The sequence below is a fragment of the Neoarius graeffei genome, chromosome 12, assembly GCF_027579695.1.
Source record: "Neoarius graeffei isolate fNeoGra1 chromosome 12, fNeoGra1.pri, whole genome shotgun sequence".
Lineage (NCBI taxonomy): Eukaryota > Metazoa > Chordata > Actinopteri > Siluriformes > Ariidae > Neoarius > Neoarius graeffei.
This window is the reverse complement of record NC_083580.1, coordinates 20,988,887-21,277,244: the sequence shown is the minus strand read 5'-3', so window position 1 is coordinate 21,277,244 and position 288,358 is coordinate 20,988,887. Positions and strand designations below refer to the sequence as shown.

Here is a 288,358-nt window from a genome sequence, read left to right as displayed (position 1 = left end):
AACCAGTCGGAGTGCTAAATTTTACCAGAAGTAGTTTGTGCCATAGAATCAGTCTTGCTATTTTATCTTTGTAATTTGTAAATAAACTGCAAGTATAAAGTTTTGTTTGATTGTTTGCATTCATTTTAGAAATTTGCTGTTTATACAGTACCAGTCTAAAGTTTGGACACGCCGACTCATCCATAGGTTTTTCTCTTTTTTTTTGGTCTATTTTCTACATTGTAGAACAATACTGAAGACATCAAAACTATGAAATAACATCTGGAACATATATGGAATTATGTGGTAAATAAAGTGTTAAACAACAAAATATGTACTCGTTAAACAACTGTAAGTACCAGTTGCTAGCTATTACATCCTTCTTGATCTAGCAGCTTAGCTGTATTTCATCATGAAATGGCAGACACTGTTAATGATGACGTTTTTGGGGAAACTATTTTTGATGCTCACACTTATGAGAACAGATTGAAACTTGAACTGCTAATCCTAGGGGTTCACATACTTTTGCCACTCATGGATATGTCATATTGGATCATTTTCCTCAATAAATAAATGACCGAGTATAATATTTTTGTCTAATTTGTTTAACTGGGTTCTCTTTATCTACTTTTAGGACTTGTGTGAAAATCTGATGATGTTTTAGGTCATATTTATGCAGAAATATAGAAAATTCTAAAGCGTTCACAAAATTTCAAGCACCACTGTAAACCTGTCATTCATGTTACACACTGCATTCTAATTTGAAGTCTTGTCTAATTGATCACTTTGTGTATTAGAAATGTTCAGTGGGTTTTTTTGTGTGCACTAGATGACTAAGTTTTTGCAATGTTCTGTTTCATTCCTTCTCTCTTCTCTCTATTTATATCCTTCTCTTTCTCTCTCTCTCCCGTTTTTGTGTCTTTCCTCCTTTTGCTCTGTCCGCCTCTCTTTTTAGATCATGTCCCGGACGATTTGAGAGACCCGTTCTATGTGGATCAGTATGGTGTTGAGCACATTAAGCCTCCCGTGCTGGAGCTGCTGCTCTCAGCTGAGCTCTACTCGCGCGTGTGTGCCTTCCTCTCGCTGGGCGAGCAGTCGACTACGTGCCACACGCACCAGTCAGTCCTGCAGGTGCTTGCCTGTCAGTCCATCCATGTCCTGGAGCCTGATGGCACGCCTGTTACACACCACGACCTCATCTCCGCCCCCATCAGGATGGTGAGGGTGTTTGGGTGTTGAACCTTAACCTATTGCCAAATGGATCTGTGCATAATCATTGGTGTGGGTGTGTGTGAGTCTGTATGGGAGAACTGGCTGGCCACATGATGACCATCTGCTCACAGCCTGCTATGTACGTGTGGTGTGTGTTGCTTTGTGTTATTAGAGCTGCACAATAGCCAAATTTTCACTTGTACTAATACCAAATGATTTCTTTACCAAGGAGAATTGCAAAATGTTCAGAGGAGCAAGTCTGAAATCCTGTAAAGTGTGTGTCTCAGTTCACTGATGCTCGAGTGGAATATCTCATCTCATCTCATTATCTCTAGCCGCTTTATCTACAGGGTCGCAGGCAAGCTGGAGCCTATCCCAGCTGACTACGGGCGAAAGGCGGGGTACGCCCTGGACAAGTCGCCAGGCCATCACAGGGCTGACACATAGACACAGACAACCATTCACACTCACATTCACACCTACGGTCAATTTAGAGTCACCAGTTAACCTAACCTGCATGTGTTTGGACTGTGGGGGAAACCGGAGCACCTGGAAGAAACCCACGCGGACACGGGGAGAACATGCAAACTCCACACAGAAAGGCCCTCGCCGGCCACGGGGCTTGAACCCGGACCTTCTTGCTGTGAGGCAACAGCACTAACCACTACACCACCGTGCTGCCCTCGAGTGGAACATGAATGACTGAATATATTTTTAATGAGCAGGTGGTGGAGGGCAGAGTGCAGGTAATATATGGTTAGTTAAAGTGAATGTAATGCCTTATTGTAATGCTTTAAAATGAATATACATCATTAGTAATGACCAAAATGAATTAATAAAGCAGTGAGGAAAATAAATATATGTTATTTACCAGCTGGGAGGTCCGTATCGTGAAATACCGTGACCAAGGCCTTGAAAGTACTGAGCGAGGCCCTCTGGGCCAAGGTCAGTATTCAAGGCCGAGGTCACGGTATTTCTCCATACGGACCGACCTTAAGCTGGTAAATAATATATTTATTTTTTTCTTTACCAAATTCTAACAGGAAACGAGAGCGCCCGAAAGGGAAAACCGAGCTGAGCCGCCATTTTGAATTCTCATTCACGGCTGTAATGCAAATTTCTTCCTCCTCGGTATACAAGTGCACTTCCATGGCAGGAAAAAAACTACATTTTGCCGCCTATATAGTCCCCTATTTATACAAAATTGAGTCATTCAGGATTCAGCCATGTTTTTGCTCGACCAAAGTTATACAGTATTATGACCTTTATATTGCATAAATAAAGCCATTTGGTGAAACTTTGAAGAAGAGATTATACTGGTTTAAAGTTTTTACTGAACATAATATTATGTATTAGGATAACATGGTCCAAAATGGGCCTCATTAACTAATGAGATCAAACTGTTAGCAAGTTAAAGGTTTTTAGCTTTCTCCTGAAATGCTTTCTTTTATTTCTTCTTCCTCAGGGTAGTAAAACTCGCTTTCGCTGTGAACACTGTCGTTATCGCTATCCATGATGTAAAATTAATGCTATTTTGAATCCTCATTCACGGCTGTAATGCAAATGGCTTTCTCCTCGGTATACAAGTGCACTTCCATGGCAGGAAAAAAACTACATTTTGCCGCCTATGTAGTCCCCTATTTATACAAAATTGAGTCATTCAGGATTCAGCCATGTTTTTGCTCGGCGTTAGCAACAGTTACAGGTTTTTAGCTTTCTCCTGAAATGTTTTCCTTTATTTCTTCTTCCTCAGGGTAGTAAAACTCGCTTTCGCTGTGAACACTGTCGTTATCGCTATCCATGTTGTAAAATTAATGCTATTTTCCTGAGAAATGCTGGCAAAAATGTATAAGATTTTTGATAATCTTATAAATAAATCTCATAAAAAAAGATAAATGTTGACAAAAAAAATGCTACTATGTTTGTTGTTGTTGTTGTTGTTGTGAACGAGCGAGTCGCCAGGGGTCCATAACCAGGGTCCATAACTGGGGTCCGTATTGTAGGATACGGACCCACTTGGCAGCCAATCAGAGCGCAGGATTTGGACTGCGAAAAAAATAATATAAGTTATTTGTTATTTTATTGTCAAGCACAAAACTATAGATAAATCGTGGCTTCCAGATCCCGGAAAAAGGCAGCCTTGCCTCAGGGCAAATCTCGCACGACATCACACGTGGAACCCCGGCTATCTGGGTCATTTCCGTTCATCTGACTCCGTGCTTGTTTACTCGCTAAAATCGGATATTGTTGTTGGAATCTTACAAAAATAACGATGGGAAAGTGCTGCGTTGTGTTTGGATGTTCAAATTCCTATACAACAGGATATTCAGTTCACGAATTTCCAAGAAAAAAACACAAATCTAAAGCGACAGTGGGTGAGGTTTGTGCAAACGAAGTGGGCAGATTTTGTGTCACCTACTAATAATAAAAAATCCGATTCATCAAGTGTTCATCACCACCAGAACGACCACATTGGAATTATTGGAGCAAAAAAAAAACCCATTTATTTAATAAATAACATTTGACCTGACATTTGGACAGTTCATCGATTTCACTATTATCACACACACAGTGCAAGATTATGAGCAACATTTACACACCCGAGACATCCAATCTTATTTAACAGGAAGAAAAATGCATGCAAGCAATCATTATCATTATTTATTGACTGAAACGTGTTAAATGCTCTCAGATTGCAATATTGCAAGACTCGATTTGTTTTTAGTTTTGTTCAGGAAAATATATTGAAAGGTTCTGCACATCTCTCTGTGTCTATCTATCTCTCCATCTCGCGTGCGCTACAGAGGAAGACTGTCATGAACTGGCATCTGTTTCTCGTTCTGGGGGCTCGAAAAGATAAACATTTACTCCGGAGTATCCTTGATAATCTTTTGCCCCTTCATCCAACATATAAGAATCCTAATCACTGTCAGAATTCTCTCCAAAACGTGATTCCATATCAAGACTGGTCTAACCACTGCTGCGCACATTACACGTGTGACGACACGCAGCCCTTAGGGATCTTCTGGATCAGTCTCGGCAGATTCCGTGAAAATCGGCTGATCTTATTGATTTTCCATCAACTTTTGGATCAGCTATGGTTCAAAAACACATGGTCAATCAGCATAATGATTGTTGCTTTGTAACAAGGAAAAAAGTGGGGTTTCGAGGCATTATATACACTTTAGGCAAGGCAAGGCAAGTTTATTTATATAGCACATTTCATACACAGTGGCAGTTCAATGTGCTTTACAGAAGTAAAAACAAAACAGTAAACAATAGAAAATAAAATTACATAAAATAAATGGGGAAGAAAAATAATAAGAATTAAACAATAGTAGAAATAAAATAATAAAATGAAGTAAAAGTTCAGTAAAAGAAAAAAAAACAGCAGAATAAAATATAATAAAAGTTAAGTAAAATTTAAAACATGCAGAGACTGTAAAAGTAAAGAGTTTAAAACATGTAGAGATGACAATATTAATAATTTAGCAGAAAGCATCTGAGAACAGCTTGGTCTTTAATCTAGATTTGAAGCTGCCAACAGCAGGAGCATTTTTGATGTCCTCTGGGAGTTGGTTCCATAGCTGTACTGCATAGTAGCTAAAAGCTGCTTCACCACACTTTGTTTTAACAACAGGTTTTACCAGTAAATTTTTCTGCTGCGATCTGGTAGATCTGATTGGGTTAGGCCGCTGCAACATATCAGAGAGGTAATTGGGCCCTGTACCATTTAGCCTAAAGACTCACATGAATGGAAACCCATTCACTGAACATTTTATTTATTTGCAATACATAGCAGACGCTCTTATCCAGACTGATGTACAACTTACCCAAAGCAGCCTGGAGAGCTAGGTGCCTTGCTCAAGGGCACTTCAGTCATTCCTGCTGGTCCAGGGAATCAAACCAGCAACCTTTTGGTCCTGAAGCTGTTTCTCTAACCATTAGGCCATGACTTTCTTTCCATCCAAAATGCGCTTCCTGATCAAGCCTGCATCAGCCAGTGACTCCAAAACGTGTTGTGTACTATGCTGCAAAACCTTTTTTAGCATGTATTGATTTTTCTTGTTGTCTGTAGAATAAACATAAAATGACACTTTTGTCATGTGTGAGTTGTTTCTTGCTTCATCACTTCAAATTAGGGTTTAAATTATATTTGTATTCACAGAATAAAATCTTAAAAAGCATTCCATTTAACACGAGAATACCTGCAGGTACACTGTTAATGGTTCTTGATTGTGTGTGTGTGTGTGTGTACACAGAGCTCCCACATCCCTCTGATTGATGCTCTGATGCTGGCATGTACGATGGAGATGATGAGTATAGAGCAGGTGGTGTCATGTCTTAAACGCTTCTCCACCTTTTCCCCCACCAAAGAGCTGCAACGGCCCTTCCACATGGAGGAGGCCATGCTCTTCTGGATCAATAAGGTCAGTAATCTTGTGTGCATGCGTGTGTGTGTGTGTGTGTGTGTGTGTAAGCCAGACATTCAAAAGTTATTTATTTGTTCTATGACATTAACTTCCACATTACAGATATAAACAAATGCCTCCTATTTAATGCCTCGGTCACAACCGGCCGTACGTGCTCCTACGGCCGGTCTACGTGCAAAAAACGCAAGAAACGCACAGAGGGCGCGCGTGTGACGTGCTGATTTTCGAGCCGTAGACTGGCCGCAGACCGGCCGCAAAGGCTCTTTGTCATGTCAAACAAACTCTACGGGCACTTACGTTTTTTTCAGGTTGCACGACAAACTTACGGCCAACAGCGATTTGGGAAACGCCAAAAATGGCACGGCCAAAAAATCGTACGTCCGGTTGTGACCTAGGCTTAACGTTTGAAGAAACAACATTGCTGAACATACAGTTGTATGCAAAATTTGGGCAAAAAAAAATCTCCAAATCACATTTTTTGTTCATTTATTTTTTTCATAAAAAGAAATAAACACGCACTCTGGAGCAAACTCTTTTCAAAAACTACATCTTCAGCAAATGTTACTGCATGGTTATTAGCTCATCCGGCCGATAGGCAACGAGTTTATGCCATCATGTGTTGTCTGGCGTCATTCCAGTGTCATCCACATTTCCCAAAAATCGCTTCATCTCTCTCAATTCTTCATCAACTTTTATTCTTTTTGGCAGGAAGGTGGGGTCACCTGGGCTGCACATGGCTTCTACCCAAATTTGCATAATTGCAATTAATAATGAAGATATGGAGTAATTAAGCCCTAACGAGCAGTTTCCACCAGGCTTGTAGTACTCGAGTCCGACTCGTGCCCTAATTTTAAGGACTCGTGACTCGACTCGGACTCGTGCATTTACTGCATTAGGACTCGGAAATTGGAGACAAGGACTCGGATTTTTTCTTTATTTTTTGTAACATGCCACAATAATTTGGCATAAGATATTTATATCTACATTAATTTTATACTAATTTCGTGCAAGAGTGTCACACCTGCGCGCCTAGGTACATGCATCAGATAGATTCTCGGGTGCGCTCCGGACAGCGCGCACACCAAGTGGACTCTCGTGCACCATAAACGACTCGCACCTACACAGGATTAAGGCGCAAACAGTGCCGGCTATGTGAAAACACACTTGCTTCGCGAAGTATTGAGTTGTGTTGCTGCCACATTACCGAGCCTTATTTCCTTGTTTGGGTTCCTGATCTCTGATTTCCTGTTTCTCATCTTTGATTCTGCCGAGTCTACGATAGCCTGTTTGTGCCTCGCTCGACCTATTGCCTCTTTTACTGTTTTACGATTTTGCCTGCCATTCTGGATTGTGTACCCGTCTTCACTTGTATTAATAAACACACCTTCTGTACAGGGGCGGCACGGTGGTGTAGTGGTTAGCGCTGTCGCCTCACAGCAAGAAGGTCCTGGGTTCGAGCCCCGGGGCCGGCGAGGGCCTTTCTGTGTGGAGTTTGCATGTTCTCCCCGTGTCCGCGTGGGTTTCCTCCGGGTGCTCCGGTTTCCCCCACAGTCCAAAGACATGCAGGTTAGGTTAACTGGTGACTCTAAATTGACCGTAGGTGTGAATGTGAGTGTGAATGGTTGTCTGTGTCTATGTGTCAGCCCTGTGATGACCTGGCGACTTGTCCAGGGTGTGCCCCGCCTTTCGCCCATAGTCAGCTGGGATAGGCTCCAGCTTGCCTGCGACCCTGTAGAAGGATAAAGCGGCTAGAGATAATGAGATGAGATGAGACCTTCTGTACATCCGTCTCCCAACCATCTCTGACAGAACACTTCGCACTCCCTGACAAAGAGAAGCACATTCACCTGTTCATACGTCATGTTCAGGAACAAACTAACGTTAATGGTGCTGAAAAAGCCACCGTCAAATAGTGCGGTTGGAGTCTTGTTCTCGACTCAGATCAATAGTGGACTCAACTCGATTTTTTTTTTAATGACTTGGACTTGACTCAGACTTGAACGCTGTGGACTCGAGACTGGACTCGGACTCGAGGTTTAGTGACTCGACTACAACACTGGTTTCCACACAAATCGCTTCTTCTCCCTCAATTCTTCACCGATTTTGATTCTTTCAGGCATGAAGGTAGGGGTACCTAGGGTGCATATGACTTCTACCCAGATTTGCTTAATTGCAATTATTAATGAAGTTATGGACTAATTAAGCCTTAATGAGCAGTTCAACCAAAATCGCTTCTTCTCGGTCAAGTCCTCGCCATTTTGGATTCTTTCTGGCAAATAGGTCGGTATTCCTAGGGTGTATATAGCTTCTATATATATAGCTTGTATATCGTGTATATAGTTTGCGATATTTATTGCACAAGGTGGCCCACTAAAGATCGTTCCTTCTGGACTAGACGGGGCTGGAGTGAGCTACGCCGTCATCAACGGTCTCGTTTTATATTTGAATCAAAAAAAAAAAAGGCACTTGTGGCTTTCTACCAAGTCAGTACTTAGTATAACCCCCTTTGGCAGGTATCACAAGTTGCAAACCCTTTTTGAATCCAGCTATGAGTCCTTCTATTCTTGTTGAAAGAATTTTCACCCACTATTCCTTACAGAATGTTTCTAGTTCTGAGATATTCTTGGGGCATCTTAAAAGAAAAATAAGTACATCCCATGGAAATTGTAGACTTGTGTCAGCATATTTAAACAAGCAAACATTTCACCGTCTTTGATACAGTGCCTACAGATAAAGGTAATACACTCCAACAAACGAAATATAAAATTGACATTTTGTAGTCATTTTCATAATTTACATTTTTAAAAATCAGTCAAAAAAGTACAACCCTGATTCCAAAAATGTTGGGACAAAGTACAAATTGTAAATAAAAACACAATGCAATGATGTGGAAGTTTCAAAATTCCGTATTTTATTCAGAATAGAACATAAATGACATATCACATGTTTAAACTGAGAAAATGTATCGTTTAAAGAGAAAAATTAGGTGATTTTTAAATTTCATGACAACAACACATCTCAAGAAAGTTGGGACAAGGCCATGTTTACCACTGTGAGACATCCCCTTTTCTCTTTACAACAGTCTGTAAACGTCTGGGGACTGAGGAGACAAGTTGCTCAAGTTTAGGGATAGGAATGTTAACCCATTCTTGTCTAATGTAGGATTCTAGTTGCTCAACTGTCTTAGGTCTTTTTTGTCATATCTTCCATTTTATGATGCGCCAAATGTTTTCTATGGGTGAAAGATCCGGACTGCAGGCTGGCCAGTTCAGTACCCGGACCCTTCTTCTACGCAGCCATGATGCTGTAATTGATGCAGTATGTGGTTTGGCATTGTCATGTTGGAAAATGCAAGGTCTTCCCTGAAAGAGACGTCGTGTGGATGGGAGCATATGTTGCTCTAGAACCTGGATATACCTTTCAGCATTGATGGTGTCTTTCCAGATGTGTAAGCTGCCCATGCCACACGCACTAATGCAACCCCATACCATCAGAGATGCAGGCTTCTGAACTGAGCGCTGATAACAACTTGGGTCGTCCTTCTCCTCTTTAGTCCGAATGACACGGCATCCCTGATTTCCATAAAGAACTTCACATTTTGATTTGTCTGACCACAGAACAGTTTTCCACTTTGACACAGTCCATTTTAAATGAGCCTTGACCCAGAGAAGACGTCTGCACTTCTGGATCATGTTTAGATACGGCTTCTTCTTTGAACTATAGAGTTTTAGCTGGCAACGGCGGATGGCACGGTGAATTGTGTTCACAAATAATGTTCTCTGGAAATATTCCTGAGCCCATATTGTGATTTCCAATACAGAAGCATGCCTGTATGTGATGCAGTGCCGTCTAAGGGCCCGAAGATCAGGGGCACCCAGTATGGTTTTCCGGCCTTGATCTTCATGCACAGAGATTCTTCCAGATTCTCTGAATCTTTTGTGATATTATGCACTGTAGATGATGATATGTTCAAACTCTTTGCAATTTTACACTGTCGAACTCCTTTCTGATATTGCTCCACTATTTGTTGGCGCAGAATTAGGGGGATTGGTGATCCTCTTCCCATCTTTACTTCTGAGAGCTGCTGCCACTCCAAGATGCTCTTTTTATACCCAGTCATGTTAATGACCTATTGCCAATTGACCTAATGAGTTGCAATTTGGTCCTCCAGCTGTTCCTTTTTTGTACCTTTAACTTTTCCAGCCTCTTATTGCCCCTGTCCCAACTTTTCTGAGATGTGTTGCTGTCATGAAATTTCAAATGAGCCAATATTTGGCATGAAATTTCAAAATGTCTCATTTTCGACATTTGATATGTTGTCTATGTTCTATTGTGAATACAATGTCAGTTTTTGAGATTTGTAAATTATTGCATTCCGTTTTTATTTACAATTTGTACTTTGTCCCAACTTTTTTGGAATCGGGGTTGTAAGTACACCCGTACGTTTATCGCACTATCAAGTCTATAATATTAGAATCAGGTGTTCTCGATGAGGTGCCATTGATTTAGAACCTCCTGCAGGTGGAACCCGTCTTATTTAAATCTGACATCTAGGGTCTGTTGTTCTCTTTGCTATTGAGGTGTGTGGTGTCACCATGACAAGATCTAAAGAGCTCTCTAAGGACCTCAGTAAAAAGGTTGTGGATGCCTATGAATCTGGCAAGGAATTTCAAAAGATCTCTAAATCAGTTTAGCACCCGGACTCTTTTACTACAGAGCCATTCAGCTTCAATATATGCAGAAAGCGGTTTGGCATTGTCTTGCAGAAAGAAGGAAGGCCTTCCCTGAAAAAGATTTTGTCTGGATGCCAGCACATTGCTCTGAAACGTGTAGATATCATTCAGCATTCATGATGCCTTCCCAGATGTACAAGCTACCCATGTCATGTGCACTAATGCACCCTCATACCATCACAGATGCTGGCTTTTGAACTGTGCACTGATAACAAGCCGGATGGTCCCTCTCCTCTTTAGCCTGGACGACGCGGTGTCCATGATTTCTAAAAAGAATTTCTACTTTTGATTCGTCAGACCTCAGGACAATTTTCCACTTCGCCTCAGTCCATCGTAAAAGAGCTCGGGCCCAGAGAAGGTGGCGGTGTTTCTGGATATTGTTTATAACTTGCATTTGTGGATGCAGTAATGAACTGTTTTCACACATAATGGTTTTCTGAAGTGTTCCTGAGCCCATGCAATGATTTCCACTACAGACACATTTCTGTTTTTAATGCAGTATCACCTGAGGGCCTAAAGATCACAGGCATCCAGTGTCAGTTTTCAGCCTTGTCTCTAGCATACAGAGATTTCTCCAGATTCTCTGACTCTTTTAATGATATTATGTACCATAGATGATGTGATTCCCAAATTCTTTGAGGAATGATATTCTTAAATTGTTGCACTGTTTGTCCACAGAGCAGTGAACCCCTCCCCATCTTTACTTCTGAGAGACTCCGCCTCTCTGGGATGCTCTTTTTATACCCAATCATGTTGCCGATTAACCAAATTAGGTTGTTGTTTTTTTTGCATTACTCAACTTTTTCAGTCTCTTGTTGCCCCGTCCCAACTTTTCTGCAATGTGTTGCTGACATCAAATTCAAAATGAGCAGATATTTTTCAAAAAACAATAAAATTTCTCAGTTACAACATTTGATATGCTGTCTTTGTACTATTTTCAATGAAATATAGGGTTTCCATGATTTGCAAATCTTCACATTCTGTTTTCATTTATGTTTTACACGGTGTCCCAACTTTTTTTTGAAATTGGGGTTGTAGGTTTGAGCATCATACATTTTCAAATCACCATGTGTATGAGCGATAGTGTATCTGAGTGCGGTTTGAATACACTATAGCGTAGGAGTGCAAATCAGCCACATGATTCGTCATGCTCTTTTAAACTTGGTCATGTACGACATGAACTCCCATAATAAGGTACTACCACCTTCAACACTAAGGGAAGCACATACTTTACGCTGGTAGGATATTCTGTCAGGGTAGGACCATAATTTATATGGTTATAAATGTATGCTATGGGTAGGAAAATGTTTTAGGCAGGAAAAAAAATTCAGAACAGTGGCAACCACAAAGCAGTGATATTCTACAGGGCAGTCATCCGCGTCAAATTAAGCCGCTTGTTTTCACCACTGACAGACTCTTAAAGTTATTATAAGTGTCTGACAACATGGAAAGGATCCCTGCAGAGATGCATCTGTGTCTGTTTACCTCAATAACTGTAAAGAAACTGTAGAAAATGCTTGCCTGTACAGTTTCTTTTCTTCCATGCAATAATCGACTACAGGCACTGAATGGGGTGCTGCGTCAGAGGCTGGAAGAAGAGAAAGGCAAAACAATGACTCAATACTGGACCAATTTCAATCGATTTTGTATCAAGTAAGTATTTAATCCCCAAAGAGATGGAAAAAATAGGGCCCGGGTTAAAAAATCCCAGCACTTTCCTTTAACAACCATTTCTTAATGACTATGACACCCTGAGAAAGAAAGTGTTTTTTTTATTTGGGGTTTATTTTGCGAATGCTTTTCAGTAAGTTGCTCTTCCACACAATGTAAAATAAATGAACACTAAAACATAGACAATTCTGTCCTACTACACACACACACACACACACACACAAATATCCACGTTACTCACACAGAAGTGTATGCTCATTTGTGTAATTACTCACTCCTTCTCCTGGACTCTGTCCTCCATTCACAAATGACGTTCAATCCCACCTCCACCACCACAATAGTATTTTGTGTCGTGGAAATAGTGAATTGCCTTGGTAACTTTTTTTTATTCTGTCCACATTCACTGGATATGAGCAATCATGCGCTCTGATTGGCTACTGTACTACTAGGATATCAGCTCATATACCATGAGTAGAGGAAAAACGAGATGGCGGAGCGTGTTGCTGAACCGGCTGAGGATGAAATAAAAACTCTACTCAAAAACAAAACCCCCCAAATTATCAAGTATTTAAAAGACACAGAAATAGCTAAAAGAATATAGTGTTGTGTCGCCCCCCCCAATGTCTCCTGTTCCACACTCCATCCCAGTCAGTGGTGGGAAAGCACCTTTAAGTTGGTTTGCCAACTGCCAAAAAACTCTGAAGAAGAAAGCCCACCTAAATAAAAAAAGCAACAAAATATGAAAAAAAAGTATTTGATATTCACAAATTGCTCCTGTCATTTTGCCGGTTTCTTTACAAAGTAAGCGGAAATGATTTTGTCGGACGTTTTGTATAAAGTTTTTATTGATCGAATTTGCAAAAAAATAAAAATGCTCTGTTTCTCAAAATCCAGGGAATGTGGATAGAATAAAACAGCTATTCCACTCAATTATTCCACTCATGTCAGTTATTCTGCTACGCGCCTCATTGGCTATCAACTCATGTACAACCCAGTTTCGTGGAATAACTGTTAAATGTTCTTCCCCCGCTTTATAGGCATCAATTAGCTACATTTTCAGATCCTCCAGTCATCTGTTTAGAGGAGTCCATGGTTGTGTACAGTGTCTTGCAAAAGTATTCATCCCCCTTGGTGTTTGTCCTGTTTTGTCGCATTACAAGCTGGAATTGAAATGGATTTTTGGAGGGTTCGTACCATTTGATTGACACAACATGCCTACAACTTTAAAGGTGCAAATTGTTGTTTTATTGTGACACAAACAATAATTGAGATGGAAAAAAAACAGAAATCTGGAGTGTGCGTAAGTATTCACCCCCTTTCATATGAAACCCCTAAATAAGAGCTGGTCCAACCAATTCACTTCATAAGTCACATAATTAGTTGATTAAGAGCCACCTGTGTGCAATCAAAGTGTCACATGATCTGTCACATGATGTCTGTATAAATCAACCTGTTCTGGAAGGACCCTGACTCCGCAACACTACTAAGCAAGCAACAGGAATACCAAGGAGCACTCCAAACAGGTCAGAGACAAAGTTGTGGAGAAGTATAGATCAGGATTGGGTTATAAAAAATATCCCAGACTTTGAATATCCCATGGAGCACCATTAAATCCATTATAGCAAAATGGAAATAATATGTCACCACTACAAACCTGACAAGAGAAGGCTGCCCACCAAAACTCACAGGCCGGACAAGGAGGGAATTAATCAGAGATGCAACAAAGACACCAAAGAGAACACTGAAGGAGCTGCAAAGATCCACAGCGGAGATGGGAGTATCTGTCCATAGGACCACTTTAAGCCGTACATGCCACAGAGCGGGGCTTTATGGAAGAGTGGCCAGAAAAAAGCCGTTTGGAGTTTGCCCAACAGCATGTGGCAGACTCCCCAAACACATGGAAGATTCTCTGATCAGATGAGACTAAAATTGAACTTTTTGGCCATTATGGGAAATGCCATGTGTGGCGCAAACTAGGGATGGCGAAAACTAAAAAAAAAAATCTTGACCGACCACCGAGCCTCATTAGCCGGTTAAAGTCGGTTAACCTATGAGTTTAAACAGGGATGCAAACGGCGTGCCTTTTGGCGGATACCGCCTTTTTCACGGCTGAATCGTGCAGACCCGATTTTTTTTGGGGGGGGGCGTTGGAGTGTCTGAATAATTTCATCAGAGTAAATTCTGTATTAAAATTACTAAATAAGCAAATGCCGTTACAGTCCATGAAACATAGGAAGTATGAGAAGAAAACAGTAAATCAGAAAGCTCTACACGTTTTCGTGGAAGCTGCGCAAATGTGGGCAGCTTTCTGATTTACTGTTTTCTTCTCATACTTCCTGTTTCATGGACTGTAACAGCATTTGCTTATTTAGTAATTTTAATACAGAATTAAAACTTTAAAAAAATTAAAAAACACAAATTAAAAAATACTCTTAAAAATTAAAAAACACTCTTAAAGAACAAATTTCACACTCTGTCTCTGCTCGCAGCGCGCAGATGGGGGAGGGGCTGCTCGCTCACGCACACACACGAGGGAGGGGCTGCTCCCTCTCTCACACACACACACATGAGGGAGGGGCTGCTCCCTCTCAGAGAGACACATTCACACAGTTCAGTGCAGCTCCTGCTATAGCGACTGCTACGCGCACTGCATCACTCTCACAATTTCCCACTGGGGAATTGTCTCTAGTTTAACCGACAACCAAAAAAAAATTAACCGGTTGATGCTGATTCAGTCAACCATCGGTCAAACGGTCATCGGTTAACATCCCTAGCGCAAACCCAACACCCTGAGAACACCATTCCTACAGTGAAGCATGGTGGTGGCAGCGTCATGCGGTGGGGATGTTTTTCATCTGCAGGGACAGGAAAGCTGGTCAGGACTGAAGGAAAGATGGCTGGCAAGGCCATTCTGGACGAAAACCTGTTTGAGTCGGCCAGAGGTTTGAGACTGGGACGAAGGTTCATGTTCCAGCAGGACAATGGCTCTAAACATACTACTAAAGCTACACTGGAGTGGTTTAAAGAGAAACATTTAAATGTCTTGAAATGGCCTAATCAAAGCCCAGACCTCAATCCAATTGAGAATCTGTGGCATAACCTGAAAATTGCTGTACACCAACATAACCCATCTAACTTGAAGGAGTTGGAGCAGTTTTGCCTTGAGGAATGGGCAAAAATCCCAGTGGCTAGATGTGCTAAGCTAATAGAGACATACCCCAAGAGACTTGCAGCTGTAATTGCAGCAAAGGGTGGCTGTACAAAGTATTGACTTTGGGGGGTGAATACCTATGCACACTCCAGATTTTTGTTTTTTCATCTTAATTATTGTTTGTGTCACAATAAAAAAACAATGTGCACCTTTAAAGCTGTAGGCACGTTGTGTGAATCAAATGGTACTAACCCCCTGTGGCAGCGGGGGTGTGGTCAAGCGTCGGTCTGGAGGGTGGAGTCAGGGAAGGTAAGTGGTGGAATCACTGCACCTGATGGGAATTAACTTGTTTGTGTCTTCCCCAGTGACCGCGCCCTATAAGAGGAGAGGGAGAGCAGAGGAAGGGAGCTCTCTCCCCAACCAGAACGCTTGTGTGTGTGTGTGTGTGTGTGTGTGTGTGTGTGTGTGTGTGTGTGTGTGACTGGGAGAGTGTAAAGTAAAAGCTGAAAAGCTAAAATAAGAGTTTGTGAGAACTCAGTTCTGGCCTGCCGTGCTTCTGTGCTCCACCCACCTTACACTATTTCTACAGTGGTGCCGAAACCCGGGATCGGAGTACAGAAGAGAACAGCCTCATGGAGTCCTCCCCCTTCAAGGACCTGGTCCATGCCCTCGCCATGGCCCAACAGAGCCAGCACCAGGTGCTGGTCGTCCTCTGGAAGGAGCAGGAACAATGGTTCGAAGCCCTGGTGCTGGCGCAGCAGGAAGATCGCCAGGCGTTCCAGCACATGCTCGCATCAGCGGGGTCCACTATCACCACCGCGGACCCTCCCGACCTCACCCTAACGAAGATGGGCCCAAGGCCTTCCTCGCTCTTTTTGAGCAGGCAGCAGAGGCGTAGGGTTGGCCGGTGGAACAGCGCGCGGCGCGTCTCCTCCCCCTGCTAACGGGCGAGGCGCAGCTGGCCGCGCTACAGCTCCCCGCCGACAGCGGGCTGGTCTAAACCGACCTCTGCAGGGCCATCCTCCAATGTGTGGGACGCACCCCAGAGCAGCAACGGCAGCGCTTCCACGCGCTGCGCCTGGAGGAGGTCAGCTGGCCGTTCACGTTTGGCCAGCAACTCCAGGACGCCTGCCGGCAGTGGCTGAGGGCCGACAACTGCGACGCCGAGGGAATCCTCGACCTGGTGGCGCTGGAACAATTCATCGCCCAACTTCTGGAAGGAACAGCGGAGTGGGCCCAGTGCCATCACCCGGTGTCGCTGGATCAGGCTATTGAGCTGGCGGAGGACCATATGGTGGCTGTTCCAACGGCAGGACAGTGTGTCTCCTCTTCTCCTCTCTCTCTCTCCCCTTCTGTTCCTAGTCCTCGCCCCATTCCCCCACCGCGGAGGCAGGGGCCGGCTCCACCCCAGCCGGCCCACCGCACCCGCGGTGCCCTACCGTTTCCTACTTCTGTGTCTGTGTCTTTCCCCCCTCAGGTGAGTGAGCTCTGGAACACCGGTGCAGAGGGAAAGCCTGGGCCGGTATGCTGGCGCTGCGGGGAGCCGGGGCACCTCCAGCATCAGTGCTTGGCGATGGAGGTGGGCGTGGTGGTCCGGATCCCCGACGCGCCGGGGACCGCCCTCGATCGGGCCAAAGCGTATCGCATACTGGTGAGTATCCTAGGGGATACGTATCAGGCTTTGGTGGACTCCGGCTGTATTCAGACCTCAATCCACCAAAGCCTGGTGCAAGACGAGGCATTGGGGAGAGCACAATTGGTGAAGGTGTTGTGTGTGCATGGGGATGTTCACAACTACCCTTTAGTGTCGGTCCACATTCTATTTCGAGGGGAGAAATTTAGTGTAAAGCCGGTGGTTAATCCTCGCCTTACTTACTCAATAATTTTGGGGACTGATTGGCCGGGATTTAGGGAATTAATGGCACATTTAGTGAAGAGTGGGGCCTGCCATAATTTAGCAGGGAGAGGTCCCGGTGTGGCATTGGCAGGAGCAGCTGTCACAGAGCCGTCTACGTCATCACCGCGTCAGAGTGAGGAGCAGCAGGCTTCTCCTCCCTCTCTGCCTCGCGGATTTCCTGTTGGAGCAGTCGCAAGACGGGACTCTGCGGCATGCGTTTGACCAAGTGAGAGTAATTGATGGTCAAACGCTCCAGCCAAACGCCACCCCATCCTTCCCCTATTTCTCCATCATTAAGGATAGGTTATACTGAGTGATGCAGGACACTCAGACTAAGGAACTGATAACACAGCTTTTGATCCCAAAGAGCCGCCGGGAATTTATATTCCAGGCGGCTCACTTTAATCCCATGGCTGGACACTTGGGGCAGGATAAGACACTAGCCCGAATAATGGCCCGGTTCTATTGGCCAGGGATTTGCTGCGATATCCGTAGGTGGTGTATGGCGTGCCGCGAATGCCAGTTAGTAAATCCAGCAGCCATTCCAAAAGCGCCTTTGTGCCCTCTGCCATTAATCGAGACCCCGTTCGAAAGAATTGGGATGGATCACGTCGGGCCATTAGATCGGTCAACACGAGGATATCACTTTATTTTAGTCCTGGTGGACTATGCAACACGATATCCGGAAGCAGTGCCTCTTTGCAATATCTCAGCACGTAGTATTGCAGAAGCACTCTTCCGCTTCATCTCCCGAGTTGGAATCCCCAAAGAGATTCTGACTGATCAAGGCACTTCGTTTATGTCACGCACACTGCACGAACTGTATGGGTTACTGGGAATTAAGCCTATCCGCACCAACGTTTATCACCCACAAATGGATGGCTTAGTCAAACGGTTCATTCGCACCCTCAAGAACATAATTCAGAAATTTGTAAGCGAGGACGCACGCAACTGGGATAAATGGCTCGAGCCCCTGTTATTCGCAGTGGGAGAGGTCCCACAAGCCTCCACGGGGTTCTCCCCGTTCTAATTATTATACGGGCGTAAGCCGCGTGGCATTCTAGATGTGCTGCGTGAAAATTGAGAGGAGGGGACCTTCAACAAGCAAAAATGAAATTCAATACATTATCGACCTGCGCCCCAAACTCCACAAACTCACGCACCTAACCCAGGAGAATTTGCGGCAGGCCCAAGAACGTCAAGTCCGTCTGTACGACAGGGGCACGCACCTTAGGGAATTCACACCGGGAGATAAAGTACTTGTGTTGTTGCCCACGTCGAGCTCCAAATTGATCGCCAGATGGCAAGGACCCTTTGAGGTCACACGGCGAATCGGGGACGTCGACTATGAGGTGAGGCAAACGGACAGGGGTGGGGCGTTACAGATTTACCACCTCAATCTGTTAAAACTTTGGAACGAGGAGGTCTCCGTGGCGTTGGTGTCAGTGGTTCCAGAGAAGGCGGAGCTGGGGCCAGAGGTTCAAAAGGGAAAATTGACATCGCCCACCGCTCCGGTCCCCTGTGGAGACCACCTCTCTCCGACCCAACTCACGGAGGTCGCCCAGTTGCAGACAGAATTTTCTGACGTGTTCTCGCCCCTGTCTGGCCGCACCGACCTCATAGAACACCACATTGAGACGCCCCCGGGGGTAGTAGTGCGCATCCGCCCTTACAGACTGCTCGAACACAAGAAAAAGGTGGTTCGGGAAGAACTCGAGGCCATGCTTGAAATGGGCATCGTCGAGGAGTCCCACCGTGACTGGAGTAGCCTGGTGGTCTTGGTTCCCAAGACCGACGGGTCGGTCCGTTTCTGTGTGGACTATAGAAAAGTCAACGCGGTGTCTAAATTTGATGCGTACCCAATGCCTCATATTGACGAGTTGCTCTATTGACTAGGCACGGCTCGTTTTTATTCAACACGGGATTTGACAAAGGGATATTGGCAGATCCCCTTGACTCCGCTATCCTGAGAGAAAATGGCCTTTTCCACACTGTTTGGCTTACACCAGTTCGTCACACTTCCTTTTGGGCTGTTTGGGGTGCCCGCTACGTTCCAGCGGCTTATGGATAGGGTCCTGAGCCCCCATGCCACCTACGCGGCCGCATATTTGGATGACATCATTAGTCAAGTCAAGTCAACTTTATTGTCGAATATGCTATACATGCTCGACATACAGCACAGATGAAATTTCAGTCCTCTCTGACCCACGGTGCAAACAGGCAATGCAATAAATAAAAATAGAATAACTGAAATAAACAATATAAACAGTATAAACACTCTAGATAAGAAATAGACATAGACTAAACACTCACAAGTATATATACAGTGTGTGTATATATATATATATATATATATATATATATATATATACACACATACATGCACACATACCGTGTGTGTGTGTGTATATATATATATATATATATATATATATATATATACACACACACACAGGGCTGCTGACAGCTTTGGCTGGGCCCAGGACAAAATGCTCTGAATCCCCCCCCCGGGCCAACCCACACACACCCCCACCTCTCTTATCCCAGTCTCTACTCACTCCAACCCTTAAATGACAGGTATTCAAAACTGGTCAACAACCATTTCTCATCTCATCTCATTATCTCTAGCCGCTTTAACCTTCTACAGGGTCGCAGGCAAGCTGGAGCCTATCCCAGCTGACTACGGGCGAAAGGCGGGGTACACCCTGGACAAGTCGCCAGGTCATCACAGGGCTGACACATAGACACAGACAACCATTCACACTCACATTCACACCTACGGTCAATTTAGAGTCACCAGTTAACCTAACCTGCATGTCTTTGGACTGTGGGGGAAACCGGAGCACCCGGAGGAAACCCACGCGGACACGGGGAGAACATGCAAACTCCGCACAGAAAGGCCCTCGCCGGCCACGGGGCTCGAACCCAGGACCTTCTTGCTGTGAGGCGACAGCGCTAACCACTACACCACCGTGCCGCCCAACAACAACCATTTCATTTTAGTATTTCAACATTTTTACAGTTTTAACATTTTAACATTTCCTTAGTCTGCAACTATTCAGGTGCGAAATGCAATGCGCCGGACTTTTGTTGTGCGTGCGTGCGTACTGTCCAGTGTGAAAAGCAGAGAAGAACACACCGCTCGAGAAACGGCGGGATATGATTGCGGGCTAATGTGAATATTCTTAGCTTCAATCAGATATATGAAACACAATGTTATTAAGCCGTTGTGGTTATGAAATGATTCAATGCCCTGTGCGTTTGATATGGTGTTCAGTGTGACTTGCTCTCCCCTCGTTTGTAACATGAATTGCGTGCCGCACGTGCCTTGGTTGGGGTTACTTTACGGGGCTGGAAAAAGTTGGCTGTGTCTTACCCAGTGATGGGAATAACTGCGTTAGAAATAAACGGCGTTACTAACGGCGTTACTTTTTTTAGTAACGAGTAATCTAACTAAGTTACTTTTTTTAGTAACGAGTAATCTAACTAATTACTTTTTACATCGTTATAACGCCGTTCCCATTACTTACAATAAAATACTATGCGTTACTTTATTAAAGCTGTTCTCATCTGGCACGCTGCTCGTTCAGCCTTTCTTTACTCTGCTTTCGTGTGGGGCGGGGAGACACGAGACAACGGCACAGTAAGCCAATCAGAGTAGATTTGGACAACATACGTAGGTAGGCCACGCCTACTGCACTACTGCACACTCTTTCAATCGGAAGACACAGCGATGGCGAGCGGTCAGCCCAGCACTGCGTTTTCACATTGGAAATACAGCCATTACTTTTCATTACTTGAAATAAAAGGCAAGAGTGTTTACGTGCAATGCACATTATGTCGAGGAACAAAGCGTTTGTCCTCATCAGTGGCCAGTAATTAGTAACATAATTTTAATAACGACAAAAATATATTAAATTTGATAGATGTCTTCTCACATTGTCCCACAAAAATATTAATATAGTGTAGATAATGTTACTAATTGGTTCTGTTAAGTGTCCATTTCAGTCATTAAACACATTTAACATTCACTTTTATTATGATTACACTAATTGAATTTGATTTTTTTTTGAGGGGGAACAAAATGTAACGGAATAATTACTTTCCCTGGTAATTAGTTACTTTTATGACAAAGTAACTCCGTTACTAACTCAGTTACTTTTTGGGAAAAGTAACTAGTAACTATAACTAATTACTTTTTGAAAGTAACGTGCCCAACACTGGTCTTACCTGGCTCAGCTGCCCCACTGCCTTTGCTAATACCTGCTGCATCATCCAAATCTTTTTTAAAATATTTATGCAGTGATCCCCTGAGTCTCTTGGTTTCTTCCTCTCTTTTTCTCTTTTCTTTTCTGTGCTCCTGACTTGTGCATGTTGGCAAATAGCACGCACGCTGATTGTCGAAGCGCTATGATTGAACGATGTCGTTTTTTTCCCCTTAATCAAAGAGTCAGACCAAAACACTTTTGCATTAGGGGTGGTAGGGGGTTCTTGACGCCTTTTTCAAAGACAGTAAAGGCAAAAGATCTAGAAATCATTTATTGAATGCAAATATAGCACATTTCTCCCCCAAATCAACACATTTTGAAATGAAATAAAATAATCGCAACTTCATGAGAGCCCAGTTCTTGGCCCCCCCATTCCTGGGCCCGGGACAACATACCCGTTTGTATATATATATATATATATATACACACACACACACATATAAATTGGAGCAAAAGGACCTAAAATAAACAGTCAAGGCCACTTGAGGTATAGCAGGGAAAGATGAAATAAGCAGTATAAACAATAAACTAATAGCTGTTAAAGTGAGGTAGTGCGGAATAGTGCAAATGTGCAGTCCCTGAGTTCAGTGTGCGAATGAATGTTGAGAGTGCGTGTGTGTGTGTGTGTGTGTGTGTGTGTGTGTGTGTGTGTGTGTGTGTGTTTGGGGGGGTGGAACTGTGAGGGTGACATGATGTCAGATGCTGAAGGGGGTGCGGGGGGGGTGCGAGCAGAATCTGTGGCAGGGGGCAGAGGTGGGAGGAGGGGCAGAACAGGGAGGGAGTTGAGCCTCCTGACCGCCTGGTGAAAGAAACTGTCTTTGAGCCTGTTGGTTTTGGCCCGGAGACTCCGCAGTCTCCTCCCCGATGGCAGCAGGCTGAAGAGGCTGTGAGATGGGTGGGTGGGGTCACCTGCAATCCTGATGGCTTTGCAGGTGAGGCGGGAGTTATAGATATCCATAAGAGAGGGGAGAGAGACACCAATAATCCTCTCAGCTGCTCTCACGATGTGTTGCAGAGTCTTGCAGCAGGACACAGTGCAGGCGCCATACCATACGGTGATACAGCTGGTCAGGATGTTCTCGATGGTGCCTCTGTAGAATGTGTGCATGATGGGGGCCGGGGCTCTTGCTCTCCTCAGTTTGCAGAGGAAGTATAGATGCTGTCGGGCTTTTTTGGCCAGTGATGCAGTGTTGTCGCTCCAGGACAGGTCTTCAGAGATGTGCACATCCAGAAACTTGGTGCTGCTCACCCTCTCCACTGCAGCACCGTCGATAGTTAGTGGAGCATGCTGGGTGTGCGCTGTTCTGAAGTCCATAACAATCTCCTTCGTCTTCTCCACTTTCAGGCGGAGATTGCTGTCCTTGCATCACATGGCCAAGTGGCTCACTTCACTCCTGTAGATTGTCTCATCGCCATTGTTGATGAGACCCACCATAGTCGTGTCGTCCACAAACTTAATGAAGAGGTTGGAGCTGGATGTTGGTGTGCAGTCGTGGGTCAGCAGAGTGAAGAGGAGGGGGCTCAGCACACATCCTTGGGGGGCCCCCGTGTTCAATGTGATGGTGCTGGAGGAGTTGCTGCCGACCCGTACAGCCTGTGGTCTCCCCGTCAGGAAGTCCAGCAGCCAGTTGCACAGGGAGGTGTTGAGTCCCAGCTGGTCCAGTTTATGAATGAGCTGCTGAGGAATGATTGTGTTGAATGCTGAGCTAAAGTCTATGAACAGCATTCTGACGTATGAGTCTTTTGTCTTCAGGTGGGTGAGGGCTAAGTGGAGGGCAGTGGAGATGGCATCATCAGTCGAACGGTTGGACTGATATGCAAACTGGAAAGGGTCCAGGGCAAGGGGGAGGGCAGACTTGATATGCTGCATGACTAGCCGTTTGAAGCACTTCATGAGGGTGGGAGTGAGTGTGACTGGGCGGTAGTCATTGAAGCAGGAGGGAGACGGCTTCTTCGGGACCAGGATGATGGTGGTGGCTTTGAGGCACGTGGGGACAACAGCCTAGCTCAACAAGATGTTGAAGATGTCTGTAAAGACATCTGTGAGCTCCTCGGCACAGTCTCTCAGGACACGACCAGGAATGTTATCAGGACCCGGGGCTTTCTGTGCATTTGTCGTCCTGAGAGCTCTCCTCACGCTGTCTGGGGACATTATTTATAGTAATGACTGGCCGCAGCACCTAGAACACCTAAGGGCCGTCCTTAGGTCGCTGAGGCGAGCGGGTCTCACAGCCAACCCGAAGAAGTGTGCGATTGGGCGGGTGGAAGTACGGTATCTGGGCTTCCACTTGGGCAATGGGCAGGTGCATCCCCAAATCAATAAGACAGCAGCGATTGCGGCCTGCCCGAGGCCCAAGACCAAAAAGGGAGTGAGACAGTTCCTGGGGCTGTCTGGCTACTATCGTAGGTTTATGCCTAATTATTCGGATGTCACCAGCCCACTGACTGATCTCACTAAAAAGGGAGCACCAGATCCGGTCCAGTGGACGGAGCAATGCCAGCGGGCTTTCTCTGAGGTAAAGGCTGCACTGTGTGGGGGGGCCACTGTTACACTCCCCTGACTTTTCTCTTCCCTTTGTTTTGCAGACGGACACGTCGGACAGAGGGCTGGGGGCTGTTCTGTCCCAGGAGGTGGAGGGGGAGGACCGTGCAGTGCTGTACATCAGCTAGAAGCTCTCGGTGCGTGAGGGCAGGTACAGCACAATAGAAAAGGAATGCCTCGCCATCAAGTGGGCGGTCTTCACCCTCCACTACTACTTGCTGGGGTGCCCTTTCACCCTCTGTTTGGACCACGCGCCCCTGCAGTGGCTCCACTGCATGAAGGATGCCAACGCACGGATCACCCGTTGGTATCTGGCATTCCAGCCATTTAAGTTCGAGGTGGTCCACAGACCAGGGGCGCAGATGGTCGTGGCAGATTTCCTCTCCTGTCAAGAGGGGGGGAGTCAGCTGCAGGCCGGACGGCTGCCTGGCCTAAGTCGGGCGGTGGGGGTATGTGGCAGCGGGGGCATGGTCAAGCGTTGGTCTGTGAATGGAGGGCGGAGTCAGGGAAGGTAAGTGGTGGAATCACTGCACCTGGTGGGAATTAACCTGTTTGTGTCTTCCCCAGTGACCGCGCCCTATAAGAGGAGAGGGAGAGCAGAGGAAGAGAGCTCTCTCCCCAACCAGAACGCTTGTGTGTGCGCACGTGTGACTGGGAGAGTGTAAAGTAAAAGCTGAAAAGCTAAAATAAAAGAGTTTGTGAGAACTTAGTTCTGGCCTGCCGTGTTTCTGTGCTCCACCCACCTTAAACTATTTCTACACCCCCCAAAAATCCAATCTAATTTCAACTTGTAATACGACAAAACAGGACAAACACCAAGGGGAATGAATACTTTTGCAAGACACTGTATTTGAAGAGTCACAGAATTTATTATGCTCTGGAATTGTCAGCTGACTGCTACTACTAACAATTCTTGACCCGCGTAACACATCCTTATGAGCCAATTACGGCATAACACACTAATTAGGTTCTGAGACGTGACAACTTGAAGGGTGTCCAAACTTTTACACATGCCACAATTACTTTTTTTTCCATTTTAAAAAGTTAATAAAAAATGATATTTTTGAAAATAATTACCGGGGTTGTGTTGTGAACTTCCTGTCTGTCCACATCTCCTGGAAAAATGACACTTTCAGGCCCTTCTCTGATTACAGTCATGGCCTGAGACTGCTGTGAATGACAGTGATTGCGTTTGGTGTGACACGAGGGCAGTTCACGGATGAAAGTGAAATACAATGCAACTGGGAATTATAGTATATTCACTTCTGAAGCAAAGTCAGGGTTTCATTTTTAAAAAGCAATCCCCTGGTGATTCGGTGTGAGACTTGTTCTTATATATTCTTCATATTACAAATACTGTTTGTGTAATGTATTTAACGTTTTTCCCTCTGCAATTGTGCAGTTAGTACAGTTTAATCTCCCTGGCATGGAATCCGTGTACTCCTCGGGATTACTCTTGAGTTCTAAACTTTGGTTTTTGTGTTTTACAGGTTATTTCAAGAACCAGGGAGATCTGTGAGAAGGAGTTCAAACTGAAACAACAACTGATGGACTCACCATGTCATCAAAAGGTAGTTGACCAATCACAGGTCATGACGGCAGCATTCACCTAATCGTAGTCATCCTAGCAGTGTCCTCCTCAACTGGTTCAGGGTTGGTGCATCCATGTACCGTAGGCAAACAACACCAAACACAGGGTTCCCTCTGGGTTCTGAAAAATATTCTCCACTTTTTCCCTTGAAAAACAAAGTCAAATAAGTATTCTTCACTTTTTCTTCATCTGTATTTTTTTCTTAGTTACCGACTTATCAAAGTGGACTTAATACAGGTTTATACCAACCAAACTGGCACAATTCAAATATTTGTACAGATACAACAAGGCCTCTCCATTACAGATAAAATTTGGGCTCCACTCCAGCCTCTAATCAGAAAGACTTGATTTTGGGCAGCCTCTTCACCATCAAGCTACAACCCCGATTCCAAAAAAGTTGGGACAAAGTACAAATTGTAAATAAAAACGGAATGCAATAATTTACAAATCTCAAAAACTGATATTGTATTCACAATAGAACATAGACAACATATCAAATGTCAAAAGTGAGACATTTTGAAATTTCATGCCAAATATTGGCTCATTTGAAATTTCATGACAGCAACATATCTCAAAAAAGTTGGGACAGGGGCAATAAGAGGCTGGAAAAGTTAAAGGTCCAAAAAAGGAACAGCTGAAGGACCAAATTGCAACTCATTAGGTCAATTGGCAATACGGTAGGTCATTAACATGACTGGGTATAAAAAGAGCATCTTGGAGTGGCAGCGGCTCTCAGAAGTAAAGATGGGAAGAGGATCATCAATCCCCCTAATTCTGCGCCCACAAATAGTGGAGCAATATCAGAAAGGAGTTCGACAGTGTAAAATTGCAAAGAGTTTGAACATATCATCATCTACAGTGCATAATATCATCAAAAGATTCAGAGAATCTGGACGAATCTCTGTGCGTAAGGGTCAAGGCCGGAAAACCATACTGGGTGCCCGTGATCTTCAGGCACATAGACGGCACTGCATCACATACAGGCATGCTTCTGTACTGGAAATCACAAAATGGGCTCAGGAATATTTCCAGAGAACATTATCTGTGAACATAATTCACCATGCCATCCGCCGATGTCAGCTAAAACTCTATAATTCAAAGAAGAAGCTGTATCTAAACATGGTCCAGAAGCACAGACGTCTTCTCTGGCCCAAGGCTCATTTAAAATGGACTGTGGCAAAGTGGAAAACTGTTCTGTGGTCAGACGAATCAAAATTTGAAGTTCTTTATGGAAATCAGGGACGCTGTGTCATTCGGACTAAAGAGGAGAAGGACGACCCAAGTTGTTATCAGCGCTCAGTTCAGAAGCCTGCATCTCTGATGGTATGGGGTTGCATTAGTGCATGTGGCATGGGCAGCTTACACGTCTGGAAAGACACCATCAATGCTGAAAGGTATATCCAGGTTCTAGATCAACATATGCTCCCATCCAGACGACATCTCTTTCAGGGAAGACCTTGCATTTTCCAACATGACAATGCCAAACCACATACTGCATCAATTACAGCATCATGGCTGCGTAGAAGAAGGGTCCGGGTACTGAACTGGCCAGCCTGCAGTCCAGATCTTTCACCCATAGAAAACATTTGGCGCATCATAAAACGGAAGATACGACAAAAAAGACCTAAGACAGTTGAGCAACTAGAATCCTACATTAGACAAGAATGGGTTAGCATTCCTATCCCTAAACTTGAGCAACTTGTCTCCTCAGTCCCCAGACGTTTACAGACTGTTGTAAAGAGAAAAGGGGATGTCTCACAGTGGTAAACATGGCCTTGTCCCAACTTTCTTGAGATGTGTTGTTGTCATGAAATTTAAAATCACCTAATTTTTCTCCTTAAATGATACATTTTCTCAGTTTAAACATTTGATATGTCATCTATGTTCTATTCTGAATAAAATATGGAATTTTGAAACTTCCACATCATTGCATTCTGTTTTTATTTACAATTTGTACTTTGTCCCAACTTTTTTGGAATCGGGGTTGTAAAATAAACCTCTTTAGTTTGAGCTTACTTAGGGTTATTTTAGCATGGAGTTATTCAAAAGAGGTATTCAGATTCCCTGTAGTCTTCACTTCAACACACAACTTGATTTACAAGTGAACAGAGCCGAGAAGAATCTTGGAACAAACAACAGTGAAGGAATTCGATTTTCCCGTCAATTTAGAAGCCAAACACAGAATGATACCGCGTTTTTCATCATACGTTAGTCAGCAGCTACAGGAACTCAACACGCCATGACCCCCAAAACTTAGCTCCCTTCGGTCGCTTGCCGGCTGACAGCGCTTTCACTTTGGCGTTTTTACCGACCCCTGTGTTACTGACACTGTCCAGTGTGCTAGGGGACGGTCGGGGCTCTGAGTGTGCCTCCTCCATGGCTGTTTCGGCCCTTAAATCATCTTCAGCTCTTGAAGAAGCTCACCCAAAAAACTTTGTCAGCTTCACCATTGTTTGGTTCACGCAGAGATAATTACACCACCACACCAGGCCCATTAAGACGCACTGCGATTGGTCAAAAGCTTGGCACTCATTTGGTCATTACGTGTAGTCGATTTTTATCGGTCACAAGCACATGCTTATTGTTTACACTCTGGCTTCCCGTCATCTCTTCACTGGGGTTGGATTTCGGCAAATGGAGGCGTTTGTGGATGGATTTCTAGAAAAGATGACTTATGATAATGATGATAAATACATTCGTCACTGTGACGACTGCTAGTAATTTTCTCTTTGTCACTGAAGGATTATGTTCCTTAGTGACAAGTGTGACGAGCGCCAGCGGGAACCCTGCAAACATCTCATCTCATTATCTCTAGCCGCTTTATCCTGTTCTACAGGGCAAGCTGGAGCCTATCCCAGCTGACTACGGGCGAAAGGCGGGGTACACCCTGGACAAGTCGCCAGGTCATCACAGGGCTGACACATAGACACAGACAACCATTCACACTCACATTCACACCTACAGTCAATTTAGAGTCACCAGTTAACCTAACCTGCATGTCTTTGGACTGTGGGGGAAACCGGAGCACCCGGAGGAAACCCACGCGGACACGGGGCGAACATGCAAACTCCACACAGAAAGGCCCTCGTCGGCCACAGGGCTCGAACCCAGGACCTTCTTGCTGTGAGGCGACAGCGCTAACCACTACTACACCATGCCGCCCCCCCTGCAAACATACCAAAACTATTCAACTATCTGTTAGGAACTTTAACACATGGTATGTAAATTTGTGGAGTCCCATTAAAGGGGATATATTATGAAAGACTCACTTTTTCAGTGCTTGTGCACATATATTTGGGTATCTGGAGTGCCTAATACCCCACAAATTTTGAAATAAGACAACCCTGTCAGGTTTTTTGGAGGTTATTATTATTATTATCTTTTTTTTGGACTGCCTGTTTCAGAAAATATGTGCTTCAACAAGCCGTTTAGATTTGAACGCGCCCCCCCCCATGTCACAAGTGGAGTTCATAAGAATGATGCCGCCCCCTCATCTGAGTATCTCCATTCATGGCTTGAGAACTGCCTTTACGAATGAATATTCATAAGGAAAGTACTACCTGATTGGCTGGTGGAACGGGGGGGTAGGGTAAACAGTGGCTCATTATCATTTAAAGGAACAGGCACTCAAACCAGCCATTTTGAACAGGGCTGGTTAGACAGGGTGAGAAGGTGCTGTGGTACTTTATCCTTCTGGTATCTTGACCAAAGCAAGTCACAGACATTTCAGTAAGACCTCAGGGAGCTGTGTCAGCTTGTGGAAAAAGGTTATAATATGTCACCTTTAAGGTCTTAGCATACTTAATGCGATGATGACATCTGTGAGGGTTATGTAAGGAGAAAACCACCTTCAGGAAGATTCAAGCTTGCTATGGTTTTGTATTAGCCATCATGTACCAGTGCTCCACTACTGCAGGTGGCCAAATAAAATTTCTTGGCAGTTTACACAGTTGAAGAAGTACAGAAACAAATGAGAGCACACAAGAAGAATAAGAAGAAGAAGAACTGCTTATTTTATGACATATTTACAAAGAAAAAATGATCTTGTGGTATGTGAGACCATCAAACGGCTCATTTGTAATGACCAGTCGCAGGCTTGAACATATAATGTGTTCATCCTTGAAGTTCACCCAGCTGCCATATGCACAACTTCATTAGTGCATACTACACAATGTGCATTTGTTCTTCATTTACAGTGGTGCTTGAAAGTTTGTGAACCCTTTAGAATTTTCTATATTTCTACATAAATATGACCTAAAACATCATCGGATTTTCAAACAAGTCCTAAAAGTAGAGAAAGAGAACCCAGTTAAACAAATGAAGCAAAAATATTATACTTGGTCATTTATTTATTGAGGAAACTGATCCAATATTACATATCTGAGTGGTAAAAGTATGTGAACCTTTGCTTTCAGTATCTGGTGTGATCCCCTTGTGCAGCAATAACTGCAACTAAACGTTTCCGGTAACTGTTGATCAGTCCTGCACACCGGCTTGGAGGAATTTTAGCCCATTCCTCCATACAGAACAGCTTCAACTCTGGGATGTTGGTGGGTTTCCTCACATGAACTACTCACTTCAGGTCTTTCCACAACATTTCGATTGGATTAAGGTCAGGACTTTGACTTGGCCATTCCAAAACATTAACTTTTTATTCTTCTTTAACCATTCTTTGGTAGAACGACTTGTGTGCTTAAGGTCATTGTCTTGCTGCATGACCCACCTTCTCTTGAGATTCAGTTCATGGACAGATGTCCTGACATTTTCCTTTAGAATTCGCCGGTATAATTCAGAATTCATTGTTTCATCAATGATGGCAAGCTGTCCTGGCCCAGATGCAGCAGAACAGGCCCAAACTATGATACTACCACCACCATGTTTCACAGATGGGATAAGGTTCTTATGCTGCAATGCAGTGTTTTCCTTTCTCCAAACATAACGCTTCTCATTAAAACCAAAAAGTTCTATTTTGGTCTCATCCATCCACAAAACATTTTTCCAATAGCCTTCTGGCTTGTGCACGTGATCTTTAGCAGACTGTAGACAAGCAGCAATGTTCTTTCTGGAGAGCGGTGGCTTTCTTCTTGCAGCCTTGCCATGCACACCATTGTTGTTCAGTGTTCTCCTGATGGTGGACTTATGAACATTAACATTAGCCAATGTGAGAGAGGCCTTCAGTTGCTTAGAAGTTACCCTGGGGTCCTTTGTGACCTCGCCGACTATTACACGCCTTGCTCTTGGAGTGATCTTTGTTGGTCGACCACTCCTGGGGAGGGTAATAATGGTCTTGAATTTCCTCCATTTGTTCACAGTCTGTCTGACTGTGGATTGGTGGAGTCCAAACTCTTTAGAGATGGTTTTGTAACCTTTTCCAGCCTGATGAGCATCAACAACACTTTTTCTGAGGTCCTCAGAAATTTCCTTTGTTCGTACCATGATACACTTCCACAAACATGTGTTGTGAAGATCAGTCTTTGATAGATCCCTGTTCTTTAAATAAAACAGGGTGCCCACTCACACCTGATTGTCATCCTATTGATTGAAAACACCTGACTCTAATTTCACCTTCAAATTAACTGCTAATCCTAGAGGTTCACATAGTTTTGCCACTCACAGATATGTAATATTGGATCATTTTCCTCAATAAATAAATGACCAAGTATAATATTTTTGTCTCATTTGTTTAACTGGGTTCTCTTTCTCTACTTTTAGGACTTGTGTGAAAATCCGATGATGTTTTAGGTCATATTTATGCAAAAATATAGAAAATTCTAAAGGGTTCACAAACTTTCAAGCACCACTGTATGTATATTGCTTGTGGAAGCAAATCGAATATTATCTCTATATGAAGTATGCTGAGGCTTATACACGCTTGTCTTCGTTCAAGCCACCTTTAGCTTTCCCCACATCCCCACTGAGTCTGTGGTAGCCAATAGGGGCCTTTCACTGACGTCACAGATTTTTGTTGATCGCGCAGCATCCGCCATATTGCCGGGCAAACCAAGAAACATAGCCGCGACAGTTAATGAAACTCGAGACAACTGCAGTCAGTACGATCTCAATGAAACAATAAAAAATGTATATTCTACCAGCACATCACGTTACATCCAAAAGCTGAAACATGCAGGCATCACAGATCCATATAATTTACCCACAAATGTATTTATTTATTATTTGTTCTGCCCACTGCTGTGTGTGCGCGCGCTCATTGCTCACTTGTGTGCGCGTGCATGTGTTCACTGCTTCAGATGGGTTAAATGCAGAGGAGGAATTTCACTGTGCTTGAGTGTACATGTGACAAAAATAAAGGCTTCTTCTTAATTTACCCACAAATGTATTTATTCTACTCGAAAAGTGTTCGGCAAACCAGCTACCGGATTTCTGACACTACGACATCCTGAACCAGGCTTATCTCCACGTCTGTTATTACATCAGAAAAGCACTACAAGTCTGTGGCATTGTTCTTTTAGATGTAACTTCTACAAGTTTATCTGTAGATGTTTACTGAATAGGGCTTACAATCACTCACGCACACTTGTGCTGGTCGCTGGCAAACACAAAGCTTGGCCGGATAAACAAATCCGCAGTTACGATGACGTCATGTGAAAGGCCCCTACTGTTGACATGAAACAGCCGTGCATCACCAGTTAGCGATGTTAAGAAGAAGATGGTTTTGGATACACTGTCATGTGACTCATGTTTACCTGTGACAAATGCCCAGAATGACAAAATAGCATGCTCCTGCCCTGAAGTGGTCATTCACTGAGTATGTGACTGTTTGATTTTACCCTGCTCTCTGATCAGATTAAAGCAGTGCATAACAAATCTGATCATTCTGTTGCCTTCTATTCTGTTCTACTCTTGTCCACCTGCTTGATGTGTAACCTCTCACCTTTGACCTTTTTGCTACTCTTCCTGTTTGTCTTCTTTGCCCTGCCCCTTCCTGTTGGATAGTCTCCCTCCAAATGGTACTGGAAGCTCGTGCCTGTAAGTGATATGGCGCCTCCTCTCTGCCTCCTGTATTACACTTGAGGAGAGTGTGTGTGTGTGCGTGTGTGTGCGTGTGCGTGCGGTGCAGGGCAGGGAGGTTGGTGTGTTGTCAGATCTGTAATTGTGTAGTCATGGTCCATGTTGCCATAACATATCGCTCATTCAACCACATGCATTTATTGCTCTCTCTCTCTCTCTTTCTGTCTGGTCGCTCTTATTTTTATGCCCATCTTTACCCGTTTTTCTCATCTTCTCCTCTCTTTCTTTTTCTTTGTCTGCATGTGCCTGTGTCCTCATCTCTGTTCATTCTCTCTGTCAGCCTGACTTTATGAATGCTTTGGCCCATTGCATGTTGGAGCCAGTGGAGTTTGCTCATGTGGTACAGTATTCAGCCATTTACTCATCCACTGATTCATTTATTTACTTACTCACTGCTTAATGTTGTGTTGGGAATACAGTATATGCTTCATTGCATTGTGAGGCAGGATTGCTATCTTCTGATTAATATGGTGGGGTTTTTTTTAATTTTGCATTGAAGTATGCATCTTTGGAGAAAAGAAGAAAGAAAGAGTAGCAACCACATAGGGATTTAAACAGATTAAACACATGACTCAGAAACCTAGCAGTTAAAATGACTTGTGTTGCTTAAATATATGTGTGTGTGTGTGTGTGTGTGTGTGTGTGTGTGTGTGTGTGTGTGTGTGTGTGTGTGTGTGTAAATATAAAGTAGTCTCCTCCATGATTATTGTCACCGCTTGAAAAGTAAAGATACATACACGTTTGTGGTTAACTTCCAGAAAAGGCTTTTTTTTCTGGCATACACTACCGTTCAAAAGTTTGGGGTCACCCAGACGATTTTGTGTTTTCCATGAAAAGTCACACTTTTATTTACCACCATAAGTTGTAAAATGAATAGAAAATATCGTCAAGACATTTTTCTGGCCATTTTGAGCATTTGATCAACCCCACAAATGTGATGCTCCAGAAACTCAATCTGCTCAAAGGAAGGTCAGTTTTATAGCTTCTCTAAAGAGCTCAACTGTTTTCAGCTGTGCTAACATGATTGTACAAGGGTTTTCTAATCATCCATTAGCCTTCTGAGGCAATGAGCAAACACATTGTACCATTAGAACACTGGAGTGAGAGTTGCTGGAAATGGGCCTCTATACACCTATGGAGATATTGCACCAAAAACCAGACATTTGCAGCTAGAATAGTCATTTACCACATTAGCAATGTATAGAGTGGATTTCTGATTAGTTTAAAGTGATCTTCATTGAAAAGAACAGTGCTTTTCTTTCAAAAATAAGGAAATTTCAAAGTGACCCCAAACTTTTGAACGGTAGTGTACCTTTCAAATAATCTGTTGGTATGGAGTTGGCATCTGATGGTGGTTTTGGAGACTTGGAAACCCTGAGATGTTACTTTTTCTTGTAATTCACCAACAGTGATCCTTGGGAATTTTTTTGCCTCTCTTACCCTCCTCCTCATAGTACAGGTACTGTACATGGGAACAAAATAAACCTGGGTCCTCTTCCAGGCAAGTTTGTAACAGTTCCAGTTGCTCACTTTTTGAAAAAAAATATATTGTCCTAACAGTAGAAATCAGCATTTTCAGGCGAGTAGTTTTTTTTTTTTAATAACCATTCCCTGACTTATGAAGGTCAATACACTTCTCCCTCATTTGGTTTGTGTGTTGTCTTGTCTTTCCTATAGTGATGGATGACTTAGCGAATCACCTCATATTTGTACCCCAGTTAATCAGGAAGTCATGGATTACAGCTTGAAAGTTCCTACACACTCCAATCAACTAAAAAAAATGTACAATTTAAATGGGAAACATGCTTCAGTTACATTGCGTGCACTATAATTTCCAGGGGTGCCAATAATAGTGGCACATGTGTTTTTGTTGAAAGTAAATATTCCTTGATGAAGGATTTGGTTTTCTCTGAATAAATTCATTTCAATTAAAGGTTGGATTTTTCTCATTTTTTCAGCGTGAGATGACGCGACTTCACCTAAAGGTGGATTTTTTTTTCCCGAACATTTTTTACTAATCTTTACAAGGGGGGGCCAATAATTGTGGAGGGCACTGTATGTACAGTATATAACTTTCAATTTGCAATGCAAGTGCAATAAAACATTTGTAAAAAATCAGCACAGTGCAGCCTAATACAGAAGTTGCTGACCTAATAGTTAATTACCCAACTAAATAGAATGTACAGTTAGGTCCATAAATATTTGGACAGAGACAACATTTTTCCAATTTTGGTTCTGTACATTACCACAATGAATTTTGAACAAAACAATTCAGATGCAGTTGAAGTTCAGACTTTCAGCTTTAATTCAGTGGGTTGAACAAAATGATTGCATAAAAATGTGAGGAACTAAAGCATTTTTTAAACACAATCCCTTCATTTCAGGGGCTCAAAAGTAATTGGACAAATTAAATAATTGTAAATAAAATGTTCATTTCTAATACTTGGTTGAAAACCCTTTGTTGGCAATGACTGCCTGAAGTCTTGAACTCATGGACATCACCAGACGCCGTGTTTCCTCCTTTTTAATGCTCTGCCAGGCCTTTACTGCAGCGGTTTTCAGTTGCTGTTTGTTTGTGGGCCTTTCTGTCTGAAGTTTAGTCTTTAACAAGTGAAATGCATGCTCAATTGGGTTGAGATCAGGTGACTGACTTGGCCATTCAAGAATATGACACTTCTTTGCTTTAATAAACTCCTGGGTTGCTTTGGCTCTATGTTTTGGGTCATTGTCCATCTGTATTATGAAACGCCGACCAATCAGTTTGGCTGCATTTGAGCACACAGTATGTCTCTGAATACCTCAGAATTCATCTGGCTGCTTCTGTCCTGTGTCTCATCATCAATAAACACTAGTGACCCAGTGCCACTGGCAGCCATGCATGCCCAAGCCATCACACTGCCTCCGCCATGTTTTACAGATGATGTGGTATGCTTTGGATCATGAGCAGTACCACACCTTCACCATACTTTTTTCTTTCCATCATTCTGGTAGAGGTTGATCTTGGTTTCATCTGTCCAAAGAATGTTCTTCCAGAACTGTGCTGGCTTTTTTAGATGTTTTTTAGCAAAGTCCAATCTAGCCTTTTTATTCTTGAGGCTTATGAGTGGCTTGCACCGTGCAGTGAACCCTCTGTATTTACTTTCATGCAGTCTTCTCTTTATGGTAGATTTGGATATTGATACGCCTACCTCCTGGAGAGTGTTGTTCACTTGGTTGGCTGTTGTGAAGGGGTTTCTCTTCACCATGGAAATTATTCTGCGATCATCCACCACTGTTGTCTTCTGTGGGCGTCCAGGTCTTTTTGCATTGATGAGTTCACCAGTGGTTTCTTTCTTTCTCAGGATGTACCAAACTGTAGATTTTGCCACTCCTAAATTATAGCAATTTCTCGGATGTTTTTTTTTTCTGTTTTCGCAGCTTAAGGATGGCTTGTTTCACCTGCATGGAGAGCTCCTTTGACCGCATGTTTTCTTCACAGCAAAATCTTCCAAATGCAAGCACCACACCTCAAATCAACTCCAGGCCTTTTATCTGTTTAATTGAGAATGACATAACGAAGGAATTACCCACACCTGCCCATGAAATAGCCTTTGAGTCAATTGTCCAATTACTTTTGGTCCCTTTAAAAACAGGGTGGCACATGTTAAGGAGCTGAAGCTCCTAAACCCTTCATCCAATTTTAATGTGGATACCCTCAAATGAAAGCTGAAAGTCTGGACTTTATGTTCATGTCCATTATATAACTATAACTTGAATATGTTTCAGTAAACAGGTAAAAAAACAAAATTTGTGTCAGTGTCCAAATATATATGGACTACACATCTGGAATAAACAATTATTCATTTTTAGAGTACAGAAGTGGTGAAATATGTATGTGTGTGTGTGCGTGCAGCTTTATGTATTTAGTTTTTTAAAATCATATATGAAGTATAAAGGCTTATTATTTGAATTTGCACTAATCATAAGAATACCACATTAAAATTAGAACAAAGTGTAATAATGCAGGCCGAAAGGACTATGGTAGGATTACATGTGCATTATATGTTCTGAAGGTCTACTATTGTAAAAAGGATGTATAGCCTTAATATTTAATGCTGTGTAAGGTGAGTGTGTGTGCGCGTATGTACTGTACTCTGATCTCTGTTTGTCACCACATCCTTAGGTACGTTACCGTAGAGACCATGTGTCCAACCGTATTCTTCCTCACCTGCCAGTGGTGGAGGATCTGATGAAAGACCTGTGTGATGGTGCTGCCTTGCTGACCATCATCCATTACTACTGCCCTGAATACATGAGACTAGAGGGTACACACATACACACACACACAAACATGTATCATGAGCCGCAGTGTTGAACCATTACTATTAGAGCTGGGACTCCAGCTCAGCCAAAACTTAGCCAGACACACCAAAAAAGCAACAGGGCAAAGGATTTTGCAAGGGATTAGCGTCAGGCTGCCAGGTCGTTCCGTTGTGTGTAGTTGTCGATGTTGATTTTAAAAGTAACTAAGTAAATTACACAGGGAAACGAATACTTAAGTCTGAGTGAAAAATACTGTGGCAAGTGTGCACGGAAGAAGAGTCTGGAGACAGAAATCTTAGTTTCTCGATTGTTAGCCTGTGCTAGTACTGGCTTGACTGCTTTATGAGCATTCAGTAACACTACTGATGAACGCTACACTAGTTGGAAGGCGACTTCACTGCTGCACTGACGGCACCGACTCACGGATAAGCTCGCGTTGGCCTTCGAGAAGGCCGAGGGCGTTAAATTTTTGGTCCCTCCCACTATAAATTAAAATATAATTGGTTAATTCATCTGTCACTTCCTACATAAACATACACTGCCATGGCCTTCTGTCCCAGCAATGAAGTCCTAACCAATGAGTGAGCCAGCTCTAAATTCTTCTCTGTCGAGAAACAACAAACAAAAACTTTCATTGAATAACTCTATTTTAATATTTTAATGACCATAGAGTTTGGTGGGGCAGGCTGATATTAATAACAACATAGCCACCAACAAAATTAAGCTGCAAGGCTCTCACACTTGACTTATGCTATAAACTACTGTCTAATGAGATTTCAGAATAAGCCTGTAAGAGTCAGTTAAGACGTGACAATACACAGTCATCCAGCATATACAGTGTCTTGCAAAAGTATTCCTCCCCCTTGGTGTTTGTCCTGTTTTGTCGCATTACAAGCTGGAATTAAAATGGATTTTTGAGGGGTTAGCACCATTTGATTTACACAACATGCCTACAACTTTAAAGGTACAAATTGTTTTTTTTTATTGTGACACAAACAATAATTAAGATGAAAAAACAAAAATCTGAAGTGTGCATAGGTATTCACCCCCCAAATTCAATACTTTGTACAGCCACCTTTTGTTACAATTACAGCTGAAAGTCTCTTGGGGTATGTCTCTATTAGCTTAGCACATCTAGTCACTGGGATTTTTGCCCATTCCTCAAGGCAAACTGCTCCAACTCCTTCAAATTAGATGGGTTGCATTGGTGTACAGCAATCTTCAAGTCATGCCACAGATTCTCAGTTGGATTGAGGTCTGGGCTTTGACTCGGCCATTCCAAGACATTTAAATGTTTCCCTTTAAACCACTCTAGTGTAGCTTTAGCAGTATGTTTAGGGTCACTGTCCCTAATAAACAATAATACTACTAGTAATACTTGTTGTTAATGTTATTATTATCAGTACAATTGTTATCAATGTTCACTATTAAAAGCAAATTATAATCCATGAATTGTTTGTATCACCACTACTACTACTAATAATAATAATCTCATCTCATCTCATTATCTCTAGCCGCTTTATCCTGTTCTACAGGGTCGCAGGCAAGCTGGAGCCTATCCCAGCTGACTACGGGCGAAAGGCGGGGTACACCCTGGACAAGTCGCCAGGTCATCACAGGGCTGACACATAGACACAGACAACCATTCACACTCACATTCACACCTACGGTCAATTTAGAGTCACCAGTTAACCTAACCTGCATGTCTTTGGACTGTGGGGGAAACCGGAGCACCCGGAGGAAACCCACGCGGACACGGGGAGAACATGCAAACTCCGCACAGAAAGGCCCTCGCCAGCCACGGGGCTCGAACCCAGGACCTTCTTGCTGTGAGGCGACAGCGCTAACCACTACACCACCATGCCGCCCAATAATAATAATAATTACTACTTTCACACACACATCACATTATCTCTAGCCGCTTTATCCTTCTACAGGGTCGCAGGCAAGCTGGAGCCTATCCCAGCTGACTACGGGCGAAAGGCGGGGTACACCCTGGACAAGTCGCCAGGTCATCACAGGGCTGACACATAGACACAGACAACCATTCACACTCACATTCACACCTACGGTCAATTTAGAGTCACCAGTTAACCTAACCTGCATGTCTTTGGACTGTGGGGGAAACCGGAGCACCCGGAGGAAACCCACGCGGACACGGGGAGAACATGCAAACTCCACACAGAAAGGCCCTCGCCGGCCCCGGGGCTCGAACCCAGGACCTTCTTGCTGTGAGGCGACAGCGCTAACCACTACACCACCGTGCCGCCCCCTAATTACTACTTTTTTAATAATAATTTTAACTAATCTTATAACTCAATTTTATAGCATTTTAATAATCACTACTTATTAATTATTAGTATAATTAAGTAGTAGTTGATAATTACTACTTATTAATTATTAAATTACATTTTGATAATCACTGCTTATTAAGTAGTAATTAAAATGCTATAAAATTGAGTTCATTTTTTTTAATTATTAAAAAAGTAGTTATTATTATTATTATTTGTAGTAGTAGTAGTAGTAGTAGTAATACAAACAATTATTCATGGATTATAGATAATAATTAATGATTATTTTTGAATAATGAACATTGATATAACAGTTGCACTGATGATAATTAGTTTACAGTTATTACAACACATTGATTAATATTGATGATAATGGTTATGAAAGGTGACAGTTTTTCTGTGTTTAATGTAACGCTCTGATGATTGTATGACTGCATAAACAGGTTTATGCTGTTACCTGCTATAATGCAGAAGATACTCGAGAACTTCCTCAGCCAGCTGTATACTGTACGACACTCAGACTGATTTTGCTGTCGGACACAAAATCACACATCAAAGATAATCTTTGGGGATTGAAATAATGCCGGCTAAGGTTGTTCAGCTGGTTCTACTTGCCGTTTATTGTTTTTGTTTTTGAAATGATTCATGGTGTTTTCTCCAGTAAACACCAGTCTTCTCCTTGCTGCTACAGTAGTTCTGCAGGCCCAGAACACACGACTTTGCTTCAGCTGTTTGCATGTCTAACAGTTGCCATAGATGCACCCTGTTGTTCACCAATTGTGTGCATTCTTCTTAAAGTTAGTAAAAAAAACTATTGCAGAAAACAGTTTTAAGTTGTCGTATTTATCATTTTCTTTGCCATGGTACAGTCTTAATTTTTCCATTTAGAGGTCTTGAAAATGTCTTAAAAGTCTTTAAATTTGTACTTGAAAAATGTGCAGATACCCTGACACATTCACACCTACGGTCAATTTAGAGTCACCAGTTAACCTAACCTGCATGTCTTTGGACTGTGGGGGAAACCGGAGCACCCGGAGGAAACCCACGCGGACAACATGCAAACTCCACACAGAAAGGCCACTGGGCTTGAACCCAGGACCTTCTTGCTGTGAGGCGACAGTGCTAACCACTACACCACCGTGCTGCCCTAGGCACAATAAAAACTCTTTAAATGTAAACGGAGCAGTTTGTCCATGAGCCAGTAGGGTTGATGGGTATCATCTAAGGTGAATAAGTTTTATGGTGATTTTCTGGTAGTTTAGAGCATAAGCAGTGAGAAAACACATGATGTCAACCTTATAAGTATAATTATATCTTTAAAATGCATTTTATCGCTTGTAAAAAGCATTTATTGTCGGCTTACTTGTACTTTAAATAAAGGGTCTGGTATGTTTCAGTTGAGGAAGAGGGGTGCAGATAAACCGCACTACTACTCCGGAGCTACCAGCGATCCATTGCTATCATGGATTTTACAACTCTACTATAGCATGGCCTTTCAAAAAACATAATGAAACATATTCACCTCAGATGATCCCGAAAGCCCAAATTTTGCAGTCTGGCTCATGGGCTAAGTTTAAAATAAATAAATCAAAAACTGTTGGTGAGACAAGGAGGTAATTAATTTTCACTGCCTTTTGTCCTCAGATATCTGCTTGAAGGAAGTTTTGTCGCTCTCTGACAGTGTGTATAATATTCAGCTCTTAAGTGAGTTTTCCAATGAGCATCTGAACCACTGTTTGTATCTGCAAACTGAAGACTTGCTATATGCTCCAGCAGTGTTAAAGGTACACACACACACACACACGTTTCGTGTTGCTTAGTATAGAAAATGCGATAAAACTCTGAAATTAACATGAATGTGAGAGGTAAAATTTTACATCTCATATTCAATGATTTTACTTTACCTCTCGTACGGTAACATCATTTTTAAATTAATCTTTTTTACCTCACATTCCATACTTTAACTTAAAGGGGAACTGAAGTCATTTTTAAACTTGCTTTATTTCTTAATTAACGTGTTATTCAGTTACGTTTTCGGTGTTATTAACCTTCTATCGTGACTCGTCTCATCTCATCTCATTATCTCTAGCCGCTTTATCCTGTTCTACAGGGTCGCAGGCAAGCTGGAGCCTATCCCAGCTGACTACGGGCGAAAGGCGGGGTACACCCTGGACAAGTCGCCAGGTCATCACAGGGCTGACACATAGACACAGACAACCATTCACACTCACATTCACACCTACGGTCAATTTAGAGTCGCCAGTTAACCTAACCTGCATGTCTTTGGACTGTGGGGGAAACCGGAGCACCCGGAGGAAACCCACGCGGACATGGGGAGAACATGCAAACTCCGCACAGAAAGGCCCTCGCCGGCCACGGGGCTCGAACCCGGACCTTCTAACCACTACACCACTGTGCCGCCCACCATCGTGACTCGTATTGGCACATTATATTACGTTTATCAGCCTTTTCGTTTTTTGGCCATGTTGAATGTAGTTCGTTTGGTCCACGGCAGGCGTCGCTTATCCGTGCGATCTTCACGAGACTTGTGCGAGACTTCAAACGTGAAATGTCAACGCCGCCATTTTGAAAACTGTTTACACAGCGGCCAGATCGCCATATCATTCCAGTTTAGATTAATTTTGAGATTTGCCAGCTTCATCAGTGATGGAGTGTCAGTCCTGCGCGCTGTGGCGCATGCACCTGAAGGCGCGCCGAGTGGACTCCAGCATGCGCGCCGTGAACAAGGTGCACCTGAGCTCAATTAATGAACTGTGTGTTTGCCTATTTAAGGACTGTGCTGATGCATTTGCATCGCGAAGTATTACGATACGCATTACCGAGCTTTTCTACCCGTTGTCTTGATTTCCTCTTTCACTATTATCCTTGTGCCTGTTTCTCGTTCTTGTCCTCGCTTAGCCTTTGATGTACTCTTTGCGCCTCGACCGACCCTTTTGCCTGTATTCTCATTTTTGATCAAGCCTGCCGTTTTGGATTGTTTGCCTGTGTATACATTGTCTCACTGTATATATATTCTGCACTTTATTAAACTGTATACTTCTGCGCATACATCCGCCTCCCTCACGTACGTGACATGGAGATTATTCCATACGACTTCGAAACAACGTGGAGTAGAGAAGAGTTGGAAAGACGACAGGATAAGGACTAGTCCGCTGCGCTGGTATTTACGTCATTACTGTCGCACAATTAAAACGTGCCAGATCAGGCGGCTGGTGGGTTTTCAAAATAATAAATACATGCATGTGTTTTTGTGATAAATCCATATTATACTGAGCGCATTTCCCACATAATCCTCACTAAGGTTTCGGACAGCACTACAAAATGGCGTCATCACTATATAGTGCCCTATATAGTGAGTAGGGAGCGATTTCGGACACAGGGAAAACTTCCGGCTTGATTACGTCAGCATTCGAAGGAGGGCGCGCACGTCTTTTGACAACGTTGGCAGATGTTAGTTACTTTGATTTCCGCTGTACGTTTTACTTCCGTCCTACGAAGTCTCGCACAGGTCTCAGCGAATCTCGTTTACGGCCATTGCTTTGACATATGGACTGATATATTACATAACGTATTTCAAACACTCATAACTTGCTATAGCACTGACAAAATAGGAGTCAGAAATGCTTTCCTACATTTTATAAAAGGAGATAAATAGAATTTTGCTAATAAAAAAATTTGCCTTCGGTTCTCCTTTAACATTCATTACATTTACCTCACCTTCTCTGCTTTTCTGTTTTGCGTTCACAACTTCAACCTGTCTCACATTCTTGCATTTTTAGTACTTTTACCTCCATCACCGCCTGTAACACTCATTCTCTAGTTTTAACGCTTACATTCATTACTTTTACCTCATATTCATTACTTTACTTCACAAGTCCTTATTTTTACCTCACATTCTCTACTTTTACCTCACATTCATTATTTCCACCTCTCCTGTTCTTTATTTTTACCTGATATTCTCGACTTTTACTTCATATTTACTATTTTTACCTTGCATTTGCTACTTTACCTCACAGTTCCTCACTTTTACCTTTCACATTCAGGAGTTTTACCTTGCATTTTCCACTTTTACCTAACATTCCCTACTTTTACCTTTCACAGTCACTATTTTTTTTATCTCAGTCAATGCTTTTACCTCAAATATCTACTTATGCCTCGCATTTTGTACATTTACCTCATTCACAACTTTCTCCCTCACCTTCACTACTTGTACTTTTCACATTCACTACTTTTAGCTTTCACATTCACTACTGTGAGCTCACAGTTCTCTATTTATGCCTCACATTGCCTGCTTGTACTTCACACTGACTATTTCTACCTCACATTCTTCTGCCTCTACCTCATATGACCTACTTTTGCCTTGCATTCTCTACTTTTACCTCACATTCACTATTTTACCTTAGGTTTGCTACTTTCACCTCATATTCACTCAATTTACCCTTCACATTTTCTAGCTTTACCTCACTTTCAGTACTTTACCTCACATTTCCAATATTTACTTCACATTCACAACTTTTATGTTACATCCACTACATTCGCTACTTTGACCTTGTGTTTTTTTTAATCTAACATCTCACTTTATCGCACATATTTTACACAATGCAAGAACATTCTGACTGTATGAGACCTAAAATTATGTACCCAGTCACAATTTCAGCAATTTTAGAAATAGCGGCTGTCATGGTTTTTAACAGAGATACAAATACAACTCTCTTAATTTTGTTCGCTACAGCACAATGTGATGGTTTACATAGCAGAGCTGTTTTGGTGGTTCGAGGTGATGAGGCCAGATTTTGTAAAACCCAAAGATCTACAAGACATCAAAGAAGGTGAGAAACACATCTGTAAAAACTTCCTGTACAAAACACATTTTGTCTTCATTGTTTTGGGATATAAAAAATGTACACATACTGTATTTCCCTATCAGAATGTCAGAATGCTCTTTTTTGCATGCAATAATTTTTGTATATTTCCTGTTATCGCAAAAACATGACATCTGTAACATGATTGTGCTGTGAATTAGCATTCACACATCATGACTGCGATTCCTTGAGATTATTTCTTTAAAGGTCATAGGCAAGGGTCAGAGGTGAAACGTAGAATATCAACTTTATTTTCTAGAAGAACGACCCAAAAAGCGAATTCAATCTTCCTGGTGTCTAATTTGCACCCTAAAATTGAATAAAACGGTTAAAATATATTGGTTTGCGCAAGTTCCGAAGGTTTGTTTACATCTTACTTACGCGCACTTTTACCGCCAGGGGACAGTCATTGTGACGTCATTCAACGCAAACAGACCGGGAGCAGTTCTGTGTTTACTTGCGAACCGAGCACACGTGTATGGACTTTGGTCGTGAGAGGTTGTGTAAAATGTCTGATAGTGATTTTGAAGTAGGAAGTCTCCAAATTGAATATCGAGAGGTGAAACCATATATGTACCGTATGAACCTATAGCCGTTGCGAAGCAATCGGTGAATATGGCTCACTGGTTTGACCGTGCGGCCTCGGAATCGGACAGTGATTCAGCCGACTCTGATCACGGTGACACCGGACCTCAACAAGACTCGCGCCCAAACGATTTATCCTGGTAGTTATGATAAATTCTTACTTTCGTCGTAATACTAAATAAGAGCCCTTTTGAAGAATAATTAAACCACACGGGCACACACATAATCCCTATAATACAACGTGGATTCGTTTATATTGCTAATATAATATATTGCAAATAGTAATACAAGCATTATACTATTTATAGCCTACTCTAAGCAAGGAAATATCCCTTTTGTTTCATTTCCACAATGATTGTACAGGATCCCTCAGGATTCTTGACTTGTCAATTGCAAGCAAAGGTAAAAATGTTTACCTCCAATCTTCTCCTTTTTGCTTGAGCGTTGCTGCTCCATTTCTTCTTTGACTGCTTGATTTTGTGTTCGAATTTTGTCGGAACAGCGTCAGGTTTGAGCCTTCTCTGTCCGACACTGACACCTAAACTCTCCAACAGATGGGGATTCTTCAAAAATGAATCGTCGTCGAAGTGATCGGAGCACAGAGTGGCGTATTTACCCGGCTGCCAACCCTCTCGCTTCATGCACACAGTCCACTCTCTCCGCCTCTTCTCCTCTCTCTGAAAAAGGTAAAAACTTCTTCCTGAACCGATCCCATTGTTACAGTTCACTGCACAACAATAAAAAATGTTTTTTCTTTGGAAATTCCCGAACGCACATCTGCACTCAAGCCGAACGGCAATGCAAATAAACTGAAGTGGACTCAACTCAAGCGATTTGTTTGTCTTGAATGACGTCACGCGCCAAGCGGTCACGAAAATCGCCGAGCAGAAATTCGCCGCAATCCACACTAACTTATTTAAATTATAACTTATTAGCAATACTTCTTGGGACCAGAAGAAAATTACAGAGGGTTTTTTAATATATAAAGTTTCAAATGTGCATAAATTGAAAACCTTTGCCTATGACCTTTAACTCCCATTACATTTACAGTGGTGCTTGAAAGTTTGTGAACCCTTTAGAATTTTCTATATTTCTGCATAAATATGACCTAAAACATCATCAGATTTTCACACAAGTCTTAAAAGTAGGTAAAGAGAATCCAGTTAAACAAATGAGACAAAAATATTATACTTGGTCATTTATTTATTGAGGAAAATGACCCAATATTACATACCGGTATCTGTGAGTGGCACAAGTAAGTGAACCTCTAGGATTAGCAGCTAATTTGAAGGTGAAATTAGGAGGTCAGGTGTTTTCAATCAATGGGATGACAATCAGGTGTGAGTGGGCACCCTGTTTTATTTAAAGAACAGGGATCTATCAAAGTCTGATCTTCACAACACGTTTGTGGAAGTGTATCATGGCACGAACAAAGGAGATTTCTGAGGACCTCAGAAAAAGCGTTGTTGATGCTCATCAGGCTGGAAAAGGTTACAAAACCATCTCTAAAGAGTTTGGACTCCACCAATCCACAGTCAGACAGATTGTGTACAAATGGAGGAAATTCAAGACCATTGTTACCCTCCCCAGGAGTGGTCGACCAACAAAGATCACTCCAAGAGCAAGGCATGTAATAGTCGGTGAGGTCACAAAGGACCCCAGGGTAACTTCTAAGCAACTGAAGGCCTCTCTCACATTGGCTAATGTTAATGTTCATGAGTCCACCATCAGGAGAGCACTGAACAACAATGGTGTGCATGGCAGGGTTGCAAGGAGAAAGCCACTGCTCTCCAAAAAGAACATTGCTGCTCGTCTGCAGTTTGCTAAAGATCACGTGGACAAGCCAGAAGGCTATTGGAAAAATGTTTTGTGGATGGGTGAGACCAAAATGGAACTTTTTGGTTTAAATGAGAAGCGGTATGTTTGGAGAAAGGAAAACACTGCATTCCGGCATAAGAACCTTATCCCATCTGTGAAACATGGTGGTGGTACTATCATGGTTTGGGCCTGTTTTGCTGCATCTGGGCCAGGACGGCTTGCCATCATTGATGGAACAATGAATTCTGAATTATACCAGCAAATTCTCAAGGAAACTGTCAGGACATTTGTCCATGAACTGAATCTCAAGAGAAGGTGGGTCATGCAGCAAGACAGCGACCCTAAGCACACAAGTCGTTCTACCAAAGAATGGTTAAAGAAGAATAAAGTTAATGTTTTGGAATGGCCAAGTCAAAGTCCTGACCTTAATCCAATCGAAATGTTGTGGAAGGACCTGAAGCGAGCAGTTCATGTGAGGAAACCCACCAACATCCCAGAGTTGAAGCTGTTCTGTACGGAGGAATGGGCTAAAATTCCTCCAAGCCGGTGTGCAGGACTGATCAACAGTTACCGGAAACGTTTAGTTGCAGTTATTGCTGCACAAGGGAGTCACACCAGATACTGAAAGGTTCACATACTTTTGACGCTCACGGATATGTAAGCATATCTGGGCAGCACGGTGGTGTAGTGGTTAGCACGGTCGCCTCACAGCAAGAAGGTTCTGGGTTCGAACCCAGCGGCCGGCGAGGGCCTTTCTGTGTGGAGTTTGCATGTTCTCTCCGTGTCTGCATGGGTTTCCTCCGGGTGCTCTGGTTTCCCCCCACAATCCAAAGACATGCAGTTAGGTTGATGTGGGGCAGCCTTGGGCTGAGGTGCCCTTGTTCACTGCTTCAGATGGGTTAAATGCAGAGGATGAATTTCACTGTGCTTGAAGTGTGCATGTAACGAATAAAGTTTGTTTGTTTTTTTATTTTAATATTAGATAATTTTCCTCAATAAATAAATGACCGAGTATAATATTTTTGTCTCATTTGTTTAACTGGGTTCTCTTTATCTACTTTCAGGACTTGTGTGAAAATCTGATGATGTTTTAGGTCATATTTATGCAGAAATATAGGAAATTCTAAAAGGTTCACAAACTTTCAAGCACCACTTTGAACACGCAGAATGACCTTGGTTTTGCATTAATTTGTTGTCTTCACACACATGCTCCCAAACGGTTTTGTGGCTTGCTTTCATATGTTTTTTTGTGAATAAATTTGAGAATATCAGTGCATCAATTTGATTGCATGCATATTTTTGGGTGGGCGGAAAGGAAATCAGCATGAAAGGCAAATAAATCTTGTACTCGTGATTGTTGCCAGTAAAATAATTCTACAGAACTCAGTTTTGGCAGGTTTAGAGAACTGTTCGGCTGGTGGATTGACATCTGATTATTCCACTTTGCAGTGAGAGCCTTGGCACAACCAAAGAGCTCCCGCCCCCACATGCCCCTTTCAAACTTCACAAAGCGTAGCTTCTTAAGCTCCTCCCCCTCAGTGGATTCCTTGGCAACAGGCCCTGTTAATGACACCTGTATCAGGTATTACTGTCCTCTGGAGGAATCTGCACCTGTGTAAGTGTGTCTCTTGCGTACCTTGTGTTCCTTTAATGCATGGTTATATACAGTTGTGGTCAGAAGTTTACATACAGTGACATGAATGTCATCTTGGATATGAATGTCATGGCAATATTTGGGCTTTCAGTAATTTCTTTGAGCTGTTCTTTTTCTGTGGCAGAATGATTGTACAGCATACATCTTAAAAAAAAAACTAGAATTATGTGCACAATTTTCTTTGGGTTTTCTGAAATCAGCACAGGGTCAAAATTATACATACAGGGTCAAAATTATACATACAGCACACCTAATATTTGGGTAAAATGTCTCTTCGCAAGAGTAACCTTGACCAAACATTTTTTTGTTTGCCATGAATAAGCTTCTGGCAGAATTCTGGTTGAATATTTCATGAATCTTCATGGTAGAATTGGTAGAGTTCAATTAAATTTTTTTTTTTTCTTGGCAAGGACTCGACTTATAAGCACAGTCCATATACGTATTTTCAATAGGGTTGAAGTCAGGACTTGTTTTAAGCTTAATGTTAGCCTGCTTTATCCTCCACAACCAGCTCTGATGCATGTTTGGGTTCATTGTCCTGTTGTAACTCCCAAGTCATGTTCAAGTTTCCAATGGTTTGAGGTTATGCTGAAGAATTCTGAGGTAGTCCTCCTTCTTCATTATTCCATCCACTTTGTGCAATGAACCAGTTCCACTGGCAGTAAAACAGCCCCAGAGCATGATGATCCTACCACCACCACCAGCTGGTTCAGTGTCCCTCTGTACATCGTGGTCATTGTGGCCAAACAACTCAATCTTTGTCTCATCTGACCATACAGCTATCCTCCAGAAGGCTTTTTCTTTGTCCATGTGGTCAGCTTCAAACTTTAGTTAAGCTTGAAGGTGTCAATTTTGGAGCAGGGAGTTATTTCTTGGATAGCAGCCTCTTAGTCCATGGTGATATAAAACTCACTGAACTGTAGACAGTGATCCATCAGCTTCCAGTTCATGGCAGGGCTGTGCCATGGTGGTTCCTGGGTTGCTCTTGACCATCCGAACCATCCGATGTTGTGCACATCTGCACTCCTCTTTCTCAGATCTGCACTGAGCTGCTTGGACTTTCCCATTTTATTGTGTGTTGGTCAAGCCAATGAGTGCTGTAAACAAATCCTTTTTATGAAGACACAGAGAAGCTACCACTTGTAGTCAATCATGATCACTAACAGGAAGTTAAGAGACCTCGGTTTTGGCAAGATAAGAGACATTTTGGAAGTTTCAGCACCTCTGAATTAATAATCTAAGTGAGTGTATGTAAATGTATCATTTTGACCCTGTGTTGATTTCAGAAAACCTAAAGAAAATGAAAACTTCTGCACCAAATTTTAGGGGTTTTTTCTATTCAAGAAATATGTTATACAATCATTTCGTCACAGAAAATGAACAGTTCAGAGAAATCATTGAAAGCCCAAATATTGTCATGACATTCATATCCAAGATGACATTCATGCCACTGTATGTAAACTTCTGACCATAACTGTACCTTGGGGTCCAAAAGTACTGTATAAGAGTAGAAAAGACCGTATTGAAAATCTGGGATATTTTTTAAAATTTAAAACTGGAAATAAAAAGAAAAAGTTTTAAAATTTAAAAAATAAGAAAGTACCTGATTTGTTAGTATACCTGGGCTCTGATGTAATTATTGTAATTCATCCTCGGACTGTTGCGTACAATTTTTCTGAAGCATTTACTTTGTGGTAGCTTCCGGGTGTAAAGACAGGCAAAAAAAGTAAATTACAATAATGCAAATATCAGAAATATTTGTTTGAAAATTGTATGTGTTTTGTATTTGGTATAATTTGTATGCACTGTATACATGTTACAGTTTGTGTGTTTTTTAAAATTCTTCCAGTAGCAAAGCAAGCGCCTCCTACTCACTCCTTTCACTGAAACAGAGACAACAGAATCCTGTCCAGGGGGAGGACACTACAGATGACAATTCATTTTCTTATTTAAACAAATTAGGTAAAGTCTTGCAAACACACATTCGGTAGGCACATGTCGAGGGTGCCCTGTTTAAAAAAAAAAGTGTTGTTTCTGCTTATATCACACCCATCTATGAATGATTACAATGTTTAACTTATTAATGAATGACACAACATATTTTTTTAAAGAATTACAGTCGTGCAAAGTTTAGCAAGACCTGTGCATTCCCGTTATCACTTACATTATAGCAACAACATTCATTCCCTTCTTCCATAATTCACATCTCTTTTCCTGTCTCTATTGTTTAGTAAATAATAACCAAACTATTATAACTTCTTATACCACAGTGCAGTTGAATTATCAGATTGTACTGGTTAGGCTTTAGAATTCTCAGACAGTTATTCAGGTTGTAACAGATCATACATTAGGATTTGGTGGTGGATTCTCCTTGGTGAATAATTAAATATTATTATACGTACAGGACACTTTTTCGATGGAATACAAACATTAATTCTGTTCCCTTCTAGCAGGTTTATTGATGGCATGCAATATTGTTATCATATCGCTTATCCTCCATGTATTATGCCACTCTACCGAATGGAGAATGAGCGTGCAATGCTGTTGTAATATTGCACCTTGTCAAGACAACACGACGTCACACATCGGAGCTCAGGCGAAGATCCAATGACAAAACTTTTCTGCTGCGCATGCACACAGTCATTTCTTTGTCGGCCGGGAAAGAGAGAAGATAAGGCTAATCCAGTGCTAGGTTTAAACACTAAATAAATAAACTGAAACTAAAGACGCGCTGAACACCCAAAAGGCTACCAAAACTTCATTATATGTTCTTCACGCATATTTACAAGAGAAAAACATACCAACGGACATCGAAAAACTGGAAAAGAGACACGTCAGAGATGTAAAACTTCCATGCTCGTGAGTGACTGTCACAGTTTGTAAACAAACATGGCCCGTGAGGTTTGCTTTGTGAAAAGCAGAAGATTTTGAGAGAATTTTGGCTGCTAGGTCGCTCCGTTGTGTGTAGTTGTCGATGCTGATTTTAAAAGTAACTAAGTAAATTACACAGGGAAATTAATAGAATAGAATAGAATAGAATAGAATAGAAAGCCTTTATTGTCATTATACAAGTACAATGAGATTTAAAGCTTCACCATAAAGTGCACACATAAATACTAAAATAAACAGGAAAATATGTACAATAAAACTAATATAAAACTACTACTAGAAAACTACTGACAACTATACATAAACTTGTGCAAGTCCCTGAAGGAACACAGGTGCATAGCAGTAACAGGGTTGAGAATAAAGTGACTAGCTGCATCAAGTGATAGAGGTAGCATTGGCATGTACAGACGCCTATTTTCAGTATGTAGGCAACTAAAAAACAGATGATCTGACTTGGTATAATAGTGCAATAAGACAGTTTACAGATAGATATGATATTAACAGTGCAAATATGACAGTTTACAGTACCTAAAATGACAAAGGAAGAGGATGTCTAAGAACAGATGAACTGACTTGATATGATAGTGCAATATGACCGTCTTGTGATATTATAGTAATAATAATAATAATCAGCTTGACTGCGCGGGGCGGCACGGTGGTGTAGTGGTTAGCGCTGTCGCCTCACAGCAAGAAGGTCCTGGGTTCGAGCCCCGGGGCTGGCGAGGGCCTTTCTGTGTGGAGTTTGCATGTTCTTCCCGTGTCCGCGTGGGTTTCCTCCGGGTGCTCCGGTTTCCCCCACAGTCCAAAGACATGCAGGTTAGGTTAACTGGTGACTCTAAATTGACCGTAGGTGTGAATGTGAGTGTGAATGGTTGTCTGTGTCTATGTGTCAGCCCTGTGATGAGCTGGCGACTTGTCCAGGGTGTACCCCGCCTTTCGCCCGTAGTCAGCTGGGATAGGCTCCAGCTTGCCTGCGACCCTGTAGAAGGATAAAGCAGCTAGAGATAATGAGATGAGATGAGCTTGACTGCGCTAGCATTGGCCTGCGCTAATACTACACCAGCTAGAAGGTAACTGGACTGCCGTGTTAACAGCACCAAGTCATTGGTAGGCTAGCATTGGCCTTCAAGAATGCTGATATGAAGAGTGTGTATAGATAATAATAATATTGGCTGGCTTTTTTTTGTGGTCTATCAGATATACAGTGGTGCTTGAAAGTTTGTGAACCCTTTAGAATTTTCTGTATTTCTTCATAAATATGACATAAAACATCATCAGATTTTCACACAAGTCCTAAAAGTAGATTTAGACTTAGACTGAGACAACCTTTATGGGTAATTCCGCCCCAAATCACTAGATTTAGAAAAATGTTCGCCACTGACCATCTCAGATTTGCTTCATACTTTCTGGAAATATTGTCAGTGTGCCCAATAAATAGCGTACAAAATTTTAGGCTTGTACCTTCATTAGTTTCTGAGATATAGGGGCTTAAAAAAGGGGCGTGGCCCCAATTTCACTGTTGAAACGCGTGCTACAGAAAACGGACCTAAATTCCATAAGTCATTACTTTTAAACTATTCATGCAAGATACATGAAATTTTCAAGGATTGTTCTTCAATGCCAGATGCCTTTAAATACTAAAATAGAAAGTTCACAGTTCAATATTTGCCAAGTTATGGCTTGCTGAAAATCATAAAAAAAGTCTTCTATCGTGCTTTGGAGCAACTTTGATGCCCCATATCTCCACATTAAAGCACACCAGAGCTTTCAAATTTTCTTATTTATTAATCATGTTATAGTACTCTTTAGGCAACTAGGTATGTGTTCAAAAGAAATCAAACTTTCTGATTTATTAGGCTTTAAAAATTAAAAACATTTTGCGCCTATAATTCAAATGCATATTACAAATGTATGACAAGGTCTACCATAAAAACAATTATACCACTGGAAAGAGCTTGTTTTGATTAGCAAGTGCACAAAATATAAAGTTGGTACCCTAAACCAAACTATAAATATTAAAGTATCAAGTACGGCATGTTTTATGATAGACGGAAATGCTGTTTTAAGGCATATAATCTACTTGGATGCATCCAGAGATGCATAAAAACTGAAAACCCACAAAATTCATGAGGATTTTTTATCACTATGCCTTAGAAGCACATATTTGAGCTTCCATTTGCCAGCCAGATACATCCCCAGCTGAAAAAGGTCATTTACTTCAGTGACGGATCAGCAACCCAATACAAAAACTATAAAAATTTCACAAATCTAATAAAGCATGCAGACGATTTTGGACTTTTGGCAGAATGGCATTACTTTGCCACTTCTCATGGCAAGTCACCCTGTGATGGTATTGGAGGCACTGTAAAGCAGTCAGCAGCTCGAGCTAGCTTACAGGCAGTCACGAGTGATCACATACTAACCCCATCTGATCTGTTTTTGTGGGCAGAAAAACATCAAGAACATCCATTTGATCTGGGTTGGTACAGGGGAAGTTATGGAGAGTGGAAAAGCATTGGAGACAAGATTTTCAAGGTCAGCTACTATTTCTGGAACAAGAGACAACTACTCATTCGTTCCAATCATGTCCAACCAGCTTCAGGTCAGCAGGGTGTCAGGTGGTCCTAGCTTCATTGTGGATATGAGTGGGAATCGGCCACAAGTAATGCATAAAACCCCTGTTAAATCAGCAGTCTCTCTGGCAGATACAATTCCTGGTAAATATGTTGTATGTTTGTATGACAGACAGTGGTGGACAGGCAACATTCGTGCATTATCAGAGGAGGAACAAGATGTACAAGTAACATTTATGCATCCTCATGGTCCCTCTCAGACTTACAGCTGGCCCAGGAGAGAGGATAACTGTTGGGACCCTCTGGTGCTTGGGTGGCCAACCCGCGGCTCGCATGCGGCTCTTTGCCCGGTGTCATGCGGCTCTTACGTTCATATCGAAGTTTGTGTTTGTGTTTTTTTTTTTTAATGTGCATGTGCACTTTGCTTGAGTTCAGTATGGTATTTTCGTCAAATGCATCTTCGCTTTGCTTGGGTATATTACGGTATTTTCAGGTCATGTTAAATGCTCATGTGCGTGAGATAATCGCTAAGTTTTTGGGCAAGGTGTATCTTGTGTCAAGTAGCCTCTCAAAATGGCAATGAAAAAATGCACAGCAAAATGAAAATATAAAGACGGACATAGGACATTTTTAACAGAGTGGGAGAGTTTATACTTTTTTGTTGAACGTAATGGCAAGCCATTCTGCCTTATATGTCAGTCGTCATTAGCTCATTTCAAAGCTTCCCGCCTCCCTGAATAAGCAAGGAGCCAGATATGCAACACTAATTGAAAACCTGCACGAAAGCTTTGTAACCCGGTTCCGTGATATACAACTGAAAAGGCCACAGATTACGTTCCTCGTCGACCCATTCAATGCGGAGATGGACTGTTTGAAAGCCCCGCTTGTCACAGATGAGGCTGTGGCTGAGTTGGAGATGATCGATCTTCGTGAGGAAGACCAACTGAAACCTGTTTTAAGGGAAGGCACCATTGAGTTTTGGAAAAGTGTGCCATTGGAAAAATACCCGAATGTGAAACAGGCTGCGCTTAAGATACTGTCAATGTTTGGGTCAACATACGTCTGCGAGTCTGTGTTCTCTACCATGAAACGCGTGAAGTCAAAGCATCGTTCTGTTCTGACTGACACCCATGTGAAAGAACTGCTTCGAGTGGCAATGACGGAATACAAGCCAGATTTGAAGAGGATTGTTCAAGGCAAGGAATGTCAGAAGTCCCACTAAGCAACATGCATAGTAAGTGCACACAATATTGATTGCTGTAAATGACTGGCCTGTGGTATTAGTACTGACTGAAGGAGTAAATTTCTCTCATGTTGGCGTGTGACATTTACTATTAATCTGGCTGAGCAGAGGTGCGTGCTTGAGCGTGTGTGTCTGTGAGGGAGAGAGAGAGCGAGGGGGGTCACATGTATGGTACACATGTGTGGTCATGTGTATGGTGTGGCTTTTTTTTTGGTAATGCCATGAGTTCCACTAAGCAGCATGCATAGTAAGTGCACACAATGTTCATTGTTAAAAATGACTGGCCTCAGCCTGTGGTCTTAGTACTGTAGGAGTAAATATGTTGGTGTGTGACATTTACTATTAATCTGGCTGAGCAGAGGTGTGTGTGTGAGAGAGAGAGAGGAAGGGATGGGTGATGTTCGTGTACCCATGTGTATGATGTGGCTCTTTGTGGTAATACAGTAAATGTGGCTCTTGGTCTCCAACTGGTTGGCCACCCCTGCTCTGGTGCATATCATGGAAATCATTGATGCCCCACTTACATCAACTGGCAGGCAGTATAAACTTCCATCTGATGTGGAAAAGCAAATCAATACACTGTTTAAGCTCTTCAAATAAAGTATTTTTAAGGTTGTTATTTTTCCTACACTGTAGGTTTGGAATTGTATTGTAATATGCCTTAAAACAGCATTTCCATCTATTGTAAAACATGCCGTACTTGATACCTTAATATTTATAGCTTGGTTTAGGGTACCAACTTCATATTTTGTGCACTTCCTAATCAGAACAAGCTCTTTCCAGTGGTATAATTGTTTTTATGGTAGACCTTGTCATACATTTGCAATATGCATTTGAATTATAGGCGCAAAATGTGTTTTTTTTAATTTTTAAAGCCTAATAAATCAGAAAGTTTGATTTCTTTTGAACACATACCTAGTTGCCTAAAGAGTACTATAACATGAGTAATAAATAAGAAAATTTGAAAGATCTGGTGTGCTTTAATGTGGAGATATGGGGGCATCAAAGTTGCTCCAAAGCACGATAGAAGACTTTTTTTATGATTTTCAGCAAGCCATAACTTGGCAAATATTGAACTGTGAACTTTCTATTTTAGTATTTAAAGGCATCTGGCATTGAAGAACAATCCTTGAAAATTTCATGTATCTTGCATGAATAGTTTAAAAGTAATGACTTATGGAATTTAGGTCCGTTTTCTGTAGCACGTGTTTCAACAGTGAAATTGGGGCCACGCCCCTTTTTTAAAGCCCCTATATCTCAGAAACTAATGAAGGTACAAGCCTAAAATTTTGTACGCTATTTATTGGGCACACTGACAATATTTCCAGAAAGTATGACGCAAATCTGAGATGGTCAGTGGCGAGGCATCTGGTGATTTCACATGGATTGACCCTTATTTTCATTCAGTATGCAACAAGTGTACACCAAATGAAATTTTGTTGCAATTTGGCTCAGCACAGAAATAAATATGAAGTGTGTTAAATTAAATTATGCAGCAGCAAAAATATTATAAAGTGCAATAGTATAAAGTGACCTGTGGAATTAGGAATGTTCAAGTTATAAATAGAAGTTTAAAGTTTGGGTTTGGAGTTCAGTAGTCTGGTGACCTGGGGCAAAAAGCTGTTACAGAACTTGCTGGTTCTGCATCTAATGCTGCGGAACCTCTTTCCAGAGGCCAGAGAGGAGAACAGTCTATCGTGAGGGTGTGAGGGGTCACTGATGATGTTTCTGGCTCAAGACATGCAACGCCTTGGTGCAATGTCCTAAATGGAGGGAAGAGAAGTCCCAATGATTTTCTCTGCTGTCCTCACCACTCTCCTCACATTCTTCCAGTCAGAGACACTGCAGCCTCCACACCACACAGAGATACAGCTGGAAAGAACCCACTTAAACAAATGAGACAAAAATATTATACTCGGTCATTTATTTATTGAGGAAAATGATCCAATATTACATATCTGTGAGTGGCAAAAGTATGTGAACCTTTGGTTTCAGTATCTGGTGTGACCCCCTTGTGCAGCAATAACTGCAGCTAAATGTTTCTGGTAACTATTGATCAGTCCTGCACACCGGCTTGGAGGAATTTTAGCCCATTCCTCCATACAGAACAGCTTCAACTCTGGGATGTTGTTGGGTTTCCTCACATGAACTGCTCGCTTCAGGTCTTTCCACAACGTTTCAACTGAATTAAGGTCAGGACTTTGACTTGGCCATTCCAAAACATTAACTTTATTCTTCTTTAGCCATTCTTTGGTAGAACGACTTGTGTGCTTAGGGTCGTTGTCTTGCTGCAAGACCCATCTTCTCTTGAGATTCAGTTCATGGACAGATGTCCTGACATTTTCCTTTAGAATTCGCTGGTATAATTCAGAATTCATTGTTCCATCAATGATGGCAAGCTGTCCTGGCCCAGATGCAGCAAAACAGGCCCAAACCATGATACTACCACCACCATGTTTCACAGATGGGATAAGGTTCTTATGTTGGAATGCAGTGTTTTCCTTTCTCCAAACATACCGCTTCTCATTTAAACCAAAAAGTTCCATTTTGGTCTCACCCATCCACAAAACATTTTTCCAATAGCCTTCTGGCTTGTCCACATGAGCTTTAGCAAACTGCAGATGAGCAGCAATGTTCTTTTTGGAGAGCAGTGGCTTTCTCCTTGCAACCCTGCCATGCACACCATTGTTGTTCAGTGCTCTCCTGATGGTGGACTCATGAACATTAACATTAGCCAATGTGAGAGAGGCCTTCAGTTGCTTAGAAGTTACCCTGTGGTCAGTGGCGGCTCCTGAATTTTTTTTCGGGGGGGCAATTTTCCCCCGTTATGTCTACACGGACCATAAATGTCCACAGGACTGAAGTAAATTGACCTAGGTAGCAAGTCAACTGTTCTACAGAATGTTCTGTAAATAGATTTTGTACTTCAAACTCCATGACCAGCAAGAATTTTACAGACTGCAACTTAAGGACACACAGGAAAGTGCACTTACTGTAACAAAACATTGTAAATAGTTGGCTAACATAACAATAGCAGTTGAATAAATAGATGAGTGGATCTTTAGATCTTGCAATTACTGGTATTTACCAAGGATATTACCAAAGTGCTAACTCTCAGAGCAAAGTGTGGCAAATATAAAAATGCACATTGAAAACATCAAAAGTGAACGGATTCTGTGACTCTGTGTGTGTGTGTGTGTGTGTGTGTGAGAGAGAGAGTCACGAAGTCAACCAAACCCAGAAAAACACCACGGTGACTGGCGCCCTCAGTTTCGTCTTTGCCTCATAGAGCTAACTCGAACACTCCACAAAATTTCACGCATTGGATGAGCCAGTTTAATATGTGCCTGTTCTTGCTCACCTCATCGTTGTGGCAGTGAACTGCTAGCCTGTAGCCCTCATCCGGTTGTGTAGCGATGTTCACTCTCCCAAAAGCCGAAAATTTCAGGCAGCTGCCCATGTGAATCTTTGATGACTCTTGTTTTTTTATTTTCTCCAACAAATGATGCATGTCCGAAACTCCAGTGACCGTCCAAGCAGTGTTGTCCATGGAGCCACCTCCATGGTGGAAAAGTAAGCAGGGGGAGCAGAAAACCGCTGAGGCGTCCTTGCAGCCAGCTCGCCAGGACCATGCTGAAGTAAAACCTCGAGTATATGATTTCCCCCCCTTGTCGAAATTTGTTTTATGTTTAGATTTGGTCGAGGGGGGTCCAGCTTGTTTTGTTGCCAGTTTAGCTCGATTTGATCGCTGACTAAATGGAACTTCTTTTAAGGACCGCACTGAATACTTTTGCCACTCACAGATGTAATATTGGATCATTTTCCTCAATAAATAAATGACCAAGTATAATATTTTTGTCTCATTTGTTTAACTGGGTTCTCTTTATCTTCTTTTAGGACTTGTGTGAAAATCCAATGATGTTTTAGGTCATATTTATGCAGAAATATAGAAAATTCTAAAGGGTTCACAAACTTTCAAGCACCACTGTATTCCATTCAGCTAGCATGATATTGAATGAGTTGAAGACGAGTAGCTGAATGGAATATATCTAATATACCATGAAAAAAAGCCAGCAAGTATAATAATAATTATTATTATTTTTATACATACACATTCCTTTCGGGGCGGCACGGTGGTGTAGTGGTTAGCACTGTCGCCTCACAGCAAGAAGGTCCGGGTTCAAGCCCCATGGCCGGCGAGGGCCTTTCTGTGTGGAGTTTGCATGTTCTCCCCGTGTCCGCGTGGGTTTCCTCCGGGTGCTCCGGTTTCCCCCACAGTCCAAAGACATGCAGGTTAGGTTAACTGGTGACTCTAAATTGAGCGTAGGTGTGAATGTGAGTGTGAATGGTTGTCTGTGTCTATGTGTCAGCCCTGTGATGACCTGGCGACTTGTCCAGGGTGTACCCCGCCTTTCGCCCGTAGTCAGCTGAGATAGGCTCCAGCTTGCCTGCGACCCAGTAGAACAGGATAAAGCGGCTAGAGATGATGAGATGAGATGAGACATTCCTTTCGGGTGTTCAACACATCTTTCTCTTACAAAATTCTCTCAAAATCTTCCGTATTTAACGACGCAAACCTGGAGGCCATGTTTGTTTACAAATTGTCAGTCACTCACGGAAGTTTTACGTCTCCGACGTGTTACGTCATGTTATCTTGACAACCATGCAATATCGTAAACCATATCCAACGCTCATTCTCCATTTGGGTAGAGTGACATAATACATGTAGGATTAGCGATATACTAACAGTATTGCATGCTATCAAACCAAATTAATGAAACCCTCTAGAAGGGAATAGAACACGTTTTTATTCCATTGAACAAGTGTCCTGTACGGATAATAATTAATGATAATAATAATAATAATAAGACTAATAATTATTATAATGTGTGTGTGTGTGTGTGTGTGTGTGTGTGTAGAGTTCAGGAACAGGTCTAGTTCTCTCTCGCGCATGGATGGACACAGTCCTGGATCCCGGCTGGCCTGGATGGAGAGAAGACAAAGGTAAGAGGTCAAAGCTCGGAAATTTAAGTGAGAGATATTGACGTACATTTGAACTCAATTTGCTGACTCGTGTTTCAACTCTGAATACAGTCCAACATTTCTGTGTCTCTCACTGTCTTTCTTTCTTTATGTAGACCAATGTCTCAGTTGGAAATGGAATGGGAGCGTGTAGGTGGTGACAACATCAGCTTAGCTCGCTCCATCAGCAAAGACAGTTTAGCTTCCAACGTCATCTCTGTAACACCTCGTCACCATGTCAACGGCCAGCCTTCCTCAGACACCGAACACAACAATGACGGTGAGGAAAAGGAGGAGGAGCTTGTGGCCATTCTAGGATCCAGGGGGATGGCTGGGTTCAGAGAGCCTCAGGCAGAGAGCTTCTTCCTGGAGCCACTGCAGCCAGCTGTTTTACGACCTAATAAGGAGAAAATGACAGCGGTCAGTAAACACGAAGAAAGTGGCGAGGGGCAAATTCAGAGACGAAGAGGGGGACGCTCACCTATTGACCACACAATAATAAACCAAAGTTTCATGACCGTTGACACTGTGGAACCGGAAAACACAAACTCTGTGCAATCTGTTGGTTTCTTCCTACATGGAAACTGTGAGCTTCCGAGACATGGAAAACATGAGTGGGTGGGTGGAGCCTCAGAGTCCGAGATTGAAGATGATGAAGAAGAGGAAGATGATGTAGAAGAGAAACAGCTTGAAAGCACGCTAATGTATCAAGGTGAAAAGTTAACATGCCCTGGTCACCGACAAGAAGAAGGTGAGTCAGCAAAGTTGTGCGAGGATGTCCGAGTGTGTGAGCACGGAGGCAAAGATGGCGCGAGTGGACATTGTAGCCCATGTCCAAGCTCAGTTTCACAGGCTAGCAGCGCCTCTAGCCATATGACGAGCTTCGCAGAGCGGAGATTGCAACGCACCACTGTGCACGATGGTTACAGTAGTGCTAGCAGCTCACACACTACCACTCCTGATGGCTCTGAGAGTGGCACCTTGAGTCCTGACGTGAAAGGAGGCCTGGCCTCGGACCTTATCCACCTGCGACTGCAGTTAGAGGATAAGCGACGTGCCATTGAGGCTCAAAAGAAGAAGATGGAGGTGCTGGCGGCAAGGCAGAGGCTTCAACTGGGTAAAGTAGCTTTCCTTAATGTGGTTAAGAAGGGGCGCAGTGATACACTGCCACATCCTGTCAAACAGGAACTGTTGGCAATGAAAGACAAAGAACTGACAAAAGATGGCACGTGCATGGAGGTGTTGAAGGCCAAGATCAAGGAAACTGAGGAAAACCTGGATAAAGAGTCAGGAAAACTATGGCAGGATTCAATTTCACCTGCGGCAACTGCTGGATTAGAGGGGGATAATCAGATGAGTGAAGGGGCGGATAAGGAGGAAGTGGGTGAAGACTTAGATCTGAGCGACTGCAGCCGCTCAATTGAGCTCTTGAACGATGCCATTGGTGTAATCCAGCAGCAGATGATGCAGCTATCTGTCCAGCAGGAGCTGCTCATGAAACAAACCATGAAGTCTCCGCCGCAGGAATGCATGATGAAACCTCAATCTCCTGAGGCTAAACACCGACCCTCTGTGCAATTCTTAGAGATGTCTACTGCGACACGGCGACCTCCCAAGTTAAGTTCTTCTCAGAGCACTCGAACCAAACCTTCAGACTTTAAGCTTAGCAAGGAGAATAGCACTCGTGCAAGTTCAAAAGTCAGTGCCCGGACACCTACTGCTGATCCTAGGACACCTCCCCGAGCAGAAAACGACGAGGAGGATGTGGCCAAGGCAGTTGGGCGCACTCCTGGCAAAGGCTTGGCACGAAATACCACATTCCGTCTCTATGACTCTGGGAACCAAAGGTCTGAGGGTCCCGAATTGCCCAAACTAGAATCGCCAGCAGCAGAAGAGCAAAGTGGTTCTGGAAAGGAAATCATTGTGGAAACGTGTGAAGAGAAGAAAGCCCAGCTGATCGAGGTGGCCCTGTCTGACCTGGCTGAACCACCTGAATCTGGCGAGCAAAAATCAGGACTGGGCTTTTTCTTCAAGGTAATATTAACGGGGTTTCCTCTTGTTGTGGGTTTTTTTTTTTTTAATTATATATAAAATTGAAAAGCTAGCAAGTTTTTATATTTGAATGTGGCAGGAAAAGTCAAAAGGTTTAAAATAAAGTATGAGAATGGCTTGATCTCTTGGTGGAAAAAAGCATATATATACAGTGTATATAAAAAGTGTGCACACCTCGTTAAAATGGTAGGTTTTCTGATGTCAAAAAAATGAGACAACAATAAATAATTTCAAAACTTTTCCCACCTTTAATGTGACCTTTAGCCTGTACAATTCAATTGAAAAAATCTGTTCGGGGGAAAAAAAAAAAACGTACAATAAGCTGGTTGCATACCGTAAGTGTGCACACCCTTAAAGTAATACTTTGTTGAAGCACCTTTTGATTTAATTACAGCATTCAGTCTTATTGGGTTCACACCCACCATCAATTAAAATGACTCTGGTTAACTCCAAATAAAGTTCAGACATTCACTCAGTTGCATCCTCCAGCAAAAACCATGGTTCACAAAAGCATCTAAGGGATCTCATTGTTGAAAGCTATCAGTCAGGAGAAGGGTACAAAAGAATTTCCATGGCATTAGATATACCGTGGAGCACAGTGAAGACAGTCATCAAGAAGTGGAGACAATATGGGACAACAGTGACATGACCGGAAACTGGACATCCCTCCAAAATTGATGAAAAGACAAGACGAAAACTGGTCAGGGAGGCTGCCAAGAGGCCGATAGCAACACTGAAGGAGCTGCAGGAATTTCTGGCAAGTACTGGTTGTGGACTACACGTGACAGCAATCTCCCGTATTCTCCATATGTCTGGACTATGGGGTAGGGTCAAAGAAAAACATCCAGGCCCGGCAAAATTTTGCAAAAAATGACATCAACTCTCCCAAAAGCATGTGGGAAAATGTGTTCTGGTCTGATGAAACCAAGGTTGAACTTTTTAGCCACAATTCCAAAAGGTATGTTTGGCGCAAAAACAACACTGCGCATCACCAAAAGAACACCATACCCACGGTGAAGCATGGTGGTGGCAGCATCATGTTTTGGGGTTGTTTTTCTTCAGCTGGAACAGGGGCTTTAGTCAAGGTGGAGGGAATTATGAACAGTTCTAAATACCAGTCAATTTTGGCCCAAAACCTTCAGGTGTCTGCTAGAAAGCTGAAGGTGAAGAGGAATTTCATCTTTCAGCATGACAATAACCCCAAAAAAGTTTTGGAACGGCCCAGCCAGAGCCCAGACCTAAATCTAGGGATGTCCCGATCCGATCACGTGATCGGAAATCGGGCCCGATCACATGGTTTCAGACTCGATCGGAATCGGGCATTGCCTCCCGATCAGGGATCGGATATATATCTATATAATATATTCTCATTTTTAACACATCAATAGCTATGCGTTGGCACAGAGTGAGACCAGACCTCTTGTCTCAACACAGCAACATCAACGCGTGCGGCATGACATCACTTTGTAGCGGAGACGCTATTGGTTATTGGCTGCCTGTTGCCGGCAAAGTTGAACACGGAAGCAGTTCGAAGCGGAAAGCAAAGCATGAGATCATTTTTTTTTTTCGTTGGATGACAAAAGAAACGGGCTCAAACCTGAAAGGGTAGAAATGCTTGTTTTCATCAAGAAAAACGTTCATTTCCTTAATTGAAATTACTGTACACCACTGTGAGATGCGTTCTTAAAAGCAAATTACCGGCACTGTGGCACTTTATTTTTTTTATTTGTTTACGTTCCTGCCAGGTATTTTAAGGTTATTTTTTTTAATTTGTTATTTATTGTTCAAACTGCGGGGCGGCACGGTGGTGTAGTGGTTAGCGCTGTCGCCTCACAGCAAGAAGGTCCTGGGTTCGAGCCCCGGGGCCGGCGAGGGCCTTTCTGTGTGGAGTTTGCATGTTCTCCCCGTGTCCGCGTGGGTTTCCTCCGGGTGCTCCACTACACCACCGTGCCGCCCCGCAGTTTGAACAATAAATAACAAATTAAAAAAAATTTCCCCCACAGTCCAAAGACATGCAGGTTAGGCTAACTGGTGACTCTAAATTGACCGTAGGTGTGAATGTGAGTGTGAATGGTTGTCTGTGTCTGTGTGTCAGCCCTGTGATGACCTGGCGACTTGTCCAGGGTGTACCCCGCCTTTCGCCCGTAGTCAGCTGGGATAGGCTCCAGCTTGCCTGCGACCCTGTAGAACAGGATAAAGCGGCTAGAGATAATGAGATGAGATGGGATTCCTGAGTAAATAATGTGCATGAAATCGCTTGCTTCTCGCAGACAGAGGAAGTCCGTGCGCACATGCGCACGCTTACCTTCGTCTTCTTCTTTTTCTTCATCTTTTGGGTTTTACAGCAGCTGGCATCCACAGTGTTGCATTACTGCCATCTACAGCTTTACCTTGACTGTGCACTGACAGTTCCATCAGTCTGTCGCTAAACGAACAGCTGATCACACCGAGGTGCTCACTGACCGCCGATATTTATTAGTTTGGTCCTGCGTTTCCTTTCCTTCGCAACAAAACGTCTTTTCTTCTCGCTTTCCGTTACTGTAGTCGGTCTTTCATGTTTCATTCGTGTCCTCCTCCATTTTTCTGTCCTGTTTCAAATTTGTATCCCACAATGCCTTGCGTGAACAGGGAAAGCCTACTACGTGATGCATGACGTAGTATCTTGTATTGCGTCATGGTGAAGCAGGAAAAAATAACGGAGAATTTAAGGCCGTGTGACCCTAAATGTATTCATTGTTCTATTTAAAAAAAAACTAATAAAATTGGAAGTCTGTGATTTGAATTCAGTAGCTTTCAGTCCGGGTGGCACAGTAGTAGTGTAGTGTAGTAGTTAGCGCTGTCGCCTCACAGCAAGAAGGTCCGGGTTTGAGCCCTGTGGCCGGCGAGGGCCTTTCTGTGTGGAGTTTGCATGTTCTCCCCGTGTCCGCGTGGGTTTCCTCCGGGTGCTCTGGTTTCCCCCACAGTCCAAAGACATGCAGGTTAGGTTAACTGGTGACTCTAAATTGACCGTAGGTGTGAATGTGAGTGTGAATGGTTGTCTGTGTCTATGTGTCAGCCCTGTGATGACCTGGCGACTTGTCCAGGGTGTACCCCGCCTTTCGCCCGTAGTCAGCTGGGATAGGCTCCAGCTTGCCTGCGACCCTGTAGAACAGGATAAAGCGGCTAGAGATAATGAGATGAGATGAGATGAGCTTTCAGTCCACTAAACAAAAATAACTGGCGTCAGGGAAAATTCTTTTTATGACCCACACTTGAAAACTCTGACAGGCAGTGTAGCTTTTAAGAAAACTGTCGAAAGAACCCATGAGAAGCCACTGAGGATTTTTTTTTAATGGACCAGTGCCAAATACACAAAATGGCTGACAAATGACTGAAAAAAAGGCTGATATTGGATTGTAAATTAGTTAATATTTTAACCTTGCTATAACTCAGCTTTTCAAGCTAAAAGCACAAAATGTACAAAGAAAGAAAGAAAGAAAGAAAGAAAGAAAGTGCACTGTGTTAAAGGACCCATGGCATGGTGGTTTGCTGATGCTTTAAACGGGCTCGTGGAGGTTTCCGGATGTTATATCCACAGCCTCTCTCGAAATGAACCCTCAGCACGTAGATATAGCCTCCTGGGAGAAAGCCCCATTTCAGCGCTTTTCCCAGTGCGTCGTTTTGCTAATGAGAAGCAGGAGGCGGGGAAGGGTAGAGGGTGGGGGCGGGTCTTATCATTAATATTCATGACATGTAAACGTGTTACCTCTGATTGGCTAACAGCACTGTGACGCTACCTCCAGTGGGTCAGAACAAGCGGATGTGGGTGTCTTACTATGGCGAGAGAGAAGGAACAAACCGCGAAGGGAAAAATACCGCGCGCTGACGTCATTAAGGTGCGACGCGAGGAAATAAAATAAATTCAACAAATGTTTGGGTTTTTACTGAACAAACAAACAAATAAAATGAACGAGTGACTTAAAAAAAAGAATGTGGGTGTCTTTGTAAAAACTGTTTTGATTGGCTATTATAACAGAGCATGCTGCATGCTTTTTGGTTTTGTAGCGCAGAGTACCTGGCTAACTGCAGGAAGCGGTTAGCTGCACAGCTAATGTAGCCATTGCAACGCTAACGTGGCACCGATTTTAAAACACGGCAAAACGACTTAACAGTTATACACTTACTTGTTCGCTGTTTGTGGCTGATGCGGCAGGGATGCTTGGTACGGACCCAGGCTTCAGTGACAGTTGATGTGCAAAACCTGCCCTGTACTGTCCCAAGTTGTGGAATCATTCATCAGGAAAATGCTTCCGACAAACATACACCATCTTAGGTAGACTCGACGGCGTATTATTGAAGTAAATAAAATTAAGCCACTGCGTCTTCAGGGGCTCTCCCGTCAGCAGTAAAAACAGTATCCTTTCTGTGTTGTCACATCCATGTACAGCGCAATTTCCTTGTTTCGCTCGCTTAGGTGATGCCATGTTGTTGTGTCCTCTATGGTCTCCTCACTACAACTGGGCGGGCAATCCATACAGTGGGTGGGAATCCAGAGGGGGGGCGTGGGGATCATCTCCCTTGCTGACGTAGTAAAGGGAAGAGTTTATCAACGCGCCGTTTTGACGCGCCATTCTCAAATGTTGGGCATAGTTTGGTTTACACATTATGAAATTTCTAGCCACTGGGGTGACTTAAGAAGGTCAGAGGAACTCATTTTAACGTTAAAAAACCTCAGAAAGTGAAAATTTCATGCCATGGGACCTTTAAAGATTCACAGAAACTTTCTTTAATATTCTCACTTTATAAACTTTCGAGTACAGTTAAGAAAGGAGGGCTTTCCTACCATATCTTCAGTGACCTTATTCTTCCTTTTGTCACAAATGTTTTCATTATGAAAACTGAACAGCATAAAGTGGCGAGTGGAGACATTTTATTTGCCAGTGGTGCAAGATGGTGCAGGTCGTCTTTATTCTGCACAACATCTACTATCTTATCTTTTACACTGAGTGCAGAATTATTAGGCAAGTGAGTATTTTGACCACAACATCCTTTTAATGCATGTTGTCCCACTCCAAGCTGTTTAGGCTTGAAAGCCTACTACCAATTAAGTATATCAGGTGCTGTGCATCTGTGTAATGAGAGGGGGTGTGGTCTAATGACATCAACACCCTATATCAGGTGTGCATAATTATTAGGCAACCTCTTTTCCTCTGGCAAAATGGGTCAGAAGAGAGATCTGACAGACTTTGAAAAGTCTAAAATTGTGAGATGTCTTGCAGACGGATGCAGCACTCTTGAAATTGCGAAGATGTTGAAACGTGATCACCGAACAATCAAGCGTTTCATTGCAAATAGTCAACAGGGTCGAAAGAAGCGTGTGGGAAAAAAGGCGCAAAATAACTGCACACGATCTGCGGAAAATCAAGCGTGAAGCTAACAAGCAGCCATTAGCATCCAGTTCTGCCATATTCCAGAGTTGCAACATTCCTGGAGTGTCAAAGAGTACAAGGTGTGCAATACTGAGGGACATGGCCAAGGTAAGGAACGCTGAAAAACGACCACCACTGAGTAAGGCACACAAGATAAAACGTCAAGACTGGACCAAGAAATATCTTAAGACTGATTTTTCTAAGGTGCTGTGGTCTGATGAGATGAGCGTGACTCTTGATGGGCCAGATGGATGGGCCTGTGGCTGGATCAGTAATGGGCACAGAGCTCCACTCCGACTCAGACGCCAGCAAGGTGGAGGTGGAGTACTGCTATGGGCTGGTATCATCAAAGACGAGCTTGTTGGACCTTTTCGAGTTGAGGATGGACTCCAACTCAACTCCCAGACCTACTGCCAGTTCCTGGAAGAAACCTTCTTCAAGCAGTGGTATAGGAAAAAGTCAGCATCTTTCAAGAAGAACATGATTTTCATGCAGGATAATGCTCCATCTCATGCGTCCAAATACTCCACTGCGTGGCTAGCCAGTAAAGGTCTGAAAGGTGAAAAAATAATGACATGGCCCCCTTGTTCACCTGACCTAAACCCCATAGAGAACCTGTGGTCCATTATAAAACGTGAGGTCTACAAAGAGGGAAAACAGTACACCTCTCTGAACAGCATCTGGGAGGCCGTGGTTGCTGCTGCACACAGTGTTGGTTGTGAACAGATAAAGAAATTGACAGAATCTATGGATGGAAGGCTTTTGAGTGTCCTCATGAAGAAGCGTGGCTATATTGGTCACTGATTTGTTTTTGTTTTGTGTTTGAATGTCAGATATGTTTATTTGCAAATCTGGAGTTGTCATATCAGTGTACCTGGTGAAAATAAATAAGTGAAATGGCTACATATTTGGTTTTTATTAAGTTGCCTAATAATTCTGCACAGTGAAAGTTACCTGAACACATACATATTCTCCTAAAATGGCCAAAACTAAAAACGCCCCACTCTAACTTCCATACATATTCAGCTTTGATATTTATGAGTCTTTTTGGTTGATTGAGAACATAGTTGTTGTTCAATAATAAAACTAATCCTCAAAAATACAACTTGCCTAATAATTCTGCACTCAGTGTATAGAGGCATTCCTATATAAAGTGTATTAAGTGCATTTGAATCTCTTGAGATATACACGAGTGTGTGTGTGTGTGTGTGTGTGTGTAGGACGATCAGAAGGCAGCGGATGAGCTAGCCAAGAAGCGTGCTGCGTTTCTGCTGAAGCAACAGAAGAAGGCTGAGGAGGCACGTGTTCGCAAGCAGCAGCTGGAGGCAGAGTCGGAGCTCAAACGAGATGAGGCCAGGTACATTTACGTTTGTGTCTTTTTGTATGTGAATGAACTCGAGACAACTGCCATTCACGTTCAATTTGTATTTAAGCGTTTGCTAAATGCCAATGCAAAGAATAGACACATAACACTGATGATATCATCCTCAATACGTAAGTAAATAAATATGTTACAGGGCTTTTTCCCCCCGAAACGTACTTCCTGTTCACAAAAATGTCATTGTTATTAGCTAATTGTAACAATATCAAGTTTAGATTGAAAATACACTGAAAAACGTAGGCTAAACGTTTTCTTGGGAACTCGCATACTCGACTGTTAAAAAACTGATCATGAAATGACTCGCCTCCAGCACCAGCCCTGCCCACAGGACACCACACCCTGCTTTAGCTTCAGTAGGTGTCAGGTGTGATTTTAATGCTGCTTGTGTGGGCGCGTATGTTTCTATCAGGCGTAAGGCAGAGGAGGAGCGCATGCGTAAGGAGGAGGAAAAGGCACGCAGGGAGTTAATCAAGCAGGAGTATCTACGCAGAAAGCAACAGGAACTGGTGGAAGAACAGGGAGTGGCCAAGCCCCGTCCCCACCGCAAGAAGCCCCGCCCCAAATCACTCCATCGCGGCCAATCCGGCACCACCACCCGTATGACAGTTTGGCCTCTACACCGTATGTGATACACAATTTACAATAATGGAAAATTATGTATTTAAACTCTCTCTCTCTCTCTCTCTCACACGCGCGCTCCCTCTCTCTCTCTCCCTCTCTCACACACGCGCACGCTCCCTCCCTCCCTCTCTCTCTTTTTCTCTCTCTCACACACACGCTCCCTCCCTTTCTGTCTCTCTCACACACACGCTCCTTCCCTCTCTCTCTCACACACACGCTCCCTCCCTCTCTCACACTCTCTCTCTCTCTCACACACACACACACACACACACACACGCTCCCTCCCTCTCTCTCACACACACACTCTCCCTCCCTCTCTCTCACACACTCTCTCTCTCTCACACACACGCTCCCTCCCTCTCTCACACTCTCTCTCTCTCTCACACACACACACACACACACACGCTCCCTCCCTCTCTCTCACACACACACTCTCCCTCCCTCTCTCTCACACACTCTCTCTCTCTCACACACTCTCTCTCTCTCACACACGCTCCCTCCCTCTCTCTCACACACTCTCTCTCACACACACGCTCCCTCCCTCTCTCTCACACACTCTCTCTCTCTCACACGCTCCCTCCCTCTCTCTCACACACACGCTCCCTCCCTCTCTCTCACACACTGTCTCTCTCTCACACGCTCCCTCCCTCTCTCTCACACACATGCTCCCTCCCTCTCTCTCACACACTCTCTCTCTCTCACACGCTCCCTCCCTCTCTCTCACACACACGCTCCCTCCCTCTCTCTCACACACTGTCTCTCTCTCACACACACGCTCCCTCCCTCTCTCTCACATACACTCTCTCTCTCTCTCACACATGCTCCCTCCCTCTCTCTCACACACTCTCTCTCTCTCACACACACGCTCCCTCCCTCTCTCTCTCACACACACTCCCTCCCCCACACTCTCTGTCACACACACACACACACACACACACACACACACACACACACACACACACACTCCCCCTCTCTCTCACACACACACACACACGCTCCCTCCCCCCACACTCTCTCTCACACACACACACGCTCCCTCCCTCTCTCACACACTCTCTCACACACGCTCCCTCCCCCCACACACACTCTCTCCCTCTCTCTCTCTCAAACTCCCTCTCTCACACACTCCCTCTCCCTCACACACTCCCTCCCTCTCTCCCTCTTTCTCATTCTCTCTCTCTCACACACACACACACACACACACACACACACACTCCTCTCTCATTCTCTCTCTCACACACACACTCCTCTCTCACACACTCCCTCTCTCTCACACACTCTCTCTCGCTCTCCCTCTCTCTCTCTGTCTGTCTTTCTAGCTGTAAGTTTATGTGCTGCTCCATCTGGCTCCTCTCTTTCTTTGGCATCTGCTGTTACTGAAGCAGACAGCGTTACTTCCGGAGGAGGCTCACAGAGGTTGGTGAATGTGTATGTGAGAAGGATGCAAGTCATCTCTGAGTACTGTGAGAACAAGAAAGAAATAGCATTCATGTGTAGATTGAAAATATGTAATAATTTGTGATTTTGGTGTGGTAGAAGAATATACCTGGTGTGTGTGTGTGTGTGTGTGAGACAGAGGTGGAGGTGAGTCAGTGGAGTCGTTTCCGATGTTAGGCCGTAATGCTAGCAGGAACATGGAGAGAGACTGGGACAACGGTTCGACAGCTTCCTCCATCACCTCTACAGCAGAGTACAGCGGTGGAGTACAACACACACACAGAGCTAATTAATGCTATGTTACACCTAAATCTAACCTGACCTATAGTAACCAAAAGGAAACATTTTGGCCCTTTAAGTATTTTAAAGAAAGCCTGCAGTTTTCCTCATTGGAACCAGCATTTGCCAAATAATCCTGTTCTTGTTGGGAGCACTGTAAAAAATGATTTGTTGTTTTAACTTAAAAAAGTTAGTGCAAGGGTTGCCTTAAGGGCTGCCTTAAAATTTTGAGTTCACTGAAATTAATATAGTAAGTTCACAACAATTTAACTTACTATGTGAATTCCAGTGAACTCAAAATTTTAAGGCAGCCCTTGCACTAACTTTTTTAAGTTAAAACAACAAATTTTTTTTTACAGTGACGGGACATATAGTTTATATCCACCAAAACATGCCCCTGTCCCATGACCCCACCCCCCCACACATGCTGATTAACATGCTTGCTGTGTGCTTGTCTTAGGCTTGAAGTTGTTTAAGGAGCCGAGCGCTAAATCCAATAAGCTGATCATCCAGAATGCCATTGCCCACTGCTGTCTGGCTGGCAAAGTCAACGAAGCCCACAAGAATGCTGTCTTAGAGGTGATTCATCTAAGTGTAACTGAAGTAGCACACAAATACACACACAGAATAAATATCCCGACTGTCTGTTTAAAGCTATAAAAAAGCAGAAATAATGGGTTCAACCAAGTGGCACAAAAGAAAAGTGTTTCCATATCGTCTGGATATGGCACGTTCCCAGATACCAGAGCCATCAATGGCTGGGAGTCCAAGAGAGCAAAATTAGCCATGCTCTCTAGGTAGGAGGGATGGCATACAGTGGTGCTTGAAAGTTTGTGAACCCTTTAGAATGTTCTATATTTCTGCATAAATATGACCTAAAACATCATCAGATTTTCACACAAGTCCTAAAAGTAGATAAAGAGAACCCAGTTAAACAAATGAGACAAATATTGTACTTGGTCATTTATTTATTGAGGAAAATGATCCAATGTTACAGATCTGTGAGTGGCAAAAGTATGTGAACCTCTAGGATTAGCAGTTAATTTGAAGGTGAAATTAGAATCAGGTGTTTTCAATCAATGGGATGACAATCAGGTGTGAGTGGGCACCCTGTTTTATTTAAAGAACAGGGATCTATCAAAGTCTGATCTTCACAACACGTGTTTGTGGAAGTGTATCATGGCACGAACAAAGGAGATTTCTGAGGACCTCAGAAAAAGCGTTGTTGATGCTCATCAGGCTGGAAAAGGTTACAAAACCATCTCTAAAGAGTTTGGACTCCACCAATCCACAGTCAGACAGATTGTGTACAAATGGAGGAAATTCAAGACCATTGTTACCCTCCCCAGGAGTGGTCGACCAACAAAGATCACTCCAAGAGCAAGGCATGTAATAGTCGGCAAGGTCACAAAGGACCCCAGGGGAACTTCTAAGCAACTGAAGGCCTCTCTCACATTGGCTGATGTTAATGTTCATGAGTTCACCATCAGGAGAACACTGAACAACAATGGTGTGCATGGCAGGGTTGCAAGGAGAAAGCCACTGCTCTCCAAAAAGAACATTGCTGCTCGTCTGCAGTTCACTAAAGATCATGTGGACAAGCCAGAAGGCTATTGGAAAAATGTCTTGTGGATGGATGAGACCAAAATAGACCTTTTTGGTTTAAATGAGAAACATTATGTTTGGAGAAAGGAAAACACTGCATTCCAGCATAAGAACCTTATCCCATCTATGAAACATGGTGGTGGTAGTATCATGGTTTGAGCCTGTTTTGCTGCATCTAGGCCAGGACGACTTGCCATCATTGATGGAACAATGAATTCTGAATTATACCAGCGAATTCTAAAGGAAAATGTCAGGACATCTGTCCATGAACTGAATCTCAAGAGAAGGTGGGTCATGCAGCAAGACAACGACCCTAAGCACACAAGTCGTTCTACCAAAGAATGGTTAAAAAAGAATAAAGTTAATGTTTTGGAATGGCCAAGTCAAAGTCCTGACCTTAATCCAATCGAAATGTTGTGGAAGGACCTGAAGCGAACATTTCATGTGAGGAAACCCACCAACATCCCAGAGTTGAAGCTGTTCTGTACGGAGGAATGGGCTAAAATTCCTCCAAGCCGGTGTGCAGGACTGATCAACAGTTACCGGAAACGTTTAGTTGCAGTTATTGCTGCACAAGGGGGTCACACCAGATACTGAAAGCAAAGGTTCACATACTTTTGCCACTCACAGATATGTAATATTGAATCATTTTCCTCAAGAAATAAATGACTAAATATAATATTTTTTGTCTCATTTGTTTAACTGGGTTCTCTTTATCTACTTGTAGGACTTGTGTGAAAATCTGATGATGTTTTAGGTCACATTTATGCAGAAATATAGACAATTCTAAAGGGTTCACAAACTTTCAAGCACCACTGTACATAGCAAGCTGTCTAGCTCCTTAGAAGGGATGACTTATGTTTCTTTCCTGCTTAACTTCAGCAAGAAATTTTTTCATACTGTACTTATGTTTTGTTTTTTGTCTTTGTATAAACAAATGAATTTCTTCACTCAAAAGCACCTTTTTTTTAATTTCTTTGACAATTTCAGCTTGTTCAATCAGGTCTGTGTCTGATAAATCATCTGGATAATAAAATTCACTTTCATCGTGCTGAGTTGTGTCGCTCATTTTTCAAAAGTATTTGCGTATGTTAGTTAAAGGTCAAATGCTAAAGTGCTTATTGACCGAGTTAGGTCGTGCCAGATGGGAAAATATTTGTCTCTTGGTCATTGCGACCTCGTGGTCATTTGTGACCACGGCATGACCTCGAGCCAAATATTTTCCCATCCGGCACGACCTAACTTGGTCAATAAGTACATAATATACTACAGATGCAGATGATGAGGGATTTGTTTGAAATAGCACTAAAATATGGCTTTAATATTGTTGCTTACTGTTTGCTGTAGGAAATCGAGCGCTGTGAGGCCAATCACTTGATGATCCTGTTCCGTGATGGTGGCTGCCAGTTCCGGGCACTTTACGCATTCATGCCTGACACCGAGGAGCTGACAAAGCTGTCGGGCACCGGACCCCGCGCCATAACTCGCAAAATGATTGACACGTTGTTCAAATACAGCTCAGACCGTAAGCAGTTTACCATCATCCCGGCCAAGACAGTCTCGGCCAGTGTGGACGCCATCACCATTCACAACCACCTGTGGCAGCTCAAACGACACTGCTCTTCCAAGAGGAAATGAAAAACATTCTTTTCTCACATTTATACAGGCTCCTGAATTAAGCTTCCGTATTGGTTATCTCCTTGAAGCTCTTGAGCCAATGTAGCTCCACTCTCAATGGCCCACCGGCTGCATCACCATCCATTCCACCATATTGCAGCTCAAGCGGCCCAGCAACTCCAAGAGGAAGTGACAAGCTCATTTCTTGCGTGCCTACTAGCTCCGGAATCATGCTTCCTGATCAGATGTGTCCTATCAGCTACTGCTCCACTCTTTTCTGTCATGCTGACTACAGGTGATGGACTAGGTATGTTTGATGGGCTCACCTGAACAGGTACTCCAAGAGGAAGTGTCATGCTCTGTACAGGTGAGCATCGCCATGACGCCAAGGTTTATTAAATAGAGTCGCGGAACCATGAGATCACCGCGCTGCCTTGATTTGCATATGGAATCCTTAACTCTACCCTCACTGGTGACATGACCCTCAAAATATGAGCACACTTAGCATCGAAGGGGTGGGGCATGTGTCTGATGGAGAGTGTTACGACTTATTATGATGGGTCTCTTTTATTTTGTTCAGTGTTTTTTTTTTACAGCAGGTATTTCTGCATGTGGCACTTTTTCAGTTCGGAAAGAAACGGATTCGGTTCTACTGTAGTATTATTTCACTTTGAAAATTCACACAGACACACACACTCTTGACTTAACACACAGAAAAGTGTGTATGTCTGTGCGTTGGGATTTCTGTTACCTCTATGCTGCTGATTTACTTTCACTAATAAAGCTCACTATAGCAATGCACTATGACCAGCGCTATGTGCAAAACTGCAAAAGCACATGAAAGTGTGTGTGGGGGGGGATGCTGAAATGAAGTCTGTACTGGCCTTTGTGGATTACTTTAATCACAATTTAAAAGATGTCATGGGACAGGAATGTATTTGTGTTCGCTGTCTGATTTGTCCTCCACTTCACTTCCTCCTCCATTCAGCGTTGTCTGCTCTTTTCAGTGGCCACTGACAGTATTGATGTACTTCTGCAACTTCTTCACAGAGCAACATGATTGTCATGGAAACACTCTGGTTATGTTGAATGTGTGTGTGTGTGTGTGCGCGCGCGTGTGCGTGCACGTGTGTGCAGTTCTTCGTTAACGTAAATGTATAGACTGTAAAGACCTTTGCTTTACTTTTTCTTATTTTTTTCACATATTTATTTCAAAAGGAGCCCTGAAAAAAAATAATAAATTATTCAAAGAAAGTTGGTTTTGTACAAATACCTTTTTTTTTTTTTTTTTTAACATCCTTCCTGTTGTCTCATGTCTGTGAAGATTCTCAGTCATCCAGGTCATAGTAAACTGTGGTTGGTAGAAGAGAGCAACTGGACTTGTTTGAAGATTCTTGAAAACGTTTCACCTCTCATCCGAAAGGCTTCCTCAGTTCTGTCTGACTAATAGGGATGAGAGGTGAAACGTTCTCAGCCTTTCGGATGACAGGTGAAACGTTTTCAAGAATCTTCAAACAAGTCCAGTTGCTCTCTTCTACCAACCACAGTTTACTATGTACCTGGATGACTGAGAATCTTCACAGACATGTTTCTACGCACTTTGGGATGAGATCCCTTCGACTGGTGCGGGAGTATGAGAGGACTTCCAGAAAACTGGCAGACATTTTAGCCAGAGAGGATCGTTCTTTTTTGTCAACCTGGAACGGCCATCATTGAACAGAGGTGGGGGTCTAAGACATCTTTTGTCAGCCACCTACTATGCAGCCATCAGGATTCGGATTCTATTATGATCCATGAGAGGATAAATACCTGATACTTCCTATTAGTCAGACAGAACTGAGGAAGCCTTTCGGATGAGAGGTGAAACATTTTCAAGAATCTTCAAACAAGTCCAGTTGCTCTCTTCTACCACCCACAGCTTCCTGTTGTCTGTTGCGGTGACTTATAACCCCAAATCGAAAAAGTTGGGATGGTATGGAAAATGCACATTAAAAAAGAAAGCAGTGATTTCTAAGCTTACGCTGACTTATATTTCATTGCAGACAGTATGAACCCAAGATATTTCATGTTTTGTCTGGTCAACTTCATTTCATCTGTTAATATACATCCATTCCTGTGATTCAGGCCTGCAACACATTCCAAAAGAAAGTTGGGACGGTGGAGTGATGAGGTAAAACAATTAAATAATGTGATTTGAAACCAGTGATGTCAACAAGGGATTGTAATCATGGTTTGGTACAAAATCAGTATCCAGGAAAGGCCTAGTCTTTGAGGAGCAAAGATGGGCCAAGGGGCTGCAGTTTGTCAACAAATGCATCAGACAGTTATTGACATGCTTAAAAACAATGTTCCTCAAAGAAAAATAGGAAGGGATTTGTATATTTCACCCTCTGTGGTGCATAATATCATTAAACGATTCAAGGAATCTGGAGGAATTTCAGTGCGTAAAGGGCAAGGGCACAAGCCTAAGCTGAACACAGGCAATCTCTGATCCCTCAGATGGCACTGCATCAAGAATTCATCTATAGCGGGGGCGTCGTGGCTCAGGTGGATAAGGCGCCATACCATAAATCCGGGCGACCCGGGTTCGATTCCGGCCCGAGGTCATTTCCCGATCCCTCCCCGTCTCTCTCTCCTGCTCATTTCCTGTCTCTACACTGTCCTATCCAATAAAGGTGCAAAAAGCCCAAAAAATATCAAAAAAAAAAAGAATTCATCTATAGCTATCAGTTCGGGATTACTTTGGCAAACCTTTTGTCAAGCACTACAGAGTTACATCCACAAATGGCAGTGAAAACTTTACTGTGCCGTATGTTAACTGTGTCCAGAATCGTCATCGACTTCTCTGGGCTCAAAGGCATCTGGGATGGACCATCACACAGTGGAAACGTTTTGTGGTCAGACGAATCAGTATTCCAAGTCTTTTTTGTAAGAAATGGATGCATGTGCGTCAGACCAAAGACGAAAAGGACCATCCAGACTGTTACCAGTAACAAATCCAAAAGCCAGGGTCTGTCATGGTATGGGGATGTGTCAGTGCCCTTGGCAAAGGTAACTTACACTTCTGTGATGGCAGCAAACAGGTCTTAAGGTGACAATTACAGGGCCATCGTTGTCATAGTTTTCATTTCAAAATTCACCGCCCATTCTCTACTGGGGACAGAGGGGACAGGCAGCCATGTCTTTGTAATGTGTGTAGAATGTGGTTTTGCATTGTCTTGGAGAACTCCTTGAAAAAGATGGCGTCTTGAAGGCAGAAACTGTGCTCCAAAAACTAAATCTAATTTTCTGCATTAACCCTTTGGTGACTGACCCCTTGAAAATGGTTGAAAATTTTCAAGGGGTCAGTCACCAAAGGGTTAACCCTTTGGTGACTGACCCCTTGAAAATGGTTCCTCCAGGAACCATGACGTTTCAGTTGTCAAGACAACGGAAAAACTAAAATACAAATACAAGAGCATTTTGTTTTGTGCACAAGAGCATTGTGACGTATCTTTCTGTTTTTGTATTTTAGTTTTTCCGTTGTCTTGACAACTGAAACGTCATCGTTCCTGGAGGAACCATTTTCAAGGGGTCAGTCACCAAAGGGTTAATGCAGAAAATTAGATTTAGTTTTTGGAGCACAGTTTCTGCCTTCAAGACGCCATCTTTTTCAAGGAGTTCTCCAAGACAATGCAAAACCACATTCTACACACATTACAAAGACATGGCTGCCTGTCCCCTCTGTCCCCAGTAGAGAATGGGCGGTGAATTTTGAAATGAAAACTATGACAACGACGGCCCTGTAATTGTCACCTTAAGACCTGTTTGCAGGATGAACGAGACAAAATAACAACCGAAACACTTCACCACTTGGTGTAATCAGTCCCTAAATATCTTTTAAGTGTCGTGAAAAGGTATTTTAACATTACAAAGTGGTAAATACTTTACTGTCCTAACTTTTTTGAAATGTGTTGCAAGAATCAAAATTAAAATAAGTGTTTAATTTGAAAAAACAATGTCATGAGTTGAAACATCAAATAATGGGCTGCTGTATTCTTTCGAGTGCAATAATTTCAAAGATTATTTAAAAATCATTGTTTTCAGTTTTAATTTCAACATACCATCCAAATTTTTCTGATTTGCGGTTGTAGATTAAATTCAAATGGGAAGCATTTCAATTCATCTTCATGCAAAACTTCACATTGGCCCTCACATTGTCTTTAAATTCCTGTATTTCCAGAGACAAGGAAAGAAGCGCTTAAATTTGGGTAAGTAAGGCCCTATGGAGTTAATTTTGTGCCAAAAGTTCAAAATAAACTAATAAAATCCATAAGCAAAATATTAATGCTTATAATGTTAAAAAATGTTCTAATGCAAGTAATGAGAATCATATCAAAATGTTTCAAAAGTATTACTTTTGATTCACACTCTTATTTTACGTAAATTTTTTCTATTTGTGGATTTTTTCTGACTTTTTTTTTTTTAACAGGGTGTGGGTCTCAGAAGAAGGCATTCACCTTAAATCTCTGTTGGTCAACTGATTTTAGTGTTGGAGGTGTTGTAAAAATTTGCCTTGTCACAGTGCAGGCACTTATGGACGCAATTGCAGGGGAGAGCGGGTGCGTTGCAAACTGGAGAGCAAAGTCAAGTCGTGAGATGAGAATCGAGGTCAGGTTCATGCTAAAGGTCGGTCAATATGCAATCAGAGTGTTGGAGGAAAACCAGAGTCTCAAAGGTGGTAAATACGTAGCAGGAGTCAGAATACACTAGAGTCAGGTCAAAGAAACAGAAAGGCTCAGTGTGATCAGGTATGAGAACACAGAACAATACTTTACAACAGGCTGGAGTGTTTGGCGTGCTTATATAGGGAGAGTGATTAGTAACAGTTGTACTCCCAATCAGAATTCGGGAGAGGGAGGGCACTGTGGCACTTGGGAGTTGTAGTCCATGGCGGCCATGTTTGAAGACCACTGTAATCACTGATTACCACCGTTTCCCAATGACCCAATCACTGATTACCACCGTTTCCCAATGACCCAATCACTGATTACCACTGTTTCTCAGTGACCCAATCACTGATTACCACCGTTTCCCAATGACCCAATCACCGATTACCACCGTTTCCCAATGACCCAATCACTGATTACCACCGTTTCCTAATAACCCAATCACTGATTACCACCGTTTCCCAATGACCCAATCACTGATTACCACCGTTTCCCAATGACCCAATCACTGATTACCACCGTTTCCCAATGATCCAATCACTGATTACCACCGTTTCCCAATGACCCAATCACTGATTACCACCGTTTCCCAATGACCCAATCACTGATTACCACCGTTTCCCAATGACCCAATCACTGATTACCACCGTTTCCCAATGACCCAATCACTGATTACCACCGTTTCCCAATGACCCAATCACCGATTACCACCGTTTCCCAATGACCCAATCACTGATTACCACCGTTTCCCAATGACCCAATCACCGATTACCACCGTTTCCTAATAACCCAATCACTGATTACCACCGTTTCCCAATGACCCAATCACTGATTACCACCGTTTCCCAATGAACCAATCACTGATTACCACCGTTTCCTAATAACCCAATCACTGATTACCACCGTTTCCCAATAACCGAATCACTTATTACCACCATTTCCCAATGACCCAATCACTGATTACCACCGTTTCCCAATGACCCAATCACGGCTGTGTCTGAAATCACTCACTCATTCACTACTCCCTACTCACTATCTAGGGAATTCTATATAGAGGACTATATATTGAGCTCATTGGTAAAATGAAAAAAACACTTTCAGACACTACTCCGCTGCGCCGTTATTTACATCATTACTGTCTGTCACACAATTAAAACGTGCCAGATCAGTCGGCTGGTGGGTTTTCAAAATAATAAATACATGTATTTTTGTGATACATATTATACTGAGCGTATTTCCCAGATTGATAAATACGAAGTACTTTGTGTCTGCTGCATCTTTCAGTTCTTTTAAATCAAGGCTGAATCCTTTCTTCTTTGCCGCTGCCTTTTATTAAATCAAATTTGAGGCTTTTGATTAATTCCTCGCTCTGCACTGTAACTTTTATTCTTGTATTTTATGTCTCATTCTATTTTAGTTTTTTTCTATTCTCTTACTATTTTTAATAGTACTTGAATATCTGTTTATAATCTCCTTCGTTGATTCACCCCAACACACTTTTTTTTTTCTTTCAGTGCAACCACAGTGCATATTGCTTGGTTAGTGACCATCGGTTGTACACTACTTTTCACGGTGCACTGTGGGACACTATGAGTGCACTATATAGGGTGTAATAATTCTCACTATACATTCGGACAGGGGCGGCACGTGTAGTGGTTAGCACTGTCGCCTCACAGCAAGAAGGTCCTGGGTTCAAGCCCTGTGGCCGGCAAGGGCCTTTCTATGCGGAGTTTGCATGTTCTCCCCGTGTCCGCGTGGGTTTCCTCCGGGTGCTCCGGTTTCCCCCACAGTCCAAAGACATGCAGGTTAGGTTAACTGGTGACTCTAAATTGACCGTAGGTGTGAATGTGAGTGTGAATGGTTGTCTGTGTCTATGTGTCAGCCCTGTGATGACCTGGCGACTTGTCCAGGGTGTACCCCGCCTTTCGCCCGTAGTCAGCTGGGATAGGCTCCAGCTTGCCTGCAACCCTGTAGAAGGATAAAGCGGCTAGAGATAATGATGATGAGATCTCCTTCGTTGATTCACCCCAACACACTTTTTTTTTTCTTTCAGTGCAACCACAGTGCATATTGCTTGGTTAGTGACCATCGGTTGTACACTACTTTTCACGGTGCACTGTGGGACACTATGAGTGCACTATATAGGGTGTAATAATTCTCACTATACATTCGGACAGGGGCGGCACGTGTAGTGGTTAGCACTGTCGCCTCACAGCAAGAAGGTCCTGGGTTCAAGCCCTGTGGCCGGCAAGGGCCTTTCTATGCGGAGTTTGCATGTTCTCCCCGTGTCCGCGTGGGTTTCCTCCGGGTGCTCCGGTTTCCCCCACAGTCCAAAGACATGCAGGTTAGGTTAACTGGCGACTCTAAATTGACCGTAGGTGTGAATGTGAGTGCGAATGGGTGTCTGTGTCTATGTGTCAGCCCTGTGATGACCTGGCGACTTGTCCAGGGTGTACCCCGCCTTTCGCCCGCAGTCAGCTGGGATAGGCTCCAGCTTGCCTGCGACCCTGTAGAACAGGATAAAGCGGCTAGAGATAATGAGAGATGAGATGAGACATTCGGACAGCACTACAAAATGGCAAACTTATTATATAGTCCACTATATAGTGAGTAGTGAGTGATTTCGGACACAGGGACTGATTACCACTGTTGGTCCCACCCTTGTACGTCTTCCTTTTCTTGACAGAAAGTATAGTATTTTCATAAATGTATAAAATTTAGTTTGTGGTGCTATTACCAAAGATTAGGCCAACTGGCTACTCTAAATTGCCCATACGTGTGAATGGTTGTTCATCTCTGTGTTAGTCCTGCGATAAACTGGTGACCTGCCCAGTAGAGCCCTGCACTCCCGCGGGAGTCCCGCGGGACCCGCCGCAAAGCAGTGCAGCGCGGGACAAATTTTGAAAGCTCATTGCGGGCGCGGGCGGGACCGGAAGTGCACATATGCGCATATGCGCGCGGGAGCGGGAGTGCATATATGTGGTGCGGGCGGGAGCGGTGATAAGCTGCAGTCCCCTGACTAAAAATGTGTTTGAAATAAAATGTATAAATTATTAATTTATGTCTATCATATATAATCTGTGTTGGATATTTTATTTAGCATTAATAAAAACATTTTAAGATGCCTAAATTTGCAGAGAGAGTTAGGCTACGTTCACACTGCAAGGCTTAATGCTCAATTCCGATTTTTTTGTGAGGTTGTTCACATTAACAAATACATGCGACTTGTATGTGATCCTCAGTATGAACGAAAAGCGACCTAAAAGTGTTCCGCATGCGCATTGCAGGATACGACGACGTCACACGCAGTGAGCATGGCCAGTGTTTACGGAAGTAAAACCGCCCGGTTGCGGTATGACTCATCCAATCTAGCTTGAATAGCTGCATCCCCCCAAATGGAAATCAGCTCCCTAACCTCTGCGTCCTTCCATTGAGAAGATTCAGAACCTTCACAGCCCGAAGCGTCCCTCGCATTGATGTCATATACGCCATGTTGTTGTAACTTTTTTTGAGAGACCCGCCGCCTACTTCAGCGCAGAATAGTGACGTTTGTGGCTTATTGATGACGTGTAAGTCGGATGAATGCGACCTGGCGGTTCAGACTGAAGTCGCATATGAAAAGAGCGGATAGGAATCGGAATTAGGACCACCACATATCCAAACGGCCTGGGTCGGATTTGAAAAAATCGGATCTGTATCGATCATATTGTCAATAAAAGATCGGATACAGGTCACATAGGGGCGAAAAGATCGGATTTGAGTCACTTCAGCCTGCAGTGTGAACGATTGCCAGAGAAACAGCATCTTAAATTCGGGAAATCCTTTCATTAAATGACTCGCAGTTCACACCTAGCTAGCAAGAGAACCATGAGTGAGGTGATTTCCTGCTTGCGTTAGTCTACAACTTTAGCCAGAGAGACATATTACACAGTGACGGTAGGCTTGACTCGATGCTATCCCAGAAATCCTTCCTGTAATATGCAAATTTAGCTGTCCAATCAGAGGCGGCCAAATTTGCATATTACAGGAAGGATTTCTGGGATAGTATTGAGTCAAGCCTACCGTCACTGTGTAACCTGTCTCTCTGATTATAGTTGTAGACTAACTCAAGCAGGAAATCAATTCATTTCTTTTACTAACTCTGCTTTGCAATAAAAAACAAAAACACACAATACCATTGGTATCAAAGTAAGCCCATTCACTTTTTTTATGCTGACTAGAGAATTAAAATGGTTTCTCATATGATAAAAATGTTTGATTCGCGATTAAATCCTTTGGCAGCATTAATTATTATTATTAGAGACAGTACATGCTGAATTCCGGAACAAGGTTAATAATAACAACGTGAGCTGTAGATATTTATGCTGAAATCCACTCAAAGTAGGGGGCGGGGCACCATCACGCTGTGTCAAGACAAGGACTTTTCTGAGAAATCATGCGAATGTCTGCATCTTGCGGGCGGGGGCGGGAGCGGGACTGAAAAATCCGACCCGCGCAGACCTCTACTGCCCAGAGTGTCCCCTCAGAACCGGTTGGGATTGTCTCCGTGTTCCCCTGTGACCCTGGTGGATAAGCGGTATAGATGATGGATGGATGTTCTTACCAATGCTCATGCTTATTTATTCATAATTATATAAAATAAGTATATGAAGTATAATGCTCATCTTGTTATAGCAGTGCAAGAAGTTAAACTGAGAAATAAATCTAGCACTACTGTCAACAAAAGACATTGAATATTTTAAGTTCAGGATGGCTGACACAAAGTTTTGGGACAGTTCCTAAAAATAGTTAGCCTGGAGCTCTGAAATGCAAAACACTGCAGTGATTTAATTTACAAGCATTTATAAGCAATGCGGTATTCATTAACATTTGAAGAAAAAAAAACCTCACATACAAAAATTTTGTATGGAAGTGGGAAAACAAATTGGACAAATGAAGTATTTGATATTTTGTGCTCAAATGGACTTGCAAGTTTTGTTGTATAAAAATTCCAAGTAAAATAAATAGCTTGACTGTGAGCAAAGGCATTGTTTACACATTTTTCAAAATTATTTAACTGGAACAAAACATTTATATATAATTAAAATATTATTTTAGAAAAGAATAAAGAACTTAGCAGAAGGAGAAGCAGAAGCAACACAGGCCTTCACAATAACTATGTATACATACCATACATGCAGCACATCTGATCTCTAAACACAAAAAAAGTTGTAATTTATTTAAAATAATAATAACTAGAGGCGGCGGCACGGTGGTGTAGTGGTTAGCGCGGTCACCTCACAGCAAGAAGGTCCGGGTTCGAGCCCCGTGGCCGGCGAGGGCCTTTCTGTGCAGAGTTTGCATGTTCTCCCCGTGTCCGCGTGGGTTTCCTCCGGGTGCTCCGGTTTCCCCCACAGTCCAAAGACATGCAGGTTAGGTTAACTGGTGACTCTAAATTGACCGTAGGTGTGAATGTGAGTGTGAATGGTTGTCTGTGTCTATGTGTCAGCCCTGTGATGACCTGGCGACTTGTCCAAGGTGTACCCCGCCTTTCGCCCGTAGTCAGCTGGGATAGGCTCCAGCTTGCCTGCGACCCTGTAGAACAGGATAAAGCGGCTAGAGGAGATGAGATAACTAGAGGCACCCTTGGCACAGTGGTATCCCATTTCCACACCTGAAGCCTTGGGACAAAGGTCAGGGTCACAGAACTGAGAGAAATGAGGCCACTTGTATGGAATCTGATGACAGACAGAAAAGGATATAATACTTCTATGGTTAACAATATTAACAAAGTCCATATCTTTCACCAATTTCTTGATGTGAAATATGCAGATCATTGATCTGACCTGTCAGGGTCTCTCCAGGGCAAAACCAATGTTCCCAAATGAAAGCGCATATATGACTTCCTATTCATGATCAATAGTAATGATAGGCCTATCTTGCACTGTTTTCATAATACAAGGCATTGAACATATGCAGGTCATTTATTTGACCTTTCAAGGCCACTCTAGATCAATTTTTTTTTGGTGCCAAAAGAAAGTCCATGCATGAGTTCCTATTCATGATTAAGAGTAACCATGGACCTACACTACCGTTCAAAAGTTTGGGGTCACTTTGAAATTTCCTTATTTTTGAAAGAAAAGCACTGTTCTTTTCAATGAAGATCACTTTAAACTAATCAGAAATGCACTCTATACATTGCTAATGTGGTAAATGACTATTCTAGCTGCAAATGTCTGGTTTTTGGTGCAATATCTCCATAGGTGTATAGAGGCCCATTTCCAGCAACTCTCACTCCAGTGTTCTAATGGTACAATGTGTTTGCTCATTGCCTCAGAAGGCTAATGGATGATTAGAAAACCCTTGTACAATCATGTTAGCACAGCTGAAAACAGTTGAGCTCTTTAGAGAAGCTATAAAACTGACCTTCCTTTGAGCAGATTGAGTTTCTGGAGCATCACATTTGTGGGGTCGATTAAATGCTCAAAATGGCCAGAAAAATGTCTTGACTATATTTTCTATTCATTTTACAACTTATGGTGGTAAATAAAAGTGTGACTTTTCATGGAAAACACAAAATTGTCTGGGTGACCCCAAACTTTTGAACGGTAGTGTATCTAGCACAGTTTATGAGACACAGGCCTTCGAAAATATAAGCGTCACGGATCTGAACTTTTAAGGTCACTCCAGGTCAACTTTTTTTGGTGCCAAAAGAAAGTCCATATATGACTTCCTATTCATGGTTAATAGTAACTATGGCCTTATCTTGTCCCATTTTTGAGATATAGGCCATTGAAAATATGTGACCTAATATTGACCTAGGTTGAAGGTCAATAGGTCAAAACTATAAATGTTCATTAAAACATGTTTTTTCTATGGCAAAGGAGCAAGGCTAGCTCAAAGACCATGAAAAATAGGCAAAACTCTGACTTTTTGCAATAGAGTTACCTAATTGACAAGTTCAAGGTCACGTAGGTGGTGTAGTGGTTAGCACTGTTGCCTCACAGCAAGAAGGTTCCGGGTTCGAACCCAGCGGCCGGCGAGGGCCTTTCTGTGTGGAGTTTGCATGTTCTCCCCGTGTCTGCGTGGGTTTCCTCCGGGTGCTCCGGTTTCCCCCACAATCCAAAGACATGCAGTTAGGTTGACGTGGGGCGGCCTTGGGCTGAGGTGCCCTTGAGCAAGGTACCAAACCCCTGACTGCTCCCCGGGCGCTTTGTGCTGCCCACTGCTCTGGGTGTGTGTGTGTGTGTGTATTCACTGCTTCAGATGGGTTAAATGCAGAGGATGAATTTCACTGTGCTTAAAGTGTGCATGTGACAAATAAAGGTTTCTTCTTTCTTCTTTACCGCAGTGAAAATAGGTCAAATCACTTAACCGGTGTGAACTATTTTGAAGCCCCTAAATAGGTTCTCCATACCCAATTTGGTAAATATTCATGAAAAATGAGGGGAGATTAGCGATTTAATGCATAAGTGACCTTTGACCTAATTCTGGCAAAGGGTCAAGGTCAGAGGTCAAATGAGTGCAAAAAAAGTGTTAAACTATAAGGGCCATGGAAGATGGCATGAAAGAATTTTGTCTAGCTTGTCCAGGAACTGTACCAGGTGGTCCCATTCATAGCCATTCCTGAAAATGTTATGACGTCATAAAATGGCATCCTGTGCTGTCATGCATGATATGGAGATCACAGATGTGACCTATATGCACACCAACTTTCAGATATCTTGAAAACTGAGCGAGAAATGACCCTTGTCTGACTACTACTACGTCACTAAACCTAAGCAATTTCAAGACCCCATTTCCACTGAAGTGCAAATGGGATAATAATAGCATTTCCTGAAGAAAAAGCAGAGGAATTGCACAGCCAGCACAACTCCCTGGTGTTATTAAGGGGTTTATTGGGCATTGTCAGGCGGTGCATATGGTATGGCAGGTGGCTCCTAGCTTGATCTTAGATGGTTGTAAGAGCATTTCAGTTTGATCAGACATATGGTATGGGAGACAAATGCACTTGAGATTAACCATACCCATTGAGGGTGACCACACGGCCTCAGAATCTAGCATTGAGGAGCATATGCCTTTCAAGTTTTCTACATATCCATCTAATATATCATCTGTTATAACCGTTTGTGTAAATTAATCCTCACCTTGGAATGACTGATTGATCGGCAGTGGCCACACTCTTCACAAATGTCCACAGATTTTTATAGATAATCGATAGACAGACTCTGCAAAAAAAATTGACTAATCCTAGGAATAGTTTGCAAAAGATGGGTTCCCATACTAACACACACACACAAAAAATAAATAAATAATGAGTGGGCGGGGCTAAATGTTCCAAAAAGCGCAGTTTTGTTGCATAAGTGACCGAATCAGGAGTAAAAGGAATATTCTCTGTCCACCTGGCTGAAAGGCCCGAAGGGGGATTATGTCGTGGTGATGTCTGTCCGTCCGTCCCTCCCTCCCAGGAAGGGTGCTCACCTTCTGAAATCAACTCCTCTCACAATTTTTGGAGAAATTTCACATAACTTGGCAGGATTCTTTGTTATATGTTGGTAATAGGCATATTGCAATTTCGTTAAATTGGGTCACATTTTACCAGGGTTCCAGCCCTTGATTATCAAAATTATACTTTGACAATTTCATGAGCGTGTGTTTTCCTTCTGAAATCAACTCCTCTCACGATTTTTGGAGGAATTTCACCAAACTTGGCAAGAGGCCTTGTTATATGTCGGTAGTATGCATATTGTTATTTTGTTCAATTCAGTTGCATTTTACCAGAGTTACAGCCTTTGAGTAACAACCTTGTACTTTCACAATTTCATGAAGGTGTGCTTGCATTCTGACATCAACTCCTCTTACAATTTTTGGACAAATTTCTCGAAGCTTGGCAAAAGGCCTTATTATATGACGGTAATGTGCATATTGCGATTTAATTTTGCATTCATGTTTCCCTCGATCAGGACTAGTCGCCCCGTTACCGCTGCTGAAAAACATCCCCACATCATGATGCTGCCACAGCCATGCTTCACTGTAGGGATGCCTGGATTACTCATATTCAGGCCAAAAAGTTCAATTTTGGTTTCATCAGACCAGAGAATCTTGTTTCTCATGGTTTGCGAGTCCTCTAGGTGCCCTTTTGGCAAACTCCAAGCAGGCTGTCATGTGCCTTTTACTTACGAGTGGCTTCCGTCTGGCCACTCCACCATAAAGGCCTGATTTGTGGAGTGCTGCCTGGATGGTTGATCTTCTGAAAGGTTCTCCCATCTCCACAAGGATACGCTGGAGCTTTGTCAGATTGACCCTCGGGTTCCTGCTCACCTCCCTGGCAAGGCCCGTCTTCCTCGATTGCTCAGTTTGGCCGGATGGCCAGGTCTAGGAAGATTCTTGGTGGTTCCAAACTTCTTCCATTTACGAATGATGGTGGTAACTGTGCTCTTTGGGTCCTGTAAAGCTGCAGCAATTTTTCTGTACCCTTCTCCAGATCTATGCCTTGACACAATCCTATTTCTGGAGGTCTGCAGATAATTCCTCTGACCCCATGGCTTGGAGTTTGCTCTGACATGCACTGTCAACTGTGGGACCTTATATAGGCAGGTGTTGGCAATCCCCAGTCATGTCCAATCAATTGAATTTACCACAGGTGGACTCCAATTAAGTTGTAGAAACATCTCAAGCAGTATCAGTGGAAACAAAATGCACCTCAGCTCACTTTTGGGTGTCATATCAAAGGGTGTGCACACTTGTATACATATGATATTTTACATTTTCATCTCATCTCATCTCATTATCTCTAGCCGCTTTATCCTGTTCTACAGGGTCGCAGGCAAGCTGGAGCCTATCCCAGCTGACTACGGGCGAATTAGCACAAATGTCTAAAAACCTGCTTTCACTTTCTCATTATGGGCTACTTTGTGGAGAATTTTGTGACAAAAAATGAACTCAATCTTTTGTAGAATAAGTCTGTAACATAATAAAATGTGGAGAAGGTGAAAGGGGTGTGCAGACTTTCCGGCTTGACTGCATTTTTGTCTAAAAAAATCTCACCAGAAGTTGATATTTGCTCTGTGAAAATGTCACTAAAATTTGCTCCATTGGCAATACTGATCCAGTGCTGTTTTGATGCTGTTGCTTTGATCTGAACAGGTGGGATAACCACGCCTCGTTCATTTGGATATAACAGATGGAAATAAATAGAGGTGGGAAATAAATGTGGCATTAGAAAATAAAAGTCCCCTGAAATAAAGAAATATTGAATTATGAAATAAAAGTCCCCTAATTTAAATAAAAGTAGCCCTTTGAAAAAATTTATTTTGAAATAAAAACTTATTTATTTATTGAACTATACAGACACATTTATTTATTTATTTATTTATTTATTTGGGCTTTCCCCAAAGCACAGATATGCAGCGCTCAGCGCCGCGCTGTCACTTGCACACTAAAATATATATCAATACCGGGCTGCACAGTGGTGTAGTGGTTAGTGCTGTCGCCTCACAGCAAGAAGGTCCGGGTTCGAGCCCCGTGGCCGGCGAGGGCCTTTCTGTGTGTTGTTTGCATGTTCTCCCCGTGTCTGCGTGGGTTTCCTCCGGGTGCTCCGGTTTCCCCACAGTCCAAAGACATGCAGGTTAGGTTAACTGGTGACTCTAAATTGACCGTAGGTGTGAATGTGAGTGTGAATTGTTGTCTGTGTCTATGTGTCAGCCCTGTGATGACCTGGCGACTTGTCCAGGGTGTACCCCGCCTTTCGCCCGTAGTCAGCTGGGATAGGCTCCAGCTTGCCTGCGACCCTGTAGAAGGATAAAGCGGCTAGAGATAATGAGATGAGATATCAATACCATAAATTGACCAATGCAGAGTACTTTCCGCACCTAAATATCTCCTATTCCCCTCTGAAAATGAGTAATAACTATAGATATAGGAAGATATTGTAATATATAGGTCTAGACTATCCTGGTACTCAACCCAGAAGAGAAAATAAAGGGTTTTGCTGAGTGCACTGACTGCCATTCGCAACTGTACATAAAACCACATTCTAGGCGCTAGATGGCGCTGTTGCATGATTTGACCTTGATAGATTAGATTAGATTAGATTAGATTAGATTAGATTAGATTAGATTAGATTAGATTAGATTAGATTAGATTAGATAAAACTTTATTGATCCCTTTGGGAGGGTTCCCTCAGATTGATATTTTTCAATATTATGCATTTTTTTGTTGTGCAATAAAATTAAATATTTCTCTGAACTGACTGTTTCCAGTGTTTTTATTTCAAGTCTAATTTTGCCCTTTAAATTTTGCCCCTTGCATATTTCAAATCAAATATACTTTATTGGTCCACAGACGTGGAAATTTTTCTTTGGCTCCAGAGGTAGTTGTTAAAAATACAAAAAAAAAAACAAAACACACAATTAATTAATAAACATTGCATAGACACGATACAGAAGAAGCCTAGTACACAAATATGGATGTTTTATGCCTATTCTGAGTTTAGAAGTATTATTCCAGTTGGTATGAATGATTTTTTTTTTTGTAGATTTTTTTGGTTACAGTTGCAGCTCTAAAACGTCTTCCTGAGGGCAATTTAATAAACTCTCTAAACAGGGGATGCATACAGTCAGACACAATTTGTTGGGCTTTTTGTTTGACCTGTATCTCATAGCTGTGACCCAGCTGTTTCTGGCCTCTTCCAATAATTTTACTTGCCATACTAACAATTCTTGTTAGTCTATTCCTGTTCTTAGCCCCAAGGTTCCCATACCATGTATGCATATTAAAAGTCAAAACACTTTCCACAAGGCTTCTGTATACTGTCTCTAAAATGGACTTGCTAACGCCATATGAATCTAACTCATACATGTCAACCTATACAGATTGTCCGGAAATTGTACGGATTTTAGCTCATTTCAAGGCCGTACGGGCGTATAAACAAAGTCTTACGGATTTTCAGTATTTTCTGACCTAAATTTATTTTGTGTATCTTACTTGAACATTGTCAGCTGATCGTCACAAAAACATACAAAAGCTCGATTTATAGACAAAGAACAGCGTGTATGCAGGGGCAGATAACCCAGACTATGTGAAACCGGATGTTTATTCCTCAAGCCTCGTGCAGTATCGCGACTGCGAGACTTCGCTCGTTCCGGTCATGCTCACGATCTGCATTTAAACGTGCCAAACGGTCATTGTTCGAACGATTTTCTCATTGTGCAGAGCGACATTGTTAACACCTGAGAGATTTTGAATAGCGTCTGCTGAGTGAAAGAATGGGAACACCGAGAAAGAAAATGAGATACGGCGGGCGATATATTCCTGAATGGAAGGAGACATTTAATGGTGTCATTGTTCAGGCGAAAAATGAGGAGTACACGCACTGCACAGTTTGTGTGCGAGATATAAAAGTTGCGGCGTCTGGAGTTTACAACATGAGGGAACACATGAGGTCCAAACTACATCAGCGAAATTTGCACCAGAAACAGAATCAGCCGCAAATGACGATGTTTGCAAAGCCTAAGACGGATGATCAACCAACAAGTGTAATAGGAGCAGAAGTTACGATCTGTAATTTTATTGCTCAGCACAATTTGCCGCTAGCCGTTGCGGACCACCTGACAGAACTGTTGCCGCGAATTTGCACGGACAGTACGATTGCGAAATCTATCAGCTGTAGGCGCACCAAAACAATGCAAATAATCAAAAAGACCTTGGCCCCCGAAGCTACACTACCGATCATCCAGCACTGCCGGACGTCGCCATTTTCCTTGATGATCGACGAATCCAATGACAAAAAGACGGACAAGCGACTGGCCGTTTTGGTGCGGGTCTTCGACATAAACAGAGGGGCGAAGTCAAAAATCATAGACATGTCCGTGTGCAATATCGGCACGGGCGAGGCGATTTTCGACATGCTGGACAAAGTTCTCAGGCAAGTTATATTTACTTATTTATTTATTAAGTTTGGTGCAATTCGAAGGCTATAAGGATTTTATGTTGATTTTATGGATTTCTTCCTCTGATACTACAGGTGGACGCCCAAAGGGGTTGACATGTATGCTAACTTCCTGATTAGATACATTCGTTGCATTGCTTTTTAAAAAAATATACTCGGTGTTCATTGTAAAACTTAAAGTGCAATCAAAGTAAGTTCCCAAATATTTGAATTCCTCTACTTTCTCTACAAGCTGTGCATTAATAATGACACGTGAATCCTGGAAGATGTTAGATCTTGCGATAACAAGTTCCTTGGTCTTTGTCTCATTAATGAGAAGGCTATCCCCCCCCCCCCCCCCCCCCCAAAAAAAAAAAATCTGCCCCTCTGAGTTACATGTCAGTCCTGGGATCGAGATGCTGACCTCTTCTGCTCCTCGGACCTGCCTGATCCATCCTGGTGCCCTGTGTCTGGTTGGAATCTCATCGCATCGCTCCTGTGGAGGACGGCCCCATGTGGACAGTTGGGGGTCGCGGCTGGAGGACGCTCTGGACTCTTGCAGTGGTGTTTTTGTGGCTGGGGACTGCAGTTGACTTGCTGACTTTGGGACTACGGTTGTCGTGAACGGTTTTGCGCTTGGGTTTCCATCTGTGGGGGGTTTATAGCATCAACGAAGCTGACTTTATGTTAGGACTGTTAATGTTATAGTCATGTTGTCTGTTGTCCCCCAAATGAGGATGGGTTCCCTTTTGAGTCTGGTTCCTCTCGAGGTTTCTTCCTCATGTCGTCTGAGGGAGTTTTTCCTTGCCACCGTCGCCACAGGCTTGCTCATTGGGGATAGATTAGGGATAAAATTAGCTCATATTTTAAGTCGTGGGCGGCACGGTGGTGTAGTGGTTAGCGCTGTTGCCTCACAGCAAGAAGGTTCTGGGTTCAAGCCCCGTGGCCGGCGAGGGCCTTTCTGTGTGGAGTTTGCATGTTCTCCCCGTGTCCGCGTGGGTTTCCTCCGGGTGCTCCGGTTTCCCCCACAGTCCAAAGACATGCAGGTTAGGTTAACTGGTGACTCTAAATTGACCGTAGGTGTGAATGTGAGTGTGAATGGTTGTCTGTGTCTATGTGTCAGCCCTGTGATGACCTGGCGACTTGTCCAGGGTGTACCCCGCCTTTCGCCCGTAGTCAGCTGGGATAGGCTCCAGCTTGCCTGCGACCCTGTAGAACAGGATAAAGCGGCTACAGATAATGAGATGTGATGAGATTTTAAGTCGTTCAAATTCTGTAAAGCTGCTTTGCGACAATGTTTATTGTTAAAAGCGCTATACAAATAAACTTGACTTTGCTACTGTCATGACACTATTTTGTAAGCTCCTCAATATATTGGAAATAGGTGGATTGATTAACTGCATTTTTCCCTGCCTGCATAAGGCCAACCAGTGCCACATCATCAGCATATTTGTATAAATGACAGGTAGAATTCATAATTTGCATTTCATTAGTATATAAAGAGAACAAAACAGGTGACAACACACAGCCTTGGGGCACCCCTGAATTTAGTATAACAGTGTCTGAGGAGAAGCCACTATACCTCACTCTCTGTGGGTGGTCTGTAAGGAATTCCTTAATCCACTGTACAATATAGCTGTTAATATTAATATCACAGAGTCTTTTAATAAGAATGTGTTTCTGCATACAATTAAAAGCTGAGCTAAAATCAATGAATAATGTTCTGGCATAACTCTTAGGCTGTTGCAGGTGTTTACAGACAGTGTTTATCAGTGTCAGTGTTGCGTCACCAGTACCCCGACGCTTCTTGTACGCAAACTGGAGTGGGTCAAAATACTCACTAAGTGATGTTGAAAGATGATTTACTATGACCCTCTCCATACATTTGGACAAGATACTGGTCAGCGCAACAGGCCTAAAATCATTGAGCTCTGTATCTCTTGACTTCTTAGGGACAGGGATGATATTAGATATTTTCCATAGCCTTGGAACAGCATGATTGTTCAGTAAGAGTTGAAATAATTTTGTCAAAACTGCAGTTAGCTCAAATCTACATGTCTTGATCACCCTGCCCCTAAGTCTGTCTGGACCAGGTGCTTTGTGCGGTTTAATTCTGGTCAAACTGGCTGATACCTCTGCTTCTGTCAATACAATCGGCGAGTGTGCAGTTGTATTCATAAAAACATCACAATTGAGTTCATCACTGTCATTGCATAGGGGATTATCAGATCTTGAATAAAATTGATTCAGGTCATTAACAAATGATACACCTTTGTTTCCCAAGACCACCTGTTTATTTCCCTCCATGCCCATCATTACATTGAGTCCCTTCCAGGCCCCTCTGGCACTCCCAGAGCAGAGTTGTCTTTCTACCTTCTCTTTCTACTTCAGCCTATTCTTCCTTAAAGTGCATATCATGGGTAAATTCAGGAACAAGCTCAATGTAATTCTCCTATTTTATATTAAACTTTGGTCAAATATCTGTCACATTTTGCATTTTGTGCAATTTTTTTACCTTGCGCAATACCAGAAAAATTCAGTTGAAATCAAGCCATTTGAGGCGAGTTGGTCCGCCTCTGAAAAAACTTGGCATTTGGATTTCCCGGGAAACATTGATTTTCGTGACGTCACGTGCGGGACGCCTCCCTCTGAATCCTACGTCAGCGCTGGTTTGTTTATGAGAAAACGACCTGGTGGTTTTCTGCAAATTTCTTCAATGTTATCGCGTAATTATTAAAATGGTTAACAGATGTATCGTGGGGCGGCACGGTGGTGTAGTGGTTAGCGCTGTCGCCTCACAGCAAGAAGGTCCTGGGTTCGAGCCCCGGGGCCGGCGAGGGCCCTTCTGTGTGGAGTTTGCATGTTCTCCCCGTGTCCGCGTGGGTTTCCTCCGGGTGCTCCGGTTTCCCCCACAGTCCAAAGACATGCAGGTTAGGTTAACTGGTGACTCTAAATTGACCGTAGGTGTGAATGTGAGTGTGAATGGTCGTCTGTGTCTATGTGTCAGCCCTGTGATGACCTGGCGACTTGTCCAGGGTGTACCCCGCCTCTCGCCCGTAGTCAGCTGGGATAGGCTCCAGCTTGCCTGCGACCCTGTAGAAGGATAAAGCGGCTAGAGATAATGTGATGTGTGTGATGTATCGTAGGAGGGTGTAGCAACACCAATCTTGATGGGATTAGTACTCATCGTTTCCCAAAAGACCGGACAATGAGAGATAAATGGGAGTGCTTGGTCTACACAGGCTGTGCACTGAAACCGTGCAAAGCTCTCGCAGCCTGCTGGCGCTTCCGCAGATAACGTCACGAATCTGGCTCCAGACTCTCTTGGGATTTTTCCAGACGTGTTTTGTTTTTTTTCTGCTGTATACAGATGGCCTTGTGCAAAATTACCCTTCTGGATGAGCGTGTAAAGGGACATACTTTCATATAAAAAACACAAAATTGGTCCAGTTCTCCTCTCCATGATGCATATCTGCTGAAGCCTCTACCTTGTTATTTGAAGAGACTCTAATTAATTTCCTAATAATGACATTATCCTCACAGAATTTCATATATTCAGTTATAGTCTCCGTTAATTCGTCCACACCACTACAACAGTCAAAAAACATGTCCCAGTCCATAATTCCAAAACAGTCCTGCAGCATCTCCTGACACCATTCGTCCCATACCTGGACCTCTTTCACTACAGGTTGCTCACATTTAACTTTGGCTCTATATTTTGGAAGCAGGTGGATAACATTATGATCTGACTTCCCCAGTGGTGCATGACATAGCGCTCAATATGCGTCTGGTATGTTACCGAAGCATAGATCGTGTGCTCTTGTTGGACAGTCTATGTACTGATAGAGCATGGGGAGATCATGGACTAGATCACAGTTGTTAAAATCACTGAGGACGAACACTGGATCATCTGGAAAGCGTGTAAGTGCAGCGTTATAGCTTTCAGCTATCCTACCTGCAGCCTCTTGATGTTTTGGTCCAGGTACGTATGTCAGAATAATTGTGATCCATCCAAACTCCCTTGGGAGATAGAAGGGCTGAAACGACACGGTCAAGATTTCGTAATCCGGCGTACAGACCTGCTCCTGAATGTTCATGTGTGTGGCCCAAGTGTTGTCCACGAATATGCACAATCCTCCGCCGATTGATTTCCTTGACAGGTGCCCATCTCTGTCTGCCCTTATAGTTGTATATCCAGCAATGGAAACTGTTATTTCTGGCTTTAACCTTGTCTCTGTCAGACAAATGAGGTTGCATAGTTTAAAATCTGTTTCAAGGCTCAATCTCGCTGTTAACTCATCAACTTTGTTGTTAAGAGATCGCACATTTGATAGGATGATAGTCGGGAGAGGAAACCTGGAGCTGCATCTCCTCAATCTCATGCGTACACCTCCTCTAGACCCCCTTTTCTTAATTTTTGTTTTCTTTCTGATTACTCTCCCTCTACCTCTGTGTCTCAGAATGTCTGCACAGTCCATCGGAATGGAATGTTTAAAATTGCTGGCATAGGCTTGGAGCGGTAGCAGCTGATCTCTGCTGTAGGTGAGAACGGCGTCATGTCCACTAATTGACACGACGCTATTCGCCAAATATAGCAGCAGCGCAATCGCCAACCAAGCATTCAGTAGTTCTATATTTGTAAACCACATACTCTGTTATCGTTACAAGATTAGTAAATTATTAACAAAGTTAAAAACAAACAAGGGGTGGCACGGTGGTGTAGTGGTTAGCGCTGTCACCTCACAGCAAGAAGGTCCGGGTTCGAGCCCCATGGCCGGCGAGGGCCTTTCTGTGCGGAGTTTGCGTGTTCTCCCCGTGTCCGCGTGGGTTTCCTCCGGGTGCTCCGGTTTCCCCTACAGTCCAAAGACATGCAGGTTAGGTTAACTGGTGACTCTAAATTGACCGTAGGTGTGAATGTGAGTGTGAATGGTTGTCTGTGTCTATGTGTCAGCCCTGTGATGACCTGGCGACTTGTCCAGGGTGTACCCCACCTTTCGCCCGTAGTCAGCTGGGATAGGCTCCAGCTTGCCTGTGACCCTGTAGAACAGGATAAAGCAGCTAGAGATAATGAGATGAGATGAAAAACAAACAAACTACTGACGTGAAGCACTGGGTACCTTTGCCAAGGTAAAAAACAGCAAATTTAATCATGTTGAATTGTGTCTAAATCAACCCTAGATGCCACCAGAATGCACCATTTGAAGTCTCTAATTTCAAACTTTTCCAGGGGAGCAAGGCCCCAGACCCCCTTAACAGCCAGCCTTTAGGGGCTGGGCTCCACATCAGTAGCACTGCTCTGATGTTGTTTTTTTCTGAGGAAAAGCCCTGAAAAAAGAAGAAAACATATATATATATATCAGGGGCGATTTCTCAGAGACAACAAGGGAAGCCAAGCTTCCCCTAAAATTCTCTCCCCAAACTGTAGCATCTACGATGTTGAATTCTCATTAAAACAATAACTTGCATAACGTAATATATGCCCAAGATTGTATTTATGTTCATAACTATCCTGTAACTTATTTGAGTGATGTCTGACGAACTTGCAGTTCGCTACAAGAATCACCTTTGCTGCCAGGCTGTAACCTTTCTTATTTCAATGGGCTCTATGGACTGGCAGCAGTGTTGCCAGATTGGGCGGTTTTAAGTGCATTTTGGCGGGTTTTGAACATATTTTGGGATGGAAAACGTCAGCAGTATCTGGCAACACTGACTGGCAGCCGGGTATCCATTGCAGTCTACGAGACGGCTCTGAACAGCCAATTTCGGCTAGTTGTTATTGGTTAAAATCAACAAAATTGTCACTTCCAGGGAAGCCGGGCTTCTCTGGGACTAAACGAGACAGTGGGAGGGACAAGAAGCCGGGCTGATAAAGGATTATTGGAGGTAGTGTTTGAAAGACATGAGGAGGGCGGTACTTCAGCGAGGAACACGGAAGTATGATCAGTCAGTCCCTAGCGGATGTCGAGAAAGTGTAGTCGTGTGCCAAAGTGCTGTCCGAATTTCTTTTCATATAAACGTTTCTTCTCATTGATGTCTCTGTACATTACTCTGTAAATAAATGTAAATATTACTCGTTGTGCTCCGTTAACTTTCATCCATTCTATCAGTTTGATCATTCGTGAATTCACTCGTTTATTTCATTTGTAGTTCAATCTGGTTGTAGGCTAGCTTGAGCCTTATTGGGATCTGCAGTGCTAGCTGCTAACAGAAATTGGTGAAGTCTCTGGAAAGCACAACCAGCTGGTATGACAGGGTCACAGACCATTTTCTGGAAAAGGAGCGGAGGGCAGAATTTGTGTATAAATAGTGTTCATGTTCATGAATCTGAAGTGTGTATATTGTTCAGTAATGTTAAGAGAATGGTGGGCTCTGTGTTATAGGTTATACCTGGGTATAATATTCAAGGTTCTATGTGTTGCATAGCCTACCTGGTTATGAATTTCCAGACTGTGTTGCAGAAGATGTTCAAGGATGTGTTGCACAGCTGGGTGTTGTGTTAAAGACTCTGTGTTGCATATCAGGGTATGATGTTCAAGGCTCTTCGTTGAATAGCCAGTGATTTTTGGATGTTTGATATTTTTGATTAAGGATATGAGGCACTAGGGGGCGGCACGGTGGTGTAGTGGTTAGTGCTGTTGCCTCACAGCAAGAAGGTCCGGGTTCGAGCCCCGTGGCCGGCGAGGGCCTTTCTGTGCGGAGTTTGCATGTTCTCCCCGTGTCTGCGTGGGTTTCCTCCAGGTGCTCCGGTTTCCCCCACAGTCCAAAGACATGCAGGTTAGGTTAACTGGTGACTCTAAATTGACCGTAGGTGTGAATGTGAGTGTGAATGGTTGTCTGTGTCTATGTGTCAGCCCTGTGATGACCTGGCGACTTGTCCAGGGTGTATCCCGCCTCTCTCCCGTAGTCAGCTGGGATAGGCTCCAGCTTGCCTGTGACCCTGTAGAAGGATAAAGCGGCTAGAGATAATGAGATGAGATGAGATGAGGCACTAGCCTGGCAAGCCAGACTATAACATGAAATGTACAAGCAAAAATACTTTCTGCCACTAGGTGGGGTTGTCTAGTTCACTATGCTAATGGGGCACACTTTTCTATGCTTTGATATCCGGCCTACAGGTTTTATGATGGCGGCACGGTGGTGTAGTGGTTAGCGCTGTCGCCTCACAGCAAGAAGGTCCTGGGTTCGAGCCCCGGGGCCGGCGAGGGCCTTTCTGTGTGGAGTTTGCATGTTCTCCCCGTGTCCGCGTGGGTTTCCTCCGGGTGCTCCGGTTTCCCCCACAGTCCAAAGACATGCAGGTTAGGTTAACTGGTGACTCTAAATTGACCGTAGGTGTGAATGTGAGTGTGAATGGTTGTCTGTGTCTATGTGTCAGTCCTGTGATGACCTGGCGACTTGTCCAGGGTGTATCCCGCCTCTCTCCCGTAGTCAGCTGGGATAGGCTCCAGCTTGCCTGTGACCCTGTAGAAGGATAAAGCGGCTAGAGATAATGAGATGAGATGAGATGAGGCACTAGCCTGGCAAGCCAGACTATAACATGAAATGTACAAGCAAAAATACTTTCTGCCACTAGGTGGGGTTGTCTAGTTCACTATGCTAATGGGGCACACTTTTCTATGCTTTGATATCCAGCCTACAGGTTTTATGATGGCGGCACGGTGGTGTAGTGGTTAGCGCTGTCGCCTCACAGCAAGAAGGTCCTGGGTTTGAGCCCCGGGGCCGGCGAGGGCCTTTCTGTGTGGAGTTTGCATGTTCTCCCCGTGTCCGCGTGGGTTTCCTCCGGGTGCTCCGGTTTCCCCCACAGTCCAAAGACATGCAGGTTAGGTTAACTGGTGACTCTAAATTGACCGTAGGTGTGAATGGTTGTCTGTGTCTATGTGTCAGCCCTGTGATGACCTGGTGACTTGTCCAGGGTGTACCCCGCCTTTCGCCCATAGTCAGCTGGGATAGGCTCCAGCTTGCCTGCGACCCTGTAGAAGGATAAAGCGGCTAGAGATAATGAGATGAGATGAGGTTTTATGATGAATGCGTAAAATGGGCTTCCCCTGTTTTAAAACCAGCAGCCGCCACTGATATATATATATATATATATATATATATATATATATATATATATATATATATATATATATATAATGAATTTATTTCAGGATTTATTGCAAACAGCCATATTTATTTATTTATTTCAGAGGCATATTTATTTTATGCTTTTATTTATGATTTTAATATTGACTTTAATGGCATTCTATACGAAAGATAACCAAACAACATTTTCAAAAGCACTGTAAATGATTGACAGGCTCCACAGTTGAACGAGCCAATAACAGTAAAAGGGACCAGAAAAGGTTTCGTTTGGTCCAATCACTGAAGAACAGTGTGGCACGTGTCCCACCCCCTCAGGTTCCTTCTGTCGCTGGCGGGGAGTGACGTCACTGGTTCTAAAATGGCGGTACCGAGTCAGCTTTGAAATTTTCACTTGCTGCTCGTTTTTTTAGAATGAACAAGTATATAGAATGTTTGTTCAGTTTTTACTCTGAACTTGCGGATAAACAGGATTAGGGTTAACAACAAAAAATGGATTCGGTGGTAGGAGAGGATCAGACGCTGCCTTTTGACATCAGTGGGAGGTAATTCAGCTCGGCTCATTTGAAAAATAACGACTTGTGTGTGACAGTGTGGTCTGAAACTGTTCTTATGTTTTGTAATATCTCGTTAAGTTAAGCAAACAATTCTGCAGCTGACTTTTGTAAAATACTTGTTTTAAACTCACATAAACACAGATCAAACCTGCAAACTGTCACTAATGTCATTCAGTTGCTATTTTATTAGCTTTGGCACGTAATTACATTATTATTATTATTATTATTATTATTATTATTGCTTTTTAGACTAAACTGGAACTGACTATACCATTTTCTTATTTTACAGTATTTTATTGGAATGTATTGTTCTTAATGTCAGATAGATAGATAGATAGATAGATAGATAGATAATAATTGCTTTATTGATACCAATCTGGGAAATTTTGTTTCAGCATCAAGTTATCAGTCCAACATAAAATAGAATTTAAAAAAAAGATCCTAAGAACAAGCCGACTATACATCATTAAATACACCATTTTGTACGATGTATTTGTTTATCTTTTTGTCTTCCATGCCATTGCCAAAGACAATTTAGTCCGATTCTGGTTCTGATTCTGATTATTGGGTCAAGTCGCCTGCAGTGGCTGAAACCTAAACACAGCTCTCAAAACTAACCAGCTGGCCAAACTGTCTTTTATTTAGAAACAGCAATTTCAAGCACATTAGCAGATAGATACATAATAATAATAATAATAATAATAATAATAATAATAATAAATTATTATTATTATTATTATTATTATTATTATATATTCCACACTTTTTTCTGCTGGAAACGGCGGAATTGGTTTGGAGTCGATTCCCCACATTGAAATGACTCGTTTTCACAAACGACATATAATAATCACTTGTTGATAATATTTTTTTTTCCAGATAACTGCACATAATCTCCATTTAATTCATATTCTCAACCATAACAGTGTATTATTATGTGAGTAATTCGTATAGCACTTGGTCTATTATTCTCTCTCGTGTTTGCTCCCAACAGCTGAATCTGAATCAGAGTCGACTCCAAAAAAAGACGAATCGAACAACTACTATCCTGTTTACACTTGCAGTTGTTTTGTACATAACGACATGACTGTTGATATCGATGCTTACTTATCCTCCTGAGTATCGGTATCAGCAGGATAAAGTCTGTTTTAACTGTCGAATGCATAAATTCTGTCTGTGTGAGTTTAAAAATACAGAAATTTCGAGTAAGTTCAGTACTCGGGCAAATTAATAAAACCCGTTATCACTGTCCGATCACATCAATCCGTTTCTCCGTGTTAGATGATGTACACGTCACATCCGCCTGTACTTCCGCTTGCATAGGCTGAGTGATTTGGGTTGCGCAGTGACGGTTATTTTAGTTCCCCGCGCGTGCGGCCGCGTCTCGCGCTGGCTGTCATAACAAATAACACGCAGTCCGTTAGCGAGGTAGCATTGCTAACGCAGAAAAGAGGAAATTAGCTTTAGGCGGAGCGGAAAAAAAAAAAAACCTGTACTTTTTGGGTCATATAACGGACTTTTGTCTCTCTTCACTATGAAAGTGTTCCAGTAGGTAAGTAAAGTTAAATATTTTAATAAATGGTTAATACGTGTGTGTGTGTGTGTGTGTAAGCTGCATCCTGACTGGATATGAAGTGAAGTGTATTTTTAATAGCTCGTCTTCAACAGGCTTCTTCTCACAGGTTGTCATTGCTACCGTGGTAAATAGTTTTAAAAAAAATACTGCGCCGCATAAATAGTATGTGAACTTGCTTAAATATTAGCATGCTTTCATCTGACTTGGCGTTTTACTCTTTAGCTACTAGTATGCGACTTTAGAGAGTGGAAAAGTAAAGTGTGAGTGAGCTGAAGGCGAGAGATGATCTGTGTGTTTGTGCTTTTCTTTCTGCTGTGAATGACTTGGAGAACAGCAGCACATACAGTGGTGCTTGAAAGTTTGTGAACCCTTTAGAATTTCTTATATTTCTGCATAAATATGACCTAAAACATCATCAGATTTTCACAAAGTCCTAAAAGTAGATAAAGAGAACCCAGTTAAACAAATGACACAAAAAATATCATACTTGGTCATTTACACTACCGTTCAAAAGTTTGGGGTCACTTTTTGAAATGTCCTTATTTTTGAAAGAAAAGCACTGTTCTTTTCAATGAAGATCACTTTAAACTAATCAGAAATGCACTCTATACATTGCTAATGTGGTAAATGACTATTCTAGCTGCAAATGTCTGGTTTTTGGTGCAACATCTCCATAGGTGTATAGAGGCCCATTTCCAGCAACTCTCACTCCAGTGTTCTAATGTTTGCTCATTGCCTCAGAAGGCTAATGGATGATTAGAAAACCCTTGTACAATCATGTTAGCACAGCTGAAAACAGTTGAGCTCTTTAGAGAAGCTATAAAACTGACCTTCCTTTGAGCAGATTGAGTTTCTGGAGCATCACATTTGTGGGGTCGATTAAATGCTCAAAATGGCCAGAAAAATGTCTTGACTATATTTTCTATTCATTTTACAACTTATGGTGGTAAATAAAAGTGTGACTTTTCATGGAAAGCACAAAATTGTCTGGGTGACCCCAAACTTTTGAACGGTAGCGTATTTATTGAGGAAAATGATCCAATATATTACATATCTGTGAGTGGCAAAAGTATGTGAACCTCTAGGATTAGCAATTAATTTGAAGGTGAAATTAGAGTCAGGTGATTTCAGTCAATGGGATGACAATCAGGTGTGAGTGGTCACCCTGTTTTATTTAAAGAACAGGGATCTATCAAAGTCTGATCTTCACAAGACGTTTGTGGAAGCGAAGTCACGATAACAAATTTTGTTGGACGATAGACTGTCTCAGAAATTATTGCGATAAACGATATTATTGTTGACGTCTTTTCAAGACCGTTTAATGCCACTAGTAAAATACTAATCATGCAAATAAACCCTTTCAAAGAACAGTGAAGTTTTTAATTAAGTCCACTTATTCAATTCAACAGTGGAACGTAAAAAATATAAAGAAATAACCTAAAGAAATAAAACAGTCAAACAAAACCACTCGCAACAAAAACAATAAATAAAATGCAATCTATGGCTCTTAAAAGTTGCACTTAAGTAAATATTAACTTGGCACAGGGTAATAAATATGTTATTTACCAGCTGGGAGGTCCGTATGGTGAAATACCGTGACTGAGGTCTTGAAAGTACTGAGTGAGGCCCTCTGGGCCGAGGTCACGGTATTTCACCATACGGCCCGACCTTAAGCTGGTGAATAATATATTTATTTTTTTCTTTACCAAATTCTAACAGAAAACGAGAGCGCCCGAAAGGGAAAACCAAGCCAAGCCACCATTTTGAATCCTCATTCACGGCTGTAATGCAAATTGCTTTCTCCTCGGTATACAAGTGCACTTCCATGGCAGGAAAAAAAACTACATTTTGCCGCCTATGTAGTCCCCTATTTATACAAAATTGAGTCCTTCAGGATTCAGCCATGTGTTTGCTCGGCATTAGCAACAGTTACAGGTTTTTAGCTTTCTCCTGAAATGTTTTCTTTTATTTCTTCTTCCTCAGGGTAGTACCCTGGTGCAAATCCTGGCCAGGATCCTAGCAGGATCTTACCAGGATCCTAACCAGGATCTTGTACAGGATCTGAAATATAATCCTAAAGGATCTTGGACAAGATCCTTTAGGATCCTAACCAGGATCTTGGACAAGATCCTGGTTAGGATCCTGGTAAGATCCTACAGGATTTTGTGAAGGATCCTACAATATCCTACAGGATCTTGTACAAGATCCTGGTTAGGATCCTGGTAAGATCCTACAGGATTTTGTGAAGGATCCTACAATATCCTACAGGCTCTTGGACAGGATCTTGAACAGGATCCTGTAGGATCTTGGACAAGATCCTTTAGGATTATATTTCAGATCCTGTACAAGATCCTGGTTAGGATCCTGGTAAGATCCTGCTAGGAGCCTGGTAGGATCCTGGCCAGGATTTGCACCAGGGATTGTAAGACCTGACTTCTTTTTTGGTAGAAAAGGTTAAACAAGTAAAGCCTATTCAAATGGTGTTCTGAATAGCCATTATTGTTTTAATCAACATTTAAGAGGGTGCTTGCATTCATTTTCATAAAGAATCAGCTGTGACCCAGGTATATGCATACTTTTAGATGAATCACATTATTATGAAGGTTATTTTTCAACCAAACATGCTGTTGATTGTACTAGGTTTTATAGTTGAATAAATATGGAACACTGCTCTTTATAACTTTATTCAAGCAAACTAATGAAAACTGTAACTCTGAAATATTATCATGGAATAGTTAAAATTGTCTTCCATATTCACATTATGGTTTGTTGAAATAAAGGTCATCATATTTAGCTATATTTAAACCCTAAATCACATATAGTATGTGTGAGCCCTCTTCTGCTCTTGTACAGAAGGATATTTATTTAAGTTTAAAAAAACCTCGCAAAAAACTTTAAATGCACTATCTATTCAAGAATTTAGGGCTAGCAAGCCTTGTTTCCATGCTACCCTGAATTTGCTGAATCAGAGTATTGGGAATTCGTTCGGCAAGAACCTACTCAGGATCCTGTTGGTATCCAGTTAGGATCTTATTCAGGATCCTACTTAGGATCTTGTTAAGATCCTACAAGAACATACCCAGGATCCTGTTGGTATCCAGTTAGGATCCTGTTCAAGATCTTGTTTAAGATCCTACAAGATCCTACACAGGATCCTGCTGCAATTGAGTTAGGATCTTATTCAGGATTCTGTTCAAGATCTTGTTTAAGATCCTACAAGATCCTACTCAGGATCCTGTTGGTATCCAGTTAGGATCTTATTCAGGATCCAGTTCAAGATCTTGTTTAAAGGAACAGTCCACTGTACTTCCATAATGAAATATGCTCTTATCTGAATTGAGATGAGCTGCTCCATACCTCTCTGAGCTTTGCGCGACCTCCCAGTCAGTCAGACACAGTCAGACGCGCTGTCACTCCTGTTAGCAATGTAGCTAGGCTCAGTATGGCCAACGGTATTTTTTGGGGCTGTAGTTAGATGCGACCAAACTCTTCCGCATTTTTCCTGTTTACATAGGTTTATATGACCAGTGATATGAAACAAGTTCAGTTACACAAATTGAAACGTAGCGATTTTCTATGCTATGGAAAGTCCGCACTATAATGACAGGCGTACTAACACCTTCTGCGCGCTTCGGCAGCGCATTGATACGGAGCTCAGATATCAATGCACTGCCGAAGCGCGCAGAAGGTGTTAGTACAGTGTGCATGGAAGGGTTGCAAGGAGAAAGCCACTGCTCTCCAGAAAAGAACATTGCTGCTCGTCTGCAGTTCGCTAAAGATCACATGGACAAGCCAGAAGGCTGGAAAAATGTTTTGTGGATGGTTGAGACCAAAATATAACTTTTTGGTTTAAATGAGAAGTGTTATGTTTGGAGAAAGGAAACCACTGCATTCCAGCATAAGAACCTTCTCCCATCTGTGAAACATGGTGGTGGTGGTATCATGGTTTGGTCCTGTTTTGCTGCATCTAGGCCAGGATGGCTTGCCATCATTGATGGAACAATGAATTCTCAATTATACCAGCGAATTCTAAAGGAAAATGTCAGGACATCTGTCCATGAACTGAATCTCAAGAGAAGGTGGGTCATGCAGCAAGACAACGACCCTAAGCACACAAGTCGTTCTACCAAAGAATGGTTAAAGAAGAATAAAGTTAATGTTTTGGAATGGCCAAGTCAAAGTCCTGACCTTACTCCAATGGAAATGTTGTGGAAGGACCTGAAGCGAGCAGTTCATGTGAGGAAACCCTCCAACATCCCAGAGTTGAAGCTGTTCTGTACGGAGGAATGGGCTAAAATTCCTCCAAGCCGGTGTGCAGGACTGATCAACAGTTAGCGGAAACAGTTAGTTGCAGTTATTGCTGCACAAGGGGGTCACACCAGATACTGAAAGCAAAGGTTCACATACTTTTGCCACTCACAGATATGTAATATTGGATCATTTTCAGATTTGTGTGAAAATCTGATTGTTTTAGGTTATATTTATGCAGAAATATAGAAAATTCTAAAGGGTTCACAAACTTTCAAGCACCACCGTGGTAAAGCAAAGGCTTACCAAATCTGGGGGGTCCGGGGGCATGGCCCCCCTGGGAAATTTTGGAACTTTTGACGCTCTAAAACGCAATTTCCCGCATTTTGAGAGGCAATTTTTGGTGGAGTAAAGCTAAGTTTAATGTCTCAGAGTACATTTCGTCCATGTATTTTTTTTCTATATGAAACAGAACCAGTGATACTATAATGTAATTACGTCTACTTAGTATCGTTGAGAGGATAACATCCTCTTACCATGGGTTTAGTACTTTCTGTGTTTACATGTGAGTAAATACACATACAGCATTCAAATGTACCTTGCTTAATTGAAGGAACCAAAGTAGCGCATTCTCTCATCATTGAAAGACAAGAAGGCAGCAGCAATAGGGGTTCAAACTGAAAACTTACCTCGTTATCATCAAGCATCTTGGGTGCCTTTGTCAAGCCCAAAAGTTTGCAATGGATATTTGTCTGAAACTCCTCTTCATACTGATTTTCAGTCAGTAGTCAGGGCAGCAAGCGAATTCATGTAGATCTAGAGCAGCATCAAGTTTTTGCGTGCCCAAAACTGCTCGTACGCCTCGTGAACGCTGTCTAGCCATCTGGACAGGACACGAGTTATCAGTCAGATATATAAATGTATAGTAGCGACACTGTCATAGCCTTGCTGTCGCAGGGTCCCCGCTTTGGCGCGAGTACCCAAGGAGACCAGACATGTCTAGACAGTTGCCACAGCAACAGGTTAATTAGTCCATAGAGTATTCATAAATCAGCTTGTCTACTAAAAGTGATGGGTTTTGCAGTTCTGTGTAAGCCAAATAAGGAAAATTCCGGAAAGCGGAGGCAATCGGTAACGTCAGGGCCAGGCTAATTTGCATCGGTTTTGGTGCGAATGGGTGCTACCAACCTACAGTACAAAGAGATGGCGCCAGGATGAAGGGACGCAGTGGGATTTAATAAGGGAAAACAGAGGTGTGCAGCGGGCTGTTTATTCATACTACTCTCTCCTTTTCTTCCTTGTAAATAGTCAAAGAACTCCTATTGTAACTTGGGGGGGGGGGGGGGGGTCACAGCCCCCCCAACATAATTTTAGGGAGGGCAGCCGCCACTGTAAAGTGAGAATGATCTCTGCTGTCCCTATGGTGCTGATTAATAAGTGAATAAGCAGAGTTGTGAATTATTATTATTATTATTATTATTAATGTGCAGGTGGCTAACCGCTTTGTGTTATAAATGATAGTGGTGAAGCTGTTCATAATGTCACCAGAAACTCCATTTTTATGTTCAGTTGTTGCTTTATTTCATTTGGTTGTCAAATGAAGGGCTTTTTCTTGTGTGTGTCCGTGCGTGCACGCGTTTATTTGGTGCTCTTATGTGATGGTCTACAAGGTCTTGTATTTGTTCAGAGAAGAGGAAGTAGAGGTTTTAGTGTTGCTGCGAGGAAGGGATCTGTACACATGCGCACAGCATCATTACTGTGTTTGGCCAGAATTTGCACCTGGAATGTATTTGCTTGGATCATGCAGTATACTGTAATGGTGTACACTCAGAAATAAAGGCACCAAACTGTTACTGGGGTATGGATGGATGAATGTTAAACACCAACAGGAGGGGGATTGGGGCGAAATAGCACAAGTTACTTTGTGCTCTCAAAGATGAATTCCAAAGTTTAGAATAAACTCCTATCTGTGTCAATTCCCAGTCTTACATTTTCATTCATTCATTTCATATACAGGATGTTTAAAAAAAAAAAAACATTATTTGAGATGTAAATATCCCAGAAACTACATAGTCTAGGCAAATGAAACTGAACAGGCTTAAAGGAGATACACAGAACCTTTATTTTTAAATAAATTTGAGTGGATAGTATCTCCATCCTTGACTCTTGTATGCTGCATAAATGGGAATAAAAAAACGTGTATACATATTTTTGAGAGTTAAAATTGACCGCAAAATTGGCATTCGAGCAGCCCCGCTGAGCCAGCCTAGCCTGGGAAATCCCATGCTGCTTTGCACAATCGTTCCGATCTGAAAAGACAGCATGGAAACTATGGTCTAAAGGCTCGCCTGAGTTAGGGAGCCAATCAGAGAGTGGGGAGGGGTGGAAAGACGGTGACGCGTACTACTCGACAAACGGAAGCTTGTAGTTTATTTGGGACTGTTTACGGATCACATTTAACATGGCGGCGAGCGATACGAACCAAACTAACCAAACCAGCTTCTCTCATATTTGTCTTGCACAAACGGCAGTAATCGTTCGGTGCCATTGTTTTCCTATTTTTGTTTTGCCTTCTCTTTCTCTTTCCTTCTCTTCTTCGCCTCTTCGTCGCTCTAACTACGTCACCGGGTACAACTGCCATGATTGGCCATGGGCTACGTATACGCCAAATGATAGACATTCGCAACGTCCAATAAACGGCCGTTGACAATCGTAAACCACACCTCCCCTACGAGAAATTCAATAGGCGGATTCCAGACCATATTTCACTTGTGATATGGTCTGGTGTTAACCAGACTAGAGCCAACCAGCCCTGAGTGCGTGACGTCACAGCGGTAACCGGTTTTAAGGCCAAGGCCTTTGACAGCTATAGACTAAAGTCATGTAAATAAAAATTTATGGTGAAAGTAAGAAATACCGTTACTGACTTGCTCAACTAAGACTGATTTGACTTCATTGATTGTGGGTTGACTCTCATTAAAACAGGATGGGTGTTATAACATACATGTACATGCATGCATTTTCACTGATAAAACGTAAAAGGCTAATTAAATAATCAGATGAACTGAGACAATCACATTCTGAAGCAAATTAAATCATCTTATACCGGTAACTTAAACACACAATACAAGTTACAGGTATTAATCTAAATGCAGGTAAGATTCAAGATTTTTATTTGTCATATACACAATAACAGACACAGCGGTTTATTATTGGGTAATGAAATTCTTATTTTGCAACTGCCCGACCAAACTACGCTTACCAATATAAAAAGAAATATATATAAGTGCATATGGAATGCAAAATATAAAGGTAGAGTGAAAAAAGAAGATAACACATAAAAAAAGGAGAGGCAAACAAAACGTCTTTTAAACAAAAAATGTCTTTTTAAAAAAAAAAGGGGGGGGGGGGGTGTCGTGGCTAAGGCGCCATACCATAAATCCGGGGACCCAGGTTCGATTCCGACCCGAGGTCATTTCCCGATCCCTCCCCGTCTCTCTCTCCCGCTCATTTCCTGTCCTGTCTCTACACTGTCCTATCCAATAAAGGTGAAAAAAGCCCAAAAAAAATCTTAAAAAAGGAGAGGCAAACATAGAGGTAGATATACTGTGCAATGTCTTGTGCAAAATTGCTAATATAATCCGTGGTTTAAAGCCTGATGGAAATATAGAGGTAGATGGTGATTATAATCCGTGGTTCAAAAGCCTGATGGCCTGAGGGTAAAAACTGTTTGTCAGTCAGTAAACAATGTGATTTTGTTGTTTTGTATCCAAATGAGAGTCGGAGCTTACCCGTCTGTGTTCTCGCTTCTTGAAGGCGGATGTTGTGGCCGATTGTTTTGAAACAATCTGACTTTCAGTTGTTTGTTCAATTCTCCGTTCATTCACTTCTTCCACGCAAGGGTGAGATATTGCTGCTGAGGCAAGCATATCCAGTCTAGAAATCAGATGGCTGGTCCATTCATTCTCCATGTTCTCCATACAGAGTACTTTGCCGTTACTGCTCGGCTCAGGCAATTACTAAAATCCGGGACAGGACATCACCGGTTTTAGCAGCAACCCTCGGCTCACATTCCGGGAGAGCTGGTGCAACTGAACTTGCTTTCCTTTTCTGGTAGTTTTCTTTAATTGTTGATACTGCATCCTCTTTCAATACGGGCTTCTAGCCAACGCTCCTCAACAGATCAGAGGTCTCGTGCGAGTCTTCAGTAAAATGTGCAGAGCAGAGGAGAGACCACTTCATAGGCGCCCAATGTGCCCATGAACTTCTCACAAAACGTGTCCAAATCTTTGCAGTTTGAACATTCTTGGGCCATGAATGCAACGTAAATCCACCTTCTGTCATGTTGCTGCACCCATCAGTAACACATCTATGTGGGTTGGCGATAAATTGGCTCAAAATGGAGGACCGGAGTTAGTCTGGTTAACACCAGACCATATCACAAGTGAAATATGGTCTGGAATCCGCCTATTGAATTTCTCGTAGGGGAGGTGTGGTTTACGATTGTCAACGGCCGTTTATTGGACATTGCGAATGTCTATCATTTGGCGTATACGTAGCCCATGGCCAATCATGGCAGTTGCACCCGGTGACGTAGTTAGAGTGACGAAGAGGCGAAGAAGAGAAGGAAAGAGAAAGAGAAGGCAAAACAAAAATAGGAAAACAATGGCACCGAACGATTACTGCCGTTTGTGCAAGACAAATATGAGAGAAGCTGGTTTGGTTCGTATCGCTCGCCGCCATGTTAAATGTGATCCGTAAACAGTCCCAAATAAACAAAAATCTTCCGTTTGTCGAGTAGTACGCGTCACCGTCTTTCCACCCCTCCCCACTCTCTGATTGGCTCCCTAACTCAGGCGAGCCTTTAGACCATAGTTTCCATGCTGTCTTTTCAGATTGGAACGATTGTGCAAAGCAGCATGGGATTTCCCAGGCTAGACTGGAGTTGCAGTCAGCTCTGTGTTTTAGTATAGCGGAAATGGCGATTGAGACTGATAGCTTTCCTGCTGTGACATTACTGACATCAAGGTCATTCGCTCAGACCGCTACCTATATAAATCACTTTTAATAGTAAAAATTACTATATTAGATTTATTGTTAACGCTTAAAACTATTCCTGCGCCATTCTTGAGGTCTCAGAGCATTTATAAACGAAAGTGAGGCCATGGCTCTGCGTATATGCTCTTATGTTGAGCAATACAAGATTTATTTCTCAATATTTGAATGAGAAATTCAAAGGTATGTGGATTCCATGAACGATTTCACAAATTTTCAATATTCGTGAACCCGCTCACTCTTCCGTCTCTTCCGATGCTGGTGGTCATTCAGATCCTTTTGTCCCGCACACACAGCCTTCCTCTTTGAACTTTTTTTGCCGTGTCCAAATCTGCCTTGCAGTTGGTGCATTTTTAGAGAATTCTCTCATACACGCACGCTGCAGTCTTGTTTGACCGTATTCGAGCGTACTCTAACACACACAATGCCTTTTCTTTTCCAGTGAATGACATTTCTATACCTGAAAAGATAAAAACAAAAAATTAAACATAAAATTTTGACCTGTTTCCACACATGCTGTTAAAATTTGAGGTCAATTGAACAAGAATTGCCAAAGTTATTAGATTGTGAAATGATATCGGATTTGTTGAAACGCCCTGTATACTGCTTTTCCATCACGGGTCATGGATGAGCTAGAGTCAATCCCAGCTGATGTTGGGAAAGAGGTGGGTACACGCTGGACTGAACAGGTAGCCAGTCTGTTGCAGAATCCCTGTCACACAAGCCTATCTGATATTACAAGAGTGAAAAGCAGACTATCTTCTAGAGCTGGTACAAAAGCACTTTTTGTTTTCCGAGACTGAAACCTTGAATATCAGCTCGTTAGTATAAATACGGAGGTGATTTCTAGAAAATCACACGCGCTGATTGGTCAAGAAATTCTGACTATTTCTCGATAATCACCTCGAGCGACTCGACAAAATGGCGGCCAATCACTTTGTCACTGTAAGTGAGGAAGAATTACAAATGATGAAAGAAAATGCTGTTCCTAAAAGCAGTAAAGATGCTACGAAGTTTGGTCTAAAACTATTCAAACTAGGGATGGCGAAAACTAAAAAAAAACTTGACCGACCACCGAGCCTCATTAGCCGGTTAAAGTTGGTTAACCTATGAGTTTAAACAGGGATGCAAACGGCGCACCTTTTGGCGGATGCGCCTTTTTCACGGCTGAATCGTGCAGATCCGATTTTTTTTTTTTTTAGGGGGAGGGCGTTGGAGTGTCTGAATAATTTCATCAGAGTAAATTCTGTATTAAAATTACTAAATAAGCAAATGCCGTTACAGTCCATGAAACATAGGAAGTATAAGTATGAAAAGAAAACAGTAAATCAGAAAGCTGCGCATGTTTTCGCTGAAGCTGCGCAAATGTGCGCAGCTTTCTGATTTACTGTTTTCTTCTCATACTTCCTATGTTTCATGGACTGTAACGGCATTTGCTTATTTAGTCATTTTAATACAGAATTTACTCTGATGAAATTATTCAGACACTCCAACGCCCCCCCTAAAAAAAAAAAAAAATCGGATCTGCACGATTCAGCCGTGAAAAAGGCGGCATCCGAAACATACTTTCAGAATGCACTGGCCAAGACAGGACTAAACTCGATGTGCCTTCTAATAATAATTAAAAAAAAACAAAAAACAGAATAGTAATTTGTAAGCTAAAAAGCCTGTGTCTACACTTTTGTTTCGCCGAGTGGCAGCTGTCTTCAACTGGGGCGGGAGGGCGGGACATGACTGAATGGGTGTTTCTGATTTGTCAGCTGTTGTCCTTACACCGCATGGCATGCCCCAAGCGTTTACAACACAGAATTCCAGGTTCTCCGCTCCAAAATCGGCAGCTTCAAAACAAATGATTTTTTTTTTTAACCGACAACCAAAAAAAATTAACCGGTTGACGTTGATTCGGTCAAACGGTCATCGATTAACATCCCTAATTCAAAGGTAAGGTGGAATTGTGATTTATTTTATCAATTTCAAAACAAGGTATTTTATGTGACTTGGGTTGATAAGTGACAAGTCTACGCCACGTCATTACATTTGCTGCTTTTGAAGTTTGAAAAATGTATTTTTTAAAAAAAAATTTTAAATAATCACCTGTGTATTTATACTAGTGCTGTCAAAAATGTCGCGTTATTAACGCGTTAACTTGACTCAATTTTAACGGCGATAATTTTTTTATCTCGAGATTAACGCTCTGTGACATGTAGGTTTTTCATAAGCTTTTGAAACTGCCAGGAACTTGGAACAGAGACTTTGCTTAGAAAAACGATAGCAGCTAGACTGTAATGCCACGCCCCGAACAGCCAGAGTCCTCTGCCCTCCCCCGAAGAGCCACGGTGCTCGGCTTAGGTTTCGTTTTCCCATCCGTGGCTCCAGCCCCACTTTGCAGTGGCTGTGACAAGACGTGTTATGCTCTGCAATAAAAAAAAAAAAACAACATTGGTACAACCAGTGTTCGAACTATGCCGATATTTTCAGGGGGTCCCTTTTTTCCATTGGGGGGGGTGCTTGCACTTGTCTCAGAGCGCGGATCTCCATCGCGCGCTCACTTCGGATATGCAAATGCTTCCCGTTACACACGATTGCTATGTCAATAAACATCATTTTGCCAATATTTTAGAGACCCCCCCCCAACATTTCCCAAATCATGTTTTCAAGGGATCTCATGTCTGTTTCAGGGGATCTCGGATCCCCCGTGTACCCCCGTAGTTCGAACGGTGAGCAAGCCCATTCACTTTTTTATGCTGATAAGAGAATTACAATGGTTTTTCATGTGACAAAAATGTGCGATTAAATTGCAATTAATCGCGAGTTAACTATGACAGTCGCGACATTAATTGCGATTAAATATTTTAATCGCTTGACAGCACTAATTTATACTAAAACAATTATCTGCCTTAGGCTCAGTGAATATCAGTGAATAATAACCTCGACTTTTTCTCGGTTACTATTTAAGTTATTCCACAAAATCGAGAGGCACATAGCACCGAGTTGGCTATAAGCCATGTACGAAAAGATTGAGTGGAGTAACTGTTTTATTCTATCCACATTCACTGGGTTTTGAGAAACAGCATTTTTATTTTTTGCAAATTTGATAAATATAAACTTTATACAAAACGTCCGACAAAATCATTTCCGTTTAGAATGTAAACAAACTGGCGAAATGACAGGAGCAATTTGTGAAAAATGCTATAATAATAATTCTTGAAAAATAAAAAAAGATACATTCTTACCATCAAATAATTTATTCCATATTTTGTTGTTTTTTTTAATTTGGGGGGGGTGTTTGTCGTCTTCTTTAAGGTTTTTTGGTGGTTGGCAAACCAACTTAAAGGTGCTTTACCGCCACCGACCGGGCTGGAGTGTGGAACAGGAGACGTTGGGCTGGACTATATTCTTTTAGCTATTTCTGTTTCTTTTAAATGCTTGATATTTCTTTGAGTTTTGTTTTCAAGTAGAGTTATTATTTCATCCTCGGTTGGTTCAACAGCACGCTCCGCCATTTTGTTTTTCTCTACTCACAGTATATGAGCTGATGTCCTAGTAGTAAAGTAGCCAATCGGGGCACATGATTGCTCATATCTAGTGAATGTGGATAGAATAATCACCGATATTCACTTCAGCAAATACTTAAGTATCAATCAGTATTTGAAGCATGTAAAGGTCTAGGAAAATTACATGCACTATATGGCTACAGGGCTTGACATTAAAGACTGCCTGATTGCCCGGGGCAAGTGGGATATGTCCCCAACATGCCTGACCGGGCAAGTTGGAATGAGCATATATTACGGACTAGCGCCACAAAAATTAGGCTTTTTGATCTTTTATTTCAGTTTCTAAAAGCGTCCGTCACTACGTATCCGCCATTATGTCTTGGCTGTTTTCTTAGTCTCTGTTTCATTTACTGCTTTGCAAGTTAATTTACAGTGGTGCTTGAAAGTTTGTGAACCCTTTAGAATTTTCTATATTTCTGCATAAATATGACCTAAAACAACATCAGATTTTCACACAAGTCCTAAAAGTAGATAAAGAGAACCCAGTTAAACAAATGAGACAAAAATATTAAACTTGGTCATTTATTTATTGAGGAAAATGATCCAATATTACATATCTGTGAGTGGCAAAAGTATGTGAATCTTTGCTTTCAGTATCTGGTGTGACCCCCTTGTGCAGCAATAACTGGAACTAAACGTTTGCGGTAACTGTTGATCAGTCCTGCACACCGGCTTGGAGGAATTTTAGCCCATTCCTCCGTACAGAACAGCTTCAACTCTGGGATGTTGGTGGGTTTCCTCACATGAACTGCTCGCTTCAGGTCCTTCCACAACATTTCGATTGGATTAAGGTCAGGACTTTGACTTGGCCATTCCAAAACATTAACTTTATTCTTCTTTAACCATTCTTTGGTAGAACGACTTGTGTGCTTAGGGTCGTTGGCTTGCTGCATGACCCACCTTCTCTTGAGATTCAGTTCATGGACAGATGTCCTGATATTTTCCTTTAGAATTTGCTGGGATAATTCAGAATTCATTGTTCCATCAATGATGGCAAGCTGTCCTGACCCAGATGCAGCAAAATAGGCCCAAACCACGATACTACCACCACCATGTTTCACAGATAGGATAAGGTTCTTATGCTGGAATGCAGTGTTTTCTTTTCTCCAAACATGATGCTTCTCATTTAAACCAAAAAGTTCTATTTTGGTCTCATCCATCCACAAAATATTTTTCCAATAGCCTTCTGGCTTGTCCACGTGATCTTTAGCAAACTGCAGACGAGCAGCAATGTTCTTTTTGGAGAGCAGTGGCTTTCTCCTTGCAACCCTGCCATGCACACCATTGTTGTTCGGTCTTATCCTGATGCTGGACTCATGAACATTAACATTAGCCAATGTGAGAGAGGCCTTCAGTTGCTTAGAAGTTACCCTGGGGTCCTTTATGACCTGGCCGACTATTACACGCCTTGCTCTTGGAGTGATCTTTGTTGGTTGACCACTCCTGGGGAGGGTAACAATGGTCTTGAATTTCCTCCATTTGTACACAATTGCCGCTTTTCCACTACAAACGCGGCTGAGCCGTGCCGTGCCGAGTCGAGCTGAGTCGAGCTGAGCGGGGCTGTTGGAGTTGCATTTCGACTACAACCGCGCTGAACCGTGCTGGCTGGAAGTGGGTGGACACATTGGGTGGAGTTAGCGAAAGTGGGTGGACGTCATGTGATGTCGTTAAGCAGCGCAAACAGTGACATCAGTGACAGTGGCGGAACAAGTCAGAGCCGGGCCGGGGGCGGGGCAAATGACCGGGCCCTTTATTAAAGCTTATCATAACATCATTTTAGGCTACAAAATGTCCGCAACTGCGGTGTTTACCAATTTCAACACTACCGGGTGCAACTATGTTATTTAGTACATCAAGTCCTTCAAACGAACATGTAACTCAGAAACAAAAAACATTAGGATACTGTACATGGCTCATAATAAAACATCAATAGCCTATACTGCGCACATTATTTGAAGGGCATACGAATGAGCGCTCAGAGTGGTGACAGGAAGAGTCAGAAATAAAAGGAGGGCGGTGCAAACCTCACTGAATGCACTGTGTTTACCAATTTCAACACTACGGGGTGCAACTATGTTATTTTGTACATTAAGTCCTTCAAACGAACATGTAACTCAGAAACAAAAAAACATTCGGCGACATACTGTACATGGCTCATAATAAAACATCAATAGCCTACTGCGCGCATTATTTGAAGGGCATACGACGAGCCTTGCGCTCCGCGAACTCGTCCACGATGCTCTGACTGATTCAGTGATCTTTTAAGCGGTAGTCTCACGACCCGGATAGTAAACAATAAACATGGAGGACATGGAGTCGTTAGTGTTGCTGGTCTTGGTGCTGTGGCTTGACAACGCCAACAGATACTGGCAAGAGCGTATAGATGAGGCGAGGCGCATAAGGCTTCAGAAATTCTCGTAATTTGTAATTCTCCTTCTTCCGGGTTTGCGGTGTTTACAGATCCCAGCGCGCTCGCGGGGCGTGTGTGGGCATGTGAGGACACTCCTCCTCACCAATCAGTGCACAGGGGAGTGTCTGCTCACGCCCCCAGCCTCAGTCAGCACGGTTTGGCTCGCTTCAGCCCCACTCCAAAACGGTGCGAGTTTTAGGGGCTAAGCAGGGCTGAAACGAGCTGAGTCGTGCTGGTTTTTGGTAGTCGAAACGCAAGCCGTGTCGGGCTGAAGTGAGCTGAAGCGAGCTGAAGTGAGCTGAAAAAGGGTAGTGGAAAAGGGCCAAATCTGTCTGACTGTGGATTGGTGGAGTCCAAACTCTTTAGAGATGGTTTTGTAACCTTTTCCAGCCTGATGAACATCAACAACACTTTTTCTGAGGTCCTCAGAAATCTCCTTTGTTCGTGCCATGATACACTTCCACAAACGTGTTGTGAAGATCAGACTTTGATAGATCCCTGTTCTTTAAATAAAACAGGGTGCCCACTCACACCTGATTGTCATCCCATTGATTGAAAACACCTGACTCTAATTTCACCTTCAAATTAACTGCTAATCCTAGAGGTTCACATACTTTTGCCACTCACAGATATGTAATATTGGATCATTTTTCTCAATAAATAAATGACCAAGTATAATATTTTTGTCTCATTTGTTTAACTGGGTTCTCTTTATGTACTTTTAGGACTTGTGTGAAAATCTGATGATGTTTTTGGTCATATTTATGCAGAAATATAGAAAATTCTAAAGGGTTCACAAACTTTCAAGCACCACTGTATATACCCCCGCTGTTATAGTATGGCACATATACTGTTTACAGACCCCTTGTGCATGATGTCACGCATCATGTGATAATTACAGCTGGGGTCAGACAGACACCGTCTTTCATGCAAGCAAGGCTGTGAAAGGTAATCCTATGTGATCTCGTTTGGACGGTAAACCTGTTGGTACAGTTAAACGCAGCACATGAATGAGGCATCTTTATTCTCGGCTACTGTCTAGACGCTATACCAGAGACGGTTGAAGAATCTCCACTTTGCCATGTCCAATATGGCGGTGAGGATGACGTATGATTCCACGCAGAAGGTGGCGTCTGTGTTTATATGTCTATGACTTCCCGGTTGGCGGGATTCTCGCAATGCGGTGTGCGCATGATCAAAAGTGGAACGAAGTCTCGCTACCACAAGATAACGCGCGATTTCATAAGACTTTACTGGCTGTCTGTGGTGTAGAGTATGTTTGTAAATGTTATGCGCTCATCGTGGGAATTGATTATAGCTCTAAATAAATACTGAAGTTTTTTTTAAAGAATCCGTATAACTTTATATGCTCGTATACTACGTTTATTGAATCAAATCCGTATAAAATACGGACATTCCGTATAGGTTGACATGTATGAAATCGTTCTGAAACAGTTGCAGTATTTTTTATTTTTTCTGCTACTTTTATTTACCCACCACTGTGGCTAGTAGGTTGAGTAAATTCACCCATGTTTGGCGGGTAGCAGGTGCTAATTACCAACACTGGCTTACGGTCACAACTTGCATGAATTAGGGAGTGCATTATGTAAATTAGACACATGCATAAGAGGGGGTAATTTGGGGGGGGGAGGTGTACCATATGCAGATGGAGTGTACGTAAGAGACCTAGTGTGCAGAAGTGTGTTTTCACGCAACTGAAGAGAATGAATTATTTGCACTCAAATCACTGCTTGTTTCCACACGAGTTTTATGAATAATGGCTGGTTGCAAATGTCGTAATCCATACAGTCTGTTTGGGCAGAGTCAGGAATCTAGCTATGTTATCCTTATAATATTCAGTAAGAGCCTCTTGTGGAAACGGTTATGAGATGAAGCTTTTAGTCACTATTAAAAAAAAAAACAAAAACGAACACACATGGTAAATGTGGTAGATGGAATCGTATTGTCTGCTAGATTGCCTGAGGATCACTCCGTGAATAACCTCCATCACTGGATAGTACTGTGGGGGGGTGGGGGTCTACAGATTCTAAAAGGTTCATGGAACTGCAGTATTGAATGGTTCATTGTGTATTCGATTTGATGAGTGAGTCTTTGTCTTTTCACAGCTGGTGTGTGTGTATTTATGTGCGAGTTAAAACCCCCTGATGGTGTGTGTTTCTGTTTCTGCAGCTGCAGTATATCCAGACTGCCAGACTCTCTGAACAGTGTAGACATCAGCATGGACACCATGTCAGGTAACACACACAAAAACACATACAGTTATGTCTGCTGTGTGGAAAGGGGAGGTAAAGTAGCGCAACTTGTATGCGAGTTCTCTTTTTCATCGCCCGGTACTCTCTCCTGTCGTCTCTTTTCTTTAGCTCCCATGTTCCCCGGGCAGAAGCTGTCTCCGACTAAAGCCATGACAATGAAGGACTACGAGAATGTAAGCAGTCCTGACACCACTCATGTTAATGCGAATGCATCTATCACCGTTCGCAGAAGTTGGCACGATTTCAGCGATTCTTTTTTGTGATGCCAGCTACAGTTACCTTCACACCACACTACACATTTTTATTTTCCCTGCTCCCAACTCCAGATTCAACCCATCCGCTTACTCCCAATCCCGATCTAGGTTAATTTAAGACACTTGCAGGAGGGAAAGCACCTAAATATAAAGGTGATGGTAATTCCAAGACATAATGAACTACTTTTTATGCCTCCGCCACCGTAAGGTGCAGGAGGCATTGTGTTTTCGGGTTGTCTGTCTGTTTGTGTGTGTTTATCCGTGCGTGCATGCGTCCGTCCCGAAACCTTGTGAACGCGATATCTCAAAGGCTAATGAAAGGAATTTCACCAAACTTTCACCATTTGTGCGCTTTGGGACAAACATGAACTGATTAGATTTTGAGATCAAAAGGTCTAAGGTCAAGGTCACTGTGAGGTCAAATGTCTGTCCGAGAACCTTGTGAACACAATATCTCCAAGGCAAATCAAAGGAATTTCACCAAACTTTCACCATTTGTGCATTTGGGGACAAACATCAACTGATTAGATTTTGAGATTAAAAGGTCTAAGGTCAAGGTCACTGTGAGGTCAAATGTCTGTCCGAAAACCTTGTGAACACTATCTCCAAGGCTAACACAAGTAATTTCACCAGGTCAAGATTACTGTGAGGTCAAATGTCCATCCCCAAATCACAACTTAATAAGGCGTGTAGTCTACCGGGCGGAGGCATCCCCATCGACGCCGTTGGCGTCGAGTTCTATCTAGTCTTGATAGTGATGTAGTGAAAGTGAAATCCATATCATGAATAATGCTTTCATGCTTTAGATAGAACATACAGTATCTGAATTAGAGATGGGTAGGCATTAAAGTTTCACCCAGTTCTTGATTCATGATACCGGGTTAACAATTCGATTTTCCCACAATTTTTATTTTATTTTTTTGGGGGGGGGGGATTAAATTAAGAAAATTTGTATTACCAAAAAATTTATCAACTTAAGTATTCCTTTTGTTAAATTAAAAAAACCTTTTTTTTTCATTTTCTTAATAACCACCAGTAATTATTTATCTACATTTGGAGTAAAATATAACATTAAGTAAAATATTCCTATTATTAAAAATGGGGGGAAACAGGCCATTTCTTAATAAACTTTTGTGAACATTTCTACTATCTCTATTTTCTTCCCTTTTCTTTACCTTTCAGCAGTCTGTAAAGAGAAGCTCTGATTTTGTTTTTAAATCTATTTGTACAGACAATCACACAACAGCTTTTTCCCATTTTAAATCTGTTTTTTAAATCCCCACTGGTCGAAAGGCCCAAAGGGGGATTATGTCGTCGTGATGTCCGTCCTGGGAAGGGGGCTCACCTTCTGAAATCAACTTCTCTCACAATGTTTTGAGGAATTTCACGAAACTTGACTGGATTCTTTGTTATATGTCGGTAATGCGCAGGCGGCACGGTGGTGTAGTGGTTAGCGCTGTCACCTCACAGCAAGAAGGTCCTGGGTTCGAGCCCCGGGGCCGGCGAGGGCCTTTCTGTGTGGAGTTTGCATGTTCTCCCCGTGGGTTTCCTCCGGGTGCTCCGGTTTCCCCCACAGTCCAAAGACATGCAGGTTAGGTTAACTGGTGACTCTAAATTGACCGTAGGTGTGAGTGTGAGTGTGAATGGTTGTCTGTGTCTATGTGTCAGCCCTGTGATGACCTGGCGACTTGTCCAGGGTGTACCCCGCCTTTCGCCCGTAGTCAGCTGGGATAGGCTCCAGCTTGCCTGCGACCCTGTAGAAGGATAAAGCGGCTAGAGATGATGAGATGAGATGTCGGTAATGCGCATATTGGATTTTACTCGAGTTATGGCATAGTTGCCAGTGGAGGATATTGTGCTCTCGGAGCACTCTTGTTTGTTTTTCACGTCATTAGAGCTGTGTTACTTCTGTTTAGGGTGAAGTCAAGTGCATTCCCGCTATTGTAGGTTATTGCGCCCTCTGCTGTGTAAACAACACAATTCCAGCAAGGGAAAACTAAAGCCCCTTTCACATATAAAACCGTTATTGTATGAGGTAAAAACAATATTCGTTCCCACTCAGTCTTCCCTAACAGAAAAGTAACGGATACAGGGCTCGACGTTAACTTTTTAATCGGCTTGTCCAGTTGGACAAGCAGCACGATTTTTCACTTGTCCCGACCATAACCTTTTTTTATTACTATGTATTTACTAGTTCACTGAAAGTGGTTGCCATACCTGCACACAACGGACTTTCACTCACGCGCACTCTGAATGGTGTGCACCTCTAATGACCAGCACCTGCCCTGGATTAAGTGCAATCAGTGTGTGCATAAAAGGATGCTGCACACACCTACATAGTGCCAAATACTGTGCTGTTCATCATCATTACCGAACAGTGGTTATTGCGTTGTCTTCCTGGTTATTGGCTTTTGTTTCTATGTTTTGGGTTTTGAACTTATCCTGCCCAGTTTAGTCTGTCTGTGCCTCGCTTGACCCTTTTGCCTGTTTATCGCTATTGATTCAGCCTGCCGTTTTGGGCTATATGCCTATTTGTTTCTTTTATAATAAAGACACTGTTCCTGCGCATACATCCGTCTCCAATCAACCCGCGCTTACTGACAGTGGTTAACAAAGTTGATCAAAAAGCAGGTATAGTTATGATGATCATTGTGCTTTAATGATTTATAATATTTCAATAAAATTCTAACTGTAACAATAAACAGAAACTATCCAATACCCCATTATGGTGCATGTGTTGTGTTAACCCATTACCTGATCTGCAGCTTTAGGAGTCAGACTCGCCCAAATTCAAAGCTTCTGGAGGAAGTAAAGTTAAATCTTGATTAATCCAGTAAAACGTGGAGTATGAGAGCCATTCCACTGAATCGGTGCCATTTCCGTCCCTCGAAAATTATATGTATAAATGCACATAAAAATGTTCTTTAAAATACATTTCCTTATTACGCAGAATGTCCTGCACATTGATCTGATTTCAAATTTAAGATATATAATTGTAAGGATTTAATAAAAACTACCTAAAACACTGAAAAATAGCATGTTACCTGTCCCCGCACTCTAACTTTATACTTAACTATGAAATATTATGATTAAAATCCTTCAGAAACAGTATTTCTTTTGCACTGTTGTGTGACTCCATATCCTATCCATGGTTTAAATATATTTTTTTCATAAGAAATCCACAATATCTTAGTTAAAATACACATTTTAGTCGTGTCCCTGTGTTTTCACTCAGTCCTGTTACCCAAACATATTACCCCATCTGACAAATTTGGAACATTCCATAAATCACATGCTCAACAGGAAGTTACATCAGTTGTGTCTTCTGAAGGCCATGGGAAGACCAAAAGTTAGTTCTCTCATTTACTTTTCTGTATATTTGATGACTTTTTTAACTTTGACTGATAAGGTCAATGTCAACATACTGTCCTGTTACTTAAATTATTTCTTAGATGATATTTGTTTATTTTAAAAATACAGATTTTTGGTATATCACTAGAATGTGCTAAGTGTGGTCATGCTATTAGCGATGACGCCATGTGGCTTAATTCCATGTATTAGCTAATCCTAGGCTAAAAGCTCAGTCCTGTTACTTTCAGAGTTTTGGTAACAGGACTGAAAAAAATGCAGCCATCTTTGACTTCCAAACCTTGTAACGTAGCCTGAGGCTACATCCACACGACAACGGCAACGAGATGTTATTTAAAAATATATCGCGTCCAAATGGGCAACAATCAGTAAAATATCAGGTCCATATGGCAACGCAACGCTTGCTGAAAACGATGCAATACACATGCCACACCTCTAGGGGCGCTGTAAGACGGTCCCTTCGGAGACACCAGAACAATAGAAGAAGTAAGGACACATGCGCATAAACTATTATGCGCGAGACTTCATATTAGCCACAAAGTCAGGAAAATCTGTTTGTAAAATTACATTATAATGACCAAATACAATGAAAAGTATTTTTCCAGTCTCACCTGTGAAAGGTAATCCTATGTGATCTCGTTTGGACGGCAAACCTGTTGGTACAGTTAAACGCAGCTAATCTTTATTCTCCGCTTTGACCTATCCAAAATGGCGGCGAGGATGACGTATGATTCTAAGCGGAAGGCGGCGTCTTTAATGGCCCAGAATAAATTGAATGATACATGTTGATGGATTAATTTGTTGTTTCTCACCTGTGAAAGGTAATCCCATGTGATCTCGTTTGGACGGTAAACCTGTTGGTACAGTTAAAGGCAGCACATGAATCTTTATTCTCCGCTTTGACCTATCCAATATGGCGACGAGGATGACGTATGATTCTACGCGGAAGGCGGCGTCTTTAATGGTCCGGAATAAATTGAATGATACACGTTGATGGATTAATTTCTTCTACGCCCTTTTTGAGGAATGTATTGTAGGACTTAAACCCACATCTGAAGAGGTGAGATCGCTCCTTTTTTTTTTTCCTATTTTTGCTGGCGGGATTGCAGAGTCTCTCTCTCTCTCTCTCTCTCTCTCTCTCTCTCTCTCTCTCTCTCTCTCACTCACTTTGCACCATTACACAATAAATATTCACAGTGAAAATATTTTGTAAGCGCGTTTCATGAACCAAGTTATAGGATTTGTTGACAACTCGCATCGAGTTCGTTACACTTCTACCCGGCGTGAAGCACTGACAGTCATGTGGTTGTGACGTCATCGTAAACAAATCCGCTATACTCATCCAGATGACTTCACAACGGCAACGTTGCCAGATCTTTCCACTCTGGAACCCGTTCTCAAAAAGATTGCGTTTTGGGCACCCAAAACGCCGGTGCCGTGTGGACGCCAGGCCTAAACGATAAGCAATTGTGTCGGAGTCACCTGAATCCGTTGCCGTGTGGACAGGGCCTGAGGTTGGCCAATACACATTTTGAATAGTTAAATATGTGTGTTTGTTATAATCAGTGTTGAAAAGATATAACAAATTAAGTTTAATTTGGGAGTGATACAACAAGCAAATGGCACCCATTCGGTGGAATGTCCCATGAATTAATTTAAAGAAATAAAACAAGTTGGACATGATAAGGGGGACAGAATTACTGTGCGAATGAAAACAAACCATAAGCGAATTCGGCACTCTCGTAAAATTCCCCTGAAATATTTTATGATGTGTTAATGTGATCCATACAAAAGAAAAATATGATAAAAAGTTCGAATGAAATGAAGATTCCCCACAGATATTTATTTTATTGAGGTATTTGATTGCCATGTCTGTGATTTCAGTGACTTCAGAGTCTGTTAATCTATAATTAGATATTACAGCGTGGTTATTTTTCCCCACACACCTGCTGTGCTCGGCTTCCCCAGAATTTCGTAAACAATAACACGGCCAGATCACTGAGGGTTTTGTTGGAACTTTATTGATGTAACTCTAATGATTACTCTACTCTAAAAATGGTGATTTTCAACAATCCCTAAAAGATGTGGTCCATACAAGATATAAAAGCATAAGGTATCATTACTATATTGTCTGGAGCGGTTATATGTAATACTTTTGAGTAATTTTCTCTCATCTGTAAACCAAATTAGATCGGCCTATATGTAGAAAACGTGACAAAAAATATGTGGACTACTTATACTATTGATGTAAACTGCTTATCACTATTATTTAACTCATATTTTTTTATATTCGATGGCTCCTTTAACAAGTCTTCAAGGAGTTTGGCCTCATCATGTAGCTTTAGCTGTGAGCCAAATGGCGCTGTTAAACTCACCTCAACGTGTCTCTTACAGTCGTTTACTTCGCTATGGGCAATGCTAAAGTCACTGTTACAAAAAGTAAAGTGCGTAACACTGTTATTATTTTACCCCTATTAGGCAAGGGGACGTTTGTGTATAGTGTGAGGTGAAGAGTGTGTTGTATTTTGGTTTTATGGGGCACTCTGCCATGACACTCCTGGATTCAATGAACTGATGCACACTCAGTCTGGGAGAGAAGACGTAAAGCCCGCCCACACACAACATTAATTTGTCTACTTAACAAGACCGACCAATTACGAAGCGCTCGCTCTCTCTCAGTCTGGGAGAGATGATGTAATGTCTGCCCACACACAACACTGATTGGTCCACTTAACAAGACAGACCAATCAGGATGCTCTCTCTCTGTCTCTCTCTCTCTCTCTCTCTGAGAGAGAAGACATAAAGCCCGCCCACACAGAAAACCTATAGATAGTTTTCACTGACGTCACGGCATTCTGGGGAACGCCCCCCAGCCGCCATCTTGCGGGGCAAACAAAACGGACCATCGCCACTACCAGCTACGTTATCTCGGACGAATTTATGAAGTTATATAGTCAGTTTTCTAAAATAAAGATCAATGTCGGCAAAATCAAGCAAACAGAAGTATATAGATACAATAGACGACATCTCACGACAACGGTATGCAGCCAAACTGGCCTTGATTGGGGGAATTGACCCCTACGAAGTGGACAAAGATGCATTTTCAAGTGACTGTGCAGGGCTGCCAAAGCCTGAAACTGCCAAAGCCTGCTCCAAAGCCTGAAACTGACTTCATCAAACTTTAAAGGCTGTCTGATATATACAACTTTATGTATTCTACAGCGCGCCTTTTGGCGGATGCCGCCTTTTTCACGGCTGAATTGCGCAGATCTGATTTTTTTTTGGGGTGGGTGGGGTGGGTGTTGGAGTGTCTGATTATAATTTCAACGTAAATTCTGTATTAAAATTACTAAATAAGCAAATCCGTTACAGTCCATGAAACAGGAAGTATAAGGATGAGAAAAAAACAGTTTAAATCGCAAAGCTGCGCACATTTGCACAGTCCTGCACACCGCTCGGGCTGCATAAATGTGCACAGCTTTCCGATTTAAACTGTTTTTTTCTCATCCTTATACTTCCTGTTTCATGGACTGTAACGGATTTGCTTATTTAGTAATTTTAATACAGAATTTACTTTGAAATTATAATCAGACACTCCAACGCCCCCCCCCCCCCAAAAAAAAAATCGGATCTGCGCGATTCAGGCGGCATCCGCCAAAAGGCGCGCTGTTTGCATCCCAAACACAAATCAAATCATACAGAATAGACCTAAAATGTTTTTCAAAAATGACCCTTGCGTGAGTGAAGTGACAAGTTTCAAATAGAAACGTGACAAACGAGCGATATTAAGTGTACCGTACATTACAATGTAAATGTACACTCAGCGGTTCCAGTTAGGCATTCTCCAGAGATTGTTCACATGATGTTTTGGTTTCCAAAAACAAACTTAAACACAATTGATTGTTTATTTAAACAACTTACCACTTATAAAATGATCGGAGCAGACTTTGCTGTGTTTGGAAGGCTGATAATCCGATTTCTCCTTTGTATGCCGAGTTTCTTTGTTTGCTCGCCTTCGTGCTCCCGTACAGTGGGAATTCCATAAAAGCTCCGCTTGACGTCATCATCTGACCTATTACGACAGCCGTGAATACAACAGGTGTGCACCATTGCTAGCTTTAAATAGCCTGCTTGGGTTCTTTTGAACACTTTGTACTCGCGCGTTACAGTGTGTGCTGGGTCACCCGTACGGTAAGCTTGACCCGCAAGATGGCCGCCACTAGGGAATCCCCGACTCTGTGACGTCATGTGAAAACTATCTATTGGTCTACTAAGCAAGACAGAGAGCATGCATTCATGCTCTCTCTGAGGGAGCTGCTATCAATATGCGAGAGACTCCCAGAACTTCCAGGAGAGTTGGCAATAATTCAGCTTGTCCCATCGGACAAGCGGGTGCGGGTTTGACTTGTCCGGACCGAACATTTAGTTTCCCGTCCAGTCGGACTACCGCTAATGTCGAGCCCTGGGATATCATGTATTCCCACCTGACTGTATTTAACAGAATGCTATAGAGCATGAACCATGCGTGACTAGATATAAAGTATAATTCATGAGGCAGCAAGCTTTGTTGTGGAAAGCCCAAGCTGAGATGTTGGCTCCTTAGCAACATGGCACAAGTTGAGCTGCATCATGTCTATTGAGGGAGTGGTGTAGTGGTTAGCACTGTCGCGTCATAGCAAGAAGGTTCTGGGTTCGGGCCCAGCAGCTGACGAGGGCCTTTCTGTGTGGAGTTTGCATGTTCTCCTTGTGTCTGCGTGGGTTTCCTCCGGGTGCTCCGGTTTCCCCTGCAGTCCAAAGGCATGCAGTTAGATTAACATGGAGCGGCCTGAGCCTGAGGTGCTCTTGAGCGAGGCACCTAACCCCCAACTGCTCCCTGGGCGCTGTTAGCATGGCTGCCCACTGCTTTGGGTATGTGTGTGTGCTCAGTGCTCACGTGTGTGTTCACTGTTTTAGATGGGTTAAATGCAGAGAGGAATATCACAAGTGTACATGTGATGAATAAAGTTCTTTTTCTCCTTCAGTTCTCACATAACCACACACACACCTGCTTTCACTTTCACTTCTTAGTCACCTTATTTAAACCCCGGCTTCTGTTAGTTTGTCTTGCATTTGTCTTTATGCTGTGTTGAGGCTTGTTGTATTCCTCATTTCTACTCTCGTGTTTTCATGTTTTTTTTTTTGCTTGACTATCCTGTGTAAATGAAAGGTTTCTGCACTTTTTTAAAAGATTTTTTTGGGGCTTTTTTCACCTTTATTGGATAGGACAGTGTAGAGACAGGTAATGAGCAGGAGAGAGAGGTGGGGAGTCGAACCCGGATCCCCGGATTTATGATATGGCGCCTTAGCCACCTGAGCCACGACGCCCCTGTTTCTGCACTTCTCCACGTCTCAACCATGATAAAAATATTAATTAGAAATGTCAGAATCCCATTGTTTCATGAGCGAGACCACATTCACATAACTTCTTATTGCAGTGTATTGTTATGACTGGTATATTTTTTTTATTATTATTTGCTGTTGTCATATATTGTCCAATTTATGAATGAAACTTTTATCTTCAGTATCTGTCTACATGGAAAAACAAGCTTTATATAAGGTTCCGTCCTATCCATGATTTCAGCTATCTGCGTTAGACATTAGAATGTATCCCCCACGGGTACAGCACTCCTACTATATCTGCCGACATTTTCTAGGCTTGTTGTTTTGAGTTTGCCACCGGTTGCTTTACACTGAAGCAGTATGAACAGTACCATCGCAAGATCGTTAAACCGTTTATGCCACGGCCAGTCACAGCACGTGGTTCTGATTCCCACTGGAGCAAAAACAAAAGATTTCTGTAAATGTTACTAGGTCAACAGGGGGCAGGTTACAGCTTCGACGTTGCTGTTTTGGTCCCATTCCAACAGGACCCCATTTATTGTGTAATGATAGAAAATACCGTATTTTCTGGACTATAAGCCGCTACTTTTTTCCTAGGTTTTGAACCATGCGGCTTATACAAAGGTGCGGCTATTCTGTGGATTTTTCTTCCACCGCTAGGGGCGCTCTAACCGGAAGTAGAATCAAAAATAAGATAGACGAAAAATCAATGCAAAGAAGAATTAGCAGATCTTTAGCAGATAGAACACGCACGACAAATTACTAACTGGTAATTATTTTCAAATCCAGCGAAGATGATTAAAGTGACTTGTGGTTTCAAACACAGGAGAAATGAAGGTAAATAAATACCGGTTATTTTCTCTTGGTTCTGTTCCGTTTTAATCAGCAAAGTTGCTGCCGTGTTAAAAGGCACTGTTCGGAAAGAATCTGTTCAGGTACATACATGTACATTTACAGTACAAAATCATTCTGTACATGCAGTAAATATCTAATTTTTCACCATAGATATCTGCGGCTTATAGCCCGGTGCGGCTTGTATATCTTTTTTTTAATTTTTTTTAAAAAATAGAGCGGATGCGACTTATATACAGGTGCGCTCTATAGTCCAGAAAATACGGTATGCAGTTTTCACTGTAAGTGGGAATGGGGGCACAAGAGCTTAAGCAGCCTGATGATTGCAGTTTATTTTTTATTTCACCAGTTTGAATCATAATTTTGTATCGTGATTTATCGTCCTACAATATATCGTTAAATGCCTAATGATGGCCATACTTTAAAAAATGGCTTCATAGTCACTTTATGTGCTCATTAAATAGAGTTTAACACGAACGCATTATAGAAGCTAGACTATATGTTATACATCCATTCAGACACAGAAAGGGAGTGATTCCAGTAAGAGCCTCTTGGAAGTGAACCATTCATGTACGATACTTTGTTGCTTTTGTAATTTAAATATATTACGGAGAAATGTAAAAAATGCATGCATGCCTTAGAGTATGGTAAGAATTGTCTTCTCCAAGCTGCCACAGAGATACAAACCGATACGGATGTGACAGGCATATAAACCCCAGTTGAGCATTTCAGGCAAAAATTACTTTTCGAATTTTCTGAGGCATCACTTCGATAATATTCAAATATGTTCAAACTGCTGAGCCTGTGAAAGGCAGAATCGTACACCTTTATTCCGCTTCACGTTCTGTATAAAACATCTGAATGCATAAAATGTCTGTGCACCTTTCTGCCTCAGATCGCTTCCTACTTCTCTTCACTTTTTCTTCCAACATATTTCAGTTTGGACAAACATGTTGCTTGCACGAATCTCTCCACTCCGGTTTCCTCATTCCCCTTCTCTATCTCTGTGTTTTCTGTAACGTTTATTCCCCCCCCAGAAAGCCAGCTCGGCTGAAGGACACAAACGTGTGTGTATGTATATAGTATACACACAATGCTCGAAAACCTCATGTCCGAGGCGACTGAAGTCTGTGCAAGGACGAGTAAAACTTTTAATGCTAAGGCCAAGAAAAAATAATTGTTTGTTTCCGGTTACCTGACCGACCGTTTAAAAAATGCCCCGACCCTAGACTTTTTTGTTAGATGTTTAAAAAAAAATGTATTTTCGCCGACCAACAATACATTTTGAAAAAAAAAATCTGCATTACGATTTGCATAATATTGTCGATCTGACAAGTGACTAATTCTAAAACGCATATATCGGACAAGAAACACTCATTGATTTCTCACGGCCTCAATCTGACGTCATGACCTCTTTCCGGGAAACTCCGGTTTGTGTTGTACACAACGCTAGGCATCATGGCGGCCAACGAAGTGTTCTCGATTACCGTGATCGGTTGCGACCACACGGAAGATTGTAAGACAATAAGTTAATTTTATAAGTTTTCAACTGTAAAAGAACTCTACGAACATTATCATCCTCCGCTGGAGGAGTCATGCAAACAGTATACACACAGCGCCCAGGCTAACGGCGGTATCGATATCACGATGGAAGTCACGTTGGAAAGCCTGCTCAGCAATTTTGGCTTGCGGGCACTGACATTTGAATGTAAACGGAAGCCGGAGTTTCAAAAAATGTTAGCTATCAAAACAAAAATACTAAAAGTACACGAGGACGCAAAAGTAGAGGCAACAAAGGTGACAAATAATGCATTCCAAGTGCTCATATAACAAGTTGTTTTAGTATAAAAACAGTACATTGTGCCCTTCAGAAAAGGGAAAAGTTGAACATTTTATATATAAATAGGTTTAAATATATAACAGAAGGCACAAAAACTATGCATCCAAAATGTCCAATGATGCCCGAGAGGTATATATTTGCATACCAAACACCTAGACCAGGGGTTTTCAAAGTGTGGGAGAGTCAGCCCCCCCTCGGAGAGCAAATAAACAACAGCGCCCCCCCTTACAATTTTTGTTGTTGCTATACTTAATGTTCCATTCGTATTTTTAAAAAATGGTTGTTGTACACATTATTTTTTTCTTTTTCACATTTTAAACATCTGTGCATTTTAAAACATCTTGTTTAACACATTTTAAACATCTCATAGCATCGTTAGCTAGCACCTCTTGGCAGACAACACACTGTGGCAGTGGAGCATCTTCAGATCCAGTCCATGAAAATCCAAACTTCAAATAATCATGGTCATACTTCCTTCTTTTTTCAGTCCCCCAGGATTTCGCGGGCCTTTTTTGTGATTGTTGTGGGCTAAAATGTCTGATGTTGCGGGGGGGTTTCCAAAAAAAAATTGCGATGAAAGTTGTGGTGTTTTTTAGGTTTTTGTTGCGATTACATTGTGGGAGGAAGTGAAAGTTGCGAGAAATTGTTGCGATTTTCTCTTTTTGTGATTAAAATTGAGTGATATGTTAAATATTAAGTTATTACTGAAAAACTATTGATTAAAAAAACAAAGACACTGAGAAATGGTCCTATAAACAACTTTACCAATATAAAAGATTACCAGGACTACAAAAATGCAGAAAAATAGGCTTTACTTATCCAAATGCTCCTGTTGGTTCTGAAGTTAAAGTGCAGAGAACCTCACAGCACAACATGAAGTTACCTTAAAATATAATATAAATGCCTCAGCTTTCATGTAAGAAAAAAAAACTATTAATACTAGTACTGTGTGCAGGCAGTCTCTCCTGAAGACTAAATTAAACAATAATTATAAACTAATTAAATAAATGGCTCAGGCTTCATAGAAGAAAAAAAAACAATTTGAACAGAATCTCACAGTATGATGCTGAAGCTGCCTAAACAATGGAAAATAAAATACCATTTTGGCAAAAATGTTAGCATCCATTAATTTCTTGTATTAAGTTAAAAAAAAATAAAGTGCACACAGTCCTTCACTGTAAACATAACACACTTTCAGTGTTGCCAGATACTGCTGACGTTTTCCAGTCCAAAATATGTTCAAAACCCGCCAAAATGCACTTGAAACCTCCCAATCTGGCAACACTGCGCGCATGCTGCTTCTTTTGAACACACGGAAGTAAGGCGGAAGGTAGTTTGTCGACGTCACCTCAAGACGACGCCAATGATTGGTCAAATTTGCGGGAAAGTTGCGGTGATTGGATATAATTGCAACACCGCCCTGAATTCGCGGGGATTGGTTGAATTTGCGCTGAAGTTGCAAATCGCAACATCCTGGAGGCTTTGTTTTTTTGCTTGGCCCAGACTTTGTCTCCTCACTCACTGTAGCTTTAGGTACTAAAAATCGATCCATTTTGTCTCTCACGTTGCGCCCCCCCTGAAGAACTCTGGCGCCCCCCAGGGGGGGCGCGCCCCACACTTTGAAAAGCCCTGACCTAGACTATTACTAGCCGCACCTCTGTTTTTAGCAAGTTTGCCCAATGTTAAATTCTAAGGCCAAATTTGACTTTCTTACATTCTACAGCCATCATGGTTTTAAATAGGTTGTTTGCAGTACCAGACAGTTTGCTAGAACTCAGTTTTGTGATGTCACAAACTTGTACAATTTGATGTGCAAAAAAGTACAATTTGATTCTGACACTGATTGATCATTTTGTATAATAGCAGGTCCAAAAGTCTAAAGATGTTTTTGATTGTTCTTTGTCTTCATATTAAACATACAAGTTCACAACATAGTGTTCCTAATAAAGTTAAGGTTCAACATTTGTAGTTATGTTTATAGTTCCTTTAAGCGTCCGAGCACTCCATATTTTATCCATGGGCTCCGAATCCTGTATTCCACAAGCTTCACTGGTTTTCTTAGGCCTGGTTCTGGATGGTTGAGTCACAGAATGACACTTCCCCACTATGTGCCACTGTTTGTCCCACACCTAAAATTTATTTAAAAAAAAAAAACTACCTACCCGGTATTTTGTGTGATAAAAATAAAATAAAAAGACCTACCTACCTACCCTATTTTTTTTCAAGATGTAATAGGAAACAAACGATTATTTTTTCTTGGCCTAATCGTCCGATGGGACGACAAAAGTTAGTGCTGGCAACCTAAGCAACACAGGTGCTAAGAGAGCAGGGAACCGGTCTAAAGTATCTCATCTCGTTTCACAGGAAATGCATTAGAAAGTTTTATTCATCAACACAACAATATATAAAAGTACAAAAAATATTTTGAGGAAATCATTCAAATTTCCTTGTTTTTGGTTATAATTCGTCGAAGTATGCGTGTGTTCGAGTGTACTGGAAAAGCTCGGCTCAGAGGGGTCCAGGCGATGACGTAATTATATCAACTGGCTAAGGGCGACGAGGGTCAAGGACATCGTGTGCCAGCAGCACAGTTGAAGCGGGCGGGTGTCAAACTTGGAACATTATTCAGTGATATTGTATTATTAACTCCAATCATGATATATCAGCTAAAAAACAGCTCTGCTACCAGATTACTTGGACAATCTTAGTCAGAAAGAAGCGAAGGATAGATATACATGGAAATTAGAGTTTATTAGCAGTTATAATCTATCCAGAATTCCTCGAAATGACTGGAGTGATGGTGCGGGTTTGTGGCCTAGCATTAGCTACATGTTGGAATATACATTCTTTTTCCAGAAGAGTCCATGCATGTCAACCTTTGGTCAATCAAACCTGTATAACCAACCTCCAAAATCCGTATTTCCCTTATAAAATCCGTATAAGATGCAAATTAAAATAATTTACCTAAAATTTGAATGATAATTAACAGTGATATATCCAAGTTACTTTTTATTCAATATTAATAACAATAAACCTTCAAAATGAATACAAAGCTCCAATGTTTGACAAAAGCACAAAGTGTCACTCTAATGTTCTGAATTGTACTCCATGACAGCTTTTTTTTAGCACGCCGCTGCACCAATACCTCACTAGGCTGCATGTCACAGCAAGTGTCTGTGTTGATCTTGCCGGAGTGCCCATTCAGAATCTTTTCAGTCGCTAGTGAAAGTCGCTCAGGTGGAAATACGCGTTTCAAACAAAATGTTACTTCCCGGTTGGCGGGATTCTCGCAATGCGGTGTGCGCATGATCAGAAGTGGAATGAAGTCTCGCTACCACAAGATAACGCGCAATTTTATAAGACTCTTTACTGGCTGTTTGTGCTTTCTGTGGTGTACAGTACGTTTGTAAATGTTATGCGCTCTTTTCTCATCGTCGGAATTGATTATAGCTCTAAATAAATATTGAAGTTTTTTTAAAGAATCCGTATAACTTTATTTGTACGCCCGTATACTACGTTTATTGAATCAAATCCGTATAAAATACGGACATTCCGTATAGGTTGACATGTATGAGAGTCCCGACGCGGAAGAACAGTTAAAAAAAAAAAACTACAGAAGCAAGAAAACCACCTTTGTGTGAAGACTTTTTCCCAACATCAGCTTTTCAGAACCGAATGTTGCAAAAGCCAAAGCATTTACTCTCAAAGGGCTCTGACCTAAATCTTGCCCCTCCGTGTGTCATCAACCCCAAGGACATCTAGTTACAGAGCTATCTGCACTGTCATTTATACAGTGATGCTTATTATTGTTAAAACAATATCTGAAGTGTTATTTGTAAAATAACAAAATATATTGTGCTAAACTTTCAAACAATATTGTAAGATTTTATTTTAATTTTATTTAATAGTGGATGGTGCAATAATTACAGACTAACAATCAGCACATTTCAGTTGTAGCTGTAGTCATACAGTAGCTATAATCATTCTTGTAATAATAATTTCAATAAACGGTTAATGTTCAGTTCCCTTTTAATTTATTCTCGATTCAAAGGCACACCTGAGTGACACAGATTGATCAGTGTGTAACGGACAATAACGCTTTTATCCAAAATAGTTTTTCCTGCCTGAGTCGATTTATTTCCATTTCACATGTGTGCAGCTGTTGTAAAATTCAGTGTGTTTGTGTAGAACTCTCTCGAACTGTAGGTTCATTTCTACACTCTGGTTCCATGGTGACATTTTTGCACAGGACTGGGTTCCTCTGATAACAGAAACAAAGCTCCAGCCTTATTATTATTATTATTATTATTATTATTATTATTATTATTATACTCCTTCAAAACTCTCCACAGCTTAATACATCCTAAATTATTCATTCCTCTGCTACTAGAACTTATTTCTTTCTGAATGTGTCTGCATTAGGGATGTTAACCGATGACCGTTTGACCGATGGCTGACCGAATCAACGTCAACCGGTTACTTTTTTTTTTTGGTTGTCTGTTAAAAAAAAAAAAATCAATCGTTTTGAAGCTGCCGATTTTGGAGCGGAGAACCTGGAATTCTGTGTTGTAAATGCTTGGGGTATGCCATGCGGTGTAAGGACAACAGCTGACAAATCAGAAACACCCATTCAGTCATGTCCCGCCCTCCCGCCCCAGTTGAAGACAGCTGCCACTCGGCGAAAGAAAAGTGTAGACACAGGCTTTTTAGCTTACAAATTACTATTCAGGGATGCAAACGGCGCGCCTTTTGGTGGATGCCGCCTTTTTCACGGCTGAATCGCGCAGATCCAATATGATTTATTATTATTATTATTTTTTTTAGTGGGGGCGTTGGAGTGTCCGATTATAATTTCAAAGTAAATTCTGTATTAAAATTACTAAATAAGCAAATGCCGTTACAGTCCATGAAACATAGGAAGTATAAGTAGAAAACAGTAAATCAGAAAGCTGCGCACGTTTGCGCAAAAGCTGCGCAAACGTGTGCAGCTTTCTGATTTACTGTTTTCTTCTCATACTTCCTATGTTTCATGGACTGTAACGGCATTTGCTTATATACAGAATTTACTTTGATGAAATTATAATCAGACAGTTAGACTTTTGGAGGGAAGGGGAGAGAATGAAATGACGGCGGTGTCTGCAGGGGGAGTGACAAATGCAGCTTTTATGTCTGTGAGCCAAGTCGGTGACGGCTTCAGAGCAACTTCAATACCATGCAGTAATGGCGTGTTGATATTGGTAACGGCGTTATAACGATTGTAGCTAATTAATTAGATTACCCGGCGTTATAACAGCTGTTTTAACGCCGTTATTCCCATCACTGAATGTTATGTACTTCTTCTAGCACTTGACTTTATTTTCAACGCCATCATGGCCAACTGAAACTGTCTCTAAGCTGGAGCCATTTGTCCTCCGCTCCAATACAAACCCCTCGACATCAGTGCTGCGTTTGACTAAATGTTTCGCGCTGTAGAAAAGGTAATGTGAGTGGAGGGCAGTGACTGGGACTGAATGTGCGGATGCTTGCGGTTAGATTTAGAATAGATTCTAATAATTCCAATTCTAGAATTTTAAACTCGTAGGTTAACCGACTTAAACCGGCTAATGAGGCTCGGTGGTCGGTCAAGATTTTATTTAGTTTTCGCCATCCCTAGTCTGCATATATTGGTGTTATGGTTTTCTGAATTTATGATAATTATGCTGCTTCACCTATTATTAAAAAATAATAAAAAAAAAATTTAACTGCATTCTGTCCTCTCAAAAATAAAATAAAGCTCTGGGCAAGTGGAATTGTTTATCAGGCAAGTATGTTTTGGGAGCTGCTTGCTCATTGGGCAAGTAAGACTGGGAGATTTTTTCAAGGAGAGAGACCTGTTACTTCACTTAAACGGAAGTGATTACATGTTGCGTTTGATGCTCAGCAACTTTTCTTGTGTTTGAAAAGTGCTATAAATGTACACGGCTAACAAAAGCAACTCGCTCCGTTCACCCAGTGTTGTTTCTTAAAGCAGCGCTAGTACGCTCGGGGTATTCGGATTTCCGACACGTAGTTACGTCACTCTAGATATCGACCTCCCATTGTGACGCGTCACACCTCTGGTTTTGGAACGCTGGCTCACAATGTAAAAGCACATACCGGCGCGGCTTCATGCCGGCTTGATTTGGTTCAGTGTAAACGACTGAAGCCGGAATATTGAGGTGCCTTTACTCCAGTGTTCTGGAATACGTGTAAAAAGGGCTCCAGTTTAATCAAACAGATTTGTCTTCACTCAGCCTGTTGGAACAAAAGGTAAAGAACACGGCCCTGCAGGATGATTAAATTGACATTTTAATGACCGCTACTTATTCTTTCTTGATGCTGGGCAAAAATACTCAACAGCGATGTGTTTGCAATGAGACACACAGCCATAACATGCTGACTTTGAAGAGATTCTTGTCGTTAACTAGTAATGCATTTTAGCCGTACGAGTATTCGGTCTCTCATAGCTTACTTTCACTAAAAGAGCTAGAGGTTTTCAAAATGATACGTTTGTTTCTGTGGATTAATGATGGAATGATGGCGCAGTCTGGTTTCTTGTAAAAAAGTTTGTGGGACTGTGCTTGTCCATTTAAGGTACTGTTGAAAGAGAAGTGGGGAGGAAAGGGCTTTTTATTCTTCTTTTTTTTTACTGTGAAGTCTGATCACATTACATCAGCGCTGTATGTGTCTGGTTTTTCTTTCTTTCTCACTAAATCTCTATTTGTACTGCAGAAGTCCGGGTTATAGAGCTGGAAGAATTACAAATCTAAAAATGTGTCATTGAAAATTCAGATTTCTATTATTTTCTTCCTTTTCCTTGTTTCTCCTTGGTCTTTATTTTTCTTCTCTCTGAATCGGTTGTATTATTCCACTTCTGATTCTTTTTTTTCTTTTGGTTTCCCTACCCCCTCTCTCTGCCCTAGATGTTGGTGTACTGTGCATTCGACAACCCCCATCCACTGCCAACACACACACACACACACACACACACACACACACACACACACACACACACACACACACACACACACAGAGGGGCTGGTAGTTGTCAAATCGTCCCCTTTTCCTGTGTAGTCTATTGAGGTATTTCACCTGATGTCACAGGGTCACGTGACGCCCCGGTGTCCGCCGTTTTGGACGGCAAGCTAGCTAATGTCAACAACAGTAGCTGGTATGTTACTGTAGCAATGTTTACGTTCAGTCATTTGGATGACTGTTAAAACCTTTCAGTCTCAAGTTTTTCCTTTACTGGATTTACTAGTTTACTGAGCCAGCCAGCCCCGGAGCGCTAGCTAGCCGGCCAGCCAGCCCCGGAGCGCGCTCAGTAAACTAGTAAATACAGTAAAGGAAAAACTTATAACGGGCCATGTCTCAACAGACTAAGAAGTTATTTCAATGACATTTAATAACATTTTGTTTATCCTGAGGACCGAAAGTAAATGAAAATGTGAACAAATCTTAGCTGTCAGTGAACAATCCTGGTGGAAGCAGGTAAACGTCGTTCTCTAAGCCTGCTAACCTCAATTTTTGCAAATACCTCTCCCTCTGCTCGCCCTGTAAATGCCCTACGTCGCTGGATAGTGAAGGTGTTTTCTGCATCTCGCTCCTTTTTCTTTTATGTTTTTCGTTTGTCGCCTTCCTCACATTCAAACTGATTCGAGCCGTGACGTCCAAAATGGCAGCATCACATGACTTGGTCACGTGAGTGAAATACCTCAGTTGCTGTGTTCACACTTATACCGGTACGAAAGTGGTATAACTGTATAGATGCAAAGTATACCGGTACAGTTTAGTGCCTCTGTCCACACTAGCGAGAAATGTTTGCGGTTTTCTTTCACGGTAGTTGAAATGCGCGTGCACGAAATGTTTCCGTGGTTACCGAGTAACTTCCTTCCGAGAATATATGGCATCTGTTATTTCGAGATCTCGAGAAAACAAACAATTATTCCGTGATCTCGAGAAAACAAAACAATTATTTCATGATCTCAGCTGGATCACTGTATCTCCGTCAGTAGAGACGAAGCCGGGCCAGTCTTCTACGGAGGTGCCGCGGACTAATTTTTAAATTATCCCTTATTAAAAGACTTAATGCAATCTCTCCCTGTGTCAACCCCTGATCAAAATATTGCCTTATTAGGTGATCGATTATTCCAGACATTCTAATGACCAAAGTTGCGTCTATACTAGGGATGTTCCGATCCGATCACGTGATCGGAAATCGGGCCCGATCACATGGTTTCAGACTCGATCGGAATCGGGCATTGCCTCCCGATCAGGGATCGGATATATATCTATATAATATATTCTCATTTTTAACACATCAATAACTATGTGTTGGCACAGAGTGAGACCAGACCTCTTGTCTCAACACAGCAACATCAACGCGTGCGGCATGACATCACTTTGTAGCGGAGACGCTATTGGTTATTGGCTGCCTGTTGCCGGCAAAGTTGAACACGGAAGCAGTTCGAAGCGGAAAGCAAAGCATGAGATCATTTTTTTTTCATTGGATGACAAAAGAAACGGGCTCAAACCTGAAAGGGTAGAAATGCTTGTTTTCATCAAGAAAAACGTTCATTTCCTTAATTGAAATTACTGTACACCACTGTGAGATGCATTCTTAAAAGCAAATTACCGGCACTGTGGCACTTTATTTTTTTTATTTGTATACATTCCTGCCAGGTATTTTAAGGTTATTTTTTTTAAATTTGTTATTTATTGTTCAAACTGCCTCACGTAAGTGCTCTGTTTGCTAACGGAGTTGTTGGATGTTAAAATAAGGTGTTAAATAAAAAATGAGGAACATTCTGGATCCGTTTCTTTCCTCGTCTTTATTTTTTATGGATTATAAGAAGTATCGGATCGGGACTCGGTATCGGCAGATACTCAAAATCAAATGATCGGTATCGGATCGGAGGCCAAAAAAACCTGATCGGGACATCCCTAGTCTATACAGAATGAGAAATAGTCCCAAAGTCAGCATATCACAAGTCTCTTGGCGCACCTGAATGAACCATTTCTCAGCTGTTTACTCGAGATCATGAAATAATTGTTTTGTTTTCTTGAGATCACAGAATAACGGTTTTGTTTTCTCGAGATCTCGAATTAGTTGTGTTGTTTTCTCGAGATCCTGAATTAATTATGTCGTTATCTCGGGATAACAAGGTGAATAAAAAAAAGGATTATATGAAGGGCCTCTCTCGGCTTCCGTACGGATGAAACAACGTGTGTGCTTTTTGTTGTCAGTGTACAGTCTGTATTTCTGGTGGTCATTTATTCAGTCGAATCGTATAAAACGCGCGAGGCAGTTGAGAAAGAAACAAATCTCCGTTCTTCACTATTTTATTCAGCGAAGACATTGATTGAGGTGTGTGACTTTGCGCATGCGCATTATATTTGTATCGATACAGAACCGCTTCATCTGTCCACACTACAGCGAAGCGCTACAGTACCGGTATGAAACCCATACATTTGTGGGTTTCGTACCGATACAGTTATACCGCTACAGTACCGGTATAGTTGCTAGTGTGGACAGGTGTTGCGGTACGAAAGTACAACCCCGATTCCAAAAAAGTTGGGACAAAGTACAAATTGTAAATAAAAATGGAATGCAATGATGTGGAAGTTTCAAAATTCCGTATTTTATTCAGAATAGAACATAGATGACATATCAAATGTTTAAACTGAGAAAATGTATCATTTAAAGAGAAAAATTAGGTGATTTTAAAATTTCATGACAACAACACATCTCAAAAAAGTTGGGACAAGGCCATGTTTACCACTGTGAGACATCCCCTTTTCTCTTTACAACAGTCTGTAAACGTCTGGGGACTGAGGAGACAAGTTGCTCAAGTTTAGGGATAGGAATGTTAACCCATTCTCGTCTAATGTAGGATTCTAGTTGCTCAACTGTCTTCGGTCTTTTTTGTCGTATCTTCCGTTTTATGATGCGCCAAATGTTTTCTATGGGTGAAAGATCTGGACTGCAGGCTGGCCAGTTCAGTACCCGGACCCTTCTTCTACGCAGCCATGATGCTGTAATTGATGCAGTATGTGGTTTGGCATTGTCATGTTGGAAAATGCAAGGTCTTCCCTGAAAGAGACGTCGTCTGGATGGGAGCATATGTTGCTCTAGAACCTGGATATACCTTTCAGCATTGATGGTGTCTTTCCAGATGTGTAAGCTGCCCATGCCACACACACTAATGCAACCCCATACCATCAGAGGTACAGGCTTCTGAACTGAGCGCTGATAACAACTTGGGTCGTCCTTCTCCTCTTTAGTCCGAATGACACGGCGTCCCTGATTTCCATAAAGAACTTCAAATTTTGATTCGTCTGACCACAGAACAGTTTTCCACTTTGCCACAGTCCATTTTAAATGAGCCTTGGCCCAGAGAAGACGTCTGCGCTTCTGGATCATGTTTAGATACGGCTTCTTCTTTGAACTATAGAGTTTTAGCTGGCAACGGCGGATGGCACGGTGAATTGTGTTCACAGATAATGTTCTCTGGAAATATTCCTGAGCCCATTTTGTGGTTTCCAATACAGAAGCATGCCTGTATGTGATGCAGTGCCGTCTAATGGCCCGAAGATCACGGGCACCCAGTATGGTTTTCCGGCCTTGACCCTTACGCACAGAGATTCTTCCAGATTCTCTGAATCTTTTGATATTATGCACTGTAGATGATGATATGTTCAAACTCTTTGTAATTTTACACTGTCGAACTCCTTTCTGATATTGCTCCACTATTTGTCGGCACAGAATTAGGGGGATTGGTAGCCTGGGCCCGCCCATCCTAAGCGTGACACAACACGAGGGCCTGTTCTGAGCTTAGTCTGGCCAGGCAGGCTATCTACAGCATTTCCAAGCTCCCGAAAAATCGGGAACCAATCAACTTTGAGCATCTCCAACGGCCCTGGGTAGAGGCGTGTTCAAGGCAGTGACGTAGTAGAACTGCGACCGGAAGCCATAGATTGTTTACAGAATCTATGCCGGAAGCGCTTCATTCACATCACGAACATGGAGCAGCGGCAAGCCTTTAACACAGCGGTAGATGCTGTATTGAAAGCATTCAACGGGAAGTTCTCATTGAAAACGGAGCAAAGAGCAGCCCTGGAGGTATTTATTGAAAGGAAGGACGTTTTCGCCTTGCTCCCGACCAGCTTCGGTAAGAGTTTAATCTACCAGTTAGCCCCGTCGCGTCACATACGTCAGAGGAAAGAGTGATGTGATTGGTTTAAGCTTCGTCACAGCCTTTTCTGGCTTCGACCAGTAGCAAACTGAGGCATTTCAGGGAGGCGGGTCAACCACGCCTTTGGGAAATGGTTTGGCTTAATAGCTTGGCCAGACCAAATGCTCGGAGAGCTTTGAAGTCGCGTTAGCCAGGCTAGGGGATTGGTGATCCTCTTCCCATCTTTACTTCTGAGAGCCGCTCCCACTCCAAGATGCTCTTTTTATACCCAGTCATGTTAATGACCTATTGCCAATTGACCTAATGAGTTGCAATTTGGTCCTCCAGCTGTTCCTTTTTTGCACCTTTAACTTTTCCAGCCTCTTATTGCCCCTGTCCCAACTTTTTTGAGATGTGTTGCTGTCATGAAATTTCAAATGAGCCAATATTTGGCAGGAAATTTCAAAATGTCTCACTTTCGACATTTGATATGTTGTCTATGTTCTATTGTGAATACAATATCAGTTTCTGAGATTTGTAAATTATTGCATTCCGTTTTTATTTACAATTTATACTTTGTCCCAACTTTTTTGGAATCGGGGTTGTAGTATCGTATCGGTACAAAATCCCTATTGTGGACAGGATATATTTGTACCCTCATTAGTCATGTTTACTCATGTGTGGTTAGTGTAGTCCTGAAAAAGGTCAGAAAAATGAAACGAGCAAAAGAATTATTGATGAGGAATACATTAAGAAATTAAAATAAATGATTGTGCCGAACTTTTTTTTTTTTTTTCTGTCTTGTAGCAAATTACAGCTCTGAAAAAAGAGAACTTTAACCTGAAGCTGAGGATCTACTTCCTGGAGGAGCGTGTGCAGCAAAAATGTGATGATTCGACTGAAGAAATTTACAAAACGGTGACGAGCACACCCAGACACGCGTGTACACACAAAAAACAGTAGTCATCGTTGTTCTGTCTATCAGACTGCAAAGAAACCAATAAATAAACGCTATAATAATCCATCTTTGTTTGGCGTTGTGTAGAACATTGAGTTAAAGGTGGAGGTGGAATCTATGAAGAGGGACCTTGCTGAGAAACAGGAATTGCTTGTGTCTGCATCGTAAGTCCCGCACCTTAGTCCTGTCAATCAAAGCAGCTGTCCACTTACTAATACCATATATTACATCAGTGACATTTTGCAGCTGGTGAATTGATATGAACACACCCAAGGTACACATGCACATCTATTTTAAATAATCTGTGTGTGTGTAGGAAAGCACTTGAGAGTTTAGCGAACAGAGATTCAGGGGAAGGCCTGAGGGAGCGCGCTCAGAGAGAGATGGATGCACTCAGAGAAACCTTCAACACCAGGATCAAAGAACTGGAGGAGGTATGTGTATATACACACACACACACACGAGGAAAAATGTTAGCCGTACACCTGTCTTTCTTCATAATATATTATTTAAAGAAAATGCAAAGCAACGGTTTTTATCCCCCGCTGGCCGAAAGGTCCAAAGGCGGATTATGTCGTGGCGATGTCCGTCCCAGGAAGGGTGCTCACCTTCTGAAATCAACTCCTCTCACAATTTTTGGAGGAATTTCACGAAACTTGGCAGGATTCTTTGTGATATGTCAGTAATGCGCATATTGTAATTTTGTTAAATTGGGTCACATTTTACCAGAGTTCCAGCCCTTAATTAAAAAAATTATACTTTGACAATTTCATGAGCGTGTGTTTTTCTTCTAAAATCAACTCCTCTCACAATTTTTGGAGGAATTTCGCCAAACTTGGCAAAAGGCCTTGTTATATGTCGGTAGTACGCATATTGTTATTTTGTTCAATTTGGTCGCATTTTACCAGAGTTCCAGCCCTTGTACTTCGACAGTTTCATGAAGGTGTGCTTGCATTCTGACATCAACTCCTCTTACGATTTTTGGACGAATTTCTCAAAGCTTGGCAAAAGGCCTTGTTAGATGACGGTAATACGCATATTGCGATTTAATTTCGTTTGTGAAAATTTTACCCGAGTTTTGACCGTTGATTAAATAACTTGTACTTTGACAATTTCATGAGGGTGAACGTTCTTCTGAAATCAACTCCTCTCACAGTTTGTGGAGGAATTTCACCAAATTTGGCGAAAGGCTTTGTTATATGACAGTTATACGCATATTGAAATTTCATTTAATTTGGGCAAATTTTCCCAGAGTTATGCCCTTGGTTATTGACGAACTTGTACTTTGTCAATTTCATCAAGGCGTGCTTGCTTTCTGAAATCAACTTCCCTCACAATTTTTATTATCCCTCGCTAGCCGAAAGGTGGTGATGTCCGTCCCAGGAAGGGTACTCACCTTCTGAAATGAACTCCTCTTACAACTCCTCTTTGTTATATGTTGGTAATACGCATATTGCAATTTCGTTCAATTCAGTCGCATTTTACCAGAGTTATGGCCTAGTTGGGGCGGCACGGTGGTGTAGTGGTTAGCGCTGTCGCCTCACAGCAAGAAGGTCCTGGGTTCGAGCCCCGGGGCCGGCGAGGGCCTTTCTGTGCGGAGTTTGCATGTTCTCCCCGTGTCCGCGTGGGTTTCCTCCGGGTGCTCCGGTTTCCCCCACAGTCCAAAGACATGCAGGTTAGGTTAACTGGTGACTCTAAATTGACCGTAGGTGTGAATGTGAGTGTGAATGGTTGTCTGTGTCTATGTGTCAGCCCTGTGATGACCTGGCGACTTGTCCAGGGTGTACCCCGCCTTTCGCCCGTAGTCAGCTGGGATAGGCTCCAGCTTGCCTGCGACCCTGTAGAAGGATAAAGCGGCTAGAGATAATGAGATGAGATGAGATGGCCTAGTTGCCAGCGGGGGATATTGTGCTCTCGGGGCACTCTTGTTAAAGTTTACTACTGGGAAGTAAACCAATTTAAGACGACTTTCTTTCATTCTAGTCTCTGCGCTGTGCAGAGGAGGAAGTGGAGAAGATGGCTTCCATTGCTGAGCAGGAGAAGCTGAGGAGTCTTGGTCTGGAGAAAGAACTTGAATCTGTCAGTCAGTCAGGGCCGTCGCACGATGCTGGCTCCACCCCTGGGCAGGACCACAAACTCCAGCAGGCTCTGCAGGAGAAAGACCGGTGAGTGAGATCACAAACCCACGTCTTCAGGTTTTACAAGTAGCGACTTCACTAACATTAAGTTTTGCCTAGAGCACAAAGTTCAGCTGTATGTTTTCAAAACTAATGATACCGTTAAAGATGACCACAATTAGGCATGGGCAAAATAGCCAAGATATTTAGTCTTGATTCTTTGTTTCTTGGAGAACATTCTCAGAGAGACCTGGAGCTCGCTAGGTGAGCTCTGATTTCAAATGGTAAATATTTAGAAGGAAATTGTTTATTGGTCAGCGTGCTAGCAGGGTTTCACAGTGAGGCTATGCTCCTTGCGCATGCTATGCAGCTACCTGAGCTTCAGCTCTCTGCTTAACAGGTGAAAGGTCAGAATTCTGCTGGTTAGCATCACATTCATAACTTTAGGGGTGTTCACACAGCAACTTTTACTCCGGTATAGCACCGGGGCTGCCCCGGTAGAGCGTTCACACGGTACAAAGTTATAGCGGTGTAGCCCCTGAAAGCTGCTTAAACCGGTGCAAATCTAACCGTGCTCAGGAGGTGGTTTAAGAAATTTACTCCGGAGTAAATGCTAGTTTGCGGGGCAGCACCGGTATAAAATGGGACGTCTGAACGCTACAGGGGTAGACTCGCTACGCGTGAGGAGAGTTGATTGCATAATTTGCATCCTGGTATTTTGCGCTTCCAAAATGGCGAATATCAACAACAACAGAACTGCGTGTCTTCCAGTGTTGCCAGATTGGGCGGTTTTAAGTGCATTTTGGCGGATTTGAACATATTTTGGGCTGGAAAACGTCAGCAGTATCTGGCAACACTGGTGTCTTCATCCACGTTGTTTTCCCGGCGCTTGGTGATGCCATGACAACCGGGAAAAGGAAGTACATTTTCACACGCGCATATTTCATTTCCGTATTATTACTATCGTATAGCACAGTCGCAAAAACTGCCGTGTAAACGCAAGTGGGGCTGCACCGGTGCTAACATGCTTCTCTCTAGTAAGCAGGTTTGTGACGTGTGAACGCTCCACAAAATTTACACCGGTGTAAGATATATCGCAGCAAAATGCATCGGTGCAGCATCGATGCAAATATGTGCCGTGTGAACACCCATTTATTCACATGCGAGTGGGTCAGCATATAAACGGGGAGAAAAAAGCGCACATTATCTTGTAAATGGTGGTTTCATGACATCTGAGAACAACTAAAACACATCGTGGCCCATTTTGCTGTGTCTAGTGAAAAATTACTGGGAGACCAGCCTATTGCGAACAGCACCATTACTACTTTAATTTGTTTTCAATCCTACTAACTTAACAAAACTAGTGCAACATACAGCATCAGTATGTTGCTTCTCGTTTATGTTGCACGCCCTAAAAAGAATATGGCTCTTTTCTATATTAAAAGTGTCACAAGAAAAAGGCTTTCATTTTTGTCCTCTCTTATTTTACACAGTGCCCTTCACAATTATTGGCACCCCTTGTAAAGAAGGGGGGGGGAATCCACCTTTTGGTGAAGTAGCTTCATTTCACTCCCGGAAAAAATCCAACCTTTTAATTGAAATGTTTTTTTTCAGAGAAAAAAAACAAATCCCTCATCAAGACATAATTATTTTCAACAAAAACACATGCCACTATTATTGGTACCCCTGGAAATGATGGTTAGCATAATGTAACTGAAGCATGTTTCCCATTTAAATTGTATATCGTTGAGGTTTTTTTTTTATATACAAGTATATACTTATTAGTAGAGGCTCTGTGCTTTTATTATTATTTAGAAATGTGATCAATAACTTTTGACCAATAATTTTATATTTGGATTCCTCTTCTCTAAACTATTTCTTAAGCGCATGCTCTCATCTCCATTGCTGTCGCTGGCCAGTGACCCTAACCCATAACTACATCATCGCTTGTTTACCGCAATGCATTATGGGCGATACCCGGGGTCAGCTCCACTATATTGTTTACTTTCGCCTTTGTTAAACACTGCATTGTTCTGTCTAACCGGTTTGAACCATGCCTGAAGTGAATGGCTGTGTGCTTTACTGTGTCTCCACAACAAAGAGAAGCCCTAATCTGAGCTTTTATCAGCTGCCAGTCGAGAAGAAGAGAAGAAAGAAATGGATAAGTTTAATCCGCAACGAAAACCTTCGAACTGAATCAAAATGGACAAGTGCTTGTAGCTTACATTTCTCTGGTGGGAAAAAGACGGACTTAAACTGTGACTCGGCAATATTTCCATGGTCTGCGGAACGGCCTTCGGTTATCTCATCTCATCTCATTATCTCTAGCTGCTTTATCCTTCTACAGGGTCGCAGGCAAGCTGGAGCCTATCCCAGCTGACTACGGGCGAAAGGCGGGGTACACCCTGGACAAGTCGCCAGGTCATCACAGGGCTGACACATAGACACAGACAACCATTCACACTCACATTCACACCTACGGTCAATTTAGAGTCACCAGTTAACCTAACCTGCATGTCTTTGGACTGTGGGGGAAACCGGAGCACCCGGAGGAAACCCACACGGACACGGGGAGAATATGCAAACTCTGCACAGAAAGGCCCTCGCCGGCCACGGGGCTCGAACCCGGACCTTCTTGCTGTGAGGCGACAGCGCTAACCACTACACCACCGTGCCGCCCCACCTTCGGTTATAGAAGATTATAATAATCAACACTGTTCATCGTCTGAAACTAGTGATATTCCAAAGCCTGTAAAACAAAGACGCATTCTTCGGCCTTTGCCTCTCAACGTGCCGAAGCACTCGGTAGCCGAACGAGCCTGTCGGACCGATAAAACTCCCAAACCACAAAGGGTTCTCTTTCAGGTATGTGTAATGTTCAGTGTACCTCACTAGCGGCATTTATTGAAGAAAATGCATTTATACTGAACATGACACGGCAGATCAGCGGGTTTCCAAAGGGTTTTTTTGTAATGTATCCTGATATCAAGTTTTATTTAACTAATCACTTATTTATAAATGTTCTGATGCTGTTCATCTGGGCTCGGGATCATGAAGCAATCTTAGACTTAAGTCAACAGTTGATTGTGTTCATAACAGTTTCCCTTACTGTATCTGTAACTTTCATTGTGCTGGATCACGGTTAAGTACAAGGTTAAGATTTCATTAGAACAACGCTTCTTAAAAAATGGTAAGGAAGAACTGAAGATTAAAAGAAACACATTTAGACTTAAGTATAAGATTGCTTCGTGATCCCAGGGCATGTAGTCCAGGGGTGTGTTAATTAAAAAAAAAAAAAATCCCTTCTCACCAAGCTTGATTTGGATTCCGATTTTCCTTCTGTAAACCCTCGACATGTTCTCCACCTCTTTAAATCACCACTTTCATTGTCTTCCACGACAGAGCACGGCAAAATCGCTCCTCTCACATCGCTCTCATGTAAAATTAATCTGATATCGCTCAACTACTGACCCTGGCGATCCCCCATAATGCATTGCGGTAAACAAGTGATGACGTAGTTATGCTTGGGGGCTATTCTCAAGAGAGTTGGAGGCATGACTTGATAGAATTTTAAAATAAAAATTCCTGTTTAGTTTGCCTTTTTATCCCCCCCAGCCAAAAGGCCCGAAGGGGGATTATGTCGTGGCGATGTCCGTCCGTCTGTCCCAGGAAGGGTACTCGCATTCTGAAATCAACTCCACTCACAATTGTTGGAGGAATTTCACGAAACTTGACAGGATTCTTTGTTATATGTCCGTAATACGCGTATTGCAGTTTTGTTCAATTCAGTCACATTTTACCAGAGTTATGGCCTTCTAGCATAGATATAGTTGCCAGCGGGGGATATTGTGCTCTCGGAGCACTCTTTTTACATTTGAAAGCAGTTATAATAACCCTGTTTGTGAAAAGTTATTTCTTTTTTTCTTAATTGTTCATAGAGAATCAGCACCACTGCTGTCTGCTCGTTGTTAAATTCGACTATCTGCTGAAAGTGTAAAGCACATCCATCTGCTGGCAGCTGTTACAGCCCATTGCACAATGCTTCATTGTTCTTCATGAGCATCCTTAAATTGCTTAATTGGTAAATGTAAAGAACCAAATAAAATAAAATCAAACTAGCTGTACTACAACCCTGATTCCAAAAAAGTTGGGACAAAAGTACAAATTGTAAATAAAAACGGAATACAATCATTTGCAAATCTCAAAAACTGATATTGTATTCACAATAGAACATAGACAACATATCAAATGTCGAAAGTGAGACATTTTGAAATTTCATACCAAATATTGGCTCATTTGAAATTTCATGACAGCAACACATCTCAAAAAAGTTGGGACAGGGGCAATAAGAGGCTGGAAAAGTTAAAGGTACAAAAAAGGAACAGCTGGAAGACCAAATTGCAACTCATTAGGTCAATTGGCAATAGGTCATTAACATGACTGGGTATAAAAAGAGCATCTTGGAGTGGCAGTGGCTCTCAGAAGTAAAGATGGGAAGAGGATCACCAATCCCCCTAATTCTGCGCCGACAAATAGTGGAGCAATATCAGAAAGGAGTTCGACAGTGTAAAATTGCAAAGAGTTTGAACATATCATCATCTACAGTGCATAATATCATCAAAAGATTCAGAGAATCTGGAAGAATCTCTGTGCGTAAGGGTCAAGGCCGGAAAACCATACTGGGTGCCTGTGATCTTCGGGCCCTTAGACGGCACTGCATCACATACAGGCATGCTTCTGTATTGGAAATCACAAAATGGGCTCAGGAATATTTCCAGAGAACATTACCTGTGAACACAATTCACCGTGCCATCCGCCGTTGCCAGCTAAAACTCTATAGTTCAAAGAAGAAGCCGTATCTAAACATGATCCAGAAGCGCAGACGTCTTCTCTGGGCCAAGGCTCATTTAAAATGGACTGTGGCAAAGTGGAAAATTGTTCTGTGGTCAGACGAATCAAAATTTGAAGTTCTTTATGGAAATCAGGGACGCCGTGTCATTCGGACTAAAGAGGACAAGGACGACCCAAGTTGTTATCAGCGCTCAGTTCAGAAGCCTGCATCTCTGATGGTATGGGGTTGGATTAGTGCGTGTGGCATGGGCAGCTTACACATCTGGAAAGACACCATCAATGCTGAAAGGTATATCCAGGTTCTAGAGCAACATATGCTCCCATCCAGACGACGTCTCTTTCAGGGAAGACCTTGCATTTTCCAACATGACAATGCCAAACCACATACTGCATCAATTACAGCATCATGGCTGCGTAGAAGAAGGGTCCGGGTACTGAACTGGCCAGCCTGCCGTCCAGATCTTTCACCCATAGAAAACATTTGGCGCATCATAAAACGGAAGATACGACAAAAAAGACCTAAGACAGTGGAGCAACTAGAATCCTACATTAGACAAGAATGGGTTAACATTCCTATCCCTAAACTTGAGCAACTTGTCTCCTCAGTCCCCAGACGTTTACAGACTGTTGTAAAGAGAAAAGGGGATGTCTCACAGTGGTAAACATGGCCTTGTCCCAACTTTTTTGAGATGTGTTGTTGTCATGAAATTTAAAATCACCTAATTTTTCTCTTTAAATGATACATTTTCTCAGTTTAAACATTTGATATGTCATCTATGTTCTATTCTGAATAAAATATGGAATTTTGAAACTTCCACATCATTGCATTCCGTTTTTATTTACAATTTGTACTTTGTCCCAACTTTTTTGGAATCAGGGTTGTAAATCGATTTGCATCGTATTGCGTTGAATCCAATTTTGTCGAATTATATCATCATAAGAGTGAATCATATGATATCAGCATTTGCTTCATACACACAGTACCAGTCAAAAGTTTGGACAAAGCTAGTCATTCATAGGTTTTTCTGTATTTTGACTATTTTCTATATTGTAGAACAATACTGAAGACACCAAAACTATGAATTAGCATATGGAACAGAGATGGTGAACAAAAAAAAAAAGTGTTAAATAAAATGTTACATATTTTAGATTCTTCAAAGTAGCCAGCATTTACCTTGATAACCCTTTACACACTATTGTCATTGTCTTAAAGGAGATACGCAGAGCCTTTATTTTTAAATAAATTTCTGAGTGGATAGTATCTCCATCCTTGACTCCTGTATGCTGCATAAATGGGAATAAAAAAATATATTTTTGAGAGTTAAAATCGACCGCAAAGTTGGCATTTGAGCTGCCCTGCTGAGCCAGCCAGCCCTGAGTGCGTGACGTCACAGCGGTAACCGGTTTTAAGGCCGAGGCCTTTTACAGCTATAGACCAAAGTCATATAAATAAAAATTTATGGTGAAAGTAAGAAATACCGTTACCAACTTGCTCAAGTCCCTTCCCAAGCCATGTGGCGCACAGGGCGGTTTCCGTAGCCCTCGGCCTCTCGCCTATTACATATCTAGGGTTACAGGGGGGCTAGTCCTCTGATAATCGCGAGAGTTTGACTCCCCACTCACATCTGTATTGCAACATGCCTTGCCAGACGGCAGTAGGCACCATTTTTATGATGGTCATTGGTATGACCCGACCGTGAGTAGAACTCGCGATCGAGAGGCGGACACGCTAACCACTAGGCCAACTTGCGGTCCTATCGACTTGCTCAACTAAGACTGATTTTGACTTCATTGATTGTGGGTTGACTCTCATTAAAATAGGAAAGGTGTTATAACTTATGCAACATACATGTACAGTGCCTTGCAAAAGTATTCATACCCCTTGAACTTTTCCACATTTTTCCACCTTACAACCACAAACTTAAAAGTTTTTTATTGAGATTTTATGTGATAGACCAACACAGAGTAGCACATAATTGTGAAGTGAAACGAAAATGATAAACGGTCTTCAAAATTTTAAACAAATAAAAATCTGAAAAATGTGATGTGTATTAGTATTCAGCCCCCCTGCGTCAATACTTTGTAGAGCCACCTTTTGCTGCAATTACAGCTGCGAGTCTTTTGTGGTATGTCTCTACCAGCTTTGCACATCTAGACACTGAAATTTTTGCCCATTCTTCCTTGCAAAATAGCTCAAGCTCAGCCAGATTGGATGGAGAGCGTCTGTGAACAGCAATTTTCAAGTCTTGCCACAGGTGCTCAATGGGATTTAGGTCTGGACTTTGACTGGGCCGTTCTAACACATGAATATTCTTTGATCTAAACCAGTGGTTCTCAAACTTTTTTCACCAAGTACCACCTCAGAAAATACTTTGCTCTCCAAGTACCACCATAATGACCAACATTAAAATACAGTAGCGTAGTAGGCCTAAGTATTCATTAAAAACAAGGCGGAGGTTTTATTTAACAAGTATATTTAATATTGTCATCTCTTTGGCTAATGGCAAACACAGCAGTTCCCCGATTGTGTGCGGCTTACCGGCTCTGGCGATCAGGAGGCTGGCACAATATGAAGCTTCCTGTGCTTTGGCTACGGGTGTACCATAGGACAGAATGGTGGACTTGGACTGCTTCAGTTCATCATGTTTTCATAAAAAAAAAAATCCATTGGTTTGTCCTTTAGTGCTGTGTGTTTGGTTGTAAGATGCCGTTTGAGATGCGATGGTTTCATGGACTCATTGCTCAGAACGTCGCCACATACAACACACTGCGGCCTGGGCAGCTCCTCTGTCCCGCTCCAAATGAATCCCAGTTTTATGTATTTTTTTTTGTCATACTTCCTCCTCACTGGTTTCTGCCGTTTCCTAGCAGTTCTGGGGCTGGTTTTGCCACTGTCGTTAGCATCTGCGCTCGGCTCACACACGTCCTCTTCAGTTCTCCCTCTCTCCTGATCCACGCTCCCATTCGCGGATTTAAGCCACAACAGTAATTTTGTCGTACTCGTCATAATTAGCAAAGCCACCTCCACCTTTTCCCATCACAGCCTAGTCTACCAATGGCGGATAACCGTCTGTCAGCAGAACCGGCGGGAATGCGTACGTACGCTACGTATGGCTACCCAGAAGCACTTGCAAACTTTTTAAAATTATTAACTTAATTTGTATCTCCTTTCATTTTCTTGTCATCGGTTGATAAGATATTTTCATCCATTCGGATATTATAGATAGTATTTCACTTTTTTTTTATTTTATTTATATTTAATTAAGTGATTCTTTGGCGTACCACTAGAATGGAGCCTGCGTACCACTAGTGGTACGCCTACCACAGTTTGAGAATCACTGATCTAAACCATTCCATTGTAGCTCTGGCTGTATGTTTAGGGTCATTGTCTTGCTGGAAGGTGAATCTCCTTCCCAGTCTCAAGTCTTTTGCAGCCTCCAACAGGTTTCCTTCCAGGATTACCCTGTATTTAGCTCCAGCCATCTTCCCATCAACTCTGACCAGCTTCCCTGTCCCTGCTGAAGAAAAGCATCCCCATAGCATGATGCTGCCACCACCATGTTTCACAGTGGGGATGGTGTGTGCAGGGTGATGAGCAGTGTTAGTTTTCCGCCACACATAGCGCTTTGCATTTAGGCCAAAAAGTTCAACTTTGGTCTCATCTGACCAAAGCACTTTCTTCCACATGTTTGCTGTGTCCCCTACATGGCTTCTTATGCCTGTCTTTCAACAACTGCTTTCTTCTTGCCACTCTTCCAAAAAGGCCAGATTTGTGGAGTGTACGACTTATAGTTGTCCTGTGCACAGATTCTCCCACCTGAGCTGTGGATTTCTGCAGCTCCTCCAGAGTGATCATGGGCCTCTTGGCTGCTTCTCTGACCAGTGCTCTCCTTGCTCGCTCTGTCAGTTTAGGTGGACGGCCATGTCTTGGTAGGTTTGCAGTTGTGCCATACTTTTTCCATTTTTGAATGATGGTTTGAACAGTGCTTCTTGAGATGTTCAGAGCTTGGGATATTTTTTTTTTTATAACCTAACCCTGCTTTAAGCTTCTCCAGAACTTTATCCCTGACCTGTCTGGTGAGTTCTTTGGTCTTCATGATGCTGTTTGTTCTTCAGTGTTCTCTAACAAACCACTGAGGCCTTCACAGAACAAGTGTATTTATGCTGAGAGTAAATTACACACAGTAGGATTCTATTAACTAATTAGATGACTTCTGAAGGCAATTAATTGCACTGGATTGTATTTAGAGGTATCAGAGTACAGGGGGCTGAATACTAATGCACACCGCATTTTTCAGATTTTTATTTGTTTAAAATTTTGAAGACCGTTTATCATTTTCATTTCACTTCACAATTATGTGCTACTCTGTGTTGGTCTATCACATAAAATCTCAATAAAAACTTTTAAGTTTGTGGTTGTAAGGTGGAAAAATGTGAAAAAGTTCAAGGGGTATGAATACTTTTGCAAGGCACTGTACATGCATGTATTTTCACTGATAAAACGTAAAAGGCTAATTAAATAATCAGATGAACTGAGACAATCGGATTCTGAAGCAAATTAAATCATCTTATACCGGTAACTTAAACACACAATACAAGTTACATGTATTAATCTAAATGCAGGTAAACAACGTGATTTTGTTGTTTTATATCCGAATGAGAGTCGGAGCTTACCCGTCTGTGTTCTCACTTCTTGAAGGCCGATCTTGTGGCCGATTGTTTTTGAAACAATCTGACTTTCAGTTTTCCGTTCATTTGCTTCTTCCACGCAAGGGTGAGATGGCAGCAATATCCAGCGGAGAAATCAGATGGCTGCTCCACTTGTTCTCCATTCTCTCCATACTGAGTACTCCGCCATTACTGCTCGGCTCAGGCAATTACTAAAACACGGGACGGGACAGGATGTCACCGGTTTTAGCAACGACCGCGGGGAGGTCACTGCCTGAGCAATAATATGTCGCGTCCTTTTCCGTCCTGGGTTTTACCAACAACCCTCGGCTCACATTCCGGGAGAACTGGTGTAACTGAACTTTTACTTTCCTTTTCTTGTAGTTTTCTTTAATTGTTGGTACTGCACCCTCTTTCAATACGGGCTTCTAGCCAACGCTCCTCAACAGATCAGAGGTCTCATACAAGTCTTCAGTAAAATGTGCAGAGCAGAGGAGAGACCACTTCATAGGCGCCCAATGTGCCCGTGAACTTCTCACAAAACGCATCCAAACCTTTGCAGTTTGAATATTCTTGGGCCATGAATGCAACATAAATCCAGCTTCTGTCGTGTTGCTGCGCCTGCCAGCAACACGTCTACGTGGCATGGCGATAAATTAGCTCAAAATGGAGTACCGGAGTTGCAGTCAGCTCTGTGTTTTAGTATAGCAGAAATGGCGATGAGACCGATAGCCTTCCTGCTGTGACGTTACGGACGTCAAGGTCATTCACTTAGACCGCTACCTATATGAATCACTTTAATCGTAAAAATGACTATATTAGATTTATTGTTCACGCTTAAAACTATTCTTGTGCCATTCTTGAGGTCTCAAGGCGTTTATAAACGAAAGTGAGGCCATGGCTCTGCGTATATGCTTTAACCAGCTTCATGAGGGAGTCACCTGGAATGCTTTTCAGTTAACAGGTGTGCCTCGTCAAAAGTTAATTAGTGCAATTTTTTGTTTACTGAGGCCCTGTCCACACGGCAACGGATTCAGGTGAATCTGATAAAATTGTTTATCGTTTCGGCCTGGCGTCCACACGGCACCGGCGTTTTGGGTGCCCCAAAACGATATTTTTTGAGAACGGGTTCCAGAGTGGAAAAATCTGGCAACGGCGCTGTCGCGAAGTCGTCTGGATGAGTAGAACGGATTTGTTTACGATGACGTCACAACCACATGACTAGAACAAGCAGCACTCTCGCTGTTTTGTATGAACCACTGCATTGCATTCACTTTTGTATACAGCTTTTCTTTTAAATAAACAAGTAACTGAACCATTTCTTGAATTTCTTTTTTTTATTGGATAAGACTGCTTTTCAACATGTTCACACACAATATAAAAAGTTATATAAATTATATAAAAATGCTTTTCAAAATGTTCACACACAATAAGAAAATTAAGTTATATAAAACTATGCACACTAATAAAACTAATTTGTACACACAGAAGGCACGATTTCCTCGCGTAATCGCAGCCATCTTCTTCTTGTTGTTGTGTGTTTGTTCCTGTGAGTGCTTCATGCCGGGTAGAAGAAGGGGTTTATACGCATGCGTCCTACTTTTTGTTCTGTTTTTGTACTTGTTGTTCTGGTGTCTCTGATGGGACCGTCTTACAGCGCCCCTAGCGGTGTGGCATGTGTATTGCATCGTTTTCAGCAAGCGTTGCGTTGCCATATGTACCTGATATTTTACTGATCCGTTGCCCATGTGGACGCGATATTTTTTTTAATAAAATCTCGTTGCCGTTGTCGTGTGGATGTAGCCTGAATGTGTCCGAGGTCAAATAGCAAATAATAAAAATACAGTAAATAGCCCTATTCCACAACTGTAGTAATCCATATTATGTCAAGAATCGCTCAAGTAAGTAAAGAGAAATGACATCCATCATTACTTTAAGACATGTAGTGTTTTTTGTTAAATTTATATATAAAGAAAAACCATTGAATTAGGTTTGTCCAAACTTTTAACTGGTACTGTATCGCGAATGTATCGGATCGTTGGCAGCACATCGAGATGCATCTCGAATCGGCCTCCATGATGGAGATGAACATCCCTACTGTATGTAACTGCAAAGCGCTCCATTTTTTTTTTTTTTTTAAATTTCAGGGAGTGATATTACATTTGAAAAAAATATAAAATCCTGTCTTTTTGACTGTTTGAAGAGGATTAGGTCGAAACTAAATTTCCTGTGTTTGCTGAACATATTGTTTTGGAGTTCCACAAATCTATTCGGCAGCAACCTGGTTAAAACCATGCTACTTCCATCTTGCATAGTGTGATTGAGCGCCTCCAGGGATCCATCAAAAACCAGGATGCTCTGATTGGAAAGCTTCGGGAGAAGGAAAAGGACCAGGACCAGCCTATTGCAGAGCAGGTAGTCCAGCTCAGCACCCTGATTGGCCAAAAGGATGCAGAAGTACAGGTCAGTTATTTGTGACTCTGAGGAATATTTAAAAAAAAAAATTAATTTACAATTTTGTATTTAAATTGATATATGCATTGCTTTTTATATACGCTGCTGGAATATGTAAAAAGAAAAAAAAAGGTACCCTACATGTGGCTACTGCTTATAAATAAAATAGTTTTCTGATCCCGTGTCCGTACAGTAAATATCGCATATATGCATGTTATCAATTCTGCTCGCCGCATCTCTTGCAAGCATCCCCAAGCTGTGAGCAGCATCAGGGCTTGAAGTGTTTTTTGGTTGCCAATTAAAGCTGTGTTCACATGTATACCAGTACGATAGTGGTATAACTGTATCGATACAAAGTATACCGGTACAGTTTAGTGCATCTGTCCACACTAGCGAGAAATGTTTGCGGTTTTCTTTCACGGTAGTTGAAATGCGCGTGCGCGAAATGTTTCCATGGTTACCGAGTAACTTCCTTCCGAGAATATGGCGGATGAAACAACGTGTGTGCGCTTTCTGTTGTCAGTGTACAGTCTGTATTTCTGGTGGTCATTTATTCAGTCGAATCGTATAAAACGCGCGAGGCAGTTGAGAAAGAAACAAAGAAAACGAATCTCCCTTTCTCCCCCCTCACTTTCTCCTTCTTCCCTTCTCTTCCCCTCCTTTTCTCCCTCTTTCCTTCTCTTCCCCTCCCTTTCTCTCCCTTTTCCCCTCTTCTTCCTTTCTCCCTCCCTCCCTCCCTCCTTTCTTTCTTTCTTTGCTCCATGTAGCTCCACAGTCGTTTTGAGCCATTTTGACGTTTTATTTACAGCTGGAAAGCACGTGCGTATTATATTGTATGAATAACCCGGAAGACGTAGGAATGGTTCATTGCGCATGCGCATTATATTTGTATCGATACAGAGCCGCTTCATCTGTCCACGCTACAGTACCGATACTGTACCGGTACGAAACCCATACATTTGTGAGTTTCGTACCGATACAGTTATACCGCTACAGTACCGGGATAGTTGCTAGTGTGGACAGGTGTTGCGGTACGAAAGTAGTATTGTATCGGTACAAAATACCTCGTGTGGACAGGGTATTTGTTTACTGCGTTTTGTTCAAAATACAGTGCTGTGAACTCTATTTTCAAAATAGTAAGAAAGCACTTGTTCATGAATTGTCTTCGAAGCATTATTTAGTACTAATGAGCACCTTTTTGTTTCACAAGTGTAGTGTAAAAACTCTAAAATAAAAAAAAATTAAAGCGAATAGCAGAAGATTGAGAAGCTGATATCAAAATATCTGCCAAAACGCTCAAAAAAAAAAAATCCCTTGCAAAACCTTTCATTTGACCTTTCAGAAGGACCAAACACAAGCTGTGATCATCAAAAGGTACATTTTCTTAAAATAAACACCACTTACTTGATATCGAATCGGTAGCTTTGGCTAGCCACGAGGTGAATTTCGTTCATCTTTTTATCTGCTGATTTATCTTCCGATACTGCGAAGTTATAACGAGGTTTCTCTTATTTCGTTTCTGGTTCTGAAGTTTATCAAGAAGTAGAACGGGTAATCGAACTTGATCAGGATGAGTGCTGATTGGCTATGAAGTTTCGCTATTAGATTCATTCTTACAACACGATGACATGGCGGCTTCGCCACTCGTTCTTGTGTCCCTTTGATAACGCGAGATCAGCTGTTCGTATCGCGAGATCACCATTCGCCGTTCTGGTGATTGTAACGCTCATGCGTATGCACGGCGCGCTATTGTTACACTCATCCTTACAACACGATGATATGGCGGCTACTGCCTCGCTTCGCCTCGCCTCGCCTCTATGAGGCAGTAGCCACAAAAAGAGCAGAGTCTTGTACACCTGTACAGATGCACACAGACTGTGCTGATGTTTTGCTGTTTGCTCCTGCAGGCTCTAAAAGAAGAGTTAGATCGTGAGCGAGAAAAAGCAGAGAAGGAGAATAAGGTGAGAGAAATGTTGTGTGCAGTCACTTTTTTTAAAAAATGTACTTCAAATGAGGATCCTAAAAAAAAAAATGGATCAAGAAAACTCTCAGCTGATGTCGGACACATTTATTGTATTTATAAATACGGGGTTATGTTAGTAATTTGTTGAAATGACTATTTGGGGAAATTATATGTAATGTGGCATTAATTTTAAGTCTTAGAAATTTACAGGAGCAGCCATAGTTTTCAACTTTGCAGTCAGTGTGTAGTGTAAAGTGTCATTCTGGGCATTTGCGTCATTTTGGTAGCCGTCAGTGAACTGCAGTGATGAAGGGGTTTTTATAGTGTTTAGCATTCTGTATCAACAGACAGGATGTTCAGAGGGCCACGTGATGTTTTCTTTCAGTATGTAGGCTGTTTATTGTCTTTATTTTACGTTCCTGTTTGTGCTCGCGAGGGCTCTGATCCCCCACAGCAATCAGATTTACTGCTGATTGAAAGAAAGTATTAGACACAGAGACTCAGCATTCAGCACTGTGGTGTTTCTGTTTGAGAGATGTATAGCTGCACAAACCACGCATATAATGGGGTCCAAAAATTCAAGCCCCCCCGAGTTAATACAAAATTGACACAAGTTCATCTAAAATCAGATGATTCACATTAATTCAGATTCATTGGTGTGTTATCCAGAGGTGGACAAAGTACCCAACTTCATTACTTAAGTCAAAGTACACATCCCACTGGTCAAATATCACTACGTTCAGACTGCAACCTGAAACGACCCATATCCGATTTGTTGTGAAATCCGATTTTTTTTGTTAGGCCGTTCACATTACCAATTATATGAGACTTGTATGCGATCTCCAATATGAACGGAAAACGACCCAAAAGTGTCCCGCATGCGCAAATTGACACGTAATAAGCACATCTACGTAATACGTAAACAAAAAAAAAAAGCGCACTCTTCAAGTTTCCACCAAAGAGGCGGGATTAGCCAACGCAGAATAGTGACGTTTGTCTCTTGTTGATGACGTGTAGGTCGCATGAATGCGACCTGTCCGGTCAGACTGCAGTCGCATGTGAAAATAACGGATATGCATCGGAATTAGGACCACATATCCAAGCGGCCTGGGACGCATGTGAAAAAAAATTGGATCTGTGTCGTTCAGATTGTCAATAACAAATCGGATACAGGTCGCATATGGGCAAAAAAATCGGATATGGGTCGTTTCAGGGTGCAGTCTGAACGTAGTCTATAACTCCAATACAAGTGAAAGTTGTCCAGTCAAATTTGTACTCAAGTTAAAGTACTGAAGTACTTGCTTTTAAAAATACTTAAGTATTAAAAGTACATTTTCCGTCAACGCATCGTTGTATTATTGCCACAGCGCTTACAAAACCTAACGCCGTTACCAAGGACAGAAATGCGAATTCATAAAATGAACGCATGCTGTGCTGTCATGGTGGTTTAACGTGAAGCTAGCTAGTCAGTGACGCTCCACCTGACATGCTAGCAAACTCTTTTCAGGTTCTAAATCATATTGAGTAGCTAACGTTACTAGAAAAGAATGATTTCTACATTCTGTTTATTTGGCAAGATTTATGCTAAAACATTTCTGAAAGCTTCAGATAAGTTAACGTTATTCATGTTAGCGTAACTCCGTTTTTACATGCTAACTAACGGTGTCCAAGTTAACTAGCTGTGTGTTAACGTTAGCTGTGGACAAGGCGATGGTAACTTGGCGGGCAAATCCATAGAAAGTCATTTGACTAACCAGACTGTATACATAGCTATTGCAACGTTATCGCTAGCTCTAAAAGCACAGACAACTTCATTGGAAGCTTTCTCTTGGAATAAAACGTTTACATCCCTCAATATGCTTCCGTAGGTCAGACGGCGAGTTTTTGTAGGGGTTCGGTTTCGGCAAACGTTTAAAACGAAACATATCTTTATTCCTTGCAGAAAACTGAAACATGGGTTCTAGGTATGGCCATGAGTGTGTGCATTCCCCAGAAGAACCGCCTCCTTCCATTCTGCCATCAACTGATCGTGTTCAAATAATGCTGCGGAGAAATCACTGAACTTGATTTTATCCAGTCTGTGGATGAGACGTGACCCTAGTGATTACTGATAGCCTGTCTCAGTGTCCCCTGCGAAAAAATCAATCATGTTTTAGAAAAGAAAAGAAAAAAAAATCCACTTTCAAAGCTGCTTCATAGTAACGAGGACCTTGATAGAAATGGAGTGGAGTAAAAAGTACAATATTTCCCTTTCAGATGTAGTGAAGTTAAAGTCATAAGTTTCCAAAAAAATAATACTCAAATTCCAGATACTCAAAAAGTGTACTTAAGTACAGGACTCAAGTAGACGTACTTCGTTACTGTCCACCTCTGGTGTTATCTGAGCACATGCTTCAGTGGAGGAGAAAAAAAAATCAAGGCAAATATGACTGTAACAGATCTCTGCTGTGGGTGGAGCACAGAAGCACGGCAGGCGGGAGTGGATGTTCTCTCTCTCACACTTTTTTTTTTTTTAATAAATTTTACTTAGTTTCTTAGCTTTTCAGCTATGCTCACTCACACATGCGTGTTCTGGTTGGGAGAGACCTCTTCTCTGCTCTCCCCCTCCTTTTATGCTCCACCATCACTGCAACACACACACACATTAAAGGTGGGGTATGAGATTTTTTTCAGGAGTATTTTTTACCATATTGTTTGAAAAGCTCCTCACGCCCATGTTGCAAGCAGTACAATAGAAGGTTTGACCCAAAAACGAAATTTTAATCCAGTCTACAGTGTAAAATAAAGGAAAAACGCCATCCAATCCTATCGAGGTACCACCTCAAAATGATTGGATACTGACACGTCAATCAGACTGAAGCCCGCGAGCAGCCCGTCCCTTCTGTGTGTTTGTGTGTGAGAGAGCGAGTAGAGTGTCACACAGAGCGCAGGATTTTCTCAGTGCGCTCCCTCCAAACAACGGGGATTTACATGAAAACGGAAGGAGATATTCACAAAATTGTTTCACAGTGAGTGCCACAAGGCTCTCCTGAACACACTGATGTAATTTTTTTGTCTGTAGTGTAAAAAATGAGGTCACTAGAGCGAGTTAAAAACGAGTGACTTTCCTGCTAAGTTTATAAAGGCAGTCTATGGGGCTGAGCGGCTGCTCTCTCTTCACTTTCAGGCTTCTCATTCAAAAACTGCAAGTCCTATCGTGTAGGTAGACACATTGTGTGAATCAGGACAAGTGTGGCTACTACTTTTGAGAAAATTGTGTGTGGAGTGAAAATTGGGGCTGAAAACACAGTTTAAATGAGAAAGTTTGAGCTATTTTTCCAAGCTCTCTACACTCTAACTTAACGAGCTCTACTGGTGTGTAGCAATAGACACCCATTATAAAGGCTGATTTTCTCAGGCTTTATAAGGGGGAGGAGGGGTGGAGATGTGGGGGGTGGGAGTATGGCGAAGGCGGGCGTGTTTCTTTTCAGAATATGGCTTGCGGGAACCGTTATTCCAAAATCTCATACCCCACCTTTAAGCCTCGGTCACAACTGGCCGTACGTGCTCCTACGGCCGGTCTACGTGCAGGAAACGCACGGAGGGCGCGCGTGTGACATGCTGATTGTCGAGCCGTAGACTGGCCGCAGAGGTTCTTTGTCATGTCAAACAAACTCTACGGGCGCTCACGTTTTTTTCAGGTTGCAAGACAAACTTACGGCCAACGTGTGACTTTCTCCACGAACAAAACAAAAAAAAAAAAACGCAGCAATTTGGGGAAACGCCAAAAATCGCACGGCCAAAAAAATCGTACGTCCGGTTGTGACCTAGGCTTTAGTTGACATCAGGTGTAATGACTTGACCACTCACCTTCCCCGGCCCCGCCCTTCATTCACGAACTGCTGCTTGGCCACGCCCCCGCTGCCACAATGACCTTTTGTACAACATGTGTAAATTTAAATAGTGACCTTGAAATAGTGCAGAATTGTAAGACTTTGTTTATTTCCAGATTTATATACTAAGTAACTTTAAAAACGCACAATGGAATTCAACACGATATCACTTTAGATCCATGCATGTATTTGAAATTTATGATATTGTATGTAATGCACACACATCTTGAAACATCGATAAAGGACATTTATTGTCAAACTCAAGAATTAATTCACAATAAAAAAATTCAAAGTGACAGTTGGTCCATGTTTGGACCGTCATGCTGGAGATTCTGGGTCTGCGTCGTCCAGGGGTCTCAGCAGCAGTGACTGAGGGTGTCAGGAATCTGTCACGGAGGTGAGCTAGCCTGATGTGCTGATCCTGAACTGGCGTCGTGACTCGAGGCTGACCAGGGCGTGGATGATCCCTGGTGCTCCCTGTCTGTCTGTAACGCTGACTCAAACGGGAAATGGTCGAATGATGAACACCGAAGTGCCGGGTGACCTCTGTCTGTGTACTTCCGGCACGCAACATCCCGATGGCCTGTTCACGTTAATTTTGGCTTAGGCGTGGCATCTTCAATAATGACAATTTTCCCCTCATTTCCCCCGGGCATTTATAGGCAAGATTGTGTGTGTACAGTGTATGCAAAATTTGTTTGAAAATTAAAGCCTGTCCATGTCATTGACTACCCGAGTCATATTGTACGTTATTAAGTACAACTCCCTTAAATTCTGATTTGAGCACAGATTTGGAACTTATTCGGGCGGAACGAAGTTATTTTTCCATTGTGATATATTTCTTTTCTTCTTGAGATAAACTCAGCACGAATTCAGCAAGTTTTATCAATGTGCGTTTTTAAAGTTACTTATGCCGCTTTTCCACTACAAACGCGGCTGAGCCGTGCCGTGCTGAGTTGGGCTGAGTCGAGCTGAGCGGGGCTGTTGGAGTTGCATTTCGACTACAACCGCGCTGAACCGTGCTGGCTGGAAGTGGGTGGACACATTGGGTGGAGTTAGCGAAAGTGGGTGGACGTCACGTGATGTCGTTAAGCAGCGCAAACAGTGACATCAGTGAGCTTTTAAACGGTAGTCTCATGACCCGAATAGTAAACAATAAACATGGAGGACATGGAGTCGTTAGTGTTGCTGGTCTTGGTGCTGTGGCTTGTTGTCACCGACAACGCCAACAGATACTGGCAAGAGCGTATAGATGAGGCGAGGCGCATAAGGCTTCAGAAATTCTCGTACAACCCCGATTCCAAAAAAGTTGGGACAAAGTACAAATTGTAAATAAAAACGGAATGCAATAATTTACAAATCTCAAAAACTGATATTGTATTCACAATAGAACATAGACAACATATCAAATGTCGAAAGTGAGACATTTTGAAATTTCATGCCAAATATTGGCTCATTTGAAATTTCATGACAGCAACACATCTCAAAAAAGTTGGGACAGGGGCAATAAGAGGCTGGAAAAGTTAAAGGTACAAAAAAGGAACAGCTGGAAGAACAAATTGCAACTCATTAGGTCAATTGGCAATAGGTCATTAACATGACTGGGTATAAAAAGAGCATCTTGGAGTGGCAGTGGCTCTCAGAAGTAAAGATGGGAAGAGGATCACCAATCCCCCTAATTCTGCGCCGACAAACAGTGGAGCAATATCAGAAAGGAGTTCGACAGTGTAAAATTGCAAAGAGTTTGAACATATCATCATCTACAGTGCATAATATCATCAAAAGATTCAGAGAATCTGGAAGAATCTCTGTGCGTGAGGGTCAAGGCCGGAAAACCATACTGGGTGCCCGTGATCTTCAGGCCCTTAGACGGCACTGCATCACATACAGGCATGCTTCTGTATTGGAAATCACAAAATGGGCTCAGGAATATTTCCAGAGAACATTATCTGTGAACACAATTCACCGTGCCATCCGCCGTTGCCAGCTAAAACTCTATAGTTCAAAGAAGAAGCCGTATCTAAACATGATCCAGAAGCGCAGACGTCTTCTCTGGGCCAAGGCTCATTTAAAATGGACTGTGGCAAAGTGGAAAACTGTTCTGTGGTCAGACGAATCAAAATTTGAAGTTCTTTATGGAAATCAGGGACGCCGTGTCATTCGGACTAAAGAGGAGAAGGACGACCCAAGTTGTTATCAGCGCTCAGTTCAGAAGCCTGCATCTCTGATGGTATGGGGTTGCATTAGTGCGTGTGGCATGGGCAGCTTACACATCTGGAAAGACACCATCAGTGCTGAAAGGTATATCCAGGTTCTAGAGCAACATATGCTCCCATCCAGACGACGTCTCTTTCAGGGAAGACCTTGCATTTTCCAACATGACAATGCCAAACCACATACTGCATCAATTACAGCATCATGGCTGCGTAGAAGAAGGGTCCGGGTACTGAACTGGCCAGCCTGCAGTCCAGATCTTTCACCCATAGAAAACATTTGGCACATCATAAAACGGAAGATATGACAAAAAAGACCTAAGACAGTTGAGCAACTAGAATCCTACATTAGACAAGAATGGGTTAACATTCCTATCCCTAAACTTGAGCAACTTGTCTCCTCAGTCCCCAGACGTTTACAGACTGTTGTAAAGAGAAAAGGGGATGTCTCACAGTGGTAAACATGGCCTTGTCCCAACTTTTTTGAGATGTGTTGTTGTCATGAAATTTAAAATCACCTAATTTTTCTCTTTAAATTATACATTTTCTCAGTTTAAATATTTGATATGTCATCTATGTTCTATTCTGAATAAAATATGGAATTTTGAAACTTCCACATCATTGCATTCCGTTTTTATTTACAATTTGTACTTTGTCCCAACTTTTTTGGAATCGGGGTTGTAATTCGTAATTATTCTTCTTCCGGGTTTGCGGTGTTTACAGATCCCATCGTGCTCGCGGGGCGTGTGTGGGCATGTGAGGACACTCCTCCTCACCAATCAGTGCACAGGGGAGTGTCTGCTCACGCCCCCAGCCTCACTCGGCTCGGTTTGGCTCGCTTCAGCCCCACTCCAAAACCGTGCGAGTTTTAGGGGCTAAGCGGGGCTGAAGCGAGCCGAGTCGTGCTGTTTTTTGGTAGTCGAAACGCGAGCCGTGTCGGGCTGAAGTGAGCTGAAGCGAGCTGAAGTGAGCTGAAAAAGGGTAGTGGAAAAGGGCCATTAGTGTATATTAAAAAAATCCCAGGTTTTTGGACCCCGCTGTCTGTGATTTAATATTTGAGAGTAAAGAATTTTTAGAAGGCATTATTTTATCAAGCGAGCATGCTGACATGAGCATTGTAATAAAGCGTTATGACTAAACAAACATTTTTTTTAACTTTATTTGAAAGCTCGCTGTTCTCTTATTTTGTGGTTGTTGACATGTATAATTGTGTCGAAGCATGTTGTGCTACAGATTTTGTGTTCGCTGTCCAGACTTGTTTAACAGAACAGATTTCTAACTTGCGCTGTAGCCGAGCTAAGTTTGATGAATATATTCGCTTTTTATTTTTATATCGGAATATCGCCCCGCTACAGCCGAGATTATCGATGTGTTTGTGTTTAAAATAAAGCTGTCTGCCCCGGACACTTGGCTTAGAAGCCAGGGACCGGATTAGTGTGTGTGGTTGGATTAGAGGCTTTATTCTACCCTGCAGCTTTAGTGCACTGCATTTGACTCCGAACTGAACAGATGGCAGAGATGAAAGAGTGAAACAGCAAGAGAAAGTAAACAAGAATGAGTAAATCATCCCATTAGATCTACGTGAAGTAGTTGAGACGACACCATCTGGTTTATATTGGAGTGATTCGTCTCAGTTGCGTGTGCGTGGTCATGCAGGGATCGTGTCGCGTTTGTGGCGACAGCGTGCCAGGTGCACAGTGCCGGTGGTTGTTTGGTAAATGTGGATGTTTACGGCCTGCTGTGGTTCTGGCCCACGTTTTGGGGTGCAGTCTTCATCGAGATGGGAGCAGTGAACTCGTTTGTGCGAAGTGCGTGTTCCTGCTGGAGTGTGTGGTGCGGTGCGACGTCGCCATCGAAGACCTGCAGGACACACATACTGCACAGTTGCAACAGCTGCAGCGCGAGAGATCTAGACTGAGTGTTCTCATAACGCAGAAATACTGGCGGAATAACTCGCAAGAACAGGATTGGTGCAGAAAGCATAAAACTGGAACACACCAGGAGATTCAGAACCAATCAGCCCGTGACCACAGTGTCGAACAACTACAGAAGCAAACGTGGAAGAAGCGTGAATCGAAACCCGGGCGAAATGAGGCAAAGCGCCTTGAGTGGCCAGAACTGCAGCAGAATAAATTGCAGCAGCGTCTCATGGGAGGAAGTCCAGGGAGCACACATCCTGGGCCAAAGGAGAGCGAAGGCCAACATCAGAGGATTAATCGGACTCCGTCAAGGCGCAGTGTCTCGCTCGGTTTTGGGCAGAGTCTATTAGCAAAGAATTCTAGAGCGGCACGGTTTAAAGCAGAAGGTATTGTGGGAACCGCAGTTCCTTACGCAAGCCACAAGTATTCAGATCTCATCCTCAGGAAGCGCACCTCAACGTCATACACCATTTCTCTCAGCCCTACTCGGGACATCACTACACCCCCTCGTCTCAGGCAGGCACAGCCACGCAGAGGCTCGTTATTGCCGTTGAGCGATTTACTACAGTTGCTGCGGGGCATTAGGCCCCGCCCACTGCCATGGACCGTGGGCACTAGGATTCCTGTCCAGTTAAAACCAAGTGGTGTGTTTGGACGTGCCAGCATGGGTAAGGCCAGACCGGCGAGCACGGAACAAGCCGTGAGAGAGCTGGAGGAGGAATTTAATGATGAATATCTAGCTCTTAAACCAGAGGTACTCTCTTTAAATTACATGACGGTGTGTGTGGGGTTTCTATTTATAATATCGGTGTCGTCTGTTGAAATACAGTTCACACTAGGGCTGCACGATATCAGAAAAATATGTGATATTCGATAACATGACTGAATATCTCGATATCGATATGTATCACGATAATTAAATATATAATGTTTTTCTTACCTCTACTCGCCGTTCTGCCCTGTATCTAGCATTTAAAAAAAAAACACCCAATGCATCGCTTCCATTCCAACATTATTTTTTATTGGAAAAACATGGCTACACCTGCAATGGTGTCCATCAATCATCTTTAAATCTCTTAATTTTTGTGAGCACAGCAGAAAATGTCTTAAGTTGAAGTAAACAAAAAACTGAAAACTACATTACATTAACATAAAGCATTCAAAATGGCAATTTCAGCGGCTCCCGGGAGATGAAGGCGAGCGACACAGATTCACCATAAACTCGAACACAATCTGTTAATAACACGTGTGTGTGTGTGTGTGTGTGTGTGTGTGTGTGTGTGAGAGAGTGAGAGCGGTAGTGTGTGTGAGAGAGAGAGAGCGTGGTTTTATGTTTTTATGCTGCTGTACATCAGCGTTTGTCCCAGTGAGCCGCCCCACCACTGTTTTACACGTACATGTCTTGCAAAGTACCTGAGTTTGCAGTACGTCATCCCTCCTGAATCCGAAGTACTTTTTTTTTTTTTTTTTTGGAAACCAGTTCCTCCTCACACAAGTTTGTCTCACCACACTTGCTACCGCTTCCGCCATCACCACGAGGATTTTACTTGTTTTGCAATAGGGGACGGAGTTATCCCGCGGCGCTTGTTGACATTCAAATGTGATTGGACGGCACAGAAAAATGTGCCTTTTATCGAAATTTAAGTAATTTTTGCGGTATGTGTATCGCAAACTATGATATCACGATATCGATACTTTTTCGATATATTGTGCAGCCCTAGTTCACACACCCTAACGGTTTTGTATCATACAGCTGACCTAGCATAATTCGCATCCCTTGGCTGGATTTAAATGGATTTAACCGAAGTCGTTTGAATGCTCAGGAATAAAAAGGCATCATGGATTTAATAAATAAATATGATGCAGCATGCTTATAACAGGGATTAAAGCAAAAAAAAATCCTGAGCCTGAACTTTGTCGACACAGGCAAGAAACTAATATATATATATATATGTGTGTGTGTGTGTGTGTGTGTGTGTGTGTGTGCACGTGTTTTGGATTGTGTGTTTATTTTCAAGCCATACCAGGGGGTTTGTGGGGGCATGGGATCAGAGATTGCATGAATGGAAAATTAAATTTGACTTTTGAAAATCCAATACCAAAAACGGCCAGAAGATGGCAAAAGTGCATCTACTATATCTACCACCTGTATGTACCACATTTCTTTTGATATCCAGTTTTGGTGCTCAGCGTTGTCCTTAACAAGTAATAAATTAACCTACAGTCACAAGGTGAACTGTTACAAAGGTAGATGAAATTCAGTATGGCATTTAGAGAGCATTAAAAGTTTTAATAATTGAAATAATTTAACAATTTCACCATTTCAGTAACTTTGAACATCAGTAGTAGAATGGCAAATTAAATACACAAATGTTACATCTGCCCCAGAGTTCACGAACTGCATTTTGCCCACGCCACCATGCAATTCCGTTTTCTCTCTCTCTCCCTCGCCCTTCTCTCCAACACAAAAGTTCATTTATTTTATTTTTTTTACTTTTTACCCTCTCTCCGTTGAATGGAGCTGTAACGGCGCGAGGTGACTTTCCGTGTCGATCTTCAGCACTGCACCGCATCGAAGCAAGGAAGAAATGAGAGGAGGGGGTAAAGGCTTTCCTTAGACCCGCCCCATTCTTCTTCTGATTGGCTAATACTGTCAGTTTCAGAGCGCTCCTTTACTACCATTGGCTGACAAACACAAGAGGGATTTCGACGGTCATTTTTTTTTTTTTTTTTAATTGCCGTCAATTTATTTTCGATTTATTATTTTTTTAAATCCACGGGCAATCACTACAAACCGGAAATCCGGCATGGTGCCGGAGAACTTTAATCCCTGTTATAAGATTATAGTATGTAACGTGTTTGTTATAAAATTGTCCTAAGAGTCCATGGGAATTGTTCATTTTGTACTGGAGACCCTGTAATATTGTCGTCATCATCTTGTGCGTAGGTGTGTGTGGTAAAGCAGGATGAGCTGAATGTGTTGCAGCAGAGAACTAAACAGCTGACTGAAGAGCTTAACTCCACCAAGAGCAGCAGTCAAACACTCAAACACAGACTGGAGGAGATGGATGGAGAAAACAAGGTACTCACCTTCACGTACACACAACACAATTGGTTAGTGTTTTTCTAACCAGTCTCCTTTTCACAGGAAATGGATTTTAAATTATTTTGAACTTTAAAGTGTTAATTCAGGGGGCGTCATGGCTCAGGTGGATAAGGCGCCATACCATAAATCCGGGGACCCGGGTTCGATTCCGGCCCGAGGTCATTTCCCGATCCCTCCCCGTCTCTCCCTCCCGCTCATTTCCTGTCTCTACACTGTCCTATCCAATAAAGGTGCAAAAAGCCCAAAAAAATATCTTTAAAGTGTAAATTCAGGAGCAAGATCAATGTAATTCTCCTATTTTATATTAAACTTTGGTCAAATATCTGTCACATTTTGCATTTTGTGCAATTTTTTTTTACCTTGCGCAATACCAGAAAAATTCAGTTGAAATCAAGCCATTTGAGGCGAATTGGTCCGCCTCTGAAAAAACTTGGCATTTGGATTTCCCGGCAAACATTGATTTTTGTGACGTCGCGTGCGGGACGCCTCCTTCTGAATCCTACGTCAGCGCTGGTTTGTTTATGAGAAAACGACCTGGTGGTTTTCTGCAAATTTCTTCAACGTTATCACGTAATTATTAAAATGGTTATCAGATGTATGGTAGGAGGGTGTAGCAACACCAATCTTGATGGGATTAGTACTCATCGTTTCCCAAAAGACCGGACAATGAGAGAGAAATGGGAGCGCTTGGTCTACACAGGCTGTGCACTGAAACCGTGCAAAGCTCGCGCAGCCTGCTGGCGCTTCCGCAGGTGATGTCACAAATCTGGCTCCAGACTCCCTTGGGATTTTTCCAGACGCGTTTTATTATTTTATTTTTTTCTGCTGTAGACAGATGGCCTTGTGCAAAATTAACCTTCTGGATGAGCGTGTAAAGGGACATACTTTCATATATAAAAAAACGAATTTGGTCTAGGATATACACTTTAAAGCAAAATTAGCCTCTGCTGTGAATGTGAACATAAATTTTAATAATTTCAATTTATATAGCGCCTTTCTCAAAACCCAAGGTCGCTTTACAATTATAGGGGGGGAAAAAGTCCACCAAAGTAAGGTGCAGGATGTCATTCCAATGGTGTAGCAGCCACAGTCCCACTAAAAGGCGCGCGAAAACAAGTCCCACACCACCAGCACAGCCGCCGCGACGGCACCGAGCAACATCGCTCGGAACATCACTAAAGCACCGCCGCACAGAGCGCTGGACAACCATGATGTTAAAATGAGCAACAAGCTCACTGCAGTGCATAGTGAGGAGCACAGGCATCGCCCACGGCGAACCAAGGGTTAGAGCAGACCTGGGCATTTTCCGGCCCGCGGGCCGCATCCGGCCCTTTGGTTCATTCTGACCGGCCCGCGTAAGGTTAATGAGAAATTACAAAATAAACGTATTTTCTAATTTTACCTCATGCATGGACTGAATGTGCATTGCTTTTATTTTGAAGTTGTGTTCAACAAAAACGCAATGCGTGCGACATGAAAATGACATGAAATCCCACGAAACCTAATCCCGCGATAACTACTTCCGTAATTTGTCCAGACCAACCACAAACTTGTACGTCATCCTTCAAACGGTCCAGCCAATCACATAGTGTGACGTCACCAGCAGGCGCCGGAGCCCGAGCCGATCTGTAGATCTGATACCTACACCGAATCAACTGATGATCATCTGTCAGCTGTGCTTCGCATCTCCACCTCAGACATTCAACCTGACTCTGATGCACTCGTTAAAGACCAACAGAGACGAGATTTCTCTCACTGAACAAATAAAAAACACCAAATGAGGTGATTAGGCTACAAATGTGGGCATCATTATTATAATATGATGCATCTTGTTTGATATTTGGAGTAGAAAGACAATATTGTGATGTCTTTACTGTGTTTTGGGCTGAATGTGACTGAAAAAAAATGGTACAAATGTTCACATTTTGTTAACCATTGTTTTGGGAAATTTGATTGAATAAATGACATTTTTTGTAAGGCAACCTCGTTTTTTCCATACTCTTACCAGTCTTAGCAGCTTGTAAAAACAATGATATTTATTGCTTTATATAAAGAAATACAATTAATATAATGCAGAATTTAGTTCAGCCTTTTGGTCCGGCCCTCCACAAAATTTTCTGTTTCTCATGTGGCCCCATGGAAAAAATAATTGCCCACCCCTGGGTTAGAGGGAACTGACACCCAAAACTGGATTTGGAGCTACACCACAACCGGCAGACAAAACACTTCAACAGAAACAAGCATCAAACCACACAAACACACACAAAAAAAAAAAACAAAAGAGAAAAAATAAAATAAAAATAAAAAGCTCCGGTGAGAAGCGGCAGCCAGAATGCGCACAGCGTACTCTCAACCGGAAACGGAAATGGAAGGGGGGGAAAAAAGGAAATTTATGAGGCACAACTTTCAGCATTCTCACCCTAGTGTTGCTCAGTCAAAATGTTTGTGTCTGAAAAGTGCACGTGTTCCAGTCAACTGGGAAACAAAAGCCCCCTGTTGAACCCCTTTGTTGGAGTTGCTTTATAAAATTGAGTAGTTGTTAATGGTGTATTATACAGGGTGTTTTTCAAAAAAAAAAAAGGTAAATATCCCAGAAACTGTTGAGCAATATAAGATTTATTCCTCAAAATTTGAATGAGAAATTCAAAGGTATGTGGATTCCATGAACGATTTCACAAATTTTCAATATGCGTGCCGCCTGAGACACAGACGCGCGTCACGTCTGTAGTCCGGCTCCTGCCAAACACGCTGCAGCATGTCTATGGTAACAGTCTTTTCTGGTAACCGTGCATTTTTAGAGAATTCTCTCATAAATGCACGCTGCCCAGTCTTGCTTGACTGTGTTCGGGCGCACTGTAACACACACAACGCCTTTTCTTTTCCAGTGGATGGCATTTCTATATCTAAAAAGATAAAAGCAAGAAACATTAAACATAAAATATTGACCGGTTTCCGCACATGCTGTTAAAATTTGAGGTCAATTGTGAACAAGAATTGGCAAAATTGTTAGATTGTGAAATGATGATAGTTTTTTTGAAACACCCTGTAATTTCTGTCTCATACAGTTTTTTCTTTCCTTTTTACCCCTCAGACCCTTTCTGGACAACTGGAGGAGAAGGAGAATGAGCTTGCAGCAGAAAAGAAAAACGCCCTGAAACGAGACAAGACCATTCAGGGCCTGAGCATCCTACTTAAAGAGAAAGAACGACAGGTCACTGTTCATTTCTTTCAGATCAGAAAAGAAGCGTGAAAAATATTAAAAGTGACTAGAACACTGTTTCTGCTATTTGCTCTCTCTCTCTCTCTCTCTCTCTCTCTCTCTCTCTCTCTCTCTCTCTCTCAGGTGGATGAGTTGTATGGCAATCTCGAGGAGAAAGACCAGGCCTTAACCAAGGTCAGGGAAGCTCTTCACAAAGCTCAGCTACAGAAATACCACGTAAGTAGAATGTAGCGTTTTACTTCTGAAGCAGTCAGGCATTTGCTGTCCCTCTCGCCTTAGATACCTTGCTTAGTTTTCCAGTAACCACATGTCCTGAAGTGTTTTATTCCTCTTCTACCACAGCAGTTTGTCAATGCTAACAATCTGTTAAAGAACGACTTTTGTTTATAGTTACAGTTAACGTTGTAGAATGGAAAACAAGTCGGTTTCTGCTATTACGTAGTATGTTATAGGCATTCACTCAATTCATGCTTCAATTCGATTCACGATATTGGGCTCACAATTCGGTTTTTTGAAAAGAAAAAAACATTTTACTGCAAAAATAATTCAAATTGTATCTTCCTATTCTTTATCAACTATTTATTTTGTTAAATTTAAAAAAAAGATTGAATTTTCTTAATAACCAACAAATAATTATTTACCCAGATTTCTAAACCTTGGAGTAAAATATATACACTGAGTGCAGAATTATTAGGCAAGTGAGTATTTTGACCACAACATCCTTTTAATGCATGTTGTCCCACTCCAAGCTGTTTAGGCTTGAAAGCCTACTACCAATTAAGTATATCAGGTGCTGTGCATCTGTGTAATGAGAGGGGGTGTGGTCTAATGACATCAACACCCTATATCAGGTGTGCATAATTATTAGGCAACCTCTTTTCCTCTGGCGAAATGGGTCAGAAGAGAGATCTGACAGACTTTGAAAAGTCTAAAATTGTGAGATGTCTTGCAGACGGATGCAGCACTCTTGAAATTGCGAAGATGTTGAAACGTGATCACCGAACAATCAAGCGTTTCATTGCAAATAGTCAACAGGGTCGAAAGAAGCGTGTGGGGAAAAAAAAGGCGCAAAATAACTGCACATGATCTGCGGAAAATCAAGCGTGAAGCTAACAAGCAGCCATTAGCATCCAGTTCTGCCATATTCCAGAGTTGCAACATTCCTGGAGTGTCAAAGAGTACAAGGTGTGCAATACTGAGGGACATGGCCAAGGTAAGGAAGGCTGAAAAACGACCACCACTGAGTAAGGCACACAAGATAAAACGTCAAGACTGGGCCAAGAAATATCTTAAGACTGATTTTTCTAAGGTGCTGTGGTCTGATGAGATGAGAGTGACTCTTGATGGGCCAGATGGATGGGCCTGTGGCTGGATCAGTAATGGGCACAGAGCTCCACTCCGACTCAGACGCCAGCAAGGTGGAGGTGGAGTACTGCTATGGGCTGGTATCATCAAAGATGAGCTTGTTGGACCTTTTCGAGTTGAGGATGGACTCCAACTCAACTCCCAGACCTACTGCCAGTTCCTGGAAGAAACCTTCTTCAAGCAGTGGTATAGGAAAAAGTCAGCATCTTTCAAGAAGAACATGATTTTCATGCAGGATAACGCTCCATCTCATGCGTCCAAATACTCCACTGCGTGGCTAGCCAGTAAAGGTCTGAAAAGTGAAAAAATAATGACATGGCCCCCTTGTTCACCTGACCTAAACCCCATAGAGAACCTGTGGTCCATTATAAAACGTGAGGTCTACAAAGAGGGAAAACAGTACACCTCTCTGAACAGCATCTGGGAGGCCGTGGTTGCTGCTGCACACAGTGTTGGTCGTGAACAGATAAAGAAATTGACAGAATCTATGGATGGAAGGCTTTTGAGTGTCCTCATGAAGAAGCGTGGCTATATTGGTCACTGATTTGTTTTTGTTTTGTGTTTGAATGTCAGATATGTTTATTTGCAAATCTGGAGTTGTCATATCAGTGTACCTGGTGAAAATAAATAAGTGAAATGGCTACATATTTGGTTTTTATTAAGTTGCCTAATAATTCTGCACAGTGAAAGTTACCTGAACACATACATGTTCTCCTAAAATGGCCAAAACTAAAAACGCCCCACTCTAACTTCCATACATATTCAGCTTTGATATTTATGAGTCTTTTTGGTTGATTGAGAACATAGTTGTTGTTCAATAATAAAACTAATCCTCAAAAATACAACTTGCCTAATAATTCTGCACTCAGTGTAGATATGTTATTTACCAGCTGTGAGGTCCGTATGGTGAAATACCGTGACCGAGGTCTTGAAAGTACTGACCGAGGCCCTCTGGGCCAAGATCACGGTATTTCACCATACGGACCAACCTTAAGCTGGTAAATTTATATATTTATTTTTTTCTTTACCAAATTCTAACAGAAAACGAGAGCGCCCGAAAGGGAAAACCGAGCCGAGGCGAGCCGCCATTTTGAATCCTCATTCACGGCTGTAATGCAAATGGCTTCCTCCTCAGTATACAAGTGCACTTCCATGGCAAGAAAAAACCTACATTTTGCCGCCTATGTAGTCCCCTATTTATACAAAATTGAGTCATTCAGGATTCAGCCATGTTTTTGCTCGGCATTAGCAGCAGTTAGAGGTTTTAAGCTTTCTCCTGAAATGTTTTCTTTTATTTCTTCTTCCTCAGGGTAGTAAAACTCGCTTTCGCTGTGAACACTGTCGTTATTGCTATCCATGATGTAAAATTAATGCTATTTTCCTGAGAAATGCTGGCAAAAATTTATAAGATTTCTGATAATCTTATAAATAAATCTTTATTAAAAAAAAAGATGACAAATTCTACTTTGTTTGTTGTTCTGAACGAGCGAGTCACCAGAGGTCCATAACTGGGGTCCGTATCGTAGGATGCGGACCCGCTCGCCAGCCAATCAGAGCGCAGGATTTGATGGAAACCACACCGTGAAAAATAAAAAGTTAAATACCCTATTACCTAAAATATTCCTTTTATTAAAAATAGAAAAGTTCATCATAAATAGGCCTTGTCTTAATAAACCTTTATGAATATTTCTACTACCTCCAACTGCTATTTTCTTTAGCTTTCGACAGTCTGTTTAAAAAAAAAAAAGCTCTGATTTCTTGTTAAATCTATTTATAGTCAGTCGCAAAACAGCTTTTTCCCCATTATAGACCTGTTTCCTTGTGTTTTTTCATGGCAGTAGAGCTGTGTTACCTGCACCTCAGGTGAAGTCGTGTGCATTTCCGCTATTGTGCGTTATCTCGCTCTCTGCTCCCTAAACAACGCAGTTAAAGCTAGGAAAAACTAAGGTTATCATCAGGCTGTGCAATCATGATTCATTTATTTCATCAGTTCGAATCCTGGTAAATTTATATATCATTGCACAGTACATTATAATATGCCTAGTATGTTATTACAGCTATAAACAGTGTTTCCCAAGACCAAAGAAAAAGCAGCTTGTCATGTTACAGAAAAGCCATAAAGTACATGGCCTCTGTCCGTCTGTAATTTCTGTAGTCTAAGTGCTTGCGGTTTTCGTGTGTGTAGGGTGGTGAGGAACAGCAGGTCCTGTTGCAGACGCAGCATGCTGAGCTGTCTCGTCTACAGGCTGAGTGCCATTCGTCCCTGCTGGAGCTTCAGAGGCTGCAGCGTGCACTCGGCAGCAAAGACGCACAACTGGAGCTGCTGCAGCAAGACAAACTGCAGCTGGAGAATGAACTGGAGCTGCTTCAGCAGCACAAAAGAAAAGGAGACAAGACCATAAATGTTAGTACACATTTCAACATACCCACTGAGATCTGGGTTAGGCCTGGTCAACACATCTCATCTCATTATCTCTAGCCGCTTTATCCTTCTACAGGGTCGCAGGCAAGCTGGAGCCTATCCCAGCTGACTACGGGCGAAAGGCGGGGTACACCCTGGACAAGTCGCCAGGTCATCACAGGGCTGACACATAGACACAGACAACCATTCACACTCACATTCACACCTACGGTCAATTTAGAGTCACCAGTTAACCTAACCTGCATGTCTTTGGACTGTGGGGGAAACCGGAGCACCCGGAGGAAACCCACGCGGACACGGGGAGAACATGCAAACTCCACACAGAAAGGCCCTCGCCGGCCACGGGGCTCGAACCTGGACCTTCTTGCTGTGAGGCGACAGCGCTAACCACTACACCACTGTGCCGCCCTGGTCAACACATGATCTTGTAATTACTATTGATCGTTTTATAATAATATAGAAGTGTACTGACTTAATGTTATTATAATAATAGATAGATAGATAGATAGATAGATAGATAGATAGATAGATAGATAGATAGAATGATATTTAACAATTATTCACTGAAGGTGACGTGACCAAGACGAAGTCGAGGTTATTATTCACCAATATTCATTGAGCCGGAGTTGGAGAATGGTTCTAGTATAAATGCAAAGGGGATTTTAATTAAAAAAAAAACTTATTAAAAATAATTTCAAACTTCAAAAGCAGCATACAAAGTAATAAAGGGCTGTCTGTGCCGAGTCACATAAAATACTTTTGTTTTGAAATCGATAAAATAAATCACAATTCCCCCGTACCTTCGAATAGTTTTAGACCAAACTTCACAGTATCTTTAGTGTTTTTTCGGAACAGCACTTTCTTTCATAATTTCTAATTCTTCCTTGCTTACGGTGACGAAGCGATTGGCCGCCATTTTGCTGAGTCACTGGAGGTGATTATTGAGAAATAATCCGAATCTCTCGACCAATCGGCGCTCACGATTTCCTATAATCGCCTCCGTATTTATACTAAACAGTATTATTACAACTGCAGGCATCATCAGTACGTTTATAATTCCACTGTTAAAGTTTTTCTCTTTTTTTTTTTGTGCAAGTGTTAAACTTATTAGGACTATTTATAATTAAAGGTCCCATGGCATGAAATTTTCACTTTCTGAGGTTTTTTTAACGTTAAAATGAGTTCCTCTGACCTTCTTAAGTCACCCCAGTGGCTAGAAATGTCACAATGTGTAAACCAAACTATGCCCACCCTTTGTCAACATTTGAGAATGGCGCGTCAAAATGGTGCGTTGATAGGCTCTTTCCTTTACTACGTCAGCAAGGGAGATGATCCCCACGCCCCCCCCTCTGGATTCCCACCCACTGTATGGATTGCCCGCCCAGCTCAAAAGTTGCCACCAAACATGGAAGTTGCGCTGTACATGGATGTTACAACACAGAAAGGAGTCTGTTTTTACTGCCGACGGGAGAGCCCCTGAAGACGCAGTGGCTTAATTTTATTTACTCCAATAATACGCCGTCGAGTCTACCTAAGACGGTGTATGTTTGTCGGAAGCATTTTCCTGATGAATGTTTCCACAACTTGGGACAGTACAGGGCAGGTTTTGCACATCAACTGTCACTGAAGCCTGGGTTCGTACCAAGCATCCCTGCCGCATCAGCCACAAACACCGAACAAGTAAGTGTATAACTGTTAAGTCGTTTTGCCGTGTTTTAAAATCGGTGCCACGTTAGCCTTGCAATGGCTACATTAGCTGTGTAGCTAACCGCTTCCTGCAGTTAGCCAGGTACTCTGCGCTACAAAACCAAAAAGCATGCAGCATGCTCTGTTATAATAGCCAATCAAAACAGTTTTTACAAAGACACCCACATTCTTTTTTTTTTTTTAAGTCACTCGTTCATTTTATTTGTTTGTTTGTTCAGTAAAAACCCAAACATTTGTTGAATTTTTCTTATTTCCTCGCGTCGCACCTTAATGACGTCAGCGCGCGGTATTTTTCCCTTCGCGGTTTGTTCCTTCTCTCTCGCCATAGTAAGACACCCACATCCGCTTGTTCTGACCCACTGGAGGTAGCGTCACAGTGCTGTTAGCCAATCAGAGGTAACACGTTTACATGTCATGAATATTAATGATGAGAGCTGAAATCCTGTCGCTCTCCCGCCACCCGCTCCTCCACCAAACTAGAACAGCCTGAAACAGGAGAACCACAGCATTTTTTTCACCAAAACCGGCTCACAGGGCATTTATTCATACTACAGACCACCGCACAATTAATGAAAAAACGATGCCATGGGACCTTTAAAAATATCACTTCAAAGAAAAATGCTATTGAAAACATGGTACAACATTGTGTGCAAAAGTTTGGGCACCCCTCAACAACTGGAATTTTATTTATTTTTTTAACCTCTAATTTGGTGATGGGTACCAAATATATGCAGCTGTGTATATATGACTTGTGTGTATATGTGTGTATATATATATATATATATATATATATATATATATATATATATATATATATATATATATATAAAATAATTTTTTTTTTTTTTTTTTTTCCAAGAGTTCAGTAATCCATGTATACAGAACCATCACAGATGCAAATTGTAAATTTTTGTTATTGGGAGTGTTCAGTCCATGTCCTGAATGAAGGTGTGTGTTGTGAACTAGGACCTGCAAAACCAGCTGAAAAAGCTGAGTGGGGAGCTGGCTGAGCGCGAGAACCTTCTAGAACATCAACGTGCAACACAGCAAGAGCAAACCCGCACGACAGAACACAAACTGCAGAGCACGATACAACATCTAACAACTAAACTTACAAAGAAAGAACAACTACTTCAGGTAAAAACACACACGCACAATAAAGTACACTCTCTTTCAACTGTATGTTTGTATTTATCAGGACCCTCACCAATGTTTATACAACCCTGATTCCAAAAAAGTTGGGACAAAGTACAAATTGTAAATAAAAACGGAATGCAATGATGTGGAAGTTTTAAAATTCCATATTTTATTCAGAATAGAACATAGATGACATATCAAATGTTTAAACTGAGAAAATGTATCATTTAAAGAGAAAAATTAGGTGATTTTAAATTTCATGACAACAACACATCTCAAAAAAGTTGGAACAAGGCCATGTTTACCACTGTGAGACATCCCCTTTTCTCTTTACAACAGTCTGTAAACGTCTGGGGACTGAGGAGACAAGTTGCTCAAGTTTAGGGATAGGAATGTTAACCCATTCTTGTCTAATGTAGGATTCTAGTTGCTCAACTGTCTTAGGTCTTTTTTGTCGTATCTTCCATTTTATGATGCGCCAAATGTTTTCTATGGGTGAAAGATCTGGACTGCAGGCTGGCCAGTTCAGTACCCGGACCCTTCTTCTACGCAGCCATGATGCTGTAATTGATGCAGTATGTGGTTTGGCATTGTCATGTTGGAAAATGCAAGGTCTTCCCTGAAAGAGACGTCGTCTGGATGGGAGCATATGTCGCTCTAGAACCTGGATATACCTTTCAGCATTGATGGTGTCTTTCCAGATGTGTAAGCTGCCCATGCCACACGCACTAATGCAACCCCATACCATCAGAGATGCAGGCTTCTGAACTGAGCGCTGATAACAACTTGGGTCGTCCTTCTCCTCTTTAGTCCGAATGACACGGCGTCCCTGATTTCCATAAAGAACTTCAAATTTTGATTCGTCTGACCACAGAACAGTTTTCCACTTTGCCACAGTCCATTTTAAATGAGCCTTGGCCCAGAGAAGACGTCTGCGCTTCTGGATCATGTTTAGATACGGCTTCTTCTTTGAACTATAGAGTTTTAGCTGGCAACGGCGGATGGCATGGTGAATTGTGTTCACAGATAATGTTCTCTGGAAATATTCCTGAGCCCATTTTGTGATTTCCAATACAGAAGCATGCCTGTATGTGATGCAGTGCCGTCTAAGGGCCCGAAGATCACGGGCACCCAGTATGGTTTTCTGGCCTTGACCCTTACGCACAGAGATTCTTCCAGATTCTCTGAATCTTTTGATGATATTATGCACTGTAGGTGATGATATGTTCAAACTCTTTGCAATTTTACACTGTCGAACTCCTTTCTGATATTGCTCCACTATTTGTCGGCGCAGAATTAGGGGGATTGGTGATCCTCTTCCCATCTTTACTTCTGAGAGCCGCTGCCACTCCAAGATGCTCTTTTTATACCCAGTCATGTTAATGACCTATTGCCAATTGACCTAATGAGTTGTAATTTGGTCCTCCAGCTGTTCCTTTTTTGTACCTTTAACTTTTCCAGCCTCTTATTGCCCCTGTCCCAACTTTTTTGAGATGTGTTGCTGTCATTAAATTTCAAATGAGCCAATATTTGGCATGAAATTTCAAAATGTCTCATTTTTGACATTTGATATGTTGTCTATGTTCTATTGTGAATACAATATCAGTTTTTGAGATTTGTAAATTAGTGCATTCCATTTTTATTTACAATTTGTACTTTGTCCCAACTTTTTTGGAATCGGGGTTGTAAACAAACAAACTCAAGTGACCAAAAAAAAAAAAAAGCAACAGATTTCAATACATAGTCATTTTCCCCAAAAAGTAAACTAACCTTCAGAAGTCAGGTAGGAAAAAAGTAGTACACCCTACAGTGTGGGGAAATAAGGAATTTTATGCAGACTGTCACAGGACAGACAAGTCTAAAATGTTGCCTGTCCGTTCAAATTTCAGCCTGTCCGAATGACGGGCCAAAGGCCTGGAACAATGTGGTCCGGGGCCCACCTTAGGGCCTTGAAAGCTGAAGGGCTTTAGATGCCTGGAGATGGCTTCTCAGCCATTTCCAGACACATTTTTGGGATCTTTAAAGGCCAAATTACACAACACATGAGTTGCTAATTTCACGACATATTGAATCTAATTTACAAGAAAATGTCAGAAGGTTCAAGAAAAACATGCTGAAAGTTCTACCCAAGGAAACAGTGGCGCACACAGGTCGGTTCCATGTCTAGAAAAAAGTATGGGGGGGGGGAAAGGAAGTTCCAGTTGGTCACAAGTTACTGATACTCATATACAGGTACTATAATGACACTCATGAACCATGTCAGCAATGAGTGTGTTTTTAATACTGTGTTTATAATAAGAAATTCAGTAATTAACAATACAACTATTCTTACATCTCATTATCTCTAGCTGCTTTATCCTGTTCTACAGGGTCTCAGGCAAGCTGGAGCCTATCCCAGCTGACTACGGGCGAAAGGCGGGGTACACCCTGGACAAGTCGCCAGGTCATCACAGGGCTGACACATAGACACAGACAACCATTCACACTCACATTCACACCTACGCTCAATTTAGAGTCACCAGTTAACCTAACCTGCATGTCTTTGGACTGTGGGGGAAACCGGAGCACCCGGAGGAAACCCACGCGGACACTGGGAGAACATGCAAACTGCACACAGAAAGGCCCTCGCTGGCCACAGGGCTCGAACCCGGACCTTCTTGCTGTGAGGCGACAGCGCTAACCACTACACCACCGTGCCACCCCACTATTCTTACATAATAGAGTTAAAGTTTTGAGTACGAGATTCCAAGTAACTGTCGCAAAATGACTCAAAACTAGACATGGGAATCTCATTTGGCATTCAGACTAAAATCTGCTGGACTAGAACTTAGAAAATAGAAGAAAATAAAAACTATTAAAATATAAATCTACATCCTCCAAAGCATATGACTGACTGTCATTCTTATTATGAATGGGGGGGAAAATGCACATAATAATAACATAACCATTGATTGGTACTTTGGCACTTAACATAATACTGTACTGCAAAGTTTCATGTAAACTGAACTCTTAATCAACTGACTGGATCAATCCGATACCGTCAACCCGAAAACACAGGTTCAACTGCATCGTGCAATAAAAACAGCAGCGAATACTGAGTGTATTATTATCGTCATATTTAGTGTGCCACTCGGGGAGAGAGAGGAGCCTGTAAATTTTGCCGGGGCTAGGACCTTCAATGGCCGAGTTATAAATTTTTAAATCCTTGCACACGTGAGCACCCGGAAGCAGGGTTCATGGTAAAGCTTTCCGCGATCCGCGCTCGCCCCGACCTCGGATCGGGCCATGCTTGAGCTCATTCGAACAGTCTCAAGGAGAGGGATGTACCTGTACAGTTTGGCGGCACTGGGGCTTTGGGTGGCCGCATTATGACATTTTTAAAGGCTGGCTCGAGCCAGGGCTCATGTTAAAGTTTTTCTGGGGCACTGAGGCGAATAGCGGGCCAAGCCGCAGTCATAGCAGGCTATGCCTGGGCTCGTTCGAAATGGCTCAGGGAGAGAGAAGGGCTCGCCTGTAAAGTTTGGCGGAGCTCGGACCATCGATGGCTGACCTTAAGAATTTTTAAATTCGCCCCCGTTTCACAGACCGTGTCATGACCTCATGTATTCGTCCAGTGTAACTTTTGGAAGAAAATTAGAAGTAGATTAGACCCATATCTTGACAATTTTTCATGGGCTATCTGGTTTGATACTTTTGAAATACACACGGACAAATTCGCATTATTTTTTTTTTAATCGGCAACCCCGTCCGATGCTTTTGAAATACATATGGACAAATGTGAAAATCACCGGTAAGTGTCCAGCCTTATTTCCCACACTGCCCTATAATTGAGTGATGGGTAAAAGCACCTTTAACATCAATAACTTGAAAGTGTTTTCTGTAGGAATTTATCAGTCTGCCACATGGTTTTGGAGAAATTTTCGTCCACTCTGAAAGAGTTACTAGAGAAACAATAAGGAATTAGAACGAGTGCGTTAATATAAACCTGCGATTTGAATTCTTGCCATGCTGTAGAAGGTATATCAATACTTTCCGACAGTTAAGTTTACGAATAAATAACTATTCAATATTTCTCTCTCTCTCTCGCAGGAGTACATGAGCATGGTGCAGGATCTGGAGCAGGACCGAGCTTCAGCAGGAAGTAATGTAATGCTGGCCAAGCTTCGAAAGAAGCTGAGGGAAAAGGAAAAGGCTCTGGAGGTGCTGCTCTCATTTCATCCGTGGTGCATTAGTAATAGCCTCGTTAGTTACATGAAATAATTGTTGCGTTTTATTTGTGCATGCGAGCAGAAAGCACTCGATGAAAAGTTTGTGGCAGTAGAGGAGAAGGAGAATGAAATTCATCTGCTGCAGCTAAGCCTAAGGGAAAAGGAAAGAGATTTGGAGCGACTCAAAAACCTGCTCTCACACAATGAGGAGACTGTTAATGTGAGTGCTTAAGATTTTATAAAACTACAATAACTAACTGAAATTTATCAATATTATTGTAGCAGCATATAATGAAACAGAAGCTGTGCATTAGACTGTAATAAAATTAATCAGGGCTAATTAAACGTTAGTTCTTGGGCCCGAGTTAAATTTGTACCTGAACTATTTCGGAAAGAACTGAAATAAGCTCAAAATATTTGTATGCATGTTTCCCCGAAATAGATTTCACCTAAATTAGATCCAAGTAAACTGTGTGTGTGTATATGTGTTCAGAGCTTTGATGGGTTATTGAAGGAGAAAGACATGGAATTGCAGCAGCTGCTGAACTCATTGAAAAACCTGCAACGGTCCAAACAGGAGAGTGAAGAGAACCTGCAGAGGGCTCTGAGAGAGAAAGATTCCATCATCCAGCAGCTCCAAGACACACTGCAGCTCAAAACCAAAGACATGGAGGTAACGCCATATACAGTGCATAGCGACACTACACTGAATGTCAAATTATCATCAGTTTATATTAGACTGGTACCAAAATCCAGAATTGTGACACCCAAAGGCATTTTTGAGACAAAGTCGGCAAACAGTCTTATTTTGTCAATTTGGGTGTGCCGAATTCAAATCTGCAATATGCCGAGCTCTATCTGACCTCTGTTGGCCTCTAGAGGTCATTGAACTTTGGGCCTGTAAATGTCTCAGCTGAACCCAGTTTCTCAGCTTTCTAAGGAATTAAATGTACTAAAATGATTAATGAAGTTAGCAAATGGCCTTGTTTGTTAAATGTTTGGGTGCTGAATTCATTTTTCATTTGTAAAATGACATATGACTTCTGATAACCTCAAGGTCATTAAACTTGGCCTATAGGCCTATGCATTTAACGGCATTTTTAAACTGACTGTACTCCCCCAAAAAGAATACGAACAGACAAAAAACAAATAGAAAGGAACAAATACAACATTAAATGCCAGTCCATGTACATGTGACTTACTTTTCACAATGAGAATGCCTAGGCGATCACCTTACATAACATTGCATTACATTTAGCGGTTATTGTTTATACAAAGCTACTGAAAAAAAGGACAGATTCAGCAGCATACAAAATGTGGGGGCATACAGGGTATACAGGGTAATCAGGGTTAGTATATATGAGAGTTTTTTTCTTTGTTGTTTATTTTTTGTAAAGGCTTTACCCCGTTTAAAACAAAAAACAAACAACAAAGAAAAAAACTCTCATATATACTAACCCTGATTAACCTGTATACCCTGTATGCCCCCACATTTTGTATGCTGCTGAATCTGTCCTTTTTTCAGTAGCTTTGTATAAACAATAACCGCTAAATGTAATGCAAATGTTATGTAAGGTGATCGCCGAGGCATTCTCATTGTGAAAAGTAAGTCACATGTACATGGACTGGCATTTAATGTTGTATTTGTTCCTTTCTATTTGTTTTTTGTCTGTTCATATTCTTTTTGGGGGAGTAAAGTCAGTTTAAAAATGCCGTTAAATGCATAGGCCTATTGAGGTATTTCACCCACGTGACCAAGTCATGTGGTGCTGCCATTTTGGACGGCACGGCTCGAATCAGTTTGAATGCGAGGAAGGCGACAAACTAAAAACATAAAAGAAAAAGGAGCGAGATGCAGAAAACACCTTCACTATCCAGCGACGTAGGGCATTTACAGGGCGAGACATTGCCCGTTATAAATTTGCTGTTACCAGGCAATGACCAAGAACTGTATTATTAGGGTCAGTGTAGTTGTAGCAGTGTACTAGCAGCTAGCTGTTAGCACTAGCTAATGTCAACAACAACAGTAGCTAGTATGTTACTGTAGCAATGTTTACGTTCAGTCATTTGGATGACTGTTAAAACCTTTCAGTCTCAAGTTTTTCCTTTACTGGATTTACTAGTTTACTGAGCTAGCGCGCTCGGGCAAGCTGGGAGCTAGCGCGCGCTAGCCTCTGCCGGCGCGCGCTAGCTCAGTAAACTAGTAAATCCAGTAAAGGAAAAACTTGAGACTGAAAGGTTTTAACAGTCATCCAAATGACTGAACGTAAACATTGCTACAGTAACATACTAGCTACTGTTGTTGACATTAGCTAGCTTGACGTTCAAAATGGCGGACACCGGGGCGTCACGTGACCCTGTGACGTCAGGTGAAATACCTCAATAGGCCAAGTTTAATGACCTTGAGGTTATCAGAGGTCATATGTCATTTTACAAATGAAAAATGAATTCAGCACCCAAACATTTAACAAACGAGGCCATTTGCTAACTTCATTAATCATTTTAGTACATTTCATTCCTTAGAAAGCTGAGAAACTGGGTTCAGCTGAGACGTTTACAGGCCCAAAGTTCAATGACCTCTAGAGGCCAACAGAGGTCAGATAGAGCTCGGCATATTGCAGATTTGAATTCGGCACACCCAAATTGACAAAATAAGACTGTTTGCCGACTTTGTCTCAAAAATGCCTTTAACTCCTTAAATAAGCACTTTTTTGAATTTTGGTACCAGTCTATATGATTTACAGCCTCGCTGTAGCTCCCTGGTTAAACTACGTTCTGTACTCCCCCTCTCTCATTCCTCCCGCTCTCCTCCTTTCTCCAATAGGACATGGCTAGCACAGTTCTTAGTCATTCAGAGTCTCAGGGACGTGATCTTGCAGAGCAGATGGGTCAGAGGTTAAAGGTCACAGAAGACATGTTGGCCGAGGCAGTGAAGCACAGAGAAAGGCTGGTGTGTGAAAACCAGACAGCTGTGGAGAACCTGCTGGCCACCATCAGTAGCAAAGACCAGCTACTCAAGGTATACTGTTGGTTCTAATACCTCCTGTGCACGGAATAGAACATAATGGGCCATACTGTTATAGGTGACCCAAAGTGTTTTATTCCCCTTATACTTCAGCAATTTTCCAATCACTACAATTTGACACTCTGACTGGGGCTGTATTTCTACATCTATGTACTCTGGGTGTAGGAGAGCGCAGAGCGACATGCACAGGCTCTCTCTGATTGGTCAGCAGAGTTGCAAGATCTTCGCAGACAGCTCGCAGACACCCAGCTGCAACTCGGCGATACTCAGAATCTCAGTGCAGCACTGAATGAGAAGGATGTGCTCATCAATGTAAGACTTTTATTTTTTTTTCCACCATTTTTTAAAAATATAATATTACATTTGTGCAGGGGCGTATCACCCGCGGGGGATGCGTACGTTTCATCCCCCCCACTTTTGTTGAAACACAATTTAATCCCCCGCACTCTTGTCAGATTAAAATGACATCATTATGAAAATTATACAGCTACTATAAAATGTGTAACAAGGAAGTAAGCTATTGCCATAATGTTAGACAAAAAACAGCCACGCAACGGACTCAAAACAGTTTTTCTCACCTGACCAATCAGCAGTTGCGTGAATATAATAGCCAGTTTGCGTAGCGTGCCGAAAGAGCTCAATAATACAGTATAGAGCTGCAGAGCCAACACCAGTTTTACCGCTCCTCATTCACCGTTCCCGGTTTGACGTCGCATGCGGTGCTTACTGTGCCTGGCTCTGCGGCTCTGAAAGCAGAAGCTGAAAGGGGTTTCAGTAGCCTCCGAAGGCTGAAAACGTGGCTGCGAAGTAGCATGACACAAACGCGTCTTAATAGTGTAGCTGTGTGTCATGTTCAGAAGAACACACTTGACCTGTTGGACAGACAAATGATTTCTCAACAATTTGTTTCTTATAAGGAGCAAAGAAAAAACACATTTGGTTGTTTCAAACACAAATAGTGTGTCAGGGTAAAGTAAGGTTGTCAGGATTTGTTGACAGTGATGTTAAATCAGGGGTGGGCAATTATTTTTTCCATGGGGCCACATGAGAAACAGAAAATTTTGTGGAGGGCCGGACCAAAAGGCTGAACTAAATTCTGCATAATATTAATTGTATTTCTTTATATAAAGCAATAAATATCATTGTTTTTACAAGCTGCTAAGACTGGTAAGAGTATGGAAAAAACGAGGTTGCCTTACAAAAAGTCATTTATTCAATCAAATTTCCCAAAACGATGGTTAACAAAATGTGAACGTTTGTACCTTTTTTTTTTTTTTTTTTTTTTTTTTCAGTCACATTCACCCCAAAACACAATAAAGACGTCACAATATTGTCTTTCTACTCCACATATCAAGCAAGATACATCATATTATAATAATGATGCCCACATTTGTAGTCTAATCACCTCATTTGGTGCTTTTCGCCGGAGATCGGCTCCAGCGCTTGCTGGTGATGTCACACGATGTGATTGGATGGACCGTTTGAAGGATGGCGTACAAGTTTGTGGTTGGTCTGGACAAATTACGGAAGTAGTTATCGCGGGATTAGGTTTCGTGGGATTTCATGTCATTTTCATGTCGCGCGCATTGCGTTTTTGTTGAACACAACTTCAAAATAAAAGCGGGCCTTACGCGGGCCGGTCAGAATGAACCAAAGGGCCGGATGCGGCCCGCGGGCCGTAAAATGCCCAGGTCTGTGTTAAATAGTAGTAGTTACTAGTTGTAAAGTCAGTTGAGGCAAGTTTTTTATTACGAGTGTGTGTTTGTACCAAGTCTACTTTTCATGCATTATTAACTGCTGATCACTTTTTTAGAAGAGTTTTTCAATTGAGATTTAAAGGCATTTCAAATCGAATGAATGTTCAATAATTGTTGTACAGTAATGTTATTTGGCCATTAAGTGTTTGTTGTATGTGTAGTCTATTGCATCATTTTCAAATTTTATGCATTAAACCTGATGTAATGCATGATGCAAACAAGTTTTGTACACGAGTTTGAATAATTAAAGACATTAAAAGCAGGAACTGCCCCGTCTTATTTGAATGTTATACTAAAGAGGTCCTTCCAGGATGCTGCGCTTCTCCAACATGAACTGATTAGCCATGCCTCCTGCTCACACAAAGCGATCCCAGTCCAAACTGTTATGCATGATGGTGTATGACAGACCTGGGCATTTTACGGCCCGCGGGCTGCATCCGGCCCTTTGGTTCATTCTGACCGGCCCGCGTAAGGTTAATTAGAAATTACAAAATAAACGTATTTCCTAATTTTACCTCATGCATGGACTGAATGTGCATTGCTTTTATTTTGAAGTTGTGTTCAACAAAAACGCAATGCGCGCGACATGAACATGACAGGAAATCCCACGAAACCTAATCCCGCGATAACTACTTCCGTAATTTGTCCAGACCAACCACAAACTTGTACGTCATCCTTCAAACGGTCCAGCCAATCACATAGTGTGACGTCACCAGCAGGCGCCGGAGCCCGAGCCGATCTGTAGATCTGATACCTACACCGAATCAACTGATGATCATCTGTCAGCTGTGCTTCGCATCTCCACCTCAGACATTCAACCTGACTCTGATGCACTCGTTAAAGACCAACAGAGACGAGATTTCTCTCACTGAACAAATAAAAAACTGAAAAACACCAAATGAGGTGATTAGACTACAAATGTGGGCATCATTATTATAATATGATGCATCTTGCTTGATATTTGGAGTAGAAAGACAATATTGTGATGTCCTTATTGTGTTTTGGGGTGAATGTGACCTGAAAAAAAAAATGGTACAAACGTTCACATTTTGTTAACCATTGTTTTGGGAAATTTGATTGAATAAATGACATTTTTTGTAAGGCAACCTCGTTTTTTCCATACTCTTACCAGTCTTAGCAGCTTGTAAAAACAATGTTATTTACTGCTTTATATAAAGAAATACAATTAATATTATGCAGAATTTAGTTCAGCCTTTTGGTCCGGCCCTCCACAAAATTTTCTGTTTCTCATGTGGCCCCATGGAAAAAATAATTGCCCACCCCTGGTGTATGATCTATACGCTGTGTATGACTTCTTGGGCTATGTGAAGTTTTTGGTTTTGTTTATATCAGTGTATACCAGTGTAGGCAGCAATACTGACATCTCTGTTATAGAACAGTATCCTGTTACCTAGAATTATCACTCAATACTTTTTGCCTTCACTTACTGAATAATTACATAGCCCTGGCAGTAACAACACCAAAACCCAACATGATAGATATCTGCATGAGATGCAGAACTTGGCTGGAGTCAACTGGATTTATAGGCTTTCTGCTGTCCTCCCTTTCATTTGCATCCATGGACCATGGGTATGAAAAAGTTCCATATCGGTCATTGACAGTGTACACGCCGGGCGTGTATATAGCCATAAACTGATTTCTAATGATATGGCTTCCCGATTCCAGAACACCCCCACTTTTGGAAAGCTTGATACGCCCCTGCATTTGTGCTTAAAATACAGTCAAGAGATTGGAATTAGCATTCGCCAAAGACACTTAACTTTTCCATTGGCATGGTGCTGCTTAACCAAAAAGGACCATTACTTTTACAGCGCATTCCCTAATGCAGTGTTTCTCAAACTTTTTCAGACCAAGGACCACTTTGTCCCAAAAAAAATTTCAGGGACCACCTGTCAACACCCGCCCCGCCCCACACAACACACACACACCATATGGAGATGTGTACTGTTAAGTGTTTTTAATTGAAAAAAGTATGGTTAGCTAAATACATTAAAGGCCTATCCATTCCATATCCTCCGTGGTTTTTTAAGGCAAAAGTATGGAGGTTTAAAATTCAGCAAACAGTTAATCAGAACATTTCATATCAATAGTTCAAAATTGTTTAAAATTAGGAGGAACATGAATGAACTGAAATGAACAAAACAAATTTTAGATTTAACAGATTACACTTGTCTTCTGCTCAAAACGGACTCTTTTTTTCTTAATGGGAGGAGTGGTGCTGATGCATACTAAGCATCAATGATTTAATATCTGTGTCGGTAGTGTCAGGTTTTTTCCTCTTAACTGAACCTGTCAGCCACTTCTCCATCCTTGTTGTTTCACTTTCAGTAAATTAAAAAAATCGCCACGAACACGAGCTAGTTAGGATTAGCCTATTACATGTTCAGAATTTTCGTTTGCTTGTTTTCAGGTCTGCCTGCCTGTTTGCCTGTGAGGCAGAGATTTGTGAGGTGACTGTTGCCTAGAGACGAGAGGCGGAATAAGAGCATGTGCACACTACAAGTTTTATGTGGTGCAAATTCAGATGCAGAACGCTTTTTAAATAATAATAATGATGAAATTACAGGCCCGTTTGATTGCCGTTAAAAACAAGATTGGATAAATTTAACTTTCTAATAATGTTACAAAGCATACGCTAGCTTATCATGAAAACGCTGACTGCATTTGTAGATCACCTCACGGACCACTTGAAGTCTCTCGTGGACCACCAGTGGTCCGCGGACCACACTTTGCAAAACACTGGACTAAAGCTACAACTGGAATGTGCCGATTCTGTTAGCGTTTGTAATTACTGTCCCATCCACTATTTGGCAAAATTCAAATAAAATCTTACACCATTGTTTGAAAGTCTAGAGCAAGATATTTTGTTATTTTACAAATAAACACATCAGATACTGTTTTAACAATAATAAGCATCACTGTATAAATGGCAGTGTGCAAATAGCTGTGTAACTAGATGTCCTTGGAGTTGCTGAGACATGGAGGGGTGGGAACAAGATCTAGCCCACAGTTCAGGTTGGAATCCTTTGAGAGTAAGTGCTTTGGCTTTTGCAACATTCTGTTCCCAAAAGCTGATGTCGGAAAAAAAAAAGTCTACGCAAAGAAGGTTTTCTTGCTTTTGTATTGTTTTTTTTAAGCTGTTCTTCCGTATCAGGACTCCTCAGGGAAAAAGAAGGTATATACTAACATGCAGCTAATGCTAGGCCACAAATCTGCACAGTCACTCCAGTCGTTTTGAGGAATTTTGTACGGATCATAACCGCTAATAAACTCTTAATTTCCGTTTATATCTATCCATCATTCGGTTCTTCCTGATTAAGGTTATCCAAGTAATCCAGTAGTAGAGCTTTTTTTTTAAGCTGTAGTTTTCTTCGAACAGCAACAGACGACGGACATCTTCGCTTGGCTTCAGTATGTGAACAAAGTTCGCTTGTCCCCCAGGCATAGGGTAGCGACGGTTGCTAAGGTAAATGTGACGTCAAAGCAAGGGGTCTAATATGTGGATGTCCTGAAGTCAACCCGGGAAACCGTCGAGGGTACCAGCGACCACCCGTAGTGAAGAAAAGCACAAATGCGCGCACGCACGCACGCACACCTGAAGCAAGCCAATCAGAATTGCCGTTACAAATCGGGAAGAGAAGAAAAAAAAACCACCAGCCATCATGGGGGGGGTGAGGATGCTGGTTAATATGTCTTGCCTTTTGTAATGTCTCATCTCATCTCATTATCTCTAGCCGCTTTATCCTTCTACAGGGTCGCAGGCAAGCTGGAGCCTATCCCAGCTGACTACGGGCGAAAGGCGGGGTACACCCTGGACAAGTCGCCAGGTCATCACAGGGCTGACACATAGACACAGACAACCATTCACACTCACATTCACACCTACGCTCAATTTAGAGTCACCAGTTAACCTAACCTGCATGTCTTTGGACTGTGGGGGAAACCGGAGCACCCGGAGGAAACCCACGCGGACACGGGGAGAACATGCAAACTCCGCACAGAAAGGCCCTCGCCGGCCCCGGGGCTCGAACCCAGGACCTTCTTGCTGTGAGGCGACAGCGCTAACCACTACACCACCGTGCCGCCCCTTTTGTAATGTACTCACTTGAAAATCATTTTTGTGCTTCAAGAAGCTGACCATAGGTGTGCCTGAACAGGCCTAACTCGCTAAAATATTTCCGCCCGAGCATCTTGGTTGGGCAAATCTGGCATTGTCTGACGTTGAGGCTTGCAAAGTCCAGCCTACAGTCTGCTTGGTGTGTTAGAGCCCATTAAATGGGTCAGCTTTCTACAGATTTTTCCTGTAGTGTGTTTTTTTACATACCCATGTCACTGGCCTGTCCTACTCCTCCTCCTCTACTCTGGATCTGGCCAAGTCGAGCTTGCAGAGATGCATTCCAGCGCTGAGCTTCTTCTAGAGCATCTCGCATGTTCTCCAGCTCTGTGGGGTCCGCACTTTGCGAAACACTGCCCTAATGCATAATGGATAAGAGCGTCTGCTCAATGCCATTAAGGGCACTTCAGCCGTTCCTGCTGGTCCAGGGACTCGAACCAGCGACCTTTTGGCTTCCCCCATTGAGGATTTTTGACCTTTTGACTTTGAAGGCGTATTTTGATTATTAAATTCAAATCCTGCAGCATTTATACACAGCACACATATTGGTTATACACAAATCAACAAATTCTTGTTGTTATTATTGCACTTGCCAAAAGGAAGGTTGCTTAGTAGTAGTTTGCTTTGTTTTTGTTTTTGTCCACGATCTAATGTCATAATTTTTAAACGATAAATTTTAAACCCCCGTTCATGACTTATGTTAACAGCATTTATTAAAAGAAAAAAAATTTGCTTGATTTGTTGTCACGGCAGCAAAAATGGTCTTCATGAGCAGGGGACTTGGCAGCAACGTAAGCGAGTTTTCACCTTAACGAATGATCTGTGTACGTGTTTGTGTGCAGAAGCTGTTGGACCGTGCGCAGGAGAGAGACCACTATCTGAGTGAGACCGAGATGGGAGCGGCTCCGCCCCCTCAGGTGGTAGAGCTCAGACATACCATCAATGTGCTCCAACAGAGACTGGAAGAGAAAGAGGGTAAGTGTGCGTGTGTTGCAGAGAGAAGCAAAGCATATTAACGCATGCACGTTGCATATCGTCTTTCTCTGTTGAGTAGCGTTTATTTGTGTTAACCAGTGCTTGCAACAAAGCAGCCATTTTCAGCGAGTTGCCAATTTACTGTGTCAGGAGGTGATGCAAAGTGGATAGGCCTAACGTAATCACAGTTGCTGCAAAGTGTAATTTAAATGTACTGGCTAATGAAAATATTCGACTGGGAATTCTAACAGTAGTATGTCTTTGTAGCTGAGCTGTCTCAACGGTGCAGCGAGGAGAACATGGAGAAATCTCTTACAGTCAATAAGAAACCTGCTGTAATACTGAAGGAGGAGCTTGCCCAGAAAACAGATGCGCTTAATAATGCTCTGAAGAGAGAAAATCAGCTCAAGGTGTGTGCGCATTTCTTTTAGAAAATATATTAAGTATCTGGTATGGATTATAACCCCATGTGTGAGGGATATTTTTTTCTTTTTTAACTAATTTTGCTAAGCGTGTGCGTATTATTATAGATCTCTCTTGCTGAGCTTCAGTCCATTGTGTCAGAGCTAGAGGGCAAACTAGAGGGCCAAACAGCCAACACGGAGTCTCTCAAATCCACAATCAGTACTAAAGATGAAATTATTACTGTGAGTATGAGGCATATTTTTACATCATGTATTTTGTGTGTATACAAATGCTCACATGCGCTTTCACTCATAAAATATGCACACGGCTAGTTCTGCTGAGAGGACTATAGAACCGTCACGCAAAAACGCTTGCGTTCACGACAGCACAAAGTGCATGCAAGAGATCAAACTAGTCAAGAGTCAAGATGGGTGTGAGTATATTATTCAACGCAAACAATAATCAACTACCATATAATATTCAAAAACTGTTTGCTGAAAGAGAAGGGAGTTATAATTTAAGGGTTCATTTCAATTTAAAAATTATAGGGTGCGCACAACCAAGAAAAGTTTTTGCATTTCTGTTTGTGGGGTGAAGCGGTGGAACAGTTTGAGTGAGGAGCTCAAGGGATGTCCAGACATGAAGCGTTTTAAAAAGATGTACAAAAATTAGATTTTCACAAGGTATCAGAATGAAGGGGATTAATCATAACTGGCTGTTTACTGTGCATTTTTTATTTTGTTCTTTTTTGAGTCATCATCTGTTTTGTTTGTATTTTTCTCCATTGTGAGCGTGGTATTAGTAGTAAACTTGTGTGTAGACACATGGATATACACAAATAATTATATGATATAGTCATAGAGAATTGATATCTGAATAGTTGAAGTAATTAATATACTGTGTGTGTGTGTGTATATATATATATATATATATATATATATATATATATATATATACACACACATATATTTAAACACACACACTTTATATATACACACACACACACTTAAGTGTGTGTATATATATATAAATAAAGTGTGTTTAAATATATATATATATAAATGTGTGTGTATATACATATACATACATATATATAAAGTGTGTGTGTGTATATATCTCATTATCTCTAGCCGCTTTATCCTGTTCTACAGGGTCGCAGGCAAGCTGGAGCCTATCCCAGCTGACTACGGGCGAGAGGCGGGGTACACCCTGGACAAGTCGCCAGGTCATCACAGGGCTGACACATAGACACAGACAACCATTCACACTCACATTCACACCTACGGTCAATTTAGAGTCACCAGTTAACCTAACCTGCATGTCTTTGGACTGTGGGGGAAACCGGAGCACCCGGAGGAAACCCACACGGACATGGGGAGAACATGCAAACTCTGCACAGAAAGGTCCTAGCCAGCCACGGGGCTCGAACCCGAACCTTCTTGCTGTGAGGCGACAGCGCTAACCACTACACCACCGTGCCGCCTATATATATATATATATATATATATATATATATATATATATATATATATATATATATATATATAATGTGTATATGTATGTGTATATAAAAAATATCTCCTTCTCAACCCCCGGCGGGGGGGTGGTATCCATGTCATCCTCAAGCTCGGGTCCTCTACCAGAGGCCTGGGAGTTTGAGGGTTCTGCGCAGTATCTTTGGGGGTTACTGCCCCAAGTGCCCCCACTACCACGGGGACCACGCAACCCTTGACCTTCCACATCCGTTCCAGCTGCTCTTTCAACCCTTGATACTTCTCAAGTTTCTCATGTTCCTTCTTCCTGATGTTGGCGTCAGCTGGGATCGCCACATCTATCACCACCACCCTCTTCTGCTCTTTGTCCACCACCACTATGTCCGGTTGGTTAGCCAGGATCTGTTTGTCAGTCTGGAAGCTGAAGTCCCACAGAACCTTGGCCCTGTTGTTCTCAGCCACCTTCTGTGGTATGGCCCATTGGGACTTGGATACTTCTATTCCATACTGGTTGCAGATGTTCCTGTATACTATCCCAGCCACTTGGTTGTGCCTCTCCATGTACGCTGATCCAGCTAGCGTCTTACACCCTGCTACTATGTACTGGACTGTTTCAGGGGCTTCTTTGCACAGTCTGCATCTTGGGTCTTATCTACTCTGGTAGATCCTGGTCTCTATGGCTCTTGTGCTTATGGCCTGTTCTTATGCTGCCATGATTAGTGCCTCTGTGCTGTCTGTCAGTCCTGCATTATCCAGCCACTGGTAGGATTTCTTGATATCAGCCACTTCCTCTATCTGACGGTGGTACATGCCATGTAGGGGTTTGTCCCTCCAGGTTGTCTGTTCCTCCTCCTCCTCTGCACTCTCATCAGGGTTCTGCTGCCTGAGACATTCACTTAGCAGTTCATCCTTTGGGGCAAATATATATATATATATATATATATATATATATATATATATATATATTATAAGGAATCTAGATAATCAATTTATTGATTTATGAAGAGGGGTGGGATTAAATAAGTTTTTACTTCAGCCCACTCCTTTTCAGACATGTAAACTCAAACCTGCTTAGTGCGTCCTTGTTTGTATTTTTGTTTTCTTTTGTTTTGATTTTGATATTATATTTATTATTACCTATATTATTTATGGTTTATTTTCTAATTTAGTGGCTTTTTACGTGTTCTTGTTGCAAGTGCTGTTTTGTTTTTCTTGTTTTCTGTTTATTTATTCATTGCTTGTTTACATGTTCAAGATAAAGTATAGTTTGATTAGCAGTATTTGCCTCCTCTGTAGGAGCTACAGCAGCGTTTGGCTGAGATGGGGGTGAGACAATCGGCTACAACCCTCGATCACCATTCCCACTATGGGGAGGAGCTCAGTTTCCACTCCCTTCCTCAGAGAGAGAGAACGATCATTGGGGGAGATAGACAGCAGCAGGTACGTGTCTATAGACATGGAGTAGAAAATGTAGCATCACAAAGGCTTGCATAGAACTTATCTATTTCCTCAGTGTTTCACATTAGTACAGAAAATAATTTTCCATGATGACTAAGCGACAAGCCTTTGATACCAGCAGGAGATGTCGCCTCTGAGTGACCTGCGCTCAGAGCAGGCAGAGCTCAACTGCATCCTCAGGGAAGAGCAGCAGCTCTACACCAAGCTTGTTCATGCAGTCAAAGAGCAAGACAGGTGAATCATCTTTGCAAATCCAGAACGCACAATACACACTTTTTATGAGTCCTATGATGATCAGTCACTCATCTGGATATTTTAACACTGAAAATCAGTTACACAGAATTCATTCTTCCTTCTGTAACTGCTTTATCATGGCTGGGGTCATGCTGGGTTCTCCCAGGGCACCAGACACACTCATTCACACCTAGATGTAATTTAGAGTAGCCGAGACATGTTATTGGTTGGGAGGAAACTGGAGAACCCAGATGAAACGCACATGGACACGGGGAGAACATACACAACTCCGTATAGACACTAACTCGAGGTCATGATCGAATCCGGCAACGCTATTTTCTGTACCGTTGTGCCTCTTACTCGACTAATCAATTAATAAGTAAGCCCCGTTATGCACTATTCTCTCTCCTGCTTTAGGTTAATGAAAAAAAATTGAAGAAATATATTTTATTTTGCTTTTTGTTTAAGTAACTTTGGACCTGACTATAATTTTCAGTTTTATTCTGTTGTGGTTAAGATGTATTTTTATCTATGTGTCATGTTGGCTATATGCTGTCCGGCACCTTCTGTAACACTGTGCGTGGCTGTGTGCACTCATGCGTGTTTTTTCCTCTCCAGTGCTCAGCGGCTGCAGGCCCTACAGCTGGAGCTGACTGCTGTGACACTCCTCAGGCAGCAGTTGGAAAATGGCGTGCGTAACAACAATGAGCTCCGAGAGCAGCTGCACCGAGAGCTCCAGAGAGTGAATCAGAGAGAAGGTGCAGTACAGAAAGTCCAAGGACAGCTGATTACCGAGTCCAACTTGACAACAGACATCTCTAAGGGCTAGTCAGAATATTAGGACAGACCAAAGGATTTGACTTGCACTGATTTGTGCAGATCCTGTGTACAGAGAAAATGTTTATTGGATGATAAGTTAACGTATGCAGATCTGCATGAGCTCTGTATTGATTTAAAGGTCTACTAAGGTCACAATGTCGCTTTTTTTTTTCTTCACTATATTAATGAGATGCAACCCTGACTTGCGGACAAACCCGAACTCTTTACCTGTAGAACGAGGCTGAAACTATGCATCATATCACATATGCGAAAAGGCGGAAATATTCCCGGAAACACCCGAGCTGCTTTCCGAATGGTTTCCGTAAAGTGTGACGTCACTTACAGTACACGGCCATATTCGACAAAATGGACCATCGCGCCAGCGACATTTCTTCACTGATTTTCCTCAAGTATTTCGGACAATGACACGAATAGCGATGATGATCATGATACACAAGCATTATCATATCAATTCGAGCCGCGTACAGTTCCTACAGAAGAAAGGCTTTTTTGACAACACTAAATCAAAGCAAGACATACAAGCTGCTTAGCTGCATCAGCAATTATTACGTTTATGCCCAAAGGAACACAAAATAACGTATCGCGCTTCATAAAAAGTTAGGGAAGACATAAAAAGTGTTTTTCTTACCCTTTGAACTTCTCTTTTGCGGACTACTGACCATGTTGTCTCGTTTGTCTTGTCCACTTTTTGGCCGAGGATTGTGGGAACCGCATCTGCAGAGACTCAGATTGTTGGCGCGCCCGCGTCTAAGACGCACTATTTCGAATAATGAACGCATTGTCGAGACGGGCAGGGGCCAATATGGACGCGAGCATTTTATACCCTATTTGGAACGTTTCATGGCGTATTACTTGACTTCATGGTCTCAATATCGAAAATCTTGCACAAATATATGCAACTTCCAACATAATTATCTGGATATTCAACAGATTTCAGCATCGGATGAATTTGTTTTGACCGCCGCCATATTGAATATACGTCGGACCCGTTCGTGTATTTACGCCGCCCCGTTTGTAGCGTCCCAAGCGAGTAAAACCTGATCCAAGTCTTTCGCCAGGTGGCGTCTTACGGTCTATGTACGAATATTCGAAAGAGACAAGAAAACATGGATAAGAAAAAAAGAAAAATACATCTATTTTGTCATTCTTCGGCAGAAAGTGAGTACATTCACCTGAAAAAACTGATACCCCTGATACTCAAGGTAATTAGTCATACTAGATTTACAACAACTACTACTGCAACAGCAACTACTACAACAGCAACTACTACCACTACCACCACTGGTGACGACTACTACTACTATAGCCCTACACCAAACTGAAAACAAGTTAATAAAATAAATTATAATTTACAAGGAGGAGATAATATAGATGTGATATATATAGTGGCCTGTGGTTGAATTCCAAAATATTGCCACTGATTAAACAATATCTCAATATATTTGGTTGAAGCATTGATTTTTGTCATCTACATTGCTTCATATGGCTTCTAATACAAAAAAAAAAAAAACAGAATTGAGAAGAAAAAAAACAGCCCCTGGGCTGCCCCAGCTGTTCATTGGGCTCGCTTCGCTCACTAGGTTCACTTCAACTGAAGGATAATCACTGGGCCCCCCATTGTAGAAATGGGCCCCTGTTTTTTCCCAGGAGGGGCCCTGTGGGCCCCTTGACCTGCAAAACAATCTGAGTCTCTGCATCTGGATTCAGCCCTGGCGTGTACGGTATTCCTAATGCCCAGTGCATCCGAGTTGTTTGAATGAAACAATTTTCTTCAAAATGTTCCGAGCAGACAAGCTGCGAATGTTCTGGTTTTGCAACCGAAGGATCATTCCAGTCAGCCCGTGAGAAGTCTGTCTCTATGCGGCAAATGGCATTTATCCATTGCCTTCTTACGTTTTTGTCCTTTGGGAATTGATGCAGGCTAGCGCCCCCCCCCCCCCATTTCTGCCATTGTTGCATCCTCCCACACAACACCTGGATCCAACCATTACCTCAAATAATCTTAAATACGAACGCAAACGATCCTCACTGTTTTCACTTCTCTCAGTTGTGGCGGTGTGTACTGTGAGTGACGTCACCTGTCGGGAGCTTACGAACATTTCCGATCATCAACCGAGCAGCGATAGCATGTAAAATATGCGAAAGTAATTGGCTAACTCAAGTCGTTTACTATCGTAAATGGTCAGAAAATGGGCTCGTATGTGGCTGAAAACCACTATTTGTTTAAAATAAGAAAAACGGGTAGGGTAATTGTCATCTTAGTTGGCCTTTAAATGCATCCCAAGAAGCTATGATCACATTAAAGATCATATAGCATAGGCCCATGAACTAGTTTTGTTCTTTTAGTTATCGGTTTTGTCAGTTTTCTTCAACAGCCCTTCTTTATTCTTACTGAAATAACCAAAAAAATGTTTGTTATTGAATGAAAACTTGCACGTATGTATTGAGGAGCGTAGTAACGGAGTTAATGTTGGTGCCAGATAAACTGGTTTGAGTATTTCTGAAACTGCTGATCTCCTGGGAATTTTCACACACAACAGTCTGCAGAGTTTGCACAGAATAGTGGGGGGGGGGCAACAACTATCCATTGAGCAGCGGTTCTGCAGGCAGACATGCCTTATTGGTGAGCGAGGTCAGAGGAGAATGACCAGAGTAGTTTGAGCTCAGTAGAAGACTAGGTAACTCAAATAAGCATTCTTTGCAACCATGGTGAGCAGAAAAGCATGCACTCGGACTACTCAGCACATTGAATCTTGAGGTGGATGGGCTACACCAGCAAAAGATCACATTGGGTTCCACTCCTATTGGTCAAAAACAAGAATTTGAGGCTACAGTGGTCATAGAAACCAAACGGTTAAATTACTGAGTCTTTTTAAAGTGTTGAGCTTTTATTGTGCTGAGGCCTGATGATTGCATGAAAGGGTGTGCTGTTATTTTGCATATAATTGGACAGCATGATTCTAAAACACATAAATCGTGATGTTTGAAAGTTGGAGAAAGTATAAAGCATGTTGGTTGTATTACATGTGTTCAGCCTGTCAATATCAACAATATTGATTAGGTTTTTTTTTTTGCTATGCATTTAAGAGTCATTCCACCGAATCGGTGCCATTTCCGTCCCTGGAAAATTATATGTACAAATGCACATAATGTACTTTAAAATACATTTCCTTATTACGCAGAATATCCTGCACATTGATCTGATTTCAAATTTAAGATATATAATTGTAAGGATTAATAAAAACTACCTAAAACACTGAAAAATAGCATGTGTTACCTGTCCCCGCACTCTAACTTTATACTTAACTATGAAATATTATGATTAAAATCCTTCAGAAACAGTATTTCTTTTGCACTGTTGTGTGACTCCATATCCTATCCATGGTTTAAATATATTTTTTTTTTCAAAAGAAATCCACAATATCTTAGTTAAAATACACATTTTAGTCGTGTCCCTGGGTTTTCACTCAGTCCTGTTACCCAAACATATTACCCCATCTGACAAATTTGGAACATTTCATAAATCACATGCTCAACAGGAAGTTACATTAGCTGTGTCTTCTGAAGGCCATGGGAAGACCAAAAGTTAGTTCTCTCATTTACTTTTCTTTATATTTGATGATTTTTTAACTTTGACTGATAAGGTCAATGTCAACATACTGTCCTGTTACTTAAATTATTTCTTAGATGATATTTGTTTATTTTAAAAATACAGATTTTTGGTAAATCACTAGAATGTGCTAAGTGTGGTCATGCTATTAGCGATGACGCCATGTGGCTTAATTCCATGTATTAGCTAATCCTAGGCTAAAAACTCAGTCCTGTTACTTTCAGAGTTTTGGTAAAAGGACTGGAAAAAAATGCAGCCATCTTTGACTTCCAAACCTTGTAATGTAGCCTGAGGTTGACCAATACAGATTTTGAATAGTTAAATATGTGTGTTATTATAATCAGTGTTGAAAAGATATAACAAATTAAGTTTAATTTGGGAGTGATACAACAAGCAAATGGCACCCATTCGGTGGAATGTCCCTTAAACCTTTTAAATATCTCCCTTGCTTTCTGCAAATCTTGGTTTGTGTTTTGTTTGCATTTGTTGCATCCTCTTCCATTTGTTTTGGATCCTTCACTCTTTATTTGCTGTTTCTTTTCTGTATCGGTGTTTCTGTCTGTCTTTGTGCTTATGCTCTGTACGCTTGATATGTTTTTTTTTTTTACTTGTCTCTATTTATCCATCTAACTGCTTCTTTCATTTGTTCATTTTATTTCTCCTCTGAAGATAAATCAGCTGTTAAATAAAATTAGCTTTTTGTGTCTCTGTGTCTGCCATGTTAACATCCAGCATGCCCACACATACTCACTGTCCTGAAGTCTGGCTGGCTTTCATAATGTATGGGCTGTGTGCTGTTTCCACGTATACAGTTTGCCTGCTTTTCCTTGACCGTTTCTACATTGAGAGTGATCAGTTCTAAGCAGCGCATTTAGATTTCGTCATAATTATTAAAATATGACACTGTACAGATTTACACATGAGGAGTACGCAGAGATAAAGTGTATAATCAGTTGGTCGGGTTCAATGCCCAAACTGATGATCACATCATCAGTTTTTCTTTGGCTAATCAGACACAAGGTACGCCACCACTCTTGCCAGAGCGGTTGGGGGTTTAGGTGCCTTGCTCAAGGGCACTTAAGTCAATCCTGCTAGTCTGGGGAATCGAACCAGCAACCTTTTGGTCCCAAAGCTGTTTCTCTAACCATTAGGCCATGACTTCCCCAAAGTGTATAATAGCAAGATCCTGTTAATCGTTTTGTGCCCTCGGGACCTTATTTCAATCTGCATGTGTCAGACTGAAAGTAGGAAAGAAAAAGGCTCAAGAGAGAAAGGAGCCTGAATAGAGAAAAGTCTTGATACCAAAGGTGTCATTGTGTGTCGTCCTGTCCCTCTCTAAATTCCATCATATACTGTATGCTTGCTAAGCCCACCACCCACCCGCCGCAAGCTAAATTGTAAATGCGTTGAAAACCTTAACACGCCTTTCCCTACAACTGAAACTATACATGTTTTGTGAATTGCCTTTTAAGGAAAAGAAGCAGAGCTGATGGGTTGGTGGGGGGTTTTTTGGGAGGGGGGAGGGCTAATTTAAACTTCTAAGGTGTCTATGAAATAATGATAGTTTTCGAAGCACTTCAGATATTATAAATGGCACTAATACAGACTCTAAAGCAATTATATCGAGTTATACAATTTATTTATTTTTTAATTTTTATTCATACCAAATGTACTGTATCTACCTTAGTACTGGCTCTGCAGACTTTAGAATATAGGAGTGTGTACTAACGTGTGCGTTTTATATGTTAAGGTGCGGACCCCACAGAGCTGGAGAACATGCGAGATGCTCTAGAAGAAGCTCAGCGCTGGAATGCATCTCTGCAAGCTCGACTTGGCCAGATCCAGAGTAGAGGAGGAGGAGTAGGACAGGCCAATGACATGGGTATGTAAAAAAAACACACTACAGGAAAAATCTGTAGAAAGCTGACCCATTTAATGGGCTCTAACACACCAAGCAGACTGTAGGCTGGACTTTGCAAGCCTCAACGTCAGACAATGCCCGATTTGCCCAACCGAGACGCTCGGGCGGAAATATTTTAGCGAGTTAGGCCTGTTCAGGCACACCTATGGTCAGCTTCTTGAAGCACAAAAATGATTTTCAAGTGAGTACATTACAAAAGACAAGACATATTAACCAGCATCCTCACCCCCCCCCATGATCGCTGGTGTTTTTTTTTTTTTCTTCCCGATTTGTAACGGCAATTCTGATTGGCTTGCTTCAGGTGTGCGTGCGCACACGCGCATTTGTGCTTTTCTTCACTACGGGTGGTCGCTGGTACCCTCGACGGTTTCCCGGGTTGACTTCAGGACATCCACATATTAGACCCCTTGCTTTGACGTCACATTTACCTTAGCAACCGTCGCTACCCTATGCCTGGGGGACAAGCGAACTTTGTTCACATACTGAAGCCAAGCGAAGATGTCCGGCGTCTGTTGCTGATCGACGAAAACTACAGCTTAAAAAAAAGCTCTACTACTGGATTACTTGGATAACCTTAGTCAGGAAGAACTGAATGATGGATAGATATAAACGGAAATTAAGAGTTTATTAGCGGTTATGATCCGTACAAAATTCCTCAAAACGACTGGAGTGACTGTGCAGATTTGTGGCCTAGCATTAGCTGCATGTTAGTATATACCTTCTTTTTCCCTGAGGAGTCCTGACACGGAAGAACAGCTTAAAAAAACAATACAAAAGCAAGAAAACCTTCTTTGTGTGAAGACTTTTTTTTTTCCGACATCAGCTTTTGGGAACAGAATGTTGCAAAAGCCAAAGCACTTACTCTCAAAGGATTCCAACCTGAACTGTGGGCTAGATCTTGTTCCCACCCCTCCATGTCTCAGCAACTCCAAGGACATCTAGTTACACAGCTATTTGCACACTGCCATTTATACAGTGATGCTTATTATTGTTAAAACAGTATCTGATGTGTTTATTTGTAAAATAACAAAATATCTTGCTCTAGACTTTCAAACAATGGTGTAAGATTTTATTTGAATTTTGCCAAATAGTGGATGGGACAGTAATTACAAACGCTAACAGAATCGGCACATTCCAGTTGTAGCTCTAGTCATATAGTAACTATAATCATTCTTGTAATAATAAAAACTCGTGGTAAGTGCATTCAGTGAATGGAAAGACATGCTTTTGTGTCTCATAGTAAACCAAACCCTCTACAGTAAATATATATCATTTACATAGTGAATTATCCCATAGATAAATCTCTCTTACCCCATTTGACATTGGTCCATCATGCATGTGAAGATGAGGAGGTGGTTTAATTTCCTCCTAAATGCAATGGCACACTGAATTGATAAGACAGTACTGCAGTACAGACTCCTGTTTTATAATGTCAGGGGCAAAGACAGGTTTTTAATTTGGGCACCATGGCGAGTGTAGCGAGGCTAAAAAATTTTTTTTTTACTATTTTCGCACGTAGCGTGCCGAAAATTTTTGACCTATCATTTTTAGTAATTTTTTTAACTAATTATAAATATATCGAGCAATAAAAATAATAGAAATTACGTAATCATGTGCAAGTATAAAGTAGTGCTGTATCTAAAAAGTCAAAAGTTTTCTCCAACATTCTGAATAAATAAAAAAAGATAAAAATATTTTGTAAGCCTAATTATGATCACAGCATCTATTTGGGTGCACATCTATTTCAATTCAACTTCCAGTATAATTTGGTATAAATTAATTTGGGCATAAATGGGATAAAAATAATTTTCACTTAAGTTTAAAAATAAGCTGGTACAAAGCAGATTACATAAAAGTCTCACATAAAATATGGAATAAAAATCCATAGCGTACCTGGCAACTGTAAGGCAGCTGTTGCAGACGACAAGTCAATGACCTCGACCTTGTCAACAATATCGTCTGATGTCTTCTGACTGGTCTGTCGTGTGATAAACCTCCCCGTTCCCCCGCCTGGAGACTTAATAATGCCATCGATTGTGCGTTTTCCATGAATATATGAACTGCTGTTCTTATGTGATTTACCAGTTGTCTTAGGTCTACCACGACCCGGCATTACGACCACTTGCCAATCTATACTATCAACAGTATCACAAACCGACAGCCACGTGTTATCATGAATCGTTTCATAACATAAACAAAGGAAGTATATTTTACGACATTCAGACGTCAGAGACTCAGACACGGTTTACGGTAATCGCTAGACGCATTTCATGTTCACTTCATGTTATGAAGCGACTGAACAACAAATTGCAATATATATGCCAAAAAATGACATTTAACAATAATTAAAAAATATTTTGGGTTCTCCACCCTTATGAAACAGGATTTTTCCTTCTAATTTGGGTGATTTTCGTATGTTCTATTTTGGGCCTTTTGACAAGCCCGTAATTTGGGCGCCGTTATACGGTATGTAATTGGGGCTGTATTTGCCCTTGAATGTTTTTAGTTTTATAATTCATCTTTGCAATATTGCTAATCATCGTTCTAGGCAAAACGATGTGTGTTTTGTGTCCTAAACTCTATATAACAAGGCGTATTACGTACCAGTACCGAACATAAGCCTTACTGTAACCGAATTAGGACCTTGGCTAGATTTTGGCTTTATATATATAAGTTTTTTATAAGGAGTTTTTTTTGGGCTTTTTTCACCTTTATTGGATAGGACAGTGTAGAGACAGGACAGGAAATGAGTGGGAGAGAGAGACAGGGAGGGATCGGGAAATGACCTCGGGTCGGAATCGAACCCGGGTCCCCGGATTTATGGTATGGCGCCTGAGCCACGACGCCCCCCCGACTTGAATGATATTTAAAAAAAAAAAAAGAATTGTTATAAGTGAACCCGAATCATAAAATAAAGCCAGGGTGTTCCCACACAGGTTACTTCACAAAAGAACAGAGACGTGGTTCACTTAATTCACAACAAAATTGAGTTTAATTTCACCTCCTCCCCAAAAAAAAAAAATAATAATGTTAAGATTAAGAATACAAAACTAAAAGGAGGGAAAACAGCATCTAGGTTAGCAGTGATTTTTAAAAGTTATACCAAACCCAGAAAATGAAGGTAAATACAGAGGTGTCGCATTATAAGGCGGCTAAATAAATAAATACACAGCAAAATAGAACAACATGCAATAAACTTAAACACACCAAATAGCAAAACGATGAACATAAAATTAAAGCCACCTATGATAACACAACTGGTGGACACCTCTATAAAGACGAGGGGCAAATAAAATCACTTACAACAAAACCTAGTGCTGTTACTCGATAAAGTGTTACAAACGAATTAAAACATCCAATAATGTTAAAACAAAACAAAGCAGCAGTGGCAGGCTCAGCTGCTGTAGACAAAATATCTTAATACAGTGTGTTACTTCTTAAAACAATCTGACCATTAAAAGGAAACTAAAAATTACCATGGGTTAACGCGGTCTTGTTAATATTCGCCGGCCAATGTTAAAAACACGAAGGGAACATCAGTGGCATTGTCTCGAACCAGAGCATAAACAGCAAGCGGCAAAGCACAGAAGTGTAGCAGTAGTTATACGGCGCGCTGGTACCTGCCTTTATACTCCCGTCTAATATTAACGAGGCAACTCCTGCAGCTGCTTCACCAGAAATGACGGGGAAGACTGACTCCGCCTGCCGATTACATTACATATATGATGTTGATTTATGTTTCATGTTTTCAGGGCTTGTCTTGTTCTTCTGTTGCAGAAATAAATGTTTTTAAAAAAATGTGCTTTTGTCTAAATAACTCAGTTATACCCCTAGAAAGCATATCAGTATTGCCTTGAACTGTGTACTTGAAAACTTGCCGAAATACCGCAAAATTTTAAGGCAAAAGGAAATTCAAGGGGGGCAAAAAATTTCTGAGGCCATTTGCCCTGCAGGACAAAAGGTGTCAAAAGTTAACGTTAAAGCATATACGCAGAGCCATGGCCTCACTTTCGTTTATAAATGCCTTGAGACCTCAAGAATGGCGCAGGAATAGTTTTAAGCGTGAACAATAAATCTAATGTCATTTTTACGATTAACGTGATTCATATAGGTAGCGGTCTGAGTGAATGACCTTGATGTCTGTAACGTCACAGCAGGAAGGCTATCGGTCTCATCGCCATTTCCGCTATACTAAAACACAGAGCTGACTGCAACTCCGATCCTCCATTTTGAGCTAATTTATCACCATGCCATGTAGATCTGCTGCTGGCGGGTGTAGCAACACGACAGAAGCTGGATTTATGTTGCATTCATGGCCCAAGAATGTTCAAACTGCAAAGGTTTGGATGCGTTTTGCGAGAAGTTCACGGGCACATTGGGCGCCTATGAAGTGGTCTCTCCTCTGCTCTGCACATTTTACTGAAGACTCGTATGAGAACTCTGATCTGTTGAGGAATGTTGGCTATAAGCCCGTATTGAAAGAGGGTGCAGTACCAGCAATTAAAGAAAAAGAAAACTACAAGAAAAGGAAAGTATTTTTTATTTATTTATTTATTTTTAAAAGGAAAGTGAGTTCAGTTGCACCAGTTCTCCCGGAGTGAGCCGAGGGTTGTTGCTAAAACCCGGGACGGAATGGGACGGGACATATCGCTTGGGCAGTGACCTCCCTGCAGTTGTTGCTAAAACCGGTGACGTTCCGTCCCGGGTTTTAGTAATTGCCTGAGCCGAGCAGTAATGGCGGAGTACTCAGTATGGAGAAAACAGTGAATGAGTGGAGCAGCCATCTTATTTCTAAACTGGATATTGCTGCCATCTTGCCCTTATGTGGAACAAGCGAATGAACGGAGAACTGAACGAACAACTGAAAGTCAGATTATTTCAAAAACAATCGGCCACAAGATCGGCCTTCAAGAAGCAAGAACACAGACGGGTAAGCTCCGACTCTCATTTGGATTTAAAAAAACAAACAAAAACGTTGTTTACCTGCATTTAGATTAATCCCTGTAACTTGTATTGTGTGTTTAAGTTACCGGTATAAGATTGTTTAATTTGCTTCAGAATGTGATTGTCTCAGTTCATCTGATTATTTAATCAGCCTTTTACGTTTTATCAGTGAAAATGCATGCATGTATATGTATGTTGCATAAGTTATAACACCTATCCTGTTTTAATGAGAGTCAACCCACAATCAATGAAGTCAAATCAGTCTTAGTTGAGCAAGTTGGTAACGGTATTTCTTACTTTCACCATAAATTTTTATTTACATGACTTTGGTCTATAGCTGTAAAAGGCCTCGGCCTTAAAACTGGTTATCGCTGTGACGTCACGCACTCAGGGCTGGCTGGCTCGCTCAGCGGGGCCGCTCGAATGCCAACTTTGCGGTCGATTTTAACTCTCAAAAATATATATATTTTTAATTCTCATTTATGCAGCATGCAAGAGTCAAGGATGGAGATACTATCCACTCAGAAATGTATTTAAATATAAAGGTTCTGCGTATCTCCTTTAAGGCCTGCTTTGTGATGTGTACTGCATTATTCAGCGCTCATCAGTGCAAGTTAAATCAGTGATGAGGAGCCTGTTTAGCTGAATGAATCAGTGCAGGATAAGTGAGAAAAGCAGGTTGTCATGTTTCTGAGGAACAGCAAAGCCCTCCATCTGGAAGAGTTCCAGAAAGATCAAGCTTCTCCTTTAACTCTGTCTGTTCCAAGGCATTGACACTGGAGACTCCTTCCAAAAGTGCTCTAAAACCATCTTCTCATATATCAGAAAATTACAGACTTTTTTTCATCTGTTTCTGTGGCGCATTTCCAATACAAGTTCCTGTGTAAGTTGTATTTATAGAAATAATAATGTACTAAAACAAGTTCATTACTGTAAATCTTAGAGCTGGAACTACTGTCAGACATGCTTTTTTTTTTTAATTAAGTCTTAAGGCCTCTGCATGCTCGTGCGACAAGGCTTTCGCAGATAGCTTTTCGCAGACAGTTGTAATTTATTGTTGAGCGGGGATAATAGGCGTGCGCGATGTTATTCACCGGCACAACGCAAGGGGGCGCGAAGTCGCTAGGAGTAGTTGGTGGGTGTGGTTAGTGGAGTGTTTATCCTCCGGTTACTTATAATGACTAGAACTTTTTTTTTTATATAATGACTAGAACTGGAGTCGTATAGATGTACGTACTTCCTCAATCAACCGCTCTTCATGCTGCTCCATCTTCGCTCGTGTTTTTAAAAATGCCGGTTGTGAAAACAAACCAAACCGGGAAAGTAGGGAAGCGGAAGTGCGTGTACAGCGGATGTAGAGTGGACCAATCAGAGCCCTCTTGTCTGCGACGCTGTCTGCGAGGCTTCTGCGGTGGTCACAATTTTTGGGAGGTGCGCGCAGAGCGTCTGCGAAGGTGGGGGCGCTACGCAGCCACTGTCTGCGACGCTATCTGCGAGGACTGGGTTGTCAGCATAAATTGGCCTTTATGACCAATCAGAATATACAGTAGAATTCTTATTGCTACAAAGTTTGAAGCGCACAATTGTACAGGATGGCTTTTTGCGCCGTAGCATTGCAATTTCCCTTCACTGGAACTAAGAGAGCCAAACATGTTCCAACATGACAATGCTCCTGTATCGATGAAGACATCAGTAGCTAAGATTGGAGTGGAAGAGCTCGTGGCCTGCAAACAGCCCTGATCCCAATCCCACTGAACACCTTTGGGATGAACTGGAACATTGACTATACCCCAGATCTCCTCTCCTGATATCAGTGCCTGACTTCACGAACGCTTTTGTGGCCAAATGAGCAAATCCCCACAGCCATGCTCCAAAGTCTACTGGAAAACCTTCCTAGAAGAGTGGAAGTTAATATAAGGGGGACTAAATCTGGAATGGGATATTCAAATAGCACACATGGGTACGATGGTGAAGTGTCCACAAACTTTTGGCTGTATTGTGTGTATGCAGTGAGGCAAGAGGGAATCATGACTGGTGCTGGATTTTTGGTGCTGGCTTGATTCGTCGTTGCCCTAAATTACTGAAATGTCTCGGCGTTGATGTTAATGGTAATTTGATGGTCATTTCAGATGACACACTGAGTCTGATTGGCGAGCAGACATCCTATATGAGTATATGTGTAAGGGAGGGGCAAGAGGAGGAGCTCGAACAGCTGTGTCCGGAACAACTCCGGCTGAAGGTGAGCGTCACATCAAGCCCCACGTTTCAGTGTCATTACACCATTGACTCTGCTCTCCTTTTCTCACTTCTTTTATTTTTTCCTGACTTACCATGCTGTCATTCCTGACATGATGCGTTATGGTAAATATATTGAACAGTTATTCCACGAAATCGAGTCGTACATGAACTGATAGCCGACGAGTCGCATAGCGCCGAGTTGGCTATAAGCCATGTACGACGAGATTGAGTGGAATAACTGTTTTATTCCCTCCACATTCACTGGGTTTTAAGAAATGGAGCTTTCCCCCCCCTTCCAAATTTGAAAAATAAAAACTTTTATACAAAACATCCGACAAAAAAATTTCCGTTTAGAATGTAAAGAAACCGGCGAAATGACAGGAGCAATTTGTGAAATTATAATATTAATTCTTGAAAAATAAAAAAAAGATATTTTTACCATCAAATACTTTTATTGCATTATTTTGTTGCTTTTTTTGGGGGGGGGGGTTGTCTTCTTCTTTAGGGTTTTTTGGTGGTTAGCAAACCAACTTAAAGGTGCTTTACTGCCACCGACTGGGCTGGAGTGTGAACAGGCGATATTGGGGTGGACTATATTCTTTTAGCTATTTCTCATTATCTCTAGCCGCTTTATCCTGTTCTACAGGGTCGCAGGCAAGCTGGAGCCTATCCCAGCTGACTACGGGTGAAAGGCGGGGTACACCCTGGACAAGTCGCCAGGTCATCACAGGGCTGACACATAGACACAGACAACCATTCACACTCACATTCACACCTACGCTCAATTTAGAGTCACCAGTTAACCTAACCTGCATGTCTTTGGACTGTGGGGGAAACCGGAGCACCCGGAGGAAACCCACACGGACACGGGGAGAACATGCAAACTCCACACAGAAAGGCCCTCGCCGGCCACGGGGCTCGAACCCGGACCTTCTTGCTGTGAGGCAACAGCGCTAACCACTACACCACCGTGCCGCCATGGCTATTTCTGTTTCTTTTAAATACTTGATGATTTTTAGGGTTTTGTTTTCGAGTAGTTTTTATTTCATCCTCGTTTGGTTCAGCAACACGCTCCGCTGTTTTGTTTTCTCCTCCTCACGGTACATGAGCTGATAGCTTAATCGTGGAGTAGCCAATCAGAGCATGCAATTGCATAATGTTTTTTATTTTCGTTCCTTCTCTCTGTATATTTGTCTCTGTCGCTCTGTTTGCATGTCTTTTTTCTCATTAAGGTCTCAGAGCTGCAGGCACTAAATGAGGAGCTGCAGAAAAGGCTGGAACTGGCAGAGAGAGACGTTATGGGTAATGCTCCGAGAGAGTCACAGGGACAGCTTGACCTTATTGGTTTTTCACCCCCCAACAAGGTAATTTACAATAGAATTTCACCTGTAAACCTGACATTCTGACTGTCAACAAATTTTGTACGATTATCATTTAACGGGAGAGAATTTTTCTTATCAGATGTTGATGCACACTCCCTGATTTCATAAACCTAACACCCTCTTCTTGACATCTTTAGATTTCCTAACACTTGTCTGCTTTTTTTAAACTTCTATCCTTTCATTTCTAACTGTATTAGTTGATAAATTAGTTTATAAGTGAGCTCCTGAATCGTGTGTCTGTGTGCATGCATTTGAGCAGAAAATCACTAATGTGAGCCATTTCAGAATTATAGACACAGAATAACTGTAGTGTTTGAGTGTTTTCAGATAAAGTACCGCAAGGACCGTCCGATGTCGAAAACCGCACATTGATATCTGCAGTAATGAAAATTTGACGGCAATGAATGTGGGTCAAAATTGCTATACTTTCATAGATTTTTTTTTTTTTTTGGGGTCTCATTTTTTCAGTGAGGAAAGTTGTACATCTTGTGTATTGTAATATAATATGATTTCAACTTACTGGATGCACGGTTTGTGCTAGTGTATCATTTCATCTTTTTTCAGGCTGAAGTACACCATTTTGTTGCAAAATATCCATCTTGTTGGACCGCGCATGAAATGTTTGCAGTGTGACAGATTTACTGTTGAGAGATTTTCTGTCAGATTTATCAAGCTCATGATGTCAAATTTGCATTTAATATGTAGTTTATAATGAATTTCTCATCTACAAAGTATCCAGATTGGGGGGGTACCGAACGTTCACAATATAACTTTTTAAAGTGCATATCATGGTGTGGGTATATGAAATTTTGAAGGTCAATAATTAAAATGAATCAATCCCATTGAATCGTTTACTTTGACTCATTTGAATTGAATCATACCATAGAATCATTTAGTGAATCATACCATTAATCCTGGTGCTTAATAATAAATTACCAAACAGCTAAATTATGGTATATTTCCAAATTATTACGATCACTTACCATATTACATAACTTGTATGCACCTTTTTGAATTCTTCGAGAGATTGGGGACTTCATATATTGTTCACACAAATAAACAGTTTGTTTAATAAATTAATTTATTATACAAAGATAAAAATAATAAATCAATATATACAAGCAGTGAGGTGTGTGTGTGTGTGTGTGTGTGTGTGTGTGTGTGTATAAAGGACTTGACCATGTGTTTAGTCTCGTGTAGCTAACTACACGTGGTGGAGGCCTAGATTAGCCTTGTGTTGCTAGTGTGTGTTTGTGAAAGGCCCTATGGCCTAGCTAAAGTGTGTTTGTTAGGCCTGGTGAGGCCTACTGAGCACGTGTTGCTAAAGACAAAGGGAAGCTATCTAAAGTGTATCAGGCCTGGTCAGGCCTGTTGAGCACGTGTTTTCTCAGTCACAAAAAGATTCCATACTCATAACATTACCGAACTCACTGAAACCTTGATAAGGTCAAAATGTATGATAAGGAAATTAAAGTGTTAGTCAGAGAGGAGCATGCACAACCTATTAAACAATTGAGAGAACATAGAACCAAAATAAATCAACACGCTGTGTGTCTAATAGTGTAACAGATAAACCTGGGTTTAAATTCACACTATTTCAAATAAAAGCAAATTCCTAAGACTATCTTAATTATGCCCAAATGCCAAAATCTTACTTAATCCTGCCTTTAGCAAGATATGAAGAACTATTCGCCGGTGTAGTTTCGGGCCTCGCCGTGGGAGCACGTGAGCCGCTCGTGATGGAGGCGTAGGAAACTTCCGGGTCCAGCGGAGCACTTGGGTGGTTCCCGTGGAAAGCAGAGGATTCTTGGTCCGAACCTCAGCGTTCGTGAGGAAAAGTCTCTGATCAGAATAAGACGCACAGCGCTTTTGAGTTAAAAAGGATTCAATCGCTTCTTAACTTTTAACTGCCTGGGCTGCAGTCGTGATGTCACTTCTAATACAAGTAAACCGGTTGTAACTCAGGTTGAGTTTAAAGATCGCGCGACTCTAGAGTTTACCTTGGCCAAGGGTAAGAAAGAAAATCGCGCTGAGTGATGGATCTTGCAAGAAAGAAAAAGACGTCTTTTTGGTGGAGAGCATCTCTTTTGTGCGTCTAGACTCCTCGGAAACCGGACGCGAGAGACAAAATGGCGGAGCTTCCGCCCGGACTTATGCGCGCATGGCGGACTGACGTAAATGAGCCCGCCCACGCGTGACGTAGGTCACACGGAAGTTGCCTGGGAATTGTAGTTCTGACACAAGATGGCGGCATGATACCTACAGTGGGTAAATTCAGGAGCAAGATCAATGTAATTCTCCTATTTTATATTAAACTTTGGTCAAATATCTGTCATATTTTGCGCAGTATTTTTTTTACCTTGCGCAATACCAAAAAAATTCAGTTAAAATCAAGCCACTTGAGGCGAATTGGTCCGCCTCTGAAAAAACTTGGCGTTTGGATTTCCCGGCAAACATTGATTTTCATGATGTCGCGTGCGGGACGCCTCCCTCTGAATCCTACGTCAGCGCTGGTTTGTTTCTGAGAAAACGACCTGGTGGTTTTCTGCAAATTTCTTCAACATTATTGCGTAATTATTAAAATGGTTAACAGATGTATCGTAGGAGGGTGTAGCAACACCAATCTTGATGGGATTAGTACTCATCGTTTTCCAAAAGACCGGACAATGAGAGAGAAATGGGAGCGCTTGGTCTACACAGGCTGTGCACTGAAACCGTGCAAAGCTCGCGCAGCCTGCTGGCGCTTCCGCAGGTGACGTCACGAATCTGGCTCCAGACTCCCTTGGGATTTTTCCAGACGCGTTTTGTTATTTTATTTTTTTCTGCTGTAGACAGATGGCCTTGTGCAAAATTACCCTTCTGGATGAGTGTGTAAAGGGACATACTTTCATATAAAAAAAAAATGAAATTGGTCCAGAATATGCACTTTAATACGACTGAGGTATGATTCAAAATGACAAAAATCTCCGTAGTGTCCGTAGGCCCCTCTATGTACACAATGCTGAGAGACGTACAATAACTATGAAGGGTCTTTAGTAACAAACACTATGTCTATATGGTACTTGGAATGTCTTGCTGAATTACAAAATGCAGGACAATGAACTCCCTTGTAGTGTCCGTAGCCCACCTGTAGCATCCGTAGGCCCCGTGTTATCTCATACAAAGAGTCAATTCCATCTGTAAAAAGCTATAGGCAACTTATTGAAGTAATCAGGAAAAATCATTCATTTTCTCTGTATGTGAGACAAACAAATACACAAGGAGCTTTTTTTCATGATATTTAGGAAGATTTAATTACAGTTCAAAACGCCACATGCCGAGAATTCTGATCTCGTGAGAGTTAAAACAAAGTATTGCTTTTAAAAATTGTAGACCTGAATATTGTTAGTCAGTCAGAACATGAAAAGCACGTATCGTATCACATGTACAAAGTAATACGGCAGAACGTAGTGTCCGTAGGCCCCTATAGTGCCGTAACTTTTTTGCCGTTGAAGATTAGTGAGAATTTTTACAGGTATATATTAGACATAATTTGTGGCAATATACCATAGGCTTCTGCTGGAAAAGACATGGTCAATTTTTGGCCCTCGGTGAGACACATTTGGGACACCATTAGTGATTTTTCTGCTGATTTCTCTTTATATGTGTGGGGTAGGTTTTCTCTGCCTAACTCTCCGTCCCTCCCTAACCCATGTTCTCTCCTCTCTCTCTATCTCTCTGGCCTGTTTTTCTTGCCCATAACCATCTGCAGCTTCTCCATCCAACTGTTACTGTATGCTTTCTTTATATTATTTTTCTTCATGACGTTTTTTTGTTCTCAAGTCATGTGTTACCACCCATCCCATTACTATAGCAGCCGCAGGGACTGGCCAGACCACTAGCTGTTAATGCTGATGACGGACTAACTGCCCCCAGTGTAAAGGTAAGGGGCCCCTGTCACTCTTGCCTACTTTTAAATAGGACTCATATGGCACTCATTTAGGTGGTGTTTACATTAGACCGTATCCATCTCGTTTTCGTCGCGGATGCACTGTCCGTTCACATTAAAACGCCAGGAAACGACTCCACAAGCGGAACAACTTGAATCTGCCAGGGCCCACGTATTCAACCCAGTTCGTGTCTGATCCGGTAGGGCTGAACGATTTTAAGAAAAAATTGAATTGCGATTTTTCTGGCAGATATTGCGATTTCGATTTCAACCACGATTTTTTTTTTCTTTAAATCAAGTTTCAGTGCAAATTAATTAATACAATGAATTCCATAAAGCTAATGCAAGAATGAAATCTGAGGTCAACAGATTTCAAATGTAGGCCTGTTTATTAACATTGAGTGCCTGAGGAACAAGTTATAATAACTTAAAATAAAAAGAGAGCCATCTTTCTTAAGTAAACTTTTGCTTCTTTTACTTTTCCCATCTACAACATATCAGACATAAAAAAAGGCTGATCAATGGCTCAGCAGCATCAAAATATTGCACTTTTGTAAAAGAATGTACATAAGCATTATAAATTATAACTAGAGCCAACAATTCCCCTGTGGGAAATAAGAGTGATGCAGTGGCTGTAGCAGTCGCTATTGCAGGGCCCCTCCCTCCTGTGTGTGTGAGAGAGAGCAAGCGAGCGAGCAGCCCCTCCCCCACCTGTGCGCTCAGACACAGACAGAGAAAGCGCAGTTTCTCCTCACAGTGCTCCCTCCAAACAACGGGGATTTACACGAAAACGGAAGGAGATATTCACAAAATTCTTTCACACTGAGTGCCACAAGGCTTTCCTGAATGTAATTTTTTTTTTTTTTTTGTCTGTAGTGTAAAAAATGAGGACAATTTATTGACGAAACAAAACATGGGTCAGTTTAGGAGGACTGAGAAAAACCGCGGCTTTGACGATCCCAAAATCGTGTTGTCTGAGATCGCGATTTTCGGTCGAAAACGATAGATCGTTCAGCCCTATGATCCGGTGCTGTGTAAACATTGAGATACGAGGAAACGCAGTGCTGAGCTCTAGCTGACATCGTCATTGGACAACGTCACTGTGACGTCCACCTTCCTGATTCGCTGGCGTTGTTCATGCCACGTTGGTCATGTGACGCGTCTGCTGAAAAACGGCGCAGACTTCACTTCCTGCTATTGTTTCCACCTTGTTTTTCATTAAAGAGTATAAAAGTATGAATATAATGCTTTGCTTTGTCATTCTTAACCCTTTAGTGCATAAGATGGGTCTAAATAGACCCGGCAGAGTTTAAAATTTTCTATATCTTTATCATAATACATTTTTTTTGCTCAATACATGGAATTACATTGGAAATGAATGCGGGTCTATTTAGACCCATGTTATGCATTAGTGGGAGTTCGATAGCTTATGCATCAAAGAGTTAATGTTGTTCATGGTAAGATGCAAATACTGCCCATTGTGTAGTTATGATTGTCTTTAGGCTTGCCATCCTTCTACTTGCAAGTGGTGAGTGACTTGCGCATGCCCGATATGCACTGAGATCACACACACAGCGGCTCAGTCCCGAATCACTGCTCGTGCGCTTCACTCGCGCGCTCTGTGAGCTACGCAGGGCCGGAGTGCGCACTCTCCAGAGGGCACTCGCTGTTCAGGGCGGAGTGATTTGGAGCGCAGCCGCTAAGGAGGAAGCGCTGAGCCGCACTGACACATTTCAACTTGCGTGCCATCTAATTAGTCATGTGATTAGCGTATCCGTGTATTGGCGTTGCTGTGTGCACGCGAATCGTTTTAAAAACGTTAATCTGATGATCCGCTGATACGGTCTAATGTAAACACCACCTTAGTATTTGGTCAGGAGAGAAGATTAGAAAAACAGGCTGACTATAAACTACTCTTGATGTCCTGTGTAGAATGAGATTTTGTTGCATCGTTTTTATTTATTTAACGGGGACGATACAGATTAACGTTGTTCCATGCAATGCAACAGATGTAGTATACATAGAGGTGCATGTGGGACTTTTTTTCCCCCCATTACTTCTTGCATAAAGTTTAACAAATCCCGCCCACTCCCACTGAAAATTTAACCAGTCCCATCAGCTGCTGCAGATATTGTTTGCACTTGTTAATGATATTTTCTAACAAACAGCTGGTTCTGTTTCTCAAAATGTAAACAACTTTTGTCATTTAAACCGCCGTGACCCTGGTCAGGACATAGCAGTCGTTAAATTAATGAATGATACTAATAAACAAGTTGAACTTGATGCTGACGTGGTCAGTAGGGTGCCTCAAGAAGTCTAGTCTAGTGACTAATTTGAATTTCCTTCAACTATATTTTAAAATAAAGGGAAGCTATAGAAGAAAGACTGTTTGTTTGTTTGTTTGTTTGTTTGTTTGTTTGTTTTTTCAGGCATTTGAATGGTATCTCATCTGCTGATCATTGTAATCATTACACATAAATTCTACAAATATCGTTCTTGAGATGCGGCACTAACAAGAATCTTGCATGAACGGACGCATAAACAGCCCAAAAATATAATGCCGCCGCCACCGAGTAACAGACGCGTAAAAATGCAGGATTATGCTGTAAAAGTTGATTAGTGGTGGGGGCGTCATGGCTCAGGTGGATGGGGCGCTGTGCCGAGGGTCCGGGGACCCGGGTTCAGTTCCGGCCCGGGGTCGTTTCCCGATCCCTCCCCGTCTCTCTCTCCCGCTCGTTTCCTGTCTCTGTGCTGTCCTGTCCAGTGAAGGTGAAAAAAAGCCCCCAAAAAAATCTTTAAAAAAAAAAAAAGTTGATTAGTGGGGGTGGCACGGTGTAGTGGTTAGCGCTGTCACCTCACAGCGAGAAGGTCCGGGTTCGAGCCCCGTGGCCGGCGAGGGCCTTTCTGTGTGGAGTTTGCATGTTCTCCCCGTGTCTGCGTGGGTTTCCTCCGGGTGCTCCGGTTTCCCCCACAGTCCAAAGACATGCAGGTTAGGTTAACTGGTGACTCTAAATTGACCGTAGGTGTGAATGTGAGTGTGAATGGTTGTCTGTGTCTATGTGTCAGCCCTGTGATGACCTGGCGACTTGTCCAGGGTGTACCCCGCCTTTCACCCGTAGTCAGCTGGGATAGGCTCCAGCTTGCCTGCGACCCTGTAGAACAGGATAAAGCGGCTAGAGATAATGAGATGAATGAGCTATTGATTTCCTGCAATCTCAAACAATAGCTTGCCTAATCTCTGTGGAATTGGCCCCTCCCATGTACATCACTTAACCACAAGTTGGCCTAGTGGTTAGCGTGTCCGCCTCTTGATCGCAAGTTCTACTCACGGTCAGGTCATACCGAAGACCATCATAAAAATGCCGTCTGGCAAGGCACGCTGCAATACAGGTGCGAGTGGGGAGTCAAACTCTCGTGGTTACCAGAGGACCAGCCCCCACTGTAACCCTCGCTATGTAATAGGCGAGAGGCCGAGGGCTACGGAAACGGAGATCAGCGCCGCCTTATGCACCACATGGCATGGGAAAGACTTTGATTTGACTTTGATACACATCACTTCCAGCCATATAGTTGTAGCTTAAAGGTATTTCGCAAACTAATAACGTGGGGGGGAATAAATGGAGTGCCAACTCCAGGCGTCTGTAGCTTCCACCAGTTCTTGCATGTGCTATATGTATCATAATGTACAATACATTATGAACAACTTGCAGAGCAGTATCTGGGGGAGAAAAAAAAACATTTATAACTGCAGTATTAATGAATAGCAACGTGAAGGCAATTTACAAATTTGATTGGGTCCAGCTACCGCCTAGCGACACCTATTAGCTGTTTCAACATCCGTCTCTACAGTGTAGGTGCACTTTCTTTATTTATTAGTTATTTATTGTGTCCTGTCTGTAACAATACTGGCTACAGCTACATTTCAGCTGAACCGTGCTATTTTATTTTCCAGGAGACAGCTGATGAAAGACTTGAAGCTCATAGAAGGATGGCAAGTTCTCCTTTACCTTTGCCAACAAAAGAGAATGGAAATTCCCCATATGGTCCCGGACACCAGGGTGAGAATGAGCGGGCAGAGCTTGCATCCTTACTTAGAGACTGTGGAGCAGAATCTGTTTTGCAACTGAGGTAAGCAGACAGAACTATAGGCCTTAAAATAGACTACAGTAATGCTGGCGATTTCATCTCCATTAGAAATCTCCTCAGGATAAGCTAAGCTTGTGTCCCATAATACTTTAAAAACTGTCACACTGTATGAGGAAATAAAAAAAAGAAGCTTTTTAATAGCAGGCGTTCAAATTTGTATTTTCACCCTCTCCTTTACAGGGAGCAAGTAAATAAACTGCGTTCAGAAATGTCAAAGCTTGGTGGGCTCCTGAAGGAAGAAAACTCAGCCGAGTCCAAAGAGAGCGCGGAAAGTTCTGGAGAGAACGACAGCCATACTAACGTGCAACGGACTCTGCAGAACCTCCGCTCAGAGGCCCGAAGTCATCGGAAAGTTGTTCGGCTGTTGAAGGAACAGCGACAGCGCAATACAAAAGCAAAGGTAGACAGTGGGCCAGGGTTTGACCCCGAACCGATTGACAGCATGGCTCGCAAGATGGCGCGTCTGAGGGAGGAGCACGAGGCCACTCGGAGACACGCTGCCGGTCTGGAGGATAAGCTAAAGGAGATACAAAACCGAGAAAGAAATGAGGGCAGAGAACGCGAGGAAAGAAAAAAGAAAGGCAGACAAGACCAAAGCAAGATGTTGAACAAAAGCCTGAAGCATGCAGTAAGTCTAAAAGCCTCACGTACGCCTTCTGTTTTTTTGTGTGTGATGACAAAAAACGATACACATTTTACCTTTACAATGAACAACTATTGTATGATTTACATGCAGAAAAGAATCAAATAACTGCAAAAATTGTATTGTGACACGTTTATTTTTTTTTCACATTTTTACTAAGTGGGGAAAAAACAAGGACGCCGCCATGTTTGTCTTTTGTGAGCAACAAGCTAGCCAGCTAACTATGATGAGGGATGTATATTTCCATCCTCAAATCATGCCCCTTTTCCACCAAAGCAGTTCCAGGGCTGGTTCGGGGCCAGTGCTTAGTTTGGAACCGGGTTTTCTGTTTCCACTGACAAAGAACTGGCTCTGGGGCCAGAAAAACCGGTTCCAGGCGAGCACCAGCTCTCTGCTGGGCCAGAGGAAAGAACCACTTATAGGGGTGTTCACACGGCAACTTTTACTCCGGTGTAGCACCGGGGCTGCCCCGGTAGAGCGTTCACACGGTACAAAGTTATAGCGGTGTAGCCCCTGAAAGCTGCTTAAACCGGTGCAAATCTAACCCTGCTCGGGAGGTGGTTTAAGAAATTTACTCCGGAGTAAATGCTAGTTTGCGGGGCAGCACCGATATAAAATGGGACGTCTGAATGCTACAGGGGTAGACTCGCTACGCGTGAGGAGAGTTGATTACATACGGGCATTGCATAATTTGCATCCTGGTATTTTGCGCTTCCAAAATGGTGAATATCAACAACAACAGAACTGCGTGTCTTCCAGTGTTGCCAGATTGGCAGTTTTAAGTGCATTTTGGCGGATTTGAACATATTTTGGGCTGGAAAAAGTCAGCAATATCTGGCAACACTGGTGTCTTCATCCACATTGTTTTCCCGGCGCTTGGTGATGCCATGACAACCGGGAAAAGGAAGTACATTTTCACGCATGCGCATATTTCATTTCCGCATTATTACTATCGGAAATGATAGTAATAATGATAGGAAATGATAATAATAAAAGGAAATGATATCAAAACTTTATTACTATCAAAGGAAATGATAGTAATAAAGTTTTTGCTACTATAGCACGGTCGCAGAAACTGCCGTGTGACCGCAAGTATGGCTGCACCGGTGCTAACACGCTTCTCTCTAGTAAGCAGGTTTGTGATGTGTGAACGCTCCACAAAATTTACACCGGTGTAAGATATATCGCAGCAAAATACATCGGTGCAGCATCGATGCAAATATGTGCCGTGTGAACAGGGCTTATGTCAGTGGGGGGGCGGAGTTGTTAAGACCAACAACAATAACAAGACCGCAAAAGATCGCCATTTTTAAGCGACGAGAAGCAGCAGCTGTATAAACGCGAAGTCATCCATTATTATTATTATTATTATTGTTGTTGTTGCTGCTGCTTCTTCCATGTTGTTTTTGCTTCAATATTCACGCCAAGGTTTATGCAAACGTAGCGACATAACTGACTTATACAGCGACGTAATGACGTGGCTTCCCTTAGCACTGCGAGCGATGGAAAAGCAAACTGGTTCTCAGCTGGCTCGCAAGTTGAACGAGTTGTGAACCAGCCCTGGCCCCGAACCAGCCCTGGAACTGATTTGGTGGAAAAGGGGTATCAATGAACTGTATAGTTAACGCGATGGATTTAACAACCAAATACGTCTGCATGTTGATTGATCTAAAAGCAAATATTTGTATATACAGCATAACTCATATACAGCATAACTGATATTTTCTATAACCGCATGGCTGTGACAGTAACGCCCTTTTTTAAAATACTTTTTTTTTTTTTTTCTGTCGTAAGGCCCAATACACAGGATTGTATGGTGGTCCTCAATAATTTAAGTCTGCATATTAAACAGATTTTATAACGTGCACTTACATAACTTGTCAAAAAGTGTTGTTATTTAACAAAAAAGGTATAATGATTCATTATATCGATGAAGAAGCTTTCTGTAAGTATAGCTAATGTTTAACCTTTACAGAGGTGGGCAAAATACCCAACTTCATTACTGAAGTCAAAGTACAGATCCCACTGGTCAGATGTTACTCCGATACAAGTGAAAGTTGTCCAGTCAAATTTTTTTACTGAAGTACTTGCTTTTAAAAATACTTAAGTCTTAAAAGTACATTTTCTGTCAACACATCGTTGTATTATTTCCACAACGCTAACAAAACCTAACACCGTTACCAAAGACAGAAATGTAAATTCGCAAAATGAACGCATGCTGTGCGATCGTGGTGGTTTAACGTTAAGCTAGTGTTTCAAACTCGAAATCATATTGCTATTAGAAAAGAAAGATTTCTACATTCTGTTTATTTGGCAAGATTATGCTGAAACATATTTCTGAAAGGACTTCAGATAAGTTAACCTTATTCGTGTTAGCGTAACTTCGTTTGTACATGCTAACTAACGGTGTCCAAGTTAACTAGCTATGTGTAATCGTTAGTCGTGGACAAGGCGATGGTAACTTGGCGGGCAAATCCATAGAAAGTCATTTGACTAACCAGACTGTATACATAGCTATTGCAACGTTATCGCTAGCTCTAAAAGCACAGACAACTTCATTGCAAGCTTTCTCTTGGAATAAAACGTTTATATACCTCAGTATGCTTCCGCAGGTCGGACGGCGAGTTGTTAATTTTCGGCAAACGTTTAAAACGAAACGAATCTTTAATCCTTGCAGAAAACTGAAACATGGGTTCTAGGTATAGCCATGGGTGCGTGCATTCCCCAGAAGAACCGCCTCCTTCCGTTCTGCCATCAACTGATATATTGTTAAATAATGCTGCGGAGAAATCATTGAACTTAATTTTATACAGTCTGTGGACGTGATGTGATTTATTGATCGGCTGACCTGTGAAAAAACCAATCACGTTTTAGAAAAGAAAAGAAAAAAACATCCACTTTCAAAGCTGCTTCATAGTAACGAGTAACGAAGACCTTGACAGAAATGTAGTGGAGTAAAAAGTACGATATTTGTCTTTCAAATGGAGTGAAGTTACAGTCATAAGTTTCCAAAAAAAAGTAACACTCAAGTAAAGTCCAGATACTCAAAGTGTACTTCAGTAAATGTACTTCGTTACTGTCCACCTCTGAACATTTATGCAAGAAAACTCCATCAAGGCTTTAAGCTAAAGCGGCTCTTTTTAAGTTTTCCCTCACAGAAAGTCTTCAGGACAAAGGACTTAACACTGTGGTTTATCACTAGCATGATGAGCTGCATCTATTGTGTTATCGACTTCAAGAGAGACAGAAAAGAGAGAACTTGAGGAAATATAACAGGAACTGACTTGTTTTATCGGACATTCTGTAGCGACTGTAAATGGATAAGTAGTACAAAATAGTGTTTTTTAATAAAGAAAAATTGCTATGAGATAGGAGGACAAGGTTTCCGCGGAGTCTTAAAAAGTCCTAAAATTTGATAATCCTAATTTAAGGCCTTAAAAAGTCTAAAATACAAGCATATTTTGCATTGTAGGTCTTAAATATAATTTTGTGAAGTCTTAAATCCTTACGTCCATTTACCCCATTCGCTTTTTTTTTTTTTTTGTTAAATGTGTTGGTGATATTCATAATTAGTCATATAGGCTAGGCCTACTTAGTATCAGTAGGCTATGCTGCAAACTACAAATGAGACACAGTGGAATCCGGCGTGTAGCCCGGTTGGCATGGTGATGCACAGGGCATGGTACGCGCGCATTTAGACAGTAGAGCCTAAAAGAAGCGAGGGAGATCACCACGGTTTGTAGCAAAATGGGCAAATGCAAGTTTAACAACTGCTGGCTTGAACGCAATGATTTCGTAGACTGGTTAAAACGTGTACCAAACAATCCGTTTGAGGCGTACTGCACATTGTGCAAAAGAACACTCAAACACGGCACCCTGGGCGTAAAGGCACCGGAATCGCACGCGAAAGCTGAGAAGCACCAGGCTGCCCATAAAAGTCTGCAACAATCGCATGCCATCACTCAATTTTGTTCACCGTTGTCAGGTCCAAGCACATCTCGAGACGGTGCATCAGCTAACTCCGTGCGAACTGTAACGCTACAACACACAAACCGTACGGAATCGAATGCCTCATCCTCAAGTGATTTGCGGGATGTCTTTGGCTCCGCTGCAACTTTAAAAGCCGAAGTGTTGTGGATTTTAAACACAGTGACAATGCATCACTCATATAAAAGCAATGACAAGATTGAGGAGCTTTTTCAGGCCATGTTTCCCGATTCCAACATTGCCCAAATGTTCCGCTGCAGCAGTGTAGTGCTCTCTCTCTCTCTCTCTCTCTCTCTCTCTCTCTCTCTCTCTCTCTCTCTCTCTCTCTCCATTTAATCAATTTGTTAATGATCTAGCGCAGGGATGGGCAACTGGCAGCCCGGGGGCCGCACGCGGCCCTCGTCCTCACTCATTACGGCCCGCAAATAGATTAATAATAATAGTTTTTTTAAAAATTTAAAAAAAACCTTGTAATTATACTGTTGACCAATAGAGGGCGCGTCATACGCAAACAATAGCGGGGCCCGGGCTGCCTTCCCCATCAGCGAAGAAGAAAGTCAAGAGCCATGGCCACGAACAGTGGCAAAAAGAGAAAACTTGACCGAGATAATCGCACTTTTCAGCCAAAATGGGAAGAAGAGTACCTCTTCACCGAATTCAAAGGAAAACCAATGTGTCTAGTTTGCTTGGAGACATTATCAGCCCTAAAAGATTACAACTTAAGTCGCCATTACAACACCTTGCATAAGGTTAAATATGAGAAGTTCACTGGAGCTGCCAGAGCCGCTGTCGTCCAGTGTGTGAAGTTCTCTTTTATGTGTCATTGCTTGACCCAGTGTAATTTTGTGTTATGAAGACTGCATGATGCCATGTCATTTTTGTTATGAGCATCACTAAATCGGAAAAAAGTAAAACGCACCCACTAAAGTCACTGTTGGTGGTTAACAAAATTGCACCTGTTCATTGTGTGAAGTTATTTTTTTATGCGTCACCGTTGCTTGACGCAGTGTGATTTTGTTATGAAGTTTGCATGATGCCATGTCATGCCTGTTCATTGTGTGAGATTATGAATATTCTTATTTTTAAACATACAGTTGAGTGTCACTATTGCTTGGCGCAGTGGCATGTTGTGTTACATCTAAAACTAAATAAAAAAGGAAGCACAAAATAAAAAGTAAAATGCACCCATAAAGTCATTGTTTGTGATAAATTGTGTCACATTCATCTCATTATCTTCGGCAGAGCGGTGGGTTTAAAAACAGGCTGATGAATATGTGGACGAGTTGAATGAGGACTTATTGTTGAGTCTCTAAAATAGTCATTGGGGGCCCGTTTACACAAGGACGCTGTCGGGTAAAAACGACTAAATATTTTATCGGAAGTGCCTTTCGTCTACACGGGGACGGCGTTTCCGAGGCTGAAAAACGGAAAAAATTGAAAACACCTTCCAGAGTGGATAAGTTAAAAACAGCCCCCGTTGCATATCCGTCTAAACTACCCAATACGCGAAACTCTGCTCGGATCTGCTCACGTCAGGTACGCGTTTACGTCATACATATGTCATATACTGTACATGCCAGCCCGGGAAGTAAAAAAGTAAGAGCATGTCTGATTACATCGATCCAATGGACCTTCAAGCTGCTCTGGCAGCTTTAATAAACGTCCAGGAGTCCTTCGAACATCTATACCGAATCTGCACATATACCGTTAATGAACAGAGGCGGGTATAGTATGCTCTTACTTTTTTACTTACTTTCTTACTTACCATAGCCAGAGTAGTCAAAGTTTTCGCGGCGCAGATGTGCAGATCAGACAAGACGGAAGACGTTGTGCATGCGTGCAGACATAGCGGAGGTCTTTCACAGCACCACCTAGCCGCCTGGCATGCACATCCAATTGAATTCCACACATTTATGCGTCACCGTATAGACGCAGATTTCCTCCTTGAAAACGGTCGTGTAGACGCGGAAAAAAGTGAGAACGAAAACGGACTTTTGCGTTTTTGTTTCAGACCGTCCCCGTGTAAAGTGGGCCTGAATTAAGTGACTTTTGTAGGTAAAATTAGGTGTTTAACAACCTGTTAAAAATACACCAGAATGCAGGAAATGGCATCTAATTAATTAAAAATTTTCTGGGGGAGGACCCCCTGCCAGTGTGTCCCCCCCACATTACAAATGCTTCTGATGCCCCTGCACTGGACTTTTTGCACTTTGTTTTTTTTTAAGCAAACGTTTTGTCTTTGTTGCTCATCAAGGACATGTTAAAATGCATTTCTATGCAGAAAATAGTTGTATGTTGGTGCAATAAACATACAGATATAAATACATATAAAATGTGTTCTTATTGAGAATCATATTGTAGCTTCTTTCATATCCAATTATTTGAATTGTGTGGTCATGTGGCCCTCCGATGATAGTGGTGAAAAAAATTGGCCCTCTTTATCATGGAAGTTGCCCATCCCTGATCTAGCGTAACGCAGTGGTTTTCGAACTTTTTCAAACCCTTTCTTAACATCCCTTTCTCCCTCTCTGACCCCCCACCCCACACCCCCATTTTAGTCGGTCTGTCAATGATCTAATGCCATAAAGTTCCACTTCATGTTATGTTTCTGTTCCTCATTAATGCAAGAGTGCACCCTAGGGATGTAATAAGTTCATTGGTGAATGATGATCTCATCTCATCTCATTATCTCTAGCCGCTTTATCCTGTTCTACAGGGTTGCAGGCAAGCTGGAGCCTATCCCAGCTGACTACGGGTGAAAGGCGGGGTACACCCTGGACAAGTCGCCAGGTCATCACAGGGCTGACACATAGACACAGACAACCATTCACACTCACATTCACACCTACGGTCAATTTAGAGTCACCAGTTAACCTAACCTGCATGTCTTTGGACTGTGGGGGAAACCGGAGCACCCGGAGGAAACCCACGCGGACACGGGGAGAACATGCAAACTCCACACAGAAAGGCCCTCGCCGGCCCCGGGGCTCGAACCCAGGACCTTCTTGCTGTGAGGCGACAGCGCTAACCACTACACCACCGTGCCGCCCTGTGAATGATGATAAATTTTGTTATTTTGAAAGTAATTCAGGCTCTCCCAATTTTCCTTATTTTTTTGTGCGGCTTAAATCTTAAATTTAACCTGTTATGGTCTTAAAAAGGTCTTAAGTCTTAAATTGAACTTGTTCAAGCCTGCAGAAACCCTGGAGGAATAAAACACTTTGGGAGGTCTGTCATTGGTCATTTCTCTAGAACAGTGCACCCCGTCACGTTTTATTCCATACTTAAGCTAGTGTAGCATGTTGTTTTGTTTTACTGCAGTGCTATAATCGGTAAACAACATGCATCACCTGATGTTCCGCTTTGCAGGTGTACTCCAAATCACGGCTGCCAGTAGCAGTAAGACCTGCAAAGCAAAGGGACAGACAGGAGTGGACTGATCGTGACACAGAGGAAAGTACTGAGCAGTTTAGTGCAACAGATTCCGAGCAGCTCAGCCAAAGGAGCAGAGGCCTCAGCGAAGCAGAACTTCAAAGTTCTCCAGGCAGCAGCATTGATGCTCTTTGGAATACTGAGTCCAAACGAAACCTACACGCTGAGACTAAACGAAACTGTGATGCCAGGCAAAATTCAAAGAAAGCGTCTGACTTTCCACAATCAGAACTCTTATCTCAGCTGGAGTTACTGAACCAGGAATGCCAGGAGAAGGAAGCGCTCATCTCCCAACTTCAGTTTCAGATGCAGAATTTGGAAGGGCTCCAAGCTGAGCTTCAGGAAAAGGAACGATTGAATGGTCAGTACCTAGAAGCCTTGCACGCTGCAGAGTCCACAATTGCATACCTTACAGCTTGTAACCTGGATTCTGAAAGCGGCCTGGGGCAGCCTGGATTGGGATCTGATTCATTACTGCAGCAGCAGTGCACTGAGCTTCAGAAAGTTGTGCAGGAAAAAGATCAACTCAATGCTCAGCTGCTCGAGTGCTTAAACACAACCGAGGCTGCCATTGCATCACTGACCTCCGCTGATCAGCCCGAACACGTTCTCTCTGGTCAGGATGACCCACAAGCCTTGTGTAAGAGGCTAGAGAGCCTGCTCAGCCAGATCAAGGCCTTGCAGGAGCAGAAAAATGCTTCCACAGGCAGCCCTAAGCAGTTGCATTGCCCAGATGGAGGTTCAGCATCAGACTTGCAACGCCAAGCCGAAACCCTTCAGGAGTCACTATTGCAGCAGTGCAAGCTGAATGCCGAGCTGCAGGAAAAGCTCAGGACTGCAGAAGAAACCATTACCAAACTGTGCGCTCAACACAACCGCCCTACGAATGACCAGGAGCTGATTTGCAGCCCCAAGTGCACAAGATCACAAGAGGAGATGGTACATGAATATGAAGAGGAACAGTATAGACTTGCTGTGTGTCTGTCTGAGTGTATTTTAGCAGCAGAACAAGCAGTAAGGTCTCTTGCAGATTATGGCTTAAGTTCTGATCTTGGTCCTGAAACCTTAACCAACACGGAGCTTGAACAAAATTTGGACAGGCTTCAGAAGGCACTCCTGGAAAGAGACAGGTTTGGGCACCCTGGCAGTGCAGGCATAAGTCACAGCACTATTGTGGGTCCGTTCCAACACAAACCAGTACAGCACACCTTACAGATTGCTGGTGCTGCGGAACAGAAGACGAGCACTCCGATTTCCCAAGGACAGCAGAAACCGGGGCAACAAAGCGTATCCGAACAATGGGATCCTGATCAATCAGGAAGTCCACACCGGAACCTCCACAAAAATCTAACATTGCTTGTCCAGATCGTTAAAGAGCATGCTCAGAAGGTTCAGGAGCTGGAGGAAGCACTTAAAGTTGAGCAGGGGAAAGGCCTTAAAGGAGGCAGTGGGTTAAACCCTGAGGATGCTGCCCAGTTGGAGAGCTTACAGAAGGCCTTAAAAGAAAAGCAGAAAATGTGTCAGAAGCTGGAGGAGAAACTGGTTTCTGCTCAGTCTGTCATTGCTCTGCAGAACTCCTCCAAGAGGGATAAACACTCAGAGCGACGCAAAGGTAAGCACAGCCTCATTATCATATTCATGCTCTTTAAAGTGTACGTAATGCCTTATTGTAATGCTTTAAAATGAATATATATCATTAGTAACGACCAAAATGAATTAATAAAGCGGGGGGGGGATAATATTATTTGTTGTTTTTATTATCAAGCGCAAAACTATCGATTAAATCGCGGCTTCCAGATCCCGGAAAAAGGCAGGCTTGCCCCAGGGCTAATTTCGCATGATATCACACATGGAACCCTGGTTATCTGGGTCATTTCTGTTCATCTGACTGTGCTTTACTCGTTGAAATTGGATATTGTTGGTGGAATCTTACAAAAATAACGATGGGAAAGTGCTGCGTTGTGTTTGGATGTTCAAATCCGTGTACAACAGGACATTCAGTTCACGAATTTCCGAGAAATGACACTAAACTAAAGCGACAGTGGGTGAGGTTTGTGCAAACGAAGCGGGCAGATTTTGTGTCGCCTACTAATAATAAATCTGATTCATCAGGTGTTCATCGCCACCAGAAACGACCACACTGGAATTACTGGAGCAAAAAAAGAAACCCATTTATTTAATAAATAACATTTGACCTGACATTTGGACAGTTCATCGATTCCCCTATTATCACCCACGTCATTTCAATAAGTACACTGAATAAGTGTACGTTTTAAAGATTATTTTTCTGCATTTATTGAGGTACACGTAAATATTTTGCAGCGGCCAGCTTAGAATAAAAATCTCAAACCAATCTGTGTTTCCAGTTCTCTCTGGCTGGTGGTGCGCTATCGGCGGTGAGCGGGACTGTCATGAACTGTCAGTTTCTCGTCTTGGGGGCTCAAAAAGATACTCTTTTGCCCCTTCATCCGACATATAAGAATCCCGATCGCTATCGGAATTCTCTCCAAAACGTGATTCCATATTGACATTGGTCTAACCACTGCTGCGCACATGAACGAAATTGATACCTGGATTGTTACACATGTGGCGTCAGGATCTTCCAGTTCAGTCTCGTCAGATTCTGTGAAAATCGGCTGATCTTATTGATTTTCCATCAATTTATGGCCTTTTGGATCAGCTATGGGTCGAAAACACATGGTCCATCAACATAATGATTGTTGCTTTGTACAGTGAAAAAAAGTGGGGTTTAGGGACATGAAATTCACTTTCAATGATGGGTCAACCAAAAAAGGAAACCTTATAATACAATACGATATTGTCAATAGCTATTAAACAAATGATGGCTATTTGGAAAGTGTTACTCATCATGCATTATTAGTTAGATTAGCATTCCCTGTGCTGTGCGAAATTTAAAGTTTACTTAAGCTTGCCAAGTTGCCATATCCTGTAGGTCTGTTAAAGGGCTGATGACACGAACATGACTCTATGCAATTTCTTAAATAAACTATACAACATGGCAAACATGTTAGATTTCTGTTACAATTACGTGAAAAGAAGCTGTTGTTACGCAAATATCCAACTTTTAATTGCACAGCGCAAGAAAACTGGGTCCGTGGCTCGCGGCCATGTTGTGACGTCAGCGGAAGAACACGCTGCGGTTCACTGGCTGTTCTACTCTGGTTCTACTCAATGGAAATGGCGCATGAAAATGCCGGTGAACTCTCTAGTGCTAGCTCTTCCTCTTCTGGGAGTCTAGAATTGTGTTGATCTCTTCCGAATAGAATCTGTGATAGCCTACCCTCTTTACCCTTTGCCTCTCGTTGCTAGGCGGCAGTTACATGAAAGCCGCAAGCTTTCACAAGCAAATACATGACTGATATCACGCCGACTTTATGATTACATTTATGATTATCATGTAGAACCTGTAGCTCTACGTACCTTTATCTTATGTCGTTTCACAACACATGTTCTGACAGGAGGACTGTCTGGATCCGGCATAGCTACTAGTAGACCCCCTCCGGAATACTGGCAGTGTTGCCAGATTGGGATTTTTCCCGCCCAGTTGAGCGGTTTCAAGTGCATTTTGGTGGGTTTTGAACATATTTTGGGCTGGAAAACGTCAGCAGTATCTGGCAACAAATACTGCTGACGTTTTCCAGCCCAAAATATGTTCAAAACCCACCAAAATGCACTTGAAACCGCTCAACTGGGCAGGAAACCTCCCAATCTGGCAACACTGTGTAGGCACTGCTGATGGTAGTAATACACGTTTGTGCTGAACTGAACACCCAAGAGATTCTTTTAAGCTGGGAAGGGTGTCAAAACAATCCAAATCGAAGTGTTCAGAGCACAGGACGGATGTTGGTGAGGGCTCCCACTTGTCATGAGTGCGCCTGACTTGCCTCACCCACTTCGCATGCAGCTTGGGATCTCTGGGGAACTTGAATAAACTTACCCCATCCTTGTGGGTTTTGGAGCAAAAGCCGGCAAGCCGGCATAATAACTAATATATATATATATATATATATAAAATGTATAATAATAATACTAATAATGACAAACTGAACACCTGTCGCATCAACAACAAACTGGTAAGTTAGGAGGAAGGTTCTTTCGCTGATGTCATATAGCTCCTCTTCCTCCTGGGTGCTGCAGCCCCGTCAAATTTGCCCAAATAGCCGCGTTTTTTATCATAATTTGTAAAATAGGCGCCTTCGTGAATTAATATATGGATCATCAGGAATTACTTTTTATGTTATAAAACATCGCCAAAGATGTCAAAAACGTGTCATCAGCACTTTAAGCTTGCATTCATGATTGAGACGCTAATGGATCGTAACTGCTGTTTATGCCACGGTGTAAACATATAAAAATGTGTTGTTGGAATATGACCATAAAGCATGCTGTATACAATAACATGGAAGTTAGATCACTCAAGTTGTTGCTCATGCATCCTAGCACCTCACGGTGAACAGGATGATAAAGGCATTCAGGTGGACACACAGGACCTTGGCTACGAGACAAGTGGAAGGAGTGAGACGGAGGTGGAAAGAGAGGAGGGCAGTAGCACAGGTAGACCAGAAAGAATCGGCAACACTAATTCTCTCTCTTTCTATTTCGCTCTTTGTGTGGGAAATCTAGCATTTCTTAGCACTATCTACTGACTGGACTTTCCATGTGTTTTCTCTCACTTCGGGTGTACTCGCACGAGGCGTTCCATACTGCACTCGAGCACGTTCGAGCCACAATGTCTGGCTCGTTTGAGTAGCGTGATCGCTGAGTATCACCGATGCGTGGTACAGTTCACTTGGACCACTTGGAAGACGTGTGCTCGGGTGCAGTCAAGTTGGGCTCGTGCACAGTGTGATCGCTAACCGCATGGACCTTGAACGCAACTTTTCAATTCATTGGTGGATATTTGGGTTAAGAACAGGTCTGGGTCTCACCTGAATTGATGAATGCGAGTTGTAGTCAGTGAGTAAAGCTACATCGTGATCACATAAGCGCAATCGGGGACCAGAACAAAGTGCAATGTGACTACAGGCCTGGGGGGAGTGGGGACAATTGCTCTTGCGATCAGGACAAGGCAGTTGTTCCTCGTATGAGTGCGCCCTTAATTTTATTCTAACCAATCACAGGCACCTGTTCATGTTAAACAAAACAGGTCAGCTAGCACTTGCTTCCAAGCACATGCAGTTGACCTGTGATGTGCGAGTGGCAGTTAAGAACGATGTGCTGGCTTTGTGCCCCTGAGAAAGCATGTATTATCCTTCATATTCTCAGATTGGTAGCTCTTATGCGACAGGTGAGCAGCTAGAAAACGGGGCAGGAACTATCCATCTGTTATCTGTAGCCGCTTTATCCTGTCCTACAGGGTCGCAGGCAAGCTGGAGCCTATCCCAGCTGACTACGGGTGAAAGGCGGGGTACACCCTGGACAAGTCGCCAGGTCATCACAGGGCTGACACATAGACACAGACAACCATTCACATTCACACCTACGGTCAATTTAGAGCCACCAGTTAACCTAACCTGCATGTCTTTGGACTGTTGGGGAAACCGGAGCACCCGGAGGAAACCCACGGGGAGAACATGCAAACTCCGCACAAAAAGGCCCTCGCCGGCCGCTGGGCTCGAACCCAAGACCTTCTTGCTGTGAGGCGACAGTGCTAACCACCATGAGGCAGGAAGGAACTAGTATTGACTAAATTGGGAGAAAATTAAATAAAGATTTAATAAGTTCACGAAAACGTGTTTACTGCATGTTCTCGGCACTCTGCATTTCTGTTGCATGTCAGAAATTTAAGGAAATAATGGAAAAAATTCCTGATACTAACCATCATTCCTGCATGTTTAACACAGTCTCTTGGAGGTGAATCAAACTTGGCGTGTTGTTAGGAGGACGCTTTGCCGAAACTGCATTGTCTTTTGTTGTTTTTGCTGGTGGATAGTTTTCACCCATTTGATCGGTGATCCCATTTCTTCATATTTGCATGACCGTGCTGTCTTCCTGGAGTAATGGGTTCCTTCGCTTCTCCCAAGTTCTACATACTTGTATTTCAAATGTAATATATTAATATACATCTGTTTTGTTTGTACGTTTGTTTCCGTCACTGTGCCTCAGATGTAGATGGTGGTGTGTGTTTGGACCCAGTTCTCTTCCGAGTCACCTCAGCAGACAACCTGGACATTACAGCATCCAGCCCATCTTACCCGAGCTCACCTGACCTCAGCTCTCCCCGGCCACGTGACTCCAAATCTGACCCCACCCAAGAGCTCTTGCAACTCAGGTCACAAGTACAAAGTCAGCACAAGGTCATTGCCCAACTTCAGCGACTGCTGTCCAAGAAGGCCCTGACTAGCGAGGTTCTGAGTATGACCTCTGCAAGCTGTGAGGAAGAGGAAGACCGTGCAGCAATGAAGGCTCGGATTTCCCAGCTTACTGTTGAACTGGAGAGAGAGCGTACAGCCAACAGGAGTAATGAGTCAGCTTCTCCATCCCGGTGAGTGTGAGAAGGTTTCCCTCCAGTTTATTGTCACAGTATGCTGCACATTTAAGTATATATTCTGTTTTGATGTATTTGTTGGCTTATTTAATAAATTGACTATCTTTGCGTTCTGGAAATTTTTCTTCACTTTGAAAAATTCACTATGGTAAAATTACTGCTACTGTTACTAGTTTAAGAAAGAGATCTTTTTTAAAAATGTATTATTGTATTCACCTATTGATTGTCACTTTGTCAGGGGCTGTGCATTGTCTAGTGGTGCTTGAAAGTTTGTGAACCCTTTAGAGTTTTCTATATTTCTGCATAAATATGACCTAAAACATCATCAGATTTTCACACAAGTCCTAAAAGTAGATAAAGAGAGCCCAGTTAAACAAATGAGACAAAAATCTTATACTTGGTAATTTATTTACTGAGGAAAATGATCCAATATTACATATCTGTGAGTGGCAAAAGTATGTGAACCTCTAGCAGTTAATTTGAAGGTGAAATTAGAGTCAGGTGTTTTCAGTCAATGGGATGACAATCAGGTGTGAGTGGGCACCCTGTTTTATTTAAAGAACAGGGATCTATCAAAGTCTGATCTTCACAACACATTTGTGGAAGTGCATCATGGCATGAACTAAGGAGATTTCTGAGGACCTCAGAAAAAGCATTGTTGATGCTCATCAGGCTGGAAAAGGTTACAAAACCATCTCTAAAGAGTTTGGACTCCACCAATCCACAGTCAGACAGATTGTGTACAAATGGAGGAAATTCAAGACCGTTGTTATCCTCCCCAGGAGTGGTCCACCAACAAAAATCACTCCAAGAGCAAGGCGTGTAATAGTTGGCGAGGTCACAAAGGACCCCAGGGTAACTTCTAAGCAACTGAAGGCCTCTCTCACATTGGCTAATGTTCATAAGTCCACCATCAGGAGAGCACTGAACAACAATGGTGTGCATGGCAGGGTTGCAAGGAGAAAGCAACTGCTCTCCAAAAAAAACATTGCTGCTCATCTGTAGTTTGCTAAAGATCACATGGACAAGCCAGAAGGCTATTGGAAAAATGTTTTGTGGATGGATGAGACCAAAATAGAACATTTTGGTTTAAATGAGAAGCCTTATGTTTGGAGAAAGGAAACCACTGCATTCCAGCATAAGAACCTTATCCCATCTGTGAAACATGGTGGTGGTGGTATCATGGTTTGGGCCTGTTTTGCTGCATCTAGGCCAGGACGGCTTGCCATCATTGATGGAACAATGAATTCTGAATTATACCAGCAAATTCTAAAGGAAAATGTCAGGACATCTGTCCATGAACTGAATCTTAAGAGAAGGTGGGTCATGCAGCAAGACAACGACCCTAAGCACACAAGTCGTTCTACCAAAGAATGGCTAAAGAAGAATAAAGTTAATGTTCTGGAATGGCCAAGTCAAAGGCCTGACCTTAATCCAATCGAAATGTTGTGGAAGGACCTGAAGCGAGCAGTTCATGTGAGGAAACCCACCAACATCCCAGAGTTGAAGCTGTTCTGTATGGAGGAATGGGCTAAAATTCCTCCAAGCCGGTGTGCAGGACTGATCAACAGTTAGCGGAAACGTTTAGTTGCACTTATTGCTGCACAAGGGGGTCACACCAGATACTGAAAGCAAAGGTTCACATACTTTTGCCACTCACAGATATGTAATGTTGGATCATTTTCCTCAAGAAATAAATGACCAAGTATAATATTTTTGTCTCATTTGTTTAACTGGGTTCTCTTTATCTACTTTTAGGACTTGTGTGAAAATCTGATGATGTTTTAGGTCAAATTTATGCAGAAATATAGAAAATTCTAAAGGGTTCACAAACTTTCAAGCACCACTGTAACTTTTAGCTTGTTAATAGAATGTAAGTGATATTTAAGCTATTAAATCTTTTTCTGCAGGATGGAGTCTCTGGTGCAGTCTCAGGCACGAGAGTTGTGTGAGTTACGTGAGCAGATTAAAGTCTCGCGTACACTCGGTGCTGAACAGCGTAGGCAGCTGCTGGAGCTTCGGGGGGCGCTAGAGGAGCTGATGCAACCCAACGATGGCCAGAGCACCCTAGACACAACACTTCAAAAACACCTTAACCGGAGTCTCAGCCTACTGGACAAACTGGAGCAAGGTAAGTCCAGCAATGCACACAACAGATGTGGGGATTCCAGTTAGGTACCTGATTCACTCTTGAGTCACATATTGAATAACTCGCTATTCGTCTCTGACTTGAACTTGACTGACTTGTGATTTGGTTGTGGCTCTAGACTGAAGATATACTTGGTGAAAAACATGAAAAAATAGTTAGAATCACTACCTTAACCCAGTAAACAAACAAAACTGTGCTTTTCCCACTTAAGTTGTGCAGCTTTGTATGTCTCGTGACTATAGTGTTCAGTAATTTATTGCAGTGTTATTTGATTGCAGTCGTAAAGAGCAACACCAAGGAAAAAAAGGCAAAATCGTTTTTGTAAGTTGTTTTCATAGTGTGGTTGTCCTCAAAAGGCCACCACATCATGTTTTATTCTTTTATATAGCTAATGCTCTAAATTGGATCCCAGCTGAAATTGTTATTAAACAGGTTTTTCTAAGTAATGGGGTGCATCTAGTTTTTCCTGTTGCTGTATATGGCATTGGAGCACATAGAAAAATGTAAAGCAAATGGTGTATGAACAGGACCTCTACATACACAACCCCAATTCCAAAAAGTTGGGACACTGTGTAAAACGTGAATAAAAACAGAATGTGGTGATTTGCAAATCATGGAAAAACTATATTTCATTGAAAATAGTACAGAGACAACATATGTTAAAGCTGAGAAATTTTTATTGTTTGAAAAATATGTGCTCATATTGAATTTGATGCCAGCAACGTTTCAAAAAAATTTGGAACAGGGGCATGTTTACCACTGTGTTGCACCACCTCTACTTTTAACAGCACTCTGTAAATGTTTGGGAACTGAGCTCAGTTGCTGTAGTTTTGAAAGTGAAACGTTGCCTGATTTTACAATTTCACTTGCTCAACAGTTCGGGGTCTCCTTTGTTATATTTTGCGCTTCATAACGTGCCAAATAATTTCAATGGGAGACCAGTCTGGACTGCTGGCAGACCAGTTTAGCACCCAGACTCTCTTATTCTGTAATAGGTACAGAATGCAGTTTGGCAAATATGCAAGGCCTTCCCAGAAAAAGATGGCAAAAGATGTTGCTCAAAAATCTGTATAGATCATTCAGCATTAATGATGCCTTGCCAGATGTGCAAGCTACCCATGCCATGTGCAGTAATGCACCCCAAACTATCACAGATGCTGGCTTTTGAACTGTGCACTGATGACAAGCAGAATGGTCCGTCTCCTCTTTAGCCTGGAGGACGTGGTGTCTGTGATTTTCTAAAAAGAATTTCTCATTTTGAGTCGTCAGACCTCGGGACAGTTTTCCACTTTGTCTCAGTACATCGTAAAAGAGCTCGGGCTGGGAGAAGGTGGCGGTGTAGCTGGATATGGTTTTAACTTGCATCTGTGGATGTAGTGATGAACTATGTTCTCAGACGATGGTTTTCAGAAGCGTTTCTGAGCCCAAGCAGTGATCTCCCCCTACCCCACTGCAGAATTGTCTGTTTTTAATGCAGTGCCACCTGAGGGCCTGAAGATCACAGGCAGCCAGTGTTTGTTTTCAGCCTTGTCCCTTGTGTATAGAGATTTTTCCAGATTCTCTGAATCTTTTTAACATTATGTCCTGCAAATGATGTGATCCCCAAATTCTTTGCAGTTTTACAGAGAGGAATGTTATTCTTAAATTGTTGCACTATTTGCCCACACAGTTTTTCACAGAGTAGTGATATACTGCTATTTACCTAATTACATCATTTTTATTACCCAGCAGACCCTCGTGTAGAAAACGACGAGCTGCCGGGACTAGAGCTGGTTCAGAGGTGAGTCTCCATGCATACGTGTGCACGCACACGAGAAAACAACACATTTTAAACACATTTCATGCATTTCTCTGTTCAAAACCTCATAACCTTGATCTCGTAATGAGGTTCTAATACATTTCCCTATGACTATACACACACAAGTACACTTTAAAGACCATGACTTCAGGTAAACAGTCTAGTAAATCATAGGAAAATAGGATGTTTTATAACTCTCACACACACAAAAAAATGATTTTAGTTTTAGCCTGTTCTGTCACCACCAGTGCACTTCTATGCAGGTGTTTCAAAAATGCCTTGTATTCACGTACCCTCTAAATTTATGTCCCAGTTTTGGCTGATATTTTTTTGCACTGGAAAGATGCAATTCATGATTGGAAGCCTTTCACCTCACAGCAAGGGTTGGTGGTAAAGCTGCTAATTTAAGCATGTCGATGCCTCTGCTATGCACCATTGCTGTGTCAGGAAGCTTGTGTGGCTGCTGGAGGAGCTGCAGTGGCTGCGTAATCGGCTGGAACATGACCGAGAGCAGCACCAGTTGCAGATCACCTATTTGTGCAGGCAGAACCAGAACCTTGCTTTGGCAGCACAACAGCATGTACACCTGTGAGTGGGGTTACCCCAGACCCTGAGTGCAGTGTGTGTGTGTGCTTGGCGTTCACTTTCCCCACTTTAGTCATCTTTTTTCAGTTTATTTACTTTGCCATAGCTGAAATAACCTCTTTAATCACCTTGACCTCTTTGAATATGAGGAATGAACTTCTGATTTTGTTCCAATGAACTGTCTCCCCAGATTTTCTTCAGTGCATGCTTGGACTTTCCACATATTTGTTTGAGCTGAGCTTATTACACTGTGTGAATTATTTATTAAGTTCACCCAGGTTGACCATGCTGGTTGCCCATACACATTTTGCTCATATCTTTATTTTATGGTCAGCACATATTAGCTTTTTTTTTTTTTTCCAGTAACCTAAGCTATTCTTTGAGAATATACTCTATGAGCTGCTCTTTCAAACTGCACCGTGTTGTTCCTTCACATTTAATTATTTCTTACATATTTGGTTTCTTCTGAGCAAAACTTCATTATTTAAGGAATAACACATAACCGGGTTTGCTTTTATAGGAAAATAAACTAGATAGAGACTGTGACTGAAGTCACAGTAATTTGCGCTAGCTGTTACAAACCGGGACGTCTGGACACCGTACCCTGTAGATCCGTAATGGTAAGAGATAGAGAATAATGCTTAGTGAGGAAAAGTTGCACCCTGCTGCCCTGAACAAAATAAAATAAAATAAAAATGATTGAAAAAAATCATGAAAATTGACTGAGTTATAAGTGATTGGAAAAAAAAAGCCGTTTTTTCATGGATCATTCTGGATCAGTGATCCGGATCAGCATCAAAAGTCATAGCAACGTAATTCAGCCCAGCGGTATTCTTCATGTGAAATTTGGTGGTGATTGGTTGAAAACTGAGGGGAAAAATAGCATCCTAAAAAACATTAGGATGATGATAATAAGAAGAAGAATGATGTAGAAAGATCCTGAGTGAGAGTAACAATTTGCGCCATTGCTACTAGCCCGAATTAATAATAATAATAATAATAATAATAATAATAATAATAATAAAGTAGAAAGGTCCTGAGTGAGGGTAACAATTTGCGCCAGTGCTAATAAGAACTAGATAGATACCGTGAATAAAGTCACAGTGATTTTGTGCTAGTTCTTACAAACCGGGACGTCTGGTCACTGTACCCTGTAGATCCAGAATGGTAAGAGATAGAGAATGATGCTTAGTGGGGGGGAAGCCTGTTTTTCATGGATCATTCCAGTTCAGTGATCTGGATCAGCACCAAAAGTCATTGCAACTTAATTCAGCCCAGAGGTATTCTGCCTGTGAAATTTGGTGATTGGTTGAAAACTAAGGGAGCAATATCATCTTAAAAACGTTAGGAGAATAATAAGAATAGTAAAGTAGAAAGATCCTGAGTGTGAGTAACAATTTGCGCCAGCGCTGCTAGTGCAAATTGATGATGATGATGATAATAATAATGAAGTAGAAAGATCCTAAGTGAGAGTAATAATTTGTGCCAGCGCTGCTAGTGCAATTTAACAATGATAGGGTAGTGTGATGTGTGTCCCAATCTGAAGTAGAGGACCATTCACACCTCAAATTTGATTCTTCTTTAATAAAAGCACTTGCTTGAAGTGCTTTATTCCTCTTATACCACAGTAGATTTCCAATGTATGGCATGCCATATGTTTTTTATCCGTTTATAGTTCCATTTACTGTTGTGGAATGCCACAAAGCAGGTTAGATCCTATAATCACTTACTTTATAGCAGCTATAAATGGTCATTCCCTCAGCAGCCTGTTTTTTTGTGTTTTTAGCAAAGGCACAAAAAAATGCACATGTAAGATGCTATCATTTTAGGTGGAGTATCCACTATATAAATCCCTGTGTTAGTTGTTGGTGTAAAAGCAATAACGTACAGTGCTCAGCGTAAATGAGTACACCCCCTTTGAAAAGTAACATTTTAAACAATATCTCAATGAACACAATTTCCAAAATGTTGACAAGACAAAGTTTAATATAACATCTGTTTAACTTATAACGGGAAAGTAAGGTTAATAATATAACTTAGATTACACATTTTTTCAGTTTTACTCAACTTAGGGTGGTGCAAAAATGAGTACACCCCACAACAAAAACTACGACATCTAGTACTTTGTATGGCCTCCATGATTTTTAATGACAGCACCAAGTCTTCTAGGCATGGAATGAACAAGTTGGCGACATTTTGCAACATCAATCTTTGTCCATTCTTCAACAATGACCTCTTTTAGTGACTGGATGCTGGATGGAGAGTGATGCTCAACTTGTCTCTTCAGAATTCCCCAAAGAAAATAATTTCTTTCCACCACAAAGGTGAAGGCTACAAGAAGATCAGCAAAGCTTTATCAGTCAGAATACTGTAGCAAAAGTGGTACAGAAATTTAAGAAAGATGGAACCGCAACCATCTCACAGAGACATCCAGGTCGTCCATGGAAGTTAACACCTCGACAGGAGCATCTTCTGATGAGAAGGGTTGAAGAAAATCAGCATGCAAGTTCACTGCAGTTATCTAAAGAAGCAGAAAGCCAAACTGGGGCGACTATTTCCCGTGACACAACACGGCGTACACTGTAGAGCCTGGGTGCCCACTACGTCGATCGCGATCGACCGGTCGATCTTGAAGGCAGGGATGGTAGATCTCATGATTGATATGTAAATATTAATATATTTGTTATGAAATTTAAAAAAAAAAAACGTCGTGGTAATTTTTACATGTAAACAAATTTGCTTTTTCCCTGAAGCGAAATGTCAGCCAAGCGCCGCGTTAAAAAAATTGTTACATTAGGTTACCATGACAACCGGCAAAATGAAACTGCTGGTTTCAAAGATGCAGCGCCGTGATTTAGGAAACTTCCGAAACCTCGCCTCGGAGCTGGAGATGCAAGGGAGGGCGTTTGCGCAACTTAACAGTGCGCGCTACACTGAGCAGATTGAAATTCTCCAGTCAGAGTTTGAGAAACGATTTCAAGACTTTGCTTTGCTCGAGCCACTAGCTACATTCATGTGCCACCCATTCGGGGAAGATACTGAGGTGGATTCCCTCGCCTCAAAAGTTGCGGCACTGTTTCAGCTGAACACGTCTGCCGTGGAAGACGAGATGCTGATGCTGCAGTCTGACATCGAGTTGAAGTCCAGGGCGCATGGGCCGTTTTGGAATTTACTCACGGAGGCGAAGTACCCGAACATGCGGCAATGTGCCACCTCCTTAACCGCATTGTTCGGCTCCACTTATTTGTGCGAGTCGGCCTTTTCGCATATGAAGATCATTAAGTCCAAATACCGCTCGAGTATGTCCGACGATCATCTCGAGGCCTGCTTGAGGCTCGCTACCAGCAGCTACTGTCCGGACTATGCAGCCCTCTCTGACTCCCTCCAGTGCCGATCATCATCGGATTAAGATCTGATTTAGGGCCTACATCAGTATGCTATGTATTAAAGTTGTGCTGTTGCTAAGTTCCACGGTAAAAAAAAAAAAGAAAAGAAAGAAGGAAAAAAATATAAAAGAAGGAAAAATGTTTTTATATAAAATTGTTGTAAATGTCAAATCTCTGTCTAGCAGGCTATACAAAAGTCAATTGATGTGAACAAAAATGTTTTGGGGTTTACAATGCCTGTCTGGATGCATTTAACTTTTTTTTCTAAACATAGCCCTTTTTTTTTTTTTTACAGTGGGCTTGTTTCATGTTTACTTATTAGTAGTTTGCGGTTTATAAAAGTTAACAGTGATTTGAACAAAAATACGTTTAGGAGTACAAAGCTTATGCATTTAACATAATTTGAATGCAAATTTCAGTCACCTTTTTGTATGCATGTTTGCATATTATTAAACAAATTGCATATGAATGTTTATAAATCAAAACAAGTGTCATTATTGTTATTATTATTATTATTATTAGTAGTAGTAGTAGTAGTAGGCCTAGTAGTAGCAGTAGTCATAGTAGGCCTAGTAGTGGTAACAACCTAGTCCGAGTAGATCATATTAACATGGTCATTTTAAAAGTAGCTCGCGAATCAAAATATTGTGGGCACCCCTGCTGTAGAGGAATGGCATGCATGGATGCCGTCCACAAAAGAAGCCTCTCCTAAAGCCCAGGCACAAAAAAGCCCGCCTAGAGTTTGCCAGGGCCCATGCTGACAAAGATGAAGACTACTGGGACTCTATACTCTGGAGTGATACAAAGAAAAATGCATGGTGCCTACAGTGAAACATGGTGGTGGCAGTGTCCTTATGTAGGGCTGCATGAGTGCTGCTGGTGTCGGGGAGCTGCATTTCACTGATGGCATCATGAATTCAGATGTATTGCTCTATACTGAAAGAGAAGATGCTACCATCACTCCGTGCCCTTGGTCGTCGTGCACTTTTCCAACGTGACTAAACACACATCTAAGGCCACTGTTGGATTTCTGAAGAAGAACAGGGTGAAAGTGATTCAGTGGCCAAGTACGTCTCCTGATCTGAACCCAATCGAACACCTTTGGGGAATTCTGAACAGACGAGTTGAGCATCACTCTCCATCCAGCATCCAGTCACTAAAAGAGGTCATTGTTGAAGAATGGAAAAAGAATGATGTTGCAAAATGTCGCCAACCTGTTCATTCCATTCCTAGAAGACTTGGTGCTGTCATTAAAAATCATGGAGGCCATACAAAGTACTAGATGTAGTGGTTTTTGTTGTGGGGTGTACTCATTTTTGCACCACCCTAATTTGAGTAAAACTGAAAAATGTGTAATCGAAGTTTATATTATTAACCTTACTTTCACGTTATAAGTTAAACAGATGTTATATTAAACTTTGTCTTGTCAACATTTTGGAAATTGTGTTCATTGAGATATTGTTTAAAATGTTACTTTTCAAAGGGGGTGCACTCATTTACGCTGAGCACTGTGTATATTTTGATATAAGCCTGTGACTTACCTAGCAGTCGGAAATACTGTCAAAGCTGCTCTTGGTGTGGATTTTCTGAGCTGTGGTTCATGAACATGTGTGTTTGTACCCAGCTGACTTTAGACATCTGTAGTTGGTAGTAGCTTCGATGCCTGTTGATCAGTTGTGTCTGTGTATGTCAGGCTTACCGCAGAGCTCCAGGAGAAGGAGAAGCTCATTCAGCAGCTGAAGGATCAACTTCAAGGCAAAGTGCCCAGCATGCATCAGGATTTAGAGTCCGAGATGAGCGACAGACCCTCTAACGACAGCACCATGTCTGTTCCCGATAGCCTGCACGACCTTCACAAACTCTCCTCCAGGGGAGCTACTGAAGGTATCGATCATCTCAACACACAGCCATAATTGACCTGAAAGAGAAACCCCATCTTTGGAATTCTCCTATAACGTGAATGGTGACTAGCAACATAAAATACATCTGATGTTTATCCTTCAGTCCTCTGTTGTGAATTCGCTGAGATCCAGACTTGGTTAGGTTTTTGCATTGTGCAGAAATTAGGGATGCGTATTGATACTAATACTGGTATTGGGTATTTTTCAGACACCATGCTCGTTTACTTATACTTGTAAAAATGCTAACGTTTAGTATCATGTGTGATGTCAGCCTTGTGTACATTGTCACGCTAATTAACAGACCCTAATGATATCTGGACATATTCCACAATTAATGATAACCGTGCAGACTGAAAACTGCTCTGTGAAAAATATCAAGTGAGGAGCACAGCAGCAACTAACGCTGTTGAAACACTGGCTAGGTGCGAAAAAAATGTCAACGCTAGGTGAGCGAAAATAGCAACGACAAAAATAGGTACCCTGTGGCTACTGCTTATAAATAAAATACTTTTCTGATCCCATGTCACCCTGTGATGACCTGGCGACTTGTCCAGGGTGCACCCCGCCTTTCGCCCGTAGTCAGCTGGGATAGGCTCCAGCTTGCCTGCGACCCTGTAGAACAGGATAAAGCGGCTACAGATAATGAGATGAGAGATGAGATGAGATCCCATGTCCATACAGTAAATATAGCATATATGCATGTTATCAATTCTGCTCGCCTCATCTCTTGCAAGCATCACCAAGCTGTGAGCAGCATCAGGGCTTAGAGTGTTTTTTGGTTGCCAATTTTGTTTACTGCGTTTTGTTCAAAATACAGTGCTGTGAACTCTCTTTTCAAAATAGTAAGAAAGCACTTGTTCATGAATTGTCTTCGAAGCATTATTTAGTGCAGGCATCACCAAATGGCGGACCTCGGTCCGGATCCGGACCCAGTGATGGTTCTGTCCGGACCCATGACCAATGGTAAATTCACGAGATTAAGTAATTTTCATGAAGCATTATTTTGGACGGTCGTGGCTATTGACAGCGGGCGCTGCTACTCCAGTTAATACGACAATAGCTTCACTCAGTTGAGCCAATAAAATCGTTAGTTTGCCCAGCGCACCACAGCAGAGCAACAAGCAGAGAGGAAGAGAGTTAAGTTCAGAGACAACCGACCGAGACAACATGGCTTGCTCCAAAAGGCGGCGGAAAGTAGACAAGGAAAATCGTTGTTTTAAAGATGAATGGACGGAGAAATATATGTTCATTCTTCCGGCGAGCAGTTCAAAACCAGTGTGCCTCATATGCTCCGAAAACGTGGCATTAATTAAAAGCGGCAACGTGAAGCGCCACTATGAAACAAAGCACAGCTCTTTTGAGCAAAGTTATCCCCTGAAGTCCGAGCTGAGGGCACGCAAAATAACCCAACTGCAAGCACAGTATGACAGGTCTACTCGACTCATCACACATACGTTTACAGCCCAGCAACGTGCAAACGAATGTTCCTTAAAAGTAGCATGGATTTTGGGGCAACATAAACACATTGGAGGGGGCGGCACGGTGGTGTAGTGGTTAGCGCTGTCGCCTCACAGCAAGAAGGTCCTGGGTTCAAGCCCAGCCTGACGAGGGCCTTTCTGTGCGGAGTTTGCATGTTCTCCCCGTGTCCGCGTGGGTTTCCTCCGGGTGCTCCGGTTTCCCCCACAGTCCAAAGACATGCAGGTTAGGTTAACTGGTGACTCTAAATTGACCGTAGGTGTGAATGTGAGTGTGAACGGTTGTCTGTGTCTATGTGTCAGCCCTGTGATGACCTGGCGACTTGTCCAGGGTGTACCCCGCCTTTTGCCCGTAGTCAGCTGGGATAGGCTCCAGCTTGCCTGCGACCCTGTAGAAGGATAAAGCGGCTAGAGATAATGAGATGAGAATGAGATAAACACATTGGAGTGTGTTCCCTGGTCTAACCAAAGGAACACTGCACACCTTGACTATGTTTGGATCAACTTACAGCTGTGAGTCAGCTTTTTCCACTATGAACATTGTCAAAACCAAGTACCGTTCTAGGCTCAACAATGAACACCTACATATCTGCATGAGAATGGCACTCCAACCAAGATTTAAATTACTGGCAGGTCAGCCACATGCCCGTTTTTCTCATTAAGAAGAGTAAAAGAAGAATTAAAAGAGAAAAGTTCAAAGAAAAATGTTCTGTTTGCATTTTCCCCCCAAAAAGCCACTTGTTTTCTGAAGATGTGGACTTTTTTTTTCTTGAAAAGTAGGCCCTCATTTTTTTAGGCTGGGACCTCCTTATTTTAAGAACAAAGAAGAGAAAATGTTAAAGGAACAGTCCACCGTACTTCCATAATGAAATATGCTCTTATCTGAATTGAGACGAGCTGCTCCGTACCTGTCCGAGCTTTGCGCGACCTCCCAGTCAGTCAGACGCAGTCAGACGCGCCGTCACTCCTGTTAGCAATGTAGCTAGGCTCAGCATGGCCAACGGTATTTTTTGGGGCTGTAGTTAGATGCGACCAAACTCTTCCGTGTTTTTCCTGTTTACATAGGTTTATCTGACCAGTGATATGAAACAAGTTCAGTTACACAAATTGAAACGTAGCGATTTTCTATGCTATGGAAAGTCCGCACTATAATGACAGGCGTACTAACACCTTCTGCGCGCTTCGGCAGCGCACTGATATCTGAGCTCCATATCAATGCGCTGCCGAAGCGCGCAGAAGGTGTTATTATAGTGCAGGCTTTCATTATAGTGCCTGTCATTATAGTGCGGACTTTCCATAGCATAGAAAATCGCTACGTTTCAATTTGTGTAACTGAACTTGTTTCATATCACTGGTCATATAAACCTATGTAAGCAGGAAAAACGCGGAAGAGTTTGGTCGCATCTAACTACAGCCCCAAAAAATACCATTGGCCATGCTGAGCCTAGCTACATTGCTAACAGGAGTGACGGCGCGTCTGACTGCGTCTGACTGACTGGGAGGTCGCGCAAAGCTCGGAGAGGTACGGAGCAGCTCGTCTCAATTCAGATAAGAGCATATTTCATTATGGAAGTACGGTGGACTGTTCCTTTAAGTCAATGCTCTGTTTGCACTTTTTAGTTAATGTTTTCTGAGTTGACTTTTTTACTTGAAGTGTAGGCCTTCAATTCTTCAGGTTGGGACCTCTTTAAGAGAAAAAGGAGTTATTCCACTCTGTTTGCACTTTTTTATTTATTTTATTCTGAGGTTTCTGTTTTCTTTAATCTGAAATAAAGGCCTTGAATTTATTTTCCTGGGACTACTTTTATTTATGGTAAAAGAGATAGTTGTGGGGCGGCACGGTGGTGTAGTGGTTAGCGCTGTCGCCTCACAGCAAGAAGGTCCTGGGTTCGAGCCCCGGGGCCGGCGAGGGCCTTTCTGTGTGGAGTTTGCATGTTCTCCCCGTGTCCGCGTGGGTTTCCTCCGGGTGCTCCGGTTTCCCCCACAGTCCAAAGACATGCAGGTTAGGTTAACTGGTGACTCTAAATTGACCGTAGGTGTGAATGTGAGTGTGAATGGTTGTCTGTGTCTGTGTCGGCCCTGTGATGACCTGGCGACTTGTCCAGGGTGTACCCCGCCTTTCGCCCGTAGTCAGCTGGGATAGGCTCCAGCTTGCCTGCGACCCTGTAGAAGGATAAAGCGGCTAGAGATAATGAGATGAGAATGAGATGAGATAGTTGTGCACTCAGTTCATTTCCTGCATTGGAAATGAACAATAAATATTGTTGAAACCATATGAAAATGTGGACATAGGGCAGGGGTGGGCAATTATTTTTTCCATGGGGCCACATGAGAAACAGAAAATTTTGTGGAGGGCCGGACCAAAAGGCTGAACTAAATTCTGCATAATATTAATTGTATTTCTTTATATAAAGCAGTAAATAACATTTGTTTTTACAAGCTGCTAAGACTGGTAAGAGTATGGAAAAAACGAGGTTGCCTTACAAAAAATGTCATTTATTCAATCAAATTTCCCAAAACAATGGTTAACAAAATGTGAACGTTTGTACCTTTTTTTTTTCAGTCACATTCACCCCAAAACACAATAAAGACATCACAATATTGTCTTTCTACTCCAAATATCAAACAAGATACATCATATAATAATGATGCCCACATTTGTACTCTAATCACCTCATATGGTGTTTTTCAGTTTTTTATTTGTTCAGTGAGAGAAATCTCGTCTCTGTTGGTCTTTAACGAGTGCATCAGAGTCAGGTTGAATGTCTGAGGTGGAGATGCGAAGCACAGCTGACAGATGATCATCAGTTGATTCGGTGTAGGTATCAGATCTACAGATCGGCTCGGGCTCCGGCGCCTGCTGGTGACGTCACACTATGTGATTGGCTGGACCGTTTGAAGGATGACGTACAAGTTTGTGGTTGGTCTGGACAAATTACGGAAGTAGTTATCGCGGGATTAGGTTTCGTGGGATTTCATGTCATGTTCATGTCGCGCGCATTGCGTTTTTGTTGAACAACTTCAAAATAAAAGCAATGCACATTCAGTCCATGCATGAGGTAAAATTAGAAAATACGTTTATTTTGTAATTTCTAATTAACCTTACGCGGGCCGGTCAGAATGAACCAAAGGGCCGAATGCGGGCCGTAAAATGCCCAGGTCTGACATAGGGGAAGGCTATAAGACACAAGCTGGACTTCGGTTCGGACCTTCTACTTGGACAAAATTTAATAACTGGACCTCAGTGACTTTAAATTGAATACCCCTGATTTAGTACTAATGAGCACAATTTGTTTCACAAGTGTAGTGTAAAAACTCAAAAATAAAAAAAATTAAAGCGAATAGCAGAAGTTTGACCAATTATACTTTTGTACCATATGGGTACATGTGGCTACTGCTGATAAATAAAATGGTTTTCTGATGCCATGTCTATACAGTAAATATAGCGCGCATATAAATTTTTTTTTTTACTACTCTATGAGGCAGTAGCCACAAAAATGACGTATAATCCAAAAATGAACAATTTAAAAATCACAGAAGTAAAATATAGACCCCTTTCACTGACGTCACCCAAACCGGAAGTAAACAGACCCTGCGCCATTTTGGAAGACCAACAAACTCGTGATTAGGGGGAAATAACGGTAGCGGTATGTGAACCCACGAGAATAAAGTGGAGTGGCAAACCACTTAAACAAACAAATCTGAGCTGTTTTATTTATGATTTATTGGCCCAACAGTAGACTTGAAAGAAACCTGTGTGAGACTTGGCAAAAAACTGTGGATATAATGGATAAGTCTGTGCATGATCTGCGGACACTTTGAGGTAAGCAAACGCAAGAAATTCAGATTTAAAACATGCTAAATCAGCCCCAAGTTGATAACTGTATGAGGAGCAAGCCTCCCAGACTTCTACAATTTAATAATAATGATAATTTAGGATGGTTTGGGGCTTGCTCGCTTCTGCCAGGTTGGTTGTTGAGTAGCCTGACTTTGTTTTTGTTTTTTTTTCTTGCGTGTGGTATCATTGTTGACGCGAGGTTGTTTTTTGAACATGCCAATGCAGACACGATTTCCCCTGATGAGTTATGACTTCAGACGCGATGCGTGTGTGGAGTCCGCATGATATGTGCGTAAGATAGGCTTCTCATGTGTTTGGAGATCCGCGCTCTGAGACAAGCGCAAGCACACACACCCCCAAGGGAAAAAAAGGGACCCCCCGAAAATATCAGCATAGTTTGAACACTGAGTGTAGGCACTGGGTGTAAACAACAAATAGTTTACAATGTCTGGGTAGCAAACAGATGGCAGAATTGGTGTCCGCTCCTCTTTGTTTCCATTCTCCCTTGCCCTGAGTCTTATCATATGGGTCAAACCCATCAATCACAGCCAGTTTCTCCACATACCGTGCCCTTTCTGCAACTGGTAATGTACTCACATAACCAGAATTATCATCCATCGTGTCACTTTACTCTCACTCGTACTTTGTTTTATATTGTGAGTGCATGTACTTGGTCTTCCAATATGGCGCCTAACAAAATCTCGCGGCGCGGTGACGTCATGTGAAAGGGGTCTATACCAAGTGTCTGTACTTTTTATATTATTCTACTCTTACCTCTTACAGTTTTCGAAACCGAAACCTCTGAACCGAGGCTGACATACACATGCTGTCGCCATGACGAAACTTTCCGTAACAGCTTGGAAGCGTGTCACATCTACATCACACATGGGACCACTGGCCGAAGAAGGCGAGGGAAGGGGGACAACCTGGAGTATATTTTAATATAGGAACGCGCTTTCCTTCGGTAATGGGCATAAACATGTCTGAAAGCGATTTCTTTAGTTTAGTCCAAACTCCGTTTTCTCCACTGCAACTATACTCCTTTCCAGGTAACTAATTTAACTAGCTAATGCGTTTAAAATCCCGTCACTAATGTTATAAACATTGAGTCTAGTAGCTCATGCTCCATAACAAACACATTCATGTAAATACTATTTCAAGTCAAGTCAAGTTTATTTGTACAGCGCTTTTAACAATAAACATTGTCGCAAAGCAGCTTTACAGAATTTGAACGACTTAAAACATGAGCTAATTTTATCCCTAATCTATCCCCAATGAGCAAGCCTGTGGGGACGGTGGCAAGGAAAAACTCCCTCAGACGACATGAGGAAGAAACCTCGAGAGGAACCAGACTCAAAAGGGAACCCATCCTCATTTGGGCAACAACAGACAGCATGACTATAATATTAACAGTTTTAACATGAAGTCAGTTTCGTTGATGTTATAACTCTTCATTGATGGAAACTTGAGTGCAAAACTGTTCATGATAACTGCAGTCCTAAAGTTAGCAAGTCAACTGTAGTCCTCAGTCATAAAAGCATTACTGTAAGAGTCCAGAACATCCTCCAGGTATAACCCTCAACTGTCCTCATGGGGCCGTCCTTCACAGGAGCGATGCGATAAAACTCCGACCAGACACAGGGCACCAGGATGGATCAAGCAGGTCCGAGGGGCAGAAGAGGCCAGCATCTCAATCCCAGGATCAGCATGTAACTCAGAGGGACAGATTTGGGGGGGGGGGGGGGGGAGAAAGAAAACACATGTTGTTAGGTATGCCCTAAAAATGACAAGTATTAAATCTGTGTGGTAGGCTCGCAGAGACGAGAGTCTTGACATCAGGCATAACACACAACAATGGCATGTTAATATGGCTAAAAAATATCATGGCCTGCTCTGGCTGGATGCTTGATTGGGTGATGGGAGCACACTCCTCAGCAATGATGAGATGCAGATGGGACCCTTAGGGCTGGCCAAGAATCAATTCAATAATCAATTTTATTAATTATTTAAAACTGGGGGAAACATAAACAGAGTTAGATTAAATCTTCTGTGTAAAATGTCCCCGATTTTGATTTAATAGAAATCATATTCATTTCAGTATAGGTATCTCTGTCGATGAGAACCTGTTCTGCTCAGTCACTTATTCACTTGCGCACAAGTGTATTGCTCTTTTGTTATAATGAAGTAGTAAGTTCATTTTTCTCCTATTGTTAAAAATGGACATCCCAGTTAACATGTAAATCAGTGCACCAGCTTGTGTAATTATGCTTGTTTTCCCCATTAATTCACAGGTTTTTTTTTTTAAGTGTGGTATTGTGGACCGAGTGATGAGAACAGTGTCCAGTTGCAGTCCTTGAAAATATATTATTTACCAGGCCTATCGGGTTTAAAGCTCTTACTTCAGAGGGCCTTTGTATGTGAACGTGAGTGGGTCTAAACACCCTTCCGAAGCTTACATTTTTGCTGAAACCTTGGTTGGATCAGGTAAACGAAAATAATTTTTGTCCTCCAAGGGTTATATACTGCTGAGACCTTTGTTCTCTTTCATGAAGAGCTAACTTGCCTAGAATCTTAATACTTTGCCAGTCAGAGGTTAGTTAGGGTTAGTACTAGCAAGTTCAGGTTTCTAGACCTCCGGTTTAGGTCTATGGACCTGAAATACAACAACTCTGGACTTCAGTCTTCAAGATGTGGCTAGAGTTTTTCAGGAAGAGGTAGTTTAACTGATCTTGCACATGACTGACCAGTGTCTGGCTTTTTTTTTTTTTTTTTTTATTCAACATGTAAGGATGGGCTATTGTAAAAGGAGTTCAAACAAAACCACCAGGACCTGTCATGGTTTACCACGGCTGAGAGGAAATTGGAGTCGGGATGCTGTGAATGTTTTTCAGTTGATCTTGGTCTGACTTGCTGATGATTTTTACAGCTGTTGCTGTGAGAGATGCTACAGTAACCTTCTGTGTGTGTGTAGGTGTCAGACAAGCAAGACTATATGTGCTGTTTGGTTTTCCACAGGCATGAAGGCGACCAGTGGCAAGAACGTTCCTGATGCTGAGCCCCGTCCTTCTTCTGTTTGTGTGGCTGGTGACTTGAATAGATCTCAGCGTGACGAGGGAAGTGTTTATACTTTACAGAGGGATAAGAGCCGCCTGCAAGAACAACTGAGAAAGAGTGAAGAGCTTAATGCTACTCTGAGGAGCGAACTCAACCTCGCTCACTCCATCCTTGCGCACACACAGAGTCAGACAGTCATGCTGACCAAACACACTCAGAGCGTGTCACCAGTCTCTCACACACACTCCCAGAGCCAAGCTACAGACAGTCAGCAGGCTCGGCATGAGTCGGTCCACATCAGCATCAGCTCAGGTACAGGATTGTGCATGTGTTTGTGGGTTTCCGTAGTGTGTTTTTGTTAACCTCACCACCCCTCTCTCTCTCTCTCTCTCTGTCAGATTTGTTAATGGAGCACCTGCAGGAGGTTCGAGCTCTACGTCAGCGCTTGGAGGAAACAATCCGCACCAACGAGAGACTCCGAGAGCAGCTCGAGAGAAAACTTGAGCAGGCTGAGAGAGACCCAGGTACACCCACAACACCCAAATACGTAATAGCCTTCAAGATGCATGCACTTGTATTGTGTGCTACTGCAAGATTTAAAGGGTTATAATAAAGAAACAGTGTGTGTAATGTCTTTTTATTAATTTTGCAGCAGATACTCACATCTTTATTGCTGGGTCAGAAGATCCAAGTAAGCTGAACAGTGATATCCATTACCTATGGGCTCAGAACCACACACTTAAGGAACAACTTAACCAGGCAGCAAGAGGTATAGACACTCGCATGTATTTGAGTTCACAGTTGATGACTGTTTAATGATCCCTCACACTAAAAATAGAATGTGACTGAATCTTATTTATTTAACTGTGTATACAAATTTGTGTGTGTGTGTAGATAAACAGAAGGAGAATGACTGTTTGAGAGAGACTTTGGCTAGGCGAACAGCCAAACTTGAGCTCAGCAGAAAAGAGTGTGAAACGCTGCGTGAGGAATGCACACGCTTGCAGAACAGCATGCACAGGTAACTTTTCAAGAATGATCAGTTACACACCTGTAGCCTGTGCACTTAAAACATACACACCCACTAGAAACAGGATAAGAATAAAGATAACAGGCATGCAACTACCTATGGAACCTATGGTGGATTCACTCACATGCTCATAAAAATCATGCTTCCTTTGAAAATGTACCTAAAGGAACCTGCGTTGTGTAATTGTGTAGTTAGGTTGCAGCGTGCAACTAAACTACTGAGATTAAAATAACTGTGTGCATTTGTAGGTTGCAGTGTGAGCAAAATATCCAAAAGCAGCAGCTGGCAGACAAACAGCAACTTCTACAGTCACTGCAAGTGGAGCTCCAGGTGCACGAACAGATCAGGAACTCGGTACACACCCACACAGGTACAAACTGTACACACACATGCACAGACCAATAGGGTTTGGAATGTTTATATTAGTGCTGTCAAGCGATTTAAAATATTTAATCGCGATTAATGTCGCGACAGTCATAGTTAACTCGCGATTAATCGCAATTTAATCGCACATTTTTGTCACATAAAAAAAACATTGTAATTCTCTTATCAGCATAAAAAAGTGAATGGGCTTGCTTTGTACCAATGTTTTTTTTTAATTGCAAAGCATAACACGTCTTGACACAGCCACTGCAAAGTGAAACCTAAGCCGAGCACCGGCGCGGGGCTAGCAAGAGAACCATGAGTGAAATGATCTACTGTTTGAGTTAGTCTACAACTCTAATCAGAGAGATAGGTTACACAGTGACGGTAGGCTTGACATGCTTGATTATAATATAAAGTACACTATTATATTAAGTTTAAATTGTTCGTTGATAAATATTGCATTGAATCTGATCTTTACTGTTTCAGCTCACTTAACACATTTTGTACTTTTACACTTTCTGCCTGTTGATGCGTCGCGCTGTCCAGTCAGAGGCGGCCAAATTTGCATATTACAGGAAGGATTTCTGGGATAGCATTGAGTTTACAGTTCAGAGGGATCTGGCTTCTTTAGACGCTGTCTTCTTAAAACTGAATAAATATTTAAACAGAGCCAAATTATCCAGTCTTTTGAACGGCTCTTTTCAAAGAACGGATCACAAAGATGCGGATCCCATCAAAGAGCCATAAATCCCATCTCTACTATCGCGCCCTGCCCGCACTGGTTCTTTGGGGGGGGGCGTGGCATTACAGTCTAGCTGCTATCGGTTTTCTAAGCAAAGTCTCTGTTCCAAGTTCCTGGCAGTTTCAAAAGCTTATGAAAAACCTACATCATGTCACAGAGCGTTAATCTCGCAATAAAAAAATTATCGCCGTTAAAATTGAGTCAAGTTAACGCGTTAATAACGCGACATTTTTGACAGCACTAGTTTATATATAACGTGTGTGGGTGTGTCTAGAAGAGGAGCGTGGTGGTTCCGAATCTTCTGAAGTGGATCTGAGGGAGTTGTTGAGTGAAGTACGGAGTCTGCGTCTGCAGCTGGAGAGGAGTATCCAGACCAACACCGCACTGAGACACAAACTGGAACAACAACTACTGACCCAGTCTGATCCTCCATCTACCATCAACATCAACTATCTTCTCCCTCAAGCAGGTATACAAACACACCTACATATCTGCTATTGATTTAAAATTCACATTAAAATATACTTAGTAATCAATCATCTGCGACCGCCATCAGTGTTCTAAATCGTCAGGTCTAGTATACTCTACACATGACGTGTTTATCACCTTCGTGACCATTAATTCACTAGTCGTTATATAAGCTAGTTAAATTTAACTATGAGAACAAATGGCAGTTAATTGGTATTATTAATCTGAGGTTATCCCAATTAGTGGGCTGTTTTGATAAAATGTTCGCAATGCTGCCCTCAATCTGTCAGCAGCAACATTTCTGTTTCCGTCCACTAGGTGACAGTGCACCTCTTTACTCCTCAGACATGACGTAATCTCACAACACCAGGGGCAGAGACAGGTTTTTAATTTGGGCACCATGGCGAGCGTAGCGAGGCAAGAAATATTTTTTTTTTACTATTTTCGCGCGTAGCGTGCCGAAAATTTTTGACGCATCATTTTTAGTAATTTTTTTAACCAATTATAAATATATCGAGCAATAAAAATAATAGAAATTGCATAATCATGTGCAAGTATAAAGTAGTGCTGTATCTAAAAAGTCAAAAGTTTTCTCCAACTTTCTGAATAAATAAAAAAGATGAAAATAGTTCATGAATTTTTTATATGCATGAAAAATGGGAAACAATATGTAATCTCAATCTATTTGCACAAGAGTATGGGCAGCAGAGAACTTTAAAATCTCAAACAGTGAAACAATAATGATCTAGAACAATCAAAATATCAAAAATATGACGTATATGTATCTGTCTAAATTAAGCTATTGATACATATCGAAAAAGCTAGAATACATAGACATATAAACATAGACGCCGCATTGAGCTGGTGGCCCCGTTGCTGGGATACATCAGAGTGTCCGCCATATTGGATGTGGCAAATCTTCCCCGTAAACCAATGCAAGTAAATGGACTGAACTTCATAAAGCCCCTTTCTACAATAATATTTAACTCGATGCCTTTTATTCACCCATTAAGACACACACGTATATATTTGGGAAACAAACAGGCATCAAAACAACATATATAACTTTTAATGTGATGGTTATAAATAGTGTGCGAAATACCCTGTACACTGCAAACTAGCGACAGATACGCGATAGATAGCTCAGGTAAGCTAATCAGTCAGCATACCGTAGCAAGCTACCAAAACCTGAGGCCACAATAACCAACCTACAAGACTGAGTATGATAAATGATGGAAATAGTGGAAAAACTGGAAATAGTGAATGAAAATAAAAATTTACTGTTTTATTTATTGAGTCACCACACAGACCTACTCTCGCTGAATAAAGTGAGCTGAATGACCGCCAAACTGAGTTCGGCCAGGTTCTAACGTCATACCAAAACAAAATACATCACTGATTCCTTCACATTCAGAAAGGTTAAAAACATTCATCATACGTTCAATAACGTTGTTCATAGTGTGGCACTGTATTATCTAATTCTCACTGCTTATAACTATACGCCTACCCGGTGGAGATGAGCTGGGAAACTGAAGACTGAAGGAACAGCTCCCTTTCTGATCCTGAGTGTCTGACCTGTTCTGTCAAAATCCTCCGTTCTGAAGTGTTCACTGCAGAGCATGGATGACGGAGTAGCAGAAACCCCTTCCCGTCGCACAGCTGTCTCCCACTGCTTTTTCATGGCTTTATTTTTGGGAAACCTACATAGTATGTGAAAAGTTAGCTAAGCAACTAACAACAATCAGCGTAGTTACGAAGGAAATACCTCGTTGTTTGGAGACAGGTTTCACCGAGCGGCTATTATGCGCGAGACTTCATATTAGCCACAAAGTCAGAAAAATCTGTTCGTAAAATTACGTTATAATGACCAAATACAATGAAAAGTATTTTTCCAGTCTCGCCTGTGAAAGGTAATCCCATGTGATCTCGTTTGGACGGTAAACCTGTTGGTACAGTTAAACGCAGCACATGAATGAGGCATCTTTATTCTCGGCTACTGTCTAGACGCTATACCAGAGACGGTTGAAGAATCTCCACTTTGCCCCATCCAATATGGCGGCGAGGATGACATATGACATAGGATGACGTATAATTAGTATAACAGTCATTCAACAACACAATTAAAATTACTCTTAGAATTAAATCATTTTCTACAGAGAAATTTGTGTGCAAGATATTTTCTAGTAACAAATACATACCATAAAACTTATTTATAAGCCTCCCCGTTCCCCCGCCTGTAGACTTAATAATGCCATCGATTGTGCGTTTTCCATGAATATATGAACTGCTGTTCTTATTATGTGATTTACCAGTTGTCTTAGGTCTACCACGACCCGGCATGACGACCACTTGTCAATCTATACCAGACCTGGGCATTTTACGGCCCGCGGGCCGCATCCGGCCCTTTGGTTCATTCTGACCGGCCCGCGTAAGGTTAATTAGAAATTACAAAATAAACGTATTTTCTAATTTTACCTCATGCATGGACTGAATGTACATTGCTTTTATTTTGAAGTTGTTCAACAAAAACGCAATGCACGCGACATTAACATGACATGAAATCCCACGAAACCTAATCCCGCGATAACTACTTCCGTAATTTGTCCAGACCAACCACAAACTTGTACGTCATCCTTCAAACGGTCCAGCCAATCACATAGTGTGACGTCACCAGCAGGCGCCAGAGCCCGAGCCGATCTGTAGATCTGATACCTACACCGAATCGACTGATGATCATCTGTCAGCTGTGCTTCGCATCTCCACCTCAGACATTCAACCTGACTCTGATGCACTCGTTAAAGACCAACAGAGACGAGATTTCTCTCACTGAACAAATAAAAAACTGAAAAACACCAAATGAGGTGATTAGACTACAAATGTGGGCATCGTTATTATAATATGATGTATCTTGCTTGATATTTGGAGTAGAAAGACAATATTGTGATGCCTTTATTGTGTTTTGGGGTGAATGTGACTGAAAAAAAATGGTACAAACGTTCACACTTTGTTAACCATTGTTTTGGGAAATTTGATTGAATAAATGACATTTTTTGTAAGGCAACCTCGTTTTTTTCCATACTCTTACCAGTCTTAGCAGCTTGTAAAAACAATGATATTTACTGCTTTATATAAATAAATACAATTAATATTATGCAGAATTTAGTTCAGCCTTTTGGTCCGGCCCTCCACAAAATTTTCTGTTTCTCATGTGGCCCCATGGAAAAAATAATTGCCCACCCCTGATCTATACTATCAACAGTATCACAAACCGACAGCCACGTGTTATCATGAATCGTTGAGAATTTCACAACATAAACAAAGGAAGTATATTTTACGACATTCAGACGTCAGAGACTCAGACACGGTTTACGGTAATCGCTAGACGCATTTCATGTTCACTTCATGTTATGAAGTGACTGAACAACAAATTGCAATATATATGCCAAAAAAATGACATTTAATAATAATTTAAAAATATTTTGGGTTCTCCACCCTTATGAAACAGGATTTTTTCTTCTAATCTGGGCGATTTTTGTATGTTCTATTTTGGGCCTTTTGTCAAGCCTGTAATTTGGGCGCCGTTATACGGTATGTAATTGGGGCTGTATTTGCCCTTGAACACGCAGCATACAAGTGCAACAGTGTGTTGTGATTTTAGAATTTCTCGATCTCTTACTATTATAGAAAGAACTAAAGGCCAAAGTAGGAGGAAACTGATTCCATTTCATCCCTGTTAACTATCAAGGGCATTGAGAATCACTTGTACGCTTTCTTGATTATTCAAGAGAGCTTTATTGTCAGTGCGCCCATATATTATGTGAGAGAGCTTTCAACAAAGTCATAAAGTGACATGATGGGATTGTTAGTAATAAATAGGCCTTTCAATTACATAATTTGGGCTACACGCTGTATTTCTGAATTAGGGCTTTTTCCATCGCGATGCAGGGTAAAAACAGTGGAGAAACAAACTTCGATTGTGTTTAATCTGCCGGGTTCTTGGCTTTTTGCCTTCCGTTTTGATGCGTACGTTCAGCTATTCTTGTTGTGCAAAAGGCCAGAGGTCGCCGGTCTGCCAACATGCGCCATTGTGATGCTAATGTGGAAGTCCTGCTCTGGTCATTGGTACAGGAGTCTCGCTCCTCCACAAAATCATGGCGTGCCGATCGCCATTGATTGAGAATTCGTGCTCTGCGCGAGGCTTACAGCTAGTTTGATGAACCCGGAACAACATGGGAATGGTGCGGATTTCGCTTCAATTACGAGAAATACATGCTAATTCTGGGGTGGCACGGTGGTGTAGTGGTTAGTGCTGTCGCCTCACAGCAAGAAGGTCCGGGTTCGAGCCCCGTGGCCGGCGAGGGCCTTTCTGTGTGGAGTTTGCATGTTCTCCCCGTGTCCGTGTGGGTTTCCTCCGGGTGCTCCGGTTTCCCCCACAGTCCAAAGACATGCAGGTTAGGTTAACTGGTGACTCTAAATTGACCGTAGGTGTGAATGTGAGTGTGAATGGTTGTCTGTGTCTATGTGTCAGCCCTGTGATGACCTGGCGACTTGTCCAGGGTGTACCCCGCCTTTCACCCGTAGTCAGCTGGGATAGGCTCCAGCTTGCCTGCGACCCTGTAGAACAGGATAAAGCGGCGAGAGATAATGAGATGAGATGAGACATGCTAATTCTCTCTAATTTCGGTGTTTTTAAAGAAGAAAGTCAAGACGTTGGGTTTTATACAGCCAAGTTTATTTAATCAATATTTGGGGGTTTTTTTTCTTACTTTTGGTAGCATATTTTGGGCGCTTGACCTTAATTTGGGCGCTTTTTTTTTAATTTAGGTGCCTATGACGTTATCCGTTGCAGGTTTCATGTAATTGAAAGGCCTGAACACTGCTGTCATAGCAGCCGTCTTTCCCTTTCTTCTTCTCACCTCGTACACAAGTTGTACCACATACACATCATATGGAGCTGTCCACTTGGCAGCTTGATACTACAGTCAGAGCCCCAAGTAACCTGTGTCTGTTAGCTTTTTGCTGTTATTCACTGCACCGTTCACCACATTTTGGACTGTATTTTTTTTTACCCCCCCGACTCTGCATCGTCTCGTCTGAGTGTTCCACCAGTATCTCCCACCAATTAGCGTTTAACAGTTTTGCAAAGGGTACAAAGTTCAGTTCCGCTGTCAGCCCCCCAACCAATTTCCTGCCCAACTGTACATTTGTTTATTGTTCAGTAACATCATGTGTGTTCTTGATCTTGGTAATATGCTGTCTGTATTTATTTGTGTCCTATATTGGCATGAATATATTGTTATATTCTCTCTCTCTCAGATGAAGGCGGTAAATCAGAGATGCTACACCAGCATTCACACACAGACGCCTCCAGCGTTGCATATGGTACATTGTTCTGTTTTGGGAATTTGCATTTGTGACTGCATGAACATCTGGCTCCTTAGTTGGGTGAATTTTAACTTGCAGATGAACTTAAAATTAGTTCTCACTGAACTGACACTGATTTGTGTGTGTGTGCGTGTGCATATATAGACAGCAGTAGCTCTGTGCGAGGTGGTTCTCCAGCGTTGTCCAGACTGGTTCCAGGTCACAGGCTGTGGGCAGATCGACATGGGCGTCATGTTCTAGGCCTCATAGAGGATTACAGTGCTCTCAGCAAACAGATCAGAGAGGCCAAAAGAATCACTGCAGCCATGGATAAACAACTGCAGGACAGGGTCAGAACACACACACACACACACACACACACATTTCAACAATGGACACCCCACTACTACATTAATCTACAGGATTAAAATAGACAGACACACACATACACACACACTTGCATTGCAGGATACAGTACTTTTGCCCGAAGATAGGTTGGGGAAATGAATGATTAATAAATATGCGTGTCTGCCATATATTCACGGACAGCAGCAACTTGTTCAGATTATGGAAATAAGCACTAAATCTGCGCTAATTATTAAAGATGTTATCGTCTTTACTGTATTGTATTGTAACGATCACGCTAACTTCTGGGTAACAGGATTTAAACCTTTATGGTGTTCTTAGCCCATGGTTGAGTGTACTAGCTTGAGGATATGGTTTTCAGTAGAGGTTTATACAAATACATTCATTTGTGTTAAGTTGCTGGACAAGATAGATATAAATTTAAATGGTCACATTCCTGATGTGTCTTTAATGGCAGAATGTAAAAACAAACATGTTTTCAAGACATCATTAATAAGACTTCCTACAATCCACCCATGAGAGTGCCTAAGAAATCAACATTTTGCCACTTTGAATTTGATAGCACTACAATTTGAGCCTCGATGTGATTCAAAGAAGCTTCTGAAAGAGAACCTGAATGCCCAAGCCATGTAGCTAGCTTCTCTGACTTTAACAGAAGTTTGCTCTCAATAAAATATTTCACAGATTAATAGCAGAGCTGGGTGGCATGGTGGTGTAGTGGTTAGCGCTGTCGCCTCACAGCAAGAAGGTCCGGGTTCGAGCCCCGTGGCCGGCGAGGGCCTTTCTGTGCGGAGTTTGCATGTTCTCCCCGTGTCCGCGTGGGTTTCCTCCGGGTGCTCCGGTTTCCCCCACAGTCCAAAGACATGCAGGTTAGGTTAACTGGTGACTCTAAATTGAGCGTAGGTGTGAATGTGAGTGTGAATGGTTGTCTGTGTCTATGTATCAGCCCTGTGATGACCTGGCGACTTGTCCAGGGTGTACCCCGCCTTTCGCCCATAGTCAGCTGGGATAGGCTCCAGCTTGTCTGCGACCCTGTAAAAGGATAAAGCGGCTAGAGATAATGAGATGAGATGTGTACCACCACTCATACACGCCACCTAGTGGTCAGTGTTAGTAATTACCAGTCATACACACCACCTAGTGGTCAGTGTTAGTAATTACCAGTCGTACACACCGCCTAGTGGCCAGTGTTAATTACCAGTCGTACACACCGCCTAGTGGCCAGTGTTAGTAATTACCAGTCGTACACACCGCCTAGTGGCCAGTGTTAGTAATTACCAGTCGTACACACCGCCTAGTGGCCAGTGTTAGTAATTACCAGTCGTACACACCGCCTAGTGGCCAGTGTTAGTAATTACCAGTCGTACACACCGCCTAGTGGTCAGTGTTAGTAATTACCAGTTGTACACACCGCCTAGTGGCCAGTGTTAGTAATTACCAGTCGTACACACCGCCTAGTGGCCAGTGTTAGTAATTACCAGTCGTACACACCGCCTAGTGGCCAGTGTTAGTAATTACCAGTCGTACACACCGCCTAGTGGCCAGTGTTAGTAATTACCAGTCGTACACACCGCCTAGTGGCCAGTGCTAGCCAGTAAAGGAATGAAACAAAAGAGACTGGTTATAAGAAAATTCTACAACCCAGAAACAGATGGGAGCTCTGCTTTTAGGCAGTGCCTAAACCTATATATTACTATGGCTCAGTATTAGTGCTATCTGTCAAGTTGAGAGCTTCATTAGACGACTAAAACTCTAATCTAAATAAGGACTAGAACAAAGGCAAACTAGATTACACGGACAACGTTTGATGACTAAATCCAAGAATGAATGTTTGTTAATCACGACAGTCCTGACTTCATTATTCACTTAATTCACATACTGTATTTCTCCAAATCATCTTAATGTCAGAAGCAACTACAGGGCACCGGGTTCAGAGCACACACTGCAGCCATTGATGCACAGCTACAGGACAGAGTCAACGCACAAATTACAGCCAAGGACAAATTACTGCCATGCTTGTTACTACTACAGTCATACCCACTTAATAAAAACATGCTGTACTACTATTTCCTATTAATTATTAAGTGTGTGTGTTAGTTTGTGGAGTGTGCAGGCTTTTCGGGGAGTGTGAGCACCATGCAGCAGGTGCTAGAGGAAGCTGGACGACTGCTAAAGCTGCTCTGGAGAGTATCGCTGCCCACAGGAAACCTCACACATTCTCAGCAGGTAATACACACGTATCCACACAAAAAAAGACACACACCTACAGGGTAGACATAACGCACAATGATTCAGCACCTTTCTCTGAGGATTGGGGGATTTTTGTCCATCTACCTCCGCTAAATAAACTAGCTTTGTGTCTTAAATCTTGTACTTGTGTACTATTCTAGACAATTATTAGACCATCATGTACGAACACTTGCCTGTTTTCTGAGTACAGTTATTGTTTGACGTTTAAAAACATCTCATGTAGCCTTCAAACCTATCGAAAGATATGTTTTGGATATTTTCAGTCTTCTGGATTTTCTACAGTAGTAAATAGTTTGAGTTTGACGCACCTTATAACAACAATCCAGGACTAGTCATAGGTGTTACAGTGTGAAATACAAACTAGTTGATTAAATGCTAGATGTTGATTCACTGAAGACAAAAGGATGTGAAGTTTTCTTCTGCCAAATGCTGCTTGTCAAGAGCAGTGAAATTACAGTAGCCGATACAGTAGAATAACCGCGAGTTAGCCTCGTGGTTAGCGTGTCCGCCTCTCGATCGCGAGTTCTACTCACGGTCGGGTCATACCAAAGACCATCGTAAAAATGGTACCTACTGCCGTCTGGCAAGGCACGCTGCAATACAGATGTGAGTGGGGAGTCAAACTCTCGCGGTTACCAGAGGACTAGCCCCCCCGCTGTAACCCTAGATACGTAATAGGTGAGATGCCAAGGGCTACGGAAACGGAGATCAGTGCCGCCCTACGTGCCACATGGCGTGGGAAGGGACTTTATACAGTAGAATGATCAAACTCTTTTGTTGTCGAAAGTCCTAATTCGCAGCCATCTTGTTGTTTTCTATTAGGTCACATTTCTTCTTGCCAGACACACGTCAACGAAAACACACTGGGCTTCATTTAGCAAACTGAATACGAGCTAATTTGTTTGCTGTAGCATTAGTGAAAAAATGCACATTGTATTCATGAAAATCCAGTCGGTTTGAAAAGCAGCATTTGTATCCTACAAGAGCATCTGAGTTTGTGGAGACTCCCTAATGTAGACCTTGATTATATGTGATCCATGTTATCAGCTTTAATTAGCTTGTATATTTCAATTGCATGCATTAGTTGACTGAAAATTTCATTGCTTTATATCAGACTTGAAAGAATCTAATATTAATTAAAGCAAATAAGATGGCATTCGGTGAGTGCAAAAGAAATGGCACAATATAACGGGGTTTCTTTTGTAAGATGGATAAACGAGACAGATTTTGTGTTTAGTCTGACCGCTGCTTAAAACTTACATTTTATCTTTTAACCTTTCACTCTGTCCGACTCTCCCTTAATATTTGTTCTCGTTCGATACAGAATGAAGTGTTGAGGAGTGAGATCGTTCAGCTGAAAAGCAGACTGTCTCATAAGGAGCGAATGCTGACTGGAGCCATCAAACGCCTGCGCTCTACCAATCAGCTCAAAGAGGGCATGGAGCGGCTCATCATCGAGCAGTGTAAGACGTGCACGCATATCATGTAACCAGGGCTTTGAACCGGTTCAAGGAACGAAAACGAAAACCGGGAACTTTTTCTATTTCACATGGAACAGAAACGAAACCAGAAACTTTATTATTTTTTATGTTCCGGAACAGAAACGCTTATTAAAAATAATGGTAACCGGTTAATACCGGTTTTTATTTCGTTCCTCTAAGTTTCTGTAGCCTACAAATAGTCATTCTTCTCCTGCGCAAGTTTCTATGACCCGCTGGGGTTCACTTCCTGTGTGACGTTCGCTGATTGAATGGAGAGAGCGGGAAGGTGGACTACTAGTGAGTAAGTGCATTACTGAGTGTCTGAGCAAAGAAGAGCCTGAACGATGCAACCTCCCTATTGGCTGTTTATTGGCTGTTTGTAAAAATGTATCAGTTGTTGCCCTTCCCACGGGAATCATCGCGGGCTCGAGAGACGAGACCTGACGAGTTAGTTCGTTGGTAGCAGAACAAAATGTCTGGACACAAATCGGGTTTTCAGAAAAGGAAAGAAAATAAACGGAGGGTCGAAAATACAAAAAAGGAGGCAGAAAATGCAAAACGAGTTTTAAGGTAGGACAAATGGTTACTTTTCTGAGGCAGCCCGCCGTGGCTGCCTGCAGGCTTATTTATTATAGCCCATTTAGTTAAAATAGTTGATATAAAATGTTTATAGTTATAGTTATGTGATGGTTGTCCTGATTTAGACTGTTTTTTTTGGGGGGGTGTTTGCGCGATGTTGCACCCGGGTCCAGATTAGGGCAGAACCGGCCCTGGCTACATTTCAGCTGTAGTTTGTTTTATGTATGTATGTACTTGCATAGATGTGTACTTGGTCTTCCAATATGGCGCCTAACAAAATCTCGCGGCGCGGTGACGTCATGCGGTAGCCCTCTATAGGGCCTGACTAGCCTTTGGTAACACACTAAACGAATTCTCTTTCATTTTTGGCACTTTTTCTGTTTGTGTAGATGGGAAGACATACTGAGAATCCAAATCGCCAACATTTGAAATAATAATTGTTTTGAATTATTTCTTGTCTTATTTAATGAAGGTTGTAATAGAATTAGCCTACATTTGGCTTAAGCTGGATGAGACAGAGACATAATTTTATAGCCATTTGTTAAACAGCTGACAGGGAACGTAATTAACCGTTCCGGGAACGAAATTTTTTTGTTCTAACCGGTTCAGGAACGTCTATTTAATGGTGGAACCCAAAACCGGAAACGTTAAAATTCCGTTTCTGTTCGGAACGAACCAATAGGAAAAAAATTCCGGTTCAAAGCCCTGCATGTAACGTATGCAGACTTGTTACCTCTGCCAAGGAGCTAATGTTTTTGGTGCAGTTTGTCTGTTTTTTGGAGAGCAGCGGCTTCCTCCGTGGTGTCTTGCCATGGGCACACACTGCCTGTTCAGTGTTTTTCATATGGTAGACTCATGAACAGAGATATTAGCCAGTTCCAATGATTCCTTCAAACCTTTAGCTTTTACTCAAGGGTGGTTCTTTACTTCGTTGAGGATTCTGCACTGAGCCTTTGGAGTAACCTTGACTGGGCGCCCACTTCTAGGGAGACGAGCCACAGCACTAAATCGTCTCATGTGTTTAACTGTGGACTGATGAATAACTAAACTCACTGAGATTGCTTTGTAACCCTTTCCAGCTCTGTTCAAATCAACAATTATTGATCTTGGGTCTTCCGAGTTCTCTGTTTTGCAAGGCACGGTTCACATGAGGAGATGCTTCTTGTGAATAGAAAACTCAGTGTTTGAGGATCAAAGTATCTAGCCCACATCTTCAAACTGTTTTCATTGATTGGACGCCAACTTTGCTAACTCCTGTCTCCAGTTAGGTTTTGTTAGTCATTAGCCTAGGGGTTCACATACTTTTTCCAGCATTCTCTGCAAATGTTTAAACGATGTATTCAGTATGGACAAGAACAAAGCAATAATCTGTGTGTTAGTTAAAACAGATTGTGTTGGTTCATTATTTTAACTTGGATGAAGATCATACTGTGTTTTAAGATACATTTATACATAAATGCAGGTAATTCCAAAGGGTTCGCTTACTTTTTCTTGCCACTGTATATTTCAGACCGCTAGGAAACACGGTTCCGCCCTCATTTGAAATAATCATTTTACAGACACTGCTAATAACACCTGCCATCTTTCTTCATGAACTGAAGCCATACTTTGGACCACTTCAGCTTCTTGTTGCAACTTTCCTGCAGTATAGATTGAGTTTAATGTCAATATGACACATGAGTTTTTGCACTGGGCAACTGTCAGAAAAACATGGCAGCATCGACAAAAAGGAATCTATAACCATGGAGACATACAATTCCAGTGGAATGATTCACATCCTTACCACTAAGCAGGGTTGCACAAACCCTACCAATACAGTTTCCATGACGCTTGGTGAACGGGTGTACCATGAGCCAAGGAAGAGCCGATTCGGTTTTGGAGCGGATCTGTGCCACGGGGAAGAAACAAATTTAGTTTCTCTTCTACTAATGTTGTGAGATACAGTGTTTGGCCTTGACGAAATGGAATAATGTGGGAATATGAGGACTCCATGCCACAATCCACTTTCATGGGTATTAGTAATCCTCTGGGATATACATGTAGGCTCGTTGCGCTGACATACTACAGAAAGCAGTCATCATGAAGCCCTCAGGGACAGTGGTTTCAAAATATGCCTTAATGTGAAACAAATCATTGCCAGCAAGGACAACTCAAGACATATAAAGTGGTTGCATTAGCAGATTCGCATATCATAGAGCTGACTGTTGTCCTTGGCGGAGGTCTGCACTGTCTAAATGCCCTTCTAGTATTACTCCTGTAATTGTCCTTTTTCTTTAAACACCTCTCTCTCTCTCTCTCTCTCTCTCTCTCTCTCTCTAGTGTCACTGACTCACGGAGTGTTAAAGAAAGCACGAGGAAACCTCGAGGTGAGTTAACGATCCAGCACAATTTTCTCACTTTTTTAATTTTCCACTGCTCTTTCAAGAACAAACCAGTCTAAACAGGAGTCAGTGGTACTTGGGTTTATAGTTTATTTTTGGCCACCTTGAGGGAAGCCTGAAGTGGTAACATTTGACCACATCTCATCTCGTTATCTCTAGCCGCTTTTTCCTGTTCTACAGGGTCGCAGGCAAGCTGGAGCCTATCCCAGCTGACTACGGGCGAAAGGCGGGGTACACCCTGGACAAGTCGCCAGGTCATCACAGGGCTGACACATAGACACAGACAACCATTCACACTCACATTCACACCTACGGCCAATTTAGAGTCACCAGTTAACCTAACCTGCATGTCTTTGGACTGTGGGGGAAACCGGAGCACCCGGAGGAAACCCACGCGGACACGGGGAGAACATGCAAACTCCACACAGAAAGGCCCTCGCCGGCCACGGGGCTCAAACCCGGACCTTCTTGCTGTGAGGCGACAGCGCTAACCACTACACCACCGTGCCGCCCTATTTGACCACATTTAAAAAAAAAAAAAAAAAAGTCTTTCTGCTGAACAGCAACACCATTGCTGGGTTCCTTTATCTGATCCACTGTTTGGTTACCCAGATCATTTCAGCTCTAACGAAATAACTGAGAATTATAATAACATGAAGACAAAATGCACACCATTTAAAATGATTTTCATTTCAACCAGGTGATGATAAAAATACGACAAAATCAAAAATAACATTGTAAGAACACTATCGGTATTAATAGTGTGTTAATAATGTAGGTTGTTATCATGGCTGATTTTACACTTTTCAAACAAGGTGCAAGACAGGAAACTCCTCCACATTTGGTTATGTAAGGAATAAAAGATGACGGGAAATGTAGCTATTGGAACCACAGAATGGTTGAATGCTAGCCTGGGCCCGCCCATCCTAAGTGTGACGCAACACGGGGGGCTGTTGCGAGCTTTGAAGTTGCGTTAGCCAGACTAGTTGAATGCTCAAATCTGATTGGTCCGAAGGTGTGCATTATTTTCCTATAACAGCACAGGTAGTTCTGGCCGTAACATAAGTCATTACTTTTGAACTACTCATGCTATTTCAGGAGTTGTTCTTAGGTACTAGATGTCTTTAACTACTATAAAAGAAGATCCACAGTTGCATATTTGTCAATTTATAGCTTGCTGAAAACTAAAAATAATAATTCATTTGTGCTTTGGAGCAGTTTTGGCCCTCTGTATTTCCATATTGAAGCACATCAGATCTTTCAAATTTTGGTATTTATTTCTCATGTTGTAGTACTATTTTGGTAACTAAGTATTTTTCTAAAAGAAATAAAATGTTCTGATTTATAAGGCATTAAAAATGAAAAAAATCATTTCACGCCTGTATTTCAAATGCATGTTGCTCATGTATGACCAGATCTACCTTAAAAAGAATTATAGCACTGGAAAGAGCATCCATCCATCCATTATCTCTAGCCGCTTTATCCTTCTACAGGGTCGCAGGCAAGCTGGAGCCTATCCCAGCTGACTACGGGCGAAAGGCGGGGTACACCCTGGACAAGTCGCCAGGTCATCACAGGGCTGACACATAGACACAGACAACCATTCACACTCACACCTACGGTCAATTTAGTCACCAGTTAACCTAACCTGCATGTCTTTGGACTGTGGGGGAAACCGGAGCACCCGGAGGAAACCCACGCGGACACGGGGAGAACATGCAAACTCCGCACAGAAAGGCCCTCGCCAGACTGGAACCCAGGACCTTCTTGCTGTGAGGCGACAGCGCTAACCACTACACCACCATGCCGCCCTGGAAAGAGCATGTCTTCATTAATATATTTACAAAATATGAAGTTGGTATCTTGAACCAAGCTATATTTATTAAGGTATCAAATACGCCATGTTTTGCTACGGATGCCGTTTCAAGGCACACGTTATATGCTCCAAGTAATGCATAACACCTGAAAATTGACATTCATATAGATTTTTAATATTAGGCTATTATTAGCATCCTTCCGAATCACATAGCTGTGTGCTTCTACTTGCTATCTAGATACAGTGGCTAATGTTTGAAGTTTTGCTTCTACTGACACTATAGTTTGTTTAAATTGTAGAACTGGGTATGGTAAAACTTGCAGAATAAAGCTAAGCTGAATATTTAGACATAAAATACAAATATTAGTTCTCTAATACAGTTTTGTGATTGTATTTTAAGTACAGTGGCTCTGTATTTTACATTTCTGCTTGTGGTGAAACATGGCATATTTGATACCTTAATAAATATAGTTTGGTTCAAGATACCAACTTCATATTTTGTGAATATATTAATGAAGACATGCTGTTTCCAGTGCTGTAATTCTTTTTATGATGGACCATGAGCAATATGCATTTGAAATATAGGTGTGAAATGATTTTTTTTCTCCATTTTTAATGCCTTATAAATCAGAAAATTTAATTTCTTTTAGAAAAATACTTGGTCACCAAAATAGTACTACAACATGAGAAATAAATACCAAAATTTGAAAGATCTGATGTGCTTCAGTGTGGAAATACAGAGGGCCAAAACTGCTCCAAAGCACAATTTTTTAATATTTATTTATTATTTATTTATTTTGGCAGTTTTCAGCAAGCTATAAACTGACAAATATGCAACTGTGGATCTTTTATAGTAGTTAAAGACATCTAGTACCTAAGAAGAACTCCTGAAAATTTCATGCATCTAGCATGAATGGTTCAAAAGTAATGACTTATTGAACTTGGCATCTTTTTTTCTGTACCTCTCATTTTTACAGTAAAATCAGTATCTCGCCCCATTTTTAAAGCCTCAATATCTTGAAAGCTAATAAAGATATAAGGCTGAAAATTTATATGGTGTTTACTGGGAATAACAACATTAAGCCTAGGTCACAACCGGACGTACGATTTTTTGGCCGTGCGATTTTTGGCGTTTCCCAAATCGCTTTTTTTTTTTTTTTTTTTTTTTGTTCGTGGAGAAAGACGCATGTTGGCCGTAAGTTTGTCTTGCAACCTGAAAAAACGTAAGCGCCCGTAGAGTGAGTTTGACATGACAAAGAACCTCTGCGGCCAGTCTATGGCTCGAAAATCAGCACGTCACACGCACGCCCTCCGTGCGTTTCTTGCGTTTTTTGCACGTAGACCGGCCGTAGGAGCACGTACGGCCGGTTGTAACCTAGGCTTAAGTTTGTGAAAGTATGAAACAAATCGGACATGGTCAGTTGGGAACATTTTCTGAAATCTGGTGGATTTACCCAGGTCTGAAAGCACCAGAATCACATACTGCAGTCTTGTGGGCAATGTTATGGCCCTTTTCCACTACCCTTTTTCAGCTCACTTCAGCTCGCTTCAGCTCACTTCAGCCCGACACGGCTCGCGTTTCGACTACCAAAAACCAGCACGACTCAGCTCGTTTCAGCCCTGCTTAGCCCCTAAAACTCGCACCGTTTTGGAGTGGGGCTGAAGCGAGCCAAAGCGAGCCGAGTGAGGCTGGGGGCGTGAGCAGACACTCCCCTGTGCACTAATTGGTGAGGAGGAGTGTCCTCACATGCCCACACACGCCCCGCGAGCACGCTGGGATCTGTAAACACCGCAAACCCGGAAGAAGAAGAATTACGAGAATTTCTGAAGCCTTATGCGCCTCGCCTCATCTATACGCTCTTGCCAGTATCTGTTGGCGTTGTCGGTGACAACAAGCCACAGCACCAAGACCAGCAACACTAATGACTCCATGTCCTCCATGTTTATTGTTTACTATTCGGGTCGTGAGACTACCGCTTAAAAGCTCACTGAATCAGTGACATACAGAGCATCGTGGACGAGTTCGCGGAGCGCAAGGCTCATCGTATGCCCTTCAAATAATGCGCACAGTAGGCTATTGATGTTTTATTATGAGCCATGTACAGTATGTCGCCTAATGTTTTTTTTTTTGTTTCTGAGTTACATGTTCGTTTGAAGGACTTAATGTACAAACTAACATAGTTGCACCCCGTAGTGTTGAAATTGGTAAACACAGTGCATTCAGTGAGGTTTGCACCGCCCTCCTTTTATTTCTGACTCTTCCTGTCACCGTTGCAACCTCTGAGCGCTCATTCGTATGCCCTTCAAATAATGTGCGCAGTATAGGCTATTGATGTTTTATTATGAGCCATGTACAGTATCCTAATGTTTTTTGTTTCTGAGTTACATGTTCGTTTGAAGGACTTGATGTACTAAATAACATAGTTGCACCCGGTAGTGTTGAAATTGGTAAACACCGCAGTTGCGGACATTTTGTAGCCTAAAATGATGTTATGATAAGCTTTAATAAAGGGCCCGGTCATTTGCCCCGCCCCCGGCCCGGCTCTGACTTGTTCCGCCACTGTCACTGATGTCACTGTTTGCGCTGCTTAACGACATCACATGACGTCCACCCACTTTCGCTAACTCCACCCAATGTGTCCACCCACTTCCAGCCAGCACGGTTCAGCGCGGTTGTAGTCGAAATGCAACTCCAACAGCCCCGCTCAGCTCGACTCGGCACGGCACGGCTCAGCCGCGTTTGTAGTGGAAAAGCGGCATTAGTCCACTGTAATAGCAAAAGTGTTGGTTTTCCTTTTAAACGGTAACCTATCAGGATGTACCCAATACAATAATCACCAAAAAATAAATAAATAAGGGAAATGAAATGCTACTAAAGCAGAATTCGCATTACTGCAGAAAATGTTCTGCAAGAGTTGCAAAACTCTTGCAGAGAGTTAAACCTCATGGAGCAGATCTCTGACGATGAAACATGTAGTACGTAATGCAACTGTAGCCTGTGTTCATAACGCTGTGTACTGTCAATTTTAAAAACTGAGAAAATTAACAGTGGGCAAAAAATACAAAAAAAAAAAGTCTAAATTGATGACATGAAGAGCATATTCAAAAGAAATGAAGAAAATGAAAGCTAATTATTGAACTTTTTATTACTTTGCATTAGGCTGCTTTGACATACGCAGCACTTCTGTTTGAATCAAATCTGGTTTGTTTAAAACGTGAGTTTTAATATAGAACATGATGGCTAAAAACCTTGTGTGAAGTTTGTATTTTTGTGATCCCAACAGTAGGGGGGGTGTAAAGACACTCATTGCAGACTCTATAAAATCGCTTCTTCTTATGTAGAGTACCTAGTATGGTGGCACTAATCTGTCTCTCTTTTCTTACCGTGTATCTGTTCTGTAACCTCTCTGTTACAGTCTAAGTATTTCAATGATTTTGGGATAAAAGACCTACAGATGGAAGGTTAGTTTTAGTGAAGATGTACATGTTGATAGGTTTTTGTGTGCTTTTTGTCTCTTTGCATTAAATTTTCACAATCCGCATGACATGCAAAAAAAAAAAAAGTGCCCAGACTCTTATTTTCTTGGCAGCGTTTTGAAATGCGTGTGTGCATGCATCCATACTGCTAAAATTTCAGCTCGTTTAGGCCAAAGAGAAGCCTTTATTGATCTTAACTTTTGTCTTTATTACTTGTTTTATTATATATGTTTAAGTTTTAAAGGGCCCATGGCATGGTGGTTTGTTGATGCTTTAAACGGGCTCGTGGAGGTTTCCGGATGTTATATCCGCAGCCTTTCTTGAAATTAACCCTCGGCACGTAGATATAGCCTCCTGGGAGAAAGCCCCATTTCAGCCCTTTTCCCAGTGCGTCGTTTTGCTAATGAGAAGCATGGAGGCGGGGAAGGGTAGAGCATGGGGGGAGGGGGAGGGGCTTGACCAAGCTGCGCACACACATACTCGCTGCTATCAGCGTCTGTAGCCACGCTGCTAAGACAAAACCCCGTTCTCCCTCGGACTCCTTTCGTAAACTCAACGTGACACAGAGAGTGAGAGTGTTCGGAGTGGTAGTTTACGAACGTATAATACCCTAGGCTTGAACACGCACTCCATAACCAAAGAGGATAGAAGCAGCAACTACAGCAACATATCGCTTATCCAACAGAAGACATGCATTGCGGAGCAATAGTCAAACATAAGCTCATAAGTTACAGTCAATTTCCAGACTAAACTCAGTTTAACAGAGCATGCTGCATGCTTTTTGGTTTTGTAGCGCAGAGTACCTGGCTAACTGCAGGAAGCGGTTAGCTGCACAGCTAATGTAGCCATTGCAAGGCTAACGCACCGATTTTAAAACACGGCAAAACGACTTAACAGTTATACACTTACTTGTTCGGTGTTTGTGGCTGATGCGGCAGGGATGCTTGGTACGGACCCAGGCTTCAGTGACAGTTGATGTGCAAAACCTGCCCTGTACTGTCCCAAGTTGTGGAAACATTCCTCAGGAAAATGCTTCCGACAAACATACACCATCTTAGGTAGACTCGACGGCGTATTATTGGAGTAAATAAAATTAAGCCACTGCGTCTTCAGCAGCTCTCCCGTCGGCAGTAAAAACAGACTCCTTTCTGTGTTGTCACATCCATGTACAGCGCAACTTCCATGTTTCGCTCGCTTAGGTGGTGCCATGTTGTTGTGTCCTCTATGGTCTCCTCACTACAAAATTGAAGTGACGTATCTATGGTGGCAACTTTTGAGCTGGGCGGGCAATCCATACAGTGGGTGGGAATCCAGAGGGGGGGCGTGGGGATCATCTCCCTTGCTGACGTAGTAAAGGGAAGAGCCTATCAACGCGCCATTTTGACGCGCCATTCTCAAATGTTGACAAAGGGTGGGCATAGTTTGGTTTCCACATTATGACATTTCTAGCCACTGGGGTGACTTAAGAAGGTCAGAGGAACTCATTTTAACGTTAAAAAACCTCAAAGTGAAAATTTCATGCCATGGGACCTTTAAAAACACATGCATGGATTTCCTTAATCATGTAAAAACTACTTTTCTGCAATGTATTGACTAATTTTGCTTTTTTTTTTTTTTGCCCGCCCTTCCAGGAAATCCCACTGAATGCCCAGTGACCAGTCAGCAGGCAGACTTCCCCAACCTACCTGTTTAGGACACTTAAACTCTCGGTCATGTCTGATCCTTAAAGCTTAAATTAAACGCTTTTCATTGGGATTTTTTCCTTGAGAGTATTTTCATGTGCTCAGATTTAGTTTTGGAGACACCAAACGAATTTGCACATTTTACAGAGATTTATCTCTAGTTAAATATAGAATGCCTTTTAGTTTTATATTTAATGCATTTTTTTTAAATGCTCCTTTCATAGAACTTGCTCTTGTCCACTGCCTGTTTGCTATAATGTCATATTTTATACTGTATTAATTGGATAAGCACAGTTGTGACCTGTAGTCCATCGAAAAGGCCTAAAGGTTGTGGTACAAGACGCATTAAAACTCCTCAGCACTGATTCAAGCCTGATCAAGCCTTTCATTTGAAAAATAGATTTTCTGAACCGGATGTCTGAAACATGAACTGTGTACAAAAAGTATGAAATGGTTTAAAGAGCAAGTGTTCCTGATGATGACTGATTAAAAACATGTTTAGATAGTATGATTATGCTCAACCTGAAATTCAGGGGTAGTTTAGTCCAAAGGTAGAAGAACGAGAACTGTAAATATAAGCCAAGGAATAAACGCACACTCCAGTTTTTCAACCGTAACTCCATCAGATCTGCAGTGACTGGTTTCTATAAACAATCATTTAAAAACATTTTCTTTACTAACAAGAGAATAGCAAACATGTTTACTCCAAACACACAAGGAGTCTTGTTATTGGTCAGCCATTAATTGTTTATACATGTATTTTAGGAAAATAGATTAATAAAATCTTTAAGTGTATTGAGATCTAAATCTATAAATTCATCTTTCAAAGACCACTTTTATGGAGTGAATAAATTGTGGTTGTTCACTAAACTCACATTCGTTCATATTCAGTAAGTGCTTTATCTTCAGAGTTGCACTGGATATGGAGCCTGTTCTGGGAACAATAGGTGCGAGGCAGGGACACATTCTGGATGGGAAACCAGTCTGTTGCAGGGGGACCATGCAATGTCACTTGGTCAGTCCACATACTGGTATGTTTTGGGAAGGTGGGAGGTAGCTGGATATCTCAGAGGAAGCCGAAATGGACACACAAAGCGTGAAACACCAGACAGAGTAGCCTGAGCTCAGGATCAAGCCGGGAGCTGTGAAGCCGTGGAAAGCTACCACAGTGCCACTCGTTCACATAGCTGTGTGTTGTTGCTTCTTATTCTAAACATTTTTTTTTAAAGATACAGCTACGACCAATTTGATTTTGAAGAAAATAAAGTCCTTTTGCTTTGCTACATTTTAAGAAGTGACGTACAAATAGTTAATCGTTTTTCTCCCACAGGAAACAAAATGGCTCAGTGGAGCAGAATGACACAGCAGCTGTATGCAGTGGTTCCCTCACCATTTTTTTTTCCTTTCTGCTTTCCCCCCCTTTCTCTTAAAGCAGCTTTTCAATGGTACTGGGAAGAAAAGTTAAGTCTGTCCTGAAGACTCCCATAGTGGGAAAACGTACAGATGCTGCATAGAATTTGATGACGTGGACTGAAAACATCAACAGGAAACTACAATTCTTTAAGGAAGTTCTGTTAGAGAGATTTAGAGAGTAGATATATTTAAATAATATTGGCTGGCTTTGAGTGGTATATCAGATATATTCCATTCAGCTAGCATGATATTGAACGCGTCGAAGACTAGTTGAATGGAATATGTCTGATATACCACAAAAAAGCCATTATTATACATACACGATGGAACAATTATAGATTTTACAAAAAGTTAAGAACAGGGGGGTAACTTGCCAATATTGAATGCTGATTCTGATCGAATGTAATTCAGTGTTCTGTCAATCCAATGTACTGTACAAAGTAAAAGTTCTAACAATAAAAATGGTACAAGTCCAAAAAGCCTGAACAACAACCCATCTTGTACAGCCCCAATTCCAAAAAAGTTGGGACAAAGTACAAATTGTAAATAAAAACGGAATGCAATAATTTACAAATCTCAAAAACTGATATTGTATTCACAATAGAACATAGACAACATATCAAATGTCGAAAGTGAGACATTTTGAAATTTCATGCTAAATATTGGCTCATTTGAAATTTCATGACAGCAACACATCTCAAAAAAGTTGGGACAGGGGCAATAAGAGGCTGGAAAAGTTAAAGGTACAAAAAAGGAACAGCTGGAGGACCAAATTGCAACTCATTAGGTCAATTGGCAATAGGTCATTAACATGACTGGGTATAAAAAGAGCATCTTGGAGTGGCAGCGGCTCTCAGAAGTAAAGATGGGAAGAGGATCACCAATCCATGGAAAAAGTGTCCTGCATGTATAATAGTTAAATATATTTAACCTGAAAAATGGTATTAAAAAAAATTGCAAACCTGTTATAGAAAAATAAGACTTGCATGGAGAGAGTGAACATTTATTCAGCATGTATGCCAAGAATCAGTAACTCGGTACAGTTATTACATTTGGGGCATCTGCCTCCTAGACTGACTTCATTTCTTCAGATCATATATCATAGATCATTCATAGTTAGAATGAGACATGATCAATAAAAATAAATAATTGAGAATGTACTACAACCCCGATTCCAAAAAAGTTGGGACAAAGTACAAATTGTAAATAAAAACGGAATGCAATGATGTGGAAGTTTCAAAATTTCATATTTTATTCAGAATAGAACATAGATGACATATCAAATGTTTAAACTGAGAAAATGTATCATTTAAAGAGAAAAATTAGGTGATTTTAAATTTCATGACAACAACACATCTCAAAAAAGTTGGGACAAGGCCATGTTTACCACTGTGAGACATCCCCTTTTCTCTTTACAACAGTCTGTAAACGTCTGGGGACTGAGGAGACAAGTTGCTCAAGTTTAGGGATAGGAATGTTAACCCATTCTTGTCTAATGTAGGATTCTAGTTGCTCAACTGTCTTAGGTCTTTTTTGTCGTATCTTCCGTTTTACGATGCGCCAAATGTTTTCTATGGGTGAAAGATCTGGACTGCAGGCTGGCCAGTTCAGTACCCGGACCCTTCTTCTACGCAGCCATGATGCTGTAATTGATGCAGTATGTGGTTTGGCCTTGCCATGTTGGAAAATGCAAGGTCTTCCCTGAAAGAGACGTCGTCTGGATGGGAGCATATGTTGCTCTAGAACCTGGATATACCTTTCAGCATTGATGGTGTCTTTCCAGATGTGTAAGCTGCCCATGCCACATGCACTAATGCAACCCCATACCATCAGAAATGCAGGCTTCTGAACTGAGCGCTGATAACAACTCGGGTCGTCCTTCTCCTCTTTAGTCCGAATGACACGGCGTCCCTCATTTCCATAAAGAACTTCACATTTTGATTCGTCTGACCACAGAACAGTTTTCCACTTTGCCACAGTCCATTATGAGCCTTGGCCCAGAGAAGACGTCTGTGCTTCTGGATCATGTTTAGATACAGCTTCTTTGAACTATAGCGTTTTAGCTGGCAACGGCGGATGGCACGGTGAATTGTGTTCACAGATAATGTTCTCTGTAAATATTCCTGAGCCCATTTTGTGATTTCCAATACAGAAGCATGCCTGTATGTGATGCAGTGCCGTCTAAGGGCCTGAAGATCACGGGCACCCAGTATGGTTTTCCGGCCTTGACCCTTACGCACAGAGATTCTTCCAGATTCTCTGAATCTTTTGATGATATTATGCACTGTAGATGATGATATGTTCAAGCTCTTTGCAATTTTACACTGTCAAACTCCTTTCTGATATTGCTCCACTATTTGTCGGCGCAGAATTAGGGGGATTGGTGATCCTCTTCCCATCTTTACTTCTGAGAGCCGCTGCCACTCCAAGATGCTCTTTTTATACCCAGTCATGTTAATGACCTATTGCCAATTGACCTAATGAGTTGCAATTTGGTCCTCCAGCTGTTCCTTTTTTGTACCTTTATCTTTTCCAGCCTCTTATTGCCCCTGTCCCAACTTTTTTGAGATGTGTTGCTGTCATGAAATTTCAAATGAGCCAATATTTGGCATGAAATTTCAAAATGTTTCACTTTCGACATTTGATATGTTGTCTATGTTCTATTGTGAATACAATATAAGTTTTTGAGATTTGTAAATTAGTGCATTCCGTTTTTATTTCCAATTTGTACTTTGTCCCAACTTTTTTGGAATCGGGGTTGTACTATGTAGAGCAAAAGCTCTCTAGATGCAAAACATTTAAGAGAAATGTTTAGTAATTGATTATCTATCGTTCTGAGTGCGAGTGCCCTGAAATAATGTACCGGTTTGCCTGTTCAAATACTTTAGTGACTTTATTTAAAAAAAAAGATCTAACAACAAATCTACTGAATTTTTGAGCAGACATTAGTGATGATCCTGTACTCATTATGGCTCACAAGCTCACATCACAGATGCTTTTTATACAAGTTGACACACTGCCAGTGTGTAAAGCCTGCGTTATACGTGGTAAGCTACTGATCAACCACTAACCACCATTGTTTTAGTCACCCACTCACTGTTCTTTATTCTTTGTTTAAAACTCTCTTCTTGGCTATCTTTATAAGTAATAAAAGCATGTTATTCCATCCATAACAGTTTCCTTTGCCTATTTCAGGACTACTCTACCACTGCCTTATTAACAATACATTTTGATATGCGAATGAGCACAGAGCATCTGCTAGCGACTTCTAGAGTATGCATTAGCCTCTTTCCCCTGAAAAGAGCTGGAAACGCTGCTGGAGATGAAAGAAGACTGATTATTATTATTATTATTAATAATAATATTATACAACCCCAAATCAGAAAGTTTGGACAGTATATTGAAATTAAAACTGAAAACGATGATCTGTAAATAATTGTTGACCTGTATTGCACTCAAAACAATACAGCAACACACTATTTGATATTTTACCTTTTTTTTCAAAATAAACATATTTGATTCTTGCAACACATTAAAAAAAAAGTTGAAATGTTAAAGAATTTATCACTTTGTAATGTTGCCATTCCTTCTCACAAAACTTCAGAGGTTTAGAGACTGACAACACCAAGCAATGAAGTGGTTCAGGTGTTTTGTCCCATTCTTCCTGCCAACAGGTCTTAAGGTGTAAAACAATATATGGGGTCTTTGTTGTCATATTTTTTCATTTCAAAGTTCGCCACACCTGCTCTGTTGGGGACAGGCACCCTCTTCTTCCACAGCCATGCCTTTGTAATGTGTGCAGAATGTGGTTTTGCGTTGTCTTGTTGAAATATCCCTGGAAAAGATGTTGGCTTGAAGGCAGCAAATATTGCTCCAAAATCTCAATGTACTTTTCTGCATAATGCTCCATCACAGGAGTGTAAGTTACCTTTGCCAAGGGCACTGATACAACCCCATACCATGACAGACCCTGGCTTTTGGACTTCTTGGTGGTAACAGTCTGAATGATCCTTTTTGTCTTTGGTCCTGAGAACATGGCTTCCATTTCTTACAAAAAAAAAGACCTGAATACTGATTTGTCTGACCACAATACATGTTTCCACTGTGTGATGGTCCATTCTAGATGCCTCTGAGCCCAGAGAAATTGACAACACTTCTAGACATCGTTAACTTAAAGTGCATATCACGGGTAAATTCAGGAGCAAGATCAATGTACAGTGGTGCTTGAAAGTTTGTGAACCCTTTAGAATTTCCTATATTTCTGCATAAATATGACCTAAAACATCATTATATTTTCACACAAGTCCTAAAAGTAGATAGAGAACCCAGTTAAACAAATGAGATGAAAATATTATACTTGGTCATTTATTTATTGAGGAAAATGATCCAATATTACATATCTGTGAGTGGCAAAAGTATGTGAACCTCTAGGATTAGCAGTTAATTTGAAGGTGAAATTAGAGTCAGGTGTTTTCATTCAATGGGATGACAATCAGGTGTGAGTGGGCACCCTGTTTTATTTAAAGAACAGGGATCTATCAAAGTCTGATCTTCACAACACGTTTGTGGAAGTGTATCATGACACGGACAAAGGAGATTTCTGAGGACCTCAGAAAAAGCGTTGTTGATGCTCATCAGGCTGGAAAAGGTTACAAAACCATCTCTAAAGAGTTTGGACTCCACCAATCCACAGTCAGACAGATTGTGTACAAATGGAGGAAATTCAAGACCATTGTTACCCTCCCCAGGAGTGGTCGACCAACAAAGATCACTCCAAGAGCAAGGCGTGTAATAGTTGGTGAGGTCACAAAGGACCCCAAGGTAACTTCTAAGCAACTGAAGACCTCTCTCACATTAACATTAGCCAATGTTCATGAGTCCACCATCAGGAGAACACTGAACAACAATGGTGTGCATGGCAGGGTTGCAAGGAGAAAGCCACTGCTCTCCAAAAAGAACATTGCTGCTCATCTGCAGTTTGCTAAAGATCATGTGGACAAGCCAGAAGGCTATTGGAAAATGTTTTGTGGACAAATGAGATCAAAATAGAACGTTTTGGTTTAAATGAGAAGTGTTATGTTTGGAGAAAGGGAAGCACTGCATTCCAACATAAGAACCTTATCCCATCTGTGAAACATGGTGGTGGTAGTATCATGGTTTGGGCCTGTTTTGCTGCATCTGGGCCAGGATGATTTGCCATCATTGTTGGAACAAAAAATTCTGAATTATACCAGCAAATTCTAAAGGAAAATATCAGGACATCTGTACATGAACTAAATCTCAAGAGAAGGTGAGTCATGCAGCAAGACAGCAACCCTAAGCATACAAGTCGTTCTACCAAAGAATGGTTAAAGAAGAATAAAGTTAATGTTTTGGAATGGCCAAGTCAAAGTCCTGACCTTAATCCAATTGAAATGTTGTGGAAGGACCTGAAGTGAGCAGTTCATGTGAGGAAACCCACCAACATCCCAGAGTTGAAGCTGTTCTGTACAGAGGAACAGGCTAAAATTCCTCCAAGCCGGTGTGCAGGACTGATTAACAGTTACCACAAATGTTTAGTTGCAGTTATTGCTGCACAAGGGGGTCACACCAGATACTGAACGCAAAGGTTCACATACTTTTGCCACTCACAGATATGTAATATTGGATCATTTTCCTCAATAAATAAATGACCAAGTATAATATTTTTGTCTCATTTGTTTAACTGGGTTCTCTTTATCTACTTTTAGGACTTGTGTGAAAATCTGATGATGTTTTAGGTCATATTTATGCAGAAATATAGAAAATTCTAAAGGGTTCACAAACTTTCAAGCACCACTGTAATTCTCCTATTTTATATTAAACTTTGGTCAAATATCTGTAACATTCTGCATTCTCTGCAATTTTTTTTTTACCTTGCGCAATACCAGAAAAATTCAGTTGAAATCAAGCCATTTGAGGTGAATTGGTCCACCTCTGAAAAAACTTGGCATTTGAATTTCCCGGCAAACATTGATTTTCATGACATCATCTGTGGGACGCCTCCCTCTGAATCCTACGTCAGCACTGGTTTGTTTATGAGAAAATGACCTGGTGGTTTTCTGCAAATTTCTTCAACGTTATCACGTAATTATTAAAATGGTTAACAGATGTATCGTAGGCGGGTGTAGCAACAACAATCTTGATGGGATTAGTACTCATCGTTTTCCAAAAGACCGGACAATGAGAGAGAAATGGGAGCGCTTGGTCTACACAGGCTGTGCACTGAAACCGTGCAAAGCTCTCGCAGCCTGCTGGCGCTTCCGCAGGTGATGTCACAAATCTGGCTCCAGACTCCCTTGGGATTTTTCCAGATGCGTTTTGTTTTTTTTCTGCTGTAGACAGATGGCCTTGAGCAAAATTACCCTTCTGGATGAGTGTGTAAAGGGACATACTTTCATATAAAAAAAAAAAAACATGAAATTGGTCCAGAATATGTACTTTAAGGCTTCCTTCTTGCACAATAAAGCTTTAACTGGCATTTTACAACTGCTTCATTCAGTCCACCCTCACCTTTGGCATCTTGGTATGGTTTGGCTCCCTGAGTGAGTTGAACAAGGGCCCTATAAATAGAATCAAGATGTGTGCAAAGGTCCTTGGACACCCTCAGACCACCCTTTCAGCCATACTATTTGAGAAACAAGCCATCAGGAAAAGTAAATTAATTGCATCTGACCCCACTCACAATTTGAACAACCACTTTGTTCTCTTACCCTCTGAGAGGAGCTTTTGGTCCCTACCCCTAAAAATTTAAAATTGATAAATTTGTGCCAGCAGACTTCCTACTTCTGTCTGGCATCCATACAAAATGCATGAGTGTATTGCAAATGTCAATATAATTGTACAGATCATGCAGTGATTTTATTTTGTATATTCTCTCATCCCAGCCTTATATGCACCCCTGGTGAGGTCACTGGCAGATTCGGATACTTTAGCCAGTTGTTCATGCTGTTCACCATCATTTTTTTTTTTTTTTTTGTGCAGATTGTTGAACCTCAAGCTTGTGGCACCACCGCTTCACTGTATTTTGAGAGCGTGGCGTTTTCTTGCTCAATTTGTCATGCAAATTTGGAAATCAAGCCACAAATCTTTTTTTTTTCCCCACTGCTTTTGCAGGTCATTAATGCAAAAGTACAGTGCCTTGCAAACGTATTCATCCCCCTTGGTGTTTGTCCTGTTTTGTCGCATTACAAGCTGGAATTAAAATGGATTTTTGGGGGGGTTAGCACCATTTGATTTACACAACATGCCTACCACTTAAAAGGTGCACATTGTTTTTTGTTTTGTTTTTTTATTGTGACAAAAACAATAATTAAGATGAAAAAAATCTAGTGTGCAGAAGTATTCACACACCTCCACCCCCCCAAAAGTCAATACTTTATAGAGTCACCTTTTGCTACAATTACAGCTGCAAGTCTCTTGGGGTATGTCTCTATTAGCTTAGCACATCTAGCCATTGGGATTTTTGCCCATTCCTCAAGGTAAAACTGCTCCAATTCCTTCAAGTTAGATGGGTTGTGTTGGTGTACAGCAATCTTCAAGTTATGCCACAGATTCTCATTTGGATTGAGGTCTGGGCTTTGACTCGGCCATTCAAGACATTTAAATGTTTCCCTTTAAACCACTCCAGTGTAGCTTTAGCAGTATGTTTAGGGTCACTGTCCTGCTGGAACGTGAACCTTCGTCTCAGTCTCAAACGTCTGGCTGACTCAAACAGGTTTTCCTCCGGAATTGCCCTGTATTTAGTGCCATCCATCTTTCCTTCAGTCCTGAACAGCTTTCCTGTCCCTGCAGATGAAAAACATCCCCACAGCATGATGCTGCCACCACCATGCTTCATTGTAGGAATGGTGTTCTCAAGGTGTTGGGTTTGTGCCACACGTGGCGTTTCCCATGATGGCCAAAAAGTTAAATTTTTGTCTCATTTGACCAGAGAATCTTCATCCATGTGTTTGGGGAGCCTGCCACATGCTGTTGGGCAAACTCCAAACGTAATTTTTTTAAGCAATGACTTTTTCTGGCCACTCTTCCATAAAGCCCCACTCTGTGGAATGTATGGCTTAAAGTGGTCCTATGGACAGATACTCCCATCTCCGCTGTGGATCTTTGCAGCTCCTTCAGTGTTATCATTGGTGTCTTTGTTGCATCTCTGATTAATGCCCTCCTTGCCCTGTCTGAGAGTTTTGGTGGGCGGCCCTCTCTTTTCAGGTTTGTAGTGGTGACATATTCTTTCTATTTTTCTATAATGGATTTAATGGTGCTCCCTGGGATATTCAAAGTTTGGGATTTTTTTTGTGACCCAACCCTGATCTGTCCTCCTCCACAACTTTGTGTCTGACCTGTTTGGAGTACTTCATGGTTTTCATGTTGCTTGCTTAGTAGTGTTGCAGAGTCAGGGTCCTTCCAGAACAGGTTGATTTATACAGACATCATGTGACACTTTGATTGCACACAGGTGGATCTCATCTCATTTTCTTCCGCTTATCTGGGGCCATGTTGTGGAGGCAGCAGTCTGAGTATGGAAACCCAAACTTCCCCTCTCCCCAGACACCTCGGCCAGTTCCTCGGGAAGAACACCGAGGCGTTCCCAGGCCAGCCGAGAGACATAGTCCCTCCAGCATGTCCTGGGTCTTCCCTGGGGCTTCCTCCGGGGGGGGGACATGCCTGGAACACCTCCCCAGGGAGGCGTCCAGGAGGCATCCGAAAGAGATGTCCGAGCCACCTCAGCTGATTCCTCTTGATGTGGAGGAGCAGCAGCTCTACTCCAGCGAGCTCCTCCCGAGTGACTGTGCTTCTCACCTCTAAGGGAGCGTCCAGCCACCCTGCAAAGGAAACTCATTTCAGCCGCTTGTATCCGCGATCTTGTTCTTTCGGTCATTACCCAAAGCTCATGACCATAGGTGAGAGTCGGAACATAGATTGACCGGTAAATCGAGAGCTTCGCCTTTTGGCTCAGCTCCTTCTTCACCACAACGGACCGGTAAAGTGACCGCATCACTGTGGAGGCTGCACCGATCCGCCTATCAATCTCGCGCTCCATCCTTCCCTCACTTGTGAACAAGATCCCAGGATACTTAAACTCTTCCACTTGAGGCAGGACTTCTCCACCAACCTGAAGGGGGCAAGCCACCCTTTTCCGGTCGAGAACCATGGCCTCGGACTTGGAGGTGCTGATTCTCATTCCAGCCGCTTCACACTTGACTGCAAACCACCCCAGTGCATGCTGAAAGTCCTGGTTTGAAGAAGCCAACAGGACAACATCATCCGCAAAAAGCAGAGATGAAATCCTGTGGTTCACAAACAGGATTCCCTCTGGCCCCTGGCTGCACCTAGAAATTCTGTCCATAAAAATTATGAACAGAACTGGTGAGAAAGGGCAGCCCTGCCGGAGTGCAACATGCACTGGGAACAGGTTTGACTTACTGCCAGCAATGCGAACCAGACTCCTGCTCTGTTCGTACAGGGACCGGACAGCCCTTAGCAAAGAGCCCCGAACCCCATACTCCCGAAGCACCCCCCACAGGATACCATGAGGAACACAGTCGAATGCCTTCTCCAGATCCACAAAGCACATGTGGACTGGTTGGGCAAACTCCCATGAACCCTCAAGCACCTTATGAAGGGTATAGAGCTGGTCCAGTGTTCCACGACCAGGACGAAAACCGCATTGTTCCTCTTGGATCCAAGGTTCGACTACTGGTCGAATTCTCCTCTCCAGTACCCTGGAGTAAACCTTCCCGGGGAGGCTGAGAAGTGTGATTTCCCCTATAATTGGAACACACTCTCCGGTCCCCTTTCTTAAAAAGAGGGACCACCACCCCGGTCTGCCACTCCAGAGGCACTGTCCCCAACCGCCATGCAATGTTGCAGAGGCGTGTCAGCCAAGACAGCCCCACAACATCCAGAGACTTGAGATGGTCAGGGCGGATCTCATCCACCCCCGGTGCCTTGCCACCGAGGAGCTTGCAAACCACCTCAGTGACTTCGGCTTGTGTAATGGACAAGTCCACCTCTGAGTCATCAGCCTCCGCTTCCTCAATGGAAGACGTGACGGTGGGATTGAGGAGATCCTCGAAGTATTCCTTCCACCACCCAACAATATCCCCAGTCGAGGTCAACAGCTCCACACCCGCACTGTAAACAGTGTTGGCAGAGTACTGCTTCCCCCTCCTGAGGCGCCGGACGGTTTGCCAGAATTTCCTCGAGGCCGACCGATAGTCCTCCTCCATGGCCTCACCGAACTCCTCCCAGTTCTGAGTTTTTGCCTCGGTAGCTGCCCGAACTGCGGCATGCCTGGCCTGCCGATACCTGTCAGCTGCCTCAGGAGTCCCGGAGGCCAACATGGCCCAATAGGACTCCTCCTTCAGCTTGACGGCATCCCTTACTTCCAGTGTCCACCACCGGGTTCGGGGATTGCCGCCATGACAGGCACCGGAGACCTTGCAGCCACAGCTCCGAACAGCCGCGTCGACAATGGAGGCAGAGAACATGGTCCACTCAGACTCAATGTCCCCCGCCTCCCTCGGAAGCTGGGAGAAGCTCTCCTGGAAGTGAGAGTTAAAGACCTCCCCGACAGAGTGCTCGGCCAGACGTTCCCAGCAGACCCTCACCATACATTTGGGCCTGCCAGGTCTGTCCGGCTTCCTCCTCCGCCAGTGGATCCAACACACCACCAGGTGGTGATCAGTTGACAGCTCAGCCCCGCTCTTCACCCGAGTGTCCAAGACATAGGGCCGGAGATCAGATGAAACGACAACAAAGTCGATCATCGATCTCCGACCTAAGGTGTCCTGGTGCCACGTGCACTTATGGACACCCCTATGCTTGAACATGGTGTTTGTTATGGACAAACCATGACTAGCACAGAAGTCCAATTACAAACCACCACTCGGGTTCAGATCAGGGAGGCCGTTCCTCCCAATCACACCCCTCCAGGTGTCACTGTCATCTCCCACGTGAGCATTGAAGTCCCCCAGTAGAACAATGGAGTCCCCAGTCTGAGCACCTCTCAGTACCTCTCCCAGGGACTCCAAGAAGGCCGGATACTCTATACTGCTATTTGGCCCGTAGGCACAAAAGAC

The 288,358-nt window shown here is 42.1% G+C and overlaps 2 protein-coding genes across 8 annotated transcripts in view; both read left to right on the top strand.

The window, feature by feature from the left end:
• The window catches only part of camsap1a (calmodulin regulated spectrin-associated protein 1a), a 114,207-nt gene extending 40,020 nt beyond the window's left edge, over positions 1 to 74,187 (top strand). The window contains exons 2-17 of the mRNA XM_060935666.1: positions 935 to 1,197; positions 5,454 to 5,621; positions 25,377 to 25,457; positions 36,669 to 36,810; positions 40,744 to 40,883; positions 43,853 to 43,949; positions 47,835 to 48,000; positions 49,889 to 49,966; positions 59,662 to 59,748; positions 59,883 to 61,800; positions 68,447 to 68,583; positions 69,017 to 69,204; positions 70,548 to 70,644; positions 70,805 to 70,926; positions 71,405 to 71,523; positions 73,897 to 74,187. Of these exons, the coding sequence (XP_060791649.1) occupies positions 935 to 1,197; positions 5,454 to 5,621; positions 25,377 to 25,457; positions 36,669 to 36,810; positions 40,744 to 40,883; positions 43,853 to 43,949; positions 47,835 to 48,000; positions 49,889 to 49,966; positions 59,662 to 59,748; positions 59,883 to 61,800; positions 68,447 to 68,583; positions 69,017 to 69,204; positions 70,548 to 70,644; positions 70,805 to 70,926; positions 71,405 to 71,523; positions 73,897 to 74,187 (4,094 nt within the window). The remainder of the gene's footprint in view (positions 1 to 934; positions 1,198 to 5,453; positions 5,622 to 25,376; positions 25,458 to 36,668; positions 36,811 to 40,743; positions 40,884 to 43,852; positions 43,950 to 47,834; positions 48,001 to 49,888; positions 49,967 to 59,661; positions 59,749 to 59,882; positions 61,801 to 68,446; positions 68,584 to 69,016; positions 69,205 to 70,547; positions 70,645 to 70,804; positions 70,927 to 71,404; positions 71,524 to 73,896) is intronic.
• Positions 74,188 to 100,202: 26,015 nt separating this feature from the next.
• cdk5rap2 (CDK5 regulatory subunit associated protein 2) lies at positions 100,203 to 276,211 on the top strand. Of its 7 annotated transcripts, none has more exons than XM_060935661.1 (49): positions 100,203 to 100,406; positions 119,449 to 119,513; positions 119,640 to 119,704; positions 143,225 to 143,335; positions 143,463 to 143,539; positions 143,692 to 143,809; positions 145,359 to 145,540; positions 157,327 to 157,474; positions 159,373 to 159,426; positions 170,380 to 170,514; positions 173,630 to 173,749; positions 173,882 to 173,974; positions 177,309 to 177,527; positions 180,219 to 180,389; positions 184,479 to 184,589; positions 184,680 to 184,817; positions 185,091 to 185,270; positions 187,422 to 187,616; positions 187,788 to 187,934; positions 194,357 to 194,489; positions 194,757 to 194,899; positions 195,020 to 195,136; positions 197,684 to 197,827; positions 197,967 to 198,079; positions 198,698 to 198,837; positions 204,280 to 204,411; positions 211,524 to 211,633; positions 212,865 to 212,996; positions 216,868 to 216,936; positions 220,895 to 221,070; positions 221,269 to 221,716; positions 229,088 to 230,762; positions 233,612 to 233,725; positions 235,277 to 235,655; positions 237,569 to 237,789; positions 239,536 to 239,587; positions 245,270 to 245,460; positions 253,806 to 254,156; positions 254,243 to 254,368; positions 254,497 to 254,613; positions 254,739 to 254,865; positions 255,123 to 255,244; positions 256,257 to 256,451; positions 261,767 to 261,832; positions 261,980 to 262,164; positions 264,278 to 264,406; positions 265,755 to 265,893; positions 268,810 to 268,856; positions 275,796 to 276,211. In XM_060935661.1, the coding sequence occupies exons 1-49, from the start codon at positions 100,354 to 100,356 to the stop codon at positions 275,817 to 275,819; spliced, it is 8,499 nt and encodes a 2,832-aa protein (XP_060791644.1). In that variant the 5' UTR covers positions 100,203 to 100,353; the 3' UTR covers positions 275,820 to 276,211. The 7 variants fall into 7 exon arrangements, with proteins under 7 accessions (XP_060791644.1, XP_060791645.1, XP_060791643.1 ...); XM_060935662.1 differs by having other exon boundaries at positions 197,964 to 198,079; positions 239,539 to 239,587; XM_060935660.1 differs by having other exon boundaries at positions 197,964 to 198,079; positions 254,500 to 254,613.
• The last annotated feature ends 12,147 nt before the right edge of the window (positions 276,212 to 288,358 follow it).

Excerpts from the sequence above, each read along its gene's own strand:
- cdk5rap2 (XM_060935659.1), top strand. The coding sequence starts at position 100,354 with ATGGATTCGGTGGTAGGAGAGGATCAGACGCTGCCTTTTGACATCAGT. Across the intron at positions 184,818-185,090 it reads ACAATGAGGAGACTGTTAAT|AGCTTTGATGGGTTATTGAA; the intron begins GTGAGTGCTTAA and ends ATATGTGTTCAG. Across the intron at positions 254,369-254,496 it reads GCAGGCTGAGAGAGACCCAG|CAGATACTCACATCTTTATT; the intron begins GTACACCCACAA and ends TTAATTTTGCAG.